We start from the raw sequence: 288,358 nt of genomic DNA on the forward strand, positions 1-288,358 counted from the left end.
CCGAGGCTGGCCCCACTGTGCCCCGGAAGCCTCCCCACGGGCGCTTCTGCACGAGCCACGTGCCTGGCATTACCCGTCACTCTTCGTGTCAGGGTCAGCAGCCCCACAGCGGTCCCCGGTCGGTCCACGCCCCCCCCCCCCCCCCCCCCCAGCTTCAGGCTGGCGGCCTCACGGCGGCCACGCAGTCGCTTTATGCTGACCCGCTTTATCCCTGATCTGCTCTCCGAGCCTCAGTCCCCTCACTGGCAGAGTGAGGCCAACCACTAACCTTCCTCAGCTGTGTCCCATGACGGCTGCTGGAAAGTGCCGGGTGAACGGCACCGGCATACCGCTCTGCTACAAAAAATGCCAGCCAGGGCTACCAAAACTAGCTTTAATTCGTCCAAAAGTCACATTGAGCTGTGTAAAAACTTTCTGGGAGGGAGGCCCAGAGAGAGTCCATGCTGCCCCCATGGGGCCGAGGGGTCTCTAGAAGTTCTCCAGCAAGCCCAGGATGCGCTTTTGCTCGTTCTCCCGGAACTCCGGGCTCCGGCCGTCCCCGATGTTCTCCGCGTACTCTGGGGAGACAAAGGCGGCGTTAGGCATGGATCCGAGGGGTGCGCTCCGTCGTGGCTGGGCCCCTCCGCACCCCTCCCTAGATCCCGGCTCCTGCCGAGGCACGTGCTGTTCTAATGCCTCTAACGGCCGCCAAAGGGGCACCTTGGCCAAACTCATCGGTCTTGCGTTCGAGGTGATGAGTGAACCCAAGTCACCTTTGCCGACTCCCAGTCCTCCCCGGCCACACCCTTTACTCACTCACGTGGTCACTCAGTGCACAGGCAGCGCACGCCTGCGTGGCCAGCGTTTGTCAGAGCGTGGGCCCTGACCAAGCGGCAGCACCATGGAGGAACTTGTCAGAAACGCAGATCTGGGGGCCAACCGAGACCTACTTCATAGCCCCAGCAGAGTCCGTCTGAACAAGCTGTCCAGGTAATGATAACGCACACAAGTCTGAGAACCACGATTTGAGGCAATGGGGATAAAGTAATGATCAAAATACACGAAGATCTCTGCTCTCTAGTGGGGGAAACAGCCCACAAGTAAGCGACACAGGGTGGCTGTCAGAAGGCCTCACGGAGATTTGATCGGAGACCTGAAACAAATTCACGTGGGCACGTCTGGGAGCGAGCGGCAAAGAGGCTCCGAGCAGGGAGCTCACCCGGCCCGGTGGGGAGTGAGTGTGGAGGTCCCTGTGGCTGGAGCTCGGCACCGGGGACAGGAAGGGGCAGGCACAGGCCACAGGGCCTTGGGGGCCGCTGCAAGGACTCCGGCCTTCCCCCCGTGACCAGGGCTGTGGGAGGGCTGTAAGCAAAGGAGTGACGGCTCACTCCAACTGCTGTGTGGGAGATGCCCCGAAGGGCACAAGGGCAGAAGGGGAGATGTGATTTGATGGTGGCTGGGACCAAGAAGGTCACAGAGGGGGTGAGAAGTCTTCCGATTTTACATGCATTCTGAAGGTGATCCAGCAGGACTCACAGACAGGCTGGAAGCGGGGTGCCACATCACCAAGAGGTATGACAGAGTAGTGAAGGATGAGGGGAGCAGGCGCTGCACCGATGGGGGGGGGGGGGGTCAAGGTACAGTCCCCGGACATGAGCTCAAACAGCCGGGGGTTTCAGGTAAATGGGCTGGTGGGACAAAGAAGGACCTCGAGGTGTGCCTCCCACGCCTCTGGTGGGAGAAAACAGCCAGTGCCAGAGAGGGCCCACCCCTGGGAGAGGTGGGTTTCAGTCAGAGCGGGAAGGCAAGGAAAATACTCCAAGAAGGAGGAGGATACAAGGATGACAGTGAGGACAGATGTCCGGAGAACACAATCAGAGCGTCAGGGCAGGTCACCACGTGACCGACTTACCCGTCACCCCAGCTCTCTATTTCGTGTTCAAAAGTATCCCCTCAAATTACACACTCACCCTGGTTTTAGGAGGAGGGGGGCTACGAGGCAGAAAAGATGTAGAACTTAGGGACTGGGGCGCGGGGCATGGATGGGCTTCCTGTAGTGACCCGGGTCCAGGAGCAGGGACACAGAATGTGGAGGAAGGGAGGACAGCACTCTTCTTGCCCGCAGACCCACGGCGGGGAGGGGGTGTGACGTGGTGGGCTGGGTTTGGACCCGTCTCTGGCGCACCATCCTAAGTGACCTTGGGGGTGTCCTCTGAAAATGTAGGGAAGGTACTTGGCAAATAACCGAAATTCGAGGCACGCTCGTTCCTTCCCCGAGCCTCCTTGGCTCTAGCCAGCAATGTCACACGTGGAACCCCACGCACCCCTGCAGGCCCATCTGAAGAGGCATCTTCTCTGCGAAGCCTGCCCGGTCATCTCTTCCTCCGGCTCCTGTCCTCAGGCCAGGGTCCCCATCACAGGCCTGACTTCTGGACCACCCTGCACTTGCTCTCCTCTCCCTCTAGGTGGGGAGTTCCAGGAAGGCAGAGGCGTGTGTGTGCCTTACTTTTAGCTGAACGCCCAGCAGAGTCTGCCGTCCGTGTGGTGCGGTAAAGCGGCTCTCGGAGCAGGTGGATCAGGGTGACGGTCTGCATCCCTGCCCCGCTCCCTGCTCCCCAGGCCGGGCAGTTTCAGGTAGAATAGACAACTCTGGGCAAGAAGCGTTTACATAATAAAACATCTGCTGATCCAAATCAGACAAAGGCTGGGGAGAGACAAGAGAGTGTGCAACCCCTCCCCTGCTCCCCCCACTTCTTCATTTTTCCTCCTTCCTCTTTATTACTTTGGACATGTGCCGGAAAACGGGATTTGGGATTCAGACATGTGCCAGCTGTGTGTCTCCCCCTGGAAATCATCCTCTTCCGTTAGATGCATCCATCACCTCCACTAGCAAATGGTTGTGATGCCTTCTATTAAGGCCTCTTAAAGAGAGGGCTGGGGTGACGGGAGAGCAGGATCTGGGCTGCGGAGACAGCTACGGGGCTTTACATAAATGCTATCTCTTACTCACGTGTGAATGATCTAGTCGCTGCCCCAGGAGAGACAGAAGTGACCATTGCAGCATTTAATACCCCCAGAGGCATGGTCTGGAAGCAGGAGTCTTAATGGATTGAACCAACACTTTGCTCTCCTAATGTATTCTCAGACCCAGGAGGGAGGGAAGTGGAGAAACAGTCTGACCCTTTGGGGCAGTGATTTTCCAAGTCAAGCCAGCTTCCCTGTAGGGACCTAATCTCTTTCTAGAGACCCACACGGTAAAGGAAACCAGTCTGTATCAGCGCCCTTGCTGATACAGGCCTTGGAAAGCACAAGCCACCGCAGCGCACAGAGCACCCCTCAGACGGCCGGCCTCCCATCACTCTCTGTGGGGAAGGACGAAACCACCGGAGTAGCTGTTCCCTAGAAACGGGCTGTGAACAGTGCAGGTGCAGTGTGTCTCCCACACAGCATGTGCCGGGCAAGGACGTCCGGCGGCTCGCCTGATCTTTGCGGCCATCCCACAGGGATGGAAGCCATCTCTGTTTGCAGACAAGGAAACTGAGGCGTGTTAGAGAACTGGGGCAACCGCCCCAAGTCCGGGACAGCAGGGAAGCTGAAATTCAACCCAAAACGTGTGTGAAAAAGGCACCTAAAAGAGCTGGGGGGAGCCAGTTCCCAAAGTGGCATCCTCTTACCTGAGCAACATCCCACCCTGCTGCTCCCCATCCTCTGGGGGAAACACTGCTCTGTGAGTACTCCAAAGCAGTCCAGCCCCACAGGGCTTCTGGCTACAAAGTCCTCCTAAGGGTACGTCTCTAGACGCCACGTCCTGTGGGAAAGGGCCTCACTGGCCCCAGATGTGGAGCGGGTCAGAATGTCAGAACTGCAGAGCTCTCAGAAATGTAGGACAACTCTGAAGGGCAGGTGACCAGCCAGGGTCCCACAGCAAGCCAGCCACGGAGCCAGGCCCGGAGCCAGGTCTGCCGAGGCCCTCATGTTCCTCCACTGCCACTGGCAGCCGGCACCAGCTGTGCCCTGCGCCCTCTGCCCCTTATCCCTACTCCTTCTTTGTTTCCAGAGGAGAATCCTATTTGGAGCAAATCTGGGTGGTGCCAGCTACCTCTGGTTATTATAGCTGCCGCAGCAGTTTATAAATATTGAACACATTCCTCCCAGAGGTCTTGGGGAAGAGTTCTCTTTGCGTGCGTGTGTGTGTATGTGTGTGTGTGTGTGTGTGTGTGTGTCTAAGAGGGGTAGAGTGAGTACGGGAAAAAGATGCTAGATGGAGGGGGAACTATGAGTGGTGGGAGAATGGGAGAGAAGAGGGTGAGTCGGCTGGGGAGAGTGAGAAAGAGGGTGCACACATCAACTCCATTCTCCACTTCCCCAGCATTTTCAAATGTTCTTATAATAAAGGCTTTGATGGAGCTCAAAAACAGGCAGCAGTGCTGAACACATAAATATTAAAGCAAACTTCAGACAGCAGGTTTACTCTTCAGACATGGAATACAAGCTGTTCTGTTTATGTTAAGAGGGAGAGGGAGGGGCCTGGGCTGGCGGATGGGGATAAGTGTCTTCAGGACAGGGACCTGGGCCGCGCTCACAAGCCTGGTTCAGACCCCTGAACCCTAAGCTTTAACTGCTCATCTTTTAAAAAATGCAGGAGGAAGAGGGAAGGGTAGGGAAGAAGGATACCCAGAATATTTTCACACTGAAAACTCTGGAAGACACAGACATCACCACAGACGAGGACCTGGGAAAGGAAACTCCATGTCTAATACCTTCCTTAATGACAACGATGAACTTGGAAGGTCTGATGCCACACTTCCCTAGGAGAAGAACACTTATCTGCAGCAACGGGACATCAGGGGTTTCATTAAAATGAAACCCATTTAAAGGAGAAAGAAGCATATCCTTTGCTTATCATGTGAACAGGGTCATCTGGTTGGAAAAGTGCCCCCCGCCACCAGGCCCTGAGGAGTCTGGTCTGGGTGCTGGTCCACCGGCTTTCCTGCCTGCCCTCGAGTCCAGGCTGCTGCGAGCTCCAGGTCAAAGGATCAGGCCAAGGAAGTTGGAAGGAAGGAGCCTCCATTTGCTGAGCACGTACTCTGTCCCAGGCACCTGACTGTAGTTCAACTTCAGCCTTCCCGAGGGACAATAGTCACTTCAGGTTTGTTTTTCACAGAGAGGAAACAGGCTCAAACGTATTATCTACTAACTTACCCAAAGTTACACAGACAGAACCATGCCGGTCTGTGTGTCTCAGATCTATTTATCGCTGGAAGGGCTCACACACTGATGGCAACAGTAAAGGTAGCTAACGTTTATCAAGCACGTACTATGTGCCAGCCCCACGTCCGCACTGCGCGTCCGGTACCTCTCCTGATCCACACAGAAGGTTATCTCCATCTCACAGACGAAGGACTGTGGCTTGGAGAAAGTAAGTAGCTGCCGAAGGTTAAATGCAGGCCTCTCTCCAGGATTCTCTCCTGACTCCAAATGCCCTAGTGGTCATAGTAGCCATGACCTGGTACAAGTCACACACACACCCACATGTCATCAAAAGAGAAATCCTGCCAGCTTCTGCAGTTTCAAAATCGCAGACAACGCTTAGGCTACCGAGAGCCCCAAATCAAATGGAAATACATGTTTAGGAGCTTCTAGAGGAGATTTCAAGCCATAAAGAACAAAAGCAAATCAAAGGGCCAGGAGCCAATTTCTGAAAGCATTTTGAAGTCTTGGGCTCCGTCTTTCTGCCACCAATGAAAGAGTTTTTGAGTCAGGAATCCTCTGAGCTCTCCCCGGCACAGCAGCCCAGCAGCCACGTGGTCCTCCGGCAACTTTCATCAGTGACTATGACACTGAAGCGACTTGGCCCGCAGCTTCCACGGTAACCCTTGGCACAAGTATTTATACTAAAAGGTACTTCCGGGTTACGGTTCCTAGGCCGCATCCAAGGAGATGCCTGTGCGATGATGGACACCCACATCTGCCCACAGAGGGCCTTCACGTGCTTCCACAAGCCACCTTCTTGGCCAGTCAGCTTCATAGGGACATAAAGTACAAGGGTAGCTGCCAGGGACTGGGGGGAGGAGAGTATGGGGAGTGAGGGTGTACAGAGTTTCAGTTTTGCAAGATGGAAATTAATTCTGTGGACAGACGGTGGTGATGGTCGCAATGGTAAATCTGACCAATACTTTACCACTACCACCAAAAAAAAAAAAAAAAAAAAAAAAAAAAAAGTGCCTCTCTGTGCAGCCTCTCTGGATCTTTAGGCTCCTTTTAAGGTGCAGCAGCATTAACTGTGCCTTCGTGATTCACACTCTGTCTTAGCATGGACTTCATTCTGCTTTGTGTAGTGATTAGTTTCTTCACCTGTGATAGGACTGTGTGCCCCTGGGGAAAGGCCCTACTAAGGGTCTCATTCATCTCAGGAGCCCACCCAGTGCCCTATGACGCCAAGCAGGTGCTCTATAAAGGCAGCCGCCCTAAATTTTCTTTTTAAAAGATGGTAAGACTGCATCAGGCAATCCACAACGTTAGAGGTTTTCTTTCTGCCAAATGGAAGACCGACTGTGTACAGTTCTGAGTTTCGATCCAGTCTCCAACATCACTAGCGACTCGGGTAATGTCCCTTAACCTCCGTAAGCCTTGGTTTTCTTATCTGTAAAATGGAGATTGTAATCCTGCTTCCTAGGACAGTTGTGAGAACCAGAGAAGATACACGAAAAGCCTGGCACACAGGAGTACAGAGGACGTGCTTGGGGGCAACCGCTCTACCTACTGTGGTCCTGGATTTCTGGAACAGCACAAAGAAGCCAGAAGCACTACCTCAGCGTGTGCCCCCAGGAAGCATTAACTGAGCCCCTGCTCTGCACTGGTCACGGGCCAGGCACAAGGCGAAAGGCAGGAAGACTGTCACCGCCCAGGCAGAGTACGTGGTGTGGCCTGCCCTTCTTCAGCAAGGAGACCATCATCTCCTATGTGGGCACCACAGTCCTCGGGCCCGGAACCGCTGCCAGCTCCAGGCAAGGCTGGACTTTGGGAGCGCCGAGTAAGCAGTCTGCAGAAAGAGGGACTTTAATGAGCCATCAATTATTCCCAGCTCTCTTGGCACCCCCAATAGAAAAGGAGGGAGGAAAATCATGAGAAAGGGACTGAGATACAAGGGGAGAAGTCCCCTGCTGGGCTTGCCTCATCAGCGTTTTCCTGAGACCTCAAGGGATACATCAGCTGTCATCCTGCCAGCAAAACTTAGGAAATATGTAGGCCATAAAATCAAAGAAAAAGCTTGCATCTAATTAGTATGTTAAAAAAAAGGAAGCAACCCAAACTGAAAAACAAAATTAAAATCAAAGAGGACAGACTGATGAGCTGGTTTTCTCTACGAGGCTTTGTTTTTTTCATGCTTTTTGATGGAGTGAAGGGTGGAGGAAGAAGGGGGAGGGAGTGAAGGCCTTTGAGGGAGGGCTTGAGCAGAGCCTAGCCGCCACTCCCCGTGGTAGCCTGACCCCTTTCCGACCTCAACACTACCCTGGGTGCTCTACGGGGAGGCAGGCCACAGGGCTCAGGTCTAACACCCAACACCACAGGCCGGAGGGCTTCCCGAAGAGGGAGCGAGCCAGGGCGGGGGCACGCAGGTGGAACTGGGGTCAAGAATCCTTTACTCTTAACCTTCCATCTGGAGAGAACAGGGATTTGGTTTTCTCAAGTGGTCAGTGTCCTGTGAGAGCCTCTTTGACCCGGGCAGGGGCGCCCTAAGTATCCCCTCTATATTCCTTACACAAGCCACCGATGTCCTGTCTTACCCCTGGGCCTCTGCTTTCTCTGCCTGGGATGTGCCTTTCCCTCTAGGACACAGTCCCAGTCCTGGGGAGGAGCCTGTCCCTCCTGTGGGATTCCACAGTAAGGCCTGGGACTCCAGTACTGCTCCTTACCACCCCGTTAGCACACCGTTCGCAACTTCAACTAGCACTTACCACGTTATAATTAGTTTCGCGTAGCTCTCCCCACCAGACTGTGAACACCTCAAAGATGCAGCCCTTGCTGATTCTTTGCACCTCTAGTCCTGAACACAGAGCCCGGCACCCAGCAGTGCCAGCCGAGTAGCTGTTGGAGCGTGTGTTTCATTCGGCTTGAATTATGGCTGGTCACCTATGCGTCTACGTTCCCTCGAAGACTATAAACTCCATGAGGGCAGGTGCTCTGTGACACGGCAGCAGAGTATCTAGCACCGTGCTTAGCCTTGAGGAAAGTGTCGGCAAACATTAGCCAAATGAAATGTGCCCCGGGGTAGGGCTGAATTCGATTGTATGTAAAATATTCACTGGGTTCACGTGCCCCACATTGCTCTGGGTGCTGAGGAGACACGGGTGAACGGGCCAGACAATGTCCCTACGTCACAGAGCTTCCATTTTAACGTATGAGACACACGAAGCGAGTAAACAAAGACATAAATAAAAACAATTACAGACTGTGATAAGGGCTAGGGAGGAAATAAACTGGGTGCTCTGATGGGAAGGAACAGATGGAGAGGACGGCGCGGATTCAAGATGGCGTGGGGAGGCAGCCAAATTTGCCCCCCCCCCCCCCCCCAGCGGGGCTAGGCCACGGAGGGAGGACTGAGGGCTGGCCTGGGGCTGTGGCGGAAGAAAGCAACAGAGGAGAGGACCAAGGGTGGCGGAAGTGAAAGTGGCATCTGTGCAGGCCGCTCAATCAGCGAAACTCCACTCGGCACCCTGTGCATACACGAGGCATCGGGGGGGCTGGACTTGGATCCCGGGGAGGCAGAGGCTGGCTCGCGAGGCTGGCCTCTCCGGATAACCTCAGGTATACGTGTTAGGGTTTCACAAAGAAAAACACCCACCTACTACGTGTCAGTACCCGTTAAAAACACCTTTTCTTCCTCAGAAGATCCCTGTTTTGATTACAGGGATGGAGGTGCAGGGAGGAGCCTAAGCGTAAGAGAGGAGAGCAGAGAGCAATAAAAAGTTCTAATTGAACAAGTGGGCGTTAAAAGTAAATGCCATTTAAAAGCTGGAGCTGCAAATCACCACAGCTACACCTTAGGGAGGAGGCGGCGGGACATGCTGAGCAGTAATTCATGCGAACGAGACACTGAGAAGGAGCACCCGGGATGCCACTGTGGAAGGCAGGATGCTGGGCTCGGTTCATGAGCGGCTTTTCCTCTTTCTCTGGGAGAGAAAACAATAGATTCCAATACCTCAAATTCTCCACCTGCAAAGTAGACACGATGGCCCCATGGGGCGGCTGGGCTAAACATGGGGTTTCCAGCTCCCACATCTGAGTCGTCCTCGTCTCAGCCTCCAAGACCCAGCTCGATGCCACTTTCACAAGACTTCCGTAGGACTTGAGCCAGGCCTCACTTATAATAATGACGATGACAATTATCATCACCGTATTTCATAATACTCATAATAGCTGACATTTACAGAGGACTTACTGAGGGTCAGACATTTTCAATCTATCATCTTTTTTAATCTTCTCACCCATCCTATGAGGTCACAGAGCAACTGGGTATCTCACCTGAGGTAACACAGTAAGGAAGAGAGCCAGGATTCAGTTCCGGGAACCAGATCCCAGAGACCATGGCTCCTAACTTCTCTTCACTTTATTACATGTACCATTTATCCTCACCTTTCATCTCCCACCTGTAATGGGAGTTATAGGCCACCACAGGCAACACCCTTGAGTAAATCTAGCCTAATCCGTCACCTTGGAAATGGGCAGAACGAGGGCCGGAGAGGGAAAGTAAAAATCTGCCCGCAGCTACCAGCCCATCCGGGCTCTCCCTGAACTCTGTCATTATCAGTTCCTCGAAGCCTGATACGGGCCTCTACTGCCATGTGTGTAAGTCGGGGCTAAGTGGCTGGCGGGCGCGGCTGCACCCGAGTCCAGTTCAGGTACCCTTGTGATTGGGAACCTGCCCAGCAAAGGAGGCCTGGGGAGCCACTCCAGCTGAGCGAGGTCCCAAAGATGGAAGAGCATCGGAGGCACTGACTCCCTGGGGTAGGTGAGGGAAGGAGGGACGCTCACCTGACAGGAGCACTATCTGAGAGCCGAGCGCTAGACCGGACGCGGTCACGTCGTATCTCCTGAGCCTTTGCAAAATTTCTTCTAAGTCACATTCGCACAGCTGGGGAAGGCAGAGCCAAGGCTGGAAGGCAGCTATGCTCTTTCTGCTCCCCCACAGTACCTAAGCCTCACATCCTTCTGTCTTGCCTAATTCCGGGTATTTCCTGTTACTTCCTTGTTTTCTTTCTCCCAAGAAAGCAATTTCCTTCCACGGCACACAGTTTGGAAGTGGGAGTTTTTGTTTCGTGTTTTGTCTTATTTCTTTTTAATTTTTAACAAATGTTTCTAAGCACTGCTGTCTCTGATTTGTGAAGCGTCTTTTAAATCCTGGAAGTGAAGGGTCAGAGGTACAGAACGCGCAGGCTAGTCTTCGGTATCCTGACAAAGACGACCTGGACACATGGGGAACACGACGGCACACCTAAGCCTGCAGTGCCGAGAATGCTGTGCACCAAAATCCAGGGGTAACGACAGAGACTCAAGAAGTAAGCATCACCTAGTTCTCCCAGAGCCCCAGACACAAGCAGCACCCAACTCACCCTTGATGATGTGCCTGACGATCTTGATGGAGCTCCCTCGCATGTTCAGGATCTGGTGAACCCTCTGGCGAATCTATGAGGAAGGGGAAGAGAGGGGAGAGAAAGGAAAAGCACCGTTTGTCCCTGCAGACCCCGGCATACATCGTGTAGCAAGTTCGCACCTCACGCCCACCCCTGAAGAAGAGGGCCCCCCCGCCCCGCCCCCGGGAGTACAGGGAGCCAAGGAGAGTGAATCGGCTTCTTTCTTGGAGTCTCTGCCCCGGGAGGGGGCCAGGAGGGAGGCAGGCTCAGCCAGGCCCGGGCACGGCAGGCCCTCCTACCTGGGGCACACTGGCGTTGCAGATCTCCGCCATGATGTAGCAGATGTGCTGAAGGACAAAGAGCCCCGCGTCCAAGCGCCGGAGGTAGAACTCGTCCTCCGTGTCGTTGTCTATGATCTCCCCACGCCGGACCATGTCCTGGAAATGAATGAGCATTTGGGAATAAAAGCCGGACGGTGAACAGGGATAGACGGCAGGCTTGTAACATACAAAAGAACAACGGCAACAACAGACCATTCTGCCTCGGATGTGTCTCCTCCTCCTCCCCCACTATATCCTAAAGTACCCTTCTTATGTCTTCATTTTTAATGGACTGGAGACCCAGGGGGTCAGGTTAAAGCCCAGTATTTTCTGTGCAATGAGTCAAGGCCAAAATGATCTCATCCACATATTCAACCTTAAAAACAAACAAACAAACAAGCTGACGGGGACACAAATCTCAGCTGTGTATCTGCTTCCACTCATTCTTTCCTTTGTGGTTCCGGCCTCTGCAAATCACCCCCAGAAGATGTACAGAACTCTCTTTCCCTTCCCAGTCAGGTGAAACTCGGGAGGAGAGGCCCTTTCTCCACAACTCCGTCTTGCTACCCTGGTGACACTGATGTCACAGCCACCCTCACGTGCACGTCCCTCACGCCGCGCCAGTAGCCAAACGCTGCCGCCCCTTCCGCTCCGCTCACGAGTGGGCACTCCCCCAGGCCAAGTCCCAACGAGTGACAGGAGTCTCTTTCCTCACCCGCGGCAACCCCAGACCTAGCAGATTCGCTGTCCCCAAATCTATTCCTCTCCAGTGGATATTTTTTTTCTCTTTTTTGAACAGCTTTATTGAGATACAACGCACAACCCATACAATCTGCCCATTTAAAGTGTACAATCTGCTGGCTTTTAGTATATTCAGAGCTGTGCAACCATCACAATTGCTGTGGGACATTTTCATCACCACCGCCCCTAACCCCCCCAACTGGTGGATTATTAACACCTCTGCCCACAGAGTTCCTCTCCCCACCTCAGGGCCTTTGCCGTCTTCCTTCCCTGGGATTCCTGGCTATCTCTGAAGCCAGCACTGTCTTACGCGCCCTCTACCACAAAGCCTTTCCTGATTATTCGAGGCTAGCCACTGCTCCTCTCCGAGTTCCCGAGAGTACCTCAACACGCCTCTCCCTGACACGACCTCTTCTCACACATCATGCTCACACTCATTTGCACCATCACCTCCCTCTGTTGATAACTCCCACCTGCAGCTCCCTCCGTCTCATGAGGGTGGACCATGAACTCTGGGAAAGCAGGGACTGAATTCTGTCTTCATGTCCCCGCTCAGTAAACATCCACGCGGTGAATGAAAGGGAAAAGACATCTCTGTTTTGGGCTGTCAGCTCTCAGGAGTAAGAACTGGGTGAGGGACTCATTCTGCGCGACTGGCAGACTGGTTTGAGAAGACAGGTGCTTGATACATGCTTTTGATGACAACAATCCATTTCTTAATTCCGTCAGTAGTTTTATGGCCATAGTTCCCTCTGACAACTCAGGCTCCTGTCACTGACAGAAGCCCTTGGGACCCCGCTTTCCACTCTCCCAAACTTGAAGGACTTACCACTTGGTTATCAATCTCCAACAAGATCCTTCAGAGACTATTTAGACGCAGATAATGCACTCCTTTATTTGCCCAAGGGGCCGGCCTGTAGCAACACAAGGCTACTTTTCATCTCCCTCCTAAAGGCCTCTGTCTGAGGCAAAGGAGGGCTATGCTGTCTGGCAAATCACCACCACTAATTCCTAGCTTCATTTAGTAGCAAATTCCTCGGTAATCTGGTAATAGTGTTAATGTTCACGAGGTAGTCATGGAGCACTGGACTGATGTCCAAGGAGTTTAAAAATAGAAGGGTCTCTTTAGTTTCTCATTTACTCATAATCATAACTTCCTGCTCCAGAACGCCTAAGTGTTCAGCAGCTGGGGGCACAGGAAGCAAAATTACTCCTGACTTCCACTCATGCAAAAAGCATTTGCTGCTAATACTTTACATTTCTGTAATGCTGTAGAGTTTAAAGTGTTATTATATATATGGTCCTTACTACCAAATTTAAAGAGAGCAGGGAAGGGATTATTAATCCCATTGTACAAATTAGAATCCAAGGCACACAGAGGTTAAGTAGGTTGCTCATAATTACATAATTACCGGTTACTAGAATATGGACTCCCTGGGGACAGGAATCCTGTCTGAATCACCTCTGAGGTAGAAATGATTAACATAATGCCAAGCGTTCAGATCCCAGCCCAGCTAAGCGCCCAGTGGCAAGGATGCCATTCTAAGCATTAGGCAGAAGAAGAGTAAAAACGGAGGTAAAGGGGAGGCCCTGGTCTTCTTGGTCACGGACAAGTAGGCTGTCTGGGGAGGTCACAGAGGCACAGGAAATGACCAGAAAGCAAAGGCATATGTTGCACGCTCAAGTTACAAACAATTACAAGTGGCAGGTGCCTATCAGGGTTGGTTAAGATGGGAGGGAGTCTGGGGAGAAGTGACTTCTGGGTAAGGTTTCAAGGTTCACGGGAGGGACAGCAGAATGAAGGCCTAAGGATGACGGCCTTCCGGGGATCTGAGGCCTTACGCTGTTCATGCTCTCTGCTCGCCAGCCCCCCCACTCTCCTCTGCATGCATAGCACAGACTGGCCTGCCCTCCACTTTCTGGCTTCTTCATCTCTGCTTGTAATGTTGGTACTTTCCCCACCACTCAAACACTATCATAATATATTCAAAGTCTAAAACGTGATATTCCTTTCAAAAGTTTTCTTGGCATCTTTGAAAACTTTTTCCAGCTTGAAAAGTTTTCCAACTAGATACTAGCATTTTTCAGTCTGTCAAACCCCTAAGACTTGGATTTATACCTCTTTTATGGCACCTCCCGTGACCTGCCTTGAACAGTTTTTCAGATGGGCGCCTCTTTCCTGTGTAGGCGCCTTGAAAGCAAGAGGTGAGTTTTACTCTTCTTTGTATCCTAGAAAGCACCTTGCATGGCACTTTGGGCACAGAAGGCTCTTAGAAAGCATCTGTCAGGATCGAAAGAAATGCAGGTAAAAGTTCAGTGCTGTTTAATGAGCTGTGTGTGCTAAGATTCTTGTGGATAGGGAAACAGGGAAACATCAGGGAGTGGTGAGGGCCGGGACCTTGGAGGGCCAGCTGGTGGGAGGCCTGAATGCTGGCCAGAGAGGTGGGACACAATGGGCTGCAGGCCACACTGTGCAGGAAAATGTAACGAGACTGTGCAACACCTGTATGATGGACACGCTGGCTTAGAGCCCCGAGAGGCAAGCAGAACACACGGCTGGGAAGCCAGAGTATCAGTGGCCTATGTGAGGAGGAGATCAGATGGAGGGGAGGAGAGGAGAGAAGAGGTGACGAAACTTCTAGAGGTTTGCAAACATGGAAACTGGGAGTGGAACACATTTCATTCATCTACCTGATCAGGATTTCCTGAACACCAACTCATGGGCCAGGTATCGTATGGTGTGCTGGGGGTGGGTGGCAAAGATAAATAAAACGGTCTACATAATCAAGGAGATTACGGCTTCATGATGTTGACAAATATGAACAAATTATTAATTTTTAAAAATGCAGTAACGACTATTATCACGGACCTCTCAAATTGTACCAAGTGCCTTGGGAACCCAGGAGAAGGACACGCCACGTCTGGGGGGGTCAAAAGACTTCGAAGGAGATGTCCACTTGAGGTGGATTCTGAAGGTGCCTGACACGCTGGAAAGGATATTCTAAGCAGGTTGAGTAATAGCATGGATCGAGGCCTAGAAAAGTCAACCTGGCAAGCATGAGGCAGAGCAACAGTGGAGTATCCGTATCACTAAAAGAAAGGTTAGAAAGGAGTAAGGGAGTGTGTTTTTTTGCTTATTAGATCCTAGCTATCGGCAGATGGTATTGTTTTTGATTGATTGCTATACACGAGGCATCGTGTGAGGCAGTCTGAATAAAAACCAGTGCAGCCACCATCTATCCACCTAGGGCGAGCAGCAAGTGCTTACCGAGGGCTTGTTATGTGTCAGACAGAGGTCTAAGTGCTTTTAAATTCCTTTGCTTCTCACAAATGTCGGAAGGCAGGGCTCACTACCCTTATTTTAGATCAGTAAATGGACTTGGCAGAGCAGCCTCCCCAAGGCTAGTGGGGGGCAGAACCGGGATTCAGACCCAAGTAGGTGTTCTTTTCATACGACCATGTTTGTGTGGGTACAGATTTCTGAGTTGTCAGAGAGAACAAAGGAAGATGCTAGGTAAGAGTGGTAGAAAGGCTCAAGAATGGAACTCAGCAAAATGAGGTTTCTTCATTTAGGTCTGAAGAGCCCTGGTGCTTTCCCCTTTTTCATACTCTTCCCCACAATCTGATCTTCTTTTAACCAGTTAAGGCAGGTACATACTGTACCTTCCCGTTTCTCTAAATACTGTCATCCAGAAAGGACGGACCCAAGAGAGCAATGCCAAACCCCATTTTTTCGTCTTTCCTTAGAACTTCAAGACTCTGACAACGTTCAATTCAACATTCTACTTTTAGATATACGGCCAGATGATTTGAAAGTGAAAATTTCAAATGTAGATCTGAGATACGACTTTAGCTCATCTCCAAGAAAGGCATCGCCATCGCTGCGTTGAACATGCACAAAGATGAAACAGAGATTGGCTTCTAAGACGAAGTCTCTGGCTTGACAGTTTTAGAAGCATCATAGAAACCAGCCAGCAGAGAAGATGACTGTTGTCAGGATAGCACCTTATCTAGCCTGTTACAACTCTGTGGCAGGAATATTTACTGCTGAATGGATTCAGGGAAGTTGAACACAAACGTGTACTCTGTGTTTAAAGGGAAATAAAGGGAGGAGGATGATTATGTATCATTCTGATGGAAACTAAGAAAGTGTGGCTACAGTTCTTTTAGGAACATCTTCTTAAGTTTTGGTCTGTCTTCAGAAGTAGGATCATAGATCACCTTAATTATCAATGGATTACTGAATTTCTGGCTCCTTTTCTGGGATTCCAAAACACAAGATAAAAAACTGATGTGGAGATAAGGACGTAGAACTAACCTCTGAACGACTCTCAGGGTGTCTGAGACTCTAAAACGGCTGCCCGTGTGACACAGCTTGTGACCATTTGGCTAGGATTCAGTCTCCGAAGTAATGTGAAAGTAATATAAACATTCGAGGAATGAAAAAAGCCATCATCACGAGCTTCTCTCCACCCTATTATTTCCCTCACAGAAGGTTCCGGAAGAACTGAAGGAGTCTGATTTAGAACACTCTGATGGGTATGTACTTGTGGGCACACAAGTAGCACACTTGCTTCACTGCCTGGCGGTAGGGAGGGAATGACTTACGCCCAAATGACCAGTAAGACATGCTTCAAAGCCAAGCAGATAAAGAAGAGGGTGAAGCTAGCTGGCCCCTGCAGAGATTAAACCTGCAGCTCCGAGTCCTTAGCACATGGGTGCTAAACTTAGTACATGGGTACAACAGGCCACAAATACCTCATTCTAAAAAAAGATACCCAAGCTCTCTTGCCTTCTTTCCCTTTTAAGAGACACTCTGACATTATAAGAAGCATTTAATTAGACACTGGGACTTCTCTGAATTGTGATGTATAAATTCTACAAACACGTTCCTCGGCCAAAGCAGGACAGAGCACTATACAAAAAAGATCGGATCCCACTAACACTAACTTACCAGCGTCCTTACACAAGTCATCTAACTTTTCGTGTCTCAGTATCTTTGCCTGGAAACAAGAAGCCTGCACTGGATCAGGGAGGGAAACAGGTTTTCTTCAGAGCGTCCCCTCTAGCTCACTGCAATGGCTCTCAAGTACTACATGGAAAAGGGCTGTGAGGCCAACTGGAGCTTGTGGGGCAAGAGCACTGAGATCAGTTGTCTATGTCTGTGCTGACTGCTGGACGGGGAGAGGCAGCGGGCCTTCTTCTGGCTGCCCTCATCTGGTGCTCTAGAAGGTTCCTTTTAGCTTAGATAACGTGTGGCAAATCTAGCAGTGAGCCACCTCCACAACCAGATGTGATGGATTTCTGCTTGTATCTGGGTATATATACGGACAGACTGAAGCTACTGACTAACGTGCTCCCAGACAGAAGAGCCACGGTCAGGTCAGAAACGCCTCAAGCAGGAGACATGAACTGTCACCTTGACGGACACAATGGTCGGCACTGACGATCAGCTGATCCTCTCACAATAAATTAAACTTCCCTGCAACAAAGAGACAAGCCCCGGATCTGCTGTTCCATTAGATAGGCCATCCTAAAACAATCTGGACACGTAAATCGAGTGCTCTTCAAATGGCAATATGACTAACAGGGATTAAAGAGAAATCCCCCAAACCCACTAACTTCCTTCAGTAAACATATCTTACTTTAAAAATTTTCAGGGGCACCTGGGTGGCTCAATCAGTGAAGCATCCGACTCTTGATTTTGGCCCAGGTCATTCATGGTTTGATCTATGAGTTTGAGTCCCACGTTGGGTTCCCCACCTACATTGTGGAGCCTGTTTAGGATTCTCTCTCTCTCTCTCTCTCTCTCTCTCTCTCTCTCTCTCTCTCTCCCCCTCTTTCTCTGTCCCTCCCCTGCGTGCACTGTCTCTGTCTCAAAAAAAATTTGTCAGAGTGCAAATCTATCGGTACTTTAAACTGTATCTGAAATGAGGCAGGAGAGTTAAGTTAAAATTTAAAGGAAGTCTTTCACAAATTCATTCATTCAACTCTCACCTCTGAGGAGAGAGAAGGTGATTGTCTTCTTTGTGAAGCAATGACAACTCAACATCCACATAAGCGCTTTTTACCTTTGAAAGCAGGGTATCTTCATTAACCTCACTTGCCGTTTGTGCCCTGTGTTGGGCACGCACATTTCAAATATCATTTTCAGATTTCACAGATGGAAAAATGGAGACAGATGTCAAATGACTGTCACTGAGTTTCGGTTAAAGACTCTGGTGGAAGGTGATTTCCTCATCCAAGACCTTTTTCTATTTGTCTCATCCCTCTGGTGATGGAGACGGGAGGCAACAAATGGGTAACGACAATAGCAATATTTCCAGAGGCCTCACTGTGTGCGAGGCACTGGGCTAAGCACTCCATGGATTTCTTATCTTTTCCTCAAAAGCAAGCACCCCAGGAGGCAGGAACTTTGACTATGTCCACCTTTCAGACAGGAAACAGAGGCTTAAGGAAGTGATATATCTCCTAACGCCACAAAGCTCATGGCCGAGTAGGAGTTGGAGACAGGATAAAACCCACGGAAGTTTGGCTCCAAGCCTGTGATTACTTTCATAGCTCAAAGAAGGAAAAAGTCTTTGTTTTATAGACCTTTTCCAGTATCAGCATACGAACAAATAGATAGATTTTTTTTTCTTGATGCCTTATCTAGGGACTAATGCAAACCAGCAGCATTAAATATAAGGTCATCTGGTTTCCTGGGCCTGTTTTTCCTTGTAAATTGAAGAAATTTTTTTAAAAAAGAGGACAGGGGCAGGGGGGCAGGAAGAATTTATAGTTGGCCGGCAAATTCCACATGCAGTTTGGGGGAGTTGGGGGGAAAAAAAATACACTCTGAAAGGTTTTGTGTGGTTCATTCCATGAGAGAGGGCTAGAATAAAAACTTAGATGGTAATTCAGTGAATGGCGCATTAAGTAGAACAGATTGCAATTCACAGCAGCATAAGCCTGTTTGGGGGCTGCTAAAATAAACAGATTCGTCTCCAAAGATACACAAGGAGGTGGTACGTGTGGTGTCAAGGTGTCATTTCTGCAGGCCTGCGCGTTGTCCCTCCCCTCCCCCAGCCACATCCTCACTTTAAATGGTAATCTGTCGTCAGGAGCACTACCAAATCACCACCTTTCCGCGCGCCTCACTCTCTCTCAGCAGGCAAGTCGCAAGCCTCCAAATGAGCATGTGGATGCCATTTCTAATCTGCCCCTGACAGGCAGCGAGCTGCCCCTCACTGATGGAAGGAGACAGTCATAAAAGAAGCTGCTACGAAGCCAATAAGAATCCCTCTTGCCTTAATAAGAGGGGACGTGACTCAGAGCCCCGACGGGTCACAGTTACTGTCTGTAGTCGTGGGCAAGAACTGCCCCACCATTTAGAAAAGTCCCATTTCTTTTTTTCTTAAAAAGCAAGGGGGAGAGTTTAAGCCATGGGAGAGACAGGTAAGTGGAGACATGTGGTGGGGGGAGGGGGGTTGTGCACAAACAGTGGCAAATAAAACCCCCTTCTAAGAGCTTCTAAAAAAGGGCAGGCTTTACAGGAGGAACCTAGACATTGCCAGTCATTTTTAGCCAGGGAAACCGAGGCTGGAGAATTAATAGAAGGGATTTTTTTTTTTTTTTGAGAACACATAACTAACTGACACCAGCTCTGACAAGAATCCAAGGATCTCAGGCCAGAGCTTTGCCCACACAGGAGAAACAGACTATGTGTTAGGCCAGCCCAGCATATAAGCATAGGACTGGTTTCTACAAACAATCTCGTTAATCTTCAAAGTGACCCTCTGGTAAAAGTGCCATGAAACTTAAAACATGCACAGGGCAAGTCATTTCCCAAAAAACAGAGTTCACTTGTGGCTAAGCTGAGATTTAACCTTGGGCCATATGACCTCAGGATTCATGTTCCTTCCACATTACCATGATGCCTCCATGACTGGTGTGCCTTCAATTTCTAAATGTACTGAAAAAGCAAAACAAAACAAAAATACTCATGATCGCTCATTGGAATTTTGACAACATTTAAGCCAGCCTTGAGAGAACCTGAGAGCTTCCCTGATAGCAGATACAAGAACACAAGGCCAGAGAAGAACAATCCTGTTGGGGGTGCTGAGAAAGTAAGATGGGCCCCTGCTTGTGAAGACTTAACTTTAGAGGGAGACAGTGACGAGTATACAGGCCAAAAAACACTTACAATAACAGCTACCACTTACGGCGTACTTCCTCGTGCCAGAAACTATTCTAAGTGATTTATACGTATTAGTTTATTTCATCTTCCCTGCAACCCTTCAAGATACGTATGATTATTCCCCTCCTTTTCCTGATGAGGAAACTGAAGCAGAGGCCAGATGTGGGTCTGTGTGGTGCAGGCTGGAGCGCACAGGGGGCCCTGAGGGCCCTGGGGGCCCCGGTGGGGCCAGGAGGGCAGGGGAGGCTTTCTGCAGGAACCGGCTCAGCAACTCTGAGCAGCATGCTTGGCACACAGGACACATTCAACCTGCATTTACGGACTGGCTTTTCTGCCAAAGCTCTTAAGGATACGGAGCAATAAGCCCGTTGCAGGGAAGGGATGTGAGGAAGATGGCATGGAGAGGAATTCTGGGCAAACAGCAGAAGGCTGGAGGAAGCAAAGGTTGCGCAGGCGCAAGCGGTACAGAACGGCGTTTGCACATCCCAAGGGGAAGGGCGGTGAGGGAGGGCTGCAGCTGGGCGGCAGGCAGGGCCCGGGAGGAGTTTAGAGCACAGCCTGCAGGTAATGCAGAGCCAGCGTGTCCTGGGTCTGGGTGGAGGAGTGTCGTAATGTGCTGTAATTTTAGGAAAATCTCTGGTTACTGTGCAGGGAATGAATCGGAGAGGACGGATCTCTGCAGGGAGACTGGTTGGTGAGGAGGGTGCGGCACTAACACGGGAGGAAAAGATGCTGGCTGTCCGAGTGTGAGTAGCGGTGGTGAGGACAGGGGAGCACGAAGAGCCTGGACAGAGGGTGGAGGTAAAACTATACCAGATGGATGCGCGGTGGGAGGAGGACGAGAGAAAGGAGGAAGAGGATGATGCCCAGGTTTCGACCTGGTTAAACTGGTGAGTGGCCCCGGCACGGCGGGGGGCGGGGGGCGGATGACACACAGTTAGGGCCACAGACTGGGCTCTGGACTCACTGAGCCACAAAGCCTACAGGTGATGTCCTGTGCGAGTGGCTGTGAGAGTCTGCAGACACTTGGGGAGTCACCAGCGCATGGCTCTGATCTTACCAGGCCCGCATCAAGCCTGTGAGGATGGCAGGGGGGAGCCCACAATCCCACTGAAACCGGGGGTCAGGGAAGATGAGAAAAGCCAGAGTGCGCAAGCCCACACCGCGAGGCAAGTGGCAGGGGCACAGGACCAGAACTGAGCCCCTCTGACTTCCTTTCCGGGGGTAGGGAGAAAGGCGGACTGATTGGGAAGGGGGCAGGCAGGGGGCCACAGAGGATGAGCAGGCATATGGCTAAGTCTGTGGGTGTCTAAGCGACAGGAAAAAGCACCAGGACACGGCCTCCCCCACCATCACGGGCTTCTACCGTCGGCTGTGTTCTGGCAAATTCATGGACCGAACATTCATGGAGAAAGTTTTGGGAACTGGTTTAAACAACAGCCGAGAGGAACTCTTAGCAAGATTCTCCTTTTTTAAGGATGTCCCGGAAGCTTGCAGCACAGTTAGCATAAGAATCAATGGCGGTCTCCGACTTATCCTGTCTATATCCTTACCCAGTGCTCTAGGACCACGTACCCCACGCATGCATTCCTGTGCTCTACCCACTTCTGTACAAAACCTTAAATGAGTTTCAAATGCTAAAGAAATAGCCCAAGTCTGTTTCAGACATCAAGTCCTGTGGATACTGTTTCATCACAAGGAGTCCATCTTTCTCTTTCCAGGATAAAGCCTAGAATGATTTAACTGTGGCAAAATTAGCATGCAATTTGTAAGTCATTACAGTGCAAAGTATGTGGTGAGAACACTTTATTGAATAAACCTGCTGAGTATAATTTTCCCAGGAACTAAAAAAGGGAAACCTCTCTCCAAGGCTCTCCTCCCTCTTTTAAAATCCCTGCCAGTACCTATATAATTATGTCTCACTTCTGACAGTCAGGAGCCAGGCGTCTCTGTACATTTAACCAACAGAAGCCAGAAGGAACCAACGAGAAGTCAAGACAACTTTCCAACACCAGGGATCTCGGTATTTTCTGGGCTTTGTGTTGTTGGGGGAGTCAGGTGAAATCTGCTGAGACAAGCATCCTGAATATTTACAGATCATGGAGAACTAACTGCTGCTCACCAGAAGAGTCTAAGAACCGCATGCCCTTTAAAAGTTCAGGTCAAATCTTGTAACCAGGAGCCCCGAGGGCAAGTCCAGATACACTGTGGCCCTGGAATCAGTCGCAGAACAAAACATGGAAGCAGCGTGTCACTGTGCCCGACGTGGAAGTCTTTGACAGTCACAAATCACTGCAGGAATGCGATTCGAACTGAATTTGTGTGCAATTACCAGGTTGTCCTGTAGACTCTTAGGTAGGAGTATTTTACCTTGTTGAACTCTGCCACAGTAGGCCACAGAATCTACACGGATGTCCTCAGATAAGTTTGATGATGGGACCAATTATAACCGTTTATGTATTTTTGAGAGAGAGACAGAGAGAGAGAGAGAGAGAGAGAGAGAGAGAGAGAGAGGGAGGGAGAGAGAAAGCAAGCGAGCATCCAAATAGGGGAGGGGCAGCGAGAGAGGGGGACAGATCATCTCAAGTGGGCTCTGGGCTGGCACCAGAAAGCCTGACATGAGGCTCGAACTCACGAACCGTGAGATCATAACTTGAGCCAAAGTCGGACACTCAACTGACTGAACCACCCAGGATGATGGGGCTAATTATAGAGCAAAGAAAAATTAGGGTTAAAAATGAGAGTCAAGAAAAAGAAAATGAGAGTTACGGAATAATGTAGAAAAAACCTAGGACCCTCAATTTTCCTTCATACCCAAGGACAAATGTTAATTGCATCTCAGGAGCAACGGTTCTTCGTTTACTGCATGTCGGTCACTATGTAAGTCCTGAGAATATGCTGAACGAGAGAGACTACAACACCAGAGACACAGTAAACAAATAACTTATGACAGGCTGTGAAGAGGCACCGGGGATGGGGGTGCTGCTTACATACGGTGATCACTGAAAACCTGTCTGAGGAGGTAACCTTCAGGCTGAGACCTGAAGGTGGAGGGAAACACCACACGAGAAGAACCAGGACGGAGGGGAGAAGCAAATGCAAAGGCTGTGGGGCAGGAAGGAGTGCACAGTGGCAGGAGAGGACCTTAACAAAATGGGGAGCACCCCGATCATGCAAAATCTCGCCGCGCTAGGAGAGTCGGAAAATGTGAGTGCACGTAGGGGCGATGGGGATGCAAACAGGCCTTAAAGAGACAACGGAAGATTGTCTGGCCACGGGCTATGTGCCAAACCCTGTGAATCAGCTTTCAGCTTTCGCCAGATCGCTCCTTTTGTAATTCCCCTAAGTACACAGGTTGGGACACACACCTTGAAAAGAAAACAGCACCAAGGAAGAAAATAAGGCAGGGAACTTAAGCTGTTTGTCCAGTCAGAAACAAGAAAGAAGTCGGGCTCTAAAGCCCATGCTCCCCCTTCTCATCCTGGGCTCCTGTGGTTTAGCTTACCACTCACCCCCCACTGGCTTCCCACTGCCCCTCCGCTGCTCCTGTTCCTCTTTAGTTGGATATGCCTGACACGTCTCCCATCTTTTCAAGTGCGGCTCAAGTCTTGCCTCATGCCCGCAACAGCTGAGGGTGCCCCTAGGCGCAGCCGACTGCTCCCCGCTCCCCGGGGGCCTCCGACCCTCGCCAGCAGCGCCGCCCCTGGGGCCCCTTCTTCCACCGGCATCTCTGACTCTCACCCCTGCCGGCGGCTAGCCCAGTGCTTCGCACAGAGCAGGCGTCTGAGAAGTATTTGCCCAACAACTGGATTCTCTCCAGTGAATCTGGGTCAACTGCAAACCACGGCCATTTGCACTGTGCCCAAGGAAGTCTGAAGTTTGCAGTGAAGAAGGGGGCTCTGAGACACTAAAAATGTCAATACCTGACCCCCAGTATCTGGGTCAATACCTGACCCTGTTATCTAAGGTCTTTTTTGTTGCAGACTTGGCGAAGTGTGTGAGATATTTATTCATTACTGATCTAACGGTCAATGTCATCAAATGCCTGAGAAATAAGCATTCAATTCGAGTCAACAAATATTTGCTGAGTTCCCAACGGGTGTAGGACATCCAAGTTTAATGGAGACGGGGTGGGGTGAGGCAGCAAATTGCTCATGACTTAAGAGAGAAGACTGCATGCGGGAGAGGTGAAAAGGAGGTCGTTTTGTTCCGAGCCACCGTCCACCTGCGAAGCGGCTGCATCTGCCAGGATGGAGCCGGAGTGCTGGCAGAGAGCGCTGCTCACGCATGCATCCTTCGCCCCCCACCCTGCCCTGTCTCTCTGCGCAGCGCCGAGGCTGCTGGGCACTAATGGCCTTGGAATGTTTGCCAGTGCCCAGCAAAACGGCCTTGGCATCAAGGAGACAGAGGTCTGTCAGGGAATGGCAGGGGCCCCGGTGCCCGTGGCACACAGAAGCTCGGTGAATGCCGGGGCAGAGTGGCTGCAGCAATTACTCTCCGTCGGTGCTAATCAATTTCACACCCTCTTCGATGCTGATAACAGATAATCTGGTGGGAAGCAGGCCAAGTTTCCCACCGGCCGCGAGCAGGCTGCCCCCCCTCGCGCCCAGCAGCTTACTCGGTCTCCATCAGCAAAACGTCTACTCCAGCTTCCCCTCAAATGACGTAGATGACAGTGCCAACTTTGGTCTGGCAGGGGGACTCCTTCTGGGACAGATGGCAAGGGGGATGCCCTCAGGAAAAGGACTGCCCGACTAGCTTAAAAGTTGACAAGAACTGCAAAGGAAGCTAGGAGCACCAAGCAGGGGCCACGGTTCCTCCAAATTCAGCAAGGTGCTTTACATACTTTATGCTTAGTGTTATAACAACCCCAAGAGGGAAGTGTTATTTCCATTTTACAGATGAGAAAACCGGAGTTTAGAGAGGTCAGCTCATTTGTCCGAGGTCTCAGAGCCAGGACGTGGCAGAGCTGGGATTCAAACTCGGGGTCCTGCGACTCCCCACTCACCAACCTTTTCTCCGAGGCCGCTGCTCCTCTGTATTCGGGACAGTTCGGTCACTGATCAGCCTCTCACTCTGCTTGTCCTCCACCCTGCTGCTAAAAACTGGCAGGGTCCCTAGAGGATGTTCACTTGAACCTGAGGCACTACTTTAAGCAGAGGAGGACCTGAGAGGTCACCTCTGCTGTTACATTTCAGTTAGGGAACAGGCTACATGAAGCATGGTTTGACGAGCCATGGCCAGGCAGGGACTGAGAGGCGGTGCTTGCCTAAAATTCCAGGTCTCTAGACTCCCAGGTGCTCTCTCTCTCCCTGAAAACTTCCTCTAGCAGATAACACGGGTCTTCAGCCAGAGCTGGAGTTCTAACTGTCTCATGGCTGTGTCCCTCCAAAATTCCAGGGAAATTTCAGTTTGTTTCTAATTATCATTCAGATGAAGAAAAAGAAGCCATCACTCTGGCACTTAAATAGTCACTAAGCGGCCATCCTCATAAGTTACCGGAAAGGGAAGAAAAGACGGAAAAGGAAACCTCAATCAAAGGACAAAATAAAGGCAGTGGGAGGGTGGAACGAAGCAACTGCGTGCGTAACATGCTGGCATCTGAAGTCCAGCCTCAGAATTCAGTCCCGGCCTTTTATCTTGCAGTAGCATCAGCGTATAAACGAAGAATGTCCCAGGCAGTCAATTCAATCAATCAACAAACATCTGAGGACTTACTAGGTTTAGGCAAATCACAAGAATGATAACCACAGCTATCTGTCCACTGGCATTCATAAATGGAGGTGCATATTTTGTAAAAAGGGAGGGGTAGGTACGAGGGGTGAAGAGAAACAGGACAGACAACAGGGTCACCGCCTCCCCTCCAAGCTCTCGCTCTGGCCTGAGGCCTAGCTTGAGGGCAAATGCTAGTGTAAGTCCCTGTGCACATGGCCCGCCCCGCAGCCGGACTGTTCCAACACGATGGGACCAGGCGCTGAAACTGACTCTCCCACCAGTGAGGGTCAAAAGCCTCAAGTGCGCTTTAAGGCAAGAAGAATGAAAAGAGAATGGAGTGATACGGCAAATCAAGATCACAAGGAAAATGAAGTCTATTACAGACTTTGAAAAAAGCAAGGAAAGGATCCTTTTGCAATGTGACCAAAGACTGAGGAATGTCTTGCAGGGGTGAGAATACAGATCGACATTAAACAGCAGACAACAGTCTCTGCCCCAGTGAAGGAGACAGATGAGAAAGGCAGAGGCCAGAGATGGCAGAGAACAAAACAGAATCAGGTGGAAAGTACGGAAGGCAGGACACCAGCACAGCAAACACAGTCCCTCAAGACAAAAACCTAACAAATTTCATTTTCAGCAGCTGCCAGCGGAAGAAATTACGGTCGGTCCTCTGGAACCTGCTATGCAGGCTCCGCTGCGGTGCCTCTGAGTCTCCCTTCTCCGGGTCTCCAGTTTTTCATCTGGATTCAGTGACCTCAGACTTCCTTCCCAGTTCTTATCCCCTGAGATCACCCTTCCCTCGGGTGCTCCCCTTGCGACTACAGCAGCCAGCAGGAGTTTGAACTAAGACAGACTCTGCCAGCTCGGCCAACGTGGTACCAAGTCACAGCCCTGCACTTTGCTCGTGTCAGGGGTACCCGTGCTATCACCCAGACCCCCAGGTCAGACAGGGATCCTTCCTCCGAAAGCACTTCCACTCCTATTAGAAGAGCGGTTATAACCACTGGCAGACGGTCATCCGCTCCATGCTCACACCAGGCTAGGTGGCATGGGGGGGTAGGTGGCACCTGTGCCCTTGCCTGCCCTGCGGGGAGAGAGAAGGTACAAAGAGACCCGAACGGCATGCAAGTCAACAGCCGGCAAAAGACAGGCAGGGATACGTACATGTTTCTCCCCTTCAATCTTCTTGTCGGCCACCTGCATTGCGTCCAGGTATTTAAAATGCAGCTCCATCAGTCTGTCAACCTGAAAGAGAGATGTTTCAGACATGAGTGAGAAGGAAAAGGCACACCAAGGCAAGAGAACAGCAGAGCCCCTCCCAACAGGAGGCCCCTCTACCGCTTGCTTCCGACGTCGGCTACGAGCTCTGCGTAGGAAACCAGCAGGAATGGACGGAAGAGCCAGGGCAGAGCGAGCAGACCCCTGGGGCGGATGCAGTCTGAATGCAGGCCTAGTCCCACAAGGAGGCTGCGTTTCCAGCTTGGCCAGGGCTCCCGCGAATTCAAGTTGTTAAATATAAATAAATAAATAAGAATTCAAGTCCCTTCTTGCAAAGAGAAGGAGCTTGAAGTTACATACTTGATATTCACTTAGAACTTTACAGAAATTTTTTTCCAACTGAAACCTCTCATGTTCGGATTCTACCCCAGAGCTGATCTTTTTTTAAAAAGGTCTGCGTAAAATCTCTTTAGTTGCTTTCGAGTCAGAAGAGAGTACAAGAAAAAAAACTCTTTCAGCAACTTAAAAAAAGGCCCTGACTTTTGCTCAGCGATAACTTAAAAATCAGTTTTCAACTTAGCAAAAGTCATGCTTCAAACATGGCCTGAGGAACACTCAGTGGGTTTGAAAAAGTTTCATTTTTGCCTAAGACTTCCAAAAGACTGAACAAACACTGTGAAACCAGCCTAGACTTCTAACCTCTCTCTTTACTAGGCTGGCACAGCCACGGCTCTTGGCAACCCTGGTATTTACTCAAGAGCTTACAGTGGTTAACAGCAGATGGTGCTTCAACACGGCATCAGAGTCCAGGAGGACTGTGCCCAAACCCTCTCTGGATAATACCGACGCCCCCAAGATCTTGTATATTTCAGTTTACCAAATATTTTCGTGTCCATTATTTCCTTACACCTTACAAAAACCTGAGAATGTGGGCAGGAAAGACAGACAGTGACCCTAATTTTAAAGATGAAGAAACTGAGGCACAGATGTTAAATGTCACCAGGGTGACATGACTGCTAAGGTGGTCTACGCCTGACTTTACGATGGCCTCTTCCCCATGCTATGCTGCCAGTGAGGCTGGAAAAACTGGTCAGAGAGACAGTCATAAACCTCTCTCCGAAGTACAACAAACTTTCAGCCTTACCTGGCAGTGGGAAGGAACAAGATTATTGCATGTAATCAAAGGGACTTTCGTCCTTAATGTCATGCATCTAGAATGATCTAACTTGTGACTAGTGAGTGGTGGGATCATCATTGAGAGTGATTGTGGGCAAATGACATGACTCTAAGCATCGGCTGCTTCTTCTGCAGATGTGAACAATACCTACACAAAGGGTAAACCACACGGTATTGTGAGAATATAAGGGATAATATATTGTCCCACAAGAATGTAAGGGACCTGCTGAGTCACCCAATCCACAGGAATCATTAAATAGACGGTGGGTCCTATCACTGTTAAAAATCTTTTTTTGGTATGGCACACTAGATAACAACATAATATCTACCTAATCTCATTTACGTGATCATTCCCATGTTCCACAGTCCCTCTAAGGACAGGCTCAACCCTTTCCTTATGTCCACAACGGAGCCTTCATTTCCATCACCACCACCTAGTAAGGACTCATTTAATCTTCCTCTCATTGACTCTTCCTCAAGATGGGAATTAATGTGTCCATCCTACAGATAGGGAAAATGAGGCTCAGAGTGGCACACATCTTGAAAAGAGCAAAACCAGGTTCAAATCCAGATGTCGGAATCCAGAGGCTATGTTCTTAATCGCTTTGCCATGCTGTGCAACCCTTAACCCAAATCCTATTACAACTCACTCTGCCTGGGTCTAAAAATCTTCCTAAGGTGCTGGTTGCTGCCACCCTAAGGTGTAACTGTGCCCAGACGGATGTATCTGGAGATGACAGGCAGAGTCACCAGAACAACCTCTAAAACCCAAAGCAATGCTGGAGAAGGTATTTTAGGGCAGGAGCTCAGCTCAGCACTCCTTTTGCCCTGACGGCCCTGGGCCCCTCCTTACCGCGTAGCAGGCACCCACCTTCTCACTGTCATTTTCAGTGAATTTATTCAGAAGCCGGGTTCGCTGCTGTCCTCTCAGGTTCCGCAGGAGGGAAGCCAGGATCGAACAGACGTGCTCTGGGTTGGGAAGGAGAAAAGAGAACATGCTGTGATCAGAGCAGTAATTATTACCTCTCTCCAAGCCTGCCCTGGTTCTATTGGAGGAGGAGTAAGTAGGCCTCCCTGACTGCCACTATTGATTAATAAGACAAGAACCTACACTGTGTCATTGCAAACCTGAACTGATCTTCACATACTGCACAAGAAACATATTCAAAAGCGATGATATCCTCAAGGACAACTTGAGCAAGTGAATCAAAACTAAGTTAGAATTTCTAGTCTGCCTGGAATTAATTGATTTTTATTGTCCACAACAGAACCTTAAACTAATCTCCCATTTGCAGAAATAACCTGTGAACACAGTATGAATATCAGCTTTGAGATGAGTATATAAAGAACAAGTAAAACGTATTCTATCATATTCTCAAATTACCTTATACTTTTCCCAAGTAAACATCCCAGAATTAAGCAAGAAATATGATAGGGTCCCAGGGTCGCCACTTCTGGTGCAACTAAAACTCCCTACTTCAAGTTCGAAAGCAGCTGGACAGTAAGTACTTCAAAATGGTGACAATGCTTTTTGAGTTCACATAACCCACAGGCTTCTATTATGAGCTACTATTTTTCTACCTTGGGAAGAAGAGGGTAATTGAAGGGTATATTATAGGCTTTAGCTGTGAAGAGATTCTTTTCTTTAAAAAGAATTTTTTAAAATCAAGAATAATGACCTTGAAAAGGAGGCAGCAGAAGTCTAGTCGTGGAGAAATGGCAGAGTGAAGTTTATTCTGAAATAATGCCCACCGTGTGGGCAACAAATATTCTATTCGGAGAGGGACTAAGAACATCTTCACAGGTCAGACTTCTCTTGAATTCTCAGAAAGTCACTTGACTATTCATTAAAGCCACAGGTCGGCAATTACCATAGCACAGATTGAGTCTGTTTTTTCCTCACGTATGTCAGAAGTGTTCCTGCCTCTTCACATCCTTGATTTCTCTCTTCTTAAAACATTTATTTAAAAAGAGAGAGAGAGCGAGCGAGCACGCACACGCCCAAGCGCATGAAGGCGAGGGGCAGAGAGAGAGGCAGAGAAACAATCCCAAGCAGGCTCCGTGCTGTCAGCACAGAGCAATGTGGGCTCGATCTCATGAACCTTGAGAAATCAAGAGTTGGACGCTTAACTGAGCTACCCAGGCGCCCCTATGTCCCCAATCTCTTAATGCTGGAGTAGGTTGGCATTCTATCTTCCACCTACCTTCACTTCCCTGGGAAGCCCCATGCTAGTCCCACGGCTTTTAAAACCACTTACAACGCGGGTCTGCGGGCCAGTCTTGTTCTCTGAACACAGACTCACGTGTCTGCCTTTCTACCTGCTTTCTGCACGTGGTTGTCAACAGCTCCTTTAAACCGAATATGTCCCAAATCAAACTCCCGATCTGCCTCCTCAGATCTGTTCCCCGCGGTCTTTTCCACCTAGTTAATGGCAACCAGGTTCTCCAGTTCCTCAAGCCAAAAACAGTGGAGATGTCCCTTATTCTCTCTCTCTTTTCTCACAGGTCCCATAGGAAAGAAACCTTGTCAGCTTTCTCTTCACATCATACCTAGAATCCCATCTCTTCTTTCTGCTGCCCCCACTGTGGCTACTTTGGTCCAAATCACCCTCATCCCTGGCTGGAATACTCAACAGCCTACTTGTGGGGGTCTCTCTGCTTCCACTCTTGCCCCCCCCCCCCCCCCCGCCCTGGTCTAATCTCCATAGAGCAGTCAGAATGATCCTTTAGGTTAAAACCCAAAGTCAGATCCCCTCATTCCTCTGTATAAAACCCTCCGATGGCCCCCAACTCACTCAGACTAAACACTGCTTCTAATGTCAGGCACGCTCCTACTCTGGAGCCTCTGTGCCTGCTGTCTCCTCTACCCGAAATGCTCTTCACCAGATTATCTGCACGGCTCAGTCTTCACACCCAGTTTAATTCAGCTGTGATCTTCTCAGTGAGGCTTCTCCTTGACTCCCCTACTCAAAAAACACTTGTTGGCACAGCTAGTTAACTGGTGAAACAGGCAGAACTCAAACTTCAGCTTACTCATTCAGTCATTCACTGACCACTTGCTGGTCTTTGGGCCTGGCAAACGCTTGGTGCTCAGGGCCCCCAAACAATCAACACATTATCCCTAACCTTGAGGAGCTCCTTGTCTAGTGGGGAAAACAAAACAATAATTACAGTACAGTGTGACAAGTTCCATCGCTGAGGTAGGCACAGGGGACGTGGGGAGCACAGATAAGGGATATCTGACCTAAAAGGATTACCAGTGGAGGTAACTAACAACTGAAAATCTTTAAAAAGCCCAAAACAACAGCCATGGCTGACAACCAGGTAGAGAAGAGGAGAGAGCACTGCAGGCAGAAGGAACAATATATGCAAAGGCCATGTCATATCCACATGGAAGAGGGGAGGCCAGTTAGGTGGCAGAGGTTGGATCATGAAGAAAAGTGGCAAGAATCTACTCACGAATTTTAAGCTGGGGAGGACAAGACTAAATTGGGAGTTTTGACCAACCCTTAGCAGCTAGTCCTTTTAGAGATGAAGATTAGGAAAATGTTTCTCTTTCCTGATGAATTTTTTGTGCTTATCAGGGTTCCCTCTTTGCCTTGGCTGCTGGGAAGCTCAAAGATGAATTTATGCTCAACTATAGGAAACAATTTCTTTTACTGCCTTATTAGTGATTCCCTCCATGCTCCACCAATGGATTTTAAAACAAAAGTAATGGACGCACATGGTAAAAACCAGACTATACACAAAGGTATAAAATGTATTCAACAAATATTTATTGAACACCTAATATTTGTCTTTTCACAAACTCCTCTCACTACCCTTTTCCTCTTCCCAAGGGGAAGAAAACCTATAGGTAGGTATCTTGTGTACATTTTCAGAGGAGAGGAAAAAAAAATATTATACCTTTCTATATCAGCACATATTTAGTTTTTTTCTAACGGCCATCTAGAATTCCACTGACATTATTTATCATAATTTAGTGCCTCACCCAATCATTAATACTTCAGGTGGTTTCCAGTTTTCGGTGGTTTGTTTGTTTCTGCTATTAGAAACAATGAAGCAATAAACATCCATGTGCACACATTCTGGCAAGTATACTTTAATTTCTGGTAAGGAATACACTTTTGCACGTGTGCAAATTCCTAAGAGTGGAATTGGGGGAGTCAAAAGCTATTTGCATGTGTCAAAAGACACTGACAAATTATTTGCCAAAAAGGTTGTACCAATTCTATGTCCACTCTCAGTGTATACACACACACACACACACACACACACACACACATACACACACACACACACACACACACGGAGAATGGAAGCAGAATTACATATATATTATAAAAGAGTATCTGTTTTCCCATAGCCTCGCTCAGATTGGATACTATCCAACTTAAAAATTATGACAACATGGAAGGTGAAAAATGGGATCTTTTTTGATTAGCATGTTTTTGTTCTTGTTACGCACAAGGTTGAGCACCTTTTCTGATATTTACTGACCCCCTGTATTGCTTTATGGGTGAACTACCTGGCCTTATCCTTTGCCAATTTGATTCCTACAAGCTGTCTGTAAATGAAGAGCATTATCCTTTTGTCATGTATGTTGCAAATATTTCCCCCAGTCTGAATTTGTGTTTTGACAAATTCTTATTCAAATCTAAGGTTTAGTACCACCAGACTGTCCGCTGTAAGTGGCTTCAAATACCTAGTGGCAAGAAGTAGGGTACAATAATAATTGCCACCTATTGTGTATCTATGACAGTAGGCTGATTTGAGTCTGTACACAATTTTCTCATTGAATCATCACTACTAAGCTGTGAGAAAGGTACTATCCTCATCTTGTAAATGTAGAATCCAAGACTCAGAGAGGTTAGTTAACTGACTTAAGGTACATGTCCTTCAGTCAGTGGTGGGAACTTAGGTTTGAACCTAAGATGCCTGACTGTAAACAGTAAGCTTCCCTCCTATGTTGTTATATGCTTCCCACATATAAAAGGTAAACATCAAAGCTTTTATAGACGAAAGATAAAACAGACCAGAAACTAAAGCATGCAAAGCCTGACAATGTACTTCATGTGGCGCTCATTGTGTCCAAAAGATTGGCACTATGTAAATGTGGATTTAAAAAAAACCTCTACAGTTTTAATGAGAGGAAAACGAAGCAAAAGGCCATATGGAGTAAGACATGAATAACAACCCCTCTTTCCTCTCTTTTACTGAATTACTCTTTCCAGAAGCGGTTTCTACCAGATTCCAAATAAAGAAGAGACTTTGGGTTTTCGGCAGCTCTGCAGATACTGAACCAGAACTTCTCAATTTTCCCTTTGACTCTTGCTGATTGAATGGACGGGAAAGAGCTACAAGAGACCATTCTCTGTATACCTGAGCGAGGTGGGGGGGGTGGGGTGCTGGCGGAACGGTGAGGTATCAGGAGCTGTAATTTTCAAAGAGGAAAATGTAATACACAGAATCATCTTTTTGGCACTAGGTCATATTAGCATGCATTCCTATAGCTCATCCCAGCCTGGAGCAGGAGAGATCTTGATCAACTGCAGGGGTATATACTAAGAACAAATGGCATTTACCTATTTGTTTGGGATTCTAAGTAAAGAACAAGTTGTCAATTTCAGGAGACCCGAAGCTGCTTACGTACCTTCCATCTCTCCGGGCGTTGTGGCTGGCTGGTGCCTGCCAGACAGGAAAACACTTCAGCCACCCCAAGTTTTACACTTTCTTTCCCTCCCTCCCTCTCCCTCTCCCTCTCTCTCTCTCTCTCTCTCTCTCTCTCTCTCACACACACACACACACACACACACACACACACACACACACACAGAGTTTCATTAGCCCCTAATAAATGTAGCTTCCCTAGGAACAGATTTCAGCCCAAGGTGGTGTCAATTTTTCATGCACCAAGAAGATGGGGAAAGCTGCTGGCACAGAGAGCAGGGGAGATAACAGGTTTATCTGCTGGCCAGCACCGCTCAGCTGCTCTGTCATTTCGACAGGATAAAATGGAGGCGAAGGATGGCTATGGAGCTGTCAACGCAGATGGGGTGGATGTGGGGACTCCCACTGTAGAAAACAACCTCTAAGGCAGGGCCCAGGGAGAACAGAACACACACACACATATTAAAGGGATCCACAAGGCTCCCGAGGGGAGAGGCCAAGCATATCTACATTTTCAAGTCACTAAGTAGGGAGGTTGGGGTCTTAGTGGAGTATTAGAGAGCTAGTACTGAAATTGTGCCAGTGTGAGCCCCTGCCCGCCAGTGCCCTGCTCAACAGTCAGACAACTGCCAGCCTCAGACCCTAATTAGTGAAACTGCCTAGAGGGGTGGTCCTGGGCCCTCTTCCTTAGTTCAAATCTCTTTAAGGGACTTTCAAGGGTGATTAGACACAATGGGTTAGACCCCTCAGTATCTGCAAGGGGACTAAAAGTTTGATTCTCTAGGGTCAGTTAGGATTCTGTAATTTTCAGAGCCGGAAGAAGAATCAGAAATCTTTGTTTCAACTCCACTGGAATTTCAAGTATAGAAGCAAAAACCCTGATATGGGATGTGATTTGCTTCGGATCAAAAGTACCTTTGTGGGCCACTCGAATCTAGATGTGCAGTTTATCTTCTTTTAAAATCATGACAGAAACTTTTAAGAATCTGATGAACCCTATGTATGCCATCCTTTGCAAAATATCTACACAAATGTAACATCTCCATGGAATTTCAGCGTGTTCCCATCTCTCAAGGATGGCTCCTTGGCTAAGAACCCATGACCTAGTATATCCAGATCAGAGGTCTTTCCAGAATGGCACAAACCACACCGTGGCAGTCACTCCAACTAGCCTCCCACAGTGTTCACTGTTTTTGTAAAGAATGGGATGGGTAACATTTCCCATCCTCATTCTTAAAAAAGGGTGGTCCAAATCCCAAGCGGTTAAAACAACACCTTCTCTCTGTGAGGAGAGCTATTTACCCACAGACAGGCCCATTAACAACCAGGCCGACCAGTGGTCCACCGCTGAGAAAGACACATGGATACACCAAGAAGTCCAACTCCTGGACCCTGTTCCAGAAAGGCCAACAAGTAAATTAACTAATTAACCTTATGCGGGGCTTTTAGGATCAGACACACTTGGATTTGAATCCTGATGCTGGCACTCACTAGCTGGTTAAACTAAACCATGGGCACACTGTTTAATCACTAAGTCTCAGCTTTCCTGTTTGTAAAGTGGGGTTATCCCCTCCATCTATTAAATCCATTATGCCAAGCGAGCTAGGTACATAATAGGCACCCAACAGACATCCACTTGAGAGTTGCTGTCTTGAAGAAGAATCTCAGAGGAGATTCTCACCCATGCACTTGTCATAGACCACCACCTAGCCCCTTCCACACCACATCCTGATCACATGCCTACCACCGAACATGTTCCAGTCTGCCTGCACCATCCTCACTGGCCTGTGCTGAGAAAAACAGAGACTTAGGTGGCCCGACGTTCTTAGCTGGTAGGGTTATCTCCTATAACTCAAGATTTGTTCTGACCCTAAAATGGAGTAAGGCCAACCTCACTCAGACTCTTTAATCCTACGATAGATGAAAATAAAGTTCTTACGTGCGACTACCCATAAAGCCAAATAATAGAAGTTCTGGGAGACTTGCGGACAGCCCTAGCAAGCTGAAGGACACGGCGTCCATAAGCAGAGAGGGTCCTACTTTTTAATAAAAATAAATGTAGTCGGCCTGGGTAATCATTCACCTTTTGCTCTTGCTGCAGAACTGAAAACACAGCACGTGGTCTGTAGAGGGCATGAAAAACACCATCTCTTTTAGGAGTTTTGTAACCACAGGACAATTAATAACAGGGCACGAAGTGGTGCCCACACCAGTGATTCCTTTTCTCAGACTTCTGAGTACCTACTACTATGTGCCAGGCAACGTACGAAGTGCTGGCACTACGGAGGTCAAAAGACACTCCATTCCAGAGGAGCTCACTGCCCTGCGAGCAAGACTAAGAAACAGACAGCTACAATCGAGTACACAGTTAACTGGCACGTGTGGAACATGCGTAGACACTATGTGAAGCGCCCTAATTTAGTTGGGGATGGGGTAGGAAAGAGGAGGAAATGTAAGGAAGGGTTGGCTGTATAGATCGAGACAAGAGGAAAACATTGTTCTCAGGGACCCCTGGGAGTGACACAGGGCTATAGTGTTATGCTGGCAAGTGAATGGTCGTGCAAGTTTTCTGTGATAAAGTTGGTAGAGAGACAGTGGCTAGGATTTGGGATTCTATGGGCACATTTAGTTCTTACAATGCAGATCTAGACTGTGTTCCTGAAGTCAAGGATAAATGGACTGTGCTCCATTAACAGGTCTCTCAAGGTGGGGAACGGGGGAAGAAGGTGACAAGGAACACAGCAATAATCCCGAAACGACTTCCTTATCCTTCTGTGCCAAGAGATTTCAGAGGTGTCCTACTTGCATCTCTTGAAGTTTGGGTTCCGTGCGTCACGGGAAGATTACATTCACCGAAAAGGAAGAAGAGGCACTGGTAAGCAGAGCTGGGCCACAGGAGGCAGCCTCCAGGGGTCTTAGACACCGGAACTGACACGGATTCATTCATTTATTCATAAAATAGAATCCTACAATGTATAAGATACAGTGTTTGAAGACAAAGACAATCAGACACTGATCCTTCCCTCCAGGTGCTTGTGGTCTCTTATGTCTAAAATTACTTGATAGAAAGTGATAGTGCATGAAAAAGAGGCAGAAACTACTGAGGAGGCAAATCCTCCCCTAGCCAGGGTATCTGGGAAGACTGGTGGGCAAGATACTACTGCACTGAGCCTAGGAGAAGAGAAGAAAGCAAGAAAAGAGCCTTGAAGGGAGAAGGGGGCAATGGGAATAAGGGCATGTCAAGCAGATGGAGAAGCATGAATCGAAGACATCAGGCTGGAATGCACATGGTATGGACAGAGAACTGGGAAGGGATCCAGTGGCAGAGGGAAGGGAGGATGAAAGGTGAGGAGGTTGGAAAGGGGGGGGGGGGGAGGGGAGGGGGCGGGTAGCGCAGACCATGGATAAATATAAATGCTGATCAATATCCTCACAGCCTGGCATTTAAATACTGGCCCAGCCTGGCTGGTTGGACAATGAATTCAGGGTCCCTCTGCCCACCCAGCTTCAGAGTCTGCACCTGCCTTCCAGTGGTCCAAATGGTTAAGAAAGATATGGGTCAGCCAGAGCTCTATACTTAGGATGGAAACAGTCCCTGTACCTCAACCATCACGCCCATGTCTTGGCAAGATCTTGCAGGGCCGCTTTAGAATTCAAGGCCATGCGGCTGAGCTGCCTTTGTTTCCATGGAACATCTAAGGCCATTAGCTCTTTTGTTTTAAGGAGATCATACAAAGTGTTCTTCTCTCATTTCTAAAATTAAAACCATCTCTGTTTTATTGCCCATCCTTGCTCCCCACCTCCCCCTGAACTTCCCCAGACAGACAGACATCCTGCTTTCTGGTAAGATTCTCGATGCAAACAGGATGTTTAAAATACCCTAATTAAACCGTCTTGACTTCAGCAGTGGTGTGTTGGAGTACAGATTAATCTGTTTCATGCCTGGCACTAGCAGCTGAAGTAGCAGGAGGCCCTGTCAAATCAAGCCACAACATTACATTCCTCTGCCTTTATTATTATTTTTTCCTTTTTTGCATTTCATTGTAATGGACATCTGCCTAGCAGGGGACCTGGGAACCCAAGAAGAGTCACGCGTGTGTGCTCGGCCACTCCGGTGGAATATTGATGCAAGTCAAATCACTCTTCTCAAGACAGACGGATCTGTGTTAGCATCTATATATAGCGCCTTTAAACACACATACAAAATACATATATTCCTATTTTTCACACACATTGACTGAATCCTGAATACGTGGCAGGCGCTGGGCTGGAGACTTAAAGCAGCAGTATTTGTTACAGACCTACTGTGTGCCTCTGTGTGCTTCGCATGCATTCCTTCACTTCATTCTCACAGCAATCCTATGAAACACGTGCGTTACTCTTCCCATTTTATAGATAAGAAACTAGAGACTCAGCCAGGAAAAGAGTTTGCCTCCCAGGGTTTCACAGCTAGGAAGTGACCTAATTAGTTCCACTATAATAAAACTTGATTATTTTCCTCCTGAGTTAAAAATATCCAGCAAGCATATTTAAACAGCATTCAACCTCACTAGTACTGCCGATAAAGCCATGAGGTAGTTTCATTTGATGAGCTTTTCAAAATACTTGATGCCTGGAAGGCTGTGGGGAGGTGGGCTCTGCTAGACTGCTGGCCACACGGGTACCGGGGATGCAGTATTGAAACCACTTTGCTGTATGGATCTCCCCGACAATGGTAAGCTCCTCAAAAGTGGGGCCCACGTCTTATTCATCCGTCTACCTTCAGCATCTAGTCTTGTGCCAGGAAAATTCAACTAATACTGAATATGACATCCTGTGAAAACACCATGGTTTAAGAGTTAGCTGTCAGAGATACACATGCATAAAAAAGGAGTAACTGACTCCCTGAGAGGGTCTGGATGAATGAAGGAATCTTCAGAGTCTCCTCTTTAGAATGAGGAGAAATTTATCAGAGAGACAGAGGGGGAATGTCATTCTAAACAATACACAAGAGATGAAAGATACAGAGATACGGGGCGCCTGGGTGACTCAGCCGGTTGAGCGTCTGTCTCTTGATTTCAGTTCAGGTCATGATCCCAGGGTCATGGGATCGAGCCCTGCTGAGCTTGGAGCCTCTTTAAGATGCTCGTTCTCTCTCTCTCTCTCTCTCTCTCTCTCTCTCTCTCTCTCTCTCTGTCCTCCCTTGCTCCGCGCCCCCCACTCATGTGCACATGCATGCTCTCTCTCTCTCTCAAAAAATAAAGAGAGAAAAGAAAGAAAGGCATAGGGATACGAAGGAACACAACCAGGAGAGGCTGCAGGGAGTGGGTGATGAGATGTAAGACGAGGCGAGAGAAGCAAGAACGTTGCACACTTTCAACTAAAGAGTCAGGACTCTATCCCACTGGACTTATAGAACACATGATGGAGAGGAAGCAACCTGGTCAAATTTGTGTTCCAGAAGATCATTCTGGGAGATTTCTTGAAATGTACAGTGGAGGAGAAACAGGACCATATTCAGATTATTACAGAAACATCTGAAAGAAACACAGCATTTGGGTCTAACAGTTATGTCTCCTTTAGCAAAAACTGAAACAGTTAATGATTTTTCAGAAAGAAACCCAGTTTCCTTGCCTTCTTCTCAGGGGAAGTAAAGTGTGACATAAAGAATACCAGAATAGAGGTAAGAGACAGGGATTTCAGTCCAAACTTTGTTTTTTGTTGTTGTTGCTTTTAATGTTTGTTTTTGAGAGAGAAACAGAGACAGAGACAGAGACAGAGACAGAGACAGAACACGAGCAGGGGAGGGGCAGAGAGAGAGAGAGGGAGACAGAGAATCCCAAGCAGGCTCCGCACCGTCAGCACAGAGCCCGATGCGATGCGTGGCTCGAACTCATGAGCGGTAAGATCATGACCTGAGCTGAAGTTGAATGCTTAACCGACTGAGCTACCCAGGCATCCCTTCTAATCCAAACTCTGAAAAAAATCTTCTATATGGCTCTGAACAGGTCTCTTCTCCACCTACTCTCTGGGCCTCGATATCCTTGTTTGTAAAAGGAGAAAAGTGGCTTTATACGGTCCTCCCTTAATTGAATTACAAGATTCTATCAAAAAGGGATGTGAACAACTAGCAAGTGACCCAGCAATTCCACTCCTAGATATTCCCTCAAGAGACAATGAAAACACATGACCGCAAAAAGTCTTGTACACGAGACATTCTACAAAAACAATGTTCACAGCATTGTTTTAATGGCTATAATGGCCACAAACTTGAAACTGTTTGTCAACAGGAAAAATGGAAAAATACACCCACATCACGGAATATTACACAGCTCCAAAAAAGGACAAGGCATTGATGCACTCGACAACATGGGCGAATCTCAAAAACGGTATGCTTAGTGAACGTTTCATCCCCAAAGCGTTTCTGGGTAGTGATAATGTTCTGTACCTCACAAGAGCATGTATTTGTCCAAATCTGCCAAATGGTGCACTTGAGATGTGTGCATTTCACTGTGCGATTTTACATTATTTTTAAAAATTGAAGTCAAGGCTAATGATATTCCTCCCAAAGTGTTCATGGTGAAGCGTACTGATGTCTGCAACTTAGTTCCCACATCAAAAAAATAAAATGGACAGATGAGATGGACGGAAGTGACAAAGCAAATACAGTGAAATGTTAACTAGAGAGTCTAGTGGTGGGTATGTGAGCACTGTACAGTTCTTCCAACTTTCCTGTAGGTTTGCAAATTTCCTTAAGAAAATATTAGGAGGAAGAGGCAAGAAAAAAAAGGGAGAAATGAGCACTTGGAATATAAATGATGAGATTCCTAAAGGTTATTTTTCTAAAAAGTAGTTTTTAATATGTCTGTTGTTTGAAATTTTGAATGCATTTTCCATTGAAATAGGCCCACTGAAACCCATTTAACCTGAAATATAGCCAAAATTAATTCAGTATTCTCATTTTTCAGTTGCGATGAGATTCCACAAACATTGCCTAATCACCTACTGAGTGCAAAGCAATATGATAGGTGTTGCTTTTGGTTGATTTATTTTCTCTTTCCCATGGGATTTCCCCCCTCCTTTCAGAGTCTGAGCACCACTATGGATTTAAAAAAGTGTTTAAGTGCTAGCTTAACTAATTTACAGCCTTGAGTTTGTGGGAAAATATGCCTTGCAGCAAGAAAGGGATATATATGTTCAAAAAATACTTCTTTCTGCTACACAACTATTCTCCAAGGGCTCAGAGTGAAAAGAACAGAATGAACTGGTAGCTAATATTCCCTCCCAGGGTTTGAGCTGAAGGCATGAAGCTCCCTAGGTCAAGTGTTCGTGTATCAGGGAAGGCCCATACCTCAGATGGGTTGAAGGAGAGGTCCACGAAGCTTTAAGTGTCTGCTGAGTGCATGCACAACCATCTCCAGCGGCAAATGACTCCGATCCTTAGTTTTCTATGGTTCCTACACAAGGTGCTTGGTCAGTGAAACCAACCCCATCACTCTGGTGGCAGCAGTGTGGGTTGGGCAATGATGCAGGGGGCCACCATGGAGAATGAGCTGGCCACCACTGACTTCAGGAACTCTGAGAAGGCCTAGACAAACTTTGCCCGAGAGAGATGTTCTCTCTACACCAAGTGGCAGCATCCTGACTACTTAAGACTGCCAGTTACCTGCCCATTTCCTCCTCTTATTTCTTCCTAATGATTGGACCCATATATATTTGGTAAATATACCTGGCTTAAAAAAACAAAAACAAAAACACCCAAACTACAGCTTCCCTTATAGCTAGGTATGACCACGTGGCTCATTGGGGTCAAGACTTAAGATAAACTGCTATCTGGAACTTCCAGGAGGGGATATGTCCTCTTCAGCCCTGCCCCCCTCCTGTTTTTGCTTTCCTGCTGTTTGGAATCCAGACCATAGTAACTGGAACTCCGGTAACCACGGAGACCATGAGGCAATCTTGAAAATAGAAGCCAGGCACACTGATATGTGTTTGGGGGCACATTCACAAGCAAACAAATACCCCTGGTCCTGTGATGACGATGGCAGAACAGAACGACAGAAGGGACCTGGGTTTCTGATGACATCTTGAAGCTGCCAATCCAGATTTCTGGTCTTGTTTTATGTGAGTTCTGTGTGTTCTATTTTATTTAAACCATATTATTTCCAGTCTCTGTTACTAGCAATCAGCTGCATTTCCTAACCGATAACACTAATCCAGTAAGTTCTTCTCTAGGAAGTCCAATGATACATTGTGTCCCAGAGTTCAGCTATTCACTCCAAGAAAATGGGCTGTTCAGCCTCACCTGCTTTTGGAACCAGCCACACATCCCAGTGGGGAAAGTCCTAGAACCAGGAGGAACTGCTGGTAAAAAGTATAGTCGTTTCGTTTCACCTCACTATCTCGAAGGGTCTAAACGCTTTTCCGTTATATTCTGCAGAACCTGGCTGGAAGGATTAACTTAGCTGGGTTTTTTTGTTCTATTTTTTGTTTTTTAATTATCAGCCCTCATCCTTGTAACGACAGAAATAAATGCCTGGTGTTTCAGAACCTCTGTTTTCTCTCTGTATTGCCACCAATACTTAGGTTAGTAACACCCACTCGTGGCAGTACTCTGAAGACCTGCTATGAGATGGCCCAGATGCAGGGTTTCTGACTCACCAGACTGATACCTCTAGTGACCCCCTTTGATGAAGACAGCTGAATGTCAGGCGTGGCTGGTTACGGCTTACTTTTTTGCAGCGTTATCACTTTTAGGGGTATTGCATCTAAATTAATTTAAACTGATTTTGTGGCCTACAAGCTCTCTTGGGGTTTGAAAAGGACATGACACAGTTACCATGGTCTCCCTACCCACATCCAACAAAACACATTAAAAAAAAAAACAACTTGAGATCTTTAGATCCTAAAATAAAGATGATCCCGCTGAATATCTGTACTGATTTAATTTTTTTAAAGAGTCTTTCTCAATGGTTAGCTCACTATATTTTCAGATGGTGCTGAAAATCTAGAGGGGCACAGCCTGACCCACCACCACCGGGCTCGGATACACCTGGGGCTGAGCATGGGAGCCAGAATCCCCCCCACATTCTCCCCTCTCCATGACCTCTCCACTATTCCAATTCCCACTTTCCAAGAATCCACCTGCCGAGACGCAGCAGAGCTGATCATCACGGCCCCAAAGCAAGGGCGGTGTTTTTACACTCCTCTGAATGCCATCCTTGGATGACTGCTTTAGATTAGAAATTCAGTTTAGAAAAGAAAAGAAAAAGAAGAGCCTGTTTCCAGGACCTTCGGGGAATGATCTAAACCTACCTCTTCACTCCTTTCATGTTGCTCACCAGGCCTGCCTTTGCACTCTTCCAGCAGCCCCGGGCTCCTCCTCCCATTCTGCCCACCGTTAGCAGCCGGGTCCTCCTTCACGCTCCTGCAGCCCCCGCCAACCGCTGAGCTCCACACACTCTTCCTCCCGACTTCAGGGCTTCAGCTGATTTCCACAGAAACCAGGAAACCCTGCTTGCAGACCCAAGACGGCCTTATGTTCATCTTCTTGAAGTCTGACTTCTTAACCCCTCTCCCATCAGCCAAGAACACAGCACAGCGAAAGGACAGAACTCAGCGCTGCTTAACACAGTTCTTCCGTTTCCAGTTTGAGGCTAAGGAACTTAACTGTTCTACAATCTTGCACACACAGAACCACTGCAAAAACATGCAGTGACCTCTGTGAAAACGCTTGCCGATCATATTCTAACAGGGATTAGACTTATCATAGGGAGGAGATAAAGGAAGCTGGTTAGTCCTAAAAAACACTGCATTTGTGAACAACGACTCCATGCTCTGTTTTACTAACAGGAAATAATCAACAACTGGCAAATATATGAAGTACTCTGCCATCATCACTTTCTCACATGCTAACCTTCCTGTACACCTGGTGCAGCCATTTCGTTGTTGTACAAATAAAGAATGAGGGGCCTGAGATCTATGTGCCTTTCCCAGTGGGCCTTTCTCAAGAGGAAAGAAGTACTTATTAGTGTTATGTACCCGGTTACTGTGCTCGCTGCTTTACATACTCTTTCTCACTTAACACTCATGACCACCCTTAGAGTGAATTATTCTCCCCATTTTACAGATGAGAAAAAAATAAGGCCCGGAGGGGTTATGTGCCTTACCCAAGTTCTCAGAGCTAGCGAGAGCCAGAGACCGATCTGACCCCCAAGGCCAGCTTTCTTTCCATTGCCCCAAATCTGCCTTTGTAGTGGTGAACTAAATTTACCAGCACCCAAATTTCCAGAGTACTTCTTAGCAAACGCAGTTGTGAGAAATATGCAGAGAGCCCATTTTGAACAAAGCTACAAACGGAAACACCAATGTCCCTTTGCTTTACATAAGACAGATGGCTCCTGGTAAAAACTGACTTCAAAGTAATTTCTGTGAAACAAATCCTACTTGTTTACCACTGTGGATCCCAAGACACATTCCCAAGGAGAGAATTCCCTAGCCTGCTTCATCATGAATGTGTGGTGAAGGCAAATGATGAGCAGCCTCGGTGGATACTGGTCATGGCCACAAATCAGCAGCAGTGTGTCCCCGCTGGTCGTGGTATTCCAGAACTCCCCCCGGCCTTACCACGTGATCTTCCCTACTCAGTGAGACACCCCCCGCAGGACCACAGGAGTTCTCCCTGCTCCTGGGGAGCCTCTGGCATCACCCTGGTAGCCCTGAGTAACCACGTGTGGTAGAGTGGGACACCCACTGGCACAGAGACAGGAAAGTATTTTATTCTCCAGCGCGATACTCATAAGCACAGTAATAATCAGAGTGGCAAACTTCCTGTCTGGGACTCAGCTTCCCCAACTGTCTTTTGAATAGTCCCTTCAACGCTCACATCTACAAAATTCTTCTCTTTCTCTAGGCCAAAGGTTCTCCGTGGAGGGGTGGGGTGAGAGAAAGATTGCACTGTCTGAGGCATTTTGCAAATTTTATGTGCGCGTGCTTGTGACAACTGAGGGGTCCTACTGGCACCTACTGGGTAGAGGCCAAGAATGGTGCCGAACATCCTACGATGCACAGGACAGCCTCCCACCACAAAGAGTTATCCAGTCCAGAGTGTCAACAGTGCCAAGGCTGAGAATCCCCTCAATCTAAGCTACTTCTGACATCTATTAGGATGAGGTTAACCTACCAACGGATCCCAATGCTATCATATATATTCTAGCGAGAAAAATGCCTAAATCCAAGGCTCTCATTCATATGAGTTACTAATTTTGTAAATTACAAATTCCCACATAAGGTAAAATTATACAATACCTAGTGTTACCTTAAAACATTCCTGGAAAGGGGTGCCTGGGGGCTCAGTCGGTTAAGTGTATGACTCTTGATTTTGACCCAGATCATGATCTCACAGTCGTGAGAGGGAGCCTTGCATTGGGCTTTGCACTGAGCAGCATGGAGCCTGCTTAGGATTCTCTCCCTCCCTCTCCCTCTGCCCCTCCCCTGCTTGTGTTCACATGTGCATACATGCTCGCTCTCTCAGGGGAAAAAAAAAAAAAAATTCCAGGGGAAAAAAGAGGGGCATGAAACAAGGTTGGCAAATGTTAATTGCAGAAGTTGGGTGATAGGTATATAAAGTTCAATGTATAATTTTCTCTACCTTGTATTTTAGAAATCTTTCATAATATAATCTTTCTTTCTTTCTTTCTTCTTTCTTTCTTTCTTTCTTTCTTTCTTTCTTTCTTTCTTTCTCTTTCTTCCTTCCTTTCCCTTTCTTTCTTCCTTCCTTTCCCTTCCCCCCTTCCTTCCTTCCTTCCTTTCTTTTTCTTTCTTTCTTTCTTTCTTTCTTTCTTTCTTTCTTTCTTTCTTTCTCTTTTTCCTTCCTTCCTTCCTTCCTTCCTTCCTTCCTTCCTTCCTTCCTTCCTTCCTTCCTTCCTTCCTTCAAGTAAGCTCCACAAAGTAAGCTCCACAGTCAACATGGGGCTTGAACTCATGACTCTGAGATCAAGAGTCCCATGCTGACTGCTCAGTAGACTGAGTCTACTGAGTGAGCCAGCCAGGCATCCCTGAAATCTTTTATAATAAAAAATATTTTGTTCTTCCGAATGAGTTTTTATCCAAAGGGATATAGAAGATAAAAGGGATTCCTCCCTGCCCCCTCAGCCCCTCAGCATAAGACACAGTCCGTGCTCTGGCAGAGCTCACAAATGAGTGGAAACAAGTCAGCCAACGACCGTCACACACAAGGAATGATACTGGGAGCATAAGAAAGGGAGCAGTCTAAACACAAATGTGGAAAATCGGGGCAAGCTTCAAAGAAGAAGCAGGATTGGGAGAAATTCCAAAGAATAAGCTACCTGTCTCACAGAGAAGGGAGTACAGGAGTAGCTCAGTCAAAGAAAAAGCATCAAGTATCAACACATGGAGGACAAGACATGGAGCAGCTACCACAGTTCAGGCTGGAGATAAGTGACGTCACCAAATAAACTCCAAAGACACAGGGAGGTCTGCCTTGAGGATACCAAAAGTGGGATTAAGAGAGAAGAATCTACAAAAGGTCTAGAAAAGTGAAATAAATTTAGTAGATTTACAGATGACAGCCAAAGAAGATAGCGGTACGTGGACTATGGCTCCTTTCTTTCTCAGTTTTTGAAGGTTTTAGGCACATATAAATAAGAGCTATGATACTGTGACTAGGAGTGTCTGCTTGAGCTGCTTTAGAGGCTGTCCTGGTCCAGGTCCTCTGCCCTCTTGTCACCCCAACTAGTCTTGACAAATATAGCCAGCAGTCCGGCTCATTGTGCTTAGACTCTAACCCTAAGACCACAACACTGAATGCCTGCTTTTTCCAGAGCCCCACACCGCATTCTCTGGTGCCTCTGAATGTGCTGTTCCCCCCGCCTAAAAGCTCTTCCCTTTCTTGTCCACTTGGGACATTCCTACTCACTTTCAATCTTCCTAACCTCTTCAAGGAAGATTTCCAAGTAGACTGGAAGCCTAGTCCTTCCTTCAGTGCTTCCAACTTGCAACTTATACCTACCCACCTCCCCACCCCCCGCCTTTATAACCTCTACTGTATCACAATCATTACGTGCATGTGTTCTCCCCACCACAGGTGAGTACCTCCAGGGCAGGGAGCCTGCAGTGGTTCATGTGTGTCTAAGCATGTCTGGCACCATTAGGTATTCACCAATATTGCTGAAGAACTGAAGAGTGAATGAACTCCCAGGAGATGGCAGCTGAGATTCCCTTTGGGCCACCTTCCAGGCAAAGGTTTTCAGAGTTCCTAAAGGACAACTAGTTCCAGGTGAACACCTTCGGGTGAGCCTCCAAAGCCATCAGGCTATGCTCGGATGTGGACATCTCTCATCTTAAAGCTTAATCCTGAACTTATTACTTGTGAAATGCCTTCTGCAGCCTGGGACTTTAGACAGAGATAAGACATGCTGGGAATACATATTTCCAGATGCACCTGTTAAATAAAGCAGCCCCCACCCCAGGTAAGTCAGAAGGAGAAGGGAAGAGTGTAGAGGGTGCTTTCAGGCAACAGGCTTGAGCAATGGAAACCCGAGCAAGGCAAAAAGGGCCCACAGCGAGCCCTGAGCTGACGCAGGCTCACTGAACCACACGCCCCAACCAATGAATGGGCTACTTACAACTGGGCACAAATACCAAAAAAGGGGAAATTCCACACGTCCCCATCCTCACTTACCCTGTCCTATAACTATAGCCCCTTACTGCTGCCTCCTGGCAGACAGTCTCTCCTTTACTGTCCTGCCCACTGTTCCTTCGCAGTATATTCAGTAAACTTTCTCTTTTACAGCCTGTCCCGCCGGCCCCCACCCAATTAAGCCCCACAAAGATGGCTAACATTTGTTAAGCACCTACTTGCTACATGCCACAATCAGAGAGGCAGATAATACCCCATTTTATGGATCCCTGCTACTCAAAGTGTAGTCAGAGGACCACCAGTAGCAGCATCCCCTGGGAGCTGGTAAGAAATACACAATTTCAGCCCTCACCCCAGACCAACTGAAAGCAGAATCCGCATTTTAAAAGATCCCCAGGTGATTCGTCTGCAGTACAAATCCTGAGGAGCACTGTTAAAGATGAGGAATGTGGGATCAATGAAGGTAATTAATATGCTAAGGTAATGTGTGATACTGTGATTTATAATAAGATACATATATTTGGTCTTTGCCCCCCCTTTCTGTCACAGAACTCCTGAACTCTTGGAATTTTCCAAGTGAAGTGACAGCCATAAAGGTATCTTTTGTTAATTAGGTAACTTCCAGTGTGCCAAAGGACGAAGGCTGGTTGCCAGGAAAACCAACACGTGATTAGCCGGTCGTAATTTTCAGTCCCACCCCCAGATCTCCTGGGAGGGAAGCGGGGCCACTGGTTGAATCAGTCTCTAAGGGCCAATGATTGAATCCAGCACGCCTGTACCATGAAGCCTCCCTAAACGCCCGAAAGGACAGGGTTTGGAGAACTTCCGGGCTGGTGAACTCACGGAGGCGCTGGGAGAGTGGCGGCTGGAGAGGGCACCGCGACCCTTCCCCGCCTCCTGCAGCTTTTCCATCTGGCAGTTCCTGACTCATCCTTTGATAATTAACGGGTAACCTAGTAAGTACAATGTTCCTCTGAGTTTTGTGAACTGTTTTAACAAATTCACCGAACCTCAGGAGGGGGTCTTGGGAACCTGTGATTTTATAGCCACTTGGTCACAAGTACAGGTAATAACGTAGGCTTGCAAATGGCATCTGAAGAGGGGGGTAGTCTTGTAGGACTGAGCCCCCAACCTGTGGAATCTGAAGCTATCTGTGGGTAGAGAGTGTCGAAATTGCGCTGAATTCTTGGGGGTCTCCAAGAATTGCTTGTCGCCCTGGGGAACCCCCCCTCCACCACACTGGAAACTGCATCTCAAACACCAAATTTAGTTACACAACTAGTGTAAGCTGGAACCTGAACTCAAGTCTGCATGTTCTTTCTATAAGGCTGTGCTTTTCCTACTATTCTGCTATTAAGAACCATGCCAAGTTTACAGTTCAAAACAACACATCTAGGGGCGCCCCGGGGGGGCTCAGTCAGTTAAGCCTCGGACTCCTGATCTCAGCTTCAGGTCATGATTTCACAGTCATGAGATACAGCCCTGTATTGGGCTCTGTGCTGACAGCACTAAGCCTGCTTCGGATTCTCTCCCTCTGCCCCTCCCCCACTTGCACTCAGTATGCGCTCTTTTTAAAATAAATGAACTTAAAATATGTAACTTAATATAGAGAAAAAACTGTATTATAATGAGGTTCATTATTTCAAAAATTTAGGTTAAAGTCATAAAAAAACCTCACATCCCACATTACTAAATACACCTGCCCCTGAAACAAAACAAAATAAAAAACAAAATAAAAAAAAAAAGAGAAGAAATTCACATCCCATGTACCAAATACAAAAAAACTTGGTAACAGACCTTTCTGCCCTGCCCTGCCCGTATTATAACTTTTCCTATTTTATTTTTAGAAATAACTAAAGTTACTGGATTGTTGCTTTGGTGATTAGAAGTCATTTAGCTTTCTGGTTTTCAGATGTCTCTGTGGGCAGCTGAGGTGCAGAATCAAGAACGTGGGCTCTGGGTTCCAGCAGACTCTGATTTTAAACCATGTGCCTGATTTGAAAAAGTACTTAACTTCTTTGGGGCTGTTTCCTCAGTAATAGAACAGGCTAATGGTACCCAACACGGGGCTGATGGGAGGAGTACTGACATCACACATACACGGGAACACAGCAGATACTCCGTGAAGTCTGACCCTGCTGCGGCCATCTTCGGCAGCGGTAACCTCACACTAGCTGACACGTCTCAGGAGAATCAGCCTGTTACAAAGGCTAGCAAACATTGTTATTCCACAAGTTTGCCAGCCAGAAGGCGTACTTAACAGAGACATGATTTATTAGTAATCAATACATTTAAAAAAGTTGTAGGCATATTTTTTAGCGATTATCAAAACGATACGCTTAATTTATTTTATGGTAACCCTGCAGCAAATAGGGAACAAATTAACAATCCTTTTCTTCTATTTTGGAACCAGGGACAAGGGAGAAAAGTGTTAAAAGGAAAAAATGTAAGGCACGTAGGAGACCAGGGAAAGACCATGTAATACCCACCATCACACACTATTCACGGCTTAATTTTATGGTATACAAAGCACTTCCCCCGTACGTTATCTTATCCAGTTCTCACACACTGAAATGTTATTGCTTCCTTCTTAAAGCTGGGGAAACTGAGGTGCAGAGGGGGGCAAATGACTTAACCCAAGTCACAGGGCCTGAGCCTGCGTTACAGAAGAAACACAAATCCAAATCTCCCGAACCCAGCCCAGGGCCCGTTTCTAATAGGCTACTTAAGGGATTTAAAGTTACTATGCTCACAGAGGCACTCGGCTGTAGAAAATCGCCCCCATGATGCTTCACGGCAAGACTCACCAGCCCCATCCCCAGCAGTGATCTTCCCCGCCAACACTCCTATCTTTTAATAGACCCACACCTAAAAGAGAAAAGAGCTGCTACTCCAGGACCTCATACCTGAGAATAATTTCTGTTTGGGGATCCTTTGTTTGGCTACCAGAAAAGAATGTTCGACATCTTTCCAACCTCCTTCTTATGCTAATTACAGCTCATCAGCATCTGGACACCCACAAGCAAAATCAATCTGACTATAAAAGCCAAAGACATTTTCTTACCATAAAAAAACAAAACAAAACAAACAACAACAACAACAAAAACCAAGTAAGAATGCAACATGATTAAATACACAGAGCATTTCCCCAGCAACCTGCAAGCTGCTGCATATCAAAATCACAACCAATAACACAGGAGTCCGGAAGGTGGACACTAACAAACATCTCACACATGTAATTGTATTCTTCAGGAGCAGTGAAATGTATACAAGTTTATTTTCAGTTTATCCCCTTCCACATTATACCTACTGCTGGGTGCCAACATGTCTAACACATTCAAATAGTCACACATTAAAAACAAAATACCATTTGAAAAGCCTCTCGACCGCCCCTTACACTGTAGCCAAGTGAACTCAGACGCCGTTAGCCTTCAGTCTGCACCTCATTTCCTCACCAACCTGAAGTCCCAGCAGTTCACGATCCTTGGAAGAGCCACACTCACCACAAAGCACAGCTTAACTTTCCAAACGATCACCTCTACAACCCGATCACGTAACCTGAAATCTAGCCTGCCTTCTACAAATACAGTCTAGCTTCCTAACTATATTAAAAGACTCACCCTGACAAATATGCCCAAATATGCCAAGACTGAGTAAAAACAGGTTACAAAAGAGCATATACACCATGATTCCATTTATGCAAACTTATATACACATACACACCGCCCTTCCCCTAACACGGATGTTTGAATGGATGGTGTCCATGATGTGTCCAGTAATTAACTCTGGGTGGTGAGACTGGGGTGATTTTTACTTTCCCTCCACCCTTTCCACGATGCATGAATTTTCTACGTCAGGTTATTTTATTCATACTCCAAAACAACAACAAAGCCATTTTTAACAAGCCTCCCCCTGAGACCTACCACGTCAAGAATCTTCTCCTGGCACAGAGAGAAAGCGAAGAGGATGCTTATCTACGCTTGTACTCCGAACATCCTGGCCAGGGGTTCTCAGCACTAGCTGAGCAACAGGCGCTGGGGCTTTTTAAAAAATACAGATGCTCCAAGTCCCAGTCCTCAAAAATTCTGCAAGTGGGGCCCAGGCATGTGTATTTTGTTAAAGCTCTTTGAGTGATACTGATCAGAGGGGGTCAAAAACTACAGATTTATGTCTCATTCTCAAAAGGGGCCCAACAGGAGGAGCAAATAGACTGGAGCTGAGTCAAGTGTCTAATGGCAGGCAACTTCAAGGTAAGCAGTCGGGAATGCTGAGGAACAGAAACTGAAGGCTTAAGCTGTGCTGAGCTTCAGGTCTGAGAGGCCATGAGGAGAGAGGAGGCTATCGTTATGGAGATAACAAAGTTAGAAGCCAGGAAGAGGGGAGTAAAGTGTGGCAGGGCAAAACGCTGGGGACCAAGAGACGGAGGTTATTTATGCAGTACTGGGGGCAGGACTACTGAGGACTTATAGAAACGGAACAGGAAAAGACAGCAAGCAGCTTAAGTGAGGCCTGCTACTACAGGTGAGCAGCCTGATTCATGTTTGAAAGAAGGAGTAGAGCACTGCTTACTCATGATTCAATTTTCAGAAGCCACAGAAAAATCCTAGTAAAGGCCATGTACTAGCTTTGAGATTCTTCAAGACAACTTCTGCAAGCCTCAGTGTTCCCACCTGTAAAATGTGGCTAATAACACACGTTTCATAGGGTTATTGTGGGCACAAGGTAAAATGAGATAATGAATGTAAAAACCTTCCAGAGTACTCAAAACAAGACTTGCCCCCAAATGATAACATTAAGAAGCACATCCAATAAAGATGATATGTTGAATTTTAATAAACCAGGGCCCACAGTTGCTGCCTGGACCCTAAGTTACTTCCTCATTTTGGGACCACCTAAAAATGCCGGAGAAATAGCCTAAAAAGGTTTGGCTCTGTCCCCACTGTTGCTTCTACATTCCTGGTATTTGTCTTACTTCTATAAAGGAGATGCATTGCATACTCAACTATTTCTATAAAATTTAATCAAGATTATAAATGAAAACTAACAGAGTTATATTGACAAAATAATAAATGTACTGGTGGAAAATTCTATATCCAAAGTAAGAATTCAGCTAATACTGCCAACTAAAAAACCAAGTTTCTACCTGGCAAAATGCAAACCACAAAAGAAAACCAGGAGTGATTAAATGCTTCTCCTTCATCCTCTCCACTCAGGCCCTCAATAGCAAAACTGAATTTGTGCCAAATTAGCTGAGATAGTCAAAATAACTCAAATTACTACCATATCTATGAGCTGTAAAACTTTGGGAGAGTCTGTTTCTTAGTATAACAGAATAAAATGAGAACAACAATACCTACCAACATCAATGAATGCTCATTACCGTGTGCCAGCTACTGTCCTGAGCCTTGTACAGAGATTAGCTAAGTCAGGCCTCACAACAGCTCTGAAGGATGCTTCATGGTCTGGCTTCTGCTTAACCACCTAATCTCCGGTTCTAGGTGCTTCTCACCGAGGGCTGGTGCCAGACTGCTCTTGGAGAGTACTCCTGGGAAGGCTGATAAAAATACAGCTCTGCCGACATTATGCAGACCGGTGGAACCCGAAAGCCTGAGAAGGTGCCCCCAGGAGATTACATCTTAAACAAGGTTCCAGATGATTCTTCTCGGCAGCTAGGTTTAAGGCTCTCTGCAATCTGTCCCTTCCAACTTTTATTTTATACACGCTACTTTTCTCACTTGACATTCCTTCACCTGGCTAGCTCCTACCCAAGGTTGGCTCAAGAGCCACGTATCTGAGGCGGAGCGGTTTCTAATCTCCACTCGCTCCCTCACCACCCAGGACAGATGGGAAGCCCCTGCTCCCTGCTCCCACGGTGCCTCACGCTTGCCTCACCTTTTACCCTGTCATATAAATACAGGTTTCTAGGTCTCCCCCCTGGCTGAGCTGAGAGCTTGTTCACTTTCCCTCCACAGCACCAAGTCTGGCACAAAGCAAGGGCTAGTGGTTTGTTAACAAAAGAATGAACGAAGCCTCACTGACCTACCTTTAGGGCTCTTATCCATAGAAACAGACCCTGTACATGTGAGCCAAACTGAAATAGAAGGGTCCGGTACCTCATTCGAGAGGTGGTGTATTTTACCAGGGCTAGCATCATCAGGATTCTAACTGAGGGTCCAGGTTAATAGGCCATTGTGATAAACAGTGGCTGTCCTACCTCTTTGGTAGCTCTTTTTATGACCCAGCCTGTCCACACATGTAGTCCCTATCCACACCTGGGCTTCACCCACAACAGCTAACTAATTGGCATCCTACATGTAAACATGAAAACTGCAAGAGGCAGAGACGACTGTTTTTGAAAGGAGACTATGCAGTAGCTATATTATCATTTATGAAACTGTCACATGCCAGGCTAGGTAGGATGCTCATGGTCATCATTCTTCACACCATTCTCTGAGAAAGGTTTTATCAGGCTTGTTGATTGAAGAGGAACTCAAAATCCAAAGAGGATAACTTGCTCAGGGCTACCTGCTAGTTTGGGGGTGGAGCTGGGATTTGAAGCCAGGTCTTTTTGCCTCCAAAGACAATCCTCCCTCCCCTGCTCTGTGCTGCCTCTGGATGTCAACCAGAAGACCACTGGAGCCACCTTGGTGTGGGCTGGGAAGGAGCTTTGGAAGAAGACTTAGGCTCAAATTCTGCTTTTGTCATTTACTTACTAAAGGCATTTGATAATTAAACTCTAAGACTCATCTCTAAAAAGAAGATTAAAATGCCTAATTCATAAAGTATGTGCACGTGTAAAGCCCTGAGTCTATCAGTAGATGCCCAATAAATGTGAGCTGGCCATGAGCCTATATTCCCTCTTCCTCCCCACAAAAGAGCAGTTTCTGGATGGCAAATAAATCTTGTTTCACGGTCTTCCTCGCCAGCAAACAAGTATGTTGTGCTCTAGTTGGGAAAGGCCTGTGGGTAAATCCTTAATATGACTGGAACCAGTTAGCAAACCAGATGTGCAACACACAAAATCATCCCCTCGAGCCTGATGAGAAGAACCCAAACACATTGCTTATTTCAGCATCCCCACATTTTGTCATCTGAGGTCAGGAATGAGACAAGCAGCTGGAGGGAGAGAAAAGGAATTGATCCAGAAACTGTTCAATTATGAGGTTTTCAAATAGCAACAAAAACAACAGCAAGACATTTCCATCCTTGTTTAACATAAAGTGCCTGTTAGTACATGACTTAATGCTATTCTTAAAATTAAATACCGTTTGCTCTTCACTTGCTCATTGTTCTGACCACTATAAGCAACCCTTTGTAATTTTCAAGCTTGGGGAACACAAAAAGGCGGGGGGGGATCTTTGACTTCTCTGTTTACAGACGATATGGAGACGTGGGGACATGGGGCTCCTGGTATGTCCTCTCTGGGGCAGGTTTTTGTCTTACATTCTACACAGGATTGACATGCTTACAGTCTACCTCTACGAATGGCAGATTCGGGGAGGGACAACATTTCTTTAGGAAGATACTTTAAGAAAAGGGACATAAGCAGGAAACCCATCTTCACCCCAGCCACTAATATTAAGGAAGGAGACACTGCTGAGCACTTGATCTGTATTATTTCATATGATATTTCATATAATTTCATAATCCTCTCACAGCACCCTTATGAGATAGATTCCAGTATCATCCCAATTTCACAACTGAGGAAATACAGGCTCAGAGAGGTTAAGCAGCTTTCCTGAAGTCACACAGCTAGTAAATGACAAGACTGAGATACCAACATAAGTCCGGTCTTAATCCAAAGCCCATATTCTTAATCACTCACATCACAATAACTAGCTATATATGCCTCAGTGCCCACTGTCCCCTCTGCCACTCCCCTTACTGGTGTAAGAAAGAAATACTATGTATCTTCCAAGGAACACTCAAATGCCATCGCTTCTCTCTCTTTTTTTAAAATTTAAATTTTAGCTAACATATAGTGCAATATTGGTTTTGGGAGTAGAATTCAGTGATTACCATCTCTTCTCTTAAGTGTTCCCAGAATCCCTAGAATGCGTCTTCCTCTAGGCTTCTACAACCTCGAGTTTAACAAGTATTAGTATGGTATAATGTCCGGGGTCCTTATTAAAATAATAATCTAGAATAAGCTAACATTTCTCAAGCACCCTCACTATGGCAGACCTGCATAAGCCAGCCCATCTCACAGTGGTAGTTCTCACACTAACCCAAGGAGGTCGGCATTAACCCTATTCTCACAGATGAATAAGCAAATATGTTTTTATTTTTTTAAGTGTATTTATTTATTTATTTTGAGAGAGAGAGAATGAGAATGGGGGGGGGGGCAGAGAGAGAGGGGAAGAGAGGATCCCAAGCAGGCTCCATGCTGTCAACACAGAGTCCAACACGAGGCTCGAACTCATGAACCATGAGATCATGACCTGAGTCAAAATCAAGAGTCATATGCTTAACCTACTGAGACACAAAGGTGCCCTGCAAATATGTTTTAAACACTACTACGGGACAGAGGCTGAGTGGCCTTGGGGGAGAACCATAAATTGGTTAACATGGGAAGAATCCTTTGAGTTCTGCAATGCTCTGAACTATTGGTATATGCCTCAATCCTGTTGATGGCTAATGCTACACTGGTGTTAAATAAATTCATTTATTCATTCAACCAATATATACTAAGCACCTCCCATGAGCGAGCCCCGTGACAGGCACTAAAAATGACTAGACATGATCTCATGGCGTCATTTTGCCATTTGCTCCTAATTGCTTGTACCATTCGAAAGGATAAGTAAGAGTCCCCACCATCACAATGACCTGTCCTGGGGCAAAGCACCAAGATTAGAACCAAGGGCTTCTGATCTAGTTTCTCATTTCACCAGCAAAGCAACCCAGAGAAGAGCAAGCTAGCCTAGATCCAGAAGAGCAAATACCGATGGCATGACTTCGTGAAATGAGTGTGAGATTTGTGATCAGAAGCTGAGGTCTGTCTTAGTTTAGACACTTACCCATTATAAGACTTGAAGTCATGATTTCCTTGAGTCTTATAATTTCCTCATTTTCAGAATGAGAAATAGCACCAACCTTCGTGGGGCAGCTGTTAAGACTCAAACGTGTTCAGATGTGTAGACACTCCTACAGATGCTGGATATAGGTAATAATAAACTGGAAGGCTGAAATCCCAGTGCCTCTGTTTTAGACTATGCCCTCATCTCCCTTCCACCAGAAGTGCCTTCCTCGCTAAGCATTCCTGTTCTCCTGTTCCCTTTAATAATGAAGTAATTCTTGTTTGGTATGTTTTTGTACTTGCTGAGATGATTTTTTGGTAAATACATGTGCAATTGCTTTGTTCCCCAGGATTATTTCCCCCTTCTGTAAACTGTAAATTTACAGTTGAGGACTGAGGGTGTCTTTCTCACTTGGGTGGTGGCACGCAAGATAGACTCTGAGAGGACAGGAGGGCTGAAAGTCTAAGGCAGAGAGACTTATTAAGGCTGCAGTGATAGCTAGCAGAGGTGATGAGGGCAGAATCAGCGGAACCAGAACTGAATAAGGCAGAGTTTACAGGACTTACGATCAATTACATGTGGGGACTATGAGAGTTAAGTATGGCGCATGGATCTCTGCCTTGGGTGGCAGGGTGGAAGGTGGTGCCGTGACCATTACTGGGACAAGAAAAGGAGAAGAGCTTTGGGCAATGGAAGGACTGAGTATGGGTTTGAATGAGCTGAGATGGCCTGTCTGATGGAGTTGTCTGCTGGTTAATTAGCTGGGCTGACTAGAGCTTGGGAGAGACGCTGAAGATTTGGGGATCAACGGCAAAAAGATGTAGGTTAAAGCCGTAGAAAGTAGTTGAAATCAAGGAGAATATGTACAGCAAAACACAGGCACACACACAGACACAGACACACACACACACACACACACACACACACTGGGGGAAGACACCACTGATCCATGCAAAAATGAACACCTGAGGGACAGAAACCAGCCACGGAAAAGGATGAGATGAACACCAGGGAAGAGCAGCCTCCCTCAGGATTTTGCTCCTGTCTTTGTTAAATTTTGAACATAGCAGGAGCCCCGATACAAAGCGGCCTCGAACGATGCCATGTCATTGCCATGGCCTACCATGGAGGCATTAAAAATGTGTCTTTTTCACTGACGCTGGCCAAACTCCAATGTCCTCTGACCAGAGGAAAAGTTTCGCCATTCCCCTCTTCCAGCGCCGGCAGGTGGCAGGAGCCCTGGTCCGCATTTCCTCGCTAGTTGGGAGTCCGAGAAGCACCAGGCCACCACACAGTTCCTGATGTGTGGGGTCCACCAGCGTCACTTACAATTCTTTGCAGATGACAGAAAAGTATTCTTTAAAGCACTGACCTGTTAGCAAGCGCTGTCGCTTTTGACGAGGTAGAACGTGTGCCTCTGCCCAGCACGCACACCACACACCTACACACTGCTTCGCAGCTCACCCCCTTAGAGCTCCTAACAGCCTCCAGGGGAAGCATGTTAAAACAGCGCAATTAACTAGAACTGCTACAAACTCAATAGCTCACCTACCTAATGAAGCAATACGAGGGAAATTGGACCTATTTTAATAAGAATTTTAAAAGAGACAAGAAGTAAAGGTCAAATGCCATTTCTGGATCCCAGCTCTTTTCTTCTTCCCTCCCACTCCGAAGCAGTTAATATCAAGGAGACTACGCATGCCGTACTAATCCTTATAAAACCAAGGGGGCAGCCCATCATGCTATTATACCCAAGGGCAAATTTTTTCTTTCCAACCCAACCCCCCAAGCTAAGTGCCTCCCCTGATCTATTTCTGAAGGTTTTATTATGCAAACCTGAAAGGATTTCAATTACAATAATTCTTGTCTTTCTCCAGCCCAACTCACAGAAGCGGAACTAAATTACCAGCAATTCTAGGGCTTAAGGGTGGTTTTGCTTCTTCCCTCCTCTCTAGAGTCACCTTAATCTAGAGATTCTCCTCTCTCAGCCCCTTCCGTCGGCTTGGGGAACACAGCTGGTTTTATGCCACCCACTATGGAGCACATCCTGATGCCGGACAGGCTCATCATGAGTCCCCTTGCCCAGTAAAATCCACTCCTCCTCACTCTCCGTACCTGCCCCAGCCAGGTGTCAGCAGCCTGGCTTCCCACTGACCTCTTAGGAGGATGGGTGCGTGGACCAAGGCAGAACCGGAGACAGGTTTGGTAGAGGTGAGAACTTAAACTCCTTAATAACAAGCCTACGCTATCCTGGGGTCTACGCTAAGTCTATGTGTGTCACCTCACCTGACCCTCACAACCACCCCATGTGGTAGGTCTAGTATTTCACAGACAGGGCAACGAAGGCTCAGAGAGTTTAGGAAGGTCACGCGGGTGATAGGCAGTGGCTCCATCTGTACCACACCAGGCTCTGCTGCTGCCCTAAGAGTCTGGGGAGGTGCTGAGAGGTGCCAAGTGAGGAGACTGGACCAGGATGAGTTACAGCAGTTAACGCTCATATGTGACAAGTCCCTGGGGTTTGACCATAAAGGGAAGAGTGCAGGGCAGCCCTCCAGTGGATTCCCAGCCTGTAGTGCTTAATTAGAGGAGTTGCCGGATTACCAAAAGAAGCTTGTCATAGGGTGGCCTCACTTATATAAGGACGTTCTATCCATAACACGTGTTAATGTTAAAAATAAAACTGTCAGTTTTTCACCAGAAAAAATGGGTTTACCCGGGAACAGAGAATTGCAATTCAAGTCATTCCAGCTACGGCAAAACTACAGGCGAGTCCAGAGAACAAAGGAGAGGAACGCTCTTTTATGGGGGTAGAGGGGGTTCTGAGGGGCTGTTATAAACCAAAAGTCCACCAGAATAAAATGGGACTTTGAAGTGTAGTGGCTTTTCACTGACTGGGCTGTTGCTGGGCAAGGAGAAAATCTTTCTTCCTCCCGCTGGGGTAGTCACAACGTACAGGCTTCTTCCTGTGGGGAGTGCAAGATAGGTCTCTTCCTGTTGGGGTCTCAGCTGAGGAGGACTGATGGGGGTGTGAGAGCTCCCCCTTCTGGCCTCCTCACTCCATTTTAAAGGAGGTTTCCTTTATTTGATTTCAGACGTGGCTCTTAAGGGCATGCATGGCACGACAGGGGGGCTTCTGCCATAATTTCAAAACCAATGAAACAAAGCAAAACCGTGGCTAGCAACCCGTTTGTTTTTACTTCCAAACAAGGTGGGTGAAAGACCACTCACCAGGTGTATGACTGACCATCAACCTGCTGAAGTTAACTGTGCTGACTTCCACCTTGCCGGGTTCTAAGGTAAGCAGAGCCCCAAACTCCATGTTTGTTCTTAGGGATCAGTCCTTTAGAGAAGTGGTTGTTCATTCATGCGGGCAGGAAACATCTACTGCGCATCCACCACACGCTGAGCACCGGGCTGAGCCCTGGCACCCAGAGCTGACAAGGCCAATGGTTCCATAATCTTAGGGCTATGAAGGCAAAGTCCTAGGACCAAGACTCCATGCAGTAGGAGGCTCGGTTCCAGTCTCGGGGCTCATCAAATGCTTCCCCGAGAAAAGGTGACATCAAAACTAAGGACCTGAAGGGTGACTAAAAGGTATCCAGGCAGGCAGGCCAGAGAAAACGGTTGCAGAGGGAAGAGGACAGTAGAAGCCTGGGGGCAAGAATGAGCTGGGCCTGGCGGTCTGAGGCTGCTGTGCTCTAGCTGACCACACAGACCCGGTCCACTTGCATCGGGAGGGCCGGCACAGGGACAAGAGCCCGGAGGACAGGACAGGACAAAGAAACCTTGCACGATGTGCCCCTGTCCTGCTCCGCCTCCGTTCTCACACTCGTATCAAGGCTCGAGGGCCAGTGTGCCAAGCGCAGCGGCAGCTGGCAGGGGCGGGAGGGGCCGGGAGGGGGCCCAGGCCTGCATTTTCTCCCCGGGACTCACTTCTTCCCTCTGGGTGCTGGTGTATTCAGAAAGCAGAGTTCATCCTCACCAGCCATTACAGTCCAAACATGCCTTCCAGGAGCTGTCTTACCAAGCCATTGCCCTCGCTAATATAATGTTATCAAATTTCTAATGCGGGTACTCTAAAGCAAATGCACTGTCACCGGCACGCCACTGGGCACATTTTTCCGAAGGAAAACAGCTGCTCGCCGAATCTGTCGCTTTTCCTCTCCTCAGTACCGTGCACACAGAGCAAAAGCCTGCTAAGGGCTCTTCTCCCACCCCTTCTTCAAGCATGCTCAAGATGCAGCATCAGGTGTCTCCACAGAAGCCAGCAGGTCAGCCACAGCACAGTTCCTGAGGAGCTTCCTGGATCACAGGACAAAGCCCTGACAACTAGAGCCTGTGCCTCAGAATCTTATGCCACAGACAGAAGAGCTTCCGGCTCACTAGTCTGCCTTCCTCATTTTATAGACCAGAAGGGAAAACGCAGTCCAGAGAAGTTAAGTAAAAGGTCTGAAGTCACACAGCCAGTGAGCTGTAGAAGCACGGGCCGGTTCCTGTCTAAAAAACCAGATCTACTACGCGGGTTGTGAGGCCTAAACGAGAGAGCCCTCACACAGCAGTGCCAGAAACGTGGGAGGTGTTCAACGAATGGTGACTGACTGCAAAACTTTGTCTCTTAGATCTCCGGAACAACCCACTCCCCCTCTCCCGGGGCCTCATTCTGCTGACTTCCCATGGAGGAAAGAAAACAGACTGGCAGCGGGGTTAACGTGTTCACAGCTGGTGTTTGGCCAACAACTGACAGGAGGTGAGCCAAACTCCCTCCTGGTTCTCAGATCTCTAGTCCCGTTCCCTGCCCTGCCAGATCCACTCCCGCCAGACTTTCTGTTGTCTCTGGAGAGCTGATGTGATCAGAGAAGACACCGCTGCGGCTGGAAGTGACCACTGAAGGGACTCGTGTCACCTTCCCTTTAGCCACTCCAAGTTGGAAGGGACTGCGCAAAGTCCACTTGAGAAGGGACAGACAGGGACTCGCAAGCTTTCTAGCCGGGAGGGTGAGGAGTACAAAAGATCCCGTAGACAGTCACCACAAATCTACCAATCGCTGACAAAAAAATCCCCCAGACCACAGGACAAGTGTTAACTTCCGACAAGACAACTAAACTGGCCAATCAGCTCCGGTTTTGCTCCTCTCTCACCCACACCAGCTCCTCTGCCCCCTCCCAGCCCCCTCCCCACACTTTAAAACAACCATCCAACCATGTAAATTCCCCAGTGTAAGTGTCTGTTAGTCTCCAGCAGAACTGTCAATGCTCATAAATTCCTGGCCTTCCAGATTGCACTGCGGCTATTTACTGGGGGGAGGGATGCAGCAGCCACTAGACAATAGCAGGAAGAGATTGGCCGAGCAGTAACTACTCTGGTTACAGCATCGCAATTCATGGCAGCATTTTGCTGGGAGTGTGCATCATCAGGGAGGAGAAACATAAAAAGGGGAACCTGGGCTGTAAATAGTTTATTTCGGCAATTCCTGATGTTGGCTGAATCATACTTTAATACAGAAATACATGAAAGCACCACTCTGGCGGTGACATGTGTTGCCACCTCATTACTCTTTTCAAAAGGGTCTTCCATCAGAGAGACACCTCGCTACAAATTATAGTGAAGAAAACAAAACCCTCACGCCCAGACTTATTAATAGGCCAGAAGGAAATGGAACCACTAGGATTTAAGGAAGCAGAGAACCCATGCAACAGAGGCCATGGGTGATCTGGGGTCTCTGGGTTGTGTTTCCATGCAGAGAAAATAGGACGAAAAGAAAAAGCTAGCGCTCTTCTGCCTACGAGTCCGCTCCTCAACTGCACGTCTCAGTGTTTCACAGTAGTTCTCATTTCCCCCGTTCCTTAGGTGCATCCTAACGCACCTGAAGTAGGCTGACTTCTCCAGGGCACCCTACCTTCGTGCTCCTTCTCGGTGGTTCCCACTTTCTTGATCTTCCTGGGAGATTTCATAAAGAGGGGAAAGATGGTCCGTAAGCCAAGAATATCAACAAACTTATGACAATTGTCTGTACCCTCGGGTCCGATCATGGCATGGTCCAGCACTTTCAGGGCACTGCTCCGGGAGATCTTCTTTTCTCTGGGAACAAAAGAGGTTTCACATAAGGCATGGGGATGTTCTAGTCTCAGAAAAAAAGGGGGTGGGGGGCGGATATACTGCAGTACCCATTATAAAGGGGGAAAAAAGAAAGAAAGAAAAAAACAAAACAACTTGAATGTCCACCAATGAGAAAATTATTGCATAATGGTAGATCTACACAGAATATTACACACTTGTTAATAATTAGAAAAGTCTATAATAGAATGAACGAGTTCTTATGGTCAGAATGATAAGCACAAAAGGTAATATTCAAAATTCTATATGAGGCATTACCTCAATTATGTGAGAAATATGCATTAAAAAAGACTAGAAAGACATAGATCAAAATGCTAACAGAGGTTATTTCAGGGTGGTGGGATTATGAATCACATTATTCCTTTTTCTTTCTTTTTAACAGCTTTATCAAAATGTACTTCACCTACCATACAATTCACCTATTTAAAATGCACAACTCATTGAATTTTAGTATATTCACAGATACGTGCAACTATCACTACAGTCAATTAAAGAACATTTTTATTATCCCGACAAGAAATCCCCTACTCTTTAGCTGTCACCCCCCTACTCTCCCCATCCCACCCTAGCAACCACTGACCTACATTCTGTCTCTACGGTTTTGCCTATTCTGGACATTTCAAGTAAATGGTATCGTACAATAGGTGGCCTTTTGTAACTGGCTTCTTTCCCTCAGCACAACGTTTTCAAGATTCATCCGTGCTCTAGCGTGTGTCAGTATTTCATTCTTTTCTGTAGCTGAATAGTCCATTGCATGGATACGCCACAATTTGTCTATCTGTTCATCCACTGATGAACATTTGATGTGTTTATACCTTTTGGCTATTATGAATAGCGCTGCTAAAATAGTCATGTACAAGTTTTTGAGTGGACATATGTTTCATTACACTTGAGTGCATGTAAACCAAGCAGCAGAGTTGCTGGGGCATATGGTTAACTCTACATTTAACCTTCTGAGGAACCATCAGACTTATTTCCACACTGGCTACACCATTTGACATTCCCACCAGCAGTGTGTAAATGTTCTGACTTCTCCACATCCTCACCAACACTCGTCAGCTGACTTGTTGGTGCCAGCCATCCTCATTGGGTGAGAGATGGTACCTCATTGTGGTTTTAACTTGCGTTTCCCTGATAACTAATGCTGTCAGCATCTTTTCATGTGCTTACTCGGAATTTGTGTACCTTCTTCAGAGAAATGTCTATTCAGATCCTTTGGCCATTTTAAAATTAGCTTAATTATCTTTATTATTTAGTTGCAAGAGCTCTTTGTTCTGGAGATACAAGTCCCTTAACAGATATATGATTCGTAAATATTTTCTTTTTTCTAGGGGCTGCCTTTTCAACTTTCTTGATGGTATCCTCCGAAGGACACAGGTTTTCAATTTTGAGGATGTCCAACTTACCTGTTTTGTTGTTGTTGCCTGCACTTTTGGTGTCAGAGCTGATTCGATAGCATGAGGATTTATACCTATGTTTGCATTTAAGGGTTTAATAGTTTAAGTTCTGATATTTAGTTCTTTGACTCGTTTTCTGTTAATTTTTGTATGTAGTGTGAAGTAATGATACAACTTCATCTGCATGTGGACATCCAATGGTGCCAGCACCATTTGTTGAAGACTATTCTTTCCCCGTTCCAGGTTTTTGGCATTCTTATTGCAAATCAGCTGACCCCAGACACAGTTTTATTTTTGGATTCCGAATTATATTCTGTCAATTTACGTCAGTAACACACTGTCTTGATTACCACTGCTTTGTAGTAAGTTTTAAAATTGGGAATCCTACATTGTTCTTGTCTCAAGACTGTTTGGCTATTCTCAGTCCCTTGCGATCAACTCCATATGAATGTAAGGATCAGCTTATCAATTTCTACAATGATATCAGCTGGCATTTTGATAGGGATTGTGCTGAATCCATATAACTTTTGGGGGAGTAGTGCAATCTTTCATTTCTTAGCTCTTCCTTAATTCCTTTCAACAATGTTTTGTAGTTTTCAGGGTATAAATTTTGCATGCACTTCTCTTGTTAAATTTATTCCTAGGTATCATACTCTTGATGCTATTGTAAATGGGAGTATCTTCACAGTTTCACTTTCGGATTGCTCATTGCGAGTGTACAACTGATTTTTGTAAATTAATCTTTATATTATCCTGCAACCTTGCTGAACTCACTTATTAGTCCTGATAATTTTTTGGTGGATTCTTTAGGATTGTCTACAGACAAGAGAACATCCTTTGTAAACAGAGAGAGTTTTACTTCCTCCTTTCCAATCTGGATGCCTTTTATTTCATTTCCTTGCCTAATTGCCCTGGCTAGAACCTCCAGTACAATGTTGAATGTAAGTGGTGAAGTGGTGTCTTGTTGCTGATCTTAGGGGGAAAGCATCCAGTCTTTTAGCATTCACTGTGATGTTAGCTGTGGATTTTTTGTAGCTGCTCTATATCAAAGCAGCTGATATATTGGAGAAATTCCCTTCTATTCCTAGTTTAGGTATTTTTATCATGAAAGATGTTGGGTTTTGTCAAATGCTTTTTGCATCTTATTATTCCCTTTCCTGTTTTTCGTGTTTCTTTAATTTAAAAAAAAAAAAATTTTTTTTTAACGTTTATTCATTTTTGAGAGACAGAGAGAGACAGAGCATGAGCAGGGAAGGGGCAGAGAGAGACGGAAACAGAATCCAAAGCAGGCTCCAGGCTCTGAGCTGTCATAACAGAGCCTGATGCGGGGCTAGAACTCACGGACCACGAGATCACGACCTGAGCCAAAGTCAGACGCTCAACCGACTGAGCCACGCAGGCGCCCCATGTTTTTCGTGTTTCTTAATTAACATGGATTACTTTGAGAATTACAAAAGTTAAATTATTTTCAAGAAAAAAATACAAGTGATTTTCCCCCTCAAGTCCAAAGGTCATAAAATAATTATGCCACTGTCTACCGCTCTTGCAAATAGTTCTCTAAGGAGTATAATTTTCTATAACCTTCCAGTGTTTTCTTTAACACTCTATGAGATAGAGAGGAACAAATCAGTCATTTCATATCTTGGTAATCAACCAAGTAAATCAACCAACCAATCCAATATTCAATATTTACTGAGCACTTACTCAGTACTGTGGAAGACACAAGAGAAAAACAAAAATTAAGACATGGCTTCTGCTTTCAAAAACATGTAAATCTATTTAGGGAGACTAAATTAATATGAAATAATCAGGCAAAAGTATAAGTTTGCAAATAACCTTTTCCCCATTCGATCTACAAACATTTATTGGATACCTCTCATGTGACTACGATAGACCAAGTCTCAGTCCTCATGGAGCTTACACTCTTACTGCAGGAGACATACGGAAAATCGAGGCACTTGATAGTGTTAGGTGTGATGGAAATAATGCAATGTAAAAGAATGAATGAATGGAGAGGATATTTTGAGTTAGGTTACTGCAGAAAGCCTCTTTAGGAGTAACATTTATATTGAGATCTGAGTGTTGACATGAATTGGTCTGGAACATTTTAGGGGCAAAACATTAAAGGCAGAAGGAACAACAGGTGCAAAATCCCTAAGGTGGAAATGGGCCGGCATGGTCAGAGAACAGACAGAAGACTGGCATTTTTGAAGCATAAAGGAACAGTATTCCTAGCTTAGATCTGAGGGGAAAACATGGGCCATATCAAAGGCCATGCCACCTTGTCTTGTATGGCACAATAAGGCCTCCAAGTAAAGAACTGGTTCTAGGAGTTAAGCAGATCAAATTCAATCATGTTTGTTCTGAGACTATTATGTGTTAGTTACTTTAGAGGGAGAGAGAGATTAGGTACATCTGGGGGAGTATAGGAAAAAACAGATATATATGTAAATATTTGAAAGCAGGTGAAAAAGTAAGACGGGTGACTGTGGGTTACTCCTAGTAAAGCCTGGAGAAGAAAGTCCATCAGCTTGAGGAGAAAACAAGGGTAAAAATTTTTCAAAATTATATTTTGAAGAATATGGACAATTCAGTCATATTTTTAGGGTGTCAAGAAGCCAATGGTGATGAGGATACTAAAGATATAAAAGGGGAGAATGGACAGATGGAGCAAGGTCACTGTCAGGCAAGAGGAGGCAAGGCCTGACCAAAAAGGGCCCAAAGCCCTTCACCCAGTTTCTCACCTGAAAGCCAAAGAAAAGGAATTGGAAATAACCTCCCTTAAAGGAATCGGAAATAACTTCTCGTTGATAGTCTTTTGCAGAGGAAACACTATTAAGACATCGCATTATTTAAGTGCTAAAGATGACGAGGCACGCTTATCCTAGGTCAGACTAGCCAGCCCAAATTGGGTCCTGATGAGTTAAGAAAAGGAGAAGAGGTAAAAAGCTTGTTGACAGAGCCCCTTGGTGCTGGCCCATCCTGGCTTACCTGAGGCTGTTCCATTTCTAGCATTGAACGTACCACAGCCTGGGAAACCTCTCAGTCCCAGGCAAACCAAGACAGCTAGACATCTTACTTGGTGCCTACCTCAAAAGACCAAGGATGTACTGTGAATACAGTACCTTTATTCCCTACCTTTATTCCCCTGGCCACAGAATTAATCAAAACAACCCACAGATACTCACAAGTGACATTCAACACAACTACTGAGTTTAAAAGAAAAAAAATGGCTACCACTGAGCACGTGCCTTCACGCAGTGGGCACGACACTAGCTGCCAGGAATTATACACTCCCTGTCTTTAAGCAATGTAAGGACAGTTACATAAAAGTAATTTCAAAAGCCCAAAGCAATAGAAACTAAGTCCAAGGAGGTGAAAGGTGGAGATAATTAACTTTATCTGGGAGAAGTCAGTGAAGGTGTCAAATGGACAGTAACATCTGAACGGAGTCTGAAGAACGAGCATCTGCCAGGCAGAGAAGGGCGTGCGGCGCCACCGGGGGCAGTGTGCGTAAAGAGCATGCGCAAAGGTACGGTAGGCAGTATGAGCGCGCCACGTAGGGGACCAGAGGTAGCTGTGAATGACCTGGGTTGGAAAAGGACGAAGGGGAGGCAGGCGGAGGTCGTGACAGGCCCTAGATGTGCTGCCGGGCCCCTGGGCTCCATGCCATAGATGTTGAGAAGCCATGAGATGTCGAAAACGAGGACACTGGATGGATACACTCTAGCAAGCTTACTCTGGCAGCAGTGTGATGAAGGGACTGGAGCGACAGAGCTTGGAGGCAGGGAGGTCAGTCAGGAGCCCACGACAAGCTAAGTGAAAAATGACAAAGAGCTCTGAGTACCACAAAAAAGGCACGTTTGTGAGACATGAAATCTTAAGTATCAGGAGCAGAGTAAGCAAGGTTCCAAATTCAGCAGGAAAGGGTTTTCTGCATCAAGCTAAGTCTATCAGGAAACGAGACAAATAATATATTTGTTTTCACTGTAGCTGGACTTAAGCACCCTACTTTACAAACTGAATCTGCAAAGGTCATGACTAGGGCAGATAATGATGTGAGCAGAAATTAGGAAACTGAGATATAACATCCTCATTGTTCAGTCACTCAGGAAAAGGCCTCTCGAAATGAATGATGGTCATGTTCCAGGGCACCTTCAGTTACCACGCAGCATACATTTAAACCATTTCACAAATAACACAGAATTGGTGGAAATACTAAAGGTAAAAAACTCTGATTCAGCCAAGCCTCGCTCTTTTTTCCTGCCTAAGCAAATTCAACAAACAAAAGATTTAAAAAGTAAAAGCCTTCTTCACATAGGCAGTGTGAGACACGTTTAAAGGGGGCAGTAATTGCATATTGATCACCATTTAGGCAAGCTGCATGGAGGTGAACTTTGGAATATTCATTGGGCTTAAGTTCAGGCTTTTAGCAATCAATAGCTGTTTGGCCTGACTTTCTTGGGTTGACTTTATTTGAAATATTTATTCTACTGGAGGACAAGTAGTTTATCTTAGTCTTGTCTGGGTTCATCAGGTTGTCGATCACGCCAGGACCAAAGTGAAGGTTAGCCTCTGTAAAAGTGGGTGGTTGTGGGAAATGACAGAGTCATCTACGCTCCTCATTCTGCCAAAGTGAAGCTTCTGATGAGGAGGAAGGGATGGGGAGAGGGAAGCTTCCACTGTTGTTTTAATTAGCTTGTTCTTCTTCATTATACAAGAACGCTTTTGCAATGAACATTCATTCTGAGTATACTTTTTTCTGTTCATTTATTCTTTCATCAGATATTTCTGGGGTGCCTAACAGGCGCCAGATAGAAGTTGAGGACACAGAGGCAGGCCCAGCTCATGTTTGTGAGGCGCTCAGTTCACATGTGACACAGATAGGCAGACAACGGGTATACTGAGAAAAAGCCAAGCACCACAGTGGAGGTTTTATTCTACAAAATAGAATACGAATGCGGGAAGGAGGGCTGACTGTGTCTGAGTGGGGGAGGCCTCACAAAGGAGATGATGCCTGAACCGAGCTTCACTGGATGTCCTTCCCAGACACGCAAAAAGGGAGAGGGGATTTCAAGCAGCAGGAAACAACAGCACGCGCAAAGACACGAGTAAGCATGGACCATTCGGAGAAGCGGGGCATGGTGTGGCTGCAGTACAAACAGCAAGAGGGGCGGCAGCAAAATGTGTGTTAGATTACACTTGCCACACTGGATCGGGAGGGATTCGGTGTGGTATTCGGTGTGGCGGGGCGGGCACAGAAGAAAGGGGGGAAACACACCAGAGGCAGAGATGGGTAAAAAGGGCAAAGTACTAACAGATTAGGAGGGAAAAGGACTGAATTCAGATTGAACCTGAGGTACCTGTGAAACATGGCAGTGATGTCCAGCTCAAACTTACAGGTCTGAAGTCCAGGAATGATATTAAAAATAGGGGGAAATGTGGAAGAATTATTAAATCTATGGGCAGTGTCTAAAGCCATGGCATGAATAAGACTACCCGGAAAGGGTGCAGATAAAAGGGATCCAACCTTGGAGGAAAGTTACTTGCAGGACAAGTAAAAGAGTTGTAAACTCCACTCCCTCCCTAACCAAGAGACTGATGAATGGGGGGGGGAAAAAGAGAGGTGACAGGCAGTCTTTAAAAGATACCGTGAACCACAAACTAATCCCGCAAGAAACTTGGATAATGCCATATGAAATCACTATTATTCGCTTTACAATACACATGCTAAAGTTCACTTCCTTTTAGCTCCCAAAATAGAAGATCGCTTTCCAGGATCCAGGATTTCTATGAATTAGACCGTGAGATCAAGGTAACTAAATTCATAGTTGCTCTCAAACTATAGTGCCAAAGAACTGGTGCTCTGGGAGATGCTGAGATATTCTACCACTAAAATAGAATAAGGGTGGTCTTCTATGTTCTGGACACAGTTTTTACAATTTTCCATTTCAGTTCCCATCCATTTTTCATAAACTGCTGGTACCAGCCACTGCTTGACTGCCTGTGCCAGAAAACAAAACAAATATGTGGGAAACAGAGGTTAAGATTTTGGTTTGTAGCACTATGGTGGGCCAGTTATGCAGAGAAACCACTCACAGCAGAGCTGACGGTAAAGTAAGATGAACAATCAATGACCAAAACCTAGGGCTCTAAAGAGCACAGGCTGGCAAACTTTTGGGAAAGGGACAGACAGAAAATACTATAGGTTTCATGGGCCATTATGGTTTCTGTAGCATCTTTTCCTGGGTGTTTGTGTGTGTCTAAAAATATATACGACACTGTAAAGATATGAAAACCATTCTTAGCTTGCTGGTCACAGAAAAACAGACCTCAGCCAGATTTGTTCCGCAGGCCTTAGTTGCCAACCCCCAATAAAGAGGGTCAACAAAGCTCAAATCTGGTTCTTCAAAAAGACGAGTAAAATTGACAAAACTGTGGCAAGAGTGATCAAAAAAAAAAAAAAAAAAAAAGAGAGAGAGAAAGAGAAAAGGCACACAAACAATAACAGGAATGAACTGAAGGGGAAAAAACTACAGGTACAGCAGCTATTAGGACAACAGAAGGAATAACTGCATGCCAAAAACTTGGAAAACAGGTGAAATGGACAAACTCCTAGAAAAATATGAATTCCCCCAAATGACTCAACAAAGTAAGAAAACCTGAATGGGTCTATAAGCATTCAGAAAACTGAATCAGTCGTTTAAATCTTCTCTCAAAGAAAACTTAAAGTCCAGAAGCAATCACTATCAAGTTCTACCACACATTCAAGAGGGAAATAATTCCAGTATTACTTAAACTCCTACAGAAAACAGAAAAATAAGGAACATTATTCAGCTCATTTAATAAAGCTCAAACAAACAAAAAACAACCTCTGACACCAAAACCTTCCTGAGAGTAAACTTACAGGCCAATCTCACTCAGGTATAGATATAAAATTCCTAAATAAAATACAGAATCCTAGAGAACATTAAAAAAAGATGGGCCTCTTCCAGGAATGCAAGGTTAGTTCAACATCAGAAAACCCATTCATTTTCCCTCTGTTAGCATTAAAAAAACCATCTCGATAAATGCAGAAAAAGCATTTGATAAAACTGATTGATCAATTATATAAGATCTGTGACATCAGAAAGAGAATAAATTTCCTTAATCTGATAAATGCTATCCCCCCCCAAAACTCAAAACAAACATACTCAATAAAATATATTGCTTTTAACAGCAGGAGTAAGACAAGTTTACCCTTGATCACTACTCCTTCCTATTCAACACTGCATTAGAAGTCATAGCTAGTAATTTTTTTAAAAAATGTTTATTTACTTTTAAGAGAGAGAGAGAGAGAGGAAAACAGAGAGAGACGCAGGGCTCAAACTCACAAACTGTGAGATCATGGCCTGAGCCGAAATCAAAAGTTGGACGCTTAACCCACCGAGCCACTCAGGCACCCCATAGCTATTAAAATTTAAACACACACACACACACACACACACACACACACACACACACATTAAAATGAAATGTGATAGAAAATAATCTTGTTCCCACCTATTAACTTTCTACTCCCTAAAAGAGGCAAACAGCCAGAGGTTTGCTACTAAAGGTTTAACAACTAGCTCCCCAGGAAAAAAGTGTTGATTTGTTGTATTTTCCTACTTACATGGTATAAATACTCCCACCATAGCTGATTTCAAGTTACCAATGCGATACCACTAAACATGGTATTGGAAAGAGAGATGTATAGTTAGCTTTCATGAGCTTATATGAGCTAACTCAAACATATCACTGCTTATACATCCCTCCAGCCACTATAGACATCAAGGTTGGCCATGTGACTTTATGGCCAATAAAATGTAAGTGTAAGTAACATATGTGCCTTTAGAGGAGAAGTTTTAAGATTTATTGCATTAGTCAGTCTTTTCTCTCTGCCACAAGAAAGTCACGTCCCACTGAACACTGTTCCTTTAGCATGAAACCCAAAATAAAGACGTGAAGCAGAGCTTCAGATGGCCAGGGATGGATGTATCGGGAGTGAAAAGTAAACATCTGTCACTGAAAGTCCTTGAGGCTTCAGAGTTGTTACTGCAACAAAATTGGACTGATACATGACATTAAGCAAAGTTGCTTAATGTAAGATCAATATGTAAAAGTTCATCGTATTACTGTCCACTAGCACTAAATAGTATGAAAATGTACGTTAGAGAGTATTTTTTAAAATATATAATATGCTCTTGCCTTCCACTTTGGGCCAAGATGGAGTAACAGGGACTAAATTTATATCTCCTCTCACGCCCAAAACAAACAAAGGACGAAACATATAAAACAACGGTTTTTGGACACTTGACATCAGGTAGCACCAAGACAGTGATTCCTGAGACAGGGAAACACATGCCATGAGCCCAACTAGCTGCTTGGAGAGTTTCCAGGCCTCCAAGCAGGGAGGAGACATAGTGCAGAGGAGGGCAGACCGATGAAGGGGAGTTCATAGGGCAGAGTACCAGACCAAGAGCTGCACAGGGGTCTGCAGAGGGCCCTCTCTGAGTCCTCAGTTGAGTACCTACTAGAAATGCATGTGAGGAAACTAACCAAGGCTGCAGGAAGGAACCACCTAGAAGAAGAAGGGGCAAACAATGCCCAGAACTCACCGAGGGCCAGGAATAGTTTGGGTTCCCAACAGCTGGAGTGAAAAAACTTCCTGAATTCACGGTGCATCAGGTAGAGCACTAAGGAGGGCACGGTTTCAGTCCTTCAGTCCTGAGGCAAAATCAGCCAGACTAAAGGCTAGTCCGGTCCCACCTAACAGAGCTTAAGAGTAGGCCTCCGAAGGAGCAAACTACTCCCAGTAACTTACCTGTATCCTAGAACAAAGCTCAAAATATTTATAAGGAGACACACCCACACACCCAGCATCCAATGAGGTAAAAGTCACAGTATCTTAATTTCAGAAAACAATTAACAGGCATTTAAAGAGGCAGGAAAATATTAACCATAAAGAGGAGAAAAATAATAAAAATAACAGTGGTGACAGAATCAGAAGACAAGGACATTAAAAGTTATTATAACTATACTTGATTTAGTCAAGGTAGAAAAAAGCTTCAGTATGCTAACTAGAAACAGGGAAGATATCTAGAGAAGAAAAATACAATGTCTGGTGAAAAATACATGGGATGAGAATAAGTGCAAAAGAAAAGAGTGAGCTTGAATACATAACAATAGAAACTACCTAAAATAAAACACGGAAAGAAAAAACAGACTGGAAAAAATTAATAGATCACCAGGGAATTGTGGTTGGATAACTTTAAACAGCCTGATATACATGTAACTGGAGTTTCTGAAAGGAGGATGGGGCAGAAAAAAAAAAATATCTGAAAATACAATGATTGAAAGATTTCCACCTTTGATGAAAACAATACACCCACAGATCCAAGAAGAACCCAAACACAAGAGATAGGAAGAAAACTACATCAAGGTACATCATAACCAAACTATTCAAAATCAGGGAGAAAAGATCCTAGAAACATCCAGAAAAAAGGGACACGTTACATCCAGAAGAACTAATACATAAGGATGACAGCAGACATCTCACTGCAAACCAAGCAATCCAGCAGACAGTGAAGCAACACTCTTAAGAGAATTGAAAGAACTCCCACCTCCCCACCCAGTAACAAAGAATGCTATACCTGGTGAAGATATCATTTAAAGGAGAAGGCAAATATTTTTTCAGACATACCCAAGTTGACAAAAGTCAACACCAACAGACCAGAAGTACAAGATGTGTTAAAGGAAATCGTTTGGGAAGAAAGAAACTGATACCAGATGGAAATCCGGATCTACAGAGAATGAAGAACACTGGCAATGGCTAATATGTTCATAAAAGTAAAAGACTTTTTTCTTAGTTTAAAAAATCTCTTTGAAACAGGATTGATTATTTATGGGGCACCTGGGTGGCTCACAAGGTTAAGCGTCCAACTCTTGATTTCAGCTCGGGTCATGATCTCTTGGTTTGTGAGATCGGGCCCCACATTGGGCTCTGGGGTGTCAGTGCTTGGGATTCTCTCTCTCCCTCTCTCTGCCCCTCCCCTGCTTTTGTGTGTGTGTGCATGTGCGTGTGCACGCTCTCTCTCAAAAAAATAAACATTAAAAAAAACATAATTTATTATTTAAACAAAAGATAAACAATATGTATTAGAATTTATAACATATGTAGAAGTAAAATATATGACAACAAAAACATAAAAACCAGGAGGGAGAAATGAAAGTTTACTGTTGCAAAGTCCTTACACTACAGATTGAAATAGTATACACTACTTGAAGATGGACTGTGATAAGATGTATACCATCAATTTGAAAACCACTAAAAAAGCAAAGAGAAAGAGCTAAGAAGCCACCTAAGAAAATAACATGGGATAAAAAATGTTAACCTAAAAGAAGGCAGATGAAGCAAAAATGGGACCAAAAAAAGAGATGAGAAAAATAGAGCAACCTGCAAGAGGGTATAAACTCAATCAGAAACCACTATATCAAGGGTCACATTAAATGTAAATGGCATAAACATTTCGATTAAATGGCAGCAATTATTATGGGGTAAATAAAGAAGACTCCAATATATAATGCTCACAAAAACCCCCACATCTTAAATATAAAGACACAGGGGTGTCTGTCTGGATAGCTCAGGCGGTTAAATGACCAACTCTTGATTCAGGCTTAGGTCACGATCTCATGGTTTGTCAGTTTGAGCTCTGCATCGGGATCTGTGCTGTCAGTGTGGAGCCTGTCAGGGATTCTCTGTCTCCCTTTCACTCTGCCCTTGCCCTGCTTTCTCTCTCTCTCTCTCTCTCTCTCTCAAAATAAATATATTTTAAAAATATAAATAAAAAAATAAATATAAAGACACACAGGCTTGCAGAAGGCTATCTTCTCACCATATCCTCATAGGGCCGTTTTCTCTGTGTGCACACCCTCCTGATGTTGTCCCTTCCTCTTCTCATAAGACTACCAGTTCTACTGGATTAGGGGTCTACTCTTATGACCCTATTTAACCTTAATTACCATCTTAAAGGCCACCTCGGGAATTAGGGCATCAACATATGAACAGGGGAGGGGACAAAATTTATTTCATGATAGATGGTAAAAGATATACTATGCTTATACTAATTAAGAGAAAGTTGTGGTGGCTATATTAATATCAAACAAAGTAGATTTCAGATCAAATAACATGATCAGGGATAAAGAGAGTCATTTCATTATGATAAAAGAGTCAATTAAGCAAAACAGCATATACTCCTAAATGTTTAACCACCTAAAAGAATTTCAAAATACATAAAGCAAAAACTGATGAAACTCAAAGGAGAAACAGACATACTCACAACTATAGTCAGAGGTTTCAACACCCCTTTTAATAACTGATAAAATAAGTAGACAGAAAATATTTAAGGATATAGAAGACTTGAACATGACCATTAACTTAACCTGACATTTACAGAACATTCTTTTCAAGTGCACAGGAATATTTAACAATACAGACTGTATTCTGGGCCAAAAACCAGTCTTAATAAATTTAAAAGGGTTCAAATCATATAAAGTATGTTCTCTGACCACAATGGTATTAAAGTAGAAATAAAGAACAGAAAGATACGTGGGAAATCCCCAAATATTTGGAAACTAAATAACACACTTCTAAGTAATTCATGGGTTAAGGATGAAATCAAAAGAGAAAGTATTTTGAACTGAAAATACAATATATCAAAATGTGGGGGCACCTGGGTGGCTCAGTCAGTTAAGCATCTGACTCTCAACTTTGGCTCAGGTCATGATCTCACAGTTGTGAGATCAAACCCTGCCTCAGGCTCCATGCTAAGCATGGAGCCTGCTTAAGATTCTCTCTCCCTCTCCCTCTGCCTCCTTTCCCATTCATGCTCATGTGTGCAAACTCTCTCTCTCAAAAAAAAATAAATACATATATAAAATAAAGTGTATACAACAAGGCATAAAGCAGCAATTAGAGGAAATTTTATAGCATCATATGTTAAAAAATAAGATCTCAAATAAATGATCTCAAATTCCCGCCCTGAGAAATCAGAAAAAGAATAGCAAATTAAACCACAAGTAATCAGAAGCAAAAAAAAAAAAAATTGATCAGATCAGAAATCACTGACATAGAATTGAAAAAAAAAAAAAAGCACAAAAAACCAGAGATAAATCAGTCAGAAAAACCTGATTCTCTGACAAGATCAACAAAATTGACAGCCAGACTGATTAGGGAAAAAAGGAGGCATCAATGGCTAACACTGGGAATAAGGGAGGGCACATGATTACAGATTCTATAGATTTAAAAGGATAATAAGGGAATATTCATGAACAACTTAATGCCCATAAGTTTGGCCACCAAGATAAAATGAATCCTTGAAAGACACCGACTACCTAAGTTTACTCAAATAGAAAAAAATAAAAATCACTGGAACAAATTTAAAAGTTATATTTCATCAAAATGTAAAACTTTTCAAAAGACTACTTTATGAAAATGAAAAGACAAGTTATGGGCTGGAATAAAATATTTGTAAAACATATATCTGACAGGGGCACCTGGGTGGCTCACAGTCAGTTAAGCGTCTGACTCTTGATCTTGGCTCAAGTCATGATCTCACGATTTGTGGGATCAAGCCCCACATCAAGCTCTGCACTGACAGTGTGGAGCCTGCTTGGGATTCTCTCTCTCCTTCTCTCTCTACCCCTCCCCTGCTCGCACGGTCTCTCTCTCTCAAAATAAATAAGCATTGAAAAAAATTATTTTTAAAACATGTATCTGACAAAAGATTGTATCTATGATATATAAAGGATTGTTATAATTCAATAATAAGACAAATAATCCCTCTCCCCCCAACCAAAATGAGCACGAGATTGAACAGACACCACCAAAGAAGACATGTGGATGGCAAATAAATACATGAAAAGTCACCCAATATCATCAGCCACAGGGAAATGCCAATTTTTTTTACAAGTCTATTTTTTGAGAGAAAGAGAGAGAGAACATGGGCACAAGCAGGGGAGGGGCAGAGAGCGAGGGAGACAGAGTGGATCCGAAGCAGGCTCTGTGCCGACAGCAGAGAGCCCCATGTGGGGCTCTAACTCATGGACTGTGAGATCATGACCAGAGGTGAAGTCAGACGCTTAACCAACTGATCCACCCAGGCACCCTAGGAAATGCAAATTAAAAGCACAAGACATCTATACACACCCACTAGAATGACTGACACAAAAAACAGTGACCATACCAAGTATTAGCGAGGGTGTGGAGCAAATGCCAGTCTCACACACTGTTGGTGGGAATATAAAAACGGTACAGTATGACAATTTTGCAAACAGACTGACAGTGTCTTAAAAAGTTAACCATATACCTATTACATGCCCTAGACTCATAGGCATTTATCCAAGAGAAATTAAAAATACATGCACCCAAAGGTACGTACTTGAATATTCATACTTTTGTTTACAAGAGCAAAAAACTGGAAGCCCATATGTCCATCAACAAGTGAATAAACGATCTGGGATACATTTCTAAAATGGAATGCTACCCAGCAAAGAAAAAGAATTAATGATACACATGGAATGAATCTCAAAATAATTATAGTTGGTTAAATACGCCAGACCAAAAAGAAGAGCGCATACTATATGACTCCATTTGCATAAAGTTCTAGAAAATGCAAACTAACCTATAATGGTCAGAAAGCAAATCAATGGTTGCCTGGAGACGTGAGGTGGAGGGAGAGGAGTTATAGATTACCAAGGGGTACAAGGAAACATTTCGGTATGATAAATATGCTTATTGCCATGCTTGTGGTGATGGTATGATAGGTCTACACATACTGCAAAACTCATCAAATCGTACACTTTAAATCTGTGCAATTTACACTGGAATGATGAATAGCTATGAAGTCTGAAGGAAGGGCTCAGACAGGTCCTCCACCATTTCGTGCCAAGTAAACTTGCTTCAGTTTAATCTGCCTTCTCAGCCACAGCACTTTCCATTTATGAAGAGGTAACGCCAGCCTGGAGGGCTGTTGGAAGGATTACTTTGTGCTCTGAAGCATTTTTCTGGTTCCCAGAGAACAGGTGCAAACACTATTCTTCGTCGAAGAAAGAATGGTAATATTCAGTGTGCGGAGAAAGGGAATGCTTGCTTGTTGGACAAACAACAAGCAAGGTGTGTGTGTGCAGCTTGGAGCACAAACCCTATACAGCCCCATTAGGAAGCACAGCTGATTTCTAAAACATTAGTGTTTTGCTTTTGCAGTTGAATCCAAGAGACTGAAAGTCCGAAGAAAAGGCTCTCGTTCTCCAAAAACAACAAAACCCTGTAAAGGACCACGAGGATAAAAATGCAATCAAGTTTGGCCCTTCACAGGTTCATGAAGAACAAAACCAATACGGAACAAGCCAAAAAGCAAGGGAATAAAATTTCAAGGTTTAAGAGTTCCCCAGTCTGGCCTACCTACCTTTATGCTCTGGTACAAGCCCACGGTCCAGAACCGGGCCTGCAAATGCTCACTCTGCAGATGATATACCATTGTCATTTTATTTATGTTCTTTGTCAGAGACAATTTTCTTTAGATTAAGGAAAATCTTACTGAAAAGCCTCAGAGGAAAAAAAATCGGTGGTTCCTAAAGAGATGTGTCTATGTACCCTTCTCTTTCTTTCTTCTTTCTCTCTCTCTCTTTTTTTTTTTTTTTTTGTCTATACAGTTAATAACCAAGATGGGTTCACTGTGTTTCTGCTACACAACCCCAAGCTGCATTTGTACACATCCCTTGGGATCTCAGTGGTCTCTTCTCTTTCTAACTGGAACAGGGTTTTACAACAGAAGTAATAAGCTTCATGTCAACATTTTCAAGGAAACTGACAATGTAATTCTTCTGTCTCCCACTGGCTTTGTTGTTTCTTAAAGAACACTGAACCACTGAAACAAGGACATACTGTTACAAAGTGCTCTGCAGTGGCAAGAAGCAAATGATCTGGAGTACAGTCTATAATTAAACCTAATATATTGAAATCCTCTATTTGCAGCAACCATCCTACCAAAGAGAGACAGCTGTAACCAAGAACGTGGAAATGGCAAACCAGGGGGCAATGAGGGCATTTGTATAGCTCAATCCTCATGTCTGGATAAATTCTAAAAGGGCCATCCCCCCATAAGTCAGTCATTTTTTTTTTAAGTTTATTTATTTATTTTGAGAGAGAGGCATCTAAGGAGGGGCGGGGGGGGGGGGGGCGGGAGGCAGTAGAGAATCCCAAGCAGGCTCCGTGCAATCTCATGAACTGTGATCATGACCTGAGCTGAAATCGAGAGTCGGACGCTTAAATGACAGAGCCACCCAGATGCCCCAAAGTTAGTCTTATTTCTGTGAATTGGTCTCTCTGAATCTGATCATTCTGTTAAACTGCACAATAAATTGTGGCTTTCCGAAATTTTCTTTTTCTCTCAACTATACCTGACTACAAAAATACCACTTGGCTTCATTATTCATATCTTAACTCTTCTGCTGCCAGCCAAAGACCATGCAAACATCCTCACTGTACTGTAATTCTTGCAATCAAAGCAAAAGAATGAGACCAAGTTGCTTGACCCACAAGGAGCTGTATTTTCTCCATCAGGGGAGTACAGACCATATACACACAGTATATACTGCCCACGAGGTTCTGCGCCTTCCACCCTCACCCCACCTTTTCTCTTTCCTTATCAAAACATTATGACTAAATGAGAAATTCCTTTTGGGGGGGGGTTCCTATACTCTAGGATGGCTAGCTGCTGCTTTTTCCACGGCATGAGTTCATTTTTAAATACCACCTCAACAATCTTTTCTTTCCCAAAATGTCTTCATCTGTCCTTTGACAGAGAAAAAACAAAAAACAAAAAGCTTTTTTTTCCCCTCATTGATTCTGTCAAGCACTGTGAAGTCCAAACAGTCTTAACACAGGAGTGAAAGAAAAAGTTACCTGACAACTAAACTAACACCTGGGTGGGAAGGTAAGGCGGAGAACAAAGGCCTGTCTGGTAAGGGCAAAGAGGTAGGAGACCTCCTTACAGTCCTACAAACAAATGCCGAGAGACTGCAAATCTGCATGAAGGAATTCTCTGGACCTTGAGCAGAAAGGTTGTAAGAAATGAATGCCTAAACCATAACCCTGAAATAACTAGGAGGCTGGTGGGAGAAGAGTGTTGAGAGGTTCAAGTGTCCCAAAGCGGGATAAAATGAAGTGCGGACACTTGTGTGGGTTTCTGCTCTGCAGCACAGCATGAGCACAGGCCAAACAGGGCAGCGAGCCCGGGACTACAGCTGATGCCTGGCTTCTCCGGAGCCTTGAAGATGAGGTTCAGAACCACCCTGTGGCCTATGTTGTGTTCTTCGGGCATTAAAAAATCTGATGGAGAAAAACAGGGCCAAATATATGCAGGCAGAAGACTGAGCTCTCAGCTATACGGCTTTTACGAAGTCACTCCTCATTCTTTGGGTCTATGCATGGGGTTTGCTAGAAATTCTATAAACCAATGATTTTAAAAAGCAAAAATGTTTCTCAGATCTTTCTCATTCACTTAGGAAATATTTACTGGGCACCTAATGTGTATCTGTGGCTAGGCACTGGGGATACCAAGAAGGGGACGACCTAGTTTCTGTTCTCGAGAGTCCTATAGTACAGTCAGAGACCAGCAGATGCCTACCACACAGGATGGTAAGTGCTCCCACAGAGGAAAGCACAGGATGCTAGAACCTAATCCTCAACATGTGAGAGTGGGTGGGTGGGTGGGCGTAAGGGCTGGGCTGGGGAAGTGACACAGGGGGAGGGGATTCTTAAAGAAATTTAGTTTAATCATCAAGTGTTGAGGAGGATAGGGAGCAACTGGAATTCTCACGCCTTGCTGAGGAGGGGATATAACATGATACAATCACTTTGGAAAACAGCTTGGGAGTTTCTAATATTGAACTTACATTTCCAATATGACCTAGTCATTCCACTCCTTAGGTATTTACCCCAGAGAAATGAAAATATATATTTCTCTAAAGACTTTTAAGCAGCTTTATTAACAAGAGCAAGACACTGGCAACAACCCAAATGTTCACCAACAGGTGAATAACAAAAACAACGGACACACTGGAATGCAGAAGTATAATGGAATATTACGAACACGAACAAGAACCAAACTACTGGCAGATGCAAAATGAACGAATCTCAAAAACAATCTGTTGAGTGACATAGGCTAAACAAAACACATACTAAATAAATTCAAATTTAAAAACTGATACTTGATTCAGTCATTAGGAAGCATTTAAGTCTGTTTGGAGAAACTCAGGTATGGGAATCTACTTTTTCAACTCTAAATTGTACGAAATCTAAACACACAGCAAGTACTTTATGAAAATTTAACACTGAACTGAGAAGTAAATATGCACTAGGCTGCAAAGACCTAGGATGAAAAAAAGTAGAATGGTTCAATAATGTTTTTTTATCGATTACCTGTCGAAATGATTTTTAATATATTGGGTTAAATAAAATGTTATTAAAATTAATTTTCTTTCTTTCAACCTTTTTACCATGCTACTACAAAACAGAAGCTTATATATCTTGCTTACATTCCATTTCTGTTGGACAGGGCCATTGTGTATCTTCATTGTGTTGAAAACAAAGATGCATTCAGCTGTCAAAACTAAAACTGTACACTTAAAATGGGAGTGTTTTATTATGTCAATTATGCTTAATAAAGTTAATAGATATTAAGTTGGGTAGTATATACCTTTGCATGTGTGTGTAATATGTGTGTGTGCATAAATGACTATCTTGCCGATGACCTTTCCTTATCAATAATCAGAAACGTAAAGAAAAAAATTCATAGACATGCAAACTATTAAGAGGAACGGTTAATTTAACGCATTCAATGATACTATAGTTATTTAATGTCAGCCTCCCTTACTAGCGGTGGAGTTTCTTGAAGGCAAGAATCCTGTCTTGTTCCTCTCTGTGTAAGCCTAGCACTTAACGTAGTAAGTGAACACAGTACTTCGCCAGTGTTTTAACAGCGGCAGAATTGTCCCAGACACTTTACATATAGTTTAATTTCCAAAAAATCCCTGCAAATTTGGCATTGTTACTCCCATTTTTCAGATGAAAAACTGAGGGTCAGCGGTCAGAAAGGTTAGAAAAACTCACCGAATAACCAAAACTAGTAAGTGAAAGAGTGATGTTCCAAACCCACATGTACCTCAACTCCAAAGCCCACTCTTCCATGCTGTCCCACACTCCCACCTTTCCAGGTGGACATTTCATGACTGCTGAATGCCTGAATCACAGTGAAGAGCAGTACTCAGGGGCAACGGAACCACAGAAATTTTCCTGAACTTCTAGTGTTACAACCTCCAAGTTTGAAGGGGCTTGTCTCTCTAGACGCAGAGCACCTTGGCAGCTCCTGCTAGAAGATCAGGATGAATCTAGTAGGAAAAAAAAAATTCCCTCCCAATTAAACTTTCCATTTGGGAGTCTGAAGAAGAAAAATATCACAGAACAAAGAGCATGGGAAAGAGAAAAAAGGGGAATGCTGAATCTGCTAAAAAAAAGCTAGTTAATGCAAAAGAATTAATCTAACAGTAACTTCAGCATTCAAAAATGAAAAGTTAGAAGATCCTACAAGAGGTGCAGTTTCTAAGGCTTTGGGAGCACCTTCTTAATTAGGCTCCCAGAATCTCAGCATTCCGGTTTGAATAATCCATATTTCTGGTTATTTATTCAGCTCCCCACTGCTGCACATTACCAAGCCATATGCTACAGGAATACATCACTTCATATTTGCACTCAACCATCCAAAGACACTGGCAGTTCAGACCTTTAAGAAGCTTAGGGAAAAGTCCCTGTAGAGTACAGTTTTAAGGTTAGAAGGCCCGGGAAGTCAAATGCATCTTCTTTATATGCTATTTACTTGAGAGAAGGTGGGTCATTTCAACAAAAGGACAGGCAATTAGAAGGGTAAAGGAGATAAACAAACAAAAGACTCAAGAGAGTAAAGCTAGCAAAAATCAGCTGAACGCTGAAGGCCTCTGAACAATTCCAATGGCCCTCTGTGCACTTTAAAATAGATTTTTTAAAGCAATTCCACAAAGAAAGATTTCCAATCAATCCAAGGTCTGGTATGCACTGGACAAACGAAAAGGTCTACTGTGCCCCCACCCAGCCCTACACAGGCCTTTAAAGAAAAGATATTTTAGAAACATATCCCTTGATAATCTTAAATACAAAAATAGTTTTAAGCAGAAGATGGTCATTGTAGAATCTGTTACAATATCAAAACAATGGAAATAGTCTCAATATCACCAAAAGAATACTAAGAAAGCTCTATCTCCTTAGAGTCCATGATGCAGTTGCTGCAAATTCTCACAAACGTTATGTCACAGCACGGGAAATGCCATGTTAAGTTTAAAAAGAAACTTAGTACAGAAAATTACACATGTGACAGGACTAAAAAGCTGGCAAAAACAAGAAAATAATTACAAAGTGAAAAAAAGAGTGGAAGAAGTGAAACATCCAAAGTTGGGCTGTGTTTGGGTGACAGAGCTGTTTTAGCTTCTTGGAGGCAGGAATCCTGTCTTCTTCATTTCTAAGTGCAGCACTTAACACAGTACCTTATCAGTGTTTTTTAACAGCGGTTCTGCAGGTCTATATTCTAAATTGTATTTAATAGATACGTATATCAAATTTATTAAAAAAAACTTTTTAAAGAAATGGTTTAACAGAGTTTTCAATTTACAGGAATACAAGTGTAAAGACCGCAGGCTCTAGGTCAATTTCATACAGTCATAATGAGTAGAGTCTTCTGGCCACACAAACATGCTCTAGTGGCTCTCAGTTTGAAAAACAGTCCCTTGACCACACACAACTCCCATTTCTGGTTACCCCCTACTCCTATTTCTCTACTCCTTTTCCTAGCCAGATTTCTCAAAAGTTATTGATACAAGCTACCTTCCATTTACTTCCAACATTAGGATTCTGTGACATATACTAGACATGATATTCACTTTAAATATTTTAAGGAATTAGAACATAAATAATAAGAAGATATATAAGGAAAGTACTGTAAAGTTCTAGAAATGTCCTGCACGTTTTCATCTCCCATGCTAGCCACATAGCACATGTGCACCTCATAGAAAATGATATTAATGAAAACTTTGTATAAATAAAAAATCTGATATTCTTCTGTCAACCACAAAAATACAAACACACAGCATAGACAGGTCTATGTGGGATATAAAGAAAACTAGGCCAAGTTTAGAAATTAACGTAGGGTATGTTTAGAAGGTCATAACTAGGCTTCCCAAAACCAACACAGTAAGAGAAGGAACCAAAAGTTACTTCCCTTCAATGGAGTGGTCATATTACCAACTGACATAACAACGGGCACAAACAGAACAAAACGTACTTTCTATTTTCTACCCACTCTAACTTGAGAGAAGACCACACACATGCAACGCGCGCACACACACACACACACACACACACACACACACACACACACACACCCCACCCACCCACCCACCCCTGAAGGCCTTACTGTTTTACATTATCTAGGAAACTCAATGGACTAAAAGACCATAGGTACGGGATCTGGAATTCAGACAACAGTGAGGAGCTGGACAAAAAAGACAGAGTGCTAGGAGATAAGAAACGTACCTGAGCATGAGATTCATCAGCTGCAGACCCTCGCCCTTCAGGAAGCGCTCACGATTGGAACTGAGCATTAGGCAGGAACAGAGTGAATCAAACAGATTCTCCATCATCTCCTGCTCCTCGGCTGTGCTAGGATTGTGCCTTTTAAACACCTGTCAAGCAAAGACATCAGAAAGCACAGAGCCATAAGAGAATGTCCTTTCATCAGCCAGCGCTTGACAACTTCCAAAGCCTGCCTGTCACGATAACCCCAACAACTGAGGAAACACAAGCTCGCCATACAAAATTCGCATCAGTTTCCATTTTAGAGAAACTGAACTTCTTGATTCACAGGTATTAAATAGCTACCAGTTCACACAAAAAAACAAAACACTCAACTGACCACTGGGTCCATGAGTGATTGACAGTTCCAAGGAGCCAGATTAAACACACACACACACACACACAACAAAACACAACAACAAAACCCTTTTACTGTGAAATAGAACACAGGTGTAAAAAATTCCATAAAAGACACGTATAGCTGAAACCACCATCCAGGTCAAGAAACCACTTTGCCAGCTACCTCCAAAGCCCTCCCACAACCCACCCACAGCCCATTGCACACCTAAAAGAAACTACAATCCAGAATGACCACAGCCTTAGGAAGAGTTTCCTCACCATCGGGGCTATTGAACTACCTTCACACAGCAGTTGTGGCTCTAAGTCATGGGAACAGCTTAAAGCAGAAGTCCTGTCTCTGCCAGAGATATATGGCATGTTAGGAGGAAAGCCTTTTTAACAGTATATGCATACCCATAGAGCCTACTACAAAATGAACAACAATCTTGCAGGAACAGGACGAAGCACCTTCCCAGAAAACTGGAAACAGATTCGCATTTCAAAGCTCTACTTTTTGGGGCGGAGGCCAAGCCACTCCGGCTGCTGGCACCACGACGGCAGCTGTATGCAAACTGACAGCTCAGACACTCCCAACACTCAAGATTTTATCCAAATGATCTATTTTCAGTCCTGGTTTTGGAATAGCACGGATGAGATTTGTTAGAAGACATCTTCACAGTATTTCCAGAATGCCGGCAGAACAACAACCTTTCAACCAGATTTACATTTCTTACAAGGAGAAAATGGCATTTTCTAATGTCTTATTCCAGCTTCTGGTACCACGTCCCTCCCTGTCCTCCTCTGTGACCTCTGTCCCACTGCACTGGAACTTGTACTCCTTGAGCTTATCTGGATTCTAAATGGATAGAATGCATTTTACTGGCAGATGGAAAGGAAAGGAAGTAAATAATCTTGGGCGTGGGTCAACTCAAAATAATTCGGTATTCTTGGCCCAAGAACACACACTTAAGCAGGAAGCACACTTCTTTTGGATTGACAAACACCAGAAGACGAGGGAAATCCAAGCAGATACACAGCAATATCTGGTCATAAAGAGCAAATGACTAAGAAAAGGAGGCAGACCACGTAGCTCCGATGTAACCTCAAACCCGCCAACATACTCCATATGGCTTGCATCACATGGCTTCTTTCTTCCCACAATTTCCAGCTCCACCTCCCATTTAAAGCAGGCCATGTATCTTCATGGCAGACAGGAAGCATAAGAATTACTCACGGATAACTGCTGAAGAAGCACATCGATTCCATCCAGCTCCCCAAGCAATTCCCTGTTTTCTAAAAGGGGAAAAAAAATAGAAGGAGAAAAAAAATGAAGCTAACTGTCAGATTTTACAGCCGTCTAACACTGATACATCAGCAAACAAAATCAATACAGCTTGACAGAGTACAAAAGCTGCACAGAGCACGAGAGGGAGAGCAAGGGGATGCCAAAGGCAAGAGAGCTTGCTGTCATGATCTGAAACAAGCCTGGCTCCTATCCTAACAGAATATCAATACCGAGAGGGAGCCTCACCGTCATTGTCCTGGAGCAGTATGGCCAGCACTTCACTACAGTACAGTTTGTTGGCATCGAAAGGCATCTTTGCCTGTGGGGACATAGGAGAAATGAGAAATAAACGTTAAGGGGCCTTGCTCCCCTCCCCTAGTTCACAAGAACTAGCATCTAAGTTCAGGAGAAGTAGAACTTAGAAAGCCAAAAGGCAGGTTAAAGGTAAAAAAAAAAAAAAAAAAGAAAAAGAAAAGTCTGCCTCTGTTCTCAAGGGATCAGACTCAAATACTACATAGTACAACCATAAATGGCAGATGTACACAATGGCTCTCTCACTGCTAATGCCCAGGTATGAAAGTCACCTCCTCAGTGAAGCCTTCCCAGATTCCCCACTGTGAGTCCAGAGACGACTGTCCAGCACATAGTATATACTCAACTGTGAACTAGATGAATGATTGAAAGTTTGTAATCAAGACTAAAATCCATTATGAAGCTTCGTTCACATATTACAATCATAAAAGCAGGCTATCAATTAGCCGACGGATGATCAGAGAAGGTGAAAAGAAAGCAAGTTCTTGTTTAGATTAGTTGAATGCATTTATAACAAAGTAGTTCCTTTTGGATTTTTTTTAATGCTTAAAATTTAATTTGAAATCATAAACCTATCTGCTTGTGTGCCATAATCTGCCTACTATTTAAAAAGGAAACCACATTAAAAATGCAGAAATGTGTTAATATTTTAACACCCAAATTACTACCCACAATTCCTTCCCCGCTGCACGGTCTGGTACTTGGTGTTTCAGAGGGGACATATCTACTATCTTTTACAGCTGTCCACCGCGTTGCTTCGGTAGCGAGACTCAAATATCTCACCATTAACAAGGCACCGTTGCATAAAGGTGCACAGAGAAGAGCAAACCTCATCGATGTGTTTTTATCTACCGTACCCTTGATCCTTAAAATGCAGGCACGCAGATAACAATTGTTAATCAGCAGCAGCCTTGCTACCTATCCAGGTTTTTGAAATGACAAATAATTTCTGTACCTGGAAAGGACAGGGAAGTGTTCGTCTTGGAGCTAACACTTCCATCACCTTAGTGCTATTCGCAGTGCTGTTTGGACATTGATTTTGTACTTAGGAAGGAAGAGTGGCCCCTAATGAAGCAACACCCAGCAACTTTTCAGTTTTCTATGCACGTCTTCCTTGTCAGGCCTTAGTGCACCCCACAGGGTTTCAGGAAGCTGACCATCCTAGGTTAAAAGATCTGTAAATGCAAAGTCTTACGTGTACTGACTGCAAGGTATGCTCCCTGGGCAAGCTTGAGGCCTTCTTTCAAGAAATTCAGTATAACAACCAGAGTTTAAATGCAATCTGAGGTGTGTTTCACTTTAAGGAAAGCAGTTTTATAAAGACCAAAACACAAAAGTGAAAGGCCGAGGGTGGGCATCTCTATAAGAATCAAGGACTTGCTAATCAAATTACTTACTCGAATTATTTAAATTACAAGTATTGGTATTTTAAATGATTTAAAGCCACACTAACTTTGTTATATGCAGCTTTTCAAGGGCCAGCGTTCTTGTTTGAAACTAGACACACTTAACTAAAAAAAGCCAAAAGACACGAGGCCACTAGAATCATACTTAAGCCTTTCTGCGGTTTCAAGGCCTCTTGTCCTTTATGTGATTTTATAAATCCTGTCTCCAAGATAAGGGGAAGGTTTTCTCTTTTTTCTTCAATGAATATTTATTGGGCATCTGCTATACACAAGACAAAGAACTGAACATGAAAGCACACAGGTGAATTAGATGTGAACCTTGTCCACTGTTACGGCATTTAAAGATATTACACTGAATTAAAATTAATTTTATTAAGTAATACAGTCACGTTAAAAAAAAAGAAGAAGAAGAACATGAATCTAGGATCGATACACCTCAGTTTGACTCACGAGCACGTACTACCTATGCGACAAAGTCTGCAGTTCCCAAACTGTGTGCCGAGGTACCTGGGGTGTCAAACTGAATTCACAGGGGCACCGCAGGATTCTTTAAAATTTCCAAAGAAAGCACGGTGACAGGTGACATCTGTTGAACACTGAATTAACTACTAGCTCCAGGTACACTCTTTTGATGACCTCCTATCTTTGTGAAGCTGGGTTTTGGTGGTTGCTGTAATAAAAGAACTGTGTGCAAATCAATGTGCAACAGGAATAATAAGGGTGGTGGTGTTCAACTGAATTCCAAGGTTTTAGAAGTTGTGCAGTTACTCAGAAGGCACACACGCTTATTAGTAAGTGTGGCATTTAAGTCTAAAATAAAAATATTTTTCTTTTTTTTAAGCGTTTATTTATTTATTCATTTAGAGTGAGAAACAGAACACACGCTAGAGTGTCAAGCAGGGGAGGGGTGGGGAGAGAGAGAGGGAAGGCCAAGCAGCCTCCACGCTGCCAGTGCAGAGCCCGACAGGGGACTCGAACCCACGAACTATGAGATCAGGACCTTAGCCAAAGCCAACAGTCAGACACTTAACCGACTGAGCCACCCAGGCGCCCCAAAATATTTTTTCTTTTAATTCCTGTGTATGGCTACTAATTTGTTATGACATAAATACATATTTGGACCTAACTACTTAATCAACAGGATTTGATCAACAGGATCAAAAGGATCAACAGGATCCTTTTTGGCATAGGGGCACTGTAAAAACGAAATTCCTAAGACATTAAGGGCATCATGAGCTGAGAGGGGCACCTATGATCCAAGAAAAATCTCTCGGTCTCAAGTTTCCTTACCTGTAAAAAATAAATAATAAATAAGGTAACATCCTCTCAGGAGAATTACTATGAGAATTAAATGGGGTAATATGGAAGTACCTAACATACAGTAGGTACTAGAAGCTTTTCTTTGACTGGAATCAGAAATATCCAGGTTAGAATCTCAGCTCTAATCGTTACCAGCTATGGGATCTTGGCCAAATTACTCTGCCTTTCTTACCTGATTTCTCTTAAGTTAAGTGAAAATAAGTAATAATCTCCTCATGGGGTGGTTGGATTATATTAACCAGTATATACATCACAGGCACCAAACAGCTGTGTTCCCCTCTACTGAGAATTCCTAATCCCCCTCAGGAAATCTCTAGCTTTTGCTGTGACACTTCAAGGAGTTTCCAATTTGCCCAAAGTACAGTTTTAAAAATCAAAATCATAATTTCATCACTTTTTTCTGTTAAAATATAGGTCCTTTCAAAAACTGGCATGAAGAAGGAATCTAATCAGAAAGTCAAAATGATCAGGTCCCATGACTCCCCAACACTGAGCCCTAAAATGCTTCAGAGTCTGAAAGGGGTACCAGCTGGGAAGTAACCTGGCAAGAGGGGGAGGCTTTGGAGATATCCAGGCCCAATATCACAGGTTCTGCCACGTACTTCCCACGGTGTCTGGGCAATCACCTCCCCTCTGTGCAAGGCCTTTTGCATCTGTAACTGGGGACAGCAGCACCACTTGGAAGGCTGTTTGTGAGGATGAGAAATGACATCTATGAGGGGCACCTGGGTGGCTCAGTCGGTTAAGCCTCTGACTTTGGCTCAGGTCATGATCACGGTTCATGAGTTCAAGCCCCACATCAGGCTCTGTGCTGACAGCTCAGAGCCTGGAGCCTGCTTCGGGTTCTGGGTCTCCCTCTCTCTCTGCCCCTCCCCCGCTTGTGTTCCGTCTCTCTCAAAAATGAACAAACATTAAAAAAATTTTTTAAATAAAATAAAATAAAATAAAAGATGTATGTGAAGCATCTAGAACAATGCTTTCCACCTAGTGAACAGCCCACAAACGACATTCCCATCGGACGGGGAAAACTTCATGGTGATGAGGATGACAACCAAGTATTTTAATCTTGTGGAAAAGAAATAAAGGAAAGCGTGGGAAACCGTGGGCCAGGTGGGAAGGAGGGAATTTAACTCATCTTCCATGTCTGGCCAAAGTCAAAAATCACCAAGGAAGTTTTATTTCTATTTAAATCTCAGCCAGAGATGATGGTCTCCAAGTTTACAAAATATCAAACTGCCAAATTACAAGGACATTCAGTCAAAATCAGGAGAAAGGAGAGGTTCATTTAGTGGGTATAGTCTTTTGGAGTTTGTAAAGTTAGCCAAAGGGACTTGAAGCTTCTGGACTCTGCTATCCAGGAGCCTGGTGATCCTAAATCTTTTAGCTGTCAGAGTAATTACAGAGTCAAGCATAGGTTTGGACTCAGCATGTACTAGCTTTGAATAAAATTAAACTTCACCTTTTTGCGAGCTGCTGCTTTTCTGGAAAGTACAAAACAATTATGTTACCACCCGCAGCCAGAAGTTGCAGGTTACTTCCACGGCTCACCTCTGGTACCTGGTACCTGGCACACGGGGCAGGTTCAGACACATCGACAGCCCCGTGCAACTGTTGAAGCAGACCGTGCCCTGTAAAACCCCAACTCCTGGTCACAGGAGGCTAAGAACTTCCCATCAACCAGTTGTGCATGTAGTATAATGCAGCCGATTCTCAATTCATTAGCTCCTACACTGAATGTTGCAACTATTTCTGAAACACTGATTTAACCGGGAAACCAAAGAGAATCTTAATGTTGCTTCTTTAGAAAAGAAAAAAAATAAAACTTTGGGTTTTGGTGTTCTTTTCAAGAGTACACAATATCCTAATGAATCTGTATTCCCCACAAAAATGAACTGTAAAGCAATCTCTCTCACTCCTGTTATCTGCTCACCTGCTAAACCATTTAATGCAATCATCTGCAATGGGTTTCATCCTCATTAGCACAAATTAGTGACATTTCATTCAGAGAAGAAATCTATGAGTATCTCTATATACTGCTAGGCTACCAGTACAAAAAGCAGACTCACCAAGGTGCCACTCACTGAAGAATTACTCAAAGACTACTGAATCAATATGGGATGATCAGTTAAACAGCAGGGTTTAACAAGCAGTGTAAATATAAGTATTCCAGGAGGGTGGTTCTCAGATGTTGGCATGCATTCAGATCACCTGGAGGGCTTGTTAAAACAGATGGCCAGTCCACCCCAAGATGGGCGGATTCAGGGAGTCAAGGGGTAGGTTCAAGAATCTGCATTTCTAACAAGTTGTCAGGTGATTCTGACATTCCTGGTCCTGGCTGAGAACCACGCCTTGAGAACAACTGGGTGGAGTCGCAAATATGATGGAGACACAACACAGTCCTTGCTTTTAAAGAGTTGAAGGCTATTTAAAGAAAGACAGTGAGCACATACAATATGAAAGTCTGCCAGGTGCTAAAAAAAAGATGCTTCATGAGGAGAAATGTCATAGTTATAGGCACATGTTAGAACACAGATCTGCTAACTCTCGTAAGAGAACCAGCATAGAAAAAGTAAAACGGTTGATATTCAGAAAAGAAAGAGCATGGGATGGGCTGGGGGCAAAGTAGTGCCATGTAAGGGGTGCGTGGAGAAAGTCAGGACTCACGGGTTTAATTCCAGCTCTATCTCTAACTAGCTGTATGAAGTTGGGCAAGGCACTTAATCTCTATATAAGTCTCGACTTTTTTTTTTTTTAATCTGCAATAGAAGTTATAAATTTCATTTCAGTCCTAAAAATGATGGCAGCTACATGGAAGAGTAGGGATTTAAAGTGGTTAATGAAGGCTGTGTATAACTGAGAAGTATGTAAGGGAAGACAGAAGTCATTCCTGGTGGAGGGAGGAGCATGATCAAAGACAGATACAGAGGTCAAAATAATTCTGACCTTTGCAGAGCAGGGGCACGGTAAAAAAGATGTCTGTCTGAAAGGTAATAAGGCCAACAATTTAAAAACTGAGAAATGAGGGGCGCCGGGGTGGCTCAGTTGGTTAAGCATCCGACTTCGGCTCAGGTCATGATCTCATGGTCCGTGAGTTCAAGCCCCATGTCGGGCTCTGTTCTGACAGCTCAGAGCCTGGCGCCCGTTTCAGATTCTCTGTCTCCCTCTCTCTCTGCCCCTCCCCTGTTCATGCTCTGTCTCTCTCTGTCTCAAAAATAAATAAACGTTAAAAAAAAAATTAAAAAAAAAAAACTGAGAAATGAAAAAGTCAGACTAGGCCAGGCATAAGGGGCATTTTCTTTTCTTTTACTTTTTTTTAATGTTTATTTATTTTTGAGAGAGAGCAAGAGAGTGAGCAGGGGAGGGGCAGAGAGAGAGGGAGACAGAGAATCCCAAGCACTGACAGTGGAGAGCCTGATGCAGGGCTCAAACTCACGAACTGCGAGATCATGACCTGAGCTGAAATCAAAAGTTGGACGCTTAACAGACTGAGCCAACCAGGGGCCGTAAGGGGCCTTTGTAAGTAGGTAGAGAAGATGGGATCTGATGTAAAGGGCATCAGGACTGTGTAGAGGGAGATTCTTGATAGGGAATAGCACATTGAAAATGGAGTTTTAAATCAGTCCAGGAGTAGTGCAGAATAAAAACAGGTAATGAAAATGTTCACATCTCCAGAGAGCAGAGGGTATTAGTGAGGGTTGTCCATTAGAATCACAGGTGGAACCTCCCTCAAACAGAGACAGAGAAGACAGAGACTGAGACAATGAGTCTAGAAATGTCTAATTTTTTAGAATTCCACTGGTGAAAATCAGGCTCTAGGTCCGGGATTCAGATTCAATATGTTTACGATGGTGAAAATTTTAACGAGCACTCTCCCAGATTATGAGGAAAAAGAGCAAGGCATTGTTTTTATAAAAATATGCCTTCTTGCTGGCCTCACCCTTAAGCAAGATTCTCTCTTATTAATGTTCTAGGAAACACAGAATTTTTCTAAGGGCACTTGCTTACTAATAAAATAACCAAATAGCATTTTAATGTTTAGATACCCTGAAACCTTGAAAAACTGTTTGAGACAGCAACATGGCTATTTATGCCCCGAGGATTACAAAAACACTATGCCTAAAAGGAAACAGTCAATAGCTTACTAGACTATCAAATGGGACTCTCTATTACTCTCATAAGGAAAATGGAATCCAAGCCAAACCCCCAAAGGTCTCAATTCTCCTTCCTGTTACCAATTCAAAAAAAGACTGGCAAGTTTCAACGCTTTTCGAAGGGCAGAGGAGGCCTGACATTCTGGTTTAAGGAAGGATCCCTGAAGCAGTACCAAATCTCAAGGAACTGAAAAAAAACTAGTCTTGACCTCGGAGACAAAAGCTATTGGATTATTCTGTAATCCAAAAGTTTGGAGCTCTCACCTATGGCCACCCTACCAACAACTCCAGTCCTTGCCATCTAACCCATCTCCTCGACTCTGTTCCTCCCCTCCACTCCTCACTCCCAAGATGTATTAAGGCTTTGGAGAATAAAAATGTGTTGAATGTTGAGGAAAGATGGGGAAATAAGTCTAGTCCTAAACTCGGAAGGCATTCAGGCTCATGAGAAAAGGTCAAAAGGAAGTTAAAAGATGACAATGCATGAATTAATCAGACCTGATTTTTTTTTCCTGAAAGGAAGGTAAGGGTGTGTAGGTGTGCACGGGTGCGTGTGCACGTGCGTGCGTGTGTGTGGAGGGAGTTGCAATCTACTGAACCGCATACTGTGTTTATACTCTGCCAGGCAAACGTGCCCAGACCCACTGACGGTAGTATCTGGGCTAGCTGAATACCCTCAGGTCATGTTACAGAAGTCCATGTTATAGATTTCCATGGGAACAGATGGTTAAATAAGTAGGACTGGGGAAGACTTAGATGGTCAGAAAGAGGGGTAATCATGGGGCATACGCTATCGTAAGCGGAACATTCTTCCTGAGCCCTGCCAAGACAGTGGGGAGTAAATCTGACCTGATGTACCTCAGACTTTCTGGATCTCTGTGACACTCTAAACAACAGCAAAGCACACTCTGAATATTAGAGAATCATTCTATCTATGAACGAATGCCTCCTTCTCAGAGAAACTGGGAATCCTTGCCTGCCCGAGGACCATATAAGCAGTCCCAAACTGCCTCTCATCACACCTTTGGTTAAAACTACTCTTTTCAGAGAAGCCCTTGCCCCTCTTGTTGCTCATTTACTCCATGGGACACCACTAATTGTTAAAAAGATAGTCAAAAGGATTATGCTCATAAGGAAAGAGTAAGAAATTCAACAGAAATATAAACATGAACAAAGGATATAAATAGTAAGCTGAAAGATGGGGCCCCTGGGTGACTCAGTCAGTTGAGCGTCTGAGTTCGGCTCGGGTCACGATCTCACGGTTCGTGAGTTCGAGCCCCGAGTCGGGCTCCGTGTGGACAGCTCAGAGCCTGGAGCCTGCTTCGGATTCTGTATCTCCCTTTGTGCCCCTCCCCAGCTTGCGCTCTGCCTCTCTCTCTCTCTCTCAAAACTAAATAAAACATTAAAAAAAAAAAATTTAAATAGTAAGCTGAAAGAAATGAATATAAATGGCTAATAAACAAGCGGAAGCCAATATTCTTGCCGTGATTTTAAAACTCCAAAATAAAATAAAATAAAATAAAATACCAGTTTTCATGTAGCAGATTAGTAACATTTTAAGTTTGATAGTACCCAATGTTGCTGGGGGAAACAGACACTCTCAAGTCAGTGAGGCAGCCTTTATGCAGGACAGCTTTGCATTGCCCACCAGATGTGTTAATGAACATATATCCTTCGATCTATCAATTCAACTTCTAGGAATTTATCCTACAGATAAACTAACGTAAGTGTGCAAGAAAAAAATGTGTATGTGTATATGAGAATATTCACTGCAGCACTGCTTGTGACAGTGAAAAATTGCTATACAACAGTGAAAAACTGTCATAAAAAGGGGAATGGTTAAACTAATTTTGGTATATGCATAAAACAGAATACTAGGCAGCTATTAGTTCAGTGAAAAAAAACCAACCTGCAAAATAAAATATTGTAAAATTCTGTTTGTGAAACACACCCACACACTCCTATACACACAAAATGTGTGTACAGGAAAGGAGAGAGAGAATATTGTTAACACTGGCTGCCTCTGGGAAGTGGAACTAGAAGGAATCTGCTGAAGGGAGATTTTACCTCCAGTTTTATGCCTTCTGTACCAGTGAATTTATTTGTATTTATAAAATGTTCACTGGGGCGCCTGGGTGGCTCAGTCGGTTGAGTGTCTGACTTCGGCTCGGGTCACGATCTCACGGTTCGTGAGTTCAAGCCCCGTGTCAGGCTCTGTGCTGACAGATCGGAGCCTGGAGCCTGCTTCGGATTCTGTGTCTCCCTCTCTCTCTGCCCCTCCCCTGTTCATACTCTGTCTCTCTCTGTCTCAAAAGTAAATAAACATTAAAAAAATGTTTATAATATTTTCAGAGGTATTAAAAGGCTACCTTTAAAGGCTTTTCTCTTGAAACAAAAAGAGGAGAAGCAAAGAAAGGGGCGAGAGATCCCAAAAGATTCCCAAAGGAGATCACACAGCAAAGGGATAAAAATCTGTGCCAGTGACCTGGCTTGAGCCACGCCCAGAGCGAAGACAGGTTGGAGCTGCAGTCCCACAAGGCCAAACTTACCTTTAGCCTCTTCAACAGCCACTGCAGAAGACCCTGCTGGGCGGCCTCCGTACACATCTCAGGCCGGAACTCTGCCATGTTTTCCACAATAGCTGCAGGGAGACGGACAGCAGTCATCAGGGAGGGCAATTACGTTTCCGTCTGCAACAAGCTTGCCGCCCTTCCCACGACAGGCACCATATTCCTCTTCCCACTTCCTGTATGCCTCCCAGCCAGATGCCGTGTTGTCACTTCTAGATTAACCAGGGAGATGCTATGGGTTTGCTTTTTTTTTTTTTAGGTTATGTTGCAAGTAAAACGTGTAACTAAAAATGATGAAATTCACAGAAAGAAATAAGTGATAGATGTTCTGTGCTAATAGGGAACAACACCAGAGCAGGACACAGAGAAAGGTGTGTATCTGCCTAGGAAGGCCTTCTCAGTCCTCACTGTGCTGGTGTCCCGGAGGCCTGTAACTGAAGGGACAGGGGACTAGGTAAGAAGCCTTAGAAAAAAATCCAGGGATGGTGAATTCAGAATCTCTGCCTTTCCAGAGTCATTCATTTTCAGTCCTCTTTCTCTGGACATTACAAGGGAAGCAAGCATGATCTTAATTGAACACAATAATATGCATAGAGGGAAAAGGCCATGCTGGCAGAGTTAACTGTCAGGTAGGCGGAAACAAATATAATTGGTCCTGCTATCTTTTACAACAGCCAAATTGCTGCCTAATAGAAAAATTAAACTTAGGAGGCCAAAGGAAAATAAAGTTATTACATGACTACGATACTAAAAAAGGACACTTAAAAAAAAAAAATCCCCTATAGTTCCATTCTAACACATCCAATGCGTTCACTTCCTTCAGGGCCCCTTCTGCTCCATAACCCAGGTTATGTTACTATTATAAAGGAGACAGAGTTAGTTCCAGGTTCTCTAACCCAATGCCCAGAACACATCAGGTCTGAGTTTTGAAGGAGAAAGGGCTGAAGAAATCACTATGCCTCTTACATTCCTCCTCACTCCTCTGCCCCTGTCAGCCTCGCCTGTGGCCAGTTACAGACTCAGTGGGCCACCCCCTCAGGGAATGGAATTCAAAGTCACGGAAGCAGAGTAGCAACAAGATCCCTGAGAGATGAGGATCACCGCAATTACCTAGGTTACTTTCTAGGAAAGCCAACTCCTTCATTTTAATCTTCTATGCCCTTACCTTATTCCTCTGCTTGCGCTTTAGATGGCTTCCTGCTGCCCACCAGAGTAAAATCCAATCATCTTGCCTTGGTTTACAAGGTCTTCCATGATCTGGGCAAACCCCTGCCTCCGTGTCCTCTCCCACTACTGCCACAGTCCATTTCTACTCTTTCTCCAAAGCCCAAGCCCTTTCATGACTTTGCAAGTGACTCTCCCCCACTCAAAGGCCCTTCTCTCATTTCTCTGTCAAAATGCACCCATCTTCATATTTAGCTCCAATCAGCTACCTTTGCAAACCCTCCCCTACTTCCATACTGCTCTGCACTGACTCCTATTATACCATTTCTCACCCTGTATTGCCTTTCCTTTCTGTTCAAGGCTTTCCCATCAGTCTGCTTCTTCAGGAGTAGGACCATGCCAAATTCCTCTTTAATCTACCCCAGTGCCTAGCACAGTGCCTTACAGACAGCAGGTGCTCAATAAATGAGAGAGGGATAAATCTCCTGGGCTGCTGGTGGGTGACGAAGCTGAAACTACACAGATCTCTACAGACTGCCAGCCTGGTGCTTTTTCCATTATACCAGGCCCCTTTGTTGTTAACAGTCAGTTAAAACTTCTGATAAGCTATCTACTCAGCAAAATCCAGTACTAGGCTAACAGATGGCAATGCCAAATTCTAGCTCTAGACTAAAGCCAACCCCCAAGTTACAGATTATTGTGTTCTCTCTTCTCTTACTCCCTAGGTGCTATGCCTCCCCTCTTCTTTATGATAATGGTCACAGAAGAGAATATAAAACTACGAGAGAAATCTGTGGAAGACAAAAAGAGCTGAGAGAAAAATCTGATCTCATCAAAATTTCTGCTTCAGCTGGGCCTCATTTATTTCTCAAGCTCTGCTTAAAGATATGTCACCGTTGTTTTGTTTTGTTTTGTTTTTAACAAGACATGACTAGTGATAAGGAGGACTACCCAAAAGCACAATTTTATTTTAACATCAAAAAAAATTTTTTTAATGTTTATTTATATTTGAGAGAGAGAAAGAACCAGCAGGACAGGGGCAGAGAGAGAGGGAGAGAGAATCTGAAGCAGGCTCCAGGCTCTGAGCTGTCAGCACAGAGCCCGGTGCGGGGCTCGAACTCACAAGCCGTGAAATCATGACCTGAGCCAAAGTTGGACGCTTAACCCACTGAGCCACCCAGGCATCCTGCAAAAGCACAATTTTAAATAGGCTAATGGTCCAACAACTTTACAGGGAGAAAGAGCTGGGAGATTCGAGGAGGAAGAAGGGAAATACTGCAGAAGAGTCCACTTAAACTAACACTGATGAAGGTGCATGCAAGTTAACAGCAGTATTTCAATCAGTTTACGTGGTAAACTACACATAAAAAGACAAACACTTAACTCTTTTTCAAATAAACTGTCTTATAAAGACAGTTCCAAAGTTTCTAGTCTCACTGAAGGAAAGTAGGAAGAAAAACCAACATACAGGGCTTAAAAATGGTAAAATACACGTTCTAAAGCTAAAAAAATCAAAATAAAAAAGCAAAGCGCTGCTAAAAGGAGCCAGTTTTTGTCCAGGAAGGTTATCTACTTAGTGGATTTCTGCTTTTATTACCTGCAAGCCAAACCAGAGCTGCAGTTATATGAAATTTACACAAGGGTCTTCATTTCTGGAAAGGCAGTCTGGGAGCAGAAGGAAAGAAAACACCTGCTGTTGACTCCATTATGAAGGAAGAAGGGAAATGAGCACCAAGCCCCAAAACAAACACAGCGTCTCAGGATCAGCGGTCACCTGCCCCTCACCTAGAGTGTTGTGGACACCGTCTGCCTCTTCTTTCACAGACTCATCCAGGCGCTCCAGATTCTGCACAAGCAGCGCTACCACCTGCCCATCCACCTTCAGCAACAAGGAAGCAAGAGGAGAGAGGGATACATGTCACAAAACAGTCCGCCAAACGTTCCCATTCCCATCCTCACTTCTCACCCGCATGAACGAAAGAACTAATCGGCCACCTATGGTTTACAGTGTGCTCTCCTGTCCCATTACCTCTCTGAGTCTTGAAATGACCCCCAGGCAAAGAAAGGGCAGGCACCATTATCCTGAACTTAGGATGAGTAAATCAAAGCTTAAGGAGACAAAGTAGAATTCAAGGTTGCAAAGTTGGTGAGTGGCAGCGCCAGCACCTGAACCTAGGCCTTCCGAAATCAAGTCCGGTCCTCTTTCTACCTCTCTGTGGTATTTAAACAAACACCTGGCAAAAGTCCCTTCTTAAGTCAGGTCCGTAGTTTGTTCAAGTCAAAAGTCTGTTTCTAGACCGCAGCACCAAGGCGTGTTTAACTGGGAAGTTTACTTGCCATAATTTACACTGACCTCAATTTACGGTTAAATTCAAAACATTCCTAATGTTCTATGCTAAGCTCTAATGAAACTATTCCTTCTGATGAATTTCTAATTCCTTCTTGAGAAGAGTATTAACATAATAAAATGTCTCACATTTTATTACATTTAGGGCATAAGACAGCAATTAAATTTCTCATTTGTTTCACGCAACCTTATAGGAAACTTTCAGTAGCCACATCACAGAGCTGCTATTCGGAGATTATCAACTTAGCCAAGACCAAACAGCCACTGAGCAGTGGCAAAAGAAAAGCAAAGACCAAGCTTCCTTCTTTGGTGAAATAATGCTGACACTACTTCATGCTGCTCCCTGTACAATCTGTACTCTTAGGGAGACGGTCCTTGGGGCAACCCTGATGCACACCAAGGAAAGTAACTAAGGAAACTCCTCGTAATCAAGAAGTGAGAATTCATCCGGTAGTAAATTTCTAATTAGTAGTCAGTAAGTAAGCCTGTATATGTACAGGAAGATAAAACCTGCTGTATACCCGTGGCATATCCTCTCTCTCACTGCCTCAGTTTCCTCACTTAGGAAATGGGAATAAGTTATAAAGATTAAATAAAACTATGTGGCATGTCTTACCCTGGGTCTGGATCAAAAATTAAGTAGAGGGTTGTTGTTATTGTTGTTTTTTAACGTTTATCTATTTTTGAGAGAGAGAGAGAAAGAGAGAGAGAGAGAGAGAGAGCAAGCAGGGGAGGGGCAGAGAGAGAGAGAGGCAGACACAGGATCCGAAGCAGGCTCCAGGCTCTGAGCTGTGAGCACAGACCCCGACGGGAGGGGGGGACTCAAGCTCATGAACCTCGAGATCATGACCTGAGCTGAAGTCGGACGCTTAACTGACTGAGCCACCCAGGCGCCCCTAAAGTAGAGAGTTTGAATCTAGCTCTTTACCCCTTCTGATATCTGATCATTCACTATTCGATATGAATATCGAGAAAAACCAAGAAAAACTCTGGTTCTTTGAAGGCAGCCACCCAACCCTGGCTCATCTCGGTCTACTCTTCCAAGTGGAGAGCAATGCTGTAATAGGCAGACGCTCCGTCATTTTGCTAAATTCACATAAACTGACAAAACACTCCCTCTGTGTACTGCAATCAGGTTTTTCTATAACTTGCTCCATTTACTCTCAGGTAATCCTCATAGCTTTCACAGGTGAGCAAACAAACGTCCAGAGAGGTTAACCGGCCAGCCTAACCAAAGTCACAAAGCTTGTGGCAGAAGTGACTGACTCTATGCCTCTCTTTTTTCCCCACCACACCCTGTCGCTTTGGGGAGGGGAAAAGAAAGGAGACTGACACTTCCCTGAGCACTTGTGAATAGGGCACCCTGCGACCCAAGGATGCAACAATGGCAAGAAGGACAGATCTTGAAATAAGGCCTCTTTACTCTTTCTCGGTGATGCTTAAAGGCGGCATCTGGCAAAGGGGGAAAAAGCTGAAATTATTGAGTAATCTGTGAACCTGAATCGCAAACGAAGTAGAGTTTCTCCCCTTTCGGCCCTTGATGGTGTGAAGAACAACGAAAGACACTAGCTGCAGATCTGAGAAGACACTGCTGCCAGAATTGAGCGAGGGTGCCCATAAATACCAGAATGAGCCGTTTTCCCCTCTTATCCCAAGCAGATATGCAATCTTGCTCTCAAATCTCACAGCCAGCAAAAGCTTCACCAAAGAAATCCACTGCAAGGTTTTCCTTAATTAATTGGACAATTGGAGTATATGTGAGAGGAAACAGAAAACCATCTGGGGGGGGAATATGAACCATGTCACAGTTGGTTTTTCCCTAAATCACCCTGATTGACTTATAATCTCCCTCAATCCTAAAGCAGCAGACACTGCAAATCCACTGGGTATCACATTCTTGTCGGTTCTGCAAACAGCTTCACCCGTTTCAATTGCTTATTGCTGCTTTATCTGCTTTATTTCTCCTCCTTTCCTTGATTCTTCGCCATGTTTCCCATCTCTGCTGTCTGGAAAATGGTGGGGGGGATAGTGGCAGTAAGCAACGCATTCGAGTCCCAAAACGGAATGGTTCCGGACAGTGGGTATTTGGCTGGAGGAAAATCTTTTTTTTTTTTTTCTTTTTTTTTTTTTTGGCTACAGAAATCTAACTTCTAACAGGCAGGCTTTTCAAGCTTGCAAAGTATGAAACTTTATGTGGAGCTGGGTTAAATGCAATTTTACCTGATTGTAGAAGGGTCAAAGCAGTCAAAATACATTTAGCTCAGCAAACCCTTGGAAAAATATTTATATTACGCATAGCTCTGGATATCACCTTAAGAAGCACAAATCAGCATTCCGTCTTACTCCTTCCAGCCCCTTGGGTCTACCACCATCACGCCAATTTTACCTGTGACTAAACCCTGAAACGGAAAACAAATCCTGGTCAGGGATGAAAGTGTCAGCCAGAGCAACCCTGGCCTTGGAAATCATGACTGTCTTCAGCCTGACGTCTTCTGGGAAGTCACTGGTTACTTCTGCTCGTTAGGAGGTCTCCTGAACAATATTCCACGGGTCCTATTCTGACAAAGTCCAAGGACATGATCAGATCCTTTTCCTCTTGACCAGGGAAGATGGATACAAGAGAAAAGGACAAAAGAAAAAAATAAAGGGCAGATGAGAAGGTCTGAAGGATTCTCTTTCTATCTTGGATAGTCTGCCAATAAGCTTTCCTAAGAGTTTGGAGTAAAATTTTGTATCTACTATGAGTTCTGGAAACGTCATATTTAAAAAATTAAGAAAAAACCTCCCACATCCACTGAATCTTGATCAAGAAGTAAGTCTGGAGGTTGCATATGGTAATATGGTCAGAACACAAAATTTATGCCTGTTACCACCTATCTAGTAATATTTTAGCTTCCGCTCTTGCTCCCTCCAGGTTCACTGTCCCAGGAGTGGTCTTCCTAAAATGTTAGGTCAGACTATGTTACTACTCCCTTGCTTAAGATCCCCCAGTCACTCCCCTTCACACTGCCAATTCCACCCCAACTTCCTACCAAGGCCTACAAAACCCGGAGGAAATCTGGCCCTAACTGCGCTCTCTCCTCTCGCCCCAGCTGTGCTCGACCAGTTTTCTGCTCCTTGAATCTGTCAAGCTCATTCCTGCCTTAGGTCCTTTGCACTTGTCCCACCTTGCCCTTGGTCATTCTGAATGGCTGGTTTCCTCCTGTCATCCCACACTGAGGCCTTCCCTGACTATCTAACCTAACGTGACTTCCCCAGTCATCGTACATCACATCATTCTATTTTAATTCTTTATGTAACAGAGAATCACTACCGGCTTGCGGGTTTGTTTACTGCTTCTCCCTACACTGGATTTGAGCTCCACAAAAGCAGACTCTGTCAGTCTTGCTCACTGCTATATACCCCATTCCCAGAGTCCAGAATATACCAAGCACTCAATAAACATTGAGCGAAAAGATGAACACATGAATTTTGCTTGGGAACAAATACAAACGCAGGTGAAGACATTCATTAATAGAAATGGGGAGGGATAAAAGTGATAGGATCCAGAAACTTACATAATAAATACCTTTAGAGCAACTGAAAACCCACCAACCTCAGCCTCACCTGAGCAGCACAAATGCACTGCCAACCGGCCCAAGACAAACCACTACAGAACTTCAACGTGCAATGTTTAAGTAGGGTTAGTTGAGTGCAAGAATGGGTATGGAAGGCAATTCCTGACTCCACGCCAAAGCCACTTTTGTGAAACTCCTTCTACCAAACGGTGGCTCCTAGCCATTACGGCCAATATCATGGCCCAGCCACATTTCCACCTCCTCTGGTTGGGACACCTGCACACATCCTCCTGTGAATGCCTCCCTTTGAGGCCACAGACAGTGCCTTGCAACTCTGCAGACCTTCCGGATTCTTCCCCCTCACAAGTGAGTGCTCCCTTCTTCTCACTTCCACAGTAGCTGACACCTCTCACAACCGTTAATATTTTGCTTTGCGTGATCATTATTTATTTCATCTTTTTTTTTTTTTTAAACTAAACATCTATCCTTCCATGTCTTATTTAGGTCCATTCCCTTCAAAATTTTTTTTGAGTATTTGTTCAAAATGTTTTTTGAACATCTGTCAAAACGGGAAAAAAATGTTGAACTCAACAAATACAAACATCTCGCTGCATGGCAGATGACACAGATCATTTTAGCTTGACATTTACTAGGAACTTAGTATGCACCAGGCATAATATCTTTATGAAGATAATGGCCAGCATTTATTGGGTGTTTACTCAGTGTCGGACACTGTTCTAAAGATTTATTAAATAGCATTTATTCCTCAAGTCGGTGCTATGCAACAGGCACTACTCTTACCCCCATTTTACAGAAGAAGAAACAAAATGCAGAGAGATTAGGTAACTTCCCCAAGGACACACAGTTGGTAAATGACAGACCTACCACTTTGGCCACTCCCTTGATGGGAATCACATCTCAGGAAAGACCAACCTACAGACAGATGTCCGGAAGCCAATGTGACAAATGCTAGGATATACAAAGTGCTAAAAGAACACAAATTCTGCTGGGGGGATGAGCCTTAAAAAAATTCAAAAGAGATAAGCTTTAAGCGGCTTTAAAGGATGACTGGGAGCATTCCAGGTAGCCCAGGAGAAGCAAGGCCTGCCAAGCTGAAGGCACATGTGAGCAAAGTCCTAAGACTTCTTTAGAGAGGGATGCCAGAGAATTGCCATCAAAGCAATATACCCTCACATTTAGAACTCCTCGGAAAAGATTCTATCTTCCAGGCTACCAAATCAATGCATTATAAAGCACAGATATTCACCTTTTGCATAAATAATAGCAGTGGATGTGAACCAAATGTTAAACCCCAAAGATCCCCGAGAATGCCAAGGCAGCACTCTCTCCCCACAAATGTGCTTGTCTATTGCTTAGGACTTCCAATTGGGAAAAAGACCAAGGCAATAACTGCAAACTGCACACCACAATAAATTCTGCTACATGCCCTCTAGCCTCTGTTCATGCAATTCCAGGCCTCTGATATTGGCCCCAAATTAAAACTACAAAGACAACTCAACCCTTGTAAAATGAGAATACTTATCAAACTTCTTCCTGGATGCAGCACAAGGGCAAAAAGAATAAATGAAAGACCACCCACCAGTTCTGCTCTGTTATTTACCGACGGCTTCTGACTGGCTGCAGACAAGCAAATAACATATAAGAGCCTAGGAATGTTCAACTGTGGCTCACACCAGCCCCACCAGTATAAAGCTATAAGAGTCAAAATCTTAAAATGATTATAATAAAAAGAAAAAAAAAAACTAAACAAACAGAAAACCCTTTATAGCAGCTACCTAATGGCTCCCCAGACTGAGGATGAACTGTTTCTTTCCAAACAAACAATAAAATCTGCACGATCCAGCTTTTGTTGGTGGGCTTAGCAACACAGAAAACACAAAGGGGGCTTTTGTGTGAATGGCTGTTTCTGGGTACGTTTTACAGGCAGCAGCCAGGCTCGCTGCTCCTCTCTCGTCTCCCCTATTCACACAGGCAAAGGATGGTAATTAAAATCAGCCCAGGGACCAGGCAGGAAGCCTCAGTCGGGGCCACTGTAATTAACCTCTGGAAGGTAAGACCGCACAAATGACACTGTGGGGACACAGAGCAGGAGCAAGTGCCACAGCCTTCCTTCAGACGCTCCTCAAAACAAAAGGACAACCCAACATCATCCTTTTCTTTCTGCACAGTGGTTCAAAGGGAAAATAAAGGTCCTGAATTGTACAAAAGTGGCAGCTCGCTCTAGGAAGGAGCTTGAAAGAAAAATGGCACTAGAAATTTTCATCATACTCAGCCACAAATAGCCCTGCTGGACTCCAGCCTCACTCTCTGTAAGAGACAGTCCTTCATATCCAGTGGGTTCACAACCTCTTCGTTCACACCAAATGCCAGCAACAAGCATGGCACATGGGAAATTTCTAGTGTCAAGGACCCTGAGAGAGAAAAAGTGAGGAGAGGGTGGGCAGAGCAGCAATGGGGTCTCAGAATCATTTGGGGCCCCAGTCCCAGCCATTCTGATTCAGTGGGTTTTGGATGGGGCCAGACTACACGCTTAACAAACACACCGGTGCTTCTAACACAAGTGACTGCAGCGATCTTTGATAAACTGTAAACTGCATCAAGACCAGTACTTAACTAGCATCCTTAGCAGAAAGAAAAAACAAGACAACCGAAGGCAACAGAGAGGAAGGAAAACTAACAGAGCCTTGAGGAAGCAGAGAGCTTGGCGGGTGGACGAAGCCCCACAGGTGTCAGGGTCAGCTACTGGACTAGCTCCCTCCTGGACTGGCCAGCTGTGGCGCCTTCCTAGTCTTGGAGGCCTCTGTGATCACTGATGAGGGAGAAGCTGGTGTGGCGAGACAGGACACGCAGGCTCCCATCTCGGCTCTTCAGGACCTGGCCAAGTGACTCAGGAAAGGGCTGCGCTTCTGCATCTGGGTCACCTCACGTGTAAAGTGAGGTGCTGAGAACAGATCGGTTTAACTCACAAATAAACTCCTTTCGACTGTCTGCTGCCTGGAAGATTCTGAGGCCTTGCCCAGGCGTCACAAAAAAGGTGCACAGAAATCCACCGGCCCTGCCTCTACGGGCGTCCAACTCTGGCTGGATGAGTTGGAAGGTTTGTTCTTGCTTTTAACATTCTCCGGTTCCCTGTCTGTAAAATCATAATGGTATCTGTCCTCGCTGGCGCTTGGAGAGAAGAAATATCTGTGAAAACTCTTTGTGAAAAGGTCAGTAGCACCACAGTTAGGGGTAGAAGAACAGAAACACGGAGTCAAAGGGAACACAGGTTCCAATCCCAGCTGTGTGGCCACAGGCAAGTCGTTTCGCCTCTCTAAGCCTCGGTGTCACAGCTGGAAATGGGAATAGTGGCTGTTAATACCCATCTGAGAGGGTACGGTGAGGATCACGTAAAGCGAAAAATAATGAGAAAAGGCCTGCCTACAGCAGATACTTAACAAACGTTAGGCCTCTACAACCCCTAGCAACCCCCTCCACGCAGTTCCAAAGAACAAAGTACCCCACAAGCTGCACTGCCAGTGTCGGACTCTCATCCGGCAGTGCAGCCTTCCCACAGAGCTCCCACCCACCTGGCTGCCACCACGGAGACAATGGTGATGACGGCCAACACCTTACACACGCCTGCAGAACCCCAGCCGGATGTGCAACTTACCAGAGCATCGATGAGTACTTCCGCTCCCTCTTCACTCTCGTGGAGGGTGTCTATATCTGTTAATTCCTGAAGCAAATCAACCACAGCTATGGACACATCTGAATAGCGTTAAGGGAATCACGTACATACTGAAACCCTGACATTTTATTAAAATCTGTGCTTCCCTTCTGTTTCCTTGTCAATCATTTTATCACCATTCACCCTTAATACACTGTGGTTTTATTAACATCTCTTCAACAAGGTTCTACTCACAGTGGGTGTTCAGTAAATGTTGTTAACTGGCTCAGTCTTCTTCCTTCTGCTGCCTTCCTGGTCACGTATTCCAGAAGTTCGTTTTCCCAAATTTCAAACTTTCAAATAGATTGCTCAGGAGGTTGCTTTTCCGGGGAGAAACAGGCCAACACCCTTCACCCTATCACAGAATTTACATTCTTGGAACTCAGTATAATCTGAACTACCCCGTACAGTTCACCTTCAAAGGCGGTAATGATTTCTGAGATGAGACGGCTGGTGTTTACCGAGAGGTCCGCAGAGAGCAGGGCATGGCAAAATCAGTTTCAAGATGTAGACGGAAGGCTTTACGCTGGACTGCACTACACATCCCCACTTGGGGCTCCCTCCCCTCAAACACCGAGCTGCTATGGACACAAAAGGAAGAACGATGAGAATTAAACAAAGCGAAGGTGAAAATACAAGGAGGAAAATATGCACGAGAGAAAGAAACATGAAAGAGGGAAAAAAAGGAGTTATGTTTGGAAACTGGAAGGCAGAACTAAATAAACTAAGTTTCCCTTCCCTCACCCTGGAAACTCTCTCACACATACACACAGACGACCTACGTTTCTGTGGTGAAGAAAGCACTGTGATGGTGACAAAGGCAAATCTGTTTTTCATTCTTGGCCTCAGTTCCCCCCTCTACAAAAAGAGGAAGTTCAATAATCAGAGACATTTAGAAAATTATACACCACAGGCAACTGCCAACGTGTAACAAATAAAATACAGACGTCCTGAAAAGGGGGCCAATCAACTCGGAAATCAGGAATGATCTGCTAGAAGAAGACTGGTCAGAAAACAGTAACTAAAAACGATGAGGGCAGAGGGGCCAGAAAGCAGAGCCACAGAAGTAAAAGCCAAGAGACTGGAATATACAAAGGCACATGAAGAGGACAAGAAAGAGCATCAGGGAAGGGAGGGGAGGACAGAAGAGAGGGGAGAGGAAAGAGAAAGTCAGAGCTAGAATTATATGCAAATAATATTTTGAAAGAATAACCTAATAGCCGCGTGCAGGGTGCAGTGCACTAAAGCACTGAGTGCCGGGCGCGGGGATGGGCAAATGGAAAGCAGGATGAGCAGAGAGCTAGAGGGTGAGGGTTGGGTGGGGAGCCAGGTATGGAGGAGAAGATTCCACACACAACAGTCCAGGGCAAGACAAGGTCAGCATCAGGGCAGTTTCACTAGAACTGGTAAGAAAAAAATAAAAGGAAAGATACAGGACATGGTAACAAGAAGGATAACACTTGCTGACCGCCCACTGAAGTTCCAGGCATTTTATGAACATCTTTTGCGGAAAGAAAAGCTATTGGGAGGTTTGTCTTATTCATGTATAACGGACCAGGAGACCATCACACGTAAGTAATTAAGCTGTGTCGTCTTCTTCCTCCACTCTTTAAAGTGATATTTACCCCAAACACCAGAGTGCTATGAAACTTAATATGCGTCAGAGCTTAAAGGTCTTTGGACAAAACTCCTTGATGTGTCTCGTCTTCATCAACAAAGTAACCAGAATGTGGTTGACACAGAAGACCACGTTATCAAACTTGACATACAGTAAACCAAAATACGGAAGTTGTCTGCAGTAATTTTAAAAAGCAAAACCTGGCTACCGAATTAACCCTAGAAACCCCGGGGCCACCCCTGACTAGGAGGAATTAGTGGTAAAGACTGCGGTAGCCACCACCGTCACAGCCACCGTGTCTGAGAGTCATCATTATGCTAAGCGCTGGGCTACCGAATCCTCACAACAGCATTATAAGCGTGACATCCCCGTTTTACAGACAAGAAAGCTAAAGCTCAAAGTGGTTAAGGACCTTAGCTAAAGGTCACTGCAACATTAAGGGAGAAGGTTAGGTTCATCTGATTCCAAAAATGATGCTTTTGCCACCACACTTCATAACACGGCACAGGGGAACACATGCCAGGTTTAAACGGGGCTAAGTTCTGGTAAATTCTAGCTATTGATCCTACTGTAATGACACTGTCACGTATCTCCAACAAAAATTATTAAAAGTCTCAGGAAAAAAATAAGATGCTGAAAACTCCCCGCTCATCCTCCTCATCTAAGAAACTCCCAAATATATTCTCTTGAAAAGTTCTTACATATGCGATGTAAAAATTGTATTATCTATTCACATGCTAATTTAATATGCATGACATCTGATCTATCTGTCTATCTATCTACTCATCCATCCATCCATCCACCCAATGTAGAGTCAGACACCTATAGGACAGGAATATGAATCGGGCAAAACAACAACAACAATAACAACAAAATAAAGAATATAAATCAGGCATGTAGCAAGTACTATCACTGTATCCCTTGAATAACACCATGCATAACTAAGTAATTATTAACTAGTATGCGATGACTGTTAATTAAACAAGAGCCTCAAGAGACAGGTGGGGGACATGTGAAAAGAACAATGATGAAGAGTCAGAGCAAACACGAGGACGGGGTCATGTCATATTCATCTTTGGTTCACATCTTCAGTGAACTGAATTACCCCCAAACTATCACTAGCCATGTAATCTTGTTCAAACCCCTTTACTTCCCTACAGCTTAGTTTCCTCGCCTGTCAAATGGTGGCAAATGGTCTCTGCCCAGCCCATCTCTCTGAGTAGCTAGAAGGAACAAATTAGGGCATGTACATCGAAGGCCAAGGAAATCAAAGTACTAAGAAAATATGAAAGCATTTTATAAGAAAGACTGTTAGTCAAGTCTTCCCACAGAATAGCCAAAGCCCTCACTGTTGCCTTCACTCTTCCCCAAAGCCTCGAAAATCTAAAACGTAAGCTAACAACAGCATGGTCTCCCTTTCTGGGTCACAATGGGTTGGAAGATCTAATTTTATATTTTGGCTGTGCCACAGACATTCAGATTGATCAAGTCCTTTTTCAGCCTCTAAGGTCTTATGGGCCAGGTATCATATTTTTCTTTGATTAGTCTTAATACCATGCTCACAACTGTGTCACGTTAAGCCTAAGAACTCTTCTTAAAAAGGAAAAAAAAAATTGACAATGGTGGTGGTTTTATATAGGACAGGATAAATGTCTAACTTTTATCAAGAAAAGTCGTTTCTAAAAATGTTCCAGTAGTTATTTCCCTGCCTACTCTCCTGCCTCAGCTGAGAAGTCAAACAAAACCAGTTACCAGCTACCAGGTCTGGTAAACATCTCATCAATTCCACCACTAACTGATTTTACGTAAATTCCTAACTTTCACCAAAGAACATTTCAGCAAGGCAGTAATGAGTCCGTAATTGTAATCATCACCTCCCGGGTAATGTAGTATGACCCGGAAGACAGAGGTCATCTGAAGACTGAAAGTGGAATAAAAACCCGAACTAAAGACAGGCAGGCAGACTCTCAATTTGGATGAGAAAATGCAGCGTGGTCTGCCGCCCATCCAGCATTTCTTCACAGGCCGACTCTGGGCATGGGTGATAGGTTTTTCCACTGTAGTTACAATTTCATTTCACAAGGTAAAAGGCTCTCCCGTCCAAGTATAATAGGAAAACAGAGAGCCTGTCTCTCTGTGAATTACTAAAACACAGTTTTTGATAGCCTATTTTGTCATGTCGAGTAGAAAGGCCACCCCACACACTCCCTCTGTACCTGTCCACTACTGGGGCAGTAAGCTAGAGTAATAAGAGGTGACATAGAAAAGGCCAGCTGGGCACAAAATGGTCCACAATACAGCAGCTCTTGGAAAAAGAGGGGTATTTACGTCTGGTTGGTTTTTTTTTTTTTTGTTTTTGTTTTTTTTTGGCACGATCCATGTAGTTTTGGTACAGAAACTGAGCATTAATCTCATTAATCTCCAATGAGACAGGTCCATAAGGAGAAAATTTATTAAAAAAAAAAAAAGGTTAGAACAAGATGGTAGTAAGCAGATGGTTTTTTTTTAAAAAGTCATTTCATAAAGGATTCCTTAAGAAAAATGAACCAGTACAGTATAGATTCAGAGTATATAATTGATTTAATGCAACAAACGTGGGTTTTCATAAAAAAATTTTTTTCTTTTGTTCCTAGACTAGGACAGTGAGATATGGCTCAATTAATGCAGATGAGTTTCAAAACACAGACAAAATGGTCTTTTTCTCCTTTTAAAACAGTTGGCACAGAACGACCTAGAATAAACCTGTACTCTTAATTCTCTCCCAGTCCTAGATCAAACTAATATGAGGGTGAAAATGCACTCATTCAAGATGCACTAAGGACCTACTAAATGCTAATGGGCACTATTATGCCACAGGGGAGATGCCCAAAGCAGGCTACCACCACCCACATCTTCCGGGGGCAAGATATTCACCTAAACTCATAAACAAGATCAAAGGTTACATTAAGAGGTCCTTTTCCTAAATTGCCACTTTGGCACTTTTAACGTAACCTGACTTTCTTCAGAGCATATTTAAATGGCTTTAAATATGGGAGGTTTATCAGTGCAGATTATCAGACATGTCAGCCTACTGATGAGAAAAAGAAGTACCTTCCTTTCAGGGTAGTTTTGATTCTGGAAATATCAAGATGAGAATAGCTTCCAGCAAAACAAGAGCTCAAGAGACGCATGTCTTGTTAGACAGCGTTTGCAGGAAAGCTCTGGAGCAACAGCCGACTCCCTCCCAGTCCAATTAGAAGAAAGCCCCGAGGAGGCTCAGACCCTTCCCAGCCCTAGTCCTGCTCAGGAACATGGGGACTCTGACGCAGAGCCCCCCTGACTACTGCACACACCCTCCAGGATAATATGGGATGCTGCACTCAGTTTGCTCCACTCTAGCTTTCTCAGACCCAAACTGCTCAAATTCAACTGATCCCTGCTGGTCTAAAAAAACCTCTGCTCTTTATTTTCCAGTTCCCACAGTAATTTCTCACAAAACCCAACGGGACAACTTTCCAGGTCTTCCTGGCTTTATAGAGTCTAAGAAAACTAAGCAGTAATTTAGGGAAGAATAGTGCTAACGACCACTCCCTAAAATTATCCCAGACCAAAAAAAAAAAAAAAACAAGCTGTCCCATCAGCACCAAAAATCTCCTCTATAACTAACAAATCTCTCCCTTCCTGCATATTAGCATGCAGCTCACTGTAATGATGCCTGAAATTAACATTACAATGAGGCCACATTTTTCTGAATCACCAAAGTCTGAAAGCAGACTTTGGATAAATGTGGTTTATTCAATACATACATATATATATATATATATATATACACACACACACACACACACACACACACACATATATATATGTGTATATATATAAATTATATATGTTATATAAATATACAATTATATAATAAATATACAATTATATATTTATGTAACTTATATATAATTTATATATAATATAAATACAATTTAAATATAATTTATATATTTGTATATAATATACAAAACATATATATTACATATAAATATTATAAAAATAATATAAATATATAACATGTTTATATAATTTATATATAACTTACACATCATATATATATATACATACATATATACATATATGTGTGTGTGTGTATATATATATATATATACACACATACATATATATATAAAAGAATAGAGCACTTACCAGGGAAGCAGTAGTGGTGATTTTTTTTGTGGGGGGGAGGTGGGAGGGGAAGGGGAATCATGAGCCTGATGTCCTGGTAAGTTTCTAGTGACTACAGGAGCATGTCAGCTCCCAGCATGTGAGGCATGGCAATTTCCACTGCCAAGATACAGACCATGAAAATAAACTTGAAACACACTCTAATCTCCACATCTGTCAAAAGCTTACCCATCTCCAATACCCAATTCCCTAATCACCCCCAAGCCAGAAGTGACTCATACCTCAGAACTCCAATGGCATTTCCTGAGCACAATACTCCAAGGGCACTTACCGTGCATAGTAAGTAACTTGTAAGTAAGTGTTTTGCTATCGACTGGAGTTATTATTTCTTGCTTCCCCAACAGCACCCAATAGGGCTTATCACAAAGAAGAGAAACCCAGTAAATGCCGTGATCTACCATAAGGACTTTAGAAAGGATTGCCCTGAGTTGTCACTCAAACTGAGAATGCAGCTAAAGACATACAAAAATAGGATACTTATGGATGTTGGGCTGTGGTGATTTATTTTTTTGTTGGTGGTGGTAAAAGGGGTGATGAACCATCATCTGGGGTTTTTATCTTCCCCTTGTTTCATTCTTCCTTGTTCCTTTAGGCAAAATGAGTAAATATGGCTTACACTGGGCCACAAAAACTGTTTGTTTAGCAGTACCTTAAGAAAATATCTTTAAATGTAACTTTGATTTTATGATTCTGTAGAAACTCCAAAAGGTTCACAAAAAAGGGGCTCTAAACATATTTAAATGACTTACTTCAAAGGAAAAAGCAGTAATTCTAAAAGGCTGTAGCTGATGGATCCCACCTTGCCTTCCCTTCTAACACAGTCAGAGTGACTCTCCAAAGCTGTGTGAGAGGTATGCCCCTCCCTCTCAGCCCCTCGTCCCCAGAGGTGCTCTTCACAGGCCAGAATTCCACTCGCGGCCAACTGGGCTCCAGCCTCTGGGGGGGGGGGGGGGGCGGGGGTAGAGACGGGGCCCAGAAGCGCTGACAAGCCCTCACCAGCAGCAGCGATGCAGAGCGCCAGAATAAACTCTGAAGCTGCCTCTCACGGTTGAAAGCACGAGGCACAAGCTGTCGTCTCACATCCTCTGCTCTTAAGGTTACAACAAACCAGCCTCTGATCCAATTAAAATCCCTATAGTTTATGTTTTCTCAGAGAAGGACAAAGGCAAAGATGACCTGAGCTTGTGGGGGGCATGACCAGCCACGTATGGTCTTGGTTGATAAATGAAGAGTTAAAAAAGATGAAAAATCTAAGTCATGACTGCCATGAAATTGTTCATTCACGGTACGGTGTTTCGGGCAGTTACAGCTGTACAACAGTAAATTGTTAACAAGCGTCTCCTGAAGAAAAATCTCCATTCTAGACCACAGGTAAGACAAGACGCAGGGTGCAAGGCTATGGGGAGACCACCGTCCCGAAACGGGAGAGGATGCATCAGTTCCAAGTCAAGAGGGCCTACCCTTTCCTGAAACCACTTTCAAGAAAAACTGTACTTTGAGGAGGATGACATTTCCCCTAATTGCTTTAGCTAATTAAAATTAGGTAATTAAAAAAATTTCAAATGCACTTTAAATTTGATGTAGGGCATAATTAAAAATCAGATTTAAAAAAATATCATTAGGGCAGTAGGGTGAAGGCTGGCATACTAGAGGGGGAAAAATGCAGCCTGGCTCTCAAGAAAACAGGAGGGAAGTGGCAGTCTGTCAAAGTTATTATAGGGGGACTTGTTTTTTTCCTTTTTAAAGACCAGAACTTAACAACTTGGAACATCTGTGCCCTTGCCTTTCCCAAGTATGCCGATGTCGAACAGCGCTCTCGCGTCAGTCTTCTCCCCAGCAGGAACCAGCCTGGTGAATCAGCAAAGTGTCAGCATCTTCGGAAGGCTGCTACTATTAGACTTAGCAGGGATAGAAAAAAGAATGAGGGCCGTGTCTGCAGAGACAAACTTGGTGCTGCGTGTGTGAACACACAAGGGAGCAGACGACTGGGCGAGGCCGTCGGGGACGTGGCAAGTCGTATGAGGAGAGGACTCAAAGGGCGCTGGAGACCGCACTGGGCTGGACATCAATCAGGGGCCTAGAGTGCCAGCCTCAGCCTCAACAGTTGGCTGTCCGACATTTGGACCTCAGATGCGTCACTAAAGAAATAAAGAAGGCACTGGGTTAAGTCATCTCTAAGGTCTGTTTAGATTCAGAAAATCTACCATTCTGTAGGTGAGTTAAGATGTGAAGTCACAACTAGAACTCTCCCTTACCGACACTGTGAGGACTAGTTAGTACCTTGAATGGGACCGATCAGATGGTCGATACCCAAATATGTGTTTCTTGCCTGATGCTGCTTGATAATCCAGTATAGTCCACTGTTCCTCAGAGTCTAGTACAGTGCCTGGTATGTAATAAAACACTCAAAGCATGTCTACCAAATGACTTCATGAGACCCTATACTCAGCTTACCCAGAAACACACTAATTGACCAGGGTTCTCGTACAACCCACAATTCAGCAGAAAACCCTGGGGAACCCACTCATCAATGTGAGGACTTACGGAGTGATTCTTAATACTCTCAAACCTAACATGAAGTATCAGAAATGGTTTAAGATCACCCTTCAAGAAGCCTGCATTAAAATTATTCCCTGATTTATTTCTATGAGAAATATCAGGCAGGAAAGAACCTAGTCAGACATGCTCTCAGGAGAGAGATTACCAGAAAGATGAAAATAACATGAAGCAGCAGCAGATTCCCCGTGACTATCACTCAGGCAGACTAACTACATTTGTCTCATACCTTCGGAAATCTGGATTCAAACAGAACAACTATTGGAAGAGAATTTACTTTAATGAACATGTGCCCGACCACAGGCACATCAAAAACCGACTGCAGAAAGCTGCTGCACATCTGAGAGCAAAGACAAAGTATAAGATGGTTTTGGAAGTCACGGTTCAGAGTCAGTTAAAAGTAACATCTAGTAAGTGCCTACTGTGTATCAGAAACTGCTTAGCCCTTAACATCGTCTCCTTTAGTACTCTCAGTAACACTGCAAGGCAAAAGTTATTAACTCCACTTCTGCAGGTGCCAATAGTGAGGGCTGCGGGGGCATCAAATTTCACACAAGAAATGAAGCTGGGAGCCAAACCTGGATCATCTGTTCGGATCTAATGCTCATTCAGCAAACAGTAAATGTTTCTGTGCACTGAGCCTGTTTTAAGGAATAGGGGTTGCAGCAGTGGACAAAAGAGATTAAAATCCCTGTCTTCCTAGACATTCCAATGTGCTTTCTACCACGGTTCACTGCCTCCTCTGGTCTCAAATCCGCTGGGCCGCCTGTTAGCAGAATGATGTCTAGATCAACAGATTCAGGTCCTATCCGGCCTTGCCACTATCATGGGCCTGGAAATCAAGATCCTGAGAAATTAATGCTATTAAGGTATGAATAGATACATCATGATGAATTCCAGCACTAACAAGAGAAAACAGGACAATTAAGGACTGCCCAAGATGTATTCGTAGATAAAAAAACAGGTTTTCAAATGAGTAAAGAGCAGCGTGTTTCAAGACCAGAGGTAATTAGAATGAAAACAGAACACCAGACGTGACAGGAGGCATCAGCAGAGACAGACAGAAGAGAGTAAACAGCATTCCCCCACCATGTCAGCCTTCCTACTGAGGACAGATCTGAAAGGATATCTGTATTATCGTGTCCAAGTAACCCAAGAAGAGACTGCACAGCATTCAGCTCCACCAGCAGGTGGTACAGGTCCGGCATGGTGGCCACCACGTGCATCTCCTGAATGATGTCATTTAGGTCCAGCTCGGATTCCATAAACCTAGGAGAGGAAAACAAGACAGCATCAGTGAAAGGAAAGCAGGGAGGAGCAAAGAACAACATAATCCAGACAGAGAGACAATCTGTCAAAGTGTCTGCAACAGACCAACCAGGAAGTACACTCATCCAAACATCATACTGTCACACAATTTCCTGGAGAAATCGATTTCCTCATTACAAAAATCAATCTTGGATTCAGATCTCATTACAGGGTTCCCCTTATTCTTGTAGTCACAAGTTGCCTTTTAGAGGCTCCTGAAGCATTCTGTAGCATTAAGTGATCTGCCCACCAGCAGACGAGCTGTGGATGAGCTACCGTCACCACTCGGTGTGGCAATCCACTATGCTACCCTGACACAGTTATCCTACTAATCTGGAAAAAGTTTCTCTTACCCGCCACTTCAGATCAAGGGCCAATTATTCCCCTTCCCCACAGGAAGATACCGAGATTCTGCTGCCATCCAAAAATACCCTCCCTTCCTCCAAACCCCCTCCCTTCAGTCCTTCAGTGAGCCGACTAGGGGGCAGACCCAAAAGTAAAGCAGATCTAGTCTCTGGCATCTGTAATCACCACCACACCTTATGCAGCATGATACATCATTCACATTTTCACACCTGAACCTTTCAACAAACCTATGCCCAGGCGCTAAGTACAAAACTTCTCTGCATTTGCCTCTCCCTGCCTTCCCTTAGTGTTTGACATATAAGAAATGCCCACTAAGCCTTTGATGAACAAGATAGGAAGCTTTGTTCCGAGGAGGAAGGGAGCCAATCCATGTAAAGCAGCTGAACAACACCTGACTGAGAGTAACTGAGGGGCAGCAGCTCCAGACTCTGGAGCCAGATTGCCTGGGTCTGAACCTGAGTTAGCCGCTTACTTCACTTCTCTGTGCCTCCGTTTCTCATCTGTAAATAAGATGATAGTTACCTATTGTTCCTGTAGGAACGAAAGGGTTCCTGTAACGAGTCAATGAATAAGCACATATAAAACACTTAAGAGGCGCCTGGATGGCTCAGTCAGTTAAGCGTCTGACTTCAGCTCAGGTCATGATCTCACAGTTCGTGGGTTCGAGCCCCGTGTCAGGCTCTGTGCTGACAGCTCGGAGCCTGGAGCCTGCTTCTCATTCTGTGTCTCCCTCTCTCCCTGCCCCTCCCTGGCTCATGCTCTCTTTCACTCTCTCTCAAAAATAAATACACGTTAAAAAAATTTTTCTAAACACTTAAGAAAAAGTGCCTGACATATAAAAAGCACTCTACGTTTCCTCTCATTTGTTCTTTTCCTGATACTACTATTATTAATATGTCTATCTGCCCTTCTAGAATTTCATCTTTTGTCTCTACATATCCACCGACGACTGCTTAATTAAAATGAGGCCATAAAGAAAAGGAACATAAGCCGGGACTTTTGAAGTCATATAGGCCTCATTCAGATGCCTGCGTGGCTGGGCTCACACTACCTCTCCAGAAATCTGGACTCTGTGAGGAACAAAATCTGGAGACTATAGTTCTTTAAAACATGCCTGTATTTCAGACAATATCCCTTACCATTGTTTTTTCCCATTACTTTTTTTATTCATAACATTTATAGATATATTTTCTAATTATAAAACACTTTTTATAAAAAACTGGGAAAAGAAAGATAAGCTTTCAAAAGGTAAACAGACATCGCCCATTATCTTACTGACCAGAAATAACCACTGCTAATACTCTGGTAGGTTTAAGCAATTTTTCTTAACTCCCAGCCTTTTCCTCCCCGAAAGCAGCTCACATAGTATATGGTTCTATACTCAATTTTTGCGGTTGTTGTTAACATGGGCTGAACAATTTCCCTTATGAAACATTCTTCTACACCAGGAAAAGCCAGTATCTGATGCTGCTGTCAGTCCTTCTCCCGTGGCAAAATCCATCTCTGAGCCCAGCACTCTTCCCTGCTGAGCCCAGACATGACTTCAGAATCCTTCTCAACAGAGCGCTCCAAAAAGAGACCAGCAATCAATCCCAGTGTGGGGGTAGGAGATGAAGCCATCTGAAATTCCTAATCTAAATAATACCTTTTAGAAAAAGCTACATGGTATTCCCTTGCATGGATCTATCATCATTTATTTTACCAATCCCCCTTTGTCAGACATTCAGGTCGTTTCCAATCTTTTCCCTTACAACAAATGACACTAGGATGCATGTATTCATAATTACTGCGTTAGGGTAAATTCCCAGGAAGGTGCCCAGTCAGAAAGTGTGCATAACTTAACAGATTTTGCTACAGCCCGCTGGAAAGGTACCAACAGTGTGTGAATTGCCTGTTCCCCCCACCCTCCTCAAAACCGGTATTACTTAAAATCTCCTCCAATTGGAGATGAGAAATATAACTTATTTTTTACTTTGCATTTCTGATACTAAGACAGTTCAATTTTTGTTAATGTTTACTGGTTGTGTTTCTTCTTTGATCATTTTTATATCAGGGTGTTCATCTAATTTGTCGATTTGTAAGCACTCTATATTAAGGAAATTAACCTCTGCTATATGTTGCAAAAAAAAAACAAACCAGAGAAAGATATTTGCCCTTTGATTTGTATATTGTGCTTTTTAAAATAAAAGTTTTTAGGGGTGCCTGAGTGGTTCAGTCGGTTAAGCATCCAACTTCAGCTCAGGTCATGCTCTCATGGTTCAGGAGTTCGAGCCCCCGCATCAGGCTCTGGGCTGACGGCTCACAGCCCGGCGCCTGCAGCCCGCTTCGGATTCTGTATCTCCCTCTTTCTGCCCCTCCCCAGCTGGTGCTCTCTCTCTCTCTCTCTCTCAAAAATAAACAAACATTAAAAAACAAACTTTTTTTTAAGTTTTTAAAAGTCTAAGTCATCAAATCTTTGCCTTTATGAACTCTATTTCACATGTAGCCTGAGCAAGGTTTTTCCCCTATGCTAAGATCGAATATATTTTATGATATACTGCTTTTATGTTTGTACATATTTAAGTGTTTAGGAGTAAATAATTCCGAGATACACTTTAGCATATGATATGGAGCAAAGATCTAACTTTATCTACTGCTAGTGTTTGGCCGGTCGTCCCAATGCCATAATCTATCCTTTTTCCACAGATCTGAAGAAATGCCACCTTTACCATGCACTAAATTTTAATGTGTCCTCTAATCTTTTTATGGGCTTTTCACTCCATCTCAGAGACTGGTTTACAAATTCCTGAGCCAGGAAGGACCACACTTCCACATTATTACAGTCTATTTTTCTCTGTTCCCGCAAAATATTCTGTTTTTCTTCTTTTCCAACACTTCCTTGTCTATTCTCAACCTGCTTATTATTCCAATTTCAAAATTATTTTTCTCAAGATTCTCCCCCATACCACTTTTTTTAAGGCTCCCTCCACTGTGCTTACAAGCACAGATTACCCTTCCAGGTCACCAGGTTCCCTATCACCTAGCGTGTGGAAGCCAAGTGAGAATCACGATGTGGGAGAGCTGGTGCAGAATCCAGACAGTGGGCAGTAGATCTGTATCATCTCTGAACCTAACAGGCTCATCAAACCTCTCAGGCTTACAGGCCTTACATGCGTGCTTTTAAAAAATCTAATTTGTAGGGAGTAATGTGACAAAAGATTTTTACTGGGAAGAACTGGCAAGGGCACTAAACAGTACTAAACAACGTCATGTGGAGTACAAGGAAATGATTTGGGGACCTGGGGGATAATCAGTGAATGAATGTCAGCCTGGAGACAAGCCTCCGGGGGTATCCTGCAGGGCTCCGCTCCCTCCTTAGGCTTGTTTTTGAGGAACAACTTGGTGGTGAAGATACATAAACAACAAACTTAACAAATGTCATGTAACGCAAAGCTTATGGAGACAAGGAACACGGCAGACGACAGAATCAATTCAAAAAGTTCCTAACAGGCAATAATGATGGGCCAAATCCTACAGGAGGAAAATTACCCAGGATCCACACAGAGCGCCGCACTGAACCACAGAGCCACACAAATGCACACAGTGAGACAGATACAGCTTAGTAAGAGCACATGTGTAGAAAGGACAAGATGGTTTCAGTTCACTGTAACCGTGATACAAGTCAGACCATGAGAGAGTCCTGCCAGGACAGAGACTCCTCCTCCTTCATCTCCGGACACCCAGCGCCGGGCACACTCCCTGGTCCGCTACAGAAATTTAGCAGATGCCTGGCAAAGGAGGGAGCAGACGAAAGTGGCCGCCACAATGCAGCTGTGGTTTTTGCCTGCTTAAAAGAAGACACTGCAGGAGTTACCACGCAGGGGCACCTGGGTGGCTCAGTCGGTTAGGCGGCTGACTTCAGGTCATGATCTCGCAGTTCATGGGTTCGAGCCTCGCATCGGGCTCTGTGCTGACAGCTCAGAGCCTGCTTCAGGTTCTGTGTCTCCCTCGTTCTCTGCCCCTCCCTTGCTTGCGCTCTCTCTCTGTCTCTCAAAAAATGAATAAAAATGTTTAAAAAAAAAAAAAAAGAAGAAGAAGAGTTACCATGCAGATCAGATGACCGTTAAAGTCCATGACATCTCTTATGGGAACCATGCTTTATTTAGGAGGGCTATGGAAACTAATTCAGGTAAGATTATAAGGAGTCGAGACATCCTCTCATAAGAGAATGTGCTGAAATTCTTTTTCATTCTGAGCTGAAATCTTAGAAATCACAGCTGCCAAATGATGTCTTTGTAAAGTCAGGCGTCTCTATAAAGTCAGATCCTTGTCACTGGGGGTAATTAATAAAGAATGATATGGGAAAAAAAATCAAGAAGAGAGAATGGGCTGCAACTTTCAGTCCCTTCCAACTTGGAAATTCTTCCAATTATGCAGTTTTTGTTTTTTTTTTTCTTAAGCTATACTCCTAGAGAAGGGGGGAGGAGGTGATGAGAGGGGAGGGGAGGGGAGGGTAAGGGAGGGGAGGAAGGGAAGGGAATCCCAAGCAGGCTCTGCCCTGTCAGCGCGGAGCCCGACGCAGGGCTTGAACTCATGAGTGCTGAGATCATAACCTGAGGCAAAGTCAGACGCTTAACTGACTGAGCCACCCAGGCACTTCTCCCAATATGCACTTTTAACCCCAAATTTTTCAGTTAGGAAGTCATAAATTTATCAAAACAAAACACACAAAACAAGCAAAAAGTCAAAGTCAACTGTGAGTAGGGAAACATCACAGAAATGTCACTGGGGTCCAGTATTCCTTAAGTAATGACCTGGAGTGGGAAATGCCTGCACTTGGGAGTGAGACTGACCTGGGTCAGCCCCACTATTTGTAGGACGTGTAACCAAGAGCAGTGTGTCAACAAGCATTTGTGGGGCATATACTAGGTACCAGTCACTGTGCTAGGTCCTGAGGATGTAACAAATAACAAAACAATCCCAGCTGCTGTCTCCATGGAGCTTCTAGCCAGCCACAAATATAAACAATCTATACAATGCAATTCCTTGTAAGGATGTCCAGTGCTGACCAAGAGAACTGTCACTGGAACACAGAGCACAGGGCCCCAATCTGGTCAAGGGAGGCAGAGAATATTAGGTAGCCTATCTCTAAACTTCAACTCCCTTAAACTTCCTAGCTAAATTATAGTGAGGATTAAAAGAGATAATAAATATAATATGACTAACGACAGCTGGCACATAGCAGATGCTCAATAAATCTAGGCACCCTCAAGTCTGCTCTGCTGTAACAAAGAAAATGTTCTTCTCTTTTTGCTGACCAAGAATCGGCCTACTCATTTAAAGCGCACACTATAATATTTGTAGAGGACTGACTGTCTAGGGATTAGGTATACCTTTGGCAACAGCTGACTCAGAGCTGGAAGAAAGGATCAAGTTAGAGGTCAATGGGAAAGCAATAGAGTAACATATTAAAATAGTAACCCAGGCTGAGGCGGGTCGTGGATTCCATCTGGTATGAAGAATATTCTGCTAGTCTGCCTGTGTACATTTGCTTCAGACCAGCAGGACATTCTCCTTCAACCACAAGAATGAATATTAGCAGATGACCAGCAAAGTTAAAAAAAAATACCAGAAAAGCAAGAGAAACCAAGGAGTCCTCCTACAATCATAAGACCAGCTATCGATGCACAGGGAACATAATGTTTCTTCCACCCAAATGAATCGGCAATTCTCAAAGTGTGGCCCTGGGGTCCAGGGTGAGGTAGGAGGTGGCTGGAGATCCCTTTAGGAGTCTCTATGATCAAAACTATTTTTACAGTAAACCCAAAACATTATTTGCCTTTTTCTCTCTCATTCTCTCAGGAGTGTAGGGTGGAATTTTCCAAAATGCTACACAACACCTGATGCTATCATTGCCCTGATGGCTAATGAAATGTGTGCCTGTATTATTCTAAAATTTCCTAAGATCAGCACTTTGAGGCACTCGATAATCTAAGAGTGCAAAGGGGTCCTGAGACTAAAGAGCTTGATAACCACTAAACTAAGTAATTCTGCCCCTACAAAAATGAAGAGAAGGACTACTAAGGACTTACTGGGGAAGCAGCACACTCTGCTCAACGTGATGTTTGGGAGAACGATCACACGGTGTAGAGACTGCATAAGGAGAATTGTCAACTGAATCTGAAATGCAGCCAAATGAAGAGAGGCATTTTTGGGTATGCAATCAAAATGACAATTGCATATATGGGAAAATAAATGTGAATGTTTCTGATCTCAACCGGAAAGTTTCGTTCAAGTACGCTCCAGCAATTTTCATCTTAATTGCACCTTGCTGGTCTAGAGAATTATAAAAGACACCGCACCAGTAAGAATTCAAGAACTCAAGGTTAAAACACAATGTAGTTTCCTAACTGCTTTTGGACATGAAAAAAAAAAATGTTCTTTAGGCATAATGTCAATTTTTGAATGTTGCAACTTAACTAAAAATAGCGTATAAATTTGTGTGAACGGAAAACACTGTGGTTGTTGCTGTTGTTTTTTAGGAAAATAACATTTTCTTAAAACCACTGTATAGACTGTAACCCTGGAGCATTTGTGGTACCTAAGACGTAGGTGGTGAAACGACCCGCAGAAACTCACTGCTCTGAACTGACAGAGGCATACGTCCGGGCGGACACAGGCAACACTGGCATTCCAAAAAGCACCATGGTTCTTAAATGTCTAGTGTTCTCAGCCTACAGCACAGCTTCCTCAGAATGTCTCCTTGGGTTCCAAGGATGGGAAATTAACAAGGATGACCTCAACTACAGAAGATCCCTCCTGTTCACTGAGCACCTACACAGTCTGGCAGGTGCTGTGCTAGGTACTACAGACAGAGACAAACAAGACAAAGTCTACAGACACAGAGACACAAGAGACACAGAGAAACAAGACACAGAGTCTAATGCAGGAAGACCACTAAGTAAAGAAATAGCTATAAAACAAATTTCAAAGATGTTAGAGACTGAGCACACTCACTGTGGGCAAGAATTTAGGGAAAGAGGCCTGCCAATGGGACAGTAAGAGGCCACGGTGGGGAATCTGGCTATCAAATTTGGCTATCCGTAGCTATCAAAGTTTAAAATACATCCCCTCAACCAGAGACTTCCACACTCAGGTATGCACCCCAAACAAACAATGTGCACTAAGACACGGGGACTCCGCAAGCTCACTGCAGCACTGTTCATAAAAGTCAGTACGTGAAATAGCCAAGTGTCCATCCAAAGAAAAATAATAAATAAACTACAGTATCTCCACACCATGAAATACTACGCGCCAGTCAGAAAACAGAAGGTAAACATGCATGTACTAACATGGAAAGATCTCCTGTAAACATCAAGGTTCAGGATATGTACAATATGACTTAGGCAGGGAAAACATTACATATGTAAATCTATGAACAGAAAACAATCTAAAAAGATACTCACAGAGACCATGTCTAGGTAGCAGAATGGAAAGAGGGTCAGTGCAGTGGAGGAGAACTTTCATGTTTTACTTTTCTTACATACTGTTGCCATTTTTTATAACGACAATCTGTTTGTGTATTCCTTGTATGATCAAACACACACGCACAGCGTGCAGTATGACAAGTGCCACCATGCGGTGGAGGTTAGCACAGAACCTGACAGGACTCGGGTGCTGGGAAGGCTGAGCTCAGATGCAGCTACTCCTCCTGTCAAAGAGGGCTGTGGCCTGGGTGCGGTAACCAGGCTCTCCTCTCTGTACCTCACCTGCAGTACAGAGAGAATGTAATGAATCGTGTTAGCCTCACTAGGCCGCCATGAGGACGATGTGTCCTCTGCTACCCCTGTGCCCTTCTTTGTTCATGCTAATCATCCTGACTGGCAGGCCTGTCCAAGTTCTTTCCTGACTCTGAAAGCAAAAATCACTCTTCAAGGCCCAGCTCAAATACCACCTCTTCTGTGAAGCCCTCAACAGCCCCCAACTTGGTATTCACTTTCTTTCTTCCGGATGTTCCCACAGCACTCTGCTTGTATCTCTTTTAAAGTGTATTTCCTTCTACCCTGCACTTATAGCTAGTCTCCCTGTTAACCTATAAACTTGAGTACAAAGACTGTACTAGTCAACTCTTAATTGCCTAGGGGCCTTGGGCCTATTAAGATTCATTAAAAGTGTATGTCCTGGGAGGCAGAGAGACAGGGAGGGAGGAGAGATTTAGAATTAAAATCTGTATAAATATGAAAATCCCTTTAGTTAGAATTCACTTTTTTTCCCTACCTAAATCATACCGTACACATTCCACACCCTGATTTTCTTGGTCACATCACAGGAGATCTTTCCATGCTAGTACTTGTCAAGATGGACTAAAAGACATTGGATTCCTCCTTATAGCACCTCACAGTACACAGTGAACAATCACATGAACGATCACATCATGAGCACTTACTGTGTGCCAGGCACTGAGCTAAACACTTGCCATTATTGTCACTGTGTCTTCACAACAGCTCTGTGAAGGAGGTACTACCTCCTTGTACAGATCAGACGCCTGAGGCTAAGAAAGGAGAAGTGACTTATTCAAGGTCATGTGGGAGTCACGCCCATATCTGTCTAACCCCAAAGCCTTTGACGTGTCCTCAACAGTAGAGCTATCACTAATGACGGGCATAAGCAGTCTTCTTCGCATCCTGAGAAGAATAATGCAGAAAAGAGTTTAACAGAACAGGACTGACTTTTGGAAGAGTCTAGTCCTGGGCTGGTATCTGGGAGCTTGGCTTTTGAAAACTTCCCTAAGTGAAAAGGGTGTTTTGTCCACCTGGAGCACTGAACATGTGCTTTCCTTCTGGGAGCGTAGAATTTTGACAGCCATTGCTGACAAAGGCCTACATAACCTGTCCGCAACAAATATCCTAGACTCTAAGTCTCAGATGGGCTTCCCTGGACAGAAGCAGAGCACACAGGTTGATGCATTTCACTGCTGGGAGAAAGGAACATGTCTGCATGTAACCCGGAGAGAAAATATAGGGAGGCTCCACATGAATTCTCCAGACTCGGCCTGGTATGCCTTTCCTTCTTGCTGATCCTGCTACGTACCCTTGAGTACCACTGACTCTGCGCCCTAGGAGTCTTTCCAGTGATTTCCCAAACGTGTGTCTTGGGACTCCTGGCACAAATCACAAAAACCAAAGCAGGCAAAACAAATGAAAAGCAAAACAAAAACAACAAACAACACGTAGGAGGAAAAAGGGTATCACCGAAACAGAGCCTTACTTCTCTGGGTTATCTGGAAACTTGATCCGCAACTCTTGGTTTTTGTATGATCTTTTTTCAAATGTAAGGATCATTTTCTTCACTGAGCTTTCGTCTAGTGGTTCCTCCTGGTATAAAGGAAACGAACGGCAACAATTTCAGTCCAAAGGGATTTCTTATTTACTAATCACTACTTCTTTTCCGTGCTCTTCCATGCCATTCTGCCACTCACCTTTCTGGGTTAAACCCTTAGTACATACTTCATCTCCCTCCCTGGAAAGAAGGTTAAGGGTCTGGACCACATGCCGCTTTCTTTGTATCACTCTGTGTGTCTCACATCCAGCTCAGGAAGCTCAGTTTTAAGGTTTTAGACACTAACCCATTCAACAAATGATTTCCTGAGCATACTATATGGCATGGAATAAACAACAACATTAGAGAGTTTTATTTAATATTTACCTATCCTTCTCCTCTGCTGTACAGATAAGATAACGCTCGGAGGCTTAAAAGAACTTGTTCAAGGTCAGAGCCTGAGTCAGTGACAGTGGACCTCAATCTTCCCCACAGCAGGGATCGGCAAACTCCGGTGCACAGGCCAAGTCCAGCTCACCGCCTAGTTCTGTACAGCCCAGACTGTAAGAATGGTTGTTGACCAGCAGCAGTCACTGCTCTACATCTCTTACACATCACTGTTTCTGGTCCTTCCTTACTGGCTGCTGAGAAGGAAATCAGAGAGGCACTCGCAGGCCTGATACAGCATCAAGAATTTAATAACCTCACTCAGGGGAAGCATAAAAAACTAGTAGACCATACAGTTTTCTTATTTCAAACACTCAAATAATAACTACAAAGGTAAATAAAACGAATTTTTGAAAACGGAATCATTTTCCCCAAAAACGTCTGCAACAATTTCAGGAATGTTTTCTCCTCAGTTTCTTGCCGAGGTTAAAGTCACATGCTGCAGTGCATTCTGTCTCTCTGACACCCTCCTGACTGCTGGCTCCACAGCTCTGTGGTCACTGACCACAACTCACCCCTAAAAGCAATAAAGGAACTGCTATTAAGAGAGCCGGTGGGGCACCGGGGTGGCTCAGTTGGTTAAGCGTCTAACTCTTGATTGCAGCTCAGGTCATCTGTCGGTTCGTGAGTTTGAGCCCCCGCGTAGGGTGCTGCACTAATAAGGTGGAGCCTCCTTGGGATTCCTTCTTCCTGTCTCTCTGCCCCTCCCCCACATGTCCTCCCTCCCTCTCTCTCTCTCTCTCTCTCTCTCTCTCCCCCTCCCCTCTTCTTTCTCTTTCTCAAAAGTAAATATACATTAAAAAAAATTTTTTTTAAAGCGCTGGAAATGTCCCCTTTTGGAAAGCACTGAATCACCCCATAATTGTGTAAATACTCTAAGATGTTAGATATTATTTTATTAAATTTCTATTTTCATATATTGGGTTTTAACTGAGAGATACCTATAAATTTGTTTTGGCCATGACACATTTCTTTGATGTTATCAATGACTCCTGGGCCTTGAGAGCCTCCACCGGACTCCCACCCCATCCTGGTATCTACAGCTTAAAGAGATAGTATAAACTGAAGTCCATGCCCCGGCTCAGTCAGGACTCAGAGTCTAGCTTCGCTACTTACTAGCCACATGGCGATGTCACTTTACTGAATATAATCCTCAAATCCTCACCAAGTCCAACTGACTCAAGTCTTTCTTGAATTCATCCATTTGGTGTTCTGAATAAAATCCTAAATCCTTCACATGACCCATATAAGGAAGGTCTGGCAGGATCTGGCCCAGACAATCTCTCCAACCCTAAACCAGGGCAAATACCCCTTTCGATGGCCCATGTCTACTTGTTCACTTCTGATTCTCCAGTGCCTGGCACATAGCAAGCAGGCAGCAAAGATGTAAAGGAAGGAAGGAAGGAAGGAAGGAAGGAAGGAAGGAAGGAAGGAAGGGAGGGAGGGAGGGAGGGAGGGGGGACAGAAACATTACCTGTATCTTTCAAGGTCATAGAGATGACCTAAAGAGATGAGGTGGGTAAAACTCTTTTACAACTACATGAACGTAAACTCTTAATGTTACTATAAGCAACAGGCACAACGTACCCAATGTATTACTAGGATTTAACTAACTGATCTAAATTTCTAGGAACGGTTAAATCACAGTCAAGCAACCTCAACCTCCATTTTCTTTCTTTCCAAGGGCTAACGACATCTTGCCCGCTCTGTAGGAAAAAAACCGTATTAGTGTTAATACAGCTCTCAGAGGATTCCCAGAACCTTAGCCTCTCCAGGGTCTGGCCTTCCCTCCTTTAATTTCTCTTCAACACTGGGGGAAAACTGAATTATCAGTCTTAGTCATCGGCCACAGCAGTATCTCCAATAGCTCAACGTCAGAAAGCAGAGGGAGATTTCAGAAAGATGAATGCTGGTGATGTAGCACAAAAAGGACAATAATATTTTACAAGCTCACGTGACTTCACAGGGGCAAACATCACTTGCTTTTCATCAAATGGGACTTTGGTGGCAGTGAGAAAATAACTCCTGGACTTGCAGTCCTCCATGTGTCATTTTTACAAAGCGATCTCTTTTTCCCCGTCCCTTAACAGAAGGCCTGGTCCCACATTACATTTCTGTCTCCCAGGCTAGAAACCACTTACCCATGACAGCTACTATCCTAATCCTCCAGTACCAGCCTTGCCCTACATGGGAATTATACCTGCCAGTTAACTGCTGCTGCAGGGCTAACAGATTGAGCAGAACCTAGTGAGGGAGGAAGGAGGGAGGGAGGGAGGGGAGGGGGAGGATGTGCTACACACACTGTTTGTCTAAGCCTAGCAGGGCCGCTGCCCTCAGAGAGGAAATTCGGGCCTGTCTGCCACCACAGATTTCCAAAGTGTCACCATCTTTTAGGGGCAGACCCCCAAATTAGCACTGGTACAAATCCCAATGAGGAGAGAGTTATTGTCACAACACAGTAAAGACCTTTCCGGAATATGAATCAATTTTTTTTTTTTTTCCCTTCTCAGATTCACACTCCAGCTTCATTTTTTAAATCCAAACTTAGCATCAGGTCTTTCAGGGAACCAAAAAACAGCTGGCTCTTAAGAATCTATTTCCATAATTCATATTGAACAAAATGCCAGAGTGAAGTAACACACAAGTTAACACTTAAGGATATAAAAAGACACTTAGGTAAGGTCATTTTATTTTTAATCACTGATATTTTACCTCTACTCTTTTTAGCCTCATTCATTTATTCATCAATAAATACTTATTAAGGGCCTACCAAGAGCTAGGCATGGCACCGAGTGCTAGAGATACAGCTGTGAGCAAAACCAAGGCAGTCCCTGTTTCACAGGAGGTGGGACGAGGACAACAAATGAATACAATAAACAAGCCAGGATTTCAGATCAGAAGTGCTGTGAAGGCAGTGTACTGAACAAAGAAGTAAGACAATGAGAGAATGACTCACAGGGCTACCTCAGAGATAGGACAGGTTTCTCTGAGGAGGAAACATCTGAGCTGAGACCTGAATGAGAAGAAACCAGCCATGCAAACAAAGCATTAAGGGCAGAACATTCTACAAAGGGCACAGAAGTAAAAAGGTCCTGAGGCAGGCATGAGTGGGCCTTTAAGGCATCCTTTGGAACAGCAAACAGAAAGGCCTTTAGGCACCTCTTTTCTTAAACTGTATTTTTCAGTCACACCTAAATACCTCATCTCTTAGCTCCCCCTGGAACTTCACCTTTGTTGCTTTGTTAATGCCATTTCAACTGAAAAGCCCTTCTTCCACTTGTCTGATAAAATTCTATGCCTCTTTCAAAGACTATGGACTATAGTAAAAAATCTAAGTGCCTTCAACGTGTCCGGTCTAGGAAGCCTCCCTGACCCTCCTCACTCAAGACCAAGAGCCCCACAGTTCAGTGTTCGGGTCTCGATTGCAACACATAATCCAGAGTAATTTTAAAACTCTACAATGATCTTCACACTTTGAAAAATGCTTTCCCAACTCCACTATCCCACTTAACCTTCATGTCAATATTGTGCAAGAAGTAATCTTAACTCCATTTTACAGGTTAAGCTGAAAAGCTCAGAGAAATTAAGTATTCAGCCTAAAATTACACTCCATGGATACTGTGTCAGGGCCAGCCACACCTGCCACCTTACCTCTTCCTCTTCCTCCTCACCCTCTCTATCAATAATCTGAAGCAGTCTTTTTTTGTCATCATCGGCTTCTTCTGCCACACTCATTTCCTCTTCCCGACCGCGGCTGCGGTCTCGAGTGCCAGCTTGTCTCCGACGCATTTTCAGTTCTTCCTCTTCATCATCCCGGGGACGTTTGGTGCCTCTGTTGGGCTGAAAAAGAGAAAAAAGAAATACAGGATTCCAGAGCTGGAAAAGACACAGAAGGGCCTACATAGCAAATATTCTGAAAGCTTTCAAGAATTCACCGATTGAGGGGCACCTGGGTGGCTCAGTCGGTTAAGCGTCCGACTTCGGCTCAGGTCACGATCTCGTGGCTTGTGAGTTCGAGCCCCGCATCGGGCTCTGTGCTGACAGCTCGGAACCTGGAGCCTGCTTCAGATTCTGTCTCTCTCTCTCTCTACCCTTCCCCGCTGGCACTCTGCCTCTCTCTCTCTCTCAAATATAAATAACCATTAAAAAAAAAATTCACCATTTGAAAAGCACCATACAATACGATTTCTCCCACAACATGAAGTAAAGCTCTAAGCGGTCATTTTTCAGACCTTTAATGTTCCATAAATACATGACTGAAATCACCTACAAGGTAGCTGGCTTTTTTCTTTTCTTTACAGAATTTTTTCTAACAGGCAAAGTTTTACCACTTTGCAAAAGTTCCTGTGTATACAGAAATCCCAGGGAACACAGCCACTTTGAGATAGGTTAGGCTCAGCTCACTAGTTATGATACAATCCCCAACACCAATCCCTTCGCACATGGTTTTAATCCACGTCTAAGAAAGACTACAGTCACTCACGAGCAGCTGAAACAGAGAATATTACATACGGAACATCCAAGGGTCTACCGCACTCCGAAGTCCCCGCCTTAGCGAGTAAGGCCCAGACGCAGAATTACCCAAGATCACAACACCAGCAGCAGCACTGAAAACAGAACTGGCACTTCCTGACTTCTGGTCCAGGGCTCTGTCCGCCGTACGGTTAGGTCCTCATTTTGCCTTTGCTACTGCAGTCCCCGTTGGAGCTCTTAACAGGGACTTCATTACATTGGAATAAAATGGGGGCACTCCTGAAATGGGCTTCAGAGCCGAGGAGAAACAGCACTGCACCAGATATCAAATAGCCCACCGTCTCCCACCAGCTCAGCTTACCGCTGATGCAACTTTGGGCATGCCATTTAACCTCTCTAAACCTGTTTTCTCTCTGCAAATGACAAACGGAAATGATAACCCTTTTCCCTGTGAACTTTAAAGGATGCTTTTGTGTGTGTGTGTGTTTTTACCATTTTTCCCAGCTTCACTGAGATGTAATTGACATGTAACGTTGTGTCACAATGTGATTATCTGATTTGTGTGTGTGTGTGTGTGTGTGTATTGCAAAACAATTACCACATAACACCTCCATCACCTCATATAATTACTTTTCAAAAATGATTTTCTTTCTTTCTTTCTTTCTTTCTTTCTTTCTTTCTTTCTTTCTTTCTTTCTTTCTTTCTTTCTTTCAGTGGTGAGGACATTTAAGATCTACTCTATTAGCAACTTTCAAGTATACAATACAGTATGGTTAACTGTGGTCACTCTGCTCTACACTGGATTCCCAGAACTCATTTATAACCGGAAGGCTGTACCAAAAGGTGGCAAACATTAGTGAAAGCATGCTAAACTCTAACAGTACTGAACAAATGTAAGACATTATTACTATAAGGTAATCCACATGATTCTGTCGTCCGCAACACAAGACATCTGTGTTAGGCTCAATGAGCTTTTCTTTATTGTTAGGATAACTAGCACACCAAAAGGGCGTTAGGTGCAACATGGGTTATTACTACCAACAGAAGAAAATGCCACATTTGCTGCCAAGCCGCTAAGCTGTCTGGTGATAAGAGACAAATTTCTACTAAACACATTACACATCTCACCTTGTGACTTATAATCCACACTGCTGCTGAACTCCACTATCCCAGCAGTGCAAAGTCATTCCCCTCTGTATTCACACACCCTGCTGGTTCCACATACCAGGTGTGCCAGTAAGTCTGAGCATATGACACTGCTTAGCAAACTCACGTTAGACATTTCGGTTTGTGGGTTACCACCCGCTATTTTTCACTCTGTTCCTAGCCTCCGTGAGAGAGATTATAATTTCACATGATAACATTCTATTTCCATAAATACAAAAATTACAAAAATCTATTGTCATCATTACTGGTCTACACTAAGAAAATCAGCAGAGAAAGAAGAAAGAAATCAATATGCCAGTTACCAGGGAGCACAAGAAAAAGGAGGCGGTGGTTTTCAAGTGAGAAAGGAAGGAAAGGTAGCTTGATCCTAAAGGAGGGCAGGCTTCAAACCAGAAATGTGTGGCTCCCCAGCAGGTAAGGAACTTCAGCCCCCTGGGAACACTAATTCTTTCAGGCTCATAACGCGAGCCCTGCTGCGATTCTGATTAGCGCGAGCCTGCCGCAGCAGTCAAATCAAAGCACGAGCTCCATAGTTCTCCACGGAAAGGAGGTTTCTGGATGGTGTATCTCTGAGGGCAGAGAGAAAAGGCAGTGGACCACAATTCAAAGGAGAAAGCTAAATACCTCCCCCCCGCCCCCGCCACCCCGACCTCCCCGGTTAAGAAACGTAAAACTGAGAGAACACCAGCAATGTCTCTCTGGAACACACCTTCCGATCTACTTTTTTAAAACAAACATTTCAGACGTAGGGGAGGAGTTCCACTTATACCTCTAATCATTTCCACTGAAATAGCATTCTCCTTCTGCAGAACTTAAAGCACCTATTTTAATCTCCACCACATCTCTGGGGAAGAGAAGTAGGTTAACAGTTCTATTTTATAAGCAGGGGAGACGGGATGCCTGAGATGCTTCAATAAACTCTTGCAAAGACAACCTGGCCCCTTCTCAAAGTTGAACCTGATCTCTGCGAAGTTTGCTAATCTACCATGATTCCAAGACCCTAACTGAGACAGGTCTGAGGGACGTTCAGTCGAGAACATATACCCATAGATAAAGTCATGGCCACGTTAGAATAGTATTTGTTAAACCATTCATTCAACAAATAATGTATTAAGGAACTGCAAGGCTTGAAGGGCCCTCAAGTAATAAGCTGGCCCAGTGGTAGTCCCAGGCTTCCATCTGGGTCATGTCTAAATGGGGACACAGGGACAGACAGGGCCAGTATGGATTCTTGAGACAAGAACAGCTTTGTTCATCTTTAGGAATAGTTTAAGCAGAACACCCCTAAGGGGGCAAACTTCAGGTTCAATAACTGTTTCTACAATTCCCTTCCCTGTCTCACACAGGGCATTCAGCTTGAGTTTCTCTTGTGACAGCTCTCCAGCAGAGCAGGGCAGAACCCATTAGGATGCTCTGACATGGCTCTTTCACCAACATTATCAGCTCCCACCTCCAAAAGATAGGTAAGCCATTTGGGGGCACCTGGGTGGCTCAGTCAGTTGGGCGTCCAACTCTAGGTTTCAGCTCAGGTCACGATCTTGCAGTTTGTGAGCTCAAGCCCCACACTGGGCTCTGCACTGGCAGTACAGAGCCTACTTGGGATTCTTTCTCCCCCCCTCTCTCTGCCCCCTCCCCTGCTCACTCTCTCTGTCTCTCTCAAAATAAATAAACTTAAAAAAAAAAAAATTTGTTTTTCTCAACTCTCAACTGTCTCTTTTTCAGACACGAACACTCCAAAGGGTGAAGTTTCTACTCATCTCTGAAATTTGACTACTCAGAATAAAGGTTTAGATTCATTTCTTTAACAAATATTTATTAAATGCCAACTATGTATAAGGCCTGTGCTGGCAACTGGGGACTTGAGTGTGAATAAGATAAACCCTGCTTTGTTGTCTAGGGGGCGTAACAGTCCAGGACGTAGCTGCCCAATCAAAATGTAATGCAAGCTATAAATGTAATTTTAAATTTTTTAGGGGATGCATTTTAAAAAGTAAAAAGAAGCAGGTGGCTTTAAATTTAATGTTTTCAACAGAATATATTAAACATATTATCATTTCAACATATAATCAATATTAAAAAATTACTAATGCACTATTTTACATTTTTTTCATACTCAGTAAGTCTCTGCAGTTTGGTAGACTACTTTACATTTATAGCGTGTCTCAGCACAGATCCAGCTCCATTTCATGTACCTATGAGCCAGATACAGCTAGCGGCTACCAGACTGGCTACCACAGATCTAGAGGATTTTCATCCGAGGGATTCCTATTCCCTGATAAAGCCAAAATGGAACTGTCCTTCCAGCAACACTGCATAAAATATGGACTCACAAAAAGCTGAAGTCTTGTTTGTGAAAGGTTGCCCCCCCCCCCAAAATTATGAAGCTAACAACACGCTGACCTAGAAATAAAGATCTACATTTACCAATATTCACTACCGAGAGGGTGATCAGTTACGCAAGACAAAACAGGAATATGTAAGTGGAGAAGAATCTCAGGGCTGTCAAACTGATTCCACTACAGAAGAGCCAAAGGCCTCTGGATTCAGGAAGGGAATGTAACACTCCCAGCCTGTCAGAGGGGTCAACAGCTCAGGCTGGAGCTCTCCTTGCAGCTTACGAAACCAATCCCAAAAGGATTAAGCCATTCTTACCAGTCACCTTCGGAGATTAATTTGTTGTGGAATCTGAAAGGTGTTTGGGATCCCTCAAGATGAAGGAATGACAAAAGAAACTATTCATCATCAAGTCATTGCTTTGTTTTCTGTTGCCCATAAGACTAGAGAAAAAAATGATTTTATATATATATATATATATATATATATATATATATATATATATATAAATAAAAGATGCTTTTACTTTCTGAAAAACCTTGAAGCCTATTATGTGTGTGCATGTGTGATGGATGACTTCTATATCTATCCCCCTGGAAGCAGAAATCAAGACATCTCCATGAAAGCTTTGAAAGAGTTAAAAAATTAAATAAGTAATCTGCCTAGGAATACTCCCTGCGTACCCAGACAATATCCAACCTAAGCTTTTGGTTTCATTTTTCCCTCTCTCCCTCTCTCTCTCTCTTTTTTTTTTTTAATTAAAAAGCAGTGAGAAGCTGTAGCTATAATGAGGAGCTGTGGGAAAATGCAGTTATATTGGGCTCAAAGTAATGTACCATAGGAAGAGGCTACATCACCAGAACGAAGCCTGAATTAAAACTCCACTATGAAGCCAATTCCATTTCCTCTGAGCATGCAATCTATATTATCGCATTTATGGTCTTGTCTCGACCTCAATTAGACTTGGGGGTGGGGGGGAAGAAAGGGGACTTCTATAATAAGCAATAATGGCATCATTATGATAAATTATGAAAACACACAGTGCAATTATTAATGTGAAGAGCACATCTATACTAGGATATAACGGTGGAGATGTGTACTGTGGGGGGCGGAGGGGACATCTAAGTGCGTTCAATATTGTAAGTTACCTCGCTTAGAAAGGGGGTGATTTTCATAAAAATGTACTTTCGTGTTAATGGGAGAAAAAAATACGTTCAATTCTATTAAAAATGGAAAACGTCAAAGGAAATCTTCTATAACCTTATAATAAAGCAGGAATTTATAAACCAGGACTTTTTCACCTAGCACCAAGAAACTCAGGTAACTTTGGAAAAGGGCCTTCTAAGTAGGGACATCAAGTACTATTTCCTAAGTATCAAACAATGGTATAAAGACTCAGAAATTTGAGCTCAAAGGGATAATCTAGTTTATCCCTCTCTTTATAGAAATAGGGAAATCTGAGCCTAGTGACTTTAAGCAATTTGTCTGCGATGGGCAATAATACAAGGCTTCTAATTCCCAATTTAGTGCTTTTCCTATTTTGCAACACTAACTAGTCATTGTTAACCTGTTTGCAATGGTGATATCCTATACAGAGAATGAGTTTTGGAGTCAAATTTTCCTAAACTCAAAGCCTAGTCCCTCTGCTTAGTTAGCAGCCCTGGAAAGTAACTTACACTCTCTCTAAGCCTGAGTCTTCTCGCTCTATAAGCTAGGAACAATGACCACTTTCACACATTTAGGTATAAATGTATATATATGTATGTAAGTACATGAAGGCCCATGTTCTAGAGTGCCCAGCAGAGTCTGGCTCATAGAAGACACTACATGTAGCTTCCTACCGCTCTTTTACACAACTGATTTCAAAAATCAAAGAACCTCAAGGTTGGAAAGGGAGGTTACCACTAACAGGTTCTAACAGGAGGATCCTTTTTTTAATGCCAATATATGACAGGCCCCACCCCCTGCCATACCTTTTAATACCCAATGATTGAGAAAGGACACAATGACAACAAATAGGTTACTATCTATTTGGTAATACTTTTCACTGAATTTGTGTTTTTTAACGCCTACATTTATGAGACAGAGAGAGCGAGAGGTGGATTAATTTTGAGAGTTTTGAGATTCACTCTACAGAAAATGCCTGTTTATACCTGTCTGGACTCACAGCCTCCTGCAGTAATTCTGAGGAGCTAGAGACACCCAGGCTTTAGGAAGCCCTGATCTAACCCAATCATCTATCTGAGATTTGAACCCCCTTTAAAACATGTCTGCTGGGCATCGGCTGGGGCTTTCCTAACACTTCCGGTGACCAGAAACTTACCTCCTCCCCAAGTCGTGCCCCTTCCATCTTTGGATCACTCAGAGTTTGTTAAATTGAGGAGAAACCTTTCAATTTACAATTTTCTTCCTCTCTCTTTTTTCTCCTAATCTTTCTAAAGCAATATAAACATGATTAGTCTCACTCTCACATTAAAAAAACAATCTTCAGATTATTTCAAGACAGTAATCCTGTCTCTTTCTTTCTCTATCATTGCCTTTTATTTTTCAGAATAAACACTTTTAATATGGGGGGGGGTGTGCAACACAGGGCAGAAAGGTAGGTATATATACACAATTAAATTCCTTCTTGCCGTTATTCTGAGGTTTCATAATTTTAAAGCTTTCTGATACCTCTTAAGGTAATTGGACATATGGAATGTCACAAACCCAAGCTTGTGGACGGATTGGTATAACCGATTTGAAATGCTCAGAAATCATCTGTTGTTGACCTCGCCTGATTACATTTTGTCAGAATAAAAGGGAGTTTTCAAACATTCTTTTTTACCAGATGGTAGTGAGTGGCCTGACCCAGAAGTTACAGATGAGCTGCAGTAATGAGTTTTCCCTTCCTTTTGCTGGCTGCACATTCACTGGTGACATTTTACAACTAGGACTTCTGGCTCAATCAATATTTGCAGGCATGAAACCTGCCAAAGTTAACATCAGGGCTCCCTTGCAAATTTGCTTAAGGCACCAGAACTGTAAAAGCTCACAATCTCTAATTCTGCAACTACCATCAGCCAAAATTCATAATCAGGGATCAAAGCCATCAGGGACAGAAAATTCTACCTACCTCAAAGGGTTGCTGTGATGACTAAAACAGCTTATGAAAAGGTTGTATGTAAACTATAAAGTGGTATACCAACAAGGGGTTATCATATTTTTAAGAAATGTCTGAGAAATATTCCAATTATTCATATATAATTACATATTGTGGCTTTAAAAGACTTGAAGCTTTAAAAAAATGTAATGAGTCATGGCAATTTACTACCTTTTTTTCTGGGAGAAAAAACAAGTACCAAACACTAAAAATCTCAAAGCAAAGTTATTGCAAATATAAAATAGAACTCTCATTTACTTAATTCACACACACACACACACACACACACACACACACACACACACACAAATTACAGGTATTGAGAACACAATAATTATGGAGAACATGGGTTTTAACAATGCCCACAAGGAGTGGGGAAAAAAACCAATGTATCAAAAATTAAAATCACCAACACTCTCACTTAAAATCTGTAATCTGATTGGCCGACAAGTAATATGGTTGTGATTTATGATTTAAATCACTAGTCATTTAAGACTCTACTTAATCAATTCTTCCTACCAAAAAAAGTCTTACTTCTTGTTAAAGCCTGAATGTATATATATATATATCCATCTCACCTCCAAAGGGTGTGTAGATTTCTTTTTTAAAAGTACAAACCATACTTTAGCATCCATGATTTACTTTGACATCTTCTCTGATTAATTCTGCAGCTGCATCAGAAAGCTGAATGTTGATTCAGTTTCTTTATTTATCAAGGCTAACAAAGGCAGATACTTGTAAAACCATTGGAAGGTAAACCACCTCCATTTTAGCAGACTTATTATGAATGTTTTTTCAGTTACACCAGAACCATCATCATTCATTCATTCACTCAGGAAGTGTTTACTAAGCCAACAGAACCTGAACATCACTCTATTAGGTGCTAGAGGGAATATTAGACATCACTCCAACAACAATAACAACATAACTGCACTGATCTAAAAGAAGTAGCATAGTACAATGCAAAGAGCAGCAAACCAATAAGCAGAAAAATCTAGGTTCTTGTGAATCACTCAAGAGTCATATGACCTTAGATAAAAATGCTCTGCCCTTACTCTGCTACCTCACAGGATTGTCTTTAGTAAAGGAGAGTAAGATTAAATAAGACAAAGATACAGCACTTTGAAAAGAAAACAGAACCTAAGATTCAATTTCTCTTAATGATTGCTAATGCAAAGTCCTACATCTACAACAGACTTTTATAATTACTTAACATCAGCTTCTGACAAAGAATAGCACTGCAATTATGATCACAAAAGAAAAAATACTGAGGAGCCCACAGGCATATAAAAAGGGACCCAATGTCACTAGAAATCAGAAAAATCGTAAAATAGCATCAGATTGGCCACAAATGAAAAAATTAAAATATAGCAATGTGTTGGTGAAGAGGTGAAGAACCAGGATCTGTTAAAACTTACTGACAGGAGTGTAAAAATGAGTATAGAACTACCTGGTGATACCTAATAACACCGAAAATACATATGTTCTGACTACCCCAGCAATTCTACTCCTAGGTATGTATACATTACAGGAATTTTCAGACATATGCACAAGGAGATAAAGAATGATCACTGGAACATATTTGTAATAAGAAAAAGGAAACGAAAATTTCAGCACTTACTGGTTGTACACATAAGTAGTAATAATTTTAAAAACGTGTGGGAATAGTAATCACCAAATTGAGGATAGTGACTGCTTCTAAAAAGGGTAATAAAGAAATTGGATTAGGGAGAGGCCACAATGAAATGGAATTACATAGAGAAGGGTAAACATACAGGAGACTTCAATTGTATTTATAAAATTTTATTTCTTAAAAAAAAAGATCTTAAGTAAATTTGGCAAAATGGTATGGTGATGCACATGCTTAGAGGAAAAAAACGGGGACCCCTAGAAGCTAGCCGGGAATCATTCAGAACAAGTCACACCCAACTGGTTACAGTTCTCAGAGTTTACTAAGGTTAAGGGTTTACAACACATACTGGGTATTTTTATCTCAACAAGATCCTTCGCAAAGTTACTCAAGCGAGCAGATAGAGAAATGTGGGCAATTGGCAGTACAGACAGGTAGAACCATAACTGTTTGAACCAAAAGAGTATAAGCACCATGGAGTCCTTTGCTTAAATTCAAAATGGCAAATATGTAAAGTCCCTGCCAGGGGAAATGTGACTTAAAAGCAATTCATTCAGAAAAGAGCTGATGACTTCAGTAAATCTCAGGATTCAGTGAATCAACAAGATGACCAGCTTTAAATTTTTTTAAGTTAATGCATATTAAGGTCACCTAATTAGAAGCATAACATCCCATGTGGCTACAGTCCCACAGCACTGAATTAGCCACCGCACTTTAAAAAGAGGCATTAAATCTAGACAATGCCTGAGCAGGATAGTACATGCTCTGGAAACCCTGCTTTAGGAAAAACTAATATGGGAATCAGAGAAGATTCAGGAAGGGACCCCGGAGTCACCTCAGGCTATTCAAACCATGCCCTAGAAAGGGGTAAATACATACAGCTACGTCATGAATGGCAGATCCCGTTCCTTTCCTCCTTCATTCTAACTAGAGAAATCCTACTCAGCCTTAAGCTCCAGCTCAAAGGTCACCTTCTCTAAGAGTCTTCCAAAAACTCCAGTAAGACCTCTGGGCTTCCTCAGCAGTGTATCAAATCATACCTCTATCAGCACACAACCGTGCATTAATAAATCTCCATCTCCTCTACAATGCATATGCTAGGTCCTCAAGAGCAGGAATGCTGGGATCTGACCCTTGCCTCTCAGTGCAAACACCTCTCAGCACCCAACGGTGCCCAACACCAGAGTAGGCACTTAACCCACATTACTAAATCAGCAGGAGAGGAGGGGGAAAGGACGGCTAAACCAATAAACTACCCACGAATCATAACTTACTATTAGCAAATGTATATAACGTATACATATTCTCAGAGTTCCTTGGATCGTTACGGTGACTGCAGCCAGCCAGAATTCATACACACCTATATATTTGATCATTTTATGCCATTCTGGGTTATATTTTATGTATCCCTTAGTAAATTCTCTAACAGTGGCACCAGGTGATATAAAGGGTAATAGTAAAATTCAGATTCAAAGAATATCAGTACAACCTCCTAATTTACAGATGAATAACTAAGACTCAAGGACGTGACAGGACTTGAGCCTGGAGCCAAGGACAGAGGAGGATCTGAAATCTCTCACTTTTGCAGGAGCTGTACACACAACCTCCAGACCCCTTTCCTTAGTCACAACCTCAGAAACTATCATCTTAAATGTATAATTTGTATCGTCTGTCCCTGCTGTCATCTTTCAACTGACATTAAAATCCCTTCTGCGACTTTTCTGCCCATGCCTTTCACCAGGAAAGCTCTCTTCTGTAGCTGCTCCTTGCCCATTTGTAAAAGCTTAGTGCCATCTGTCTATATGGAGATTTCAGGAAGAACTTCCTCCCCCAGACCATTTGGATAACCCGCCCAGTACTAAGTAACAAATTAATATGGCAATGCTGTTTTAAATTATTTATAGTTTTAAACCAAAGCTCAGATACAATAAATTCACTTTATTATTTGGGGTGGCACAAAGGTTAGCTGCTTTGTCTAAGTGCTTGTCGCAGAGGTTGGGGAGAGGTGGAGTATTCATTCAGCAGCCAGCAGACCCACAGAGTGGTTTTGCAAGTAATATGGCACACCTGTTATGTGTAATTATGCTGACAGAGACGATTCCAGCCAGTGGAATATTGCCTCTAGCAATGGACAATTTCATTAAGACTAAAGTGGGGCAAGGAAATCTTTAATTACTTTTGCTCTAAGCTGCCTCTGAGGTCATTGCCAAGACTCCAAACTTCATTCCTCTTCCAAACAGAAAGAGTGGTTCGGCAGAAAGGATGTATACCACAGGAAGACAGATAGGAAGGAAAAGAGGAAAGTGAAGATGTTTTGAGAAAATGGGATGGGGAAGGGAGATGAATAACCCAGGACTGAATTAGTGAGAATCAGATCATAAGTGAGAAATGAATAATTTTACTCATTTACGTAACCTAGGTCTTTCACAGTTGCTCATTAATTCCTTAACGGTTCTGACATGGTTTTGATCTTAGAAGCCTAGGACATTAACTATCATCACTTTTCTTTAAAGGTTAAAACTTATCCACATAAGTCTGTTACAGAACAGCTGACACATTTACTTCAAGGAAGACACAACTCACATGAAACTCTACCCTGAGTATCCTGTTAAAGAGAATATCTTTCAACATTATGGGTAATACTTTAAAGTCTGAAAACATAGCATCATTATAGAATATACTTTCTTTCTAGGGCCGATTTACCCCTTTCAGCTTGAATGAAGTATCTGGTGTTATGGCCTCAATACATGCCTGTTGATGAGCCCATCAAAAACAATGAAAAGAGATGGTTTCATGTCTACTCTTGTCTAAGATGCACTTTATTTTCCTCAACTCAAAGGTTTTACTATTTCTACGGGCTTTAGAAACCACTAAAGTTTGCCAAACACCTCTGTTCCCCATAAAGACAAGTACAATGAATGAGTTATTCTCAGAGTCAGAAATAGTTTCTCCACCCAGAAAACAGAACACTGACCACGTGGCCACATGGAATATGATCGAAAGGAATTCTGTGGGAGCCTGGGTAAATGCCTCTTGCCCCCTACAAATTCCTCCTACAGGCTCTATCCCCAGCTCCACGACTCTCAGGGAGGCTATAAAATGGCTTTAAAGTGATCTTAAGCTAAAAACTGTTCACTTCAAGAACATTTTAGGACACTCAATTTCCTAGCAGTAGCATCTAGTAGACAGAGCAGATAAGGCGAAATGCCTATTTTGCTGGGCAGGAAGGGACTCTAGCAAAGATTAAGATAATTAATTAACTGTCTTATACAGAAACATAAATAAAAGAATAAAATAATGTGAACCATCCCTCCCCTTTTTTAAAGTTTTCTTTGAAGCTTGGCAGGCTTATGGTATCAAAAATAAAAAACCCTAAGAATTGGCTGCCTTAGAAAAAGGTACCTTAAAACAGGGCAAAGGCCACTGTTTTTTGCATAGTGCAAAGACATTATTACATGTTACAGGAGCTTTACTCTCTGAGAAAGGAAAGGAAAGTGAATTTTCATAAGCAAGGTTCCTTTGTGGGTGAGTCTCTAGTCAGTTCCGACCAGCTCAGAGAGAGCCATCAAGGCTAGCCATTAGCTGTCAATTTAGAACGACTCCAGAAAGCCAGTCCCCGAGCTCCACGGATACCTTCTCGACAACCTCTTCATCTTGTTTATAACACCTGTGTTAAAGCAGCCTGACATCAATCCAACTCGTCTCAGGCTGCAATTACTTAGAAACTTGAGAATCCTGGCAAACATACCAAAAAACACAGAGAAACACTGGCCGAAAAACCCTGCACATGAGGGAATTCGGCCACCTCCTTTAACCAAAGCCGTGTCAGTAAGCCGGGACGGGCCTGAATAGGCAAAGTCAGATATAAATCTCACAAATCGCTTCTTAGGAGGCACTGAGGTCAGAGAATCTTAGGGTTTAAAGAAACCATAAAGAATTCCTCTACAGCCTCCTCACCAAGTGATTATCCATGCTGTGCAATAGTCACTATGAACTGAGTGTTTATTATGTACCGGGACCTTCAACATTTCATCATCTTTTTACTCCTCACGCAGCCCTGCTAGGTAGGGAATACCCAGTCCCTGGTTTTTCAAGTGAGGAAGCCAAGGCTCAGGTGGCTTGCTTAGTGAACTGCCTAAGGTCAAACCGCTAGAAAATAGCAGTGACGGGATTTAAACAGTCTAAACCTGAAGCTCTTTCCAGTACGTCATACTTCCACCCTGTGATTGGGAAATCGTCCTGCCTTCACTGGTTTCTGTGCTTGCTACAGATGTGTTTCCCGAGGCTACTTAAACTTAAGTGAACTGTTAGCAGCTCTACTACTTTTTGTTTTAGAAACCTATGTGTGTCCCAGGCCTGTACAAAACAAAAAGCACAGAAGAAACTGATGCGAAAGTAGAATCTTTAAAAGGGGAGCATAAGGAGCACCGGGGTGGCGCAGTCAGTTAAGCGTCCGACTTTGGTTCAGGTCATGATCTCGCAGTCCCTGAGTTCAAGCCCCGTGTCCGGCTTTGTGCTGACAGCTCAGAGCCTGGAGCCTGCTTCGGATTCTGTGTCTCCCTCTCTCTCTGCCCCTCCCTGGCTCATACTGTCTCTCTCTCCCTCAAAAATAAATAATAAAGCATTAAATAATTTTTTTTAAAAAAGGGGGGAGAATAGTACAGTTAGAAGAAAATGGACTTTACTAGTAGACATCAAAGTCTGTTATTACACTGTGACCCTGAGCATATCACAGTCTCATCCCTAGAAAAAGCCCTCATACTGAGGATGTGCCTAACCCAGAAAAAGTAGTTAATAAATAAGAAAAAAAAAAAAAAAAAAAAGAAAATGGGTATACCAGGTACAATCAACATGAAATAAAAACTCATCTTGTTGTATTATCTCTTTTTGCCTAGAAGGTTGGGTAAAGAGAAAACAGCAATTATGGCCCACAGTAGACCAGCAGCAAATCTTTGGCAAATAAAGAGATCAATCCATTTCTTGCTTTGGAGTCAGAGGCAACTCCAGTCTTAAAAAAAAAAAAAAAAAAAAAAAAAGCCAGTCAACTCTCAGGCTACACTGTCAGAATCGGGCTTTTTTTTAAAGTTCATTTATTTATTTGTTTTGAGAGGGTAGGGAAGTGGCAGAGAGAGAGGAGAGGGACAAAATCCCAAGCAAGCTGTGTTGTCAGTGCAGAGCTTGATGTGGGGCTCAAACCCACAAACTGTGAAGTCATGACCTAAGCCGATATCAATAGCCAGACACTTAACTGACTGAGCCACCCAGGCGCCCCAAGAATTGGGCTTTTATGAAGATCATCTATTGTTTTTAAGGCAATGATAGGGCCACTGTCATCCACAGACAAAGCTTAATCCACTCTCCACCGAGAAAGAAGAGACAAGAAAGAGAAGGCAACTGTGGAGGTGCTAAGTCTCAACATAAAAAGACACCTAGAAGAGAACCAAATTCAGCCACCAATCATTGATTCACTACTTCATTCATTCATTCATCTCTCATTCTTTCCTTTATTCAAAGTCGAGAGACGTTTATTGAGCATTTATTACACAGCATGCCCTGATCTGGTCACTGTCCTTGAGGAGCTCAAAGTCCAATGGGAAGAAAGACATATAACCAAGTAATGTCAATACAGAATTGCTGGGAAAGGCAGTCTCCTGCACGCAGTATTTCCAGCCCCACTCAGCTGTGTAAGAATGGCCTCAGGCCTGGAACACTTCCTTACCTAGAGATAAGGAGCCCATACAGCTCATGCCAGGCTTATCACCTTGTGTGGCAATATCATTCTCTGTTTCATGCTCGAGGAGTGTTCCTACGCTCTGCTTAAGCATGTACGTCAGTGCCCCTCAGGCACACCACTAGCTTTCGGGTCGGGGTCCTTCTGTTGCAGGAGAGGGCTGCATGTAGGCCAACTGCCCTGCACCAGCTTCAGAGGAAGGGGGAGGGCCCCACTAGCCACAAGGGACAGACATACATTCCAGGGGCTGATCTTGCTTTGTCTCTTCTCTGTGTGAGTAAAGCATCAGTCCATCCGGTAGTTAACTGTGTGCTGTTTTCACTGGCAACTCCAAAACCAAGATGCAATGGGCAGAAGTGTCTGGAGTCTTCCCCTGGATTGGTAACCCATACAGTGTTCCACTCTCCTGGGTTTGATAACCAGTGTATGGTGTTCTGTTGGGTGTAGACTCAAGGCAGGTACGAGATTGGGGGATGGATGGTAGCGTTCTGCTACATTCTATTTTCTTGGGATTTCTTGGTTTTCAGCTACCTTCATCCCCCAGAGCCCTCTGTTAGGACAAAGATTCTGCCATCTACTTCCTCGTGTCTTTGGGCAAGTTACTAAACTTCTGTGAACTTCCTTTCTTCATCAATAAAATGGGAATAAGAATACTGATTTCCCAGGGTTGCTTTTAGGATGAAATGGAATGACACATATAAATCAAATAGCACAATGCCGAGCTCTTAGTGGGCCGGCAGTTCCTTGCCCTTTGGTTTTTTCTTTTGGTGTGGTGGCATAGGGAGGAGAAAACAAATATTCTTATATTTCACTAGAAGTATGACAATTTCTAAAAGCTCCTTTATGAGTCACTTTTCACTTACTTCAAATCAGGACCATACCATCCCTGTTAAGTAACCCTTTTCCCCCATAAACACAATCTTTCAAGTGACGGCAAATGTGCCATTAACGCAGAGGCAACACTTCAAGCCCAGCTGCGCCCTCCTCCCCATAGTATCCTGTTAGGCTCGGTGTCACGCTCCTGAGAAAAGCTCTACTCACCGGACTCAGCAATCGAAAAGTTCACATGGTCAGAAGTGCCTCTGCCTCACACAAGGTGAACCATGGTCAACACTGCTTTTCTAATTGAAGTAAGACTTCCTCAACCTCTTGCTGACGATCACAAACTAGCGCGTGGGGCCCGGTATCAGACAACCAGACTCCATCTTGCTCTAATGATGATTTTAAGCACACACAGGAGGTAGGGGAAAATTACTAATTTAAACAAAATGTTTAATCTTCTAATTATGGGATAGGCTCCAAGAAGACGGAAAGTGATTTGCAATCTTCATTATGGAACCCGCACGCAACCACTGGCACAAGGCATGTCAGCCAGAAGGCAGATACCATTTCTTCTCCCACTGAGCCTTCTGTGTCCTTGTAGGTTCTGTGCGGATAAAAGAAGAAATCTTTGGCCAAAAGAGGGGGGGGGGGGAGGAGGAGAGGGAGAGAGAGAGAGAGAGAGAGAGATCACAATTTGTCTTCCCAAGTTCATTATGCTAAATGAGGTATCAGGGTCCCCAGTAAGAAGCCAAGGAGATAATATTCAGTGACTTCACATTGGCAGATTGAGCAGCCTGAGGGCCTTTGAAACTCAAAAGTCTTATAAAAACAGCCCAGCTCAGGTGGTGCTTAAGCAATTCTTTTTATTTGCTGAAAAGTCCTGTCATCGGTGGTAAGAGATGCAGTGCGAATTAGGGTGGTGCCCACCAACGGCACCTTTGGTCAGAAGGAAATCTGTTCCTCTGCAGATACGCTTGTACCATTGCTAATTTGTGTTATCTCTGCCCATTCAGATCTCTGTGCTAACTCAGGAGAAAAAGTCCCTGCCAACCAAGTCTGACAAGTCTGATGGCAGAACTCCCACTGGAGAATCAGCAGAGAAAGCAAAGGCAATTATTCCCTTTCATTAGAAGGAGTTCTTTTTAAGTTTGGTTGGTTTTGGGGGGCTTGTTTTTGTTTTTGTTTTTTAATTCTGAAAACAAAAAGCAGCCATTCATAGCCACTGCTCACTGCAGTCACTTACACAACTGGCAGAAACTGAAATTTCCCCTTAAGCCAACCAGAAAGAGCTGTGCCCCTTTAATTACCCGCTGTAATGTTAAAACCAGACGTGGAGAGGACAGCCACAGTAGATCTGGGCAAAACAGCACTGATATTTCACCATCAGTCCAGACCATCTGCAACTGTTTTGCAGAAGCACATAAAGTTTATGGATTCCAAAGCTTCCTACAAGTTACCAGGTGCTGAAGGTCAGCTGCATTGTCCTCAGGTCCACGGGGGCTCCTTTCTTCATTCTCTCCAGGCCAGGGTGCTCAACAAAAGACACCATGCCCACATTTTCTGTGCCAAGCCTGGCACGAGGAAAGCGTTGCTTCTTGATTAAGCCACAACATAGATTAAATGTTTAGAACTGGGAGATTCTGAAAAACACCTAGGTGGGAAAGCAATTATCCTAGGAAGAACACAGCTTCAGCTATGGCCCTCTGCAGCACAAAGGTGAGTTCTGCCCACTTTGCACATCTAAGCTGGCCAGACCGCTCCCCTCCAATGTAGTTTACATTCGGGGGACACAGTGATCTTTTGAAACGTAAACCAAATTGTGCCACACCACAGCTTAAAACTCCTAATGGCTTCCCATTGTACTGACAATAAAATCTACACATTTTAGAGTTCCCCCACCTCCCGACAGCTGACCTCTGTCTATCCTTATCTCTGTGTCTCTTTCTCGTTCACCATGCTCTAGCCACCTTCCTCAAGCATGACAAGCTTGTTCCCACCTTAGGGCTTTCGTACTGGTTTTCCCTGGGCCTATGTCGCTATTCCAACAGCTCCATGTAGCCAAATCGTTCTCATCAATCAGTTCTCAATTCAAATGTTATCTCCTCAGAGAGGCCTTCTAGAACCTTCTGATGCTTCCCCATCACTCTATCAGCCCATTTCCTCTCTTCATATCCATATCTGAAATTATCTTGGTTTTGTGTGTATAGTATTTGTTTGCTTGTGTGAGTGTTCTTATTCATTTGCATTTGTTTTTCTCGTTTATTGTCGGCCTTGCCTCCCTGGATATAAGTTCCATAAAGCCAAGGGACTGCAAATGTCTTGTGCATCTCTATTCCCAGTATCTAGCATAGCAACTTCCATTTAGTAGGCAGTTAATAAGTATCTGTTGAATAATTAAAGAAAGGTTCAAAGAAAAAAAAAGAAAAGAAAGGTTCAGTATGGATCACTAAATGAAATTTCCTAAGCCTCAAAAATCTACACTGGCTCACAGCCTGACTGTCAGCATGTGTCACAATGCCCTAGAAACACTGGTTTGTTCTTCATCAACTCCTGCTGAGTGATCAGGAGACAATGGCAAAGACAAGACTAAGATGAACTTGCAGACTCTCAAAGTTGCAGGACTTGAAAATCTGCAAGCCTCTCAGGTAGAGTCTTCCCCAAGTTGTCCTTTCCGAGGAGGATCAGATGGGCTAGCAACGGGGATTACCAATGGGCTGAGGCCAAAGGATGGGTCTTAAAGGTCCAGCAAAGGCAGGGTATAGCACATGAGGCAGCCCGAGTCCCAACCAGCCAGAGTCCTTCTGGATGAAGCAGCAGTTGGGAGCCAGAGAGCAGACGTACCCTTCCCCGGGAGGGGCGGGGAAGGGGAAAAGAAGAAATGAGAGATAAAGCCAAAGAGATAAAGAGAGATACCCTTCAAGATGGTAGGCAAAGAGATCTAGAAGAAATGCTGGATGAAAAATGAAGACAAGTGACACTGATATGATTAGTATTAGTTACAGACTTCAGTAACTAAGAGTCCTAAAATTTTACAGTTCATCCAAAGATGACCAAGAATACTAACGCTTCATTCATCAAACCACCTCCACTTTTCAGGACACCATGAAAAGAAAGCAAAAAGCGCCTCCGAGGTTAGATTTTATCCTACTTTATCCTATCAAACAACACCACTAAGGAGTGAGAGCTGACACCAAAGAGAAGCAAGAAAAACTGTAAACAATAGGCACAAGAACTCAAAATCTCTCTGTAACACTCTGAAGTGTTTTAATACAGGAGTAAAAACTTCCCACACCTCAAAAGGCCGTAAGAGAAATCTGGGCACAATTAACATGCGTTCATAATCATGACCCTAAGAAAACAGTCTGACCAATTGAGAATGGCAAGAATGTTTACGTTTTAGAAAGAACGCCGCACAAAACGAAAATTCAAGTTTTAAATACAGAAAAAGCACCGTTCTGAACTCCATTTTGTCAATCAAGTGCGTGGGATCCTGAGGCAAGTCGCTTTCCCTCCCTATGCCATGCCTGCCCCACCTGGAAAAAGAGAAAGTTCTTATTCTAGCACTCCCGCTCCACTTAGAAGTTTCTGTCTGGAAAATCTATTTATGAGGAACACCACATTTTCCAAAGACCAGACAAAAGAGGAGTTAGGGCAACTCAATAGAACTCATACCACCTTTTAAATTTTTTTAAATGTTTATTTACTGAGAGAGAGAGAGAGAGAGAGAGAGAGAGAGAGAGAGAGAGAGAAGCCCAAGCAGGCTCCATGCTGTCAGTGCAGAGCCCCATGAGGGGCTTCATCTCACAACCTGTGAGCTCATGACCTGAGCCGAAATCAAGAGCCAGATGCTTAACCGACTGAGCCACCCAGGCTGAGGTTCCTTTTTTAAAACGGTGATATGAAGGGCACCTGGTGGCTCAGTCGGATGAGTGTCCAATTCTTTTCTTTGGCCAAGGTCATGATCTCACGGGCCGTGAGATCAAGCCCCACTGGGCATGGAGCCCATTTAAGATTCTCTCTCTTCCTCTCCCTCACCCTTCTGCACTCGTTCTCGCTCTCTCTCTCTCAAAAATAAGAAAATAAATAAAATTAAAAAAACCTCAACGTGGGTTTCTTCCCATGACAACCCCCAATTCATCAATGGTGATGTTGTTTCTTATCCTCCTTTCTTGCTGAGTGTTAGCATTCTGTTGATTTTCTGGCATTTCTACCTTCCTCTGCCCAACAGCTACTCCTGGCCAGAGTTCCCATTCCATGTTTCAGCTTCTCTGTCAATGATTACATAGCCTTGAAATGCTCAGATTTCCCTTATCATTAATATGAGACGCTATTAGCTCTTCCCATGGAAGTATTAATGTTTGAAGAGGCCAGTAAAAGATAACAGGACAAACTCTAGCTACAATTCTTTTATTTTTATCCAAAGCTGCAAAGAAAATAGCATTCCAACATGATAGATACACTAGAAGACTGATGTACTGTTAATGTTTACGTTTATTAAAAATCCCAAAAATAATTTTAACTCCGATGCTTTTAACTGGAGAGAGGTGGGTCAAATAAAAAATGTAATCAATCCTCAAGTTTATGTGTTAACAAAACAAGCACATAAATAATGCCAAACAAACTGTTCAATAACCAAGCATATGTGCCTCTGGAATACAGTCAGACACATTCAGAGAGAAGCATCATAACACTCTCTGTTTGATTTCAAATCCTTCTCAGTTCAGTCAATGGCTTTGGACATTGCTGGGGAGGTGACAGGAAGGCTAAGGAGCCCAAGTAGATAATCTGCTCACAGGCAACTGATAATCTAAAACGAGTTAAGAGATGAAAATGCACTGTGGTAGTCTCACTAGATCTTTCACTGAACTCAGGATGAAGATAATCTAGTTTCTATTTACCAACCCACCATGGAGATGGGGTTTTAAAGTTTAGGCCAACATACTTTCAGATCAGTCACTGCTAGAACACTGCAGAAAAGAAAACGGCTTTGAATCATTCAGCTGAAATACTAAAACCAAATGGCTGACTCCGGAGAAACTAAAAGAATCTCAGCTATACCTTCTCCTAACTCCAATTTCTCTATAGCTGTATAAGACTCAGACCAAAACAACCACTTCCTTCAGGAACCTTGCGGGGGTGGAGAGAGAAAGAAAGAAAGAAAAAGAAAGGAGTAATTTGTAAATGAGATTTCTGGCACTAGAAAAGGGGAACAGTGAGATATCTCAGCAATATTAAAGAGACCTGGGGAAAAGAATTACTGTGTTGATGACATAATTCTTGATATCAATGACTGCTAACTGTGGCAGAGTAGGGTGGTGCTTTAATCTATTGAGAACAGTTCTATACTGTGGCATGTGTGGGTGACAAACTGTTCTCATTTCCTTTTATAGCACTCTAAACCTTAATCTCCAAGGGACCAATGACCTTGGGAATACTGAGGCAGCTTTGCAGAATTCAAAAAAACATTTTTTTCTTTTGCTACAGCATGTGTGTTGTTTGTAATTATATCAATAATTAAAAATCAAAAGCTAACATTTACTGGGCACTTATGTGTCAGGCACTATACTACTTAGCACTACCCACTCTTATTTAATCCTGTATTTTAAAAAGGATGTAAAATGGAGTTTTGTTCTGTTTTGTTTTTCTACTGGCGGGCAGAGATACACTATTATAAAATCTCCATTTTACAGATGGAGACCTGAGGCTTGAAGAGGTTAATAACTGACCCAAGGTCACACAGCCGGCAAACAGCAGAGGTGGGATTCAAACATGGGCAGTCTGACCCACAAGTGAGTGTTCATTCATTCACCACACTAACACCTAGTGAGCACACGCTTTGAATGATTTTCTCCAACAGAGCTGACAAGCTTCTCTGAGCCATCTACATTCTCCAATGTAGTCATTTTTACATTTGTAAACTTCTCCATTGGGGTAAGCTTTATAAATTGAATTTATCAATCCCCCAATTTATGTACTTATTTAAGTAAGCTCTCACCCAACACGGGGCTCAAACTCACAACCCCGAGATCAACAGTCGCATGCCCCGCTGACTGAGCTTGCCAGTGTCCTGCAATCCCCCAATTTAAACGACACCTAGTGACAGACTGCAGAAAGTTATGGCTGTCTTCTTCAAGTCCACTGCCAAAATCAGGCATCTCAATAACACCCACCTCCAAGGAAGCTGAAATAGGTAGGACTGAAGTCTATGACCAGAGAAAACAGTTCTGTTGGCCTATAAAGAAAATAAACCCACATTCACCATGCCGCTACAAGATCCACAAAAGCAAAAAAGTAAGACCAACTGGAAACTACTTATTTGACAAAGTCCCAGTGGTCTAAACAACAATGGTGGCAACTGAAATAGAAAGGAAGGAATAGAGAGAAGACTGAAGAAGCAACACTTTCTCTGCAAAGCTTTCCCGACAGCCGAGATGCTCCTGCCCGTGCCATCCGATTTTGTTCATTCTTCTATAACGCCAACGACGCTGTGGACTGGATCATCTGTTTTCAAATCCATGGGATGCCCCCTGCCCCTTAGACTGCAAGCTATGTGAGCAAGAGCTATGTGTGGCTTAAACATTTTCAGAGCTCAATACCCTCCTGACTCCTGAGAAAGGAGCTAGACCTCTTTGTTCACAAGATCTTATGATCCATAGGGAAAAGAACCTCGTCTTTCATCTTTGAGAAGTATCTCCAAAGCTTCTTTAAAATCTGCTGAACAGAGACACCCCTGACTAAAATGCAAAATCAGGCGTAGGTGGTGGGGCAAGAGTAGAGATACAGAAAATCATGTGATACCAGAACATCTGGTCAGAATGTTCAAAAGACACATGAAACTAGACTAGGGCTAGTGAGCTAACAGTTGTCTACACCTAGGTGATGAAAGATTGAAGAATGGATGAGTTCATCTAGGATGAGGAAAAGGATTATAGAATCAAATTCCAATGAAAAATCAAGAGTAATGAGGCTCAAGAAAATCTTTGGCAGACGGTATTGTCAACCTTCAAGAATGTAGGTTTTGGACATTCTAGAAAACAACTGACCAGTACTCTTCAAAAATGTCAAGATCATACAAGACAACAAAAATGACAATTAAATGCAATGCGGGATCCTGGATAGGATCCTGGAACAGGAAAAGGGCATTAGTGGAAAAAACTAATGACATCTGAATTGAGTCTGTAATTCAGTTACTGGCATATGAATGTCAATTTCCTGATTTTGATCATTGTACTATGCTTACAGAAGATGTTAACTTTAGGAGACGCTGGGTGAGGAGTAAATGGAAACTCAAACTCTCTTCACTATTTTTGTAATTTCCTGTAAATTCAACATTACTTCAAAATAAAACTTTTAGGGGCACCTGGGTGGCTCAGTTGGTAGAGCATCTGACTCTTGGTTTCGGCTCAGGTCATAATCTCACAGTTTTGTGAGTCTGAGCCCCACACTGGGCTCTGCATGGGCAGGGTGGAGCCTGCTTGAGATTCTCTCTCTTTCCCTTTCCCTCTGCCCCTCTCCTGCTTGCACGCTGTCTCTGTCTCTCCCTCAAAACAAGTAAATAAACTTTAAAAATTAAAAATAAATAAAAATAAAACTTTTAAAAATGTAGGTTTTGCAGCAAGAGTAGCAAGAGATGATATGCAAGAGGACAATTCAGAAGCTGAAGTAACATATTTGAGTCAAATATTCTTGAAGTCTAACACGAAAGCAAAGACATACGAGTCAGCAAGCAAACGAGATAAGAGGGAAACAACCAGAGCATATCTGAAGGTACGTCCTGGTTCACTCACCCAATCATTAAACAACCATTCTTTAAGCATCAGTTATAGGTGAGGCAGCCTGCTAGGTGCTGGTCTAAGTTAACGGCCTAATGTGCAAGGAGGCACATAAGTAGGTGTTTTGTGAGTATGAAGAGAACGCACCAGGAAGAAAGAGGATGAGGAAGCTGCAAAGAGAGGAAACGAACTTGAGAAAAATACCACTCGGGAGATGAAACAGAAAACACTCTGAAATGGGAATATCAATGAAAACAGCTCTTTATCTGTTGTTTATAGTCCCGCTACGAACAAAAAACAACTGTGAAAGCCCTAAACGGTCATGCAAGAAAAGCCTATTTCACGATACTGTAAAACAACATCACGATTAGGATAATATTCTCAGGACTGTAGGTAAAATGGGGCGCCACAGAATGAGCACAGGTGTTCAGGCTTCCAAAATGCTTCTTACATCCACACCACCAACAAAAACGACAACAGGAAAACTCAGTTACAAACTACAACACTACCTTGTGGAGAAAGAGGCAGATGATAAGAAACACAAATGATAAACACAGGGGAAAAAATGCCTATTACAGCAAACCTGAACTAACACTTTATATACTTACTAGATTAATGGGAAAAAATCAAATTGTGACAACTAGTAGTATCGAGATTGTGGCAGGACCGGAACACGCACGCTGTTAGCACCGTAAACTGACAAAGGATTAACTCCATAGGAGCACTATGGGTTTCTTAATGTATTTGCAGTCGAGGGACACCATCATCTGCCACTCCCCTCCACTGACTCAATGCTCGGAACATCTCACTCCCATGCTTCTGCTCTCACTAATCCTAGTCAAGAATGACTCTCCTCAGCCTCCTTCATTGCCCACAGAACTCCTATTCATTCATCGCGGCTGAGATTCCAACATCTCCCTTTTCTTCAGTGACCACGTCAAATTCATCCCATGAATACACCCCTTCTCCGGGCATTATCCAATCATTCCTTCCATGATGCTCCCATAATCCTTTATTCACACCGTTTGTTGTTGAAATATCTGTCTCATTCCTTAGCTTATGAATTCTTTAAAGTCCAGGACCATGTCTTAATAAGTTTTGTACATGCAATACTTAGCACAGGAGATGGCATATGGTAATTTCTAACGGTAGGTGGGAGGGGGAGAATGCCACACAAATAAAGAAGTTCACTGCAAGAGTATCTCCAAGAACGAAAACCTGGAAACCAAATAATTATAAAATAGTTACAGATAATTCTTCTAATTACAGAGGAACAATTTAAGGGAAAATAGTCTATCGCTTTAGCAAAAGGTACGAAAACATTAAAAATAACACGAAGACTATGCAGAAACACAGAAAATATTTCTGGCAGCGTTAAAAAGATAGAATACATGGGGCGCCTGGGTGGCTCAGTAGGTTAAGCGTCCGACTTCGGCTCAGGTCACGATCTCGCGGTTCGTGAGTTCCAGCCCTGCATCGGGCTCTGTGCTGACAGCTCGGAGCCTGGAGCCTGCTTCAGATTCTGTGTCTCCCTCTCTCTCTCTGGCCCTTCCCCTCTCGAGTTCTGTCTTCTCTCTTTCCCTCTCTCTCAAAAATAAATAAACATTGGGCGCCTGGGTGGCGCAGTCGGTTAAGCGTCCGACTTCAGCCAGGTCACGATCTCGCAGTCCGGGAGTTCGAGCCCCGCGTCAGGCTCTGGGCTGATGGCTCAGAGCCTGGAGCCTGTTTCCGATTCTGTGTCTCCCTCTCTCTCTGCCCCTCCCCCATTCATGCTCTGTCTCTCTCTGTCCCGAAAATAAATAAACGTTCAAAAAAAATAATAAATAAATAAATAAATAAAAAAAGATAGAATACAAAACAGTATATACACAATGATTACAGCTATCCAGCATGTAAGAACTGTGGGAATATAAAAATATTCGTTAGATTAGGGTACTTTTCCTTCTCTCAAACACTTTCTTTTTAATACTATTCCTGTCAGTTTACTGTCATTAAAATGTTTTCACTTCAAAGGGGAAAGGAGCAAGATTATAAATTCCTGTAAGCTCCTGCAATCCAAGGAGATGCTACGATATCACTGATAGCTAACAAGAGGAGTGGGCATCTGCAGTATTGCTAAAACCAAGGGTCCCTGACCCCAATCTGCCTCACAGAGCACACTTCTCATGTCACAAAGCAAGTCATTCCCACTGAGCCCAGCTGCACTAAATGTGAATTCTTTATTGCAAAACTTGGAAGGTAAGAACTTTTCCCAGACATCTGTGGAATTAGTATTAATGAGAATGCCCTGAAGTTCATATACACGCCTATGCAGCAGACACTTCTCAGCCAAGGAACTGCTGGGCACACTTCTTGATGAGATGTCTAAGCCTGAAGGCATCAAAAAAGTACATTTCCATATTGGGAACATAACTGGCTTCCTCTTTAAGACTTTTTCCACCACCTCCTGTCCACACTGTAATTCTCCTGTCTTCTTAAATGAATAGTTAACATATGTCAAGGATATAAGGCATATACTGAGGCACTCACTGCCTAACTCTATTACTAGCAGAACCAATCACAGCAGAAAATTGGAATCTTCCCACCAAACTGCCCCAAAAATGAAATTCAGGAAGCACCCCAAAAATATGAAAATACTTTTAATAAACATTTTTCTTGACATTACATATTTTCCCTACTTACCTTAATCTCTTAATTCCAGGAAAAGAAACAACCAGAATTCTTATGGCTCAAGTCCTTCATTTTACAGGTGGATAAAAAAAAATGATATACAGAGAGGGGAAGTGACTTGTCCTGAGTCACCCAGATAAGTAACGATAAAGGGAGGATTAAAACTCAAATCTCTCAGATTTTCAACCCCGATTCATTCTCCTACATCAAGCTTTTTTTATCCCTTGAAATCTCTAGAGCTCTTGGCCTAAATAATTAGTATCACAGAATTTAAAGTTAGAAGGGAGCTCAGAGAGACTTACTTAATCCCTTCATTAGGCATATGAGGAAACTGAGGCCCAGAAAGATTAAGTGATTTGCTCTCCATATCTGGGATGGCAGGGAATAAGTATAACTTAAGCTCAAAAAACTGCAAACTAACGGCTATGAGAAGGGAGGAGAATCTCAGCTGAGAAAAATTTTAAAAGGAATGTAGACCATTCTAGACCAGGGACCGGTTTCAAAATGTAATCCCTGGACCCTCTGCTTCAGCATCACCTGGGATCTTGTTAGAAATGCAAATTCTGGGGTGCCTGGGTGGTTCAGTCAGTTGGGTGTCTGACTTAGGCTCAGGTCACGATCTCATGATTTATGGGTTCAAGCCCCACGTCAGGCTCTGCGTTGACAGCTCCGAGTCTACAGCCTACTTCGGATTCTGCATCTTCCTCTTTCTCTCCGCTCATGTTCTCTCTCTCAAAAATAGATCAACATTAAAAAAAAATTAAAAAAAAAAAAGAAATGCAAATCCTAAGGTCCCACAGGAGGCACTGAATCAAACTCTAGGGGTGGGGATGTTCAAATCAAACAACATGTCCCTGAGAAACAAACTTCAGTGGTCACATTGAGTCCACTTTGTAAATCGTAACTATCATCAACGGCATTTAAATTTTTCTATACTACATTCTTCTATATGTATACCATACTTCAATTTTTAAAGTTTTTAAAACTCTGAAGACAAAATGGAAAACTCGATTTGGGTATTCATTTGGTTCTAGTTCTGGCCTGGCTTCTTACCGACTGTCTTTGAGCAGGTAACTGACCTCCCTCGCTTGAGTTTTCTTTTCTATAAAATAGGCATACCACCCCCCTCAAAAGGCATGTCGAGAATTAAATGTAAGAACTCATCGGGAAGCACTTTAGTTCAGCATCAGGCACAGAGTAGGCAGCAGTCCAGCACAGTCATTAAGAGCTTCAGCTATGAGGTAGGTGCTTTTTTGCGCCTCAGTTCCCTCGTCTGTACAACCAAGGTTAAAAACAGTACCTTCTTCGTAGGGCTGTTATAAAGACTTTGAGAGATCACACAGGTAAGTAATGCATCTTGCCTATCTATAAAATGTTACTGTTTTTGAAGAGCTTTTGCATCCATTAATTCAAATGATCCTCACGCATTGCCACAAGAGGATGGGTGCATTTGATTGATTATGGACTAGATTCCAGACTGTACCATCTTTTAGGAACAGGAGGAGTGCACATCAATCTTACAGAAAGGAAACGGCACGCATGAATAGTGCATGTGGGGAATGAACGGGGTTGAAAATAAGATCAGGATTCTGGTTTCAACTCTGCCACCCCCTTAGCCCACAACCTCAGGGAAGTGCTTTACCAGAATGGGGTTCGCTTTCTATATGTAAACAAGTGGGGTGCATTAGGTTATTTATAACATGTCTCCAAATAAAATTCCAACTCCTTGTCATGGCCTATAGGAAGGCCTACATAGTCTGTCGTCTGCCTACATCTCTTATCCATCACCTGCCATTCTCCTGTTCACCCATGTTCCAGCTACATCGGTCCTCTTCCTGGTCTTCTAACAGGCTACACCAGCTTCTACCTTATAGTCCCCATACCTGCCCTTCCTTCTGCCTTGATCATTCTGCCCTTTTCCATGATTGGCTCCTTCTCAACCTTCAGTCCTTTTAACATCCATTCCTCAAGGTCCTTCCCAGACCATATTACCAAAGGTAACCGGTCCTGTCTCCTACTGCCAGGGGCTATTTTCTTTAGCAGCACTGTCTAATAAAAATATACTGAAAGCCACAAATGAGCCACATATATAACTTTAAATTTTCTAGTAGTCACATTTAAAAAGTTTTCAAAAGGTAACATTAATTTTAATAATATATTTTCTTTAAGCCTATATATCTAAAGTATTATATCTCCATATGGAATCAATATAAAAAGTAGTAATATATATTAATTTGTTCATACTAAATCTTGGAAATCCAATGTGTACTTTACATATACAGCAGATCTCAATTCCAACTTTACACATACAGATCTCAATTCCAACACATTTCAAGTGTTCAGTAGTCACAGGTGCCCAGTGACAGGTGACCACACCAAACAGCACGGTTCTACCACATACCCTGCTTACCCTTCAAAGCACCTATCACAATCTGAATGTTTATTGACCCATTATCTTGCTACTTCCCTACCAGACTACAGGCTCCACAAAAGCAAGAACCTTGTCTGTTTCCTTTAATGCCTTATAGTCAGAGGATTTGGTGCATTATACAGTAGGCATTCAATACATGTTTCTTGAGCAAATGAATGAACCTCTTCTAGCTTTAATATTCTGAGTCAATGGACTAGCCATTCTACAACTCTCAAAGAGACAACCCTCCCATTTCCTTTCTTCTTTCTGGTTCAATAACTGTCTTAAAGAGATAAATCTCTTGGCTATTTATCTCCCATTGCTTATGAGCTCTTTTCTACGATGTCTACAGTCTTCAAGGTCCATTCTTTGTATATTGGCTGAGGGAGTGGCGTGAATATGATGGCTAACATTTACTGAACCTTCACACTTTGACAAGCATTGGCCTAAGCACTTTGCAACAGGCTTATGTGGTAGGTACCATCTTTGCCCCCATTTACAAATAAGGAAAACAAGGCATAGGGAGATTAAGTATTTTGTTCAAGGTTACAGCAGCCAGTTAGTAGCAAAAGAGACTCCAAGAGACATGCGGCTCCAGACTCATGGCTCTTAATCACCTGTTCTCTACTACAGAGCTGTCCGATGGGAATAAAGACCAGTTATATATGTAAATTTTAATTTTAAAAGGCTAGTAGCTACATTAAAAAAATCAACAGAAACAGGTAAAATTTATCTTAAATACAATTTTATGTCACCTATTAGGCATAATATGATTAATCAACATAATCAATAATCGAGGTAATTGATTTGATCAATAAGATCATAGAATCGGTTTAAAAATGTTATTTCTCATATGAATCTTCAAAATTCAGTGTGACTTTACACCTAGAGTACTTTTCAATTCATACTAGCTCCGTTTCAAGTGTTTAATAGCCATATGAACAACTACACGGGACGTCTTTAGAAAGTCAAAGAGGGGGAAACCTTTGAACTGGGAGCCAGGAGACCTTAGCTCTAATACCAGCTCTTACGTGTTGAGTGACTCTGGGTTAAGTCCTTTCTGCCCTCTGGGCCACCGTCTCCCACTAAGTCGCCTGAGCAGGGAAAACAAGATCCCTAGAGTCCCAGCCCATGCTAGAACTCCAAACATCTCCCAACAACAGCAGTTAACACAGGTACAGCTTTTACACTTTAAAACCAGCTTTCACACCCAATAGTTAATATAGTCCTCAAACAACCCTACTAGGAAGTTATTACTGTCTCCGTTTTATATATACAAAAACTAACGCTCCTAGAGGGCAAAACGACTTGTCCAAAACCCACAGGGCCAGTCAGTGGAGAAGCCGGGGCTCAAATGCAGGAAAGACCAGGGCCCTCCCACCACCACCAACAACTCAAAGACGGGGGACAAGAGAGAGTTGAAGGAAGATGGTTGTGAAGATGGTCCGGGGCCTTCAGAAGAGTTGAAGGGAGCCAGGCCCCGGAGCAGGGGAGGGTGAGAAGAGGTCCGGACTGGAGTTGAGAGGGAGGGGCCTGGGCTCTAAGAAGGAATGAACTGAAAGCGCCCAGGAAAGTCTCGGGGGAGTAAAGTGAAAAGAGTAGCCGGTGGCATGAGAAGTGAGGGGACTCGGGCCGGGGACAGAGGTGAGAGGAGGTGAGGAGGTGAGATAAAGGGGCTCTGGTTCCCCGACCACGCGACCGCTTCCCGGGTGAGGGGACGGCCCGCCGGCCCTCCTCGTCCCACATACCTGGTAGCTCAGAAGTTCGCCCACGTCCATGGTTTCAGGCCCCGCCAACACCTGCTACTCGGGTTCCCTCCACTCACGCCCCAAACGCGGCCCCCTCCGCAGGGGCTCCAGCCACACTGCCGTAAAGCGCCGAGAGCGGGCCGCAGAGCCAATGAGCTGAAAGTTCTTGTGGCACGCAACCTGGCCACACTGCGGGAAAAGGCAACGCCACCGTAAAGCGCGCTGCATTTGCGACGGTACCGCTTCCGCCCGGAGCCTGGAGGGGGCGGGGAAAGGAGGCGGAGACTTGAAGGGGGCGGGGCGGTGAGGGAAAAGACGGAAAGGAGCCAAGATTTATTGGGCGCCGCCTATGTGCAGGGCGGAGTGCTGAGTGTTTCACAGGTGCTCTCCTTCCAGTGACCTAGCCAATTTTATCCCCGTTTCACAGATAAGGAAACTGAGGCATAGAACTGCACTATCCAGTTCTATACCCGCTAACCACATGTGGCTACCGAGGGCTTGAAATACACTAGTCTGAATTGAAATGTGCCATAAATGTAAATAAAATACACACTGGATTTCTAAGACATATTGGTTACATGTTGAAATTATATTTTGAATATATTGGGTCAAATAAAATATAAAATTAATTTACCCGTTTCTTTTCACGTCTTAACCGTGGTTAGTAGAAAATGTAAATTACCTACGTGGCTCTTTTTTTGGCTCCCTTTGTATTTTTTAGGACAGTGCTGGCTCAAAGTGTATTGCCCAATGCCTCCAACTATTACTGACAAAGAAACTGTTGGTGATCACATCTCCCTCTCCGGGCTTCTTCTTCATCTATGCAAGGTTTTCTGGGAACTGGATGATCTTGTTTCTACCTGAGAGATGTAGAAAGGTTTTCTGTGGGAGGAAGATGGCCATGATTGGAAGAGAATCTTCAAAGAGTGCATCTGAGCTCCTGGGATTTAAATAAGGCTCTATCTTCAAAGGCTGTTAAACTTCCCTCAGTCTTCTTAGCCATTTAGCCCCTGATCTTCACATCCGTGGTATTTGTCTTAGTCCATTCAGGCTGCTGTGAGAAAAATAGCGTACACTGGGTGGCTTACAAACAACAGAAATTTATTTCTTCACAGTTCTGGGGCTGGGAAATCCAAGATCAATAAACCAACAGATTCGTTGTCTGGTGAGGCTACAATGTGGTTCATAGACGGTGCTTTCTCATTATGTCCTCACATGGAGGAAAGGGGTGAGGAGGCTTTCTCCCGCCTCTTTTATAAAAGCGCTAATCTCGTGCATGAAGGCTCCACCCTTGTGATCTAATCACCTCCTGAAATCCTCACTTCCTAATACCGTCACCTCGAAGGTTAGGATTTCAATTTATGGATTTGGGTGGGATACAAACATTCAGACCACAGCAATATTCTTAACCATCCTCCCCATCCCATCTCCGCTTGTCTCCAATTATACAGAGGTTATTTTAATGTAACTTTTCAGAGCTCCAAATCGTCTCCTCTTCTGCCTGGCCACCAGCCCCATACCTCATCCAACTCTTCCTCATCCTTCAGGTCTCAAAGGGCACTTTCTTAGAGTAGCCTTCCTCAACTCACGTCCAGTCCAAGGAGGCAGTCCCTTCTCATTCCTCATTATTCTGTTTTCTAGCACCTCCTGTATGGCACATATATCTCCATCTGTAATTTTCTACTTAATGGTTGATTGCTTATTTATTGGCAGCCTTATTTGCTGGACACAGGCTCCATGAGAGCAGGAATTGTGTCTGTCGTGTTCACCATTATACCCTGGTACAAAAAGCCTCATACAGTGCCTGACACAGGAGGAGGTTTCATGGGCCATGGTAAGGAGACTGTGTTTTACGCTAAGAGCATTAGGAATCAATTGAAAAGCTTTAAGCAGGAAAGTTTTGTGATTGGGTTTTTGTGTGTGTGTGTGTTTGTTTTTTAAGAATCACCTATGCAACCTGCTTTGAACTGAATTATTTAGATGTCTCTCCCCGCCTCCCTCCACTTAGCTGTATGGACTTGGCCTTATTCAAGGAGGGAAGGTGAGTAATGGTGGAATGTACCCTTTGGAACTGTGTACCCTTTGGAATTATGTCCCAGTATTTGGTGTGCTGGAGTCAGCTCATATAAACAGGACAACAAGAGCCTATAGTTAAATTGTCAGGAAATTTTCAAGTTGATTGACATCAGGTTGGTTGCTTGAGATTGGTCACAGTGGGAGTATTTACACCATGGAAATCAACAAATGCTACAAACAAATGCTACAGGGTTACTGATGTTTCAGAGAGTTGGTTGTTACACATTCACCGACACACCACTGATTGTGGTTCTCCTCAAAGTTCCACCACATCTACCTGTGTGCTCTGCCTGTGAGTTACTTTCTCTCTCTAAATTGTGCTCTCTTCCTCTGTAAGGTGACTCATTTGGTCATTCATCAAGTATTTGCTGAGTGCCTACTCAATGCCCGACACAATTCCAGGCTCTGAGGATATAGAAGTTTGTACGAAAAAAAGTTCCTGCCCTCTTGGAACCCACATGCTAATTGGAGAAAACCTAATGAGGAATATAACATTATGATCCTCATTTCACAGCTGTGGAAACATCGTCAGCCAGCTGACTTCACCTCTACGTGCCTGATCCCCTTGCCTGCAAAGTGGAGATTCAGTCGAATTTACCTTGTAAGATTATGGGGAATTTACATAAGATGCTGCATGCAAAGAGCACTTAGCAGGTGCCTGGCACAGAAAAGTACTCCATCAATGTTTGGTGTTAATATTATGTGGAGTTAAATGGGAATTGGAGGGGCAGAGAGGCAGGAAAAATGAGATCATTCCTATACCCTTTCTTTTGCAGACATCCCATCTTGTCTGTGTGTTTTTGGAGACCCGGCCTTAAAACATAGAATCATAAGGCAAAACCCTATGAGAACCAGATTTGGTGAGCACCCTGCAATGGGTTTCCCAGAGAAGGTGCCATTTAGATTGGGGCTTAAAGGATGAGAGGAGTTGACCAAGAAGATATGATGGGAGACTGGTGACCCAGGCAGAGGAGGCAGCATGAGCAAAGACATAGAAGTTGAAACATTTCTTATAGACAAAGCATAGGATGTACGGAGGGAAAAAATGGGAAGTAAGTCAGGAGAGGGTGTCTGGGGAAGATCTTGGATAAGGTTGCCAAATTTAGTGCATACAAATATAAGACACTCAGTTAAATTTGCATTTCAGCTAAACAATGAAATTTTTTAGTATGAATATGTTCCATGCAATATTTAGCAACATACTAAAAAGTTTTTGTTGCTTCTCTGAAATTAAAATTTAACTGGGCATCCTTTATCTTGATTTGAAGGTCCATTAATAGTTTCTTGGGAATCTCCAGGGGATGGGGCTTGGGAGGCTCACCCTTCAGGTCTCAGCTTAATGTCACTGCATCAGAGGAGTCTCCTCTGACTTACGAGATCTAAGACAGTCGCTCAGATTCTCTATCAGCCTTCCTCGCCATTATCTTCAGGACACTTCTGATTGGTGCTTCTATATTTATTTGCTTTTCCTCCATTTGGAGCCTGTTTTCTCTTCCATATTCTAAGTTCCAGAAGGCCAGAGATTACTGTATTATTCACCACAATAACGTCAGAACCTTACACAATTCCTAGCGTTTAATTGGCACTCGCTAACTAGTGGTTGGTTTAATAAATGAGCCAATCAACCCACAGATTGACTCATTCCCAGCAACAATACTAACAAATACCTTCAAATCTCTACCCCCCAATCCTAATGCTACGGTCTCCCAATTTTCAAGATGTAAAATGGAAGTTCAGAAGAACTATGTGAAATAAGTCAAACAGAAAAAGATAAATATGATGTCACTTATATGTGGAATCTAAAAAACAAAACAAAAAACAACAACAAAATAGGCTCATGGATATAGAGAACAGATTGGTAGTTGCCTGAAGCGGGGGAGTGGGGGGGTCAGAGAAATGGATAAAGGGTGACCTCTTCCAGGTTTATAATTTCTGGTTATAAAACGAATGTCGTGGGGATGTAACACATAGCATGGTGACTGTTGTTAATACTGTACTGCATATTTGCAAATAACCAGGAGAGTGGATCTTGAAAGTTTTCATCACAAGAAAAAAAAATGTTATAACTATGTATGATGACGGCTGTCAACTATACTTAATGTGGTGATCATTTTGCAATATATACAAATATAAAATCATTACATAGTGTCCTTGAAACTAATGTAATGTTATGTCAAGTATACCTTAGAAAAAAACAAAAGGGGCTACGGGCTATGCACCAAGCAGTCCAAAAGCATGTGGTGGTGGTGATGATGATGGTGATTTCAGAGTGGCATCCACAGAGACGGGTGGGGGAAGGGCACCACCCAAGAGACCAACTGCTGAGCTGTAATCTTTTTTAAAAATTTAACTTGGAAGAATGATCCCTTCCAGAAAGTTTTTAAATAGCTGTGGGCTGCCTAGCTTCCTTAAACTTCAAGCTTTAGGTATTCCAAGAAGTAATCAGAGTCGCTTCCTCCATTTCATTGCCTCAGTAAATTATTTATTGGAACAGCCTTTAAGAAAATATCCTCAAAAAACACTCATAAAGTATATTTATCACCAATATGGAGCTCCTACCCTGCAATTGTGGGCTGATTGGAAACATATAACAGTGCCTGACTCCTCTATTTAGGCACTGAAAGAGTGGGAAAGAGTTACAGGGTAGGCGGTGGAAAGGGGGTTGTGCTTTCTGGGGAGCTGAATACACTTGCTGGGGTTCAGGAGAAATCCCTGTTCTCTCTGCCTCTCATTCCCCAAATCCAGGTCCCTGGATCCTCTCCACTCTACTATTTTTAAATAGTTTTAGAAACGGAAACGTAGAGAGTTTAGTTGCTTGCCCACAGTCATAGAGTTATTAACTGGCAATACTCCAAACCAAGCTTGTCTGACTATGCATTTCACAGTAGGGATTTGGGCTCAGTTAACCTTTCAAATGGTACTGACACTTATGATCCAGGCACAGATGATTACTGAATGCTAAAGAGTAATTATCTCTCCCAGCAGATCTTGGTCTCGATTAGACACAAGAATTTATATCCTTCCATATACTGTAAGCCAAGTAAGAACTCAATAGTCATGGATATGCAATGAAAAGGAATTATTTCAGGGTTTTTTGAGGTGTGATGATAAAATTGGATTATGTTGTTGAAAGAGTCCTAATCTTTTAAAGATTCGGGCTAAAATCTATATATGAAATAATATGATTAACTAGAATTTGCTTCAAAATAATCCAAGGTGGGGGCCAGCGTGGGTGTGGATGGAGCAGAGATGAGAGGGTTACTGGTCAGCTGATAATTATAGAAGCTGGGTGGGTGATGGATACATTGGAGCTCATTTTATTATTCTCCTGCCAACAAGATGGCAGCAGCAGTCTTAGGCACAATAACATCATGAAGAATAAGATCATCTTTTTCTACGGCTTTCTCTTAGGAATAAGCGAGAAGGAAGAAAGGATGCGGGTACAGACCAACTATGTCCATTGCACAAAGAAAGGATTCTGCAGCCAAATACGTACAATTGGAAAAGCTATGAAAACCAGCACTCACAATGGCTCATAAGAATGTGATGAGTTTCATAAACCCCTAATTCTGAGCCCCCCCCCATCAGTGCCCCACACCAATGATCCTCATGAGTCAGACCATCCAGAGATGCTTTCATAATAAGAGATGGAGAGAATTATTGATGCAATCACTCTTTGGGGTCAGTGAAAGGACACTGGTTAAGACCACGTCTGGCTTGGGAAATAAGCGATCCCCTTAACCAGTGAGCTGAAGCAGCTGTTTATTACCCAGACCTAGCACTAAGGACGTGTATTAGTTATCAGTTGCAGTGTAACAAGTTACCCCAAAACATAGTGGCTTAAAATGACAATGAACACTTATTATTTCACACAGTTTCTGTGGATCAGGTATTTGGAAGCAGCTTAGCAGGGGATTTCTGGATAAAGATCTCTCCTGAGATTGTAGTCAAGATGCCAGTCACTTCCAAGATAGCTTGCACAAAGGTTGGTTCTGGTTCTTGGCCAGAGACCTCACTTCCCTGCCACATGGACCTCTCTAGCTGGCTGCTCTCATAACATGGTGGCTGGTTTCCCCAAGAGCAAGTGATCCAAGAAAGACCGAGACCAGGGGGAAGCCAGAGTGTCTTTTGTGACCTAGTCTCAGAAGCCACAGTCCATCATTTCTGCAATATTCTATAGGGTGCACAGGCCAGACTTTTCATTGTGGGAAGGGACTACACGGGGCATGAATGCCAGGAAGCGAGATTCATTGGGTCTAACTTACAAGTGAAGTCTCCAGTTCCGGTTAAGCTTTCAAATGACTGCATCCCCAGAGGACGTCTTCACTGCCACCTCATGAGACATGGGAGACAGAATCACCTATCTAGAATGTTCCTAACCTCCGAATCCACAGAAACAGTGAGATAATAAAGGCTTTGGTATTTTAAACTCCTCAGCTTTTAGGTACTTTGGCAGGTAGCAATAGATACCCGAGATCAAAGCAGCTTAGGTACCGAAGAGTGACATCCCCATCGTTGGCAGCCACTGTGACCTATTGATAAACTGAGCATTTGATTAGTCTCCATTAGACTCCATGAACCTTTGCCAGCAGACATCAATAAGGCAGAGAATGGCCCTGCACCCCAGATCGGCTACAGGGGCAGCTGCTAAATTTACACCTTCCCAGAGAGGATCGCAAGGCACCACGATACAGTGAAAGCTCCCAGCAGTCTCGCAGGGGGAAACCTGTTTAACCTTGTTCCACCCAATGTTTTCCAAGCCCATGTGAACACAGAAGGCATTTTTCACATAACACCTGTTAGTATCCTGCGGAAATAATGCCATGAGAAACACATGTTAAGAAAACCTGATTTGGGGGCGCCTGGGTGGCGCAGTCGGTTAAGCATCCGGCTTCAGCCAGGTCACGATCTCGCGGTCTCTCTCTCTCGAGCCCCGGGTCAGGCTCTGGGCTGATGGCTCAGAGCCTGGAGCCTGTTTCCGATTCTGTGTCTCCCTCTCTCTCTCTGCCCCTCCCCCGTTCATGCTCTGTCTCTCTCTGTCCCCCAAAAAATAAATAAAACGTTGAAAAATAAAAGAAAATTAAAAAAAAAAAAAAAGAAAACCTGATCTGCGTCGGTCTCAGAAGTTTCAGAAAATCCTCTACTCAGATTGAAATCTCAAATTTTTGCTTAGAAAAAAATCTGTACAGGGCATTGCTTTCTGGTGCTCCAGGAGCTGCGGGCCCCTGGAGGTGTCATGGTCTCCTGATTGTGTCCTCACAGCAGGAGAGTCAGTGTCTTCCACGGGTATGGGTTCTAGGCGTTTCTCTTCAGCGCTGGGCGGCACTTGTCTGGGCCCCAAGGCAGTTCAGCTCATACCCCACATCTCACCTCTGTCTGCAGCACCTTTCCCAAGGAGGGTCAGACTTCATCCCTGAGTCAGACTAAGCAGTAGGCACCACCTTGGCATCCCAACTACGTGTCCACCCCCGGAGATGCCCACGCACAAGATTCCTTCCGTTTCTGTTGCTCCCCCCTTCTCTCCCTCCTCTTCTTTTCTCTCCTCCTCCTCCTCCTTCCCTTCCTCTCCCCCATCACCTGGCTGTGGAGGCGGGGGGAACATTAGTCCATCAGACTGTAAGCCCTATTAGATCTGCTGGGACCCCCCTCTCTGAATCTTTCACAAAGAAAACGCAAAGGTGGTGATGCTCTCCGAGGTGTGGGCTCTCAGTGGCTTTAATTTTCTTCCTTCCCTTTATTTGTGTTTTCTCAATTTATATCCTGAAGAACTATTACAGAAGTAGATAATAAATGTATAAAATACATATATATCTATATGTAATAAAACTAATTTTTTAATCTTCATGCGATTAATTAAAGTTATTTACAATGCCATACCTTAGGCTTCATATAATTACATAAATCTGACCCCTTTGGATGCACAACGCCCCCCCCAACATACCTCTAATCATCTTCTTTCCATGATAAACAACCACGCTTGGTATTTTAGAAATAGGTTTTTATAGAGCTTGTTACATTTTATACTTAGGTTACATGTTTTTATTTATACCACCACCTTCTTCCAGAAAAGATTTAAGGTGGCTTACAAAGATACATAAAACACAGCAAGGTAGCATAAATTAAAAGAAGGTGTAAGAAAAAGAAAAACATGGAGAAGAGCATAAAACAGATAGAAATGAAGCTAATACAAAAATGCTTTTACAGAGTCCCGTTGGTTTCCTCTGGGGCAGCCGCCAGTTGGTTTTAAGCGGGTAACTAGCAAACATGGAAACAGAAAATGTATCCACCAATACATTGGTCCCTCCTACTCTAACCAACTCATCTAGTGGCTTTCAAATCATACTCCTGCAGGGCACTTCTATGAACTGGACCCACCTGTTCTAAAATTCAGCTGCGGAGGAGTGGCCGTTGTAGGCCAATTCATGGAGGGAAGGGTTAAGGCGAAGAATTGCCTTTATTTGTAATTATTCCCCAGTGCATTTCCCCCAACTTTAGTACCTGCTTCTACTTTTTATGGCAGAACCTAGCACAAAATGGTACATGGTTTTAGCACAAAATTATATAAAATTTACGCCTTTTAAAATTAATCTGTCACTGCTTTATGGTATTCTGCAAGAAGGACAGTGATTTCAAGGTATTTCTCCACCGTCTGAAAAAGTTGGGGGAACAATTAGGTTATGCCACCTGTGAGAATTCAGTTGAGCAGGCAGGTTTGAGCACCCGCAAAGTACCAAGCACTGTGCCGATGAGTACAATAACGAGTACAATAAAGCACATGCCTTCCAGAAACTTACATTACAGGGGAGAAGACCCATACATCTCAATCTTTCTTTCTTTCTTTCTTTCTTTCTTTCTTTCTTTCTTTCTTTCTTTCTTTCTTTCTTTCTTTCTTTCTTTCTTTCTTTCTTTCTTTCTTTCTTTCTCCCTTCCTTCCTTCCTTCCTTCCTTCCTTCCTTCCTTCCTTCCTTCCTTTCTTTCTTCTTGGTCATTCTGCAATTTATCTTTGAACTACTTTCCCCCTAGGTTCTTAACATTTAGGCTAGGGAATGAAGACTCTTAATTGCATCCATTCAACAAATATTCATTGAAAGCCTACTGAGAGGAAAGCAGCCATCAGTTACATTTTAAACATGTTCTGGACTCGGAATCCCAGCCCTGCAGCGTCTGGCTGTACAACCCTGGGCAAGTCATTTGATCTTCCCGAGCCTCTTTCCCATCATCTTCAAAATGTGGGTAAAAATAGTGGAATAATCGAAGCAGTCTAATTTCTGTAATAAACAACAAAATGGATGTTTATTTCTTGTGGATAAAATAGTCCAAAGTGGGTATTTGCCACATGGCCTTTCACATCACCTAGATAATTCCTACATATCCTTCAGATCTCCGGGCATCCCAGTACCGTCTCCCAGGCTGGCCATGTTCCCTCTGTTCTCCACTGAGATAACTGGTTTCCTTCTCCTCTGAGTCTATAGTTGTGCGATTATGCAATTAATGCCTGTCCTTCCTACCAGAGTCTGGATTCCAGAGCCCGGAAGACTGCCTGGTGTGTAGCAAGAACTTGATAAAGATTTTGTTGACCGAATGAATGGCTGCATGAGGATTTCATGGAGCCCTTTCTTGTGCCAGTCGGAATACCGGGAACAGAGATAAATTGACTCAGACATCTAGTTGCTTTCCACTTTGTGGCTTTGCCAGCCCCTAGGGCCTGGAAGAACTTAGCCTCCAGTCAGTGGGGGAAAAAGAGAAGGTGGAGATTCATGAGAGATGTACGTAGGAGTCTACCTGGAAATGGTGTGTTTCACTTCTGCCCTAGTCCACTGTCCAGAAAGTAATCACATGGACACTACCAAGTACAAGAAAATTAGGAAATGTGGTCTCTCCATGAGCTCAAGAAGAAGGAGTAAGATTCAGTAAACTCTTAGACGTCTTCCTCAAACACTTAGCCTCGCAGTGTTGCTACAGACTTGAGAAGAATGGGGGCGCCTGGGTGGCTCAGTCAGTTAGGCGTCCAACTTTGGCTCAGGTCATGATCTCGCAGTTTGTAAGTTCAAGTCCCATGTTGGGCTCTGTGCTGACAGCTCAGAGCCTGGAGCCTGCTTTGGATTCTGTGTCTCCCTCTCTGCTCCTCCCCTGTTCTCACTCTGTCTCTAAGTAAACATTTAAAAAAAAAAAAAAAAAAGGACTTGAGAAGAATGAATATGCCCGGCACAGAGTAGGTGCTCAGTTAATGTTGGTATATGAAGTCATGTGCTATGTTTGGGCCACAATAGCATTATTTATCAAACATCCAAACTGTGTATCAGGCACTGGGCTTCCGTTTGGTCCCTGAGCCTCCCAACAACCACACAAGGCCAGATGACCCTTTCTTTACCGATGAGAAAAACCAATAGTCAGAGAGGCTAAGCGATCTGTCCAAGGCCACACAGCTAGAAAGAACTGAGCCAGGATCTAAGCCCAAGTTTAGTGTGTCTCAAAAGTGATCTTTTTATCAAATCATGATGTTGATAGAACACACAGAATACACAGGTGTGGACCACAGAGGAAGTGACCTGTCTTGGGCCAGTCTTTATAAAACGTGACATATACAAGAGAACCCATACATACAAAAAAAAACAAAAACAAAAACAAAAACAAAAACAAGCAGACCTTGAAAAGTTCCTGGTGAAACAGCACAGGGCCATTATTGAATAGCAAGAATGGAAATGTCCTAACAATCCTCCTCACCCATGTCTAGCCCCACTGGCTGGAGTGCACACCACCTGCCCAATCTTTCTTCTCTTATCCTTCCCTCTGGAATCTTAGTCTGCTTCTCTCTTGCCTCCTCTCCCTAGCTATGGCCTTCCTATATGAATCAGCTTAGACTCTTAATTTCTTTTGAATTCTTCTCTGTTCCCAGTATTCTGACTGGCACAGGAAAGGGCTCCATGAAATCCTCATGCAGCCATTCATTCGGTCAACAAAATCTTCATCAAGTTCTTGCTACACACCAGGCAGTCTTCCGGGCTCTGGAATCCAGACTCTGGTAGGAAGGACAGGCATTAATTGCATAATCGCACAACTATAGACTCAGAGGAGAAGGAAACCAGTTATCTCAGTGGAGAACAGAGGGAACATGGCCAGCCTGGGAGATGGTATTGGGATGCCCGGAGATCTGAAGGATATGTAGGAATTATCTAGGTGATGCAAAAGGACCAGACAGTGGAATCAGCACATACAAAGGTCCTGTGGTGGAGAAAGCACATATGAGGAACAGAGAACAGGCCAGGAAGGCTGGAGCCCAGAGAGAGAGGGAGAGCTGTGTTGAAGCAGCAGAGATGGGCAGGGGCCAGCCCACTGAAACCTTGTAGAACGTAGGAAAGCATTTGGGCCTTTACCCCCAGGAGCAAAGGGAAGCCATCAGGGGGCTTTAAGTTAAGGGACGTGCCTGTATGGAAGACGTGTTGTCAGCATCTCCTACCCATAGGCCCTTGCCTTTCCTTACATTTCATTGGTCACTGGGCAGACTTCCAGTTCCAAACGTCAGCACTTGTGTTTTTGGTTGTTTATTTTTTTAACCTGAGGACTTTCTCTGACCACTGGAATCTGCTTTCCTGCCTGTGGCACAGGTCCGTGATGCCAGAGAATTAACATCCCTCCCCATCCTCCGGAACAGTGCTCAGCCTGATAAACTTCGTAGATAAATACCCAGCTCCCTCACTCCTGAAGTGGGACAACTCTGAATGTTGCTCACTGGCTCCCAGAAATGTGCAGTGGGGATGCAGCCCAGGTATCCGGGTAACCCTTGCTTTGCGCAGTGGGATCGAGCCCAGGTAACCCTTGCCTGGCTGCCTTCCTTTCCCTGTCCTCCTTTCCCACTTGCCTGCCAGGGCTTCCTGGGATCACTCTCCAAATAAACTCTGTACGTCTGAATCCCTATATTTCAGGAGATCCCAAATAAGATCATCTGTCATAGGGACACTGGGTTTGAGGGCAACAGGGGAGGATGGGGTAGACCAGTTGTCGAGGCAGGAGACGCTCGGGGTTTGGACTGAGTGGCATTGGGCACAGGGCAAAGAGGAGGTAAACTCAGCAGGATTCTGATGTATGCTGGATGAGAAGCGAAATGTAGAGGAGGGCAAAGCTGCCCCCTGGGCTTTGTCCTCCCTAGAAGGGAGGGCAAGCGAAAAGGTCAAGAATACATATGTTAATATTTTTGTGCGTGTCACTGAACAGCTTGTAACCACCAGATTTTCTGGAACTCTCTGCTGTCTTCTCGCCCTGCCTTGACTCATCAGACTCTAGAACAACCTAGCTGCCATCGTTCGGGGAAGCCTGCGTTTTCTCCTGCAGGGCAGGATCCAATAACAGTGTTCTCATCCAATAAAGGAGTCTGGCGCACAGGGACAAAATATTGAATTAAAAACAATACCAGAGCCGCTGAGCTCGCACCACCCCTGAACTGCCTGTGCGCGGCTTTGCTCTGCAAATTGGTAATGGGAGCCCCAGGGAAATACTGTCCTGGAGAGCAGGGAGGAGAGAAGGTGGGGGGAGGGGGAGAAGCAATGTCAACTCTCAGCCACACTGGGCTGAGCCAGCACCCAGGAGCGAAGATGCAGCTGCCAGAACCCCAGCCCCGAGCCGTAGGCCCTAGTCTTGGTCTTGTCTCTGTGAAACTACGTTCAGGGAGGGATTCGGAGATCCTCTGAGATCACGCATTCTTGGGTTTGCAGCCTGCCTCCCCCATCCTGGTTGACTCTGTGGCCTTGGGTGAGTCCTCAGATACTCTGAACTTCAATTTTTTTGTTGTCGATGTTGTGCCAAGGCCCGGCACATGCCAGCACTTACTTAATCCTAACACCTACTCTATTCTATGGACGATGGAACCAAGTCTCAGAGGAGTTAGGTAACTAGCCCAGGGTCACACAGCCAGGTACAGCCAGATTTCCGACAAGGCAGTATAAACCTTGCACATGCTCTGCTAACTATTACCTTCTACTTTCCTTCTGATAAGAGATCCCCCCATTTTCAAAGTGTTGAGCGATCCCCATGCTACTGGAGCAGGGGGGTGGCTCTCTCTCTTGACCTTTCCTTAACATAACATCAAGTCTCACACCTCGCTATGTTGACTCCACCCCCCTCCACCCCACTAGTTCTTCACCTCTGCCCCTGAACTCTTCACTTCTTTCCCCCAAATTGCAAATCCCTCCTCCATACCTGAGGTGAGCAGCTTCCCACCTCACCACCTTCCGGCCACTTGATACCTTAGTGCTTGCTCACTTCCAGGCCCTAAGGGCTTTACCTGCTCCCCAGGAGGCTTATCAAGGTATCCCCTCCACCCAAATAGTTGTTTTCAGGAAGAACCCTGATACCCACTGTGAAGGTGACCAACATGTCTCCACCATGTTTGAAAAACCCAGAGCTCAGATGGGGTCCAGAATGGAGCTAGGGGTTTGGAAGTTTTAAGTTACAAGGAGGTTGTGGAGGCCGAGCCACAGAAGCGAATGAGGTCATCCAGGGAGAGCGAGTGGGGTAAGAAGGGCAGAAGGCATGCCAGGGCCTCAGGAGCCGGTTTGGACTCCTGGCCGAGGTTGGAAATGGAAAAGGGCTGAGACTCTGAAATGGGAAGGCCAAGCCAGGCTCTGGGGCCGCGCAGGGACTTGGGAGGGTGTCAGTCAGAGCGCTTGTCGCTGGGACAGAAGTTCCACTTGAACTAGTCAAGGAAAAAGGACAATGTATTGGCTCCTGGTACTTAAGAGAGATCGACTACTCCTGGCTGAGGTCGGGCACTGGTCCCTTTTGGGACTCAGGAAACCAGGTACCATGGGCTCAGAGGGCGCCGGGACCATATTCCCACCATTTGTTTCTGTTCTCCTCATCCTCTCGCGTAGCATTCTGACCCCTTCCATATAGTGGGAGGCATGACTTCCCGTAGCCCCCAGATTTAAATCCCACGGCTTCTACCTTAGGGATTGGCTCTGCCCTTAGGTTTGAAAATCCAATGGAAGTTTTCTGATTGGCTTAGCTCTGGTCAGGTGCCCACCTCTGGCCCAATTAACTATGACCAGAGGGGCGGAGCCAAAGAAAACCATGCCTGCTTCTTTGGGAGCCAAATGGATAGAGGCGGGTATGGCAGGATGAAAGTAGGCCCAGTACAACAATGGACATCCTCCACACTTGGAAAGACCGACTTCAGAATTAAGTCCAAGGGTGTGCCTCTCAGAAATGAAAACCACCACCACCGACGGGGGGGAACGAAACAGAGAGTCAGACAGAATAAGTGGGGAGAGCGAAGGCTTGATCCGAGTCAAAGAGGCTCAGAGAGTGTGAGGTAGGCCTAGGGCTTAGCTTTATTGTCTGCTGGGCACAACGGGGTCTGTTGTTAAGGCCCCGGTTGGGGTGGACATGCTGCTCTATCTGCCTGGTAAACACTTCTCTTTACTGACACCTGCTTCTCTCTACTATCAAGGACTTTGAGACGCAGACTAACTTAGCTGCTTGGGATGTGAAAGGTCCAAGCAGCGTTGGCCAAGGGGAAAGGCCCTTATGTAGGTCCATCTGGGGCCGACCTGTGGCCACAGAACCTTAACCCTATCCGTGATAACCCTAGCTGTGACCTGACTCCAGCTCCTCCCTTCTCCCCCTCCAGCTTAGAATATAGTTCTAAGACCTCAAAACCTACACAATCACAGTATTAAGGGGAATTGAATTTGGGCAAGTGCGGATGAGCCAACTCTAGTGTTAAGGGTGAGTATGAGTTAGGCAAGTGTATGAGGCGAGTATAAAGCCTTCCACGGGGGCCCAAAAAGTCAATAATGACAGGACAGCTGCCATCAGGATGATATAATGAGTACTTATTATGCACCCTGTCCTGTACTAAGCAGCCCTTTTTGTGCATTTCCTTATTTTATCATCAGAGCCCTATGATGTATTATTCTCATCCCCAGGAATTGAATCTCAAGGACATTAGGTGACATGCCTAAGGTCACACAAGTAGGAAGTGGCCAAGCTGGGACTTGAAGCCAACTCTGTCTAACTGCAAAGCCTATACCTTTAACCCTCACAGCTTTATCTCTTCTCCAAGCCTGAGCTGTGGAAGCAACAAGGTGTCTTGGCATCCTCTTTAGCTCTTGAATCAGTCAGAACCTTCAGGCTGCAAAAATTTGAAGCCACCAACTCAGCTGATCAACAGTGAGAAACGTGTATCCACTAAAGACTAAGTTCCAAGGTTTGATAGCTACGGGAGCCATTAATTCAGCAGCCCAGTAATGTCCTTTCCATCTTCGCACTGAGCCAGCATCAGGGTGTCAGTTTCTCCGCCCGGTCACAAGATGGCTGCCACACCTCCAGGCGCCAAGTACAGACATGAGTACATCCTGCAAAAGAAGAAGGCCTTTCCCTTTCTGAGAGCAAGAAAACCCTTCCCCAGACTTCCCAGGAGTCCTTGAGAGAACATTCCCTACATCTCATTGGCCAGAATTGTTCCCATTCCTGTTTCCAAACCAATCACTCACAAGGCAAATGGAAACTTCACAAAATGGCTTAATAATGCCTCTGGCCATTGTAGCAGGATGGTTCTGGAAGCAGGGGGAAAGAGGGCAGTGACTGCTTTGGGGCAAGTAAACGAAAGTGGATGCTACTCCTCTCTTTTCCCTTCCCAATCCCCAATATCCTCTTTCTGTACCCATTAACATTTTATTCATCCTTTAAGAATCAAGCCAAATATCTTCTCTTCCAGGAAGACTTCCCCGACTTTTTTCCCATCAGATTAATTGCTCTCTTCACTGTGCTTCCAAAGACTTTAGCACATGCTACATACATGGTCTTTATTACATCGTTATGCAGGGAGATCAGGGTTTGGAGGAATTCGACCCAGGTTCAAATCCTGCCACTTCCTTCCCAGGCAATTTAGGATATTATACTTTCCTCAAGCCTCAGCTTCCTCGTCTATAAAAGTACACATTCCTTTTTAGGCAGTTTTAAAGATTAAGGCAGGTGATGTGTCTGAGATTATTATCAATAGCCTCCTTGGAAGGAAGGGAGGGAGAAAGGAAGAAAAGACACTATCAGGCTGGACTAGGCAAAAGTCAATTCTCAGGGAGGAAAGCAAAAGTCGCTCCAAGGTGCCAACCACATGGCCCCCTTCCCTGAAGTTCCCCTCCCCCGATTCTCCCAAGAAAGTCATTTTTCATCCCCAAAGTCATTTGGCTTAGAGAGAAAGGGGAGATGCAGTGGCAGGGTCTGTACTGTGCCTGCCCCTGCACCATCCATCACCCGGCCGACAGGAACTCACCTCCCACAAATAAAGTTATGACAAGCGTCCCCAACCCATTCTTTCAGCCATCGCCTCCCTGTTTCCATCATCTCTGACATTATAAGCCATCAGCCAAGCTGTTTGTCACGCCTCTGACAGAGCCTTGGCATCACGGGCAGGACAGCTGTGCTGAAGTATGGCTGAACTCGAGGCTGAGTGTCCTGCCCCCACCCACCACTGGTGATCTTGAGCTATTTCACCCGTGTTCCCAGCGAAGGGTTACTCCCCCAAGGGGCAGAGGTCCATATGGAGCAGAACTGGAGGGGAACTGAGCATTCACTCATTTATTCACGCAGCAAACATTAGTGAATAGCCCCGCTGTGCCTGAACCTGTGTCAGGTTCACAGCCACAAAGAGGAATCGGGTGCAGTCCTTGCCTGTGAGCAGTGCCCAGTCCGGCGGGAGAGTGAAAAACAAGCCATGTCAACAGACAGTGCCGGCACAACTGTGGCAGAGGCAGGTCAGGGGACTGTGGAATCACAGAGAAGGGTAGGAACATGGGGAAGTCTTCCTGGAGGAGGTGGTGTCTGAGCGGAAACCTCTAGGTCAAGGAGGAAAGACGGGAGGAGGCAGCGTGAGTGATTCCTCGAAAGGTCCCCTTTCTTCTGTGCAGGTTTATTTACTTCTAAACCTCAAAGGGCAGAGTGGAGTGCAGGTTTGGGGAAGGGAAGAGGATTATATTACAGGCCAATGACATGGCATGTGAGAAGGTCCTGTCCAATTTCCTGGGGCTGTCATAATAAGTTAGTGCAAACTCCGTAATCCAAAACAACAGAAATTTATTCTCTCACAGTTTAGGCCAGAAGTCTAAAATCAAGGGGACGGTGGGGCTGGTAGTTTCTGGAGCTCAGAAAGAGAATCTGTTTCATGTGTTTCCTAGCTTCTGGTGGTGGGAGGCAAGCCCTGGTATTCTTTGACTTATAGATGCGTCACTCTAATCTCCGCCACTGCATTCTGTCTTCACACGCCTTCCCCTCTCTCTGACTCACATCCCCTTCTCCTAAGGGCACCTGTCATTACAATTTAGAGCCCACCCCGAATGGGTGAGATGAGATCCGGGATGATCTCATCTCAAGATCCTCAACTTAATTACATTTTCAAAGATCCTATTTCCAAATAAGCTCACATCTGCAGGTACTTGGAGTTAGAACTTGGCTTTTTTTAGGCAAGGGGACACTCTTGAACCCAGGAAAGATCTGGAGGCAAGAGAGTAGGGCATATCCAGGAGACAGAGAGTGGCTAAATGTGGCTGGACCGAGGTCAACTCCCATCTCGGTCACTAACGAGCCAGATGTCCTAGGCCAAATCCCTTAACCTCTCAGAGCCTCAGTTTGCTCACCTGCAATGTTATTGCCCTGTGGACCCCTTAGGACTCTGATGAGCGTGAAATGTAGTCATCCCATTAAAGGACCAGCTCCTCCTTGTGCACCTGGGTGGCTCAGTCAGTTAAGCATCTGACTTCGACTCAGGTCACGATCTCACGGTTTTTGGGTTCGAATCCCACAATGGGTGAGTTCAAGCCCCGCTTCTCTCTCCCTATCTCTCTCTGCCCTTCACTCATTTGTACCCTCTCTCTCTCTAAAAAAATTATAAATAAATAAATAGATGGCCGACCCCTCGATGACAGCACATCCGTCAGGGACACTGTGATCGCACTAGACCGAAACCAACCCATACGGGCCCTGGCACTAAAAAACAAAAACAAAAAAACATTGATGAACTTTACGTAGGTAAAAAAGCCCAAGAATAGAGCTGCTTCAGGCTTTGAGGGATTCAGAAGCCCCGATGATATATCCAGTGTCTTTCCACTTCGCCTCTTGGGCTTGTGCTGGGCTACTACTGCTGTCCCAGAGGAACCATCCCTTGTTGAATTCCCTGGACAACTGTTGCCACCTTTGCAAATAGCCCCTTTATTAGAGTCTCCCGAAATAAAGGTTTGAGTGCGTCTCTTTTAAGGACCCTGCCTGAAACACCCCGCGGCTCAGGGCTCTCCTTGACCTTCCTTCCCGGGCAGGAGGCAAGCCCCACGTGGTAGACTGCTACATTGGTGGCCTATGACCAACCATGCTTCCCCGTATTCATGCCCTTGAGGGTCCCCTCCTACATTTAATGCAGGGCTTGACCACGTGATGCGCTTTGGCTGATGTCATAGGAGCGAACGTGATGCAAGGAGAGGCCTTAGAAGCACTTGGGCGGCTGTGCTTGACTTCTTAGAGCGCTCCCTCTTGGAGTCCCGTTGCCACACTGTGAGGCAGAGGCTGTCGTGCTGAAGAGAGAGACCGTGTTCAGGAGTCGTGAAGATGGCACGCCACATGGGAATAAAGGCTTCACAGAGGAGATCTGAGGCATCCCAGCTAGCAATCATCACAAAGATTCCAGACTCTGAGAGAGCCCTTTGTACTAAGGGGGGGGGGGGGGGTGGAGGTCTGCCTTCGTGGGAGTATTCAGCACTGACATTGTTTGGGATCTCCAGCATGCTGATGATAAAAAGCAGATTGACTTTCAGGGTTATCATTTTCTTAATTTCCTTCCTTCTGCTAACTTTGGGCATAATTTGTTCCTTTTTCTTTCATTTTAATTTTTTTTAGGGTTTTTTTTTTTTTAATTTTCTGTTTTCTTTTTTCAAATCTACATCCAAGTTAGTTAGCCTATAGCGCAACAATGATTTCAGGAGTAGATTCCTTAGTGCCCCTTCCCCATTTAGCCCATCCCCCCTCCCACAACCCCTCCCGTAACCCTGTTTGTTCTCCATATTTATGACTGTCTTGTTTTGTCCCCCTCCCTGTTTTTCTATTATTTTTGTTTCCGTTTTCTTATGTTCATCTGTTTTGTCTCTTAAAGTCCTCATATGAGTGAAGTCATATGATATTTGTCTTTCTCTAATTTCACTTAGCATAATACCCTCCAGTTCCATCCACGTAGTTGCAAATGGCAAGATTTTATTCTTTTTGATTGCCGAGGAATACTCCATTGTGTGTATATATATATATACACATACATATATATGTATATATATACATATACATATATATGTATATATATGTACATATATACATATATATGTATATATACGTATATGTATATATATACATATACATATACATATATATGTATATATATACATATATATATACATATATATATGTATATATATACATATACATATATACACACACCACATCTTCTTTATCCATTCAACCATCGATGGACATTTGGGCTGTTTCCATACTTTGGCTATTGTGGATAGTGCTGCTATAAACATGGGGGTGCATGTGTCCCTTTGAAACAGCACACCTGTATCCCGTGGATAAATGCCTAGTAGTGCAATTGCTGGGTCGTAGGGTCGTTCTATTTTGAGTTTTTTGAGGAACCTCCACACTGTTTTCCAGAGTGGCTGCACCAGCTTGCATTCCCAGTGTTATTATCATTTTTTAAGCTCAGCAAAAAAAATGCTCCTTTTTACTAGCAGCACCTGGGGCTAATCACTCCTACCTCCCTATCCATTACCCCCCACCCCAACCCCCACTCCATTGCTTCTTGGCCCTTCCAGTCCAGCCACAGCTGAATGCGGCCACACGAGTGACCCCAGCCAACACGTCTGAATGGGACAAAAGCACCACTGTCACCCTCCAGAATCATAAGAAATAAGTCGTTGTTGCTGTAAACCACTAACTTTTGGGGTGGCTTGTGATACAGGGATTAAAAACCGAAACAGACCAACAGCAACCATTCTACACTGTGGGAGGTTCAAGTACACCTAGAAGGGGCAAGACTTTTCCGGCAGTTACTGCAAAAGTCCTGGAATTCACTCTGATTGGGTCCCCTCCTGTCATGTGACAGGTGTGAACCAACTGCCCAGCTAAGGGGATGCTCTGCTCTGATTGGCGTAGCCTGGTCACGTGCCTTGTCCTGGAGCAGGAGCTGGAGACCCACGTGGGCCCTGCAGATAGGGGGTAGGGAGGAAGAGGGCGCTAAAGGTAGACGAGGGGAGAGGGAAAAGGCAAGGGAAGAGGGATGCTAAGATTGCTTCGTGGGGGTGCAGGTGGGGGGGGGGGGAATTATCCTTCGCGCTCCCCATCCTGCCAACCGTTTGCACCTGCAAGCAACATATGAAAATGAATCCCCCGCGCAAAGCACAGCTATCCTATGGCGAGGAGACCATAAAACCCTGGCCATGGACACACCTGGCTTCCGACTCTCCCTTCCTTTCTGGAAGCTGCTTTGGGCAAGTTGCTGAACCTCTGTGAACTCCTCTGTAAAATAAGTTTGTTAATTCCTGCACAGATGGGTTGTGGCGCGGGTTCGGTCGGATCATGGATGTTCGGTGGACAAAAAGAGGCACTCTGCCCGGACACCCCTTCCGGGAAGGGCCTGCTGCCCGGCGCGGGGAGTGCGGCTGGCGACAGTCTGCCGCCTTCGGCTCTTTCGGGTCTGCCTCAGCTGCAGAGAGCCTGTGGCCTGAGGTCACACCCTTCCCAGGGCAGCCTGCATCTGGTGACCGAGCCTTGGGGTTTAAAGGGTTGGCCATTTCGGCTGATGCAGAACGGTCCTGCCAGGCGGCAGGGCTGGCTGAGGCTTTGCAGAGCCGGGATCAGTTGACTTCACTTGTCTCATCCTGTTACCTCCCTTCCCTTTCATACGTGTTAATCCCCAATAAATATCTTGCCCTTCATGCTCTGTTTACGGAGGTCCCAATCCGTGAGAGGTGTTTCAAACGCTTAACCTAGCACTTGGCACTTAATAGGCAGTTGGTAAAGGTTTGCTGAGCGAAAACTGGCTCCTTGCTTGGGAGGAGAAAAGGAAACAGTAAGGATGGGCGAGGGAGGCCGGTGTGGGGATTGCAGGTGGGAGGTAAGTGGCTGTTGTCGGGGAAGGGGCCTGCGGGCTGGCAGAGGCAGCTCCTTCCTTGGAAGGAACGTGACGGTCTCTCCAGGGCACCCTCTCCGCGCCCGCGCGTCCGCAGGCCCCTGCTCGCCAAACACCTGGACCAGTTATGAATGAGGCCTCAACGTGTCACAGCAGGCCTGAAGACAGGGGCACTTCAGGCTGTCCTCCAGGCTGGTCCATGCCCCCAGTGGCCTATCTGGGTCCTGGTGGCCCTTGGTAAGATGGCCCAGACCACTCAAGTCCTACAGCCGAAACCCGCTCCCGCTTAAAAGTTCTAGAACCTTGGAAGGGGAGAGTCAGCATTCTGGGGCCATCGTCTCAAAACTGCAAACAGATTCTAGAGTCTTAGAATAAGGGAATGTCTGGTTTAAAGGGTCCCGGCGTCTTTAATCTGGAAGGGGACAGGCAGTCTCTTCATTTGAGCTTTCCTCCCTCCAGGGAAGGGAGGAAGGAAAAAAAGAAGGGCCATGGAGGTTGGGCACCCAGGCAGGAGAGCGTCAGGGGCAGCAGAGGGGGGAAGATGCTGTGGGTGCCCCGTGCCACGCCCCATATTCGCTTTTCAGCTGCAGCCGTGGCACACAGTGTCCAGGTGACCTGGCAGCGTCCTCCCTCAGGTACCCAGCCAGTCTCTTAATTTTTCCACCCCAAAGCTTTTCTGGAGGCCCTGGTCCCTTGCTCAGCCCACCCGTAGGCCCAGCCCAGAGGTGTGAGGGAATTAATGCCCACTGGGGCAAAGCTCAACCCCGAGAGGCTTGGGGGTTGGTGGGTGAGTGCCCCGGGCTCCCGCCCTTTGAGTGAACGATTCTGCACAGCAAAGCAGAGGGTCCCCCAGGATTGGGCCTCAGTTATCCTTAGCGGCAACCAGCTCCTTCTCGATCTCCCTCACTCCTGCTTCCTGTGATTACCTCCCAAATAAATTACTTGTACCCACATCCTTGTCTCAGGCTCTGCTTTAGGGGAACCCAATCGAAGACAGGCTGGGTCACTCCCTAAAATCTCTGAAATCCCCTCTCATTCATCCTCCAAACTGAATCCCAAATTTCACCTGCCCTCCTATTCCTAGGTGACTTCGAGAGAAATGCCCCCCACCCCACCCCACCCCACCCCCGCAGCCTCCTCCCTTTGTCAGGCACACAGACTGGTAGGCCTTGACCACCTTCCAACCTGGCCCTAGTTCTGAGAAATTTTAATGAAGGGATTTGGCTGGGCACCTAGGGGTCCAGGTGCTTTGGAGGCAGCAAGGAAGGGAAGGGACTTCCCTTAATGAGCCTATAATGATTAAATCATCCGCTGTCCCCTGTGCACATCCCCGCCTTTTGTTCTCTGGCTGAGACGTTGCCTCCAATCCATCATGTTCCCTTTCTTCTCTCAGCTTCTCCAGCCTGCAAGCCACCTCGGCAGGAGTACTGAGCTGGGCTGAAATGGTAGGAAAGCCCAATGCGGGTACAGAACTTGACAGTTCTTTGCATTTCTGCAAAGAAATGTACAGTCTCGGAACTATGTACAAAGCCTTTTCTTTTTACAGGGTAGTTCGTTAGTGTCATTATCGTTATTGTTTTAAGCCAAACATTTATCAATCTCCGGGAGCGATTCTTTCTCCTTATGCCCTCCCTTACGAAGCAAGAGGAGAGCCTGGCTAGAAAGGTCAGTTTTCATTCATTCACTCATTCATTCACCTCTCGGGAGCTTCTCTGGGTCCAGGCCATGGGGGTACAAGATGGAGCCCTTTCCACCAGGCACTGGTAGCCGAATAGGGAAGTGTACCGGTCAGTGTCTAACCAGGAAATACGTGAATATTCATAAATTAAGAACTTTAATCTAAGAAGTGGAAAGTGGTGGAAGAGGTGAGAAGCAAGCCAACTCAGCGAAGCAGCTCAAAGTGTAGTAATGGCAGGAGGCTGCCACCATCCCCAGACCTAAGACAGAGGCAGGGGTGGCGTTGAGCAGGGAGGAGCAGGGGCACTTGGTGGAATGTGAAACCACAATGGAGCTACAGGGGAGCTAGAGGCATGGAGGAGATAAGCCGCTGCTGGATTTGCTGCCCACGGCCGAGAGGGAGACATACCCGGCTTCTCCCTTCCTCCCTCCCACCCTCCAGTCTCCCAGCAATGCCTCCCAAGGGACCAAACCCAGCCGGAAGCCAGTCATCCCAGAAGCCTGGAAAACGCAGCCTACAGCGATCAGCCCCCAGCAACATGGAGCAGAGTTAACCCTTCAGGGCTCCACCACAATCAGAAATAACAGCAACATTAACCGAAGCGTTGCATGACTGAGCACTTACCACGTGTCGTGTCGGGTACTGGGGTCAACATTTTCATTTACAACGAAAGCCTCTGAATCTCCTTACAGTGAAGTCCCCGAATCCTCACAGCAATGCTGCAAGGGGGACATTCTTATCTTCACTCTGCAAAGCAAGGAAACAGAGACCCAAGACTCAGTCAGTCAACAAGTCGGCAAGTACTTGTGAGGCACCTCCTCTGTGCTGGGCCCTGCTAGATGCTCACACCACAGGGACGGCCAAGGACAGCCGGGGGACCTGCCCCCACAGAGCTGGCAGTCTACTGGGAGAAACAGACTCTGAAAAACTAATTAGAAACCACTGGGTGAATACCCACATCCCGGTTGTAAGAGAAGGTAACCTAGTCGAGGGGGCTAGAGAAAGCTTCCTGGGGGTAACAGTTAAGCTGAGGTAAAAGATGAGCAGGCCTTATTTAGATCTCGTGTCACAAACTCTTAACCTCTGTGGGGTCCCGTGATCGAGTGTTTGGCCATGTTGCGTGTTCAGCTTGGGCCACCCCCCAGGAAGGCCCCACCTCTGGCCAGCTACTGTGGACACGCTCTTGGTTGGGACGGTGTCCTGGCCCACCGCTGAGCCTGGCAAGACCTCCTAGGCCACCACTGATGGGAGATTCCTGCCGAGGCCGGAGCACCTGGAATGCATTCAATCCCAGCACAAGCCAGTGCCTCCAGGAACAGCCTGACAGGCACTGAGGCTTGTCCTCTAAGCCCTGCTGGCCGCCTGGAGCCTTGGCAGACAGTCAGGAGGAGGCGGCTGGGAGGGAAAGACAAAGAAAATTTGATTTCCATTTTGCTCCTGGTTCCCTGCTTCCAGTCCAGATGCCTCCAGATCTAATTCCGAATAAATAATTGTACTGAGTAACCCGGGTCCCTTGGTGATTAAGTAAACACGCCGAGGCGGTGGAAATTGAATTAGTGTGGTGTGCTCAGCCATTATTACCCGCCCCTTCTCATGAATATTAATAAGGGGTTATTAAGAAATGTAAATGCTGCCTCAGGGGGTGGGAAGATGGGGAGGGGGGTCAGGGTGAGAGGATGCAGTGTTCTGAAGGCGGTGTGATTGAAGGCATTTAAAAAATTATGTCAGATCTTTCTCCTCCGTGCCGTGGCAATGTTTCTGGCTGCTTCATTTTTATGAAAACGAGGGTAAGGGAACAAATTTTAATTCGAGGGTAAAATTAGCATTTTCCAAACAGCCTTGGCGGCCGCAAGGACATATTTTGCCAGAAAATGGACATTCGGGGCGGGGCGGTGCAGGGTTGGGGGAGCCGTGGCTGATGGACGATTAGTTCTCTCAGTTCATCTCCAGGCAAGGGAGTAAACAAATTAATCTCGGCACAGGGAGCAGCCTGGAAAATGACGGAGACCTGGAGGCATCCTCAAGGCCTAGGATCATCTTTACTGCCAGTTCAGAGAGGTTAGGCACTGTCTGAGGTCTCCCAGCAAGGTAGGGCACTGCACCTGGGTTCTGTGGGCCAGATAAGAGTAGGGAATAGAGCCGAGATGTAGCCCCTCCTTCCCTACCCTCTGGTTGTCTCAGGTCTGTGGCTCCAGCTTCTTTCCCGATCTGTGCTGCCAGCTTCCTTTCCACTTTCACTATGTCCTGTTTCTGCTTTGCAACTCTCAGTGGCTCCCTATTGCCCTTAGACTGAAGATCAAGCTCCTTCTCCTGCCATTCAAGTCCCTCTAGTATCTGACCCCAATCCAATTTTCCAACTTAAGCTCCCGCTCTCCCTTGCAGCTACAATCAGATGCATCTAGAAAGGTAAGAAGTGGAGATGAAAGGAAGATGGGAAGACAAGAAAGAAGAGAGGAAGGAAGGAAGGAAGGAAGGAAGGGAGATGGAACTAATGTTAAGTATCAAAATATTCCAGATTTGCTATAAACTTCACATAATAATGATGACGGCAGTGATTCTAGTAATTTCTGCCGTCTACTGAGCATTCACTCTACACCAGCCACCGGTTCAAAACCACCTCATCTTCCTGGTGTTCCTGTGAGTATTGTTATCTCTCCACTTTACGGAAGAGGAGGCAGGCATCACACACGTCGTAAATGACAGAACCAGGCTGCAGGACATCAAAACCTGCACTTTCCACTACTGCACCTCCTATCTCATGCGCAAGTCACTATTATCCCCGTTTTATAGATGAAGAAAAGGAGGCTCACCGAGGCTAAGTGATTTCTCCTACAGGTACAGAGAGAAACAAGAGGAATTCAAGTTCCCCAGGCCAGCTTTGTTCTACCTTCATAAACGCTGCTCCTGGAGAATACAGGTAAATGTACTGCACAGGCTGGTCCCTACTTCCTGCAGACAGCCCAAGAGGAAACTCACAGGCCCTCAGGGACCCAGCCGAGCCATGCCGCTGACAGTGTTCACCAGGCAAAGCTGCAGATTGGTCTGGCGGGTTCCCACAGGCGTCCTCGCTTAGGACCACGAGCCCCAGGCCTGCGGAATGCAGCCCAGATGCGGGGCCCAGAGACTCCGTCCCCTGCACTCAGGACCCGAAAGAGTGAATATGATCAAACTCATGCATTTTAACAACGTCTCCAGCACGCCTCACTCTACGCACTCACAGGAATAAAGGCTGACAGGTGCAGCTGAGTTAATCAGAGTAGATAATAGAGGAAAAGACGGGAACCACTGGCCAAATTGCAGCAGAGAACAATGGGGCAAAATCATGAAACGCAAGTCAAAAGTGTCCAGTTAAATGCGATGGTGTTTGAAGGGCGAGAACCACATTCTCAACCCCTTGGAAGTTCTAATGCGACACCTACCATGGGGGTGCATGGGTCAGGGGTACCTAAGATAATTTCTGGCTATATGCAAATGGACTTTTCTCATTTGAATAGGTATGTTCAGTATATATTAGGAAAAAATATAACTAGCCCGTGAAACCTATGATTTTACGTGTATCATTGCCTAGAATGAATCCAAATTTTGCCTAGAGAAGCTATTTGATTGCTAGTCAATTAAGAGAAAACAATTTCTCATAGTATAGAGGGAAGAAGAATATGGGAAAAAAATATGAAGTTGGTACTCATGTGACCGAAGTTTGGGAAACAATATTCTGGTTCCTGAATTACTCAAAGTGGAGTCCGTGGATCAGCAACCTCAGAGTCACCAAAGAGCTGGTAAGAAGACCCTCCCTAGACCCACAGAATCAGCATCTGCATTTTAATGAGACTCCTTGGTGATTCATATACATGTTTATATATGCTTTGTTTTTAAAGCACTGACTATTTTATTTATCAGTGGGGACAATGAAGACCTTTTCAGACTTGGTCCCAGGGGAAGAGCACAGGCCTGGAAGTACATTCCAGCCATGGACTCTATGACTCTGAAGAGTTTACAACCTTGTAATTACGGAACAGGAGACTGAGGTCCGCAGAGGGCAAGTTCAAGATTACAGTGTGTGATTGTGTCAACACTGGAGCCAATCCGGATCTGCCAACATCTAGGCTCATGCAGGAGGGAATTTCTGACAACACAATTGCTGTCAACACTGTGATGTGGCTTTCTAAAAGATGATTGTTAAAGATATCACAAGGAAAGAAAACTATAGACCAGTATCTTTTAGGAACACACATATAAAAGTCCTCAACAAAATAGTAGCGAAGCAAATTGAACGACATATAAAAAGGACTACATGCTATGATCAAGTGGGGTTATCCTAGGAATACAAGGTTGGTTTAATACAGGAAAACAATATAATCCACCATATCAATAGAATGAAAGACAAAAACCACATGATCATCTCAGTAGATACAGAAAAACATGGAATAAAATACAACACCCTTTCATGATAAAAACATTCAATAAACTTGGAATAGAAAAGAATTTCCTCAAAAAAAAAAAAAAGAAAGAAAAGAAAAAAAAGAAAAGAATTTCCTCCATCTGCTAAAGGCCATCTACAAAAAATCCACACCTGACATACTTAACGTGACCAGATGTATTTCCCCCCTGAGATCAGGAACAACACATGGATGTCTGCTCTCACCACTTCTATTTAAGATTATACTGGAGATCCTAGCCATGGAAATTAGGCAAGAAAAAGAAATAAAAGGCATTCAGACTGGAAAGGAAGAAGTAAAATTCTCTATATTTGCAAATGATATGATCTTGTATATAGTAAATTCCAAGGAATCCATGTTAAAAAGAAATATTCTAACTCACATATAAATTTAGCAAAGTCACAGGATCCAAGATCAAGTTTAAAAAATTCATTGTATTTCTATACATAAGCAATGAACAATCCAAAAATGAAATTAAGAAAAGAATCCCATTTACAATAGCAGCAAAAAGATTAAATCCTTAGGAATAACCTTAACAAAAGCATGAAAAACTGGTAGTCTAAACAGTATGAAACGTTGTTGAAAGAAATTTAAAGACCTAAATAAATAGAAAAACAACCCATGTTTATTCCACGTTATTTTTCTTTTTTTAATGTTTATTTTTGAGAGAGAGACAGAGTGTGAACAGATGAGGGGCAGAGAGAGAGGAAGACACAGAACTCAAAGGGGGCTCCAGGCTCTGAGATGTCAGCACAGAGCCCAACACGGGGCTCAAACTCACAAACCACAAGATCATGATCTGAGTCGAAGTCAGACACTTAACTGACTGAGCCACCTACATGCCCCTATTCCATGTTCTTAAGAAGACTTAATGTTATTAAGATGGAAATTTTCCCAAACTGAAATACAGATTTAATGCAATTCCTATCAGAATTCCAGCTAGGAATTTTTCCCCAGAAAATGACAAGATATTCCTAAAATTCAAAAAAAAATTTTTTTTCAAGATGCCTCAAATAGTCAAAACAATCTTGAAAAAGAAGAACCAAATCAGAGGAGTCACAATTCTTGATTTCAAAACTTACTAGAAAGCGACATTAATCAAGACAGTGTGGTACTGAATAGACATACAGATCAGAAGAACAGAACTGAGAGTCTGGGAATAAACCCTGACATTTCTGGTAAATTGGTGTTCAACAAATGTGTCAGTGGGAAAAGATTGTCTTTTCAACAATTGGTGCTGGAACAACTGGATATGCACCCCCGAAATACTGAAGTTGGACCCCTGCCTCACACCATATACAAAAATTAACTCAAAATGCAACATTGTCCTAAGTGTATGAACTAAAACTATAAAACCCTTAGAAGAAATTATAGGAGTGAATCTTCATCACTTTGGGTAAGAACCTAGTCTCTTAGATACAATACCAAAAGCAAAAATAACAACTACAACAACAACAACAACAACAAACAGATAAATTTAACTTTATCAAAACTAAAAACATTTTACTGTAAATGATACCATCAAGAAAGTGAAAAGACGATGCATAGAATGGGAGGAAATATTTGCAAATCATACATCTGATAAAGGACTTGGGTCCAGAATGTATAAGAACTTTTACAGTTCAATAATAAAATAACTAACTCAATTTTTAAAACGGGAAAAGTATCGGCATAAGCATCTCTCCAAAGATATATAAATGGCTTAAAAGCGCACGAAAAGATAATCTGTATCATTAGCCATTAGGGAAATGCAAATAAACCCCAGGAGATACTACTTTATGCTTACTAAGACAGCTCTAATTAAGGTCGCCTGAGTGGCTCAGTTGGTTACGTGTCTGACTTTTGGTTTTGGCTCAGGTCACGATCTCACAGTTCATGGGGTTGAGCCCCACATCAGGCTCTGCACTGGCATTTTGGAGCCTGTTTGGGATTCTCTCTCTGCCCGTCCCTGCCCCTCCCCCAAAATAAACAAGTAAACTTAAAAAAATTTTTTTAAAGATAGATAATAACAAGTGTCGGTGAAGATATGGCAAAATTGGAATCCTCAGACATTGCTGGTGGGAATGTAAAATGGTGCGGCTGCTTTGGAAAATAATCTGGTAATTCCTCAACATACTAAACACAGAGCCACCCTAGGACCCAGTAATTCTAATCCAACATGTATATCTAAGAGAAATGAAAACATATGCTTACAGAAAAACTTGCTCACAAATGTTTATAGGAAGATTATTCATAGTAGTCAAAAAGTGGAAACAACCCATATGTCCATCAACTGAATAGATCAATAAAACATGGTATATGTATGTAATGGAATATTATTAGGCAGTAAAAAGGAACAAAATGTTGATACATGCTATAGTATTATGAGTGAAAGACGCCAGTCACGAAGGACCGCATATTGGATGATTCCATTTATATGAAGTGTTCAGAACAGGCAAATCTATAGAGGCAGAAAGTAGTTGCCCAGGTCAGGGTCGGGGAAGGGCTTGTGTGGCATTGGGGAGAAATGGGAGTGACTGCTAATAGGTACAGTTTTTCTTTCTGGAGTGCTGAAAATGTTCTAAAACTGCTTTTGGTGTTGGTTTCAAGCACTATGTGAATAAACTCAAAACCATTGAGTGGTACGCTTTAAATAATGAATTGTACGGTGCGATGGGCAGAGTAACGGCTCCTCAAAGGTGTCTGTTCCTAATTCCAGACCCTGTGACTATGTTAGGTTACATGGCAGAGATGAGTTAAGATTGCAGGTAAAATTAAGACTGTTGATCAGCTGACTTTATAACAGGGGAGGTCGGGGGCACCTGGGTGGCTCAGTCGGTTACGTGTCTGACTGCAGCTCAGGCCATGATCTCGTGGTTCGTGAGTTTGAGCCCTGCGTCGGGCTCTGTGCTGACAGCTCAGAGCCTGGAGCCTGTTTTGGATTCTGTGTCTCCCTCTCTCTCTGCCCCTCCCCTGCTCATACTCTGTCTCTCTCTCTCAAAAATAAATAAGCATTTAAAAAAAATAAAGAAGGTCCATTGGGCACAATGTAATCACTAGAAACCTTAAAAATTAGAAGAGCGATCTGAGGAGAGAACAAAAAAGCTGACGTTGTAAGAAGGACTTGTCCCAGGGTTGCTCGCTTTGAAGATGGAAGAAAGGAGCCCATGAGCCAAGGAATGCAGGCAGGCTCCAGAAGCTGGAAAAGGTAAAGAAGTAGATTCTCCCTGGAACTTCCAGAAAGGCACACAGCCCTGCTAACATCTTCATTTTAGCCCAGTGAGATCCGTGTCAGACTTCTGATCTACAGAAGTGTTAGATGATGATATATCTGTGTTATTTTAAGCCACTAAATGTGTGGTAATTTGTTGCAGTAGTAGTAGAAAACTAATACATATGGCATGAGAGTTAAAGCTCAATAAAGCTATTTTTAAAATAATTTTTGTCTTAGGCTGCATAAATAGAAGTATGGTGTCTAGAAGGAGGGAGGTGATAGTCTCCTTGCAACCTAAGTCTGGAGCTTGGGTCTCAATTTCACACTATAACAGAAGTGTAGAAAAACCAGGGTGGGTCCAAAGAAAGCTCGATGTGATGGTGAAAAGGCCTGAGATGATTTGGGGTGAGGAATCGTCAAAAGACTTGGGGGAGGTCAGCTGGAAAAAGAAAAGCCTGAAGATCCACAGCTGCCTGTCCCTAGAGGCTGTTGTGGGACACTGAGGTGGGATTACATTCCGTGGGGCATGAGAAGGCCGAGGTAGGGACAATGGAATGTGTTACCTACAGACAGCGTTCAGCTGGGAGTGAATTTCTTCTTCTTTCTTTTAAAAAACGTTTTATTTCACCCACAATTCGTGCTTGCTTCGAAAAATTAGAAAATGCAGACAAGCAAGAAGAAGAAAGACCGAATAATCACCTAACCTGCTGTTGCCGAGTCGTTAATGCTCCCAGCTCCCCAGCTCTGGGAAGGTACAAACCATGTCTGTCTTTTCCATTGTTGGAGTCCCAGAGTCTCGCTCCAGGCAGATGATCGTGGAATTCTTGTTGAATGAATACATAACGCACACACACATTTTTAATTTACAAAACTGGAATCCTACTGTACAGATTGCTTTCTAGCCTTCTTTTCCCCCATTTCCGATATATTATGAGCTTCTTTCCGGTTCAATACATATACATTTGCACTAAGGGATGTAATAGATACGACCAAACTACGGATAGAATTCACGGGGGTCCACGGATTTGAATGGGGAAAAAAAAACCCATTCTTATTTTCCCTAACCTCTAACTGAAATTTCAAATTTTCTCCGACTTGACTGTCAGCAACGAGACACGGTGGTGTCAGCAGTGCCTGTGACTTCACCATCAGTAGCGATGACCGATGTTTTCGTATCAAATGGTAATTATTGCAGATACCTCGAAATCTGTTCACGCTCGTCGCTACTTTGAAGTTACAATGGTTATCCCACTGACTCAAGATCCTGTTCCTGAATGTGTTAATAAAGGGGTATGTGTATTATTCTATCGGAAACTTTAAGATATTTCGGTAACCTGTATTTGAAGATGGCTTTCTCGGAAGGCTTAAACATTTTATTTTGTGGGTTTAAATCCATTGTTCAGAGAAAGTGTCCGTGGGTCTTACCTAAAAAGTCTGTGGCACAGCAAAGGTTAAGAAGCTCAGATCGACACTATCATCTTTTCTGCTAATTTTTATTCTGAAATATGCTTAAATGTATAGAAACGCTGTAGAAAGATAATACATTTTGTTCCTCAGCCAGCTTCCCCTGATGTCAACATGTTATGTAATCATAGAATAATTATTGAAGGCCAGAAATGATCACTGGTGCCTTGAACAACATGGGGGAGGGAATGTTTAGGGATGCCAAACCCCTTGCACAGTCAAAAATCCTTATATAATTTTGACTCGCCCAAAACTTAAGTACTAATAGCCTTCTGTTGACTGGAAACCTTACTAATAATATAAACAGTCGATTAATACGTATTTTGTATGTTACATGTATTATATACAGTATTCTTGCAATAAAGAAAGCTAAAGCAAAGAAAATGTTTTTAAGAAAATCATTTACAGGGGCGCCTGGGTGGCTTAGTTGGTTGAGCGTCTGACTTCGGCTCAGGTCATGATCTCACGGTCCATGAGTTCGAGCCCCGCGTCGGGCTCTGTGCTGACAGCTCGGAGGCAGGAGCCTGCCTCGGATTCTGTGTCTCCCTCTCTCTCTGCCCCTCCCCTGCTCGCGCTCTGTCAATCTCCCTCCCTCATTACAAACATTACAAATATTTTAAAAAGAAAAAATCATTTACAGTACTGTGCTGTATTTATTGAAAAAAACCTGCCCGTATGAGCGGACCCACGCAGTTCACACCGATGTTGTTCAAGAGTCGACCGTAATCTTCAGACCGAATTCAAATTTTGCCTGTTTTCCACTATGTGATGTCCTTTTGCTGTTCCAGGATGCTCCATTGAATCGATTTGTGATGTCTCCTTGGTCTCCTTCATTCTGTGATAACTTCCCAGTCTTACCTTGTCTTTCATGTCCTTGACACTTGAAAATCACCGGTCAGCTAATTTGTAGATTGTCCATCAATTTGGGTTTGTCCGATACCTCCTCATGACTAGACTGAGGGTATGAGTTTCTGGCAAGAGTAACACAACAGCGATGTCGTGCCTTTCTCGGGGCGTCTCCTCAGGGTTCCACGATGCCAGTGCGCCTTATTCCCGAACGCAATGGCTGCAGAGTATCCATTATATATTTAATTAGCTGTGACATAATTTACTTAGTCCTTCCAATGGACTTTTTTTTTTAAGTTTATTGACTTATTTTGAGAGCGTGAGCGAGTGGGGAGGGGCAGAGAGAGAGGGGGAGAGACAGAGAGAGAGAGAGAGAGAGAGGATCCCAAGCAGGCTCTGCACTGACAGTGTGGAACTGTGAGTTGGAACTCATGAACCGTGAGATCATGACCTGAGCTGAAGCCGGAAGTTTAACCAACTGAGCCACCCGGGCGCCCCTTGGACTTCTAACTTATTTTCAATTTAGGGCTGTTACAAATAGCACTATGCTGAACGAAGAAGTACCATGTAGCTGGCAGAGCTGCGTGGAGACGCAAGCAGCAGCCACGAGAAGAGACGAGCCTTCTGCAATAGCGGAATGGCATCAGATGTTGCTCTCATTTCCCCACCAAAGAGGGTCTGGTGACCCAGGACACTAACAAAATGCACAGGGGCAGCCATAATAATGAATGTTCCCTCACCTGGACCCCCACACAGTTACCCCATATGCAAGGCAGGGCCTCAGCCTGGGTGGATGGCAGAATACGCCCCCCAGAATACACCAGGGCTGGTTAGTATTCTGAGCTCCCTGCTCCACTGACGGCTAATTGCCCCTAAGAGCTGAGATCATTGGAGGGGAAAATGCAAGGCGGCCTAACCTTTGCCGGGCTCAGTGAGCCGGCCGGCCCCCCCGCAGAAAGGTCTGCACAGCCGCTCAACTTGACCCCCCCCCCCCTCCCTGCAGTGACTGCTAATGGAGCAGGGTGGCTCAGGGTCCCAGTGCCCGGCAGAGGAGTAGCTCTGAGACTAACCGGAGATTATCCAATTTCAGGAAGGCCGGAAGCTGCTGGGTTCCTAAAATGTGCAAGGCACAACCATTCTGGAAAACTATTTGTCAGCATCTAGGGGAGCCGACCACATGCCTACACGGCGACCGAGCCATTCTGTGGGCCAAAATGAATGCTTACATCTCCCAGAGGCGTGTTCCTAGAAGCTTGATTCACAATCGCCAAAACCTAGCAACAACACAAGTGCTTATCAACAGAACGGGTCAACAAATCGTGATATACTCATACGATGGAATACTATATGGCAATGAAAAGAGCAGGCTCCTGCTGTGGCCAGCAACGTGGACAGATCTCCTCCACCATGTGGAGAGAAGTCAGACACAAGGGCACATTCTGAGGAGTCCATTTATGTGACGCTCAAAAGCAGCCCAACCGTGGTCACAGAAATGAGAAGGTAGCCATGAGGAGGGATCCATCATGGGGGTTTTAAGATGCTGGAATGTCCTACATCTCAGTCAGGGGGTGGGTCGGGTCAGTGTATACCTAACGAAAAACTCATCCTACTGCGCACTTTGGTTTTAAGGTGCTTAATTTATGCTTCAGAGCAACAACAACTAGAAGAAGATGGTTGAGACGCAGAGGCAGCTTAGCTGACCCGGGGAGGTGGGAAAGGGCACAAAAAAGGTGGTGACGGGTCTCAGCTCTGTCGGGACTTGCCATGTGACGCGGGCAACCAGACCCATCCTCCAAGTTCTTCAGCTGGAGGGCTCGCCGCTGAGCCTACGGTCCTTGCCAAGTTAGCCCGAGGGGTGCCCGAGGACATGTGTGAGAGCCCGACTTCTAAACCGGAAACCGAGGTTCGGGTACTGACTCAGCAAGCGTGTATTAACTCCCTGTATGCGCCAAGCACTGGACTGGGCCCCTGGGACGTGCACGCAGGTCAGGCCCCGTCTCTTCCCCGACAGGAAGTCTCAGACTAAGCAGGGATCAAGGACCAGCCCCCAAACAAACCATTACAAAGCACGCAGGAGGGTTATAGAGAGCCCCCACCCCCACCCTGGGCACAGAGATGGTAAATAATCGAGGGGTGGGTGTTTGGGGAGGGCCTCTCAGAAGAGGTGACAGAAAAGCAGAGGCTCAAAGGACAGGATGGAGCCAGGCCTGCAGAAGGACGTCCCAGGCAGAGGAGTCCTCAAGGGCAGAGACCGCACGGCCGGAAAGAGCCACATCTGCTCACAGAACTGGAAGGACGCTTGTGTGGGTGGAAGGGGCAAGCAGGGAGTGGGGTTCACGGTGGGGACCCACGCTGCACAGCCTGTTGGGCAGAGTAAGGCTTTGGGGTTTGATCGAAAGCTCATTGGAAAGACAATGGAGAGCTCTTTTTAAAAAACTTTGTAATGTTTGTTTATTTTTGAGAGAGAGAGAGAGGGAGAGCGTGAGCAGGGGAGGGGCAGAGAGAGAGAGGGAGACACAGAATCCGAAGCAGGCTCCAGGCTCCGAGCGGTCAGCACAGAGCCCATCGTGGGGCTTGAACCCATGCACTGCAAGATCATGACCTGAGCCGAAGTCTGGCACTTAACCAACCGACTGAGCCACCCAGGCACCCCTTGGCTAACACTTTTAACCGGTCCATTGAGGTATAATTTCCACGCAATAAAATCTCTCCTTTTAAAGTGTGCAGTCGGATGACTTTTGACAGACATGTACAACCATCGCCACAATCAAGATATAGAACATTTTCATCACCCCGGAAAGTTGCCTTGAGCTCCTTCACAACAGATCCCCTCCTCCAATCCTAGGCTCCTGGTTTGATTTCTGTGCCTACAGCTTGGCCGTTTGCAAACTGTCATGAAAAGGAATCATTTGGTATTTAACCTTTTGAGATTAAGAAGATTCTGCATCTTTCACATAGCAGAATGCTTTTGAGACTCGTCTATGCTGTTGTGACTATCAATAGTTTGTTTCCTTTTTTTTTTTTTTTACGCCAAGTAGTATTCCAATGTATGGATGAAGCACTATTTATGTGTCCATTCACCAGTCGATGAACCTTTAGGTTGTGTCCAGTTCAGGGCAATGACGAGTAGAGCCATTATAAACATTTGCATACAGGTCTTTGGCGGACATAAGCTTTCATTTCTCTTTTTTTTTTTTAATTTTTTTTTAATGTTTATTTATTTTTGAGACAGAGAGAGACAGAGCATGAACGGGGGAGGGTCAGAGAGAGGGAGACACAGAATCTGAAACAGGCTCCAGGCTCTGAGCTATCAGCACAGAGTCTGACGCGGGGCTCGAACTCACGGACCGCGAGATCGTGACCTGAGCCGAAGTCGGACGCTCAACTGACTGAGCCACCCAGGCGCCCCGCTTTCATTTCCCTTTTAAAAAAATTTTTTAATGTTGATTTTTGAGAGAGACAGAGAGACAGAGTGTGAGCAGGGGAGGGGCAGAGAGAGAGGGAGACAGAATCCGAAGCAGGCTCCGGGCTTCAAGCTGTCAGCACAGAGCCTGAGGCGGGGCTCGAACCCACGAACTGCGAGGTCATGACCTGAGCCGAAGTCGGATGCTTAACCGACTGGGCCACCCAGGCGCCCCAGCTTTCATTTCTCTTGAATACATATGTTAGCACGGGGTTGCTCCAATACAAAAGTGTGCGTTTGACATTATGAGAAACCGCCACAGCTTTTTTCAGAGTGGTTGCCAGGTACTAAATATATTATCTCATTTTATTTTCAGAGTAGGTGAGGAAAATGAGGCTTAGAGAGGCTAAGCCATTTGCCCAAGGCCCCACAGTAAGTAGGTGACAGTGCGGGGGCCCCAGAACCCCACAGGCACAGCCCCACTCTTAAGGCCCCCCCACCCCCTGAGTGGCTGCTCCCATGAGCAAGGCCAGTGGGTGAGCACTGCTTTGCTAAAAGCCAGGCAGAGACGAGTCCCGGACTAAAAATTAGGACCGTGACAGAGAAGACAGCGTCACCCTCCAAAAAATAATGAGAGGAAGAAGAAGAGCCAGGTGACATGAAATCGGAGAAAATTGCCAGCCACAAGCCAAGTATTAATTCATTTGAAGTCAGTCGTTTCCTTCGGCTCCCGATGTCCCTCGGTCCCCTGGAAAGTTTTCAAATTAAAGTGCTGAGGCTCCACCTCTCTCCCCTGACCCCCTCAGGCAAGGGCTGACAGAGCTGGGGGCTGTGGCCAGGGTATTGTTGGGGACCAGCACACCAGAGCCCCCACCCCCACCCTGGACAGACCTGCCCGCACCCCCTCCCGCCCCCCACTTGCTGGGAGGTGGCTTCCCCCAGCCCGAGGCAGGCCTGACCCCCGCAGGGCCACTAGGGGATGGAGGTTAATGAGATTTTGATGAACCTGCAGAGTTTCCATTTTGTGAGGGAAAAGGCTCAGAGCCTCGCTAATTAAAGGGAACTGACCTGTAAAATGAGTCTGGGGATGGATGACAGGGCAGGGAGGCCAGCTGAGGGAGGAAGGGAAGAGAGGTGGGACCCCAGCAGCTTTGTCAACACATTCTAGTTGGAAAGGCAGAGCAGGCCCAGACACAGGAAGGTATTTGCCTGAGGACACACAGCAAATCAGACTAGACCTGGGTCCTAACAGAAGTAGGGAGAATGGAGGGGGAAACACGAAACACAGGGAGATGGTTAAGAGACAGACTGGAAGAGAGTAAAGAGAATTCCACTGATTGCATCTTGGACAGGGACGTCCAGCATTCACGGAAGTTTATGCTGAGGAAGCCATGCTGTCACCTCACTGAATCCCCACAGCGCCAGGAGGTACGTATCATTGCCCCTCATGTGGGGAAACTGAGGTTCAGAGAAGTTAAATGACTTGCCCAAGGGCACTCAGCCAGCCAGGTCTACCTGCCCGTGCTCTCAATCGCCTTTCTCTATGGTGGGGGTGACCTCGGGTCCCAGTTTATACACGTCACCCTGGTACTAATGTGAATCGTGCCCCTTTCACTGTCCAAAGTGACTCCGCTTAGGCAAGGTATTAAATGGCTACCCTACCTAGGCTGCAGCTTATGAATTCCTTCCTGCGTGACATGGCTAGTCCGAGATCTGACACACAGCTGTCACACCTAGACACAAACCCTATTCTGTCCCATCTCAGAGACGGGGCAGGAGAGCAGAGCGACGAGAAACTTTAGCTCTGGAGTTAGCCAAACCTAGGCTCAAGCCCAGCTGTGTGACTTTGGATTAGTCACTTGGCCTCTCTGGGCCTCAGTGTGCTCCTGTTAAGTAAGGTAACCGTGGCTACTTCCCCAGACTGTGGGAACGACATCCAGAAAAGGGTTTCAAGTGCCAACACATGTTTCTTATGATTATCTGGAAGACGCAGGAACTTACCCTATGCCCTTCTGCTGCTATGTGCGGGCTCCACAGAGTGTACGTGGTTTGTGTTTGTTCGAGGGTTAAGCTTGTTTCAAGACCTTTCTCCCATCCCTCACTTTGTAGTTCCCTGTCTCGGGGCCTTTGTACGTACTGAGGCTTTTTGTTTGCTTACTAGCTAAAAATCGCATGCCAGGCGTCGTTCTGAGCATATCATATATGCCAACTTACTTAATTCTCACAACAACCCTAGGTTTATAAGTGAAAAACCTGAGGCACAGATAGGTTAGTCAACTTGTCCAAGATCACACAGCTAGTTAATAGCAGAGCCGGGATTTAAACCCAAACGGCCTGGCTTAAAGGTCTGCCCTACACAGCACTTCCTTCTCCTCTGAAGGTGCTACCCCACTCCCAGCACTGACCGCCCTTTGCCTTTGCCTGAAAAACTCCTGCCCGCCCTCCGTGTCTCTGCTGAGGCAGGACTCCCTCCCGGAGACCCTCCCTGATTGCCCAGCCTAACTCACAATTCCCACCCGTGTCCGAGGCATAACCACTCATCCCTCTCTTTATGTTCCTTCAAAGCTGAATTCAGCCTGTTCCTCCCTATTTACCTGATCATTTGTCTTCTCCACTAGACAGGGTATTCCAGGAGGGCAAGGACCATTTTTATATCCCAAGCATCTGGAACAGTGCCAGACACATGCTAGGTCTTCAATAAATATTCGCTGAAGGAAGGAATAAGTGAAAGGAGGGAGAGGAGGAACTCGAAGCCCCTTAAGGACACCAGCTGCCCCTGACAGTGATTTATCATCCCCAGAGCCCAGCCCAAGTCTCCTGTGCCTAGTGGGGCTCTTAGCATTTGTTGGCTGACTGTATCAGCAGCCTGGCAGACCCAGTCCCTGGAGCCCTAGGGCTGTGGGAGGCCAGCTGGGGCAGGGCTGGGGTGAAGCCGGCTGCAGACTCAGGACACGTAGGGACTCAGCCCTTCACAACCACCAGCCTTTCTTCCCGCCGCACCCCCCACCCCCTTCTCTCTTCTTCTTTTCCTTTCTGAGATGAAGCAGTGAAATGATTTTTCTACTTGAGCAGTTTTCAATTTAGATTAAGAAAAATGTGGTCTGCCGTCACTCAGCAAAAGGCCCCAGCAGCCCCGTCCCTTCGGGGACTGGGGGTTTCTCAGCCGTTGACAGAGCAGAGCTGGTTCTGGAGTTGGGGTGGGGGGGGCAGTTAGGATCTCCCATACTCTCTGTCTCCCCTCCATGCCCGTCCCCATGACTCAGCCTCCTCCTGCCCTCCTGAGCGAGGGACCGGGATCTGGAATCAGACAGAATTTGGTGGGTTCGACTCTAACCCACGCAATCTGTGTGACCTTAGGCAGCTTCTGTACCTCTCTGAGCCTTCTCATTTCACCCATGAAAAGTTGTCAATGATAAACCCTCTAATTTGGTCCCTGGCTCCCACCCAGATGTGAAGGTCCCCTCCCAGCCTTCCAGACTGTGGAGGAACAGATACCAAGGACAGCATGAGGATCTTTAGCGGGGCAGAAAGCAGTAGAGAGGCTAAGAACAAGGGAGGCTTGACTGGCCCAGGAATAGACGGAAGGGTCCTAGGAGGCCCTCCAGGGACCGGAGGTCAACTAGGGTCAGGGACAACGGCATCTCTGTGTGTGAGAAGGCAGAGGAGGAAGGAGGCAGAACTCTAGGACCATTTAACTCCTTCCTGATCCTGCAACCTTTCTTTTAGGGATAGATTTTGTGCTATTTGTGAGTGGTGCCTTTCAGAATGGAAGATGCGTTTGTTTATGTGGGTAAATGAAGGGCAGGTATTAATCCCAGTGGACAGCACCACTTCTGAAGTCAGGCACACCAGGGTCCCTGTCCTGCTCCTCCCCTCAGTAGCTGTGTGACCTTGGGCAAGTTACTCAACTTCTCTGAACCTCTCCAAAACAAATGCACGATCTTCATACTGCTCTGCTTTTAGAGTTTAGTTTAATTTGTAAACCAACTTCATTGAGGTGTAACTTACCAACGACAGGGGCGCCTGGGGGGCTCAGTCCATCAAGTGTCCGACTTTGACGGTTCGTGAGCTCGAGCCCTGCGTCGGGCTCTGTGCCGATGGCTCGGAGCCTGGCGCCTGCTTCGGATTCTGTGTCTCCCTCTCTCTCTGCCCCTCCCCCTGCTCTCACTCTCTCTCAAAAATAAAGAAACATAAAAAAAAAAAAACAAAAAATGATGCAAGATACCCATTTCAAATGTACATTTCGATGAGTTTTGGCAAGTGTAACTATCACCGTGCAAGAAAGTGAACATTTGTACTCTCTTGAAAAGTTCTCTTGTGGCCCCTCCCAGCCCTTCTGTTGTTTTTAATGTAGAAAATAAGAGGTTCTCCAGCCCCCGTGACAACAAACCTTGGCATCCAAGAAGCAGTAGAGGAAAGTACAGTATTTACGCCGTCACCCTGCCTCTCTGCTCCCACCCCCACACATACTGTCACATAGACCCAAGGACACAGGGGCTCCTTGTTAGAACACCCCAAATCACAAGACACGAGGTGGTTCCCCCAACGCTGACTGCCCACACTGAGCCACTGGACAGCCAGGCTCTCAGACAGCAACTCCAGCTGGCAGCTGGGCTCCCTGGGCCCCTTGCCGCCATGTGTCTTTTTCTATCTGACACCTCTGTGAGTCTGTGAGCTGCTCCAAGGAGAGCCTGTGGCTGCCGCTTGTCATCCTGTGCTGTGTCCTCTGTGCCCTGCAAGGGCTTGGCACACAGTAGGTGCTCCCAGGTACCCACGATGAATGGATGAGAAGGGAGGGTTGCCAGCCAGAGGACCCCTGAGGAAGCGTGAGGAACCCCACACACCTTAACCAAAGGCTTCTCGAACATCTACCCTGCAAGTCCTGTGTTTACAAATGTCACGCGGGTACTATTATTCAATATTCTTTACATGAGCTCAATTAGTCTTTATTTTCTCTGTGCTTGTCTTGCTTAAGCAGTCTTGGCATCATGGTTTGATCTGACACATTTATATATATGATCTGATATAGATCATCTACACATATATGTATGTGTACTGATATATACGAAATATGTATCAGATATGATACATATATGCCCTATATACGGAACTATTAATTTTTTACACATGATCTTAGCCAAAAGGTCAAGAAGCGATGGAACTATTAATTTTTTAAACAGTTACTTTTATTTTTTTTAATGTTTATTTATTTATTTTGAGAGAGAGAGAGAGAGAGAGAGAGCAAGCGAGCATGGGAGGGGCAGAGAGAGGGAGAGAGAACCCCAAGCAGGCTCCATGCGGTCAGTGCAGAGCCCAATGCCAGGCTCTAACTCATGAACCATTAGATCATAACCTGAGCCGAAATCAAGAGTCAGATACTTAACTGACAGAGCCACCCAGGCGCCCCTGGGACTATTAATTTTAATATGCTTTCAAACTTTACAGGAACATCAGACTCCCCTTTACCCAGATTCATCAGTTATTTACATTCTGCCCCATTTCCTTCCTCATCCTGTCTTGCTCTATGTACACTTATGTATGCATAGCTATGTGTTTTTTGATCCTACCTTAAAATAAATACCGTAGTAGCTTGTATTACTATTTAAAAATATTCATTGCCCTCCTGGCCAGGTGCCTCCCTGCAGAGGATTACGCTTCAGGCAGGCCATGTGACTTGCTTTGGCCAATAAAACGTGGGCAGAACTACTTCCATCCTCTGGATGGAAGTTGTAAGAGTCGCCACGTGGGGCACTTGGTCTGCAGAGTAGAATCAAAGCAAACCCATGGCTGATATGCAGGTACGCAGCGTGAGCGAACGAAACCTTATTGTTGACAGCCGTTGAGATTTGGGGGAGGCTCATTTGTTACCACAGCGTTACTTATACTTACGCTGACTGAGGGGGCACTGGGATGGTTCAGTAGGTTAAGGGTCAGACCCTTGATTTCGGCTTAGGTCATGATCTCACGGTTGGTGAGATCGAGCCCTGCTTAGGATTCTCTCTCCCTCTCTCTCTGCCCTCCCCCATGCTCTCGCGCGCTCTCTCTCTCAAAACAAATAAATAAACTTATGAACATTCAAAAACATTTTTAAAGCCAAAATACATAAATAAACTTATAAGCTGACTGGTACAACGGCACCACTATTAAAATGAGACACGTTTATGTACCATCTACAAATACACAGCACACTCGAAAAACAGGGTGTTGGTCATGGCGACCCCAAAGGAGGGTTGAGTAGCCCATTTAGTAGAGGAGGAAACTGAGGCTTACAGTGGGAAATCCAAGGCTTTCAGCTATGGAAGATGGCAGAGATGATTCAGGTACATGGAGGGGCGTGGGGGGCTCAGCCTGAGGGAGAGGTGACGGAATTGTCCATTGGCAACTGTCAGCCCTGTCGAGGACGTCTCTCCTGGACCATCTTCTATCCTCTCAGAACCCCTTTTTGCTCCCCCTCCTGCCTCAAGACCATGAAGAGTCCCTCTTGGCCCCATTCCTGAAGGCTCTTCTCTCAGCTGAATGCTGGGTGGTTCCTGTTAAGGAGTTAGCTGCTAACTAAAGGTGTTACTGCTAATGAAAGTGCCAGCACTAACTAACGTATTAGCCAATAAGGATTAACACCTCTCAGGGTGATGGCATATGAATAAGGGGCCTCAGGAAGACCCAAACGATTTCAAGAGACAGGAGAACAAAGCTCCAAAGGTGGCAGAATGATTTGGTCCTGCAATTCTTTGTCTCTGTTGTGGGCTGTGTCCTAGGCTAAGACGTGCAGCTAACATATGCATATATGTAAGGTTTTACAGTATGCACCGCACTCTGCAGTTTATAAAACTCTTACCAGCTTACAGAGCCCTTCTCCATCCATCATCTCCCTTGCCCTTCCCATCAGCCCAGTGCAGTAAGCTTGTTATCTCCAATTTACCAATGAGGGAGCTGAGGTTCAGAGAGGGGGTGTGAGTTACTCAAGGTCACCTGCTTGTGGGTGGGGGGACGGGCTTGCTTCCAGGGTCGTCTGACTCCCGGCCCACAGTGCCTCCCACAGACCCCAAACTCCTAGCGAAAGTGGTAAGCACTAGTAAGCCCTAGGAGCCAGAGCATCTCAGTTTACTTCCGCCTCCTTATTGGGCCGAAGGTGGACTCATCCCAAGGAGTCAAGGCCAAAGCCAGGCTAGTTTTTGGAGCCCCCATGCTTATAGGGGTTCCCTTTCCTGGTAATTTCTATATACTTTTTCAGATTCCACTCCTCATTCTACTCTATTCAACTTCAGATTCAGCATCACCTCCTCCTGGAAGCCTTCCCAGGTGGTCCCACATAGGCAGCCTCTCTTTGGGCTCTCAATATATAGGACCCATTGATCCTACACATTATTGAAAGGATCTCTTTACAAGCTGGAGAAATCTCTGCGCTCCCAGTGCCAGGCATGCGGCACAGAATGGAAGAAGCTGCTCTCAATGCTGGTCGAATGAATGAATGAACGACTCGCACAGTTTGTAAAGTTACCAGAGTGAACTCCATTGCCTGCCCTCCCAGGACAAGATTTATGAAAAAATGTGGTCATTTTAGAGTGAAACAAGAGATGCACTATTTTCATTCCCTAAAAGCCCTAATTACTATTTCATCATCTAGCAGAAGTAGCTGATATTTGTATCTTTGAGGGCCTCCGTGCTTGAATGTGTATACAGATTTTATCCCCCAAGTTAGCATTTCCAAAGCCTCTTTTATGGGTGTCACAGTAAGTGTCACAGCATGTGAATGAGATGCTGGGGGAGGGGGAGAAAAAGGACCCAAAGGTCAGAGGGACAGAGAAAGGAAGTGGTGTTATGAGAGCCCAGGAGCTGGGACTGCCTGGAAGGAGCTGGAAACCCAGAGGGAGGGGCTGTCTTTGCAGGACCAGGAACCATGGAGGAGATGTGGCTCCTGAAGATGCTTAGAAAAGTCGAGAGCAGAGAAAATAGCCTCTCCCCCACTCCTGCCCTCCCATCTCCATGTGCTATGATCTGGGGGGACAAATCAAAGAAGGTGGGGTGTGTCCTTAAAGTTTGCAGGGTAAAAAACATCATTTCACAGAGTATGTTCCTCAAGATACTTCTTGAAAAAAAGACTGAGTCAAATTAAGTTTGGAAAGGCTGTTAAACTCCTAGAGTACAGTGGGGTTCTGGAAGCCTTCTTCTTATCTTATAGTGAGCCTCTCTGGCCTAGAGGTATGCAAGCAGGGATTGCAACAGTATTTCACACAGTATTGGAAGGGAACCTCTTAGCACCAGTCATTCAGTTGGACTAAATGCGGTTTAACGCCCCCCCAAAGTTCTCCTCCCCCCAGCCCTATTAATGGCTCTCCCCTCCCCGCTAGACCCTTGAAACATGAAGCCACCTGTGATGTCATCAAGACAGGGTCCTTCAAGGGCCACCTTCCTTATGAAGTCACCTCTTGACCCTTCGAGACCCACCTTCTTTATGAAGTCACCTCTGAAGCCCCAGCAGAAAGGAGAGTTATCTTTCTGTCACTCTGTGTGGCTTTTATCCCTACTGAATACGGCCAATCTTGTATTGGCTGGCTTGTGTCTGTATCTTTTCTGGCCTGCTGGACTGGAAGTTCAGAGCACGTGGAAACTGAAGCCAATTCATACCCCTTTATAACCCAACCCAGTGCCTTGTATGTAACAGATGTTCAAATAGTGTTGGGTGAATGGATAGATGGATGAGTGGATAGAGGATGGATGGATGGATGGATGGGTGGATGGGTGGATGAAAGGAAGGAGCAAGATGAAGGGATGTCTGGATGAATGGATAGAGGGATAGATGGATGGATGGATGGATGGGTGGAAGAAAGGAAGGAGGGAGATGAATGGATGTCTGGATGAATGGATGGAGGGATGGAGGGATGGATGGATGGATGGATGGGTGGAAGAAAGGAAGGAGGGAGATGAATGGATGTCTGGATGAATGGATGGAGGGATGGATGGATGGATGGATGGGTGCATGAAAGGAAGGAGGGAGATGAAGCGATGTCTGGATGAATGGATGGAGGGATAGATGGATGGATGGATGGATGGGTGGATGGAAAGATATATAGAGACTGTGAAGTGCTGTACAGGGGATGCCCAAGAATTTCTATGTGAGTACAATAAATTGGTTGGAAGGGGGACTTGATGTTATACTTGCAGAACACCTGACAATTTCATCGGGATACTAGCAATTGTCCCTGTGAAAGAACAGAAGAGAAGATGGAAATTACGGAGTTCAACCCCCGCTAAGCCCTCCCTCAGCACGCCCCCTGCAGGTGTGACTGTAATAGTCTAAGATAATGAGATTCTGAAAAATTCATGTCCCTAAGAAGATTCAAAGGTCTTAAGGTTCTGTGTCTCTATGACTTAGAATTTAAGACTCTGTGTCTTTAAGAACTCTTTACCCACACAAGCAAGGTGCTCTGCGCCAGGCAACGTTCTAAGCACTTCACAAAGAGTAGCTCCTTTCATCACTACCACCACCTGGGGTTATCCCCATAATGGATATGGATAAAGGATAACCTCGTTATCTTCATAATGAAGCACAGAGATGATAAGCAACTTGACTTAGATCACACAGCTAATAAGGGGCAGGACTGGGATGTGAACCCAAGAGGGCTAGGCAGGGTCCAAGAGTCCGTGTGTTTAACCACCACACGATCCTGCCTAAAGGACAGGAGGATTCGGCACATCTGAGCTTCAAAGACTCGATGCTCAAGGCCTGAAGTGTCTGCAGCTCTGTGGCTCTGAGAGACTTCATACCCAGGAGGCCAGGCCTTGCCTCTGGGGAAGGCTGGAAGGAGACTTCAGAGGCTGAGGAAGTGGGGGGTGCTGGCTGGCTCCTTCGAGCACCAGCCCTGCTGATGTCAGGTGCCTGGCCGTCACTCTTCCTGTTAACCTTGGGGGAAAAACACATTCGTGGCAGATAACAGGCAAGAGGGTGTGCCGGCCCTCCGCCCGCTCCTGGGCCTGATGGATGGGCTACACGGGCCCCCCCTGACCTGTGTGTGTACCGTTATCTGCTCGGCCAAGGGAGGCTGTTCATCATGTCGACAGCTTGGCAAGGCACACCTGCTGGGCCTGCGTCAGCCAGAGCCGCCAGCATCCCAGGAGGAGAGAGGGGAGGTGATGGGAGGGGTAGGGCAGGAGAGACACAGAGAGGACCAAGGGTCCCATGACAGTGGCATCCCAGGCCCAGGGTTGGCCCAGGGGGTGACACTGGATTCTGGGCATGAGGTCTGGCTTCTGTTTCTGATAGTACCATGGATGTGCTGTGTGACTGTGGGCTGGTCACTTAACTTCTCTGGGCTGTAAAATAAGATTTAACTTTACCAGAAGCCTGAAGGTCCTCTTTCTTCTCCTTTCCTCACATTCCACATCCAATCACCGGGTTCTGTTGGTTCTGTCCCCCAGTCCCATCCATTTCTCAGCGTCACCTGCTTACGACCATCCTGGTTCAGGCCACCATCACCTCTCACCAGGGCTCCTTGCTTCCTTTCCTGCCCCGGCTCTCCATTCTCCACCCAGCAGACAGAGGGAGCTTTATCACAAAATCAGGCAACACGACTCCCCTGCTTAAACCCACCAGTGGCCCCCTATCACACTTGAACCCTTGCAGGGCCCTACAAAATCTGGCCTCCCCTTCCCTATACAACATCATGTCGCACCAGCTTGCTCACTTGTTCACCAAGCTCCAGTCACATTGCCAAGACCTTCCCTGCCTCTTGGCCTTTGCACATGCTGTTCCCTCTAATGGAAAAACTCTTTCCCTAGTTCTTTGCAAGAAGGACTGGCCAGCTCCTTCTCATCCACAGACGTCAGCTCACTGGCCACCTTTGCTAGGAAGGTCTTCCCAGCCTGAAATAATACCCCAGCCTCTAAGCTCACTCTATCACAGCACCCAATATATGACCTTCCCAACCCCAGATTGTGCTGTTTATGCATTTGTGTATTTAGTTATTGTCTGTCTTGAGCTAGAACATAAGCTAGAACATAAGCTCCCACTAGAACATAAGCTCCTAAAGGATGTGGATTTTTGTTTCATTCACCACTGCGTCCGTGCATGCCTCCTCAGTTCTAAGCCACATATGCTCTTCTACCCCAGGGCCTTTGCACCAACTGTCCCTCTGCTTTCTCTACTTAACTGCTCCTCATGTTTTAGATCAGTGGCAGATGGTATTTTCCAAAGATAGTCACAACGATATCTTTTATCCAACATGTTCTTCAGGAAGTGTGACCTTACACTCCTCCCCTCCATTCACAGTGCACTCATGACCAATAGGATGCAGTAGAAGTGACACCGGGACACTTCGGAGTTGAGGTCAAGGACACTGGCTCTGGAGCCAGATGATGTCATGTTATAAGGAAGCCCAAGCTAGCCTCTGCAGAGAGACCCATGGAGAAGCCCTGAGATTACGTGTAGAGAGACCGAGATGCCCGGTGGCCCACAGCTGCCCCAACCCAGCCACCATCCGAATGAAACCTCATGAGGGACTCAGCCCAGCCCTTGCTGAGCTCCTGGTCTATAGACACCATGAGCAACAACAAAATCATTGCCATTGTTTTAGCCACTAGGGTTCGCTTGTCATGCGGCAATAGGTAATCAGCTCACAATGAGGACGTAGTCACCTCCTCAGGGAAGCCCTCCCAAACCGGGAGCATTAGGGCAGGTCCTTGTAGTTCTGTTTTATGTTTCTTCATGACACATATCACGGTTGGTAATCATACAGTTATTTATGCGGTGGTTAATTTTTGTCTCTTTTCCACTAAAACGGGAGCTTTGTAAGGGGGGAAGGGATCATTGTGTCGCTCACCAGCCCGGGACTGTTATACCCCCAACACGGTGCATAGTGCCTGACATATAATGGGTGCTCAGTAAATACCACCAAACTGACGAGCTTACTAAAATATCACACCAACCCTGTGATGTGGGCTTCTTTACCTCCATTTAGCAGGCAAAGAAACTGAGGCTCAGAGATGTTCAGTCCTTGCCCACGGACACACAGTAGAGCAGGAGCCTAGCAAGATGCTCTCTGACCCCAAAGCCAGATCCTGGAAATGAGAGCTACGAGCGATCACAAATGTCTTCTTATTTCACAGTTGGAGGAAGGGCGGCCCCGAGAAGAGAAGGAACTCCCTCAAGGTCACATAGCTCATCAGTGTTCCAGCTGGGACAAGACCCAGAGCTCATATTCCTGACCTTGAGTCCTTCTAGCTACATTCTCGAAGGCTGCCCTGAAGATCTGCTGTGCACAAAGGCCAAGACAAGACTCTTGGAGGGTCAGAGACGGGAAAATACACTGTCCCTTTGGGGAGAGGAGAACCCCCATGTCGACGCACAAAACAAAGGGCAACAGAAGAGCAGTTACTTATGGAAATCTACTGTATGTCAGAGAAGCCTCAAAGATATTTCCCCCCACAAGTGTATACTGTTATCACCACCTTCCACAAGAGAAACTGAGGCTCAGAGAGTTGAGAGGACTTACCCAGGGTCATGAGGCTTATAAGTGGCAGTCAGGTTTTGAAACCAAATCTGTCCGTCACCAGGCTTCTTCCAGTATGCCCGGCCGCCTCACCAAGAGCTAAGGGAGCCTTGAGGTCACCGATGCATGGGGAATCAAAGAAGGCTGCATGGAGAAGGATCACCTAAGTTGACCTTCTAAAGACTGAGCTGGGAGAGGGTTCCAGGTGGAGGCGGGGAGAATGTGCAAAGTCTGGAGATGGGAGTGGACAGGCAGGCCTGGTGATCCGGAGGGAGCTGTGTGGGCCGGGGCTTGGAGGGGTGGACTGTGGTGGGCCGCAGCGACTGGACCCTGCCCCTCAGCGCCTCAGCAGCCCCCAGTCACCTTCCCCAGCACCCAGCCCCACCACCCCACCTCAGCCAGAGCAAGGCCTGGAAAATAGATGAGTCTGTTTATGAAGCCCATAATGTTGCCAGCAAAACAAGGCACTCAGCAGAGCAGCTCGGCGCCTCTAATGGGATATTATTTATGTCATTTTCCTCCTGGCGCTGGAGCCATTACCGTCCTGGATGGCGTCCGTCACCCTCCACTCCCCCAGCGATGTTCCAATGTCATGCTGAAGGATGTGCGCTGCAGGCGGCCGGGGCTGGCCCTGGGGGGAGGGGAAGCTGGGTGGGGCGGTAGGGCAGCCCCTCGGCCAGTCAGAGGTCGCTGGGCCCACCCCCGCCAGCAGGATCTGGCTTGTTCTGAGCTGCCTTTGGTGCAGGCCATCTTGCCGGGCATTAAGGGCCCTGCAGAAAAAGTCTCCCCTCTCCAGTCAGTCAACAAGGCCTCTCTGGGCTTTGGTCTACGCCCACCTACCCAATCTCAGCTCTGCCCCTCGGGAGGAAGTTCTGGAATCAGACAGGCATGGTGCACCAGACCCAATTCGTGCACCTTCCCAGGCTGACTCCGTCCCACCTGCCCGCTCCTGCTCAGTGCCCGGCCCGGCCTCTGCCTTTGCCTCACCTTCTAGCCCAGCGGCCTCGGTCTCCCCTTCCCCCCGGGTGAAGACCAGCCTTCAGCATGGCCTCCATCCAGCTGAGCTGCGACGGCTGACCCTTGGGTCCATCCTCATCTGAGGGAGGCTCTGGCTCCTTCTGACACTTTCGAGTTCAGGTAAAGCACCACGTGTGGGGCTTGGGGTCTGGCTTCCCCAGGGGCCTCTCGGAGGTGCCAGCTCACGGCATCCATGGGGCACACTGGGAATCCTGAAGTCAGGAGAGAGGGGGAGCCTCGAACTCACGGACTGTTCCAAAGAACGGAGGCTCCGTGTGGCTTGTGCACGTGCTACCCACACGGCCCAGCACCCCGCTGCGTGGCTCAAATCTGACCAGCTCAAACACGTGTCATCTTGTGTCACCCTCCTCCCTACCTCACTTCCCTTTCCCCTTCGTTCTTGCTGTCCTAGAATTGCACCCCCATGAAGTGTGTAAGCTTTGCTTCCACCTTTGGATTTAACCACGAAGTCATCTCTTCGTGCTGAAGGATCTAGGGCAAGTTAAGGAGCCTCAACTCCCTCAACTACAAACGGTGATAATAAAAGTCCCTATATCACAGCGTCGTGTTAAATATCCAGAGGGCTTGCGTTTCCCTGGCTGGGGCATCGCTTTTCTTGGTGTCAGACATGGGCACCTGCTATTTTTGTTGCCAGGAGCTCTCTTGGGACAACACCCATTCATCCTTCCTGTTGACCTCAGATATCGTCTCCTGGGGGCGCACTACCTGCTCCCCGATCCCGGCCCCTCCTCTGGACTCCCTGTCTTCTTTGCCTCCTCCCTGATTTCACTCAACCTTGTACTGCGTTTGCCTCTCCGGCCGGACAGAAAACTCCCTGAGGGCAGGGCTGTGGGTTTTGCCCTCCTTCATCGCCCTGGTACATAGCCCGGTGCCTGGAATAGAGGATGTGCTATACGAGTGGTGTGCAGAGCTCCTTTCCTTGAGTGAAGGAACGCATCCCCTTGTTCATTTCTTGCCATCGTTCTGCATCGTAGGGATCATCATCTCCATCTAATTTTCTGACGCATCCATTGCTCCTTTTACCTTTCTAAATTCCTTCCTTCCGCTTTCTTTGGATATATTTTGTTATATCTCTAGCATCTTAAGTTGAAAAAAAATTTCTTTAGGGGCACCTGGGTGGCTCAGTCAGTTAAGCGTCTGACTTCAGCTCAGGTCATGATCTCACGGTTCGTGGGTTTGAGCCCTGCGTCGGGCTCCGTGCTGACAGTTCAGAGCCTGGAGCCTGTTTCAGATTGTCTCCCTCTCTGCCCCTCCCCCGTCTGTGCTCGCGCGCATGCTCTCTCTCTCTCTCTCTCTCTCTCAAAAATGAGCAGGGGAGGGGCAGGGAGAGAAGGAGACACAGAATCTGAAGCAGTCTCCAGGCTCTGAGCTGTCAGCACAGAGCCCGACATGGGGCTCAAACCCACGAACCGTGAGATCATGATCTGAGCCGAAGTCGGACACTTAACCGACTGAGCCACCCAGGTGCCCCTTCAGTTGACATTTTAATTGATTACTTTTTTCAATCTTGCTTCCTAACAAGTGCATGAAAGGCTAACCATTTTCCTCTATATATTATCTTGTCGCTACGCCACCAATTTGAACGTGACATACTCTTATTGCCTTTCAGTTCTAAATGGCTCATATGTTATCTCCATTTTACAGATAAAGAAACTGAGAATCAAAGGGGTGAAGGCACCTGCCCAAGGCCCCAAAATGAGAAAGAGGCAGAGCTGGGATCTGAGCCCAGGACTCCAGGGCCCATCCTCTCTAATTCTCTCATTCCCTCTGTCTGCTTTTAATTAAACCTTTTATTTTGAGATAATTGTACATTCAAATGCAGTTGTAAGAAATAATGCAGAGAGAAACATGCACCCTTTACCCAGTTTTCCCCAGTGATAACATCTTGCACAATTACGCGCAACAGCACCACTAGGAGGTTGGCATAAAATCCACCTATCTTATTTGGACTTCCCCAGTTTTGCGCGTGCGTGTGTGTGCGTGTGTGTGTGTGTGTGTGTGTGTGTGTGTGTGTGTATGCGTGGGGGGGGTGGTTCTAACAATATTATCATATGTACCAATTCTCTTTGCATTGTAAGACGTCACCTCCTACTATCTCAGGATCCCGAGGATCATCTCTGCCAAGCGAGGGCTCGCACACTCTGTTCCCGGGAACAAGCCACACACTGCTGTGTCCTTTCCTTTGCCTCTGGGCTTGAGCCTCATCTGAGCTTCCCTTCCGGGGCCCCAGCTCTGTACAGCCAGAGCCCAGACTTGACTGCTTCTGGCCGACAGTGAGCATCCCTGAAACCCTGTCCCGGATTATTTCTACCTCTAGTTGATCCCTATAGACCATCCCTAAGCTGACCACTCCTTTTGCAGGCTGTTGGCCCATGTGAGTATAAAGCTGGGAGCCTGCCCAATGTGGCTTGGGGACATCTAACAGCCCTGCCCTCCTCAGCAGCTCTCACTGAGGACTGGGCCTCCCCCTCCAGCGCAGCGGGGTGCTGGGCCGTGTGGGTGGCACGTGCACAAGCCACACGGAGCCTCCGTTCTTTGGAACAGTCCGTGAGTTCGAGCCTCCCCCTCTCTCCTGACTTCAGGATTCCCAGTGTGCCCCATGGATGCCGTGAGCTGGCACCTCCAAGAGGCCCCTGGGGAAGCCAGACCCCAAGCCCCGCACGTGGTGCTTTACCTGAACTCGAAAGTGTCAGAAGGAGCCAGAGCCTCCCTCAGATGAGGATGGACCCAAGGGTCAGCCGTCGCAGCTCAGCTGGATGGAGGCCATGCTGAAGGCTGGTCTTCACCTGGGGGGAAGGGGAGACCGAGGCCGCTGGGCTAGAAGGTGAGGCAAAGGCAGAGGCCGGGCCGGGCACTGAGCAGGAGCGGGCAGGTGGGACGGAGTCAGCCTGGGAAGGTGCACGAATTGGGTCTGGTGCACCATGCCTGTCTGATTCCAGAACTTCCTCCCGAGGGGCAGAGCTGAGATTGGGTAGGTGGGCGTAGACCAAAGCCCAGAGAGGCCTCGTTGACTGACTGGAGAGGAGGGGACAGAAACTCCAGGTTTTCTTTCGCCTTCCCTTCCCTTCCCTATCCTCTTGCGGAATAGGGGTGGGGGTGGGTGGACATCCCGGGTGGTCCATGCCCATCAGCGGGAAATCTGGGTCCGAGTGCCGCTGCCCCCCTGGCATTCAGAAAAGCTTCAGCTTCTCCCACCTAAAACATCGGCTCTCTTTTAGCAGCCCTCCCTGCCACCTGTCCCCCACCCCCAAGCTCAGACAGATGTTAAAAATCCCAGAGTCAGCCATGCCAGCCCCCTGCTCAAACCCCTCCAGTGGCTCCCACACCCGTGGGACCGGGTCCAAACTCCTTCACTCAGAATCAAGGATCCTTCGACCTCACCCCCGACCCCGCCTGCCCCGCTCCCACCTCCTCCCTCCTCACCACCCCCCCACACACACATACACACCCCAGGAGCCCACTCCTCTCTGTGCCTCTGCCCCTGCTGTTTCCTCCACTAGGAACACGCTGCTCCTGGATGCCCTGTTCATGTGCTGCTTCCTCAGAGCCTATGCCCTTGAACTTCCCCTTCAGGATCACTTGCTCCTTCCCGGCGGTCCCTCAGCACATGGTCTTTTCTGCCATTAGAGCACATGCCACAGTCATCGTAGGTCACCGTCCACTGTTTGCTGAGCTCTCCTGGTAACTGCTGCTATGCTAAAGCACATTCAAGTGCATCCCTAATTGATGCTTTACGACACCTTTGACCATCCCCACTTTACAGATGAAGAGACCGAGGCTCAGAGCTATAGGACATTCTCCCAAGGTAGGCCAAGTAAGGCCAGGCATTCTGACTCCAGAGTGAGTAATTGTAACTCCTCTGTTGTGCCATTTTGCTGGGAGACCCAACCCCCCCCCCCCCCGCCTCCCCTGAGGCCACCCCCCCCCCCCCCCCCCCCCGCACTGCCACTTCATGGTGGGCGGGGGGAGGGAAGAAAAGGACTATGGTTCATTGAGATTCCACCAGCCCTTGACCCCATTCTCAGGACTGGTAGTTGCATTTATTAGCATCAATGTGCTTTGAATGGAGTATGAGATAGAGTGAGTAAATGCATCCTGCACTTTACTGAGCACCTACTATGTGCTGGGCACTGTTCTAGGTGCTAGGAACAGAGCCATAAGCAAAACACAAAACTCTCTGCCCTCGGGGAGTCTGGTGAAGGGGGGGGGGGGGGGGACAGTCTGCTGGAGGGAAACAGGCCACAGCAGAGTGAGCAAATAAGGGATGGAGGCTGTCAGACGATGAGAGGGGTAAGGACAGAAACAGACTGGGAGGTGACCGCAGCATGAACGTGGGTGTGTCCACAGCCGAGGAGGAAGGCGCCTCTTCTGGAGTCCGTGAGAGGAGACAGATCTCATCTGGAGGGTGATGGGCAGCGTGGAGAGCCGCTGGGACGGGGGGGGGGGGGGGGGGGGGGGGGGCCCGCTCCCCCTCCCCCTCGCCTTTGCCCTCCTTCCCTTCACCTCCCTGCCTGGCATCTAACAGGCTCAGAACAAACGGCCCCCCGGGAGGAGCCATCCAACCTCCGCCCTGCAGCCTGGGCTGGGACGCTGGTGGCACTAAAAGTAACAGCGTGACGGGAAGTGGCTGCCGAATTACTGCTTCCTCGTTGGCCTTATTTATGGCCCTCACTGCCTTCACTCCAGCCCTTCAGCCCAGGCCTGGAGGGAGAGAGAGCGGGGCTGCTCTCAGCCTTCCTGGCGCCTGGTGACCTTGGGGACGCTGTGCTGAGGAGGGGTGGGTGTGGGGACCTGGGTCACTGCTCTCCATCTGCCAGCCCCAGTGCTAAGGTCACTTCCATAAGGAAGCCTCAGACATCTCAGATTGACACAAATGGGGGGGTGGGGGAGGGTTGCGGGTGGCCGCAGAGGGGCCTGACCTTTATTGAGACCTCTGTGCCAAGCATCTCAGGCACATGATTTCCTTCAACCCTCACAATCTTCCTACTGCTTCAGTTTAGAAATGAGGAAACTGGGGCTCAGAGAGGTTAGTTAACGGGCCCCAAGTCACACAGCAAATAAAAGGTAGAGCAGGATTTGAACTCAGGTCGGTCCAGTTCAAAGACCTTCACTTTCCTTTCTAGAACTCTGGGTTCCGTGATCACTTTTTCTCTCTCCTGCAGCTCCTGGCAAAGGTCAATGCAAATCAAATCACCAGAGGGCTGCAGACAGGGTATGACAGAGTGTCATAGCCGCTTGGGCCACAAGACCAAACAAGCCTCGAGTTCTGGTCTGACTGCGCCACATCAGAGCCCTGACACCCCAGGCAAGCCTCTTTCCCCTCTGAGTCTCCCCCTATCTGCAAAGTGGGCATCCTTCCTCTTGACCTGTTGCTAAGGGTGGACGAGATGCCAGGCAAGAAAGTCTTTGGAGAAGGCGCTCTCTGGAAACAGCGCAGTTAGGGCATGATCGAAATCCAGGAGAGGGTTAAAAAAAAAAAAAAAAAAAGGAGCTTTTATTACTCCAGCAACAGTGACAGCATCTTTGCAGCAAACTTCACCTGTTTACAGTCCATTAGAAGCCATTATTGCTGTGTCTAGGGCAGATGCACACCCCTGACCTTGACGCGTGTCTGACAGCCGCAGGCAGCAATCTGGGGAGCAGGAGTCATTGTGGCAGCATTTAAAGGGCCACGGGGGCCAGAGGCCTTTTCCAGTGTCCTTCTCCCTCCCGACTCCTGGGCCACAATCTCTGGCAGCCAGAGGGCGGAGGGAAGAGCCAGCCCAGGCTCCAGGTACCTGGAGCCCTCCTAAGGGGTCAGGTCACCAGCATGAGTTTGTGACCTTAGCAGGGCAATAGGGAGCGAGGAAGAAACAAGTGGACAGTAAGGAGTGCATGGACCTCAGAAGAGTTGAGTCCAACCCCCTCCTGTGTGCGAGAAAGGAAGGGACATGCCCAAGGTCAGAAGAAGAGAGCCAGAAGGAGAACCCAGCTCCCAGGAGTCCTAGCCTAGGCTTTCACATGCTAATGGGGGGGGGGTGGGGTGGGAATCTCTTGCCATCGGGCAGTGGGACCCTGCAGAGAGGATTCTATATCATGTTGCATAGGCAGCTGCCATCTCTGGCTTCCGGAAAGGCAGACCCTGGCCACGGGCAGCTCCAAGCTAAGCTTCTCGCCACCAGCTTCCAAAGCCCGTGAAAGAGAGGAGGAAGCGAAGTCCTGAGAGAAGGTGGGCAGCTGCAGCAAGATACAAAATCAGCACATGTTTCTCAAAGCCCTTCCTTTTCTGCCCAGCTCCCTTTTTCTTCCTCTTTAAAATAACTTTTCTCTATTCAGTCTCCCCCGCCCCGCCCGAGAGTGTCTCTTCATTCCCCTTCAACGCTCTTAGAAAAGAATTTAAATCTCATTCATACTCAAGTGTAAATGACTACTAACCGCTCTAAGGCATTGGTTCTCCCTCATATTGTAGCAGGACGATAATGTAAGAAGTAGGAAGGGAGCCACACATATCCCTCCTCCACCTAATTACAAACCTGTCTTTCACCGGTAACGTCTTATCCTTCAGACCTATATTCAAAAGTCTCCTCTCCAGAAAGCCTTCCTTAAACCCGCAGGCATACCTGGTCCCTCTGTTCTACACCCTCACAAAACTGAGTTCCTTCTCTTCAGAGACCTCTGTCTTTTGGTGTGATTATTTGATGAATATTGTCACCTGCACTAGGCTATGAGGTCCCTAAGGGCACCTTTTTGCTTTCTACTGTATCTGCCGGGCTTAGCAAAGCCCCGGACCTTAGGAGCTGCTCAATCAGTATCGTTCGAATGAATACATGAATTACCAAGTGACTGAAACTTGAGGCAGCTATCAGGTCTGCATTCTGACTTCAGTGCATGAGGGACAACCTCTCAGAGCCCTGAAAGCAGGAACCCTCCTATGACACTGTGGTAGGTCTTTTTGGAGCCCCATCCAGGTCCCTTCTCCCAGGTAGGCACTCCCATCCCCCTGCTCCCGTAGGGTTGATGTCCCCTCAACAGCTGCTCCCTTCTCTGCAAAATCGCCCTCACTGATCAGGGCCGCTTCTTCTGGGGGGTCACGCCCTCCGACCCCTACCCTGGGACAGCCCATGCCAGTGATGGCTGACAATGGGGTACGAAAGGCTGGCCCCCTTATTTCAAGTCAGGGACGACCCTGAGGTGCAATTTATGCCCCAGAGCCCACTGTAGGCCAGACCAAGGGTAGACTTTACCTGAGATAACATCTCTGCCCATCCCCTTCCCCTTCTCTCTTCTGCTCCCCTGCCCCAACCCCTTCCTTTGCTGATTTTTCTGAAAAGCACCTCCTCAATAAATCACCTGCACCAAATCCTTCTCAGGCTCTCCTTCTATGACCCCAACCTCATATAGGCACTTCCTAAGTCTTTCATGGGCTCTAGGTTAACATCTTCCTGCCAGGGAATTGATATTTATAAAGCACCTACTGTGTGTTTGAATCCATGCTGGATACTTAATTTTTTTTTTTAATTTTAGTGTTTATTTTTGAGAGAGAGAGAAAGCATGAATGGGGGAGGGGCAGAGAAGAGAGGGAGACACAGAATCTGAAGCAGGCTTCGGGCTCTGAGCTGCCAGCACCGAGCCCGACGCGGGGCTCGAACCCACGGACTGCGAGATCATGACCTGAGCCGAAGTCGGACGCTCAACCGACTGAGCCACCCAGGTGCCCCATGCTGGATACTTTATACCTATCATTTAATCCTCAAGCCACCTGATGCCATGGGTCCTATTATCATCCCCATATTATGGAGGAAAAAACTGAGGATCAGAACCAGTACGTGACCTGCTCAAGTTCATACAGTTGACAAATGGTAGAATAGGGATTTGAACCCCATTCCTGGTTGGTGAGGTGATGGCAACTACTTATCATTGTAATCCAGGAAGACTATAGTTGTAATAGTGCACGCACGTGCACATGCACACACACACACACACACACACACACACACACAAGAAACCGACATCGTCACGAGTCGGGGAGGATGCTGAGGAAAGCTTCTCAGAGGAGAGCACTCCTGATCTGGAAGAATGAACAGGCGCTCTTCAGGTGAGTGAAGAAGGAGGGAAGCCACACAAGACACAGGGAACACGTGTGCAAAGGCAAGGAGGCAGGAAGAAGCAGGTCTCTCGTGTGGTTCCGGCAAGGAGTTTACGGTAGGTTGAGGGATGAGCTGCGGTATAGGCTGGATCATCAGATCTTGAAAGGCTTTGGGTGCTAAGGTAAGGAATCTGGACTTGGTCCTATAGGAACTTGGATGCCGCTGTTGGGTTTTAAGCAGCGAGGAACAAGGTGTCTCTCTGTTTAAGAAAATTACTCACATCCGGGAGGGAAGACGGACTGGAGGGTTGTATTTTAGGGCTATGGGGATAAAGGGAAGTAGGTAAATTCAAGAGAGAGAGATTTGGGAGATAAAGATAGCAGGTAAGGTCGGGGGGGGGGGTGCTGGACATGGGAGGTGGGGGAGAAGGAGGGTCTGGATAATAATGCCCAGGTGTCTGTCTCGGGTGGGGCCCCCTGCTGAAGCAGAAGACAAAGGGGGTTCAGGGAGGAGAATGAGGAGCTCAGTTTGGGACCTGGGGTTCCCGCAGGGGGCTGTTCAGGAGGCAGTTGATAAGTGGCCCATCTCCTCTGTTGCTCGGGGCAGAGATGGGAGTTGAAGTTCCGTATCAAAAACTCCGACTCGCTCTTTGTGACAGGGTTAAATGGCAGGGACAGGCAGTCGAGGAGAACCTTGGTCACAAAAATATGGAGGGCAACGGGTCCTCACCCAGTCTCTGGCGTTGAACTTTCCTGTGCTGGGCGAGCAGGCCAGAGTTGAAATCTTTCAAATTGAGCTCTTTGGACTTCTTCAGCTTCTTCAGCATCATAGCCTCCTGTTGCCAGGCGTCACCTCTCAGCCTCGCCACCCCTGCCCCCTCCTTATCCACCCCTCTCCCACATCGCCTTTCCAAAAAAAGAAAGGGAAAAAAAACAAACAAACGGTGGAATGGATGATTTGGGAGCCGAAAACCTCCAAATGGGGAGGTTATATCCTCAAGACAGCAGCATCAATCACCACATTTTCATTATTAAGTAACATCGCGGTATGCTGGGCTGATTCTGCACCTTATCTGAACCTAGCAGCTGTGCCCTAAATTCCAGCCGTGGCGCCTGCCTGCAGGAATTCAGTTGCCTGTGTTTAAAATGAGTGTTAGCATCTATCATTTCCCACACCAAATGGTTTTGTGTCGGTGGTTGGCAGTGTTAATCCGTCACTGGGGTACTCCATTGCCCAGCTCGATACCCTTTCCGTCGTCGTTGGTGGGGGAGAGGACCGGGAGGCCCCCAGGATGGGGGAAATGTCACCGTGAGGACAATTGGAACGTTTGGGACTCTTTCACAGAGTAAGTTGGGGCGGTGGAGTGCAGCCATCTGTGCCTCTCGTAGGCTCTGCCTTCTTATCCCACTGATTCTGATCCTGGGCACTCGAGGGTCTCGATCCTCCCTCCTCTGGGTCAGTATAGGAGAGGTGGGATTTTGCCCCAGAAGGCTTCAGGTCTTGGTGCTCTGTGGGGTCCTTCCGCTCCCAAGGGTGCAGAATCCCAGAGCGTGTGTGCTGAAGAGGACCATAGGCCATCTGGTCTGGTGTGCCTCAACCTTTTCTGGGAGTCAAAACCTTTTTAGGACCCTCTAACCCAGAAAAATAGGCACACCGCAAAGCTTGCTAAGACGTACCAAAACTAACCTATGCTTTCATGGGGTTCATGGACCCTTGCCTGAAGATCTCAGATGCAGTTTAACCTCCTCGTTTTACAACTGGAGAGGCCGAACTTCACGGAGAGGAGGCTATTTGTCAACGTCTTCAGGGTGAATAGGTACAATCTGGGGCAGGGTGCGTGAGTCGAAGGCAGTGGGGCACAGGTGAAAACACAAGGCCTTCACAGCTAAAAGGACCTGAGTTCGATTCAGTTCCACAACTGGTTGTTACCGGTTGTGTGGCCGGGGGCAAGGGATCCACCCTCCCCAATTCCGTTTTCTCCTCGCGGAAATTGCACAATGATGTCTAGCGTGCAGGACGGGGTAAGGATGAGCTTTTGATAGAGGCAGCGTGCCCTGGCCGGTGCTCTGAGGTGGGCCCACATCCCCCTTCAGAGCTGAAGGGTTTATCCCGCCAATGGGGGTGTCGTGGACAGCAACCTACCAGCTGTCAGTCCCCGCCAGGGACGCCCTCAGCTGAAGAGACGGGCAGCCTGCGTCCAATAGCTGATTCATAGGGTGGTATGAGGGCTCACCCCAACTCTGGACAACTCTGAAATCTCATTCCCGCTCGAGAACCATCCAGAGGGCTGGCTGGGGCCTCTGTGGAGGCAGTATCGCAGCTCGGCCTCCCCTCAGCCCAGTCCCAGTTCCTCCAGTGCTCATCCGCAAGTACCGACCCTGACAGTGCTCCCCAGCAAGCACCCTGCCTGCTGATCTCCATCTCGGAGGCTGCCTCCCCGGGAATCCATCTGTGGGTTCTGTGATCGATCTGTGATCGATCTGTGATATCCGTGACATATCTGTGTGTATCTGTGATGTGCGACCAGATCAGACCCCTTGGGTAGAAAGCTCTTGGTGTCTTCGTGAGGTTCTTGCTGTGGTGTGAATTTAGAAGCCAGGACTCCTGACTCCCAGCTAAGTGCTCCCCCGGACCAAAAAGCTATCAGTTCAAGTCCTTGCATCACCCCTGCCCTCTTCTCTCAGGCCACTGGCTTGGTGGCTGTTGGAAGACGAGACATGGGCTCCTGTCATTCTTTCCGTTCAACCCTCTGCCTCCAGGCGTCAGGATGCCTCCAGCTGATCCAGCAGAAATGCCTGGGCTACTTGGCAAAGGGTCACCCAGTTGGCCTCCTCACTCTGTGCTCCTCCCTGGAGATGCCCCTCTTCCCCTTTTACACTCACTGCGTCCTCAAGAGATACCTGAACAGTAGCAGCAAAATCTGCACCCAGGAAATTCGCATATTCCACATTCAGCCAATGGTTGATGAGCACGTGCTGTGTGTAAGGCTCTGGGCTCCGCGGAAAATGGTGTCCAATCTTTCTCAGGGGCTCCAGGAATAGACACACTCATTCATTCATTAAGTTAGCTGTTCAACCAATATTTAAGGAGCCACGCCCTCTGTTGGGCCCAGGGGAGATACGGTGAGTAAGAAAGATGTGATCCCTGCCCTAAAGGGACCATAGCCTAGTGCCCCCCATCCTGGTAGAGTTTTCCCAGGGGCTTTTTCCCCCCGTAGGTGTCAAGAACTCTTCCTTCTGCTAATCACAAACCCTCTGACTTTAACTTAAACTTGTCCTATGGTTACTTTCCCATTCAACGTGGCTCTTATCTCACCTTGGAAGAGCCAACTCCCCACCAGGTCTCACAACTCTCTCAGCTTCTCCTTTTTTAAAAACCTTCTTAGGATAACTCCAGGCTGAATCGGATGGAAAAAGTCCAAGGTCGGGGGAGCGGGGGTGGGGGGGGTGGGGGGGTGGGGGGGGGAAGAGGCCAAGGTCAGAAGTCCATTCACCACGTCGGTTTATTGGCATGACTTGGTGAACAGATGGTGCCTACTCTTAATCTTTGCCCCCCCCCCCCACCCGGGTCTGGGCCCAGAGGGTGGGTGAGACGGCCCATCGCTGATGGGAAGCATCATTTTCCACAGTGAAGGGCTGTCTCACTATGCTGGCCGCGTCCCTCCGCAAGGACTAATTGTACTTCTATTATAAAGATGGGAAAACTGAAGCACAAAGCTGAAAAGTGACTTGACCAAAGTCATACTACTCTCCTGAGGTTCAGATTCTTCCAGTGAAGTGTGAGACATGGACCCATGCTAACATACAGGCCAGAAGAGCGAGTGCCAGATCAGAAGACAGGCAAAGATGGGCGGGGGGCGGGGGGTAGCAAGAAATGTAGATAGGGGACAGAATGAGAGGCAGAGGCAGAGGAAATGAGAGGAAGAGAGAGAATTCAGCCCCAGTGATGACTTCTTTGCTTTCCAGAGGCATTTATCTTTCATTTGACCTTATAAGAGTCTATTTGTGTTGAGATTTTAAATTGAGAATTTTTTCTTTTTAAAAAACATCCCTGTGCAGTTAGCACGGTTCTATATTAATTTCTATTCATGCCAGTGGCTTCAGTATTTATTCTCCTCCAAAATCATTGAGTTGGAAGGGACAGAGTGAAAGTCATTTGGCTTGTGTTTGTTTGGATTCAAAGCCTGAGGCCCCAGGGGTGGGGAGGAGGAGGGGTGGGAGTCGGGGTCGGTGCCCCAGGCCAAACGCTGGAGGATGGGAAGACAGTGTCACGAGGCACCTGAATTCTGTCCGAACCAGACTGCATCCTGCACTGTCAGCCCTGAAGTCCCCGGGCAAGGGGAGCTAGTGGACCGGCCGGAGCCACGAATCCCCTGGGATCTAGCCATTCAGCATCCTGGAGGTGGTTTCTGGACTGGATCTTGGAGCTTTGGGCAGACTGAAAGTCACTGTAACCAAGAGGTCGAGTTTGGGCCCGGGCATCTGACTGCCTGGGCATGTGTCCCAGCTTCACCACTGCCTGGCTACGGGGCCTTCGCTTCCCCTCTCTGGGCCTCAGTTGTCCTCATTTGCAAAAGGGGGTCGGTACGAATGATGACCTTCCAGCGCTAGTATGAGGATTAAGGAAGTGACTGCTCGTGAACATTCTGGCACAGGGCCTGGCACCCAGCAGCCATTCGATAAACGTTTGTGGGTCGAATGAATATAGTTCATGCACTTGCATAGGAATTCTGCAAGAAGAAGAGGCATGGAGAGGTGAGCAAGACCATAGGCTCTGGAAACAGACCTGGCTTCAAATCTATTGTCTATTTCCCCATGGGCCGGGAGTCAGACTGCCTGGATTTCAGCGCTTACTGGCTGCGTAACCTCAGACCGGCCGATTTGCTTTTCCGAGCCTCTGTTTATTCATGATTAAAATGGAGATGATAATACCTGCTGTATAGCGTTGCTGGGAAGACTAAATTGGAGCTAACATCTAAAGAGCTCAGCACTCACAAGGCAGAGAAAGGCAGTGGCAGACTTTGAAAGCAGATGGACCCACAAGTGCAAAGGCCCAGAGGCATGAACAGGCACAGTGTGATCTGGAGACTGGACTAGACTAGAGCAAAGAGTGAGTGGCAGGAGGTAAGCTGTTGATGTAGGCCGAGGTGGCCATGGAGGGCCTTGAGTGCCATTCGAGGGAGGTTTGACTTCTTCATAAAGGCCACTGAGGGTTAAGCAGGGACAGGACATGGTTCTGTGTGGATAAGCTGGGCTCTGAGTGCCTGTGGCTACTGCCTATGAGGGCTTTAGCAATCCGGGTGAGATGTCTCATTGTATGGATGGGAAAACCAAGGCCCCATGTGGGGAAGAGTTTGCACAGTTCCTAGAGGGAGGCCTCAGCAGATCCAAGGCCAGAATCCCGGGCTTCCGCTCACTCCTTTCTCTTCCCACGCTTCTGGGCTTGGGTGAAGGCCAGAGGGGCGCAGCATCCAGGGACACCATTAGAGCAAGGAACTGGGTGTTGCATACCAAAGAGCCGGAAAAATCTCAGTGGTAAACAACAAGAAGCATTTAATTAGCTTGCACATCTGTGGGTCAGCCGGCAGCGTGGCTCTGCCCTGCTCCCTCCTCCTCTTGGGACCAGCAGGCCAGGCTGGGCACACGCCTGTGGCCGTGGCAGAGGCACAGCAGGCAAGCCCAACCACGGAAGCACTCTTCAAGCTTCTCTTGCCGCACGGCTGCTGGCTAGCATCCCACTGGCCAAAGCGAGTCAGACAGCCGAGCAATGTCAAATCAGAGGCACAGTGGGACAGCACTGCAAAGTGGCCACGGGTGTGGACATCTAACAGGGCATGTATTCGGCAGGAGGGAGTAGAGGGTTAGAATCGTAATCCAGTCTACCACAGGTGCTTTTGGAGGCTGTCCAGGCCCCCTTCCTGCCCTCAGATGTCCGTTTTGTCACCCCAGTCATGGCCCCAAGAGCAGGTGGGGGGAAGGCCGCAGAGCTTCCTGCACACACACGCCAAGGGCTGTGTTATCTACTCTGCAAGCCCGTGTTTCGATTGTACTCGCCACCCTCCTCCCAGCCTCTCATGCCACGACGCTCCCTTCCCAGCCCGCTACTCTCTAGCTTCGCTGCTGCTCCAAGCTCTCTACGTGCCTTCCCACCTTAGGACCTTTGCGCATGCCTCCCCCTCTGCTCCCTGCCCTCCCTCCTCTCTCTCCCTGCCTAACTCCTTCGGGTTTCCTCTGAGATACCTTCCCTGACACCCCTGTCTGAGTGTCTGGTTATTACCTGTCCCTGAAGCTTGTTTATTTTCTTCACAGCTCTATTTGTTGTTTGCAATGGTGTATTAATTTATTGGTTTTGTGCCATCTCTGACTCTCTCAAGACTGTAAGTTCCACAAGGGACCCTCTCTCTGGGACCTTCCACAGAGTAGAGAGTCAATGAATATTTGCTGAAAGAAAGGAAGAAAGGAGGGAGGGAGAGAGGAAAGAGACTACGAGGTAAGATTTCTTTGTGCCCATTTTACAGATCTAAAGAGTGATCCATTAAGTGAAGGCCATAGCCCACAGCCACACCACTAGGAGGCTGGGACAGAAACCCTGGCCTAATACGCTCCCTATCTTCCCTCTAGACTGGTGACTAAAACCGATCTTGAGCGTACAAATTACATGGTCAATTATGTAGTGAATGCCATGTGTCCAGCACATAGCTTAAACAATAGAACATTCTGGAGAACTTTGAAGGCCCCTGGGTTTTCCTCCTGGATCTGCCTTGCCTTCTTTGCCTCCCCAGAAGTAACCACCATCCAAAATTGGCTGTTGAGCATTTGTGTGCATGTTTTTATACCTTTACTCCGGTGTGCATGCTCAAACAGTATTGTTGGTCTTTTGTTTTTGTTTTCTTGAAGGCCACTGACCTTATTGATTTAAAAAACTTTGCAAAGACAGGGGTGCCTGAGTGGCTCAGTCTGTTAAGCGTCCAACTTCGGCTCAGGTCATGATCTCACTGCTCATGAGTTCAAGCCCCGCATTGAGCTCTGTGCTGACAGCTCAGAGCCTGGAGCCTGCTTCGAATTCTGCGTCTCCCTCTCTCTCTGCCCCTCCCCTGCTCACGCTCTGGCTCACTGTCTCTCTATCAAAAATGAATAAACATTAAAACACACACACACAAAACAAAGACAGTGACTGCTTTGCCAAAAAAAAAAAAAAAAAAAAAAAAAAAAAAGGAGGTGGCACAAAATAGACCAGAGGTGAGGCTGGGGGTGAGGGAAGGGGCCAGGAATCCACTCAGAAAAGTTGATAACTGTCGATAGGAAACTGGAGGGGAAGCAGAAGGGAGATGTGTGCAGGAGCGGGAATCCTGCACAGGATTGGTCAGGGCGAGAAGGCCCCAGAGACCCTGGGGACCAACGGAGGCCTGTACACCAGCAAACTTCCTCCTCCCAGAGGAGGAGCCGGGCACCCGAAGCAGCTGTCACGTGTCCCTCTGCCATTCCCAAAAGAAGTCTCCAACTTTCGAGAGCTCCAGGCACTGGCCGAGGACCACACCAGCCTTGTCCGAGGCCCCATCCTCCAGCTTTTCCAGGGACTTCAACTCTTCCGGCCAGGCTCCCCCTAGCTTTTACCCCCATGGACTGTGCCACAGAGTCTTGATGCCTTTGGGAGGCTGTCGTCCTGACCCGGCCAAGTCGGCAGCTCTGGTCCCCTCCTCCCCCCCCACCCCAACACCCTGCTTCCCCGCCCCCAGACAGCAACTCCCGCTGCCTCCCTTCTCCCTCCGATCAAACAGTGTTGGTTTATGTTTTTCGACTTTATATACACAGTATCCTCCTCTGTGTATCTTTCTGCAACCTATTTTTTTCACTCGGTATAATGCTGTGAGCTTCCTCCTATACCTCTATTCCCTTTTCACTGCTCTGTATCGTTCCCCTGTCTGAACCATCCATGGTTTATTTATCTGTTCTCCACACTGATGGGCATTTAGGCTGTCCTCAGCTCTATGCGACATGTAAACCTTGCTTCAGAAGAAGTATTTTGTGGAAGCTAAACATAAAAAGCAGATAACGAGCAGAACTGCTTCATTTGCATGGAGGAAGGGGCTGTCCCCACGGCCCACAGTGGAGTTCTGCTCCCAGGAGGTCTGCAAATATTCCAGGGACCTACCTTTCCAGCAGCGGTGAGCAGTAGCCAGGAGAGGAGGCAAGAGAGGCAGGATGGTAAGAAAGAGGCTGACCCTGCCTCAGATTTGAGTCTGCAGATTCCGAGGGCCGGACATTTGTTGCTGAGTCTTTCCTGGGTCAATACAACCTTGTCTGTAGATCCACGCATGTGCGCACACGACTCATTTCCTCCATAGACCTTGTCATCATCTTATGCGTCTTATGTGTCTCTCTTGTTTATTAATAATGTCTGCTCCAGAAGGGCAGGGGCTCTGTCTGCCTTACTCACTGCTGTCTACACGGAGCCCAGCACGGTGCCTGGTCCACAGGAAGTGATCCCTAAATGTTTGTTGAATAGATGGCTTTCAAGTTCTTCATCTGTCTAATGGAAATACCTCCCTAAATCATGGAGCTGTCATGGGGATCACATGACTTAACAAAAGTAAAGCGGTTCCTTATCAATGCCCCTTCCTCCTCACCTGAGGTCCCTGCCAACTCAGAGATTCTAGAAGACGTCTATAAAGAGTTGTGTCTACGGTGAGTTGCTACCCCTGGAGTTGCTGCTGCCCTAGCGGCAGCTGCGGGAATCACAAGCACAGCTCGCTGGAAGCAGGAACCTGTTGTTGGGAACAAGCCTAGTAAATCCTGTTAAATCCCCTTGAAGCTAGCAAGCACGCTCAGCATTCCTGAACAAGGTTCCTAGGAACAGAGCAGCCACCAAGTGTCTCAGAGACCCCTCCCACATCCCCAGGCCCGCATCTACCTGCCACAGGCTCCCATTTCCCCAGCACCTGCCTCTCCTTTCTGGGTCCAGTTTTTAATTCTGTCTCGCTGTCTGCCTTTGCTTTCATTATCCTCTGCCTGCCATGGAGGGGTTAGTTAAAGTGTCGAAACGATGTCATTTACAGCCTCCTGTTGCTAAGCAACGGACCCAGGTGAGCCCTTGAACTTCTTTCTTAGCTGCTGAAATGTATCTGGTGGAGTGATGGGGGCCCTGGCTGAACTATTTCATCACCTGGGACAAGCTGCCAGCCCGGTGGCCCTGTCCCTCTTGGGGCCCAGACAAGGCTGGCCCAGGTCTCTGGGCCCCACTGTCCTCAGCCTCCCCTAATTAACCAGCACTGCTCAGGGCCTCCGAGGTGTCTAGCCGCAGGCCGTACATTCCCAGCAGAGATGAATCAGACAGGGCCCTGCCTTCCAGGGCCTCTCTGTCTCCGTGCAGAGTGTTTCCCAAATAGGTCACTGCAATCCATAGGGTGGCATCCGATGAAGGAGTCAGACTCACTCTGCCTGCCTGGGACACTCCAGAGAGAGTGACCCTTTCTCTGAGTCTTGAAGTATAAACAGGAGTCAGCCTGGGACAACACGCCGTCTACACCAATGGCTGGAAGCAGGAAAAGCCCTGGATACTTTGGGCACAGACTCACGCCCCAGAGCAGTGCGGAAGAGTGTTAAAAAATATACAACTAGTACATCCAATAGGGATGTGACATAATTCCTTCAAAATAATTTTAATTTTTTTTTTTACAAGCACATTACTTTATATACGAATAAGCTCATAGCATAGGTGGTACCTAAGGGTGATCCAGGAATGCCCGAGATTCCAGGCACACCAAAGCAGTCTTGGGAGGCTCCTTCTGCTCTGCCAGCCACACGAGGGCTCATCCTGCCCAGTGCTCTCTGTTACTCCTAAACCACAGCCCCTGGGGCCTAGCAGCCGAGAGGCTCGCCTTCATTCCACAGGTGCATCCCAGAGGCCCAGAGGGGTTACTCAGCAAGTGTGTGGCTCGGAGAAATGGGCTCTGAGCTTGCGCTCATTCTCCACGCCACCCTGACATCACTCACTGGTCCTCCCAGCTCCCACGCCCAACACAGGTGTACCCGGTGAATTTTCACTGACAGTATCTGGGAGCACATCCTCGAAGTCAGCCATGCTGGAGGCAGCCCGCCATGACACTTTGGGCCAGTTGTTTCCCCTCTCTGGACCTTGGTTTTGCCACCTGTACAATGGGAGAGTGTCCAGTGGGACTGGGTGGGGTCAGAGTCTTTTCTCAATGTATATATGTTTAGTGTGTACTTTTGAGAGAGAGACAGAGCATGAGCAGGGACGGGCAGAGAGAGAGGGAGACACAGAATCCGACGCAGTTTCCAGGCTCTGAGCTGTCAGCACAGTCCTATGTGGGGCTCAAACTCACGAACCACGAGATCATGACCTAAGCTAAAGTCAGACACTTAACTGACTGAGCCACCCAGACGCCCCTTCGAGTCAGAGTTTCTAAGAATCCCTAAATGTCCAGGGAACTGGGGGAGAACAGGTGGGAAGGCAGCTTCAGCCTCATTTCTGCGCAAAATGCTCTGAACCGTAAAGGGCCTGGGGCCCCAGAAAGATCCTTCCCAGCATTGACGTGGCTGGAGTTCTCCATCTTTCTGGGAGATCTGGCCTGTCTGGGCCTGATCTATGAGGTCTCCCGAGGATACTTCTCCCTCCCTGCCTGATAGGGTGACTGTCCAGTTTGCCTGGATCCTAAACGTTCCTGAGCGGCGAGACTTTAAGTTTTAAAACCAGGATGGTCCCGGGACAAGTCATCTCCCTGCCTCATGCCAGGCCCTGTGCCATGACCCTTACTCTCATCTCCTCCTGGAGCTATCGTTTTCCAGGTGAAAAGAGCAGGGGCTCAGAGGGGAAGTGACTTGTCAAGGTCTGAGCTGCCAGTGACGGAGCTGATTCTCAAGTCCAGGTCCAGGGTCGCAGGGGTAAGAGCACTGATATAAATCCTTTCAGCAGCCCGAGAGCCTGAGCGTTAGGCAAGCCAGGGTGAAGTCAGAGAGGAGGTCAGTGACTCTGAGTCCATATCAAGGCCCTGCTTTCTGGGTCTTTCTGGGTCTAAAATGACACCGTCCTCTTTCCCATGAAGGTCAGAGACTTGGGCTGTGGTGCCAGCCCCATCCCTCACTTGTCGGGTAAGCTCAAATAAATCACCTATCTCTCTGGGCCTCAGGTGTTCCTAACTAGAAAATGGAAAAGTCATCTTGGACCCTCTTGAAGACTATAAAGCTATCAAAGAGGTTTAGAGATAATGAGGTTGAACTGCCTCTCCATTTTACAGATGAGAGAAACTGAGTCCCCAAAAGAGAAGTGACTAAGTCTTGTAATTGCACTTGCCTGGTCAAAACTCAAAAAGAGGCAGAGTTGATGTGGAGAGAGAGTAACAGTGAGGGTGAGAGGGGGAGGGAGACACACGAAGAGGAAGGGGGGATGAGAGAGAGACAGAGACAAAGACACAGACAGAGAGAGGACAAGAAGCTGACTTTATTTGGTTTCTGGATCCAGCCACGCCTGAAGTCCATTTGGGCATCCTAATGATTAAGCTAGTAAATGCCTTCTTATATTTAAGCCAGCTTGAGATGTGTTTCTCTCACTGACAACACAGAGTCCTAAGCAATTTATACCAGTTCCTATATCCTTCCATTCAGGGATCTGGGGATGTGTGTATTAAGCAACTAATTTATTCACCCTTTCAACAAATGATTATTGGCACCCGCTGTGTCATAGGTGCTGTGCAAGGGGCACAGTGTGGGTATGGCCACAAATGCCTGTCTATGGTGGGAGGGGGTGCTCAAAGGACTCACAGTCCATTTGAGGGGGGCATATAGGAAAAAAAATTCGTGTGATGGGGCGTAATGGAAATCTGCAGAGAGAGAGACCATGAGCAGCCAAGGAGAGGCTGAGGCACCACGAGGCAGACGTGGGGGTGGCCCAAGCAGGCAGGCGAGGAGATGGACACAATGGCGTGCCTTTTGGAAATGATGTAGAATGGCTGGGGGAGGGTGGAAAGGGTGAGAGGAGCAGAAGGAAGAGGCTTCTGTGCACGGAGGCAGTTTAAACACAGATTAGCCCTTGCTCGGTTACCTAGACCTGGCTGGACCTGGGGGTTTCCGAGATGAACAAGACGCGATCCCTCCCAGGGTGGTAGGGGAGCCAGAAGCCCACAGAAGGGACACTGGGATAGCACAGACGCCAGGAGAGAGGTCTGCCTGTTCAAGCACGGAGGGTGGCGGCCAATGCTATAGCTGGGGGAAAGGGAGTCAGACAGATGTTCTTATAAAAGCGATCTAAGCGGGTCTTTTAAAGGAAGGTGAGGTAAGCAGGGTGGAGTGTATTCCAGGTCGGACTCTAGGGGTCAGGGGCGTGGGGCCGTGGACTGGGCAGACACGGGAGCAGCCCCAGGCAGACGGACAGCGCAAATCCCACCCCGCTGCTGCCTCGTGTGGGTCTTTCTCAGAGCGGATCCGGAGACAAGGGTCTGGGTGCACGCGGTGTATCCAGGGGGGGATCCCAGCACAACGAGGGACTGGGGACGTGAGACCCGGAGGAGAAGCAAGCCAATACAGGGGCGTTCACGAGTGGGCAACTGCTTCGGGCGACTGGAGCTCGGGCCTGCTGAGACCTCGACAGAGTGTGTGGACCGGGTCAGAGTCATCCCCACGAGGGGTGAGGAGCCTGGAATCTTCCCTTCTCGGACTCGGGGCTGCCTCTGAGGCTTTAACTCCCCGTGTGTCCTGCCCACCCCCCACGTCTCAGCATTCTTCAGCAGGCCAGACGATACCCTGGGCAGAGCATGTCCAGGATCTCTCTCCAGGTGACTTCCTGGACGTCAAAGGTGGGGCAGGGCACTAAGAGCATCTGCCTCTGCCACTCACCGGCTGTGCCTTGGTTTCCTGGCCTGTACACGGGGGCCGATGCCGATGCTTTCTGCACGGGCATCACGAGGATGTGAATGCTTGGCACAGGGACGCAGAAGTGGCTCAGAAAACGGTAACTATTGTCATTTTTAGGGAACTGTGAATTGTTCTGCCTGTCTAGAATGGAGCGTGGGGGGCAGACAAGAAATGGGTGAAAAGGGGAAAGCGGAGGAAAATAGGAAGGGCCCTGACTGTCAGCGCAGGTGACAGCGTCTGAACCACAGCAATGGTGGAGGGACACTCGGGAGGACGATGAGCAGCCCTTGGGGGCAGACAGAGGGGAGAGAGTTCGGGGTGGCTCCCTGAACATCACCTGCGCCGAGTGTTCGTTCGCAAAGAACTTCGGTTTGTCTGTACCAAGCACGCGGCTGGGAGGTGGCTTCCAGCCTGCAGAGAGCTCTGTGTGCAGGCGGGGAAGTCACACTTGAGCAGAAGTAATGAGAAGCCGGGTGAAAGCACTCGCGCACCGGGGGCTGAGGGAGCTGAGGGGCAGGGAGGCGTCACTTCCGGCTGAAGAGGTCAGGGGGTGCTTCTTTCGTGGCTGGGGGAGGAATACAGGCTCTGGGCCTTATGGGGAGAGCAGACAGAGGCAGGTGACGTAGGAGGAAGGCCCAACCCGAGTGAGGGTGGAGAGGTGGGAGTTTGCAGGGGGTGATGACAGAGGGACAAGTGAGCCCCGAGTGCGAGCAGAGCTCCGAAATGCAGACCTCGCTGTGGAACCCTCTTTGGAATCAGTTATCTTGGCACGTCTAGTTTAAGACTCGTGATAGGAGCAAGGCAGCACCGGGAGCCTAAGGACAGGTCTCAGAAGAAGGTGACTATTGGAATCAAAGCACACGGAAGCTGGGGGACACACACCAACCCAGGAAGTTCATGGTGGGGCTCCAACAGTGTCCCCTACCAAGGGGTATTTGGGAAACGTTTATCCACATAAATAACGTCGGTACGCTTTAACCGTCAATTTCACTTCTAGAAATTTCTCCCATAGACACACTGAAGAAACAACCCAAATACTCATCAGTTCATTATGGTCCGTTCACACACTGGATTATTATACAGCTGTTAAGAGAACCAATATGGAAAGATCTCCCAAGGACAACATTAAGTGAGAAAAGCAGGTGCAAAATGTTGACTGTGTTGGAAAGGAAGGGATTATTTGTATATATCTTCACTTGCAAAGGGATGGAAACTTCCAGGTAAGGTAAATGATGAGTTGAGAGGGGGGGCCTGAGAGCCTGGTGGGGGGAGGAGGAGGGAGGGCAGGGAGACTTTTCATTCCGTCTTTGGTAATAATTGAATATTTAGTTGTGTGCATATGTTATTTTTGTAACAATTTTAAACTGCTTTTCAAACGAAAGAAACTGAATCTGGTAACTCAAGTCCCTAGAAACCACACATATGTTTGTGACTCTTCCAATCGCCTGGCTTTGATGCTCTGAGGACCCAGCAGAAGTGGCTTCTCATCCAGCCCAGACTCATCACCGGGAAAATTTTGGTTTGGTTCGATGAGATCGTTTCATCTGTCTCATTTGTTTCTGCTTCGTGTTTTATAATTTACTCTGAAGATTAGATTGTATTTTATATTTCACTCTAAAATTTTTATAATAGCCATTGGCCAAAAGCGTTAACGATCTGATTTTGACAGCTGTGTAAATTACCAGCCTGTACCAGCCTGTCCCTGTCCTGCCCCATCTGGGTCATCTTCTCCACCGCCACCCCGGAGCTTTAGGAGCAAGTCCAACCCCATACCCCGTCCCCCACCCCCGATGCTGCTGCTGAAACCTTCCCGGGACTCCCCACAGCCCTCGGCATAAGCAAGAATTAGAGTGCGTACTGGCTGAGCATTGACTAGGGCCCAAGCCCTGAGTTTTGTGCTTTTCATGGGTTGTCTCCTTGAGTTTTCATGAAAGCCCTGAGAGGCAGAGATCATCTAAGCCTTTTAAAAATGAGGAAATGGTGGGGTGCCTGGGTGGCTCAGCCGGTTGAGCATCCAATTTCGGCTCAGATCACCATCTCACAGTTCGTGGGTTCCAGCCCCACGTTGGGCTTTGCGCTGACAGTGCAGAGCCTGCTTCGGATTTTCTGTCTCCCTCTCTCTCTCTGCCACCCGCCTCAAAAATAAAAAACAAAACAAAAAAAACATTAAAAAAAAATGAGGAAATGGAGTCACAAAGAGGCAAAGTTGTTTTCCAAGTTCACACAGCCAAGATCTGCCTGAGCCCAAATCCAAAATCCTTTTTGGCTTAAAGGGCTGGATCTGGGTTGAGAAAACACAAACAGGGCTGCAGAGATCAGTAGGACCAGACCAGGAAGGCCTTGAGGGTCAAAGCTGAGGATAGTGGGAAGCAAGGACAGTTCCATCCTGTATCCTCTAGTCTTTGATTAGAGGGAAATTAGGTGCCCTCTTAAGACCTTCCCGGTCACCTCCCTCCAAAAAGCGTCTCTTGGTTTTCTAGCCCACGTGTGTTCGTTCGTTCATTCAACAAATTCACATGCTGATAACTATTGAGTCTGGGGACGCAGGCCCCCATCACACATGGTCCCGCCCCCCCCGCCCCCCCCCCCAAGGGTGCTCAGGGTCAACCAGCAGCAACAACTCAAAGATCCTTGTTCTGAGCTGGAGGAAGCTCAGGGCGTCTTAGGAACACAAAGGAAATATCTAAGCAGTCTGGGGAGGGGGTGTCACAGAGCCACTGAGCGGTTTTAATTCAGGGAGGATGGGAGGCTGCTTGGTTGGATTGGTTTTCTGTTTTTGTTTTTGAGAGAGAGACAGAGCATGAGTTGGGGAGGGGCAGAGAGAGAGGAAGACACAGAATCCAAAGTAGGCTCCAGGCTCTGAGCTGTCAGCACAGAGCCTGATGTGGGGCTCGAACTCACAAACCGTGAGATTGTGACCTGAGCCGAACTCAGCCCCTTAACTGACTGAGCCGCCCAGGCGTCCCCAGTCGGATTTTTTTTTTTAAAGGACCCCCTGGTGCATCATGTGGAAAATGAACAAAAGGGGACACAGCTGGAGGCAGGCAGACCAGTGAGGAGACTGGTGCTGTCCCTCGAATAAGCAAAGATGACTTCGAATCTTACCTTCCTTCTAACCAGCTACCACACTGTCCACCTGCCCACTCAGGATTTTTTTTTTCTTTCTATAATTTATCCATTTTTTAAATAATTTACATCCAAGTTAGTTAGTGCATGGTGTAACAATGATTTCAGGAGTAGATTCCTTAAGCCCCTTACCCATCTAGCCCACCTCCCTCCCAGAACCCCTCCGGCAACCTGTTTGTTCTCTATATTTAAGAGTCTCTTATGTTTTGTCTCCCTCCCTGTTCTTATATTATTTTGCTTCCCTTCCCTTCTGTTCACCCGTTTTGTTCTTAAATTCCTCACGTGAATGAAATCATATGATATATGTCTTTCTCTGACTGACTAATTTTGCTTAGCATAATACCCTCTAGTTCCATCCACGTACGTAGTTGCACATGGCAAGATTGGATTCTTTTTGATTGCTGAGTAATTGTGTGTGTGTGTGTGTATATATATATATATATATATATATATATCACATCTTCTTTATCCATTCATCCATCGATGGACATTTGGGCTCTTTCCACACTTTGGCTATTGTTGATAGTACTGCTATAAACGTGGGGGTGCATGTGTCCCTTCGAAACAGCACACCTGTATCCCTTGCATAAATACCTAGTAGTGCAATTGCTGGGTCGTAGGGAAGTTCTATTTTTAGATTTTTGGGGAACCTCCATACTGTTTTCCAGGGTGGCCACACCAGTTTGCATTCTCATGCCCACTCAGGATTCCTGAGAACCCCAGAAACTTGTCCAGCCTAGTTCCATCCTCTAGGTTGACTAACTGACACAGAGATCTAGACGTCACCTTCCTGGATCCAGGCACTGTACTCCTAGTAATGCAGCCAAAGATGGTACCTGTGTGCAGATGAGCATGAGGTCTTTTTCATACCTTTCTAACTAACCGAGGTATAGAGCACACCAGTTAAGCGTCCAGTCAGAGAAACAGAAACGACATATTTCAAGCAGAGAAAAACCGAGTGCGTGAAATTTACAGCAAAGATGCTGGGGTCGGGGAGCAGAGAAGCGAGGTGATACTCAATTATCCAAAAGCTGCTACCACTTGGGGCGGGGCCCGCAGGCGGGCACTCGCTGCCGAGTGGTCACAGCTGTGGCCGCTGCCGTTGGTAGGGGCCACCCGCTGGTCACCGTCGGAGTGACCGACACTGCTGGAGCTCGCATTTGTCAGCGGACAACTGAAGTTATCTGTTGCTGCCACTGCTATGTTTAATCTCCCGCTAGGACCTCCCACTGACAGGACCCACCGGCCCCGCCCGACAAGATTATCTGGGAAGTGTAGTTCGCAGGCTTCGAGCCCCAGCAGTAAAAAGAGAGCAGAGGAGGGTGAGGGGGGACTAAGAGTCCTCAGCAAATAATTGGCCCACGAGACCTCCTCACCCATCCAAACACAAAACAGAAGAACCCCTTTGACAACATCTAACAGAAGTGGATGGATTTCAGTCACTTACAGTAGCACCAGAGTGGGAGGCAGACAAAACTTCCAATGGAGGAGTCCTTAGGACCAGGATTTTTTTCAGGAGCAGTGAAACTCTTTTCCCTGATGTGGCAGCTGCGTGTGTCCCAGACAGCAGCTCTGATTGAGCTGGAGAGGACACCTGAGACACACACAGCAAGCCCCTCTCCGCAGCTGGCCCCTAAGGGGACTTCTTGTATAACCACCTGACTCCGAGGAACTGACTCGTGCCCAGGTCTTAATCTATAAAGATGACTGAGTGACAACACAGACAAGTGAATGCCTTTGAAAGAAGAATTGATTACTTGCAGCTCCTGATGGAAGGGGACAAGCCACGCCCCATGGGGGCCACATGAGGAAGCACCAGGTTTGGTCAAGAGGCAGAAGCAGGAGTGAGGGGAAGGCATAGGCCATAGCCTCTATTTATTTATTTATTATTTATTTATTTATTTATTTTTCTTTTGTTATTTATTTTAGAGAGAGAGAACATGAGCAGGGGAGGGGCAGAGAGAGAATGGGAGACAGAGAATCCAAAGCAGGCTCCGTACTGTCAGCAGATTGCCCGATGCAGGGCTTGAACCCATGAACTGTGAGATCATGACCCGAGCCGAAATCAAGAGTCGGGTGCTTCACCAACTGAGCCACCCAGGTGCCCCAGGCCATAGCCTTTATTTGGGGTTTCTATAGGAAAGGAAAGGCAGGCCAGAGTAGACAGCTTAGGACTGGCTAGTTTGAATAATTCCAGTGGGCTCTGAGGCACAGGGGCTGTCCCTACTTGTCTGGTAGCTGGCCCTGGGCTGATTTAGGGCAGGGGAAATACTGGCTTGGTGCGTGAGAGCTGGACGCAGGAGATAGTTCAGAGCATGAGCTCTGGATCACACAAGAGACACAAACTTTGTCCATTAGTCTGGCTCCGTGACTGGTACATGCCAAGTAGACAAATGAAGAATCTAAGAAAACAGAGTTAGAACAAGAACCCAGTGGAAAACCCCTGATCTTGTCTTGTCCTCACATACATGCCCATTTTACAGATGGGACAGGGGAAAGGACCGCCCCCAAAGTTCTGCACTGAGTTTGGGTGGAGACAAGGACTCAGGCTGCCTCCTGTCTCTCTGCCCAAGCCCCCTTTTCCTGACTCCCCTGGGCTGGTAAGTGTCCGCGGGGGCGGGGCGGGGATTGGGGGAGGGTGTATCTGCAGGGCTGGGTCAATCTTTCCTGTACATTCTCTGCCCTACCCTCCCCATGCCCATTGTCTGTCTGCACTGAGCCTCTAGTTCTGTCAGCTTTCTTGCTCCTCCCAGAACTAGCCAAGTCCCCCTCACCTGTCCAGTGGTGGGTTCTCTATCAACATGGCTCCCTCTCAGGAACATGGGAGTCCAATGGTGCAGAAAGCTGCAGAAAGACAGGCACAGTAGGGATCACTGTTCAGCAGGCCATTTCTGTCTACCTCTTTTGGAGAGGAGGTCTTCCCTGGCCTCCTTCTCTCTCTCTCCCTCTCCCTCTCTCTCTCTCTCTCTCACACACACCATCACTCCCAGTGCGCTCTCCTCCCTCAGGCCTCAGTTCTAATGTCCCTTGCACAGACAGCACCCAAATAAATGATCCCCCACAGATAGCGTCTCTCCCGGCACCTCTGTATTAGTGCGTTGGTCTATCACCCCACTGGCTGTTAGTTTCCTGAGGATGTCAGTTTCCAGTGCCTGAAACACAGGAGGCACTGAGTGAATGAATGCTGCGTGCCGGAGCGGGTGAATGCCATGCGGCTCAAAGGGGAGACATTACTTGGCCAGGCCCACAAAGGCTGGAAGGGGCAGGATGGATTCTGAGCTATTCCTCCTGCCCCCCCACCTCCCCGGGAGCTCAGGCACCAGGGAGGGGATTCGACCTGAGGTACGGGGGGCTCTCCGCCCCTCACTGCCCCCTCTACCTGGGGTCTTCCACCCCTGAAAATTAGGAAGGCCCAAGGGTCCTCCCTGTGACACTTGCCCCTGGAGAGTGCCCCTCCACCCACGGAAAGGGGAGGGAGGGAGAGCGCACAGCGCGCCCCCCACCTGCGCCCACCGCCTCCGTGAGGCCGCCGCCGCAATCGGCAGCCCGACCTCAATTAGCCTGGTGCCTACGCGCGCCAATTACCCCGTCAATCACTGCTCCGCGGCAGCAGAGGGGAGAGAGGGAGAGGGAGAGGGAGGGAAGAGGGGAGGGAGGGCCAGGCTGGAGCAGCCCTGCCGGCCCTGGACAGGCTGCAACCGGTCTGGTCTCTTGGGGAAGAAGCTGCGGGGTCCCTTCCCCTCAGAGCTCTGGCGACCTCTCCCATCACTATTTTGGACTCTCTGAGAGAGGGGCCTGGCGGGCTTCCTCCACCCGACCGCACAGCCTCCCCATGCCCCACTCCTTTCAACCCCCATGTGAGCCTCAGTTTCCCCATCCACTGCATGGGAGCTCAGTGAGAGAGAGCTAGCGTCTCTCCTGTCTTGCAAACCCTAGACACTCAGTATTGAATAACGACCAAAAAAGGGGCAGATCTGTTGTATAAGAATCAACACAATACCACAGAAGACAGTTAAAAGAACCACAGGCCCAAAATGGAGTGACTTGGGCTTGGCCCACACCCTAACCCTAACCCTTAATACCTAATCGGATTGCAGTGTCCACCTTCCCCAGGAGGGTTATCTTACCCAGTCAATCTGGAATTTCCTGGTCAGCACCAGTGAGGCAACCCACTTACTAAAACCCTTTCATCCCCCAAAGGGAGGTGAGCTGCCTGAAATAATCCTTTTGTTTGTTTATGACCTCCTTGTCCTGCTTTTTGAAACCCTTTCCCTTTCTGTAGCCCTTTGGAGCTCCTTTCTATTGCTAGATGGGATGCTGTCCAATTCGTGAATCTTTGAATAAAGCCGATTAGATCTTCAAATTTACTTGGTTGAATCTTTGTTATTTAACAGGATAAAGAAAGATGTCTGGAGAGTTACAGAAAATTGGCCTCCCGTGAGTGCCCAAGAAATGCTGTATCATTTCCATCCATTTAGTCCAATAACAGCTAATGGCACCTTCTCTGTGCCAGGCTCTGGGCTGGATGCCGGGGATGCAGCCAGGAGGCTGGCCTGGTTTACGCAGGAGTTCACGCTCTGCTAATTTTGACTAGAGTGTTAGGGTTTGTATTCTCTACAGGATGCCTCCGTTTTCAAGCCCCCAATTTTTTCTGACCTTGAAAAATAGGAGGTGGAGGCACAAAGAGGGGACAGAGGAATGAGAGAGTTGGGCAAGACAGCACCAAGGGGATGAAGCAGTCCAGTTCCTATCCTTGAAGAGCAGACAGAAAACACACAGGTTCCCTAGAGTAGTCTCCCCAGAACGCTTCTTCAGTCTTCCTTCTTTGGCTTCCTTTGGGGAACCCCTTCCCTCCCCAACTCTCTGCTTGTGGAGAGGCTGTGGTCAAGATGCTGCTCCAGCTGTGAGTCCTCCATCAGCCTAGCCCCAGTGATTGGTCCAAGGATGGCAGGTGGCCTGAGAAAAGCCAATCAGAATTTGCCTTGGGATTGCTATAGGGACCCTGGAGAAAGGCTCTCGGCTAAGGTTGCTGAAATGGAGGCTTAAGTCTGGGGTCGTAGTGACCGTTTTATCTGCCAGAGCGAGAATGTTCTTGTATAAACAAAGCCACACCTGGCAAAGATGGGGACAAAGAGCAAGAGAGACGTTGTTTGAGGTCCTGCTTCTATCAGTAACATGAGCCAACAAACCGAATCGTGCTCAAGCCCGCTGAAGTGGGGTTTCTGTCAACCGCAACCAAGGGTCTTTTGTTTTCAAATTTCCACAATGGGCGTGTCTCGTTATAATTTAAAAAATAGAGACGGTCTAAGAAGTACTTGGGTACAAAGGGGATGGCCATTGCTTTCTTGTCTCTTCATTTGTGCTTTGTAGCACTTCTACAAGGGCAAGTTCTACTCCTGGGCTAAGGGGGTGGGGGGGGAAGGCAATTATTTAAGAACAGATAATTCACCTCTGATATTGAAACATCATAATAAGTGAAAGAAGCCTGGCCCAGAAGCTCATACTGTATGATTCCCTTCATATGAAATTCAAGAAGAGGCGAACTGTGGTCTACAGTACCAGAGGTCAGAAGAGAAGTTACCCCTGGCAGGATGTGGACTGGGAGGGGCACAAGGAAACTTTCTGGAGTGATGGAAACATTCTCTAGGTCGATCTGGGTCCTGGTTACATGAGTGTATACATGTGCAAAAAGTTACTGAGCCATACACTTAAATATTGCATATTTCACTGGGTCTATATTAGACCTCAGGACAAATGTTTTTTAAAGATTTATTTTACTTATTTTTCGATGCACTCTCTACCCCCAAGGTGGGTCTCAAACTCACGACCCTGAGATTCAGAGTCACACGCTGACTGAGCCAGCCCAGCGCCCCAAATAAAAACGTTTCAGTAGGCAAATGGCGTGCGATTATACCTCTGGGTGCCTATAGCTCTACAAGCCGCCCTTTGCTTACCACACAATCCCACTGTAATTTTATTTGGAAAATAAAAAGTCTTTTCTTTATTGGGATTCTGAAATACAAGGACAACTTAAGTTAAAACACTAAACGTTAAAATAATTAAAGACGCGATCCTGGAGTCCCAACCTTCTCTCACCACCTCTGGAAAGCCTTTCTCCCCCTACTGAGCTCTCCGGGTATTCTTGTCACCCCCGAGGTACGAGCTCAGAGTAAGACGTGAATCAGAGTCTAGCAGACTCAACAGCATTGCATCCTCTTAGAACAAAGAACAGCCTGGCATTTGGAACAGAAGAGCCTTGCTTCCCCAGCAACTTGGCAAAAGCGATTTCTAGTATTAATGGGTGGAACCTTCTCCTGGATTGATCCCCCTTTTCACAGGACTAATTATAGATTTATTAATATTTATGGGCCTCTCGTCACAGCCGATAGCTCTATGTTTGAGGACATTAAGCCTTATCTCACTACCTCCAGGAAGGGGCATTTGAAGCCAGCTCTAATTGGGTGACCCGCAATCAAGATAGAAGGGGAAAAATGACAATAGCTCGCCTGTTGCCATATATTAAAATACGATCCGCCCAGCTTAATGATTATCTTTGGAATTAATAATCTTGCTAGCCCAGGTTTGGGCCCTAATAGCGAGAAATCGTATTAAATACTTTGCTAAGAGCAATCAGCTTTTTGATAAGGCTAATGGCCCTGCCCCTGGCTGTTTCTCATTTCGAGCTCTCTGTTTTCCTTCCCCAGGGGAAGGCCACTTTGTCTATATCACTTGTCATCTAAATCAGCATCACCTGGTGCTGTCTCCTGATGGGGCTCCCACTGCCTCTCTCACCCCTACCCAATCCGTCTTAGGTGCTACCATGAGATTTATCTTTGGGAGATGCAGCTCTGGCCCTCCCATGCCCTTACTCCACAATCTTTAGTGACTCCCCATTGCCTACTGTATGAACAGCGTGAAAGGGCATCCAACCCTCCACAGTCCAGCCCCAAATGCTCTATGCTTTGTTTCCTTCAAGGATCCAAATCTTTAGCCACATTGGCCAATCGCTTCTCTGCTCCCAGGACAGACACCCTCGGAGTCAGAGAAAGGACATGGGTTTGGGAATTGGAGTCCCTCAAGCTGGACCCCAATGCAACCGCTTTCCGCTTGTCTGACCTCGTGCAAAACGCTCAACTGCTTTGAGCCTCAGTCGCCTTCTCTGCAAAATGGAGATAAAGTATTGTCTGTCTCGCATGGCTTGTTAAAAAGATTGCGGACGATCAAGTAGGCTCTGGCATACCTCCAGAACTGGTGCGCAGCTCATGTTTGTACCCGCCCTCTTCCTAATTCCGCCGCTTTATACCCCTCCACCTGGTGTGCAAAAGACTGTGGGGCTTCAGACCTGCAGTAACTGAGAATTCAAATTCAGCCTCCAGTGATCTTGGCAGGTGTCTTAATCTCTCTGAGTCCCTGTTTCTTCATCCGTGAAATGGGTATAATCGTCCCTACGATTGTGCTATTGTGTGCTACGTCCCTGCTATTGTGAGCTTTAAATGACAATGCAGACAACATACTTATAGTGCCCAGCACGCAGCGAGTTCTCCAAAAACACTGACCCTGTTGCATTCCCAGTCATCAACGTGTCATTCAAAGGAAGCCCTCGCACACCTCACCTTTTTCTGACCATCTTGTGGTGTTTGGTGCTTTCCACGGGTCATTTGGATGCTTCCATCTCCCCCCTCAGCCAGCCCCAAACCGGGCTCTGAGTGCTTAGGGGCCAAACCATGCCGGTCTCTGCCCTCCCGAAGGCCCTTGGTGCCTGGGATGGAGTTTGGCACAGAGCAGACACTCAAATGTGGATTCGATAATGACAACGATTACAGCTAAGTACTGAGCTCTCCCTATGTACCAGGCACTGTGGTGGGTGCTTTACAGCAATTAACTCCCAGCAATTGATTTTTAACATTCATAGCAATTAACAAGTAACTCACTCCTACAACAATGAATCGCAGTTCATTCTTACAAACAATCCCGTGAGGTGGGTTCTATTGGTATCTCCGGTCTATAGGGCAGAAAGTGAGGTGCGGAGAGGTGACATGACTTGCGCAGGGTCACGCCGGAAGTAAAAGAGTCAGGGGTCAAGTGCAGGCTGGGGGGTCGGAGGGGGCGGTGGTGCCAGGAGCCCTTGCCGGTATGAGTTCGGAGGGCAGAAGCCAAAGTCCTGGAGGCAAGGGAGCAGCCTAACACCAGCACTGTCCTCCAGAGAGAGCTGGAGGGGAGACGTTGGGTAGCAGAAGCCAGAGTCAGAGCCAGTGGGGTCATTCCGCTAGAGGTCGAGGGGGGAGGGGGTCCGTGATTCCAGATGTACAAGGACCGGAGCTCCCCTTTCCGTGCGGAGGTGTCAAGGAGCACTGCGGTGAGAGCACTAGACCCCGAGAAGAGCTGCGCCGTGTCACCTTCTCGCTCCCTCCTAGCAGCCATCACCAGGACAGTGACTAGATGCTGCCGACAGGTGCCAGGCCAGTTCCTGCCATCGCCGGCGAGGCCCCTGACAGCTGCTCCGGCTGTATCCCATCAGAGAGAAAACACATCTGAGACCAGGCTGATGAGGTTGTCTCCAGACAGGCGACCGTGGAGCCTAAGCAAGGCCCCCTTGACCTTCTTCGCACACACATGTGCACAAACATGCCCTTCCAACAGTTCTGAGAGCCCTTCTCTGCACCACGGGACAAAGATATCCGTGTGCATGGACACTGGTGTGCATGAGCGTGCAACAGATTCATCTGCGTTGGAGTGTAAGCACTCACAAACGTGTACACGCACCTTCAAGTTCGTGAACACGAACGTGCACACACCCACGTTGTACACACCACCTCTAAATCTGTGCTCTCTCAAAAGGAGACGCTAAGACAGGGATTTAGATGCAAGTAGTTGCTTTGGGATCGCAGAAGGCACAGGGTAGAGGAAAGGAGAGAAGGAGGGTATGTTAATGAGTGCGTTGTCACCGGGGGATCCTAGGGCACAGTCCTGCTACACAACGCACTGAGAGCCTATGTGGAATGCACTTTGGCGTTGCGCTGCTGAAGGGCAAGGAAGTTGGAATGTTTCTCTAGAACTGATGACCCTTGTTGGCTGAGTGTTGCTTCTGGACATTAACTAGCACACCCAGGAACGCCCTTAGATAAGACAAAGAAAATCATAGAATTCCTAGGCCAGGAATAGGAGTGGGGCACTCATAGTGTCCACCACCCACAGCGCTTACCCCAGTTGCCCTCAAAACTATGTACAAAAGGGGGTAAGAAAAAACAAACAAACCTCATCTCACACCTGTTAGAATAGCCGTCAACAAACAGACAAGAGGAAACAAATGCTGGTGGATGTGGAGAAAAGGGGACACTTCTGCCCTGCTGGCAGGAATGTAAATTTGTGCAGCCACCATGGAAAATAGTACGGAGGGTCCTCAAAGAACTAAAAATAGAAAATACCATATGGTCCAGCAACTCCACTCCCGGGAATATGCGCAAAGGAAACAAAAACACTAACCCCAAAAAGATATCTGCACCCCCATGTTCACAGCAGTATTATTTGCAACAGCCAAGACCTGGAAACAACCTGAGCGTTTCTCGATGGAAGAATGGGTAAGGAAGTTGTGGTATCTATAGATAGTTAGATAGAGAGATAGATAGATAGATAGATAGATAGATAGATAGATAGATAGAAAAATAGATTAGATAGGTAGATAGATAGATTGTGTGTGTGTGTGTGTGTGTGTGTGTGTGCGCGCACACACGCATACACAATGGAATACTGTTCAGCCATAAAAAAGAGGATGGTTACCAGAGGGATTGGGGGTGAGAGGTAGGGGGAGGGGGAAATTGGATAAAAATGGTCAGAAGGTACACACTTCCAGTTACAAGATAAAAAAGTTCTAAGGGTGCAACATACAGCTTGATGACCATAGTCAACACTGCTGCATGACTTATAGGAAAGATGTTAAGCTAGTTAAGTGCTAAGAGTTATCATCATAAGAAAAATGTTTTTCTTTTTTGTTTTTGCTTTCTCTTTTTATTGTATCCATAGGAGATGATGGATGCTAACTAAAACTTATTGTGGCTCTCATTTCACCCTCTATGTAAGTCAAGCCGTTATGCTATACTCTCTAAACTTATACAGTGATGATGTATGTCAATTATATCTCAGTAAAACTGAACAAGAGTGAAAAGACCAAAAGATAATTAAAGTTCTAAAAGGCGAAAAATGGGGCACATGGATGGCTGAGTTGGCTGAGCGTCCAACTCTTGATTTCAGCTCAGGTCATTATCCCAGGGTCGTAGGATCGAGCCTCACCTTGGGTTCTGCTGAGCGTGGAGCCTGCTTAAGATTCTCTCTCTCTCTCTCTCTCTCTCTCTCTCTCTCTCCCTGTGCCCCTCTCTTCCACTCAATCTCTCTCCCTCTCTCTAAAATAAAATAAAATGTATTTTAAAAACTTGAAAAAGATACGCCATATACATTGATTCCAAGAAGCACATTTTAAACATGTTAACGTCCTTGAAATTGAAATATGCCTTACAATTAAAAGGACCGGGATTTTCAGATTGCTTTCTGGTACATAAAATGACGGTCCATGTTATCATTGATAGAGTCTTATATTTAGTGGAATATGACATATTCGTACGTGCTGCCGTGTGCCTAGAATATCTCTCAAAGGATACACAAGAAACCAGGGAAACAGCATAAGAGGGACCCTAATGTATTTTATAACAGCTTTGTTGAGATATAGTTCACTTGTCATAAAATTCATTCTTTAAAAGTATACATTCTGTGTTTTTAGTGTATTCACAAAGTTGTGCAACCATCACTATTATCTAATTCCAGAACATTTTCATCATCCCAGAAAAGAAACCCCCTACAAATTATCGGTCACTTCCCAGTGACTCCCTCTGCTCCCAGCCCCAGGCAACCATTAATATGCTTTCTATGTCCATGGCGTTGCCTCTTCTGGATATTCCATACAATACGTAGCCTTTTGTGTCTGGCTTCTTTCACTTAGTAAGATGTTTTTGAGGTTCATCCATGCTGTAAAATGTGTCAGTACTCCATTCCTTTTCATGGCTTAATAATATTCTGTTGTGTGGATATACCACATTTTGTTTATCCATTGATTGGCTGATGGGTATTTATGTTGTTTGCCCCTTTTGCTATTATGAATAATACTGCTATTGACATACGTGAACAAGTTTTTGTATGGACATACGTTTTCATTTGTCTTGGATATCTACCTAGGAGTGGAATCATATGGTAACTTTATGGGTAACCTTTTGAGAAACTGCCAAGTTGTTTTCAAAGAGACTGGTCCATTTTACATTCCCACTAACTGTGTATGAATGTTTCAATTTCTCCAGATCCTTACCAACACCTTTTATTGCCCTATTTAAAATTATTATTATCATACTCATCCTAATGAGTATAAGGTGATATTTATTTCCTCTTTGTTTTATTATTTACTTCCTTCTGCTTGCTTTGGGTTTACTTTGTTCTTCTTATGGTGTAAGGTTAGGCTATTGATTTGTGAGCTGTTTCTTTTTCAATATAGATATTTTACAGCTATCAATTTCCCTCTAGGCACTGCTTTAGCAGCATCCCATATGTTTTGTTATGCTGTGTTTTCATTTTTATTTATTTCGAAATATTTCCTAATTCTTCTTGTGATTTATTCTTTGACCCATTGGTTATTCAGTAGTGTGTTGTTCAATTTTTGCATGTTTGTGATTTCCCTAACTTCTTCCATTATTAATTTCTAATTTCCTTCCACGTGGTCAGAAAACATACACTGTATGATGTAAATTCTTTGAAACTTATTGAGACTTGTTTTGTGACCTAACATATTGTCTCTCCTGGAGAATATTCCATGTGCATCTGTGAAAAATGCTGTTGTTGAAGACAGTAAATGTCTGTTAGATTAAGTTAATTTACAGAATTGTCCACGTCTTTTATTTCTTTGTTGATCTTCTGCACAGCTGTTCTATCCATTATTGAAAGTGGAGTATGGAAGTTTCCAACCACTATTGTTGAATTGTGTATTTTATCTTTAATTCTGTCCATTTTTGCTTCATATATTTGGGGACTACATTGTTAGATGCACGTGTGTTTATAATTGTTACGTATTCCCAATGGATTGATCCTTTTCCCATTATAAAATGTCCTTTTGTCTCTTGTAACAAGTTTTCTCTCCAAGTTTTTTTGTCTAGTCTTAGGAAAGCCTCTCCAACTCTCTTTTGGCTCCTGTTTGCATGTTATATATTTTTTCATCTTTTTACTTGCAAACTAGGATATACGTCTGCTATTTTTTTCTTTGTTTTCTGTATGTCTCCTGTCTTATTGTTCCTCTATTCCTCCTATACTTCCTTCTTTTGTGTTAAATAATTTCTAGCATACCACTTTAATTCTCGTTTCTGTTATTGCATTAAAAAATTTTAGTGGTTTCCCTGGTGATTACAATTAATCTCCTAAAAACAATTTAGTTTGGATTAATACCAGTTTCATTTTCATGGTAGACAAAACTTGGCTCCAGTGTATATCCACACAACAGAATATTATTAAGCCATGAAAAGGAATGGAGTACTGATACACGTTACAGCGTGGATGAACCTTAAAAACAGCTCCATTCCTTAGCTCCTTCTTTGTACTATTGTCACACAAATTACATCTATATACATTAGAAGCCCATCAACATAGCTTTATAATTATTGCTTTATACAGTTGTCTTTAAACCAGGTAGGAGAAGAAAAAGTTACAGATAAAATTACATTTATATAGTTATATACAGTTGACCTTCGAACAACACGGGGGTTAGGGAGGCCAACCCCCCACACAGCTGAAAAGTTGGCGTGTAATTTTTGACTGCCCTAAAATCTAACTACTAATAGCCTAGTATTATCTGGAAGCCTTACCAATAGAATAGTCAGTTGACACATACTTTGCATGTTCCATGCATTATATACTATATGATGTGTAATATATAATAGTATAATATAGTATAATAGTATATAGTATAACAGTATAATATATAATAAAGTAAGCTGGAAGAAAGAGAATGTATTAAGAAAATCATAAGAAGAGAAAATACATTTACAGTACGTACTATGAAAAATCCACGTATAAAGTATTCCCATGCCGTTCAAACCTATTTCATGCAAGGGTCAACTGTGTTTTCCTATATACTTATCACTCTTTATTTCTTTACACAGACTTTTTTCTTAATGTTTTTTTTTAACGTTTATTTATTTTTGAGACAGAGACAGAAACAGAGCATGAACAGGGGAGGAGCAGAGAGAGAGGGAGATACAGAATCGGAAGCACGCTCCAGGCTCTGAGCCATCAGCCCAGAGCCCGACGCGGGGCTCAAACTCACGGACTGTGAGATCGTGAGATCGTGACCTGAGCTGAAGTTGGACGCTTAACCGACTGAGCCACCCAGGCGCCCCACTTTATACAGACTTTTGTGATTGCTTAGTGTCCTTTCATTTCAGCCTAAAGGACTCTCGTTAGTATTTTTTGTAAAGCATATCTGCTACTGATAAATTATCTATTTTTTTTTAATCTGGAAATGTCTTAATTCCAGAATAGATTTGCTAGATAGGGAACTCAGGAAATCATTTCTCTCCAGGCTTTATTGTTGCTGCTACTGCTGTTTGCTTAGCGACCTTCCTGGACTAATTCTATAAAATATTCTTTGTCACGTGTGGCTAATGAAGTTTCTGCTCCGTTCACTCAGTGGTCTGCTAATGATTGGACAAAGGTTTTCTGAAGTGCCCTGAATCAATAAGTCTCACAGCCATTGCCAAGAGGCTCTGTGCATGTGTTGGGGGAATTTAATATTCTGCCTCGGCCTTCACTTCCTGCTTATGCAGAGCCCTCAGGTCAGCCAGAGGTGAAAAACTGTGGCTTTCTCATGTCTTTCCTAGGCACGCACATGCACATGGCCTAGAAATTCATAGATTCCTAGGGAATATGCTAGAGCTTTTCAAAACCCCTTACTCATTCCCTCAATTTTAAGATTTTTGGCTAGTCTGTTCTTAGCTCCAACTCGTAAGGCTGCCTCTGGCAGCTGTGATGTTAAACTCTTGCCTCTGATGGTTGCCAACAAATGTTCTTGGAGATAGACCTTTTGCACAGAGAGAGCTCTAATTCAGACAAAATAAAGACAAGTCTGAAAATGAAGCTTTTTTAAAAGTTATTTTTTGCTTTTAGAGAGAGAGAGAACTGGAGAGGGGCAGAGGGGTGGGAGAGAGAGACTCTTAAGCAGGCTCCACACTCAGTGAAGCTGAATCCCACGGCTGAATCCCACGATCCTGGGACCATGACCTGCGCCAAAGTCAAGAGCTGGACGCTCAATCGACGAAGCCACGCAGGTGCCCTGAAAATGAAGCTTTTAGTAAGCTTCCCAGGCAAGTCAAATAATGATGGTTTTCTGAGGATAGGGCTACTGGGGAGCTCCAAACCTGTTCTGTCCCCTCCAGTGGCTGCTAGGCCGCTGGTTTACAGTTACTGTGGTTGCAAGGCTGTTGGTTTTCAAGACTATCATGGAGCTGGGGAGAGGAGATGGGGTGAAGGCAAGTTAACCCATCATAAAACTCACCGCTCTTACCAAGATTCAGCCGTTTTTCTTGAACAAACACTCCTTGGATTGTTTTAGGTGTTTAGTTAATTTCAAACATTCCCCAAAAAAGTGTATTTGAGAATTTTCTCCAGGGTTCTTGTCGCTTTGATGCAGGAGTAGGTTTTCAGAAGCCCTTCCCCCACCATTCCAGAAGTTAGCCACTAGGACACTGGCTTTTCCTATGCATCTTTTTGCATTGCGGTCAAAAAGTAAAACATATATATAAAAGCAAAAAAAAAAAGTGTATGCATGCACATTGATGCAGGAATCCATAGGCACAAGCACATATTTGTTCATTGGCGTAGGGGAGTGACAGGCTCAGCTCTGTGCTTCAGAAAGACTTCCCTCACCCCTGGCTGCAATGTGGAGCACAGAGGATGAGAGGGGAGGCGGAGAAGCCAGGAAGAAGCTGGGAGTCATAAAGCAACAGTGATGCTGCGGCCTGGAGTAGGTCCAGGGAAAGCCGTACAGGTCCGTAGCTAGTGATCTCTGGGGACCCCGTGTGTACACAGGCCCAGGGACATGCATATGTAGGCACATGGTCCATGCATTCAGGCATGCATGCGTCCCGGAGCATGCTGTTAATGTTAAAGAGAGATGTGGTACCGATGTCCCAGAGGGGCTGGAAGACTGGATCGTGAACCAGCTACCAGCGGAGCGAGCTCCTAGGTGTAGATACACCAGATCATCTCAAACCCTTCCTGGCACCAAAGATCACAGGTCTCCTAAATCCAAGACACTACAACTCAGGATTTCTTTTTAAGTACCATTTCTTTTTATTATGAGTTATTTCAAACCACTAAAGAATAACATAAGACCATGTACTCACTGCCCAGATTCGCTTAAATCAAACCGATGCCTGATTCGCTTCAGTTCTGACCTTTCCTTTTTTCAAATTTCTTTCAGCGCCAAATGAATATATTCATCCACTCTCGGGTCGGCGAGCACTTGGGTCGTTTCCAGGTTTTTGCGGTTGCGGGCGGAAAAGTTACAAGCTCGTCAGGTGTCCTGCTGTGTGTGTGTGTGCAAGCTTCTCTTGGCTATACACCTGAGAGCGGGATTGCTGAATGGCCAGCTTCCTGAGGTACTGTCGAACGGTTTTCCAAACTAGTTGTAGCAATTCGCCAGCAATGCCTGAGAGGTCTTGGGGATCGCCACCCTCTGGCGTCTTCACACAACAGAATGCCGTCCAGCCGCCAAAATGAATGCACCAACCGTAACAACAAGCAACAATGAATACGAGCCTCAGCAACGTCATAGTGAGCGAAAGAAGGATCCATAGGGCATGCCACTCTGCAAAAAGCTTTATAAATGACTGCCATCCACAAACACGTATGTTTGTTTCTTTATTTAAATGTTTTATTTATTTTTGAGAGAGAGACAGAGAGACAGAGAATGAGCAGGGGAGGGGCAGAGACAGAGGGAGACAGAATCCATAACAGGCTCCATCCAGGCTCTGAGCTGTCAGCACAGAGCCTGACGTGGGGCTTGAACTCGTTGAACTGCGAGATCATGACCTGAGCCGACATTGGACGCCTAACGGACAGAGCCACTCAGGCGCCCCTATATTTATTTTTACCCACACATTTTATTAGTTATTACCTTTTAAAAGAAAATCTTAACAGCTATAATTGAAGACCCCTGCATATACCAGTCTCCAAGTCAATTCCTTTCTCTTTCTCCCTAGTGCAAAGGAAACACTCTCAGAGAATAAGGCGTGTGAACTTCCCATCCCTGTTTTTAGAATTTTTTTTTAAGATTTTATTTTTAAGTAATCTCTTCACCCAATCTCTTGAACCCACAACCCTGAGGTCAAGAGTCGCACGCTCCACCGAACGAGCCTGCCAGGTGCCCCCGTTTTTAGATTTTAATGGCTTATGAATATATCTACTCTGTTCGCAAGTTTTTAAAATTTACATAAATGGTATCGAATCGTACAGTCTTCTGCAATTTGCTTTTCTCCCCCCACTCACCATTATAGCTTTGAGATCCATTTTTTAATTTTTTTTTAATGTCAAATGATCCTTTTAAAATATGAATCCATGTTCTTATCCCCTTGCCCTTGGTTCCACCCCCATTGTCCAGTGTGTGTCCTTTGGTCTTGAGTTTGTAAAGCCACAGCCCGGAAGAGAGGAAGAAGGGCCGGACTTGAAGACAGCAGAGGTAGGAGTGAGGCCTTAGGGTGTTAAGGAATGACCAGGCCTCAGTCGGCCCTGAGACTTCAACACAGTCCCCTCATCTGGACTTTGGAAGAAGAATCAGAGGGAAACCAAGAGCCCTAAAATCTGCAGGCCTCAGAGAAAGGACTCCCCGCCTGGCTGGAGGGCTGAGGGTGATGACAGAACCCACGGCCAGGTCCGGAGAACCTGAGAGAAGCGGCAGCCCGTGTCCCATCCCAGGCTGAGCCCCGGAGAAGAAAAGTCTGGGGACCCAGGCCTGAGACAGCCTCACAGAGGCCCTTGTGCCCGGTGTGGCACAGAAGCATCAGGAAGACTTGCCAGGCCCGGAGAGGCCTTGCACACAGCAGCACGCCATGGTGACCAGCAACAGAGGGGGCCGCATGTCCGGTGGGTGGAAAACGACTGAGTGTCAACTGTTCTCCCCTGTGACCTGTGTCAGTCCCCAAAATGTCCTCCAACCCCATGAAAGAGGGGACCCAATCTGCCTGGGTTTCTCCCACCCTGGCAGAACAGGGCCTCCAAATGGAAATGACGCTGTGTTATAGAAAAGCACGGGAGGGCGCCTGGGTGGCTTAGTTGATGGAGCCCCCGACTCTTGGTTTCAGCTCAGGTCATGGTCTCACAGTTGGGCTCGAGCCCCGCATCATGCTCTGCACGGACAGTGCGGAGCCTGCTTGAGAGTTTCTCTCTCTCTCTCTCTCTCTCTCTCTGCCCCTCCCCTGCTTGTGCTCTCTCTCTCTCTCTCAAAATAAAGAAATAAACCTTAAAAAAAAAAAAAAGAAAGAAAAGAAAAGAAAAGCACAGGAAGCTACATTCCTTGTGCACCTGGGCAGGGATGGAGAATTACCCCCACTGCACTCAGAGTGGAGAAGTCTGGGTTTCTAAGATAAGAAGCTTTCCAGGTTCTAAGATTCCAAGTTCTCCAAATACGAAGGCTCAAGGATACTTTGGAAGTGGGAAAAATCTAGCTTTGGAGCTCCTGAGGCCTCTGCCAGGGTTGTGTCTGTGTCCTGATTCTCCAGGCCCCTCCGGAAGGGCTAAAGAACAAGGAGGTGGGGTACCTGGGTGGTTTAGTCAGCTGAGTGTCGGACTATTGGCTTCGGCTCAGGTCATAATCTCATGGTTCGTGGGATCGAGCCCCATGTCCGGCTCTGCGCTGGCAGCATGGAGTCTGCTTGGGATTCTCTCTCTCTCTCTCTCTCTCTCTCTCTCTCTCTCTCCCCACCCCCCCCATCTTGTGCTCTCTCTCAAAATAAATAAATAACATGATAAATTAAAAAAAAAAAAAAAGAATAAAGAGGTTTGGAGGAAAGTCCCTGTTCTTCCTTTGCCCCAAGATTCTGCCAGGCCTCAACAAGGCACAGAGACCTTGTCGGTCAAAGCTATAGTGCCCTTCCATTGCAGAGTCTCTGGTCCACTCACTGTGCCAGAGGGGGAACTGAAGTCCAGAGAAGGCCTGATTTGGCCTGGACACGAGCCAGTATGGACCCTCACACACACACATCCTTCCCCTCCCATCATGACTCCTTCCCCGGTCCAAGCCGTCTCCTTCCCTCTGCCGAGGAGAGTAGCCCGGGGTGGGCATGGGAGGTCGGAAGGGAGTGCCTCCCCACTGCCCAGGCAGCCATGGCCGCCTCCCCTGGCCCCAGGCCTCTCACTGCCGAAGGTTGCCATCCATTTTCTGTCCACCTCATTTGTCTGCAAACCGTGAAGAAAAATCACTCCCGTCTCTCTGCCTCAGCTGCCGCTGTGATATATGGCCTCCATCAGAGCCCCCTTCCCCAGCTGGCACCCTTCTCCTCCCCCAAACTCCCCAAGGCTGAGGGTGGGGCAGGGGGGGTGGATGGAGCGAGACTGGGCCAGCTAGCAGGGCGCACTTTCAGAGATGGTTCAGGAGATGATGTCCCTGCCGTGTCTTTGTGGAGGGAAGGCGGTGTAGACGTTACTGATCATTGTCGTGTGGCCTCAGGCGGTTCATGTCACCTCTCTGTATAATAACTCTCCGCACCCCCTGCACCCTCCCCCAGAAGCCACACAGGACAGTTTACAGCTCTTAGTCCATTTGCTCTTTCCATCACTTCTGCAGGGCACCAGAGGAGAATAACCCTAGTTTCTATTTATCCTTTGTGCCAAGCCCCACACTGGGCACTGGGGACCCACAGCCCTTGATGAGCCTTGGCATCTCATGACACAGTCAGACATGCAAAAAAAAAAAAAAAAAAAAAAAAAAAATCACCGCCCCCGCGTAGAACTGTGATCATCAAAACCTTCCTGGATAGGTAGGTGCCTGAGATGAGGCAGGATGTCTCTGCTGGGGCGGGAGGGGGCTGGTGAAGGGGATGGACAGTGGTTTGTGTAGTTGAGGGGGAGCTCTCAGGAGGTGCCCTCTGTGCCGGCTTCTGAGGCTCTCAGGTTAGGAGAGCCTGGGCTCCCAGGTTGGACCGTCTGTCCTGGCACCCTGCTGTGTGACCGGGACCATTCTCTTGGCCTCTCTGAGCACACGCTGACTTCTCAGAATCCGTGGAAGGCTCTCTATCGGAATCAGAGTGGCAAGGTCACGCTGAGCATTAGAAAGACTCCAATGATGGTGCTGGGGAAGAGAGGTTGGAGAGGCCAAGCTGGGACGCCCCTGCACATTTCCCTAAGATTTCAAATCTTTTACGTCAACCAGAGCCTGATTTTCCTGAAGGCCCCGGGGCGCTGGCAAAGTTCCCATCTCAGAGACGTGTGTTGGGGTGGGGGGTGGCGGAGGAGTCAGGCTTCCGGGCAGTGGACGGGGTGGGGGGGGCTGGGCAGTCGCCAGCCCCCCACCCCCACCCCTCCACCTCCACCGCGGAGCCGGTCAAGCGTGGCTCCCTCCGAGCTGCCGTGGCTGGTGGCTGTCAGGCGTGTCCGAACTGCGCTCCTGGCCGCCTCAATTTCGCATCCCTAGGTAGCGCAGACACCGTGAATGGACCGGAAATTGAATGCAAAATCAAAATGCAGCAAATAAATGGATGCAAAAGTCATTTGGAGCCAATAATAAGAACCACGTCCGGACTCTAAAGCTGAGAACTTCCACGGAGGCTAAGCTGGACTGGCTGAGAGGAGACGGGAGACTGGGCACCCCCCACCCTGCACCTTCCCTGGCCCTAGCTCTCCTCCCGCCGACCCACCTTCCTGGAGGCAATCAAGGTCACCTGTTCAGCTCTTCGGCCTACAGACAAGGACACTGAGGCTTGGAAAGAAGACAGGTCTCTTTCAAAGTCCCGAGAAAGTTAAGGCCCTAGAGTCAGACAGCCCTGGGTTTTGACCCGGCTCCTCCACTTTCCCGTGCGCATGACTGTGGGCGGATCCTCTGATACTCAGTTTCCTCATCAGACAAATGGGGAGAAGAAGGCTTCCTCAGTTTGGGCGGCCAAATTGAAGGAATACTGAGTGTGGAAGCACACCGGGCACTGAACTGAGAAGGAACACAGAATGTGAGCCCCCTGAGGCTGGTGGTCATGCTGGTCTTTTCCACCGTGTGCCCAGCACCCAGCAGGTGCTCAGGGCCTATCTGTCAAATGCCCGGATGGTGGAATGGCTGCGGGGAAACCTTTGTTTGGCCCTTTCGCCCTAGAGTCTTGAACAGCGCCTGACACGTAGCAGCTGCGTAATAATGCGCACGCGGATGAATTTAGCTTTAAGCTTTAATTTCCTCCTCCCACTTCCCCTGCACTGAAGAGCCCCAGCACCCCGAGGCCCGAGTCTGGGCTCCCTGGGCGCTACAAACTGACTTTCACCACCACCCCCTACCCCCGCCCCAGCGCTCAGATATGAAAGGCAGATGCTGTACTAACGTCTAACGGCCACAGACGCCAATAAGGCACCTTGTGGTTTACACAGCATGTGCCCATGAGATGTGTCATACCCCGGTCAACTCCATAGATGGAGAAAGAGAAACCCAGAGGACAGATGTGACCTGCCCAGGGTAACAGGGCATCGAGCAGGGATGGCAGGGATTCGAATGCCAAATCTCTTTGTCTATCACTCATCCCTTCAACAAGAGTAGAACAAGCACCTGCTGGCTGGCTCAGGCTCAGGATTTGTGGGTGTCATATAGGCCCTGGTCTCCATCCCGGGAGGTGTGAGGGTCCCAGGTCAGTAGGCTGAGAACCAAGGCCCACCCTGGGCCACCAGGAGCCATGGGGATGGGGAGGAGTGAGGGACAGAATGAGAGACAAGAGGAGGGGCCTCTTGCTGGAGTAACTGCCCAGTCAGGACACAGCAGGAAGAGGAGAAGGGGCAGAGAGAAAGGCATCGACACCAGAAATGCCTACTGGAACCTGGGCACAGAGGACAGAGCAGTGAGCAAGACAAAACAGACATGGAACTTACACTCTGGTGGGGAGACTGACCTTAGATAATCACCCTGATTTGTAATCATACATTACAAACAGAGGTAATGGCTCTAAAGGGACATGGCATGGACATAAAGTGGGCCTGGGGGGTCAAGGAGGGCTTCTTGGAGGAGGTAGCACTTGGGCTGAGAGCTGGAGGATGAGAAAGGAGGGAGGGACAGAAGAAGGCAGAGACAAAAGGAGGGAGAGAGAGGGGAGAGACAGAGAGGCAGAAAGGGGGCAAGACAGAGCCAGAGGAAAAGAGTTTGAGAGAAGGGGCCAGAAATGAGAGAGGTAGGTGGATTTCGAGGTAGGGAGAAGTGAGCCAGACCGAGCCAGCTGGACAGATGGACAGGGAGACAGAGGGCTGGGGAAAGAGGGGCTCACAGAAAGACAAAAAGCCAGCGAGAAAGCGGGGTGGGGGCTGTAGAGGGAAAAACAGACCACAAATGACTGCAAGCTACCCCCCCCCCCCCCGGCGCCTGGACTTTCATCTCTGACACGAGGGGAGCCTGAGACCCTCAGGGAAGACTGGGGTGTTCAGGCGGGGGCTGAATAATGCATTTCACGTTCCAGCACTGTTTCATCTTTGCCTTTGTAAGCGGGGACTCCAGAGCGTAGCTTGGCTGCAGCCAGTGGGGGTGGGGGGTTGGGGCTGGGGTGCTGCGGCAGGGGCAGCAGGGGCGGGCCCGGCTGGCCAGGCCTCCAGGACAGAGCCAGGGCCCAAGTCTCCTCCCTTCCCTCCACACCCTCAGAGAGCACCTCGTCCCGATTCTCCACTGGCACTGAGTTCCTGCCCAAGAATTGGCTGTCAACTAAGGTGCTTGTTGCGAAGTAGTGCTAACAGTTAATAAAGGCGTTGACTGTTCAGTAGGATGTGTTTACCGTTTGGAGTGTTCGTTGTCAACCAAGGTGTTTGTTACATGGCACATTTGAAGTTGACTAGGACGTTAGCTGTTAATAAAATGTTTGCTAACTAGGGGGTTCAATATCAACTCAGGCAGTTGTTAATGGGGTGTTTGCTCTGGCCCCAGCTTTGGTGCCTACTCCTCTCTCCTCCTCACCACTATAGTGGCTGGAGTGCCTCCCTTCTCCCAGGCTGGGGACTCGTCAGTACCAGGACAAGGACCAGCCGGCCCTCAGAGCCTCAGAGTGGTCCCCTGCCCACACCTTGAACCGGTTCCACAGATAGTCCCCGCGAACTCCTTGATCCTAATCTTACTTGACAACCAAGATGGAAAGTGGAACACTTTCTGGAAAGACCTACATGTTTTTAAAGTTTATTTATTTTGGGGGAGAGAGAGAGGGAGGGAGAGAACCAGAGGGGCGGGGCAGAGAGAGAGACAGAGAGACAGAGAGACAGAGAGACAGAGAGACAGAGGATCCGAAGCAGGCTCTGTGCTAACAGCAGATGCGGGGACCCCCAGTGGAGGGGTTGAACAAGCAAATGTTTGGACGGCCCAGCCAACTTCATCTTCTGGTGCTGCTCTTCGAGGCCCATTTCACAGATACAGAAATAGAGGCCCTGGGAGGTGGCTGTGTCCTCGGGGTATACTCAGCCTCCTCTAGGTTCAGCCAGATGAACTCACCATCCTTTGCCCCCAAGCCAGGCGCCTCCCAGACCCTGAGAGCCTCCCCCCCTCCCAGAACAATGGTCACGATGGATGGACCCTGCAGTCACCAACACGCTTTCTTGATCGGGAAATCAGCTACCATGAGTGGGGGCTGGAAGGGATGCTAAGGCTGCCCCATTAGACTGCTGCCCAGGTCCTCCAGCCTCTCTGCCACCCTGGCCTGTCAGGTTTGGGCCAGACACACTCACACATATTTGCAAACACACTCTGGGGCTCTTGGGGCAAAGACCAAACCCTGCCAACTTCCCACTCCCACTCATCAGCCACACCAGCCTCCTCATAGAGTCTCTTGAAGTCCACACTTCTCCAGCCCCAGGCCCTTGGCATGTGCTGCTCCCTTGCTTGAACATACACCCCTCCCCACCCTCCTCTTTGCCTCAGGACTGACTTCTACTCAGCTCAAATGCCAATTCTCTGATGAGCCCTCCCTGAGCCCTGGTCCGGCTCAGTTTTCTGTTTTATGCTGTCCTTGGAAGCACTGGGAAGGGCTGAAATGACTGTTTACGTGAGTGTGCGATGTTTTCCTCTCTCATCTCCATTAGTCTGGGAGCTCCTTGAGGCCACGTCAGTCTTGGTCTCCTTCACATCCCCAGGTGCCGGGCGTGGGGACAGTTCATGTGCACTTATGCGATGAAGGAATGAATGAGTGAATGAACAATGAATGATGGTCAACTATTCCCCCTACACACCCAGAGAGGGGAGAGAAATGTGCAAACACACAGGCAGGACTTGGAATTAGGAGACCTGAAATCAAATCCTGCTTGCTCCTCTCTGACTAGGTGACACAGAAGTGACTTCACCGCTCTGAGCCTCAGTTTCCCCACTTGTAAGATCGGGGTAAATAAATAACCCCTGCGGTGAAGTGGGGAATGAAATGCACTGGTGAACGGGAAATGCCCCAGGGTTGGTCTCATCATGGGGGCACTGCTTCTTCCATGCGCGTATACACTCAGCCCTGGCACGGCTCTCATTCCCGGGCCAGAGGCAGACCTCACATCTGGCACCCCAGCTGGTGCCTCTTGGCCAGGCAGAGAGAACAGCTGTGACTGTCAGTCCTCACAGTGGGCCACCGTGGACCAAACACTTGATGGGCACTTTCTTACTTAACTCTCTCGACAGCATATGAGGAAACAGGTACCTCTACTCACCCCATTTTACAGAGAAAAAGACTGAGACTCACAGCACTAGGATATCTGGGGGAGGGGAGGCGAGAGGGTCCAGCGAGAGCCTCTTCTCTGCAATCACACTCGCATACATCCTTTGTAGTTCTTTCTCTCCCTCTCCCTCCTCTCTCTCTCCTTCTCTCTCTCTCTCCTCTGTGTGCCTTCGTCCCTGTCCAAACAGACCTCTTAGCCTTCACTCTCTTGCCTCCTCCTACAGCCCTGCCCCTGCTGCTGCCAGCTCTGCCCCCCCCCCCCCGCCACTCTTTCCATCCCCCACCGGGCATCATCTTCCCCTCCTCCCAGAAGAGACGCCAGCCGAGTCCGGGCCTCGGCTTGGCCTGGGCCCTGCTCAGCTCTGCCATTCACTAGCTGTGTGATCCTGGGCAAATTGTGCCTCATTTTCCCCTTATGCAAAGCTGGGGGTGATGATACCACCAAGGTCGTTGTAGGGAATAACAGCCAATACCAGCGGAGGGGACACTATTGATGCCCATCCCCGACCCCTTTCACTTGTTCTGTGTGTCCATACTCTCCCTACGGGTTTGTTGCTAATAAGCAAAACTTTTCAGAGGCTTGACCTCAGACTACAGTGCACCTGAAGTGCCTGGACGTTTCTGTAGCCCTGGAGCAGCCCAAGGCCAAGAATTGACAGGTGCAGGAATGGGAAAGCCAGATCAGTGGCTTCCACGTAGGACCGACTCTGGGGCACTTTTTATACTCCAGGACTCCCCATGGGATCAGGATGCTCCCTTACCAGTTCCCTTACCGGGGGTCTGGTAAGGGAGGGTATTTAGAAGGTCTCTGCACCTTCTTAATAAATTTCTGGCATGAGAATCTTTACCTCAGGTCTGCTTCTGGGGACCCTGGCCTAAGCAACGAGGCAAGCTGTTTGACATGGGCCTGGCTCCGAGTAAAGGCTCCATCCCTTTTTTAAAAAAAAATTTTTTTAACGTTTTATTTATTTTTGAGACAGAGAGAGACACAGCATGAACGGGGGAGGGGCAGAGACGGAGACACAGAATCGGAAGCAGGCTCCAGGCTCTGAGCCATCAGCCCAGAGCCCGACGCGCGGCTCGAACTCGCGGACCGCGAGATCATGACCTGAGCTGAAGTCGGACGCTTAACCGACTGAGCCACCCAGGCGCCCCACGGCTCCATCCTTTTAGCTACTATCATTTCAGTTGCTGGCAACTGGAAACGAACATCTTTGCCTCTCTAGGTCTTAATTTCCTCATCTGTAAAATGGGCATGATGATAAATTGACATAAATCTCTGCGCTAATAATCTTCAGCGAATAACTGAGTGAAGAAATGGACACGTCTCACCTTAGCTGAGGGGTGGTTGTGGGTGAAAGAACAGTCTCTGCCCTTCCTCACCACCCCTACCTCCCAGCTGCCTTCCCATGCCAGCAGCACCCGCCGCCATGCGTCCCTGGCCTTGAGGAGGAAAAGCAGCTCTCTGATTCCCTCCCCTACAAGCAGGGAAGCTTCATCAGACTCCCGATATGTGTTGACATCAGCACAGCTCTCTTCCGGCTTGAACAATTGCCCTCACAGCCAGCCAACCCTCCACCGCAACCCTTCCAGGTCTAATTACGGAGGCCCGGGCGGCCACCCCATCCCAGGATGTGTTGGACCCACTTTGTGCTAGGTCATAAGAGGTGACTGTTAAATTTTTAGGAATTTAGAGAACTGCTTGTTTAGACTGTAGACAACTTGAAATTGGCCATGGCGGGAACATGTACACCGTGGACATTGGTGAATGCCGCCCATCAGACTTTCGTTGCCCGGTTTATTACCAGGCACCTGACTCCATCCCTTCATCAGACCCCTACCAAAGCCCCAATTCTATCTGGACAGAGAAAACATTTTGCATTTTTCTAAGTTAAAAAAGCTAAATTGCTTTGCTTTCTGCACATCGTCTCTTCTGACCATGTGAGACAGAATTCTTTTCCGTGGGTGGATGGCTCATTTTAAAAACAAATCAAAAGACTTCATATCCACCTCTTCGCATCTCAACCCCCAACATACATTCCCCAAGGGAAGGCCCATCTTGACCTTCCTCTTAAAGATTTCTTGTCTCACAGGGTCTGAGATATATTACCTCCCAGAAACTTCAAGTAATGGAATCCTAGATCTTGGGCTTGGAATACCCCAGTTAGGGGAGTCACAGCTTATTCAGGGATTTCATTCTAGAGGTAGCAGGTTAGCAAATATTCCAACCCAATGCCGTCAAAATTCCCCCCACCCAGTCCTAGTAAATCTTTCAGAGAGACCCTACATTGGAGACAATCCATTGCTCAGTGAATTCAGGAATGGAATGAATCTCTGCCTGTTCAGTTGAACAGATCAACTCTTTGGTGTAAGTTTAGGGGCTGTGTATTACAAAATATGTATCTTTAAACCCTGGAATTTCACTCGAGGTGGCAAGACGCCCATGCCCACACCCCCATGAGAAGTACCTAGAAGGCAAAACCACATACCTGCCACTTTACATTCTCGTGGTATACATAGAGCCCTGGACTATTGGCTCTGTCTCCCTCACTCCCTCACCCTCCACACCAGTTAGAGTTGAGAGCTCAAGATAGCCTTCGATCATGGAAAATGAAAATCACGGGAATTTGGGGTTAGAAGGCACCTCCCAGCCAGACCCTGTCAAAGGCTGAAATGTCCTTTACCGCATCCCCCCCTAAAGAGACCATTTGGCCTCGGTTTGAATTCCTTCAGTGTCAGGGAGCTCTCGCCGCCTTGCAAGACGACCCATGTCACTTCCTTGTTTTCATATCATTTTTTTAAAGCTCGTTTTATTTCTTTAGAAAGAGAGAGAACATGGGAGGAGCAGACAGAGAGGGAGACAGAGAGAATCCCAAGCATCCCCGGTGTGGGGCTCGAACTCACAAACGCTGAGATCAGGACCTGAGCTGAAACCAAGAGTCGGACACTTAACTGACTGAGCTACCCAGCTGTCCCAACCCACGTATGCCACTTTGATCACCTTTAATTATATTGTTAGACCAAGTTGGACTTTCCTGTGTCTCTGATCCTTAACAGACATCTCAGGGCACCTGGTGGTTCAGTCGAGTAAGTGTCTGACTCTTGATTTCAGCTCAGGTCATGATTTCACAGTTCTTGGGTTCGAGCCCCACATTGGACTCTGTGCTGACAGCTTGGAGCCTGCTTGGGATTCTTCCTCACCCCCTTTCTCTCTTCCCTGCCCCACTCATGCATGTGCACTCTCTCTCTCAAAATAAGTAAATGGACATTAAAAAAAAAAAAATCTCAAAACTCCTCCCCTACAGGAGCCAGGACAGAGACGAAATCAGGCCCTGCCTGGTTGGGGAGTCTTAAAGTGCCAGTGCTGAGCTAGAAATAATGCTGTTGACACTCAGAGAAAGACCAGTCACTCGAATGAGCCCGATGACCCCTTTGACCCAACCTATTTTGCGTGTAATTTCTAAGCATTCATGGACCCCTACGGTCCCATGATCCAGTCCAAATCTTTTACAGTATAGATGAGAAAACGGCAGCCCAGAGACAGAAGAGACTTCCCAAGGTCAAGGTCACACAGCACCTAAGAGGTGGAGAGTCAGGATTTAAACCTATATCTTCTGCCTCAGATCCAGCAGATCCCCCCCCCCCCCCCACATCAGGCCCCTAATCCCAGCCCAGCTGAGACCAGCCCAGAGTCTGGGATCAGAGGCAGAGTCCCCACCCCTCCCAGCTCCCCCATCACTGGGGCTGAGGAGGCGTCAGATCTGCAGGGCTACCCCAACCATTCTGAGCCACGGGAGACCTTGGTGCATACCCAGGCCACAGAAGGGGGCGGACAGCTGGGCAGGGTGATGGGTGGTTTTAATATTTAAACACAGTTTGCTGCTGCACAGCCAAAGGCAAAAGCAGCTGGCTCCTTTTTCTTCTCCTTCCTCTCCTTCCTTCCTTCCCTTTTTTTAAATCTTTAATGTCTCCCGCCAGCCGCCAGTGGGGGAGGTGTTGTTCGTGTATCATATTTCAAAGGGTTGCCACAGCTGGAGGGATATTCAGAGCATTTCGAGCCAATCCATTGTGTATAAATATATAGATATATATATATATATATAGGTTTCATTATCCCCTTCAGGGCTGCCAGAGAATATATTCTTTTAATATGTATAATATATTTGAGCTTCTACATGACTCGCAGAGGGGGAGGGAGGGAGGGAGGGTGGCCCACAATTGACATTTCAGAGGCATTTCCAGGGACAGAGAAACAGCTGACTTTGGGAAAGGGGAGGGTTCTGTTCAGCTGAGGTTGGCCTCTGGGGTCCTGTCTCCGGGAGGGCATGGGGTCTAGAGCTTAATCCCTACCTCGTGCCTGGACCCAGCACTGATATTTATTTGGTCCTTTGAGATGGTTCATTTGATACTTTTGGGTATTCAGAGCTTTCCTTTGTTAAGTGGTGCTCAGCTCTAACAAAGGATTTGGGGGCAACGTTTTCCTGGATCTGCTGCAGCCACAGAAGTTCGAGGCTGTATGCTAGCCGTATGACCTTGGGCAAGCTGCTTAAACTCTCTGAACCTCGGCGCCTTCATCTGTTACAGATGCCGGCAGGCCTGCCTTGCAGGGTGAAAGCACATCGTGTATGTGAACATGGAGCAAATGCCAAGTGGGTGCTCACAATGGGGGAGGCGACCCAGTTATGGGGCCTGAGGGAGGGCTTCCCTTGTGCTGAGACCTAAGGAATGACCCCAGATGAAGAGGGTCAGGGAGACAGAATGTTCCGTGTACCTCCCAAGCCTGCAAGGCAAGGAACAATTCAGCCATTTGAGGCCCACTAGTGGGATGGGTCCAGAATGAACTGGGCTGCCCTCAGCTGGCAGGCAGACTTAGCTTTGAGTGAGCCCAGGGCCCGAGGGGCCCTTTGCAAGGGCACGGTGCAAAAACTCCAGCCTCTGCCTCCCGTTTGGCTTGCCCATTCCTCTTGGTTCCGCTTCCCAGGAAGCAAAATAATACCTTCCTCGGTAGCTGGGACTGTTGAGAAACAAGATCAAAATAAAAAGGTGGTTTGTTTTTCCCTGGAATTCCTTGGCATCTCTTTCAGCAGCCTCTGGTTGTTTGCCTCTCAGGGGCTCCCTCCTGACTCTCCTGCCACTGTCTCCCCACTCCCCTGGGTCTGGCCACCTGGGCGAGGAGAACAGCGGTCACCAAGGTCCTAATGGGAACAGGAACTCTGAGCTCTGGGACAGGGGCTCCCACAAATGGGCCCCGACCAGCTGAATCGGCACCACCTGAGAGGTTTCGAGTAGATTTGGGGCGAACAGTGTCCAAGAATGGGGGGCGGGGTCTCTTCTGGAAGGGGCTGTGTCTGAACCATGCAAGGAAGGAGTCCCCAGGACGCTGGCCCACAGGGATCCGATTTCCCAATGCTCCAGGGTGATGCCTGTGCTGGGCTGAGTTTAGGAGCCTTGAGTCCAGAACCACAACCCACCCCCCCCCACCCCCAAAGGCAGGGAGTACGGAGGGAGACCTGGACTCCATTCTGGGACCCTTACGCTTCTGCCAGCAGTTTTGGCCACATTCTTCTGTGACCCTCCCAGCCTGCTTTCCTCCCACCCTCCCCACCTCAGTAAAGGGCCCTTCTGTCCACCTCATTTTTAAAGGCATCATCCTCCTGGATTCTTCCATGTCTGCTACCTCTCATCTGACAGAAGACCCATCAATCCTACTTTAAAATAAGCCGGAATCCATCACCCCTTCAGCTGCCACCCCGGTCAGAACCACTACCATTTCTCCCCTGAGTTATTACAACCAGCCTCCTCTCTGGTCTCTGGCTTCCATTCATGCCCTGCCCCAGCCCATTCTCCACCCGGCAGCCAGAAGGATCTTTTAAAAATATGAATCTGATCATTTTCCTTGCCCTATTTCACCCTTTCCACTTGCCTCGCCTTTGCATGGCTGGCTCCGTCTCATCTTTTAGCTCCTGGTTTAAATGCTGCCTCATTAGAGGCCCTCCCCTGACAGCTCCAGCTAACAGCAGCCTCCCTCCTCAATTATTCTTTATATCTGCCCTTTTCTGCGTTTCTTTCACAGCATTTATCACAATTTATAATTGTTTGTTTGTTGTTTACTTGTCTGATATTTTGTCCCTCCCCCCCCCCCGCCCCCTCTGGATGACGGGGTCCCTGGGAGCAGTGCCTCATTTTTCTGCTTATGATTCTATCCCCAGGACCCAGCATAAAGCCCGGTGCACAGTGGGTGCTCAATATAAATTTCTGGAAAAACAGGAGGGCGACATTTGATTGACCCAATTCATCATGTTGAGTCAGGCTGTTTAGGTAATGAAAATGCACCCTCTCGGGTCAGATGACCATCCTGTGATCCAGCGAGCAGCGCCCAGGAACGGGTGGTCTCTTCTGGAAGGGGCTGTGTCTGGACCGTGCAAGGAGGGAGTCCCCAGGACGCTGGCCCAGCCACTTCTTAAGCCTCCAGCCTGTGCGACGATGAAACAGAAAGAACGAGAGAGAGCTGGATGTGTCGATTCCCTTCATACCCCATTGTACGGATGAGTAAAACAAGGCCTTCAAGGCCCCTCCCTCACCCTGGGCAACTTACAGAGGCACACCCCTGCCTTGCCCTCCACACCGCACCCCTGGGCTCACAGACTTCCCAGCAGCTGTTAAAATCCCAGAGGGGACCGAGAGATTGAGTCCACGTCCCCCCCACCCCACCAACTGCCTTGGAGCAGGCTTGCGCAGCCCAGATAGAGGACAGCACTCCCACTCTTTCCCAAAGAGCCCTCTGTTCCTCACGCTAAATCTGGGGAGGGGTGTGGTGCGCTGGGATCTGGGACTGGTGTTTAGAAGATCTCAGTAGCCTCTCTCCCCCTTTCGGTGTCTCAGTTTCCCTCTCTGAACAACTGGCGGGATCCTGAGGCTCCCGGAGTCTCAGAAGGAGCTGAGCTCGGTCTCTGGGGTCGCAGCGCGCCCTCCGCCCGCAGTTGCAGAGCCGAGTCCTGGCTCCTCTTCTTGGCGGAGCGCCGGCGCCCCCTGCTGGAGCGATGCGGGAGGGCAGCCGCCGGTGCCGTAGGTCGCGGGAGGAGGGGGGCCGTGCTGCGAGTGCCAAGGGCCAGGGACAGCAGCTGGCGAGTCATAGGGACACGGAGGGGGACACAAATAACCGCCGGCCTCAGACAGTCCAGGCGCACCCGCAAACATGGACACAATACCGCTCGGGCCCTTCTTACGGTCTCAGGAGACTAGATGAGCAAGGCTGGTGGAAAGGTGCGGACACAGAGCTTCGACACAAGGGCCCGGGTGTCCACACGCGGGTCCTGGAGTCCCCTCGCGGTGTGGGGAAAAAGGGAAGGGGAGAGCCCACAGAAACACCCACGAGCGAAAGGCACCCAGTCACCCCAGCCGTAGGAAAAGTGCCACCTGCAAAGGGCAGACAGAGTCCCAAGGGAGAGGAGAGGAGAGGAGGCCAGGACTCCCCCGCTGCGTCTCAGCATTACAGAAACCCCCTGGGAAAACTCTCGGTGTGGGGTTTGAGGCCCCTGGCACGACCACGTCGTGATGTCCCCCTCTTCTGCGGCTGTTGTTCCTCTGCAGGGCTCAGAAAGTGTCGGGATCCTCCGGGAACTACAGCAGCAACCTGCAGCTGGGCGGGAGGACCCGGAAGCCCCGCAGCTTGGAGCCCTTCCACTTGGAAATCAGGCTGGCTGGCTTTTTATTCATTCATTCAGTGTGGCCCTGCCGAGCAACCTGCCCCATGCCATATGCCTGCTGGGCCCCAGGCACATCCGGTGGTGAGCCGAGTCCCTGCCCTCATGAGGCTCGGTGGGGAAGATGGACCACAGGACAAAAGCGCGTGGGACATAAGATACCACTTGAGAATCCAACAATTCCGCTGCTGGGTATACCCAAGAGAATTGAAAACGTATGTCCCTACGTCGGCGCAAAGACTTGCACGTGAGAGTTCGTAGTTTCACCCAGAGGTGAAAACCGGAAGCTGCCCAGGTGTCCGTCAATAGGAGAGGAAGCACGCAGCGAGGTATGTGCACACAGCAGTACCACGGAATGCCTGGCCGGTCCTTGCGGCTTCGTGGGTGCATCTCCGAGACATTCCGCCGAGCAAAAGCAATCAACCGCAACGGAATAATGGCCGGGGCGCCTGGGTGGCTCAGTCGGTTAAGCGTCCGACTCTTGCTCAGGTCATGATCTCGCGGGTTCGTGAGTTCAAGCCCCGCACCCGGCTCTGGGCTGACAGCGGAGAGCCTGCTTGGGATTCTCTCTCTCCGTCTCCCTCTCTTCGCCCCTCCCCAGCTCTTGCTCTCTTGCTCTCTCTCTAAATAAATAAATACATTTAACAAAATAAAAAACAAAGTAACTTAAAAAAAAAAAAAGAGTACCTGGCAAATCATTCCATGTAGGTAGGAGAAGTTCTAGAAAAAGAGAAGCTAGGCCACGGTAACAGAAAGGCGGGTGAGCGAAACTTCTGGGATGGTGGAAATGTTGATTTGGTGGTGGTTACCAGGACATGGGTATTTGCCAAAATTCACCAAAACGTATGCTCTAAAAATGAGTGTATTGTATTGTATGTAAGTTATACCTCAATAAAGTTGGTTTTCAAAAAGATATAATGCCAAGAGCTACAAAGACAATAAGATGAAAGGAAAAGGGGGGAGATTTAGGATAATGTGGTCAGAGATGCCTCTCTGCTGGGATGATATCCAAGCCGAGACCTGAACGAGGTAGAGGCATTGGACTTGGGGATATGTTAGGGGAAACATCCAGGCGGCAGGACCAGCACATGCAAAGGCCCTGAGGTGAGAAGGCCCCTCCCTCCATGCCCCGAATAACTGAAACAAAGCATATGCCCGCAAGTATCCAAGGGCTGCTAATTAGCTAATTAGCTAATTAAAACAATACAAAAGATGGTTTGCTCCTCCCTTACCCCCTTCCTGGTTTTTTGGCTATGCCCCCCAAGACAGCTGCAAGTGGAAGACTTATTCCAACTCTGGGTTCCACCTGGACAAATAAAACCTGCAGCTGCGGGTGAGGGTGAGAAAGTAGGGGTGACTCTGGCATTTCTTGCTTTGCTATCTCCTTTTGGGGAGACCCTGAGGCCAAGATTCGGGTGCAGGTGGTTTCTCTGGGAGGTGACCCTAGGAAGCACGATTTGAGAGTGGAGAAGCAAGTCAGGGGAAGGAAGGAAGCCAATACAGGGTTGTTGATGGGGGGGGGGGTCATGCTGTGGGCAACTAGGGACCAATCCAGCTGGGGGGCCTCTGGGACACTGTGGAATACATGTCACAGATGTCCTACTGGTAGAGGGCATGAAATCCATGGCCCGTCCAGATGCCCTTTGCGGTTTGAGCAGCAATGGCCAGAGAATGTGCTAGGGCAGACAGACACAGAAAGAGGTTAGTGAGGGTGTTATTACCCACGGGCCACTTCCAAGAGGGGCTGAGGGCAGAATGTGGACAGGGCCCAACCACTTCTGCTATAGCATCTGACTGGGGACACAGGGAAGGAAGCTTTTTGCCATATAGAGTTCTGCACATTTTGTCCCATCGCAGTAAATAAGAATCTGAATCTTCTAGAAAGAGGCACAGCCTCTCTGGCATGACCAGCTCTGGCACCTCCTGTTAGAAGCAGCCTGCCTGGTGTTGGGGGGCCTGGGTGGCTCAGTCGGTTGAGCATCTGACTTCGGCTCAGGTCATGATCTTGCGGTGTGTGGGTTCAAGCCCCGCATCAGACTCTGTGCTGACAGCTCGGAGCCTGGAACCTGCTTCAGATCCTGTGTCCCTCTCTCTCTGCCCACCCCCCATTCATGCACTGTCTCTCTCTGTCTCAAAAATAAATAAACATTAAAGAAGAAGAAGAAGGAGGAGGAGGAGGAGGAGGAGAAGGAGGAGGAGGAGAAGGAAGAGGAGGAGGAGGAGGAAGAGGAGGAGGAGGAGGAGAGGAAGCAGCCGCCGCCTGGTGTCTTCAAGCTCCAAAGCAGGGCTTCTCCCAGCTCCTGACCCCTTTTACCCCCATATCAGATCAGACCCCCAGGCCTATGGAAACTCTATGCCCTGGTCTCATGCCCTCCTGCTTATCACTCCCCCATGGATCCAGATGGCCATCAGAGCGAGCCTTCAAAGCGCCAGCCTCGCCGTACCCCTCCCTCGCTCCGTCTTGCTGTAGCTTCCAGCATCCTCACTGGCATTTGCCAAACTTTTGCCCCGGATCCACGTCCCATGACGTCGACTTCCCACGGTTTTGAGTTTGATTTACATATTTTTATCTTCAGAGGAAATTAGAATAATATACTATTTAAAAATCCTTGTGAAATCTTGAGTTTGATGTCCTACTTCAAATCAGCCAGCCAGCTCCCCAACCCCTCCAGTGACACTGAGGTCACACCAGAGGAAATGCTGCAGGTCAGAACCAATCCAACCTCCTTAGCTGTGTGTTAGAAACGCAGGGCCACCTGCATCTCCAGACTCACACCCTACCACTATAAAGTGGTACACACACACACACACACACACACACACACGCACACACGCACACAGAGCCACAGTAGCATTTATCTGCCTCCAAACTTTTAGCTATGCTATTCCCTCGGCCTGACATTTTCTTCCCATATCCTTATATCCCTGATACTCTCCTAGTCATCCTTCAAAAGCCAACTCAAATGGTATTTGCTATCTAGATTTTATCTCCTCTCTGAGCTCCCAGAATTAATTTCTCCCTTCTCTGGCTTCCCACACCCCTCTGCTCACCTACCTCTAATAGTAGGGACCATCTGGTGACATAGATGCCTGCCCAGACGCCCTCCTCCCTACTTGGCTGGGAGTGCTTGTCTTAGAGGAGCAGGGCCTTATTCATAAAGCATCTGACAAACATGTACTGAGTATCTTCTAAATGCCAGGCACGAGGAAAGGTATGGCAGACACAGCCATGCCCAAGACAGACCCAATCCCTCTCTCCTCAATTTTACAGCCTGTTGGGGAAGACAGACATTAAACACATAGACAAACAAATGAGCATATAATTTCCAAACTGTGATAAGCGCTATTAAGAAAGCATCCCGGGTGCTTCAAGAGAGAACAATAGAGAACCCATCTGGATAGGGCAAGAAGAGAAGGCCTCTGTAAGGAGGTAACATTGAGTCCCGAAGGATGGGAAGGAACCTGCAAGAAGAAAGGCTGGAGACCATGTTCGGAAAAGAGGACACAGCCTGTGTGATGGCCCTGAAGTGGGAAAGTCGTGTGCTCTTTGAAGAAAATGGAGGACAGGGTGGCTGGAGCAACGTGGTTAGGGGGAGAACAGGGAGGTGTGTTTACTGGGATGGCGGTGGCCTGATCACCTGGAGCGTAGCAGACACTGGTGGTCTTGGCCATCAGCACCCACACCCCCTCGTGGCTTCCTGTGCCTCTGTGCCTGAGGGAGTCACCTGTCCATGGCACTGAGTTTGGCTGGACAACAAGCCAGGAGAGGTAAGCCCCAGGGGGGGTGACCCTCGATCAAAGAGGATCAGAAGGTAGAGGATAAATACCCCATTCTTCCACCAGGGCCGCCAGGTACAGAAGGGCACAAAATCCGAGGCCCTCACTCTCAGGGCTGTACAAGTGTGAGAGTCATCAACCGAGAGTGAGAGCCTTCTTGAATGTTTTTATAACCACTTTATGGAGAGATAATTCACATACCATAAAGTTCCCCCTCTTAAAGTGTACAATTCAATATATTTACAAAATTGTGCAACCATCACTCTCTAATTCCAGAACATTTTCATCACCCAAAAGAGACCCTGTACTCATTAGTCCGTCCTTAACTTGTGTCACCACCCACCCCCAGCCCCCAGCAACCACTAATTTACTTTCTGTCTCCAGGGAGAGAAAGCTGCAGTGGCCACGAGAGGGTATCCCTGCTTCTTGGAACGTTCTTAAAGGCTGCAAAGTGCCAGACAGACCTTAAATAATGGGAAATGAGGCTGGGCAGGCGAGGGGGGCTCAAATGGCAGCCCCAAGTATGTGGGCTTGATCTCAAGGGCTCAGAGCAGAGGAGGATCAGGGTCAAGGGTAAGGTTGGAGGTGGGGAAGGCAGGAAGGAGGTTCTTATTGGTGCTGGGCTGGGCCCCTGGGCATGCAGCGAGCAGAGGATGAGGGTCCATATGGGAATAAGTTGGAGGGAAATTGGGATTGATCATACAGGGATCACTTTGAGCTGGGCTTCTTAAGATGTCAAACTGGACCCCTGAGATTTTTTTTGGTATATCTGTGTACTGTTTATCATTCTAATTTATTTAATACTTTTTGTTATTCAAATTAATCACCACTACATACCCGCCAGGATGGCTAAAGTATAAAAAGTTGACAATACCAAATTTTATTAAAAAAAATTTTTTTTTTCAACATTTATTTATTTTTGGGACAGAGAGAGACAGAGCATGAATGGGGGAGGGGCAGAGAGAGAGGGAGACACAGAATCGGAAACAGGCTCCAGGCTCTGAGCCATCAGCCCAGAGCCTGACGCGGGGCTCGAACTCACAGACCGCGAGATCGTGACCTGGCTGAAGTCGGACGCTTAACCGACTGCGCCACCCAGGCGCCCCAACAATACCAAATTTTAGAAAAGATGCGGAACAACAGGGGTTCTCCTACCTAACAGGTGGGAATGTCAAAGGATGCCATCAGTTTGGAAAACATTTTGGCAGTTTCTAATAAAGTTAAACGCACACTGACCACATGATCCAGCCACTCCCCTCCCAGGTATTTGACCCAGGAGAAATGAAAACGAATGTCCACAAAATGACCTGTACAAGAATGTCTGTAGCAGCTGTCTTCATAATAGCCCCAAACTGGAAGGAACCCTAATGTCCACCAACAAGCTGACTAATATATAGTGAAATGCCGCTCAGCAGTAGGAAGGAATGAACTGTTGCCACATTTAGTAACATGGAGGAATCTCAAACACATTACTCCAAGTGGAAAATGTCACACACGTTACATTCGATATGATTCCATTCATTAAAGCCCTAAAGCAGGCACAAGGAGTCTACAGTTGTAGGAATCAGAACAGTGGTTACCCCCTCGAGGAGCTGAATATAGACAGCATAGCAGGAAGGCATGGGAAAACTTTCTGGGGTGCCGAAAACTTTCCATGTCTCGATTTGGGTGGTGATCATTTGCATGTGTATAATGAAGACTTGTTCATTTACATCTCAACACTAAATAATCATGGAAATAGAACAATGTTACCTGATTGGATTTAATTTTTCATTGTTTCGTGTTGAGACAATTGGAGACGTACATGCGGTTGTAAGAAATGATGCAGAAAGAGCCCATGTAGCCCCTACCCGGTTTTCCCCAGTGATGACATCTTGCAAAACTACAGTAAAAGATCACAAGCAGGTTATTGACATGGATATAATCCATTGATCTTTTTAGATTTCCCTAGTTTTGCTTTACTCGTGTGTGTGTGTGTGTGTGTGTGTGTGTGCGCGCGCGCACGCATGCATGTGTAATCCTATGCAATTTTATCACACGTGTACGTTAGTGAATCCATATCCAGAACCACAGTCAAGCTGCAGAAAAACAGTTCTGTCACTACAAGGATCTCTTGCATTGTTCTTTTGAAAACATACCCACTCTGGGGCGCCTGGGTGGCTCAAATTGGTTGAGCATCCGACTTCGGCTAGGGTCATGATCTCGCGGTTCATGAATTGGAGCCCCACGTTGGGCTCTGTGTTGACAGCTCAGAGCCTGGAGCCTGCTTCAGATTCTGTCTGTCTGTCTCTCTCTCTCTCTCTCTCTCTGCCTCTCTCCCGCTCCCTCTCTCTCTCAAAAATAAATTAAAACATTACAATTTAAAAAAATATATAAAAACATACTCTCACCTCTCTATCCCCTCACCTCACCCTCAATTACTGGCAACCAGTGATCTGTTCTCAATGTCTTTAGCTTGGTCATTTCAAAAATTTTATGTAAATAAAATCATATAGAATGTAACCTTTGGGGATTGGCTCTTTTCACTCGGCATAATTCTCTAGAGAGTCATCCAAGTTGCTGCATGTATCCACAGTTAGTTCTTTTTCATTGCCAAACACTATTCCATCGTGTGGAGGTACCACAGTTTATTTGACATTAACCCATTGAAGGATGTCTGCACTGTTTCCAGTTTGGGGCTATGACTAATAAAGCCGTTACGTATAGATTTTTCAGTGAACGTAAAATTCCATTTCTCTAGGGTAAATATCCAAGAGTGCTGTTGTTGGGTATATGGTAACTGCACATCTGGTTGGTTTTTTTTTTTTTAACTGCCAAACGTGGGGGCACCTGGCTGGCTCAGCTGGTGGAGCATGTGATTCTTGATCTCATGGTTGTAAGTTCGAGCCCCACATTGGGTGTAGAGATTACTTAAAAAAATAAATAAAATCTTTTTAAAAATCTGCCAAACATGTTTACCAGAGTGGCTGTACCATTTTACACTCCCACCAACAATGTATGAATGACCCAGTTTCTTCATATCCTCACCAGCATTTTGCTGTTTTCGCTAGTTTTTATTTTAGGCTTTCAGATAGGCATATAGTGCTTTCTTGTTGTGGTTTTAATTTGCATTTCCCTAACGGCTAATGATGTTGAACATCTTTCCATGTGGCTGCTTCCTTGCCATCTGTATATCCTCTTCCCTGAAATGTCTGTCATGCCTTTTATCCAGTGTCTAAGTGAATTTTTTTTTCATTTTTGAGTTTTGAGAGTTCTTTATATATTCTAGATACCAGTCTCTTAAGTATTTCCTCTCACTGTACACTTTATCCTTTATCCTTTATCTCTTTATCCTTTAATACAGTCTTTCATGGAGCAAAATTCATGATGAGGATTTTTACAGGAACAGCATTAAACTAACAGGTCAATCTGAGAAGTGACATCTTGACCATGTTGATTGTTCCAATATGTGAACACAGTATGTTGCTCCTTTGACTTCTCTCCTCAGCATTGTGTAATTATCAGCATACAGATCCTGTATGTGTTTTATTAAGTTTGTGCCTTAGTATTTTATGTTCATTGGAAAGACCATAAATAGTATAATAGACCACCCAGCTGGTATCCACAGAGAATTGGAAAAATTATTGATGTACGGGAAAACCCATACGTTAGGTGTCAGAAGTAAAGTACTGTGCACAGTAGTAGGAGTAGACAGAGTGTTTTTCCCTTTAAAACCCCTAAGTACTTTATGGTTTATAGTGCTACTTTAAATTGAATGTCTAAAAATTAATTTCCAATTATTTGCTGCTAGTCTATAGGATTTCATTTATTCACTTTTTTATTATACAACTTACGTGAACATTTTTTATTGTGGTAAAATACACATAAGTATTCTATTCTTTCTGATGCTAGTATAAAGGCAATTGTTTTTGTAATTTCCTTTCAGAGTGTTCATTGTTTGTGTATAGAAACACAACTGATTTATGTGAGTTGACTTTGTATCCTGCTACTTTGCTGAATTCATTTATTAATCCTAAAAGTTTTTTGGTAGAACCTTTAGGGTTTTCTACAAATAAGATCATGTCATCTATGAACAGAGATGACTTTACTTTTTCCTTTCCAATTTGGATGCCTTTTATTTATTTTTCATGCCTAATAGCTGTGGCTAGCACTTCCAGGACTGTACTGAAGAGAAGGGATGAAAGCAGACATCCTTGCCATGTTCCTGATCTTAGGAGGAAAAGCTTTCAGTCTTTCACCATTGAGTGTGATGTTTGTGGTTGTTTTTTCACATATAGATTTTATTATGTTAAGGTGGCTGCTATTCACGGTTTGTTAAGTGTTTTTTCTCATGAAAGGGTTTGAATTTTGTCAAGTGCTTTTCTGAATCAGTTGAGATGACCATGTGACATTTTTTCTTCATTTTGTTAATGTTATTCTAGGAATAAATCCCACTTGGTCATGGTGTATAATCATTTTAATGTGCTGCTGAATTTGGTTTGCTAGTATTTTATTGAGGTTTTTTTGCATTAATGTTCATAAGGGATATTGGTCTGTTTTGGTTTGTTTGTTTGTTTGGTTTGGTTTTTGGGGTTTTGTTTTGTTTTGTTGTTTGTACTGCCTTCATCTGGCTTTGGTATCAGAATAATTCTGGCCTCATAGAATGAGTTAGGAAGGGTTCCCTCCTCTTCAATTTTCTGGAAAAGTTTGAAAGGGTTGGTATTAGTTTTTCTCTAAATGTTTGACAGAAATAAGGGGTGCCTTGCTGGCTCAGTTGGTAAAGCATGAAACTCTTGATCTCAGGGTCATGAGTTCAAGCGCCATGTTGGGCATAGAGCTTACTGAGAAAAAGAGAGAGAGAGAGAGAGAGAGAGAGAGAATAAGCTAATAAATGTTTGGTAGAATGCACCACTGAAACTATCAGGCCCAGAGCTTTTACTTTGTTGGAAGATTTCCGATTACTGGTTCAATCTCCTTACTAGTTACATCTCTATTCGGATTTTCTATTCCTTCCTGATTTATCTTGGAAGGTCTTATGTTTCTAGGAATTTGTCCATTTCATCTATAGTATCCTACCTGTTCACAGTACTCTCTTATAATCCTTATTATTTCTCTAGAATCAGTAGTAATGCCCACTTTTATTTCCAATTTTAGTAATTTGAGCCTTTTCTCTTTTTCTCTTAGTCCATCTAACTAAAGGTTTGTCGATTCTGCTAATGTTTTCAAAGAGCCAACTTTTGATTTCGTTGATTTTTCTCTATTGTTTTTCTATTTTCTATTTCATTTATCTCTGCTCTAATCTTTATTATTTCCTTCCTTTTGCTAGCTTTGGGTTTAGTCTGTTCTTTTTCTAGTTCCTTAAGTTGTAAACTTAAATTGTTGATTTGAGATCTTTCTTGTTTTTTTTTTTTATTTTTTAATGTTTATTTATTTGTTTTGAGAGAGAGAGAGAGAGAGACAGAGAGAGACAGAGAGAGAGAGAGCATGAGTGGGGGAGGGGCAGAGAGAGGGCTGATGTGGGGCTGGAACTCAGGAACCATGAGACCATGACCTGAGCCAAAGTTGGGGGCTTAACCGAATGAGGCGCTCCTTTATTTTATTTCTTTAAAGTTTATGTATTTACTTTGTGCGTGTGTGAGAGAGAGAGAGAGTGCATGCATGCACGTGCAAGAGGGGGAGGGGCAGAGAGAGAGGAGAGAGAGAGAATCCCAAGCAGGCTCTGAGCTGTCAGTGCAGAGCCCCATGTGGGGCTCAAAGTCACAACCGTGAGATCATGACCTGAGCCAAAATCAGAGAGTCAGACGTTTAACTGACTGAGCCACCCAGAATCCCCAAGATCTTTCTTGTTTTTCAGTACAAGCATTTATAGCTATAAATTTCCCCTTTAACACTGCTTCTGCTGTGTCCCATAAGTTTTGGTATTTGTGCCTTCATTTTCATTTCTATCTAAGTCTTCTCTAATTTCCTTTGTGATTTCTGCAATCCTTGGCTATTTAAGAATTTATTGTTTAATTTCCATAAACTTTTGAATTTTCCAGTTTTACTTATGTTGAGCAACCTCTTTTTTTTTTAAATGGAAGAGTATAGCATGTTAGTGCCGCACTCCTCAGTAAAGAGAAAGGAGTATTTATGAGCTATTAAAACAAGCCCTTCATCTCAGTGCTGCTCGGTTTTGGATGAAGATGAAATTCCAAACAATAAAGTAATTAGAGGATTCTCATTTTCAGATTTTTTTTAAATCCAGCAGTGAGAATCTCTCTTTATACTCAGAAAGTCCTTGGGTTCATTCATTAAACAAACATTTACTATTTCACCAAACATTGCACCAGAAAAGAAGAGTTACACCAATGAATGAAACAGGGAAACATCCCTGCCCACATGACACTTCCATTACAGAGGGGGAAGACAGACAATGAACAATAAATATACTAAACAAATAAATTACATAATATGTTACAAGGTGGTAAGAGCTATGGGAAGAAAATAGAAACAGGGTGAGAGGGATCTGAGTTCGGGGCTAGGTTGCAGTTTCAGAGAGGACGGTCAGGGTCAACCTTGTTCCATACATAGGCCATACTCGAATAAAGATTTACAGAATGTGAGGGGGTAAGCCATGAAAATATCTGAAGGAAGAGCATTCCAGCAAAGGGAAGAGCCAGTGCAAATTTGAAAGGGGAGCGCATGTCTGGAATCTTCATCCAAAACTATGAGACTGGAGAGCGATGGAAGTGATGTCAGAGGGTAGAAGGGAGATGGCTCATGGGGAGTCTTATAGGATTTAGGATACAACTCTGGAACAGATAAAGGGGCACTGAGGATTTTGAGGAGAGTTTTAACACGATTTGACTAATTTTGAACAAAATCACTGGGGCTGCTGAGTCTTGACTGTGATGGAGAAAGGACCCCAGTAGGGAGGCATCTGCAGTAATCCAGGTGAGAGAGGATGGTACCTTGGATATTAGTGGTAGAAATGGTGAGAAGTGGTTGGATTCTGGAGATATTTCAAAGGCGGAGTCACAGAGATTGACCAGATGTGGAAAAATAATCAAGGATGACTCTAAGATTTTTGGCCTTAGAAAATAGAAGGATGGCATTGCCATTGGCTGAGATGGGAAAGGCCACAAATAGAGCAGATTTGGGGGCGGGGGGAAGGATCAGGATTTCTGTTTGGGACACACTGAGTTTGAGATGCCTGTTAGACATCCAAGTGATGGTATCCAGTAGACAGTTGAACATTGGGAGTTCAGAAGAGTGACATGAGCTCCTTCTCTGATAGGGTTGGACAGTGAGAATCAATTCCTTGTCAAAATGATGTCATTACACTTGCACAACAAGCTTTTGTTTCTGGAAGCCATCTGAAGCAATCTCCAGAATCTATCCTTCCATTGAGTGTGCCAAGTTATTTATCGATGTCTGCAAAGTGATGGGAGAAGGGTTCTTATCCACTCACAGCTGCCTGCCAGCTTGTGAAAATACTCACAACGATCTTTCAGTTCAATGCTAAAGTGTCTCTTCATCTTGTGCAAAATACTTTCAGTGAGTTCTTCAGCTGTGTTTATAACCAGACCATTGAGACCACACACACGCAAAAAAGGTTTTCAGCATTTGTCTTAAGGCTGACAGACTGTGTGGGATTGGTGACCTCCCTCCTAGGGCACAGGTGCTTGTGTGGGACCCCAGAGGTCATAGGGCAGCCACCGCTTCTTGAGTGCTTACTGCATGCCATGCCCTGTGTTGTGCCCCTTGCCACGTCTGCACAAACACATCGAAGTGTCACAACTGTGCTGGGAGGGAAGTACTATGCTTATAGCCATAGAGCTGGGGAACCTGAGGCTCCAACAGATGGAGTGATTTTCCCCAGTTCACATAGTGCATGAGTGTTGGAGATAGGACTAGAGTGCTTTGAGGGTCCCTGGAGATGTCTTTGAAGCAGCTGCGGTCTCCTGGGTCAGAGCATTGAGGGCTGATTCCAGGTGCGAGGCTTTGGAGGCTCCAACTTCCCGCTCTGAGCATTTGCTGAGGGCTGGGCCACCCAGCGCTCCAGGACTTGGAACCACTCCGGACTCCTGGGCCTGGCTTCGGGATCGAGGCCCCGGCTAGTCTGCAGCCCCCATGGAGGGGGTGTGTACCGGAAAGACACTAATGATCAAAACAAGAGGACATCACAGCCACTGCTCTCATTTCCTCTCATTCCGCAGACCTTCCCTGCACTACCTAGAAGGCCCTCTCGCCCACTTCTGAGAATGCTGGACAGACTGAAAGTAGGGTGTGGGGGCAGATGGGTTTTTATTGACCATTCTCCTGCCTGAAACATCAGCTTCTCTCTGACTGTGGCCCTGATAATCCTCGAGATCCCCTCCACCCTCCTCCTGCAGTGTCCAGCCTCATTAATAAGAGGTGACAGATGGAAAGAGGAGGTCAAGGTGATCATGGAATTAGAGTAGGGCTCAGGGAAGACGGGGGAGGTGGCATTCTGACGGGGTTGGTGGTGAGGTGCCCCTCAGACTTGGAGGGTGACGCAACCACCCACAGCCCTCTTAACTATTTGTGTTTGGGACTGGAGATTAGTTTCTGGGATGCCATTAACTGTCAAGCAGGTTGCAGACTGCACAAGAGCACTCAAGCAAGGAGAGACTAAAATCCAGCCGTTGCCCCTTTCACTGTAGAGCCGAATCCACCCAGAGGAAGGGGTGACTTTTTCTGATTCACACAAAGACAACATATGGGCTAGAGGTAAGCCTGTGCATTAAAGACCGGGTCTTAGAATGTTATGTGCAAAGCTTAAGTGTTTTATTTTGACTTAAAACATATAAATGTGTATTTACTCTCCAATCTTTTGATACAGGTCCAAGGCCTTTTCTTTGAGGAGTCCAGGGGTCGGAATTCCCATTCATTACCTATGTCTATAATTTCTAATGTTGGTGTCTCGAAAGTGGAAGGGACTCTCGTGAAGTGACCCGCAGGCAGAGGTCTTGCCGATTTCTCTCTCACAGCTGTCCTGTTCGTATCTAGTTACAAAGCGCTATTTTTACAGTTTGCCATCATTGGGGCCTCACAGACACCTAGCTAGATCCCAAAGCTTCTGCACGGCTGCGTTTGTCCGTGGGTATTTGCAAGATATTGTTGCTGAAGGGGGTACCAGCGGAAGACCTCACGTGCTGCCACCTTACTGGTATCTTTCCTCTACCAGTTTTTCAAGCTAGCATTTATCAAGCATTTACTATGTGCCAGCTGGATACTAAATATGTTTCATGCGTTTTCTGCCACACTAGGAGGTCAGATCTGTCAGTCCCATTTTACCGGTGAGGACCCTGAGGCGTAGGGAGAGGGGAATGCTTTGCCTTGTTTTCTGAACGCACAACTCCTATGTTGACTCAGTTCTAAGACATATTTTTTTTCACTTTGCTAAACTTAGGATGTCGACGAAATATAGAATAAATGAAGAAGCCATGATGTGTAAACGTGCTTCTACAAACTTGTAAACTTTTAGTCTGAAAGCATTTCAAATTTACAGAAAAAGGTACAAGAATACTGCAAAGAATTCCCATATGCCCTTGACCCAGAATCACATATATTATTAACATTTTGCCACATTTACTTCAAAATTCTCTCTCTCACTCTCCATATACATGAATCATTTGAAAGTAAGCTGCAGACGTCATGCCTCTTTTCCCCTAAACATTGCCCCAGAACAAGGAATATGCTCTTACACAATCATAGTATAACTATGAAAATCTGAAAATTTAACACTGAACAATATACTATTATCTGGTTCATAGTTCGTAGCCTACATTCAGATTTTGTCAACTCTTCCGGTAACGTCCCTTACAGCAGATTTTTCTAGCGCCAACTTCAGTTCAGAATTACATGTTGCATTTTGATGTTGTATCTCTGTCATCCCTTTTAAATTCCTGTCTTCTCTTTCTTCCCATTGACATTTTTGGCGAGTCAGGCCAGTTACTTTGTAGAATGTCCTAAATGTCAATTCGTCGGGTTGTTTTCTCACGATTTCATCCAGGTTACACACTTTTGGCAGGGGGACCAGGTACGTGATAGCTTCTCGGTATATCCCATTGAGAGGCACATATGTTGGCTTGTCCTATCAATATGATGTTAACCTTGAACACTGGGCTAAGGTGGAGTCCATCAGGTTTCTCCACTATCGTGATCGCTCTTCTTTTGTAATTAAAAAGCCATTTGGAAGGAGACACTTTGAGACTGTGAATATTCTCCTAGCAAACTTTCAACAGTTTTAGCACCCATGGATGATTCTTATTCCAATTTACTGCTATTACAGTTGCAAAGCTGTGATTTTCGTATGCTATCACCCATTTATTAGCTGGCATTCTGCTATAGGGAAGATGTCTCCTTCCTCTCCCATTTATTTCAAGAGTAGAGACTCAGGGATTCTTCTCACATTAATCAGTGGGAAATAATGCATTACTGTCATTATTTATGCTGATGTTTTATTGTCACTGAGGCAGGATATGAGCCCAGGTCCGTCTGATGGCAGAACCTATGTTCCAGACCACTCTTCTATGCTCCACTCTGTTTACTAGCTTTTACCTTGAGCACACTGCCTAAATTCTCTAAAACGCAGCTTTAATACTGGAAGGATCTAAGAGACACGTGTGACACATCACTGAGATTCTAAAGGGAAAGTCTGTGGCATTGGCCCTCTGCTGGGTCCTAGGACAACCCTCGTTCCCTGCCAGGCCCTCAGCACCGTTCTGTTCAGTCAGGTTCAAGTTGCACCAACCTAACACCTGGTCCTCTACTAGGGGCTTTGTATATACACAGATGAGTGAGACCTGGCCTCTGCCAGGTTGAGGCTGCTCCACACCACTGCGTCCCAGAGAAAAACAATGTGGAATAGAGCCATAGCTGAGCCACGATGGGCTTGTAGCACGAATGAGACATAAACATTTGTGGTCATCAGGCCCTGCGGTTTGGGACTGGTTTGTCCCTGCAGTATAACCTGTCTATTACCCCCCGTCCTAGTTTCTGAAAGTACAATTAGGACCAAGCCAGACTTAGTTCCTGCTTTCACGGAGCTCGCAGTCTACTTGGGAAGACCGATGCTAACCAAACGAATAGTTATTTAAGCACAATTATGTTAAGGGCTACAAAGGAAAAGCACTTGGTACTGGGACATCATCTAACCAGGGTGCCTGACTTCATCGAGAAAACCAGGGAAAGCTTCTGAGGAAGCAACAGTAAAACTAAGACCTTAAGAATGAGTCTGAGAGGGCCTGGTAAAGAAAGGCAAGCGAGATATTTCAGCAGAGGGAACAGCATGTGCAAAGGCCCTGGGAAAGGGAGCCTTCAGGTTTCCTGCACTTTCCAAGCTTGCTTCTTCAGGTGCCTCTCAGTTCTGTGAGCCCAGAGATCCTACTGATACATTTCCTTTGTGCTTAAATTAGCTGAAAGTCTACTGCTTTCCACCAAAGAAATCTACACTGTGTGCTTTAGGCAGGAATTTTTGGCTACAGTCTGTACCCAGAGTCAACATCAACCCAAGTCTCTCAAATAAACTCCCACCTCAACAGACTCGTTGGCCAGAAAGAAGTTCCTGTGCTGAGTATATGTGGGCTCATCTGGCTTCTCCAAGGAAAAGTCGAGAGCATCCTTTTGTGCAACTAAGGATCGAAAAGCGATCTGATTTCCTTTTTTTGGTTTGTTGGTTTCGTTTTGTTGTTGTTGTTGATTCTCTGGAACAAGGCATCGTTCTACAGAGTGCCAGGGGAGCAAAGCCCAGCAGAGTCTCTCAGCCACACTCCGGCACCCATTACCTCCTCCCATCCCCATGTCAGGGGTAATCTCCTGGCATAACCTGAGCCAAAAAGAAAGAAAAAAGAATCTCTGCCCTCTGGGATAGATTTAAATTCCCCAAGTCTTCTCTTTCCTCAGCCTTACCCATTTCAGTCAATCCTATTTTTAAAGCCAAAATCCCAGGAATCATCCTCAATTCTTTTATTTACCCCCTCACATTTGAGCAGTCATCCAGTGCCGACAGTCCTGCCTCCAAAATACATCACAAATTAGCCCACCCCCCTGTATCACCACGGTCTCCACCCTGGGCCTAGCCACCACCACCTAGACACTTATCTTGGCCTCCCCACTGTCTTCCCACCTCTCCTCTTGCTCTCCAATCCGTTTACTTTATAGCTAGAGAGATCTTTTAACACAGAGAGGTTAAAAATGCAGACTTCAGGTCCATGTGGCCTGGAGTCACATTGAGCTCGATCACCTGTGGCTGTGTAGCCTTAGGCACTTGACTTCATCTCCCCGAATCTTCTTTTCCTGGTCTTTAAAATGAAGATAATACAATCTGTTCTTTATAGAATTACACTGAAGATTAACAATGTCAACGCTCAGTGTCTGGCACACGGGAGGAGCTTAATACATCATTATGGTTTCTATCATTAATGGGTTGAGGACAGGAAGAATATTGGGCACTTGCCCACATTACCACTAGATGTCGCCACAGTCCTTGCTAAAATAGCAGCACTTGTTTCCCAAGTCTGGAGCAAAAAAAAACAAAAACAAAAAAACAAAACCTTAGAGTTGGAGAAACTGAGGAAAAAACCAGCAGGGACCTCTCAAGTTCATGAAAGCAGGTCCAGGATTCCAAACCACTGGTCCTGCCCCCTTAAGGATGGCAAATTCCACACCAGGGCTCCCACAGCTCATCCTGCCCCTAGAATAACCTGCTATCCATTTGAACTAACAGGTACCCGTGAGTGCTAACTGCGCGACAGGACCCATTCTAAGCATTTTACAATATGAACTCACTGAATTGGCAGAAATAACTATAAGAGGTAGATTCTAATGGTTTCTTCATTTTATGGATGGGAAAAGTGAGGCACAGGGAGGGTCAGTAAGTTGCTCAACGACACACAGCTAGAAAATGCAGAGTGGGATTAAAACCCTGGCATTCTGGCTGCAGTCTGTGCTATCCCAGAGCTTACTTCTTTGGTCACCTTGGCAATAATGTTAATTATTACATTTTAAATCTTTTGATATTATCACATAGCTTCTTTGATGATTTAACAAATCACTGCTGTTCCATTACGGGTTACCTTTCCCCAGTCTATGTCTTGGGAAGGAAACAGTGTTGATTTTCAGAAAAAGCGATTGTCAAACGGTGTGATTACATAGGAAATTAAGTATTGTAGTTTCGCAAAACATCACTCTATAAACAACATAACCTTTAGCTGATTCTTCATCATTTAGCCCTAAGTTTGCTATCCAGTCCCAACAGAATTCCATGGACTTGGTCACTGGCTAAATTGGAGGCTTGGAGGACAAATGAGAAAGGAAGGAGCTTGGTCAGGTCTTTAATTCATTCACTCATTCATTCATTCCACAGTGACCGCGTCCTACTCCCTGCCTGGCCCTGTACGAGGCTCTGAAGCCAAGAAATGACCCCTACATTAGCCCTGCCCTCAAGGAGCTCACAGTCCAGTGAGAGTTAACAGACAGGAAGTACGCACACATTGGCCCTGCTTAATTGACCATCTCCCCAGACTGTCTGTAGATGGAGTTTGTCTATTCCCTCCATTCCTAGCATAGTGCCTGGCCCATGTTAGGTACTAGATAAATGTTTGCTGAAATGAAAACAAAAGCTTCACAGAGCAGGCAGCAATTTGATCTGGGGCTTTGAGGATTAGAAAACTCTTGACAGGTGAAGACAGAGGAGAGGACACACCCTCTCAAGAGGAAGAATGACAGGGTCATTGTAGAAAGATCTGTAGAAAGGCTTCTGTGTGGAGGATGATGGCTTTGGGTGAGATGCGGGGCACTTAGAGGCTGGTTCAGGGCCCAGTGGTGAGTGGATGGTGGCCTGGACCAAGGCTTTGGAGGTGGGGACAGAAAAGGCCTGATGGAGGATTGAGGAAGCATGGACAAGCCTTGGGGAGTGTGGAGCAGGAAAAAACAGGAGCCGTGGGTGAGTCTGGCTGTCTGGTGGAGCAGAGCAAGTTGGAGAGGACTTGGAAGGAAGTTGAGGCCTGTTGAGCAAAATTTAGGGGCATAAAGACCCTTCAGGTCCCTCAAGTCAGAGCCCAGCTTTGGTGTCATTTCTACCACCTCGAACTGCCGTTGGAGGGTAGAGCAGTCTTGTGGATACAGAGGAAGCGAGCCAGCTGGGCAGGAGCCAGCCACATGTGAGTGAGAAGCCCTGCCTCACTTTCTCCAGTTTTCTGGGGCCCCAAGGGGAAGAGGGCTGGCCACGGAGGCCTTGTCAATGCCCAGACCTAGCATGAAGGTTACTGGAAGGCAGAGTCTCTCCAAAAACTGCCTTCTGATTCTTGCTCAGCAGCACAAATCACATACTGTGGATTGGGAGGACATCGTCCTCTCTTTTATTATATTTTATTTTTCTTGGGCTATAACACGCATAAAGTATATAAAGTCTCCTAATCTTAAGGTACAGCTTGATGAATTTGTGCCCATGTAGTCACCAAGCAGATTAAGATATAGACCTTTTCCAGCATCCCAGAAAAGTCCCTCTTATTCCTTTTCCATCTCTACTCCCCTCCCCGCGACCCAGGTAACTACTATTCTGATTTCTATCACCATAAATCATTGTTGCCCACCCTTGAACTTTATATATGAACGGAATCATACTATATGTATTGTTTTTGTGTCTGGGTCCTTTTGGTCAGCTTAATGTCACTGTATGTGATATTAATCCACATATCACATGTCAGTATATTATACTTTTATATGCATAATATAGTATTCCATTGGATGAACGTGCCATAATTTGTCAGTTCTCCTACTGATGGACATTGAGCTATTTCCAGTTTAAGCTATAAATAAATCTGCTAAAATTCTTTTGTGAGTCTTTTTGTGGACATAGGCACTCATTTCTCTCAGAATGAATACCTAAGAGTGGAAATTCTAGGTCACGGCAGAGGTGTATGTTCGGATTTAGTAGAAACCGTCGGTTATCAGAAGTGGCTGTACCAATTTCCTCTCTCACCAGCTGTATGCAAGAATTTCAGTGGCTGCACGTCCTTGTCTCTACTCCGAGACTCCTCTTTTCTTCCAGTGTTGGATACTGGAACACCAGAGATTGGAATGGGTGCGTTGATCCCTCAGCCCATTAGCAGCAAGACAGACAGAGGCCACATCCAGTTTGTTTCTCAGCTGGGGGAGGAGTGGACATCTTGATGTGGATGTGACTCTAGGAACTGGGGTAGTCATCTTATGACCATGAGCATGAAACCATCATGAGGATAGCAGATCAAAGATGGAATTAAACCTGGGAGATGCAATGTCCATGATGACACTGCACTGACAAGCCACTCAATTAATTTGCCATTGGGTGGCAGCCTTCTTATTTTTAAGCCAATTGATTTGTGGATTTTTTTTTTTTTTTTTTGGTGGTTTTCTTTGTTTGTTTGTTTTGTTTTGTTGGCGGGGGTGGGGGACTTATAAAGGATATAGTCTATTAGCCCTCCTTTTAACCAAACCCACTGATTGCTGTCCTCTACAGCAATCAGCCCCACTGAGCACTTTCTCCTTCTTGAAACCTTCTCGTTGGGATCCCATATTCACCTGGTCTTCCTCTTACCTGTCTGGACACTGCTTCTCAGCTTTCTTTCTTGGCTCCTCCTCCTCTGTCTACTTTTTTTTGTTTTTAATCTATCTTCCCTCCCTTGGGATCTCATCCAGCATCATGATCCCATCCATCACCTGTGTGCTGATGTTACCCAAATATGAATCTCCAGCCCAGACCTCTCTTCTGAGCTCATCTCATATAAAAATCCCTGTTGACCCTCTCCACCTAGATGTTGCCCAGACATTTCAGATTTGCCTTCTCAAAGTCAAACTCTGTATCCTCTCCCTCAATTTGATCCTTCTTCAGGTTTCACTACCTTAGTGAAGGGCTCTTGACTCCTTCCTACTCAAGGCAAAAACCTAGATGTTCTTGCCATTGCCTTAGCACACACCCACATGCAATCTTTCATCCTTTACTTCTCTACCTCCCCAAACCGCCACCCTGAGTCATTGTTACTTTGCAGCTAGAAAGTTGCAACAGCCTTCTAACTGGTCCCCCCACACCTGCTCCCAACTGTCTTCCAAGCCATGCAGCCAGGGTAGCGTTTCAGAAATCCAAATTTGTTATCATTCCCCTTATGAAAATGGCTCCTCATTACTCTCAGGATAAAATCCAAATTCATTTGGTACCATTACCTGCCCTACTCCTTGCTCATCCCTCATGCCCCCGCCACCCCCAACTCCTTCCCACCTCATCTGGCACAAATGGTTCTTTCTGCTTAGTGCATTTCCCCTTACTCTTGCCCTGCACAACTCCTAACTGTCCTTGGTTTCTCAATCTAAATGCCAGCTTCGCAAGGATGATCCACCCTTACCCTCACCCTATGTCAGGACCCCATTCATTTTTCATAATCCTTACTTTCCCACCGCGCATCCCCTGCTGCATAACTATATATTGATTTGATTAATATTATTGACACATAGTGATTATTTGATGACTCTCTTTCCTCCTCCACCCGCCGCCCCTACACTTCACCCCACTAGAATGGCAGGTTGGAGCAGTGTCTAAGCCACCCTCCACTCCACTTGCTTTTAGCAATGCATTTAACAGAGAGTAAGCGCTCAAGGAATGCGCTTAATTAGCTGATAAATGACTCATTCAATCCCCCATAACAACGCTGTGGAGTAGGCATTTCATCAGACCTAGGGAAGCTGGGTGAGAACCGGGGTAGGCAAGTTGCCCGAGGTATAGTGAAAGCGGAGGAATCAGGTCCTGCCCCACGTCTGGCCTTAAATTCTGAACCTGGTTTTTCCGCTCCTGAACTTTGGCCGCTTGGTGAAAGAGCCAGGGAGGGGGCGGACTTTGAGCTACAGGAAGGTTTTCCCGGATGACACGGGCGATCCACATGGGGCACTGGAATCAAGAGTTCACCCACGGAAACTAAGGAACGCCCCCTCCGCTCTCAAAGAGTAAGGATCACAATCTGCTGCATATGCATGAGGGGACCATGAAACCGTGATTCGGGACTACCCAAGACGCGCCTGATTGAAAATTCTTCGGGCTTGAAGACTTGAGAACCTCCAGAATTCCTCACACATACATAGAAAGTTTTCAAAGGCTCATATAAAGCGGATATTCAGGGAATATCGGGTGAGGACGGTCCAGGTTTGGGTCTTTTGATCAGGCGTCTGCTGGAGGCAGCCCGATCCCAGGAGGGGTCCTCGGTCTGCTCCACTAGAAGACGAAGGGGGCGTCTCCCCGGCTTCCTGCGGCGTCGGCGGCGAGCTGAGGTGGAGGCAGGCTGCGGCAGCGAAGGCGACAGTGGCGGCGGCGCCATGGCAGGGCTCGCAGGTACCGTGGCGTCGGCCTCCTGGGGACGGGATAAGAGGCCCTCAGTGCGGCGGTGCCGCCATGTTGTCCCCTCGGGGTCACCTTAGGCGTCGCCCGGTCCCTTTCTGGGGTTTTCCTTCCGCGCACCCTGGGGGCCACCCCTGTCCGGTGTCACGTGATTGCCCTGTGTGGCCCCAGCCTGGGCCTTTGGGGGTCCCTTTCCGGCCCGAGGGCGGGTCACCGGACCCCTGGGTCTCGGTCTGGCCTCCAAGGTCAGCGCTCGCCTGTCTGTTCCCAGGAAGGGACAGACAGAGCCGGGGAGCGCGGAGCTGAGGGGCGCGACTACCGCGTTTTCGGCCCGGGGCCCACGGCAGGGGTCCCGGGTTCTGAGAGTCCTGCCACTCTGTCCCCGCCACTTAAATCGCATTTTTTAAATCAGAAGGGGCGTGGGGGAGAGGGGAGAGAGGGGTCTTCCCCACACATACAGGCACCCGCTTTGGTGTCTGAGGTGATGAGGTAATAGGTTGACGCTCTGCCTTGAGTCGCGGGTGCTTCTCACTCCCTCGTAACTTTTCAGGTCTGGACACCCGTTCCCTTTTCTGCAGTGTATATGGGGAGTGGCCCTCAAGGGCAGCTGAAGGAACGGAATGCCTGGCACACCCGTGGCCTAGAAAGAAGAATGGGGGCTGGGGAACAGTTGCTTTTTCCTTCCCCCTTCCCCCGTCCCAACCTTCTGTAAATTCCTTCCAGGCCTCCGTGTTCCTTTTCAACGCTAAATGTTGGGACAGCCTGGGGTCTGTCCTGGGGAGGAAATGATCTTTCTGTTTATAGGTTCGGATCGTGTTTTATCCCTTTCAGGGAACTGGTGTGTTGGGAACAGCTTCTGTTTGCCCTGCCTGACACGGTCCAACCATCCCCTCAGCCTTCTGGACGGCAACACCAAAGCCAGGACCAAAAAAAAAAAAAAAAAAGTTCCAGCTTAAGTGCTAATGCCAAGTGTTAGATCTTGTCTATGTGTTTGTTTCAAATCAGACGGACTCATTAATGTCAAACAAATCTGTTACCAGATTCAGAGGCCTGGTCAGTTTCCAGTGACCAGATCAATTCCATAGCTGAAATTGGTCTTGTTAGAATTGCTGCCAGAAACAGCTTAACCTTTTATCTGTAACGTGTTGTTTCAGAGAGGAATCTGGAAGTCTGGGTTTGGCTGTCTTTTTTGTTGTTCTCTTATCTTCGAAACATATGCATTCCATCTCAAGCCTGTCACTGTGTGCTGTATACCAAGGATCATGCGTTGCCTGCCTCTTTGGCTTCCTGTTCTGGGAATGCTCAGGAATCGGGATCCTGCCGGGGTACGGGCCCTGTGGGAGGG

General features: G+C 46.2%; 2 protein-coding genes across 6 annotated transcripts in view; one reads left to right on the forward strand and one right to left on the reverse strand.

The window, feature by feature from the left end:
• Window positions 1-359: 359 nt before the first annotated feature.
• CTNNBL1 (catenin beta like 1) lies at window positions 360-160,583 on the reverse strand. Of its 3 annotated transcripts, none has more exons than XM_053199983.1 (16): window positions 160,424-160,583; window positions 130,176-130,364; window positions 126,027-126,133; window positions 116,234-116,375; window positions 106,664-106,759; window positions 98,872-98,965; window positions 95,902-95,993; window positions 86,410-86,482; window positions 86,113-86,171; window positions 84,501-84,649; window positions 62,302-62,366; window positions 28,834-28,931; window positions 26,733-26,813; window positions 10,913-11,050; window positions 10,593-10,665; window positions 360-557 (listed from the first exon to the last, which is right to left on the reverse strand). In XM_053199983.1, the coding sequence occupies exons 1-16, from the start codon at window positions 160,451-160,453 to the stop codon at window positions 469-471; spliced, it is 1,575 nt and encodes a 524-aa protein (XP_053055958.1). In that variant the 5' UTR covers window positions 160,454-160,583; the 3' UTR covers window positions 360-468. The 3 variants fall into 3 exon arrangements, with proteins under 3 accessions (XP_053055958.1, XP_053055956.1, XP_053055957.1); XM_053199981.1 differs by having other exon boundaries at window positions 62,185-62,366; XM_053199982.1 differs by lacking the exon at window positions 360-557 and adding an exon at window positions 2,723-7,021 and having other exon boundaries at window positions 62,185-62,366.
• Window positions 160,584-286,849: 126,266 nt separating this feature from the next.
• BLCAP (BLCAP apoptosis inducing factor) overlaps window positions 286,850-288,358 on the forward strand; it is a 10,415-nt gene continuing 8,906 nt past the window's right edge. Inside the window, exons 1-2 of one of the 3 annotated variants that reach the window (XM_053199984.1) lie at window positions 286,891-287,007; window positions 288,168-288,358. The exon at window positions 288,168-288,358 is cut by the window's right edge and continues 2,043 nt beyond it. The gene's annotated coding sequence lies outside the window, so the exon portion shown is untranslated. Of the gene's footprint in view, window positions 287,008-288,167 lie in introns of all 3 variants that reach the window. The other 2 variants (XM_053199985.1, XM_027070059.2) reach the window with 2 other exon arrangements.

The sequence above is a fragment of the Acinonyx jubatus genome, chromosome A3, assembly GCF_027475565.1.
Source record: "Acinonyx jubatus isolate Ajub_Pintada_27869175 chromosome A3, VMU_Ajub_asm_v1.0, whole genome shotgun sequence".
NCBI lineage: Eukaryota > Metazoa > Chordata > Mammalia > Carnivora > Felidae > Acinonyx > Acinonyx jubatus.

What these genes read in the sequence shown, in the direction of transcription:
- CTNNBL1 (XM_053199981.1), bottom strand. Translation starts at nt 160,453, where the DNA reads ATGGACGTGGGCGAACTTCTGAGCTACCAG. An exon ending in CGGTGTCCACAACACTCTAG is followed by an intron (nt 95,994 to 98,871) that starts GTGAGGGGCAGG and finishes GTCTCCCTGCAG; the next exon opens with CTATTGTGGAAAACATGGCA. An exon ending in GGCTGTTGAAGAGGCTAAAG is followed by an intron (nt 86,483 to 95,901) that starts GTAAGTTTGGCC and finishes ATGTCCCCACAG; the next exon opens with GCAAAGATGCCTTTCGATGC.